Source organism: Equus quagga, chromosome 13 (genome assembly GCF_021613505.1).
Source record: "Equus quagga isolate Etosha38 chromosome 13, UCLA_HA_Equagga_1.0, whole genome shotgun sequence".
NCBI classification, from domain to species: Eukaryota; Metazoa; Chordata; class Mammalia; order Perissodactyla; family Equidae; genus Equus; species Equus quagga.
The window spans coordinates 63,208,889-63,464,350 of NC_060279.1; the positions used below are offsets into that span (position 1 = coordinate 63,208,889).

Below are 255,462 nucleotides of genomic sequence, written 5' to 3' on the forward strand. Positions count from 1 at the left end.
CTGGGCAGGGTTGCCTTAGCCAGAGCCGGCCCCACCGCCTCATTGCACGCAGGGTATCCAGCTGCGGGGCCTTCTTGGGTCCTCTGTGGGGTAGGGGTGCTGGGGCAATGCCTCCAATTCCTGAGCGGGGGAAGGAGGGTCCCACCAGGGAAAGGAGGGGGCTAGCGACACGGAGGATACCGCCTTTGTCTGCAGGCATACTTTGCCAAGGTAGCTGGGGCCCCGAGGGGATGAGCCGGGCCTAGTCCGACGGATTCCTTGGGTTTTCCGTTCCTTCCTGGCTGGGTCGTGGGAAACCGGCACGTGGGTGTGGCCGACGCCGCCTTTGCCAGAAGGTGAGGCTCGGGCGGGGGTGAGAAGCGTGGCCAGTGCCTTCCCGGCTGCATTAACCTGGTGGGCACCGCCTCTGGGACTGCACCGAGGCGGGGCGCTAGGGCCGGCAGGTTGCTGGGCTGGCCTGGCGCCCCCTGCTCTTTCCCAGAGTGCAGGCGGCCAGCGTTGCCCGCAGCGCCCCTTCAGCATGTAAGCTCTAGAAGGGGGCGGGGGTTGCTCCTGGGCGGTGGATGCAGGGCCTGGGGGCCTCTGTGCCGCAGGTGCGTGCCAGGGGGGGGGGGGGGGGGGAACCAGGGAGGGCTGGGAGTCCTGCAGAGGAAGCACCGGCAAGCTCCCCGGGATGGTGGGGCAGAGCGCCCGGAGGCCGAGCTTCCCGGAGAGGTGAGGCTGCCAAAAGCACTTTCCGGACGAAGCTGTTGGAATGCTGCTGGTGCCTGAGTCTCGGGCTGATCTAGGCAGTGACTGCGTGTCCCTCACCCCTCCTAGGTGGGAGGGGAACAGTTCCCCCTGACAAGGTGTGTTTGTGTTGGGGTCGGGCTCGGGAGTTGGCTTCAGTGAGACCTAGAGTTGAAGCAAGCTTGGAAGTGAGACCTCATTGTCTGTAGAAGGTGGGTGGTGGTGGGAACAGGATTCTTCAGGTCAGGCAGTGGCAAGGAGCGGAGATGGGGAGAAGGCCTCAGAATGGAGGGTGGGGAGCTGTCATCAGCCCTGCCTCCCTCCCCCATCAGCCTTCCCACTTGGGTTGTCCTTCAGAGCTGAAAGTGCTTCCATTTTCAGTGAAATTATTTACCTGAGACCTGTGGGGCAAGAATCCACTGGAACCCCTCCTTAGGGAGATACTAAGTCTCAGAGAACTTGGGCAAGGTCAGGCAGCCAGGAAGTCCGGAGCTGTGTCTCAAGCACAAGTCTTCTGGTGCCGAGTGCTAGGCTGTTTTCATTAAAACAGTGTTTCCAACTGGGCAGATGCTAGGAGCCCTGACTTAGTTGCAAATGAAACCTGGCAGCATTTCCAGGAGTGGCGGGGCAGGGGGACGAGCACAGAGATTCCATGCGGGCACTAGGACCAAGTGGATGGGGCTTCCCGGGCAGCCCCCCCTTCCAGGCTGCTGCAGCACTGGCTGCAGTTCCCTCTGGCGCCCAAGTGCTGGGCTTCCAGGAGGGCTGTCCACACCCCAGTGCTCATTTCCTCCTCTTTCCCTTGTCTGCTTTTCCTGGTCACTTTCCCTTTCTTTCCTGACTCTTAAGTAAGTGAGAAAAAGGTAAGAAAGCAGAGAACACAGAACAACTTTCTCTCACTAATTTTGCTGTTACGAGAAAGGGAAGCTGTTTCCTTCTTTTTTCCCCTGGCAGCTCTTTGTTTCCTGCTGTTTCTTGTCTTTTCCTCTCCCACTTTCAGGGGCCACATTGGTGGCTTGTTTTACTGGTGTGTATTCTCCTCCCAGAGCACAAGTCGCCAGTGGGTACAGGTAGAGGCCGCCCACCTGCCCCTGGCCCCTCAGCCGCTCAGAGCTGTCTCAGCCTCGCCTCTGTGAAGCTCGCCTCGCAGAGCTTCGGGTCAGGCAGATCCCACTTCTGCCATCCACCACCTGGGTATCACATGCTCTCTCTGGCTTTGGTTTGTCTGACAATAATAAATGCTACTTAAGTGCTTTACATAGGTAACCCGTTTAACCCTCAGAGATGCTACGACGTTAGTGCTACAATCCACATTTTACAGATATTAACTAAGGGGCAGAACACAGTCACACACAACGTGGCAGAACTGAGATTTGAACCCAGAAGTCTGGATTCTGAGTCTATAAACAGTTTTAGTCAAGCTCAATAAATGGTAATGGTTTTTATCAGTGGGTCGTTTCCCCTATTCTGGGCCCAGCCCAGAGAAAATGCCCTCACTCCCATTGACTGGAGATGCTGCCTCCTGCCTGACCCCACATCTGCCTTCTCCCTCCAGATGCCGGTGCAGCTGACGATAGCCCTGCGTGTGGTGGGCACCAGCCTGTTTGCCCTGGCAGTGCTGGGTGGCATCCTGGCAGCTTACGTGACAGGCTACCAGTTCATCCACACAGAAAAGCACTACTTGTCCTTCGGCCTGTACGGTGCCATCCTGGGCCTGCACCTGCTCATCCAGAGCCTGTTTGCCTTCCTGGAGCACCGGCGCATGCGGCGGGCCGGCCGGCCACTGAAGCCACCCTCCTCACTGCAGCGCTCAGTGGCACTCTGCATCGCCGCATACCAAGAGGACCCCGACTACTTGCGCAAGTGCCTGCGCTCGGCCCAGCGCATTGCCTTCCCCGACCTCAAGGTGGTCATGGTGGTAGATGGCAATCGCCAGGAGGACGCTTACATGCTGGACATCTTCCATGAGGTGCTAGGTGGCACCGAGCAAGCCGGCTTCTTTGTGTGGCGCAGCAACTTCCATGAGGCGGGTGAGGGGGAGACAGAAGCCAGCCTGCAGGCGGGCATGGACCGTGTGCGGGATGTGGTGCGGGCCAGCACCTTCTCGTGCATCATGCAGAAGTGGGGAGGCAAGCGAGAGGTCATGTACACAGCCTTCAAGGCCCTTGGCAATTCGGTGGATTACATCCAGGTAAGGGTGCCTCCCTAGGAGTGTGTGGACATGTGGATGTGTCCAGGCAGCCAGGCATACTCCTCCAGGAATTTTAGGTCCAGTCTAGATTAGAAGGCAACAAGGCATAATGGTTCTGAACAGCAGTCCCAAGCTCAGAAAAGATGGATGGACTGGTACTGCTGTTCCTGGTTCTGCTATTACTTGGCTGTGACTTTGGGTAGGTCTCTGGACTGGTATCCCAATAATAATAATAATGGCAAACAGGTGTATAGCATTTACTTCATACCAGACACTGTTGTAGGCACTTCGTACATATTCTTTTAATCTTCAGTACTCCTAGGGGATAAATACTGTTATTTCCATTCGTGGAAGGTGAGCCTGAAGCACAGAGAGGCTAAGTAACTTGCCTAATGTGACACAGCTGTAAGGTGCAGAGCCAGGATTTGAGCCCAGGCAGTCTGTTTCAAGTCTGCCCTTAGCCATCCTGCAGAACTGCCTGGCCATTGGCAACAGAAGATGAGCCTCTTCATAAAGAAGTGTGAAGAGCACAAGAAGTCATGCTCCAAAGCACTCAAATATTGTTTTAGTTATGGGCCAAAAAGTCCTCCTCTTCCCGGTGTCAATTTCATGTCTGTGAGGTGGAGGGACCCAGGTGCGAATCATCTCCCAGCCGGAGTCTGCAGCCCCTGAACAGACCCTGCCCAGCTGCCAGTCAAAGGAGTCATCAACACCAGCCTGGAAATTGTATTAGGTTGATAAGGTTAACACAGCGCCAATTTTCAAATAACAAAACCTAGAGAGGAGTGATTAAAGCTCACACAGTTCAGGACCAAGTAGAAACGGACGCCCAGGCCCCCAGATTTCTGGCCCACTCCCGTGTCTGCCCTTCTTTGCACATCCCACAGCGTTCTGCCCATCATCTGAGTGAGCAGGGCTGTGGTAGCAGCCTGCCTGTGTGCCAGCTTAGTCTTGCTGACCGCATGTTGAGTACTCCAATGTTTAAATTTTATGTACCGTACTCACCTAAAATTAGCTTGCTACAGATATGTTTTTGGCTTTTTTCGAAGTTGCCTTCTCACATGAGAGTTGTTTTTTCCTGTCTTCCTAGGCCCAAGGACCTCCTCAGCCTTGAAGGGAGGGATGTGAGGCAGTTCTTGATTCTGCAGTTCACCTAGGGTTGAGGGGCATTTGAAACTTTCCTGGGGACTCAGGCTTAGAAAAAGCTCTGAGCCCTGGAACACGCTCAAGCCACAGTGACTGTCATCTGCTCCCTAGAAGCAGGGGATGCCCCCAAAGCTGCTCTACCACATCCTCCTGTCATGACCATTTCCTGTGCGTTCTGGTGGATCAGCAAATAGGCTCACACACCTGAGCCAGCCTTTCTCTTTACGGCTCTGGGCTCACTGCCTGGGGTAGCCCTGAGTTAGAGTCAATGATCTGTCAGTGCATTTTGGCCTATCTTCCAACAGCCCTGTTGAGAGCGTGCCTTTCCCTCTGTGGGAGATAACCCTGCCCCAGCCCGTGGGGGAAACCCAAGCAGCCAGGAGCTCTAACTTCCCTAACCCTGCTCAGCTAGAAAGGCCTCCCTGGAGTGAAGGAAGGCAAGCAGCATGAAGAATGGGTTAGGGTCAGGGCAGGAAGCAGGTGAGACCAGCAGCACTGAGAAGCTCCGCCTGTGAGCTGAGGAGGCTCTGGGAGTCTGGCCTGAGGCTCCCTGGGACCTTCCCAGCCTGGGTGAGGATGTAAGGATGTGTCAGTGGGGAGGTAGGAGGGAGCAGGTGTGATGGCTCTGCCTGGCTCCCCCTTAGCCTTCTACTGCTGCTTGTCTGTGGCCACTGTGTCTTCCAACATGCGGAAAGCTGGGTGTAGGGCTGGGGTATGGCAGGCAGCCCCCTTTCTTGCAGGCTAATGGGCTCTCAATTAGCAACTTTACTAAAAGGATTTTAAGCTTTTGCAGAACAGGGTTTGGGCTCATCTGTGGATACTGTTCTTTGCTCTATCAGGGGTCAGGAAACCAATCCCCCTGCCCAATGGTTAACTGGGCTCTTTGTACCATCTCAGTAATTTTCTAGAAAACAGACAAGGGTCAGCCACCAGGGTAAGTGTTCATAGCCCAGGTCTAAGTAATAATGGGGCCACCTGTTAGAATCAGACCATGAGCCTCCCTAGGGAAGAAGGGCAGGTGGGAAATGATCCAGGGTCTGATTGGAGGCACTTTTGCCAGTTTCCATGCCCATCCACAGTAGAATCCAGGTGAGAGCAGCCCTTGGCCATACTGTGCCCTGATCTTACAGACTTGGCCTGGCAGCCATGTTAGTGGGGGGCCTGTAACTGGGTAGATATGTCCTCCATTTAGGCTGTGAGTTGTCCAAGATGCCAGAGGCTCAAACGGGGAAGACCATGTTGTTAATGATCTTATGGGAGAGCTTTGGGTGGTAGTGTCTGGCAAGAGCCATTTCTTGGCCCTCTGAGTGTCTGCTGGCCTTGTCTAGCCACTGTGCCTGTCATCTGATTTCAATGCCTTGTTCCTCCTTTCTTCCCAAGGATCCCCAGAGAAATATTTTGAGACCATCTGTGAGGAGCCTGGCTCCACAGGGGCTAAAAACTTGTCCAGTGCTAAGCATTTCTCCAGGCCCGGGACTGGCTGTCTCCTGGCTTTCTCCCTCAGCCTAGTGGCTGTCAAGCCTGCTATCTGGACTCTCCTTTTCCTTACTTTCCTTTGTTATTCATCACACCCCTTCTATTTGGCATAGATCTCTTTGCTACTGGCTGGAATGTGAAAGGGGGTTATGTCCCTCAGGCAGTGAGCCTGGGGTGCTGTGTGTGTGTGCCCAGACCTGAGGTCAAAATGGGCTGACAGTGCACTCCCTCTGCAGGTCTGCGACTCTGACACTGTGCTGGATCCAGCCTGCACCATTGAGATGCTTCGAGTCCTGGAGGAGGACCCTCAAGTAGGGGGAGTCGGGGGAGATGTCCAAGTAAGAAGTAACCAAGGATTCCTAGGGGTGGGGGTCTGGACTCTTTCTGCTTCTTAATCCACTGGATATGCTGGGAAATGGGCATCTTGACTTCCTAGTATTTTGGGCCAGGGTGGGGGCTAGGTGTTCCTCTTTGACAGCTGTCATTGGTAGCAAAGGGCTCACTTGTCATCCAACCCTTTTCCTGCTCTTTTTCAACCCGAGGGGGAAAAATCACTTAACAGATACGTAGAGAGCCTGTGTTGCTGGGAGGGGCACAGTATTCAGAGGCCATCGATCCTGGAGCATACCTTCTTTTTGACCCATGGTGGTGCAAGCACCTCCAAAGTTAGACCCTTGAGATACCCTTGCCCTTAGGAAGTTGTGCTGAAGAGCTCTGGGCAGTATGGTTAAGAATGATGGGCCAGATCTTGCGGGTACTGCCGGCAGCAGACCATCTCTTCCCAAGCTTTCCAACTGCAGAACGGTCAGGACAGGTGGCTGGGGTGTTGCTTTGCATCTTTCTCAAGCCCTTCTCTCTGTCACCGCCATAGGCTGCCTCCTGAAATGGAAGGTGGTTTTGACTGTGAGCAACTTCACTGGAACAATCAGTACAGATGACACGGTGGAGGTGGGGCTGGTGCTGTGGAGAGTAACCAGGTGTAGCTGGCTCCTCTATGCCTCAGGCTTCCCAGCTCTGGCTGGGCTAGGACTGATGGCCAGGGATTTAAGCAATGGGCTCCAGAACTCAGGGAAAGGAGGCCTCATAGTGTCTGGTGTCTCCTGGGGCTCACGTCCTCAGGTGAGGGGGCCTAGCATCTCTGATTCCCTTGCAGATCCTCAACAAGTACGATTCGTGGATCTCCTTCCTGAGCAGCGTGCGGTATTGGATGGCTTTCAACGTGGAGCGGGCCTGCCAGTCCTACTTTGGCTGTGTGCAGTGTATCAGCGGGCCCTTGGGCATGTACCGCAACAGCCTCCTCCAGCAATTCCTGGAGGACTGGTACCACCAGAAGTTCCTAGGCAGCAAGTGCAGCTTTGGGGATGACCGGCACCTCACCAACCGAGTCCTCAGCCTCGGCTATAGGACTAAGTATACAGCCCGCTCCAAGTGCCTCACAGAGACCCCCACCAAATACCTGCGGTGGCTCAACCAGCAGACCCGCTGGAGCAAGTCTTACTTCCGAGAGTGGCTCTACAACTCTCTGTGGTTCCATAAGCACCACCTCTGGATGACCTACGAATCAGTGGTCACAGGTTTCTTCCCCTTCTTCCTCATTGCCACGGTCATACAGCTGTTCTACCGTGGGCGCATCTGGAACATTCTCCTCTTCTTGCTGACGGTGCAGCTGGTGGGCATTATCAAGGCTACCTATGCCTGCTTCCTTCGGGGCAATGCAGAGATGATCTTCATGTCCCTCTACTCCCTTCTCTATATGTCCAGCCTCTTGCCAGCCAAGATCTTTGCCATCGCTACCATCAACAAGTCTGGCTGGGGCACCTCTGGCCGAAAAACCATTGTGGTGAACTTCATTGGCCTCATCCCTGTGTCCATCTGGGTGGCAGTCCTTCTGGGAGGGCTGGCCTATACAGCTTATTGCCAGGATCTGTTCAGTGAGACAGAGCTAGCTTTCCTTGTCTCTGGGGCCATCCTGTATGGCTGCTACTGGGTGGCCCTCCTCATGTTGTATCTGGCCATCATTGCCCGGAGATGTGGGAAGAAGCCAGAGCAGTATAGCTTAGCTTTTGCTGAGGTGTGACGTAGCCCCAAGCAAAGCGGGTAAAGTGCAATGGGTAAGGGAGGGAAGGGGAATGGAAGAGAAAAGACATGGTGGGAGGGAGGAGGGAGTGCTGTTTTAGTTTCTTAACAGTCCAAAGGACAAATCTGAAGTGCAAAGAATGGTGACTGTAGTATGGCCTGGGGCAGTTCTGCTTAGACGAGGCAACACCGATTCCAGCTCAGGGGGGCTCAAGAGACTTATGTTTTCAGGCTGCCTGTCAGCTTGCCTCTGCATGCATAGTGGTCTCTGGGAAAGATTCCACCTCCCCCCCAGGGATCCAGAGGGAACTCAGAAGTGTGCTAAACCAAACAGTAAGTTCCATTCAGTGGCAACTTCTGATAGATAAGCCAGCAATGACAGCCTGCAGGAAGGAGTTCTCTTAGTCTATCTGAGCACAACCAGAGGTGGTGGGAGAATTTCTGAGAACTGGGCCAGCTAGTAATGTGTCCTTCCTCAATCTAGTTATCAATGCAATAAGACTGTGCCTGACATACAAGGCCCAGAAACCTCATCTTTGGGTAACAGAAAACAGGGTCCAGGAATGGTGCTTTATTATGTGTTGTACCCCATTCCACATCTCAGCATCTCAAGGATGAGCCAAACTAGCAGGGAGTTAGCACTGAATTGTTTTTAAGTGTGTATATATGTATCTTGAAGAGGACTGTTTGCCAGGAGGACAAAGATTGGTGGTGGTGCTAAAGGCTATGGGCTGTATGGAGGCCTTGGGCTGAGTGCGTTGCACCTGGAAATTGCCCAGATGTCTACATTAGCTTTTCTGTGATCTCTGCTGGGGAGATAAGATGTTTTGGTCATCCACCAGGAATATTAGACCCCAGCATGCTCAGAAAGGAATCTCAACCTGTACGCTCCTGAATTCCTCTCAAATTCAACTCTAAGTCTAAACCTCCTCACTTGGCTTTCTTGAAGGTGATGCCATCACTTCTCCCATTCTCCTTCTCATCGGGTAAGTTTTTCAAGGTGGCAAGTGAGGCAGAGCCTGGACTTTCAGAGACCCCTCTGCAAGAGGCAAGCCTACCCTCAGCACATGGGGGAAAAACTACTGGGAGCCTCTGACCAAATTGGCTACAATCTTGGAACTGCTTGGACAGATTCCTTGGCAGTTGGGTAGTATGCGTGACTTTCAGGCTACAGTTCTTGACAATCATCTCTAATGGAAAGCTCTTCAGTGTTCCCTAAGTGAAGCCTCAAATCCAAGCTGGCCAGCTGTGCAACTGTCCACTCTCCTCAGTGGCTTCTCCAGGGAATTTTTACAGCCAAGTTGTGGAAAGTCACTACTGCATCTGCTTGCTTCTTTCCAGAAACCAAACTCGGAGATACAATTGGTTCCTAAATCATATGGTTCAAATGCCTCTTGAGGCTGTTGATTCCCCTCTGCTTTTTTGGGGGGTGAGGGAAGGCTATCTTCTAGAGATCTGCAATCCACAGCCTGTTCTCGGCTCTTGGGTTTGAAACCTGGGATCTTGACAGCCTTTGACTTGAGGTTGCTTGCTCCTACTCTCTCTCCTCCCCTCTCTGCCTCCCAACATCCATTCTCAGAGGGGCTGGCTAACCCCTCAGAACCAGCACTACGGTAGAGAGTAGCTGCGGGGCAAGCCTCTGGTGTGCCCAGGTGCTTCCTACCAAGGAACAAAGTGTGCTCTGAGCCACTGATTGGCAAACCCTGGTGCTTTCCTTCATCTCCCATGAATACAAAGGTTTTCCAGGTGCAGCCAACATTGCTGCCTCACACAGACCTTGAGTTTCTGATAAGACTGCTGGTTGATGTTGGGCCCAATCCACGAAGCTGGGAAGAGGCAGCAGGCATTTGCTGAAGGCAGTTGTTCCAGGCTCTTCCGTGTTTTTGCTGGCCAAGAAGTAAACTATTTTGAGCACTACAATGGAGGAAATCCGGTCGGCCAACGGCAGAGCTCAGACTTGACTAAGGGCTTGTTTTTCTTCAGCTTTTACTTGAAGGTTAATGTAGGATGGACTCCCAGATGGAGAACTCCTGGCTGTCCTCCCATCAGCTCTGCCTTGCACTGTGGTCATCAATTTTCCTCAGATCAAGAATAGGCAGGTGTAAGTAGTGGGCTCACAACATTTGACCTCGACAGGTTTTTCTAAGTTATTTTACACGTTTTTCAGCAGCGAAACCAAACTGGGTCTTCCGCTTTATCCCCGTTTCTTGCAAGGGAAGAGCCTTTATACAATTGGACATATTTTGGTTTTTCCTGAGAATTTTAACCCTCTTTTGTATTATTTCTACAATAATTTGTAAACATATTTATTTTTACCTGTTTTTTTTTACTTTTCAGGTCAAATTTTTTATACTGCACTTATTTGTCAAAATAAAGATTCACACATAATGCTGGTATCTGAGCTACTTCCTCCCTCTTTGTACTTAATGAAAGCTAGCTCTTTAGTCCAGTTTCAAAAGAGGCACTTGAGATAGAAATATAGGTTTGCAAGAAATATAGGTAATTCCCGTGGAACTCAGAAGCAGGGTAAGTTATCACAGCTGCTTCCAGACCTGGGGAACACAGTAGCCCACCTTGATGACTGCATACCTATGGTGGCTTAACTTTCACTGTAGAGGGCGGGCAGGGTCTTTGGTGAAATTACTGGCAGATGAGTGAGCCCTAGCTAAGGCTAAAAACCAAAGCGTGCTTCCTCTTTGAGTGAAAACATTTCATCTGGCAGATAATGTAGGATTGTGGCCAAGCTAAAACAATGAAAAGCAGTGGGTAAACTTCCTTCCCTGTGGAACAGGTAACAAAATGGAGTGACATCAGTGGCCCTCTCATCCCATTTATTAAACAGTAAGAAAAGATACAATGCAGGAAAAACACCAACCATCCTTTCACGTCAGGCTGAACGAAGCACAGTGATTTCTCCCCTTCATCCCCCCACCCCACCCCACCCCAATTCCCGTATTCCCATCCACATCAGTTTAAATTTTGAGGTTCTTTGATTGGGAGTACCAGTGGAGAGGGAGCTGGATGAGTAGAGCCTTGACTCTGGCCTCCTCTAAGTCCCAGGAGAAGGCAGCTGCGGGCCCAATCAGTCAAGCTGAAATTGTATTTGGTGGGTCTTTGAAGTGGTTGCCCACCTCCCTGTTCTGTGTTCAAGCCCCCAGGGAAAGGTATGGCAGTAGAGGATGCCCAGGTCCAAGGTGCCCAGGTCAGAGCTGCTGAAGCATGGTCCGTTCACCAACACAACATTTCTAGAGAGCAGTGAGCTGATTCTCCAGTGCTGAGCAGGGGACTACATATGAATTGGGACCTGCAGGCCAATGTATCCCTGAGGAAAAGTCCACAAGAACAATTCAAGAAACTAGTGAGAAACAAGGGGCAGAAAGCTGTGGGACAAAAACACTGCAGGCTTCTGGAAGGCTGGAGATCCTTTCTGTCAAGGCCAGGATCATTCCCACCTGCCATAGTCCATGTCCCACAATAACATTTCACCTTCAGTCAAGAAAGAAGCAGAGGAAAAAGTTGGCTCATTTGAACTTGAGCCCCAGCTATGTACTTCAGACGGTAGCTCCATGTCTACCCTCTTACCCTGCCCAGAACCACGGTTACTGGAAACCAAGGTGGTCCTGGAGAGAAAATGGTGTTTATTTAAGGGGGTAACATTCCATTTGGGTACATTGCAGCCATTGGACCCCCTGGTCTCGGGAAAGCAGCTGGGTTTGTGCCAGGGAGGCTCCCCACTCTAGGAAATGGGACTAAAGTCTTGCCTACAGGGCCATTCATCCTTGGAAAAGAAGCTGGGTTTAGACCCAGAGTCCCAGTTGGCCTTGCAAAAGGTGCTGGGTTGATACCCACAGGGCCTGCTGGAGAAGAGCCCAGGGGCCCAGGAGCTGACCTGGGGAAGGTAACCTGACCAGGGCCTAATGGACCAGTAGACCTTGGGAAGGTAGCTGGACTTGGACCCTGTAAGCCAGTGGCCCTTGGGAAGTTAGCTGGGTTGGGGCCTAGTGGCCCAGAGGCTCTTGGGAAAATTGCTGGACTTGAGCCCTGGAGGCTGGCAGACCTCTGGAAGGTAGTTGGGTTTGAAGCCAATGTGCCAGAAGACTGAGAGAAAGCAGCTGGGTTCAGTCCCCCTGAACCTGTCCCCCTTGGGAAGGGATTAGCATTTACCCCCATGGGGCCAGCTGGCCTTGAAAAATGAGCTGAATTAGGCCCTATGGGGCCAGGAGCCCTTGACATGGGAGATGGATTTGGCGCTGGAAGGCCAATTCCCCGAGAGCCAGGACCAGAGTTTGGGCCTATGGGGCCAGGTATTCTTGCCATGGAGGATGGGCTTGTGCCCATGTTTCCAGAAGCCTGTGAAAAAGAAGCTGAATTTGCTCCTAGAAGACCTGCTGCTCTTAGAATGGGAGCAAGATCTAGGCCTTGAGGTCCAGCCATTCTTAAGTTAAGACCAGATCCTGTGCCTAAGAGGCCACTCGCTCTGGTGTCCACATTAGACCCTGGGCCAAGGCCACCTCCCCTTGGGTTTGGCCCAAGGCCTGGGCCCAGGCCACTTGCTCTTGGGTTGGGCCCAAGGCCTGGGCCTGGAAACATACCTGACCTTGGGCCAGGATTTGTACCTACAAAGCCTGATCTTAGATTGGGACTTGGTCCAGGGCCCAGGCCAACGGGCCTAGGATTGGGAGGACCATTCCCAGAAGTCAACAGGACACCTGCTCTCAGGTTAGGTCCAGATCCAGGACCCATGGGGCCACCACTTCTGGGGTCAGGACCTGTTCCCAGGAGACCACCTGCCCTTGGGTTGGACATAGGACCTGGTCCTGGAAGACCCCCTAACCTCGGGTTAGAGAGAGGCCCTGGGCCTGGAAGAGCTCCTGCTCTAGGGTTTAGAGCTGGCCCTGGGGCTGGGCCTAAGAGGCCACCTGGCCTTGGGAAAGAAACTGCACCTGTGCCAGTGGGATTCATCCCTCTTGGAAAAGTTGCCATGCTTGGGTCTCGAGCACCAGCAGGGAAAGGTGCTGGATTTGAAGCCAGTGAGCCTGATGAAGTTGGAAAAGGAGATGGGTTCCTTGGAAATGGGGCCAGATTTCCTCCAAGAGAACCGGTTGCCATAAGGAAAGGATCTGAGTTCATGCCCAGTGGGTGGCCTGTGTTTAGAACAGGACCCCCCTGTGGTCCCAGGGAACTGTCAAGCCGTCCTCGAGGTGGCAGCGGAGCACGAGTCCAAGGAGTTGGCCGCTCTCTAGGGAAAATCCGGGGTTCTTTCATACTTTCTTGGGGACGTTGGTGATAATGGGCTTGGGGCGAGTTTTGAAAAGGATCTTGTTTTTGATGAGTGCTGTCACCAGGTACCGGGTGCCAGTCTCACAGCCAAGCTCATCACAGTCCTGCTCCCCAGGAGTGTGTTTGACAAGGACAGCAAAAGGTTTCTCCAGGTGGATGATCTTCCCATACAGGATATGATGCCCCACGATCAGCACAGGGATTCCCTTTGGCAGAACAAGAATGAGATGCCTAAGGTTCAGGGCAAGGTCTTAACACTCAAGTGCCTTCTAGAGATGCTCTTGGCAGACAATGCTGGCACCTCCACTCCCTGGTCTGGCTCTACCATTGTTGAGCAACCACAATGAACAACCCACCCTCATGCCCTTTTTACTCTTTCTAGCCCCAGGTAAAAGAATTTCCAATTTTAGAACTATGACCTTTCCAGATTCCCCAGAGCTAAATTTCCCTGCTACTACAGAGGGAGGGGGAGAACAAGCAGATAGCTTAGCAGATTAGCTAGACCTTGAATAACAAACCTGAGGGCAGTCCTCACTCTGGGTCCTGGGAGCACCACCTTGGTGTAGCTTGCTTTCCTGAGGCATTAGGCAGGGAAAGAAAAGCCCCCTCACCTCAGTGGTGTAATGTAGGTCTCCCAGGAGGTTTCCAGCTAATCCAGTGCTGTAGCGAGCCTCGATCTCCCCCTGTAGCTCCATCAGCACCCATTCTGCCAGGCCTCCAGCCCCAGCACTGCAAGCAAAGGGCTGGCGGTTACAATATTTTTGAGGGGTGAAGGATGAATAGTGTCCTACACCACCATTCAAGGCCCAAAGGAACTCTTTGTTGAGCACAAGTTCTTGGGAAGCTGGGCAGTGCTAGGCACTGAACTAGAATTGAAATGCGAGGATTTGTGCAAGATGCACCTGAGGACCCCAATTCTTCAAGGAAAACGTCAAACTTATATAGCCCTAACCGTTCAAGCTAAATAAGAGAGTCTCAAAATGTACTCACCTGGAAATAACAATTTGTACCATGAGCTTTCCGTCTTTAAAAAGCAACTGAAAATAAGCTGTAGAGGAAAAAAAAGAGATTTAGGACAATAATAATGATAACTAATATTTATCACTGACTGTGTGCTAGATACTTTTCTAAGTGCTTTAGATACATTTTATTCACCTAACAATTCTTAAGGTGTACATTTTTTTAATTGATACCATACATATAAGATGGCTTAAGATCACCAAAGGTCAACTACAGTGTGGAAAGTTAACAGGTATCACGATTGTGTTTAAGGTCACACAGCTACTAGTCAAAGAGCCAGGATGTGAACCAAAGACATACACTACAGAGCCCACACTCTTGAGCACTATGCTAACTCGCCTTTCTCAAGAATATTCTATTTTCCATTTGGCATATTTCTAAATTACTATTCTTTTAGATATTACTTTTCTCTTTGATGATGATATAAACTTCACAACTACCACTTAGTTTATCTTGTATTTCAAAGTTCAGAGGACCTCCTTTAACTAAAAGCCAAGAGAACTGAGAAAGCCCTTCAAACGACGACTTTAGTGAATGGTAAGCTGATTTCTACGTGACTCACAACACTTCGACCATCTTTCACTTAGGTACTAAAATACCGTGACGCTAATCAACTTTCATTTTATACAAGAGCACCACCTAGTGGCAAATTTGTAGTACTCTACAAGAATGAGTTAAAAGGGGACATTTTTGCCTGAAACAACTGGCCTCCCTCGTACTTGTCTTTCTAGGAAGGACAGATTCATGGGGAACTGTGGGGATGGGGGAATCTAAACTACAGCTTCTGTATAAGTCTCTCCAATGAACAGATGGAGCTTAGTGGAAGGTTATTAGTCCAGTGTTTATTAACCGTAGTATAGCAAGCTAATAGGTATTCTAATTGTGCTCAAGCTTAGCAAGCACCTGATTAAAAAGTTAAATAGGTTTCTTTACTGATATGTTAATCTTCATTTTGGATCTCCAGGGAAAGGATAGTGCCAGCAGCTTTAGAGAAAGGCAGAACCTCTACTTTTGAGTACCAAACATACTTTGGGAACATGAGGTTGGTCAATTCACTGGACTTCAAATTCAAATATAAAGAGCAGCTAATATTTTTTGACTTTTTACTATGAATCAGACGCTGTGCATATACATGGCTACTGTCTTATTCAGTCACTGTGAGAACTCTATGAGATAGGTACTTATCCCTATTTTGCAGGTAAGGCTACACAGGGATACACTTGCTTGTATGTGATACACACAGTTGGCATGTGGTAGAGCCAGCCTAAGAACCTAGGCCATCTGACTTTATCTACATTGATAATGACTATCCAGTTCTGCCCTCCCAGAGGAGAAATCCAAGTGCCAGAGAATGAAAAGGCAACAAGGCATCAGGGAGGCACTGCGTACATGCAAGAACTGGTCCAAAAGGCAAAGGGGAATCAAGAAGGCATCCTAGAATACGCTGCTGCTTCTGCAGCAGCACCGGTTATGGCACCACCTGAGAACAGGTAATAAACTAGCTCAGGAGGGCCAAGGTGTTCTGACAGATGAAGAGGCCCCACCACCACTATCAAGAGAACCGCCAAAGGCACTTTCACAATTCTTCTCTTCTGGGTTTCTTCAAGAAGAAATGATAATTTAAAATCAGAAGGCCTAAATTCAGGTTCCAGCCTGTAAGTGTGGAACTCTTTACTGTGTCATCATATACAAGCCACTTAATGACTGTGGGGCCAACACCTAGATTATCTGACTCATTAAACTATTACAAAGATTAAATATAAAATACGCAAAAAATGCTTTAAAGATCTTTAACTTGTTTCTAAAGGTTAATCAATGCATAGATTGAGAAGGGATTCTTGTAAATAAGCTTTTGATGACTGATGAGGCAGCATATTTTCCTTGATGGATGTAAGTTATAGTAAAATACAGGTGGTTTCGGAGAAGCAAGAAAGTGTTCACACAGATACCCATGTTCTAGAAAGATTACAGCAAGGAAGATCAATCTTTAAGGCTTCTGACCACATGTTTCAGAATGGGCATGTGTGGATTGTTTAGGAAAAAGGGATGCAGAAATATTTTCAGTACATTCCCCATTTCCTGGACAGTTTCCTGTTAGAAGAGGAATTGAGAACAGTGGTCTAAGTGGGCAAAGGAAAACAAATGCTTGGTAGTTGGATCAGAGTGGCTGTACTTGCATACTAATTCCTGGTACTTCAATGAGCACAAATAGCTTTACCCACTTATGTAGGAGGCCCTGCCTGAGCACAGCTATTGACACTGGCAGACATCTAGAAATACTCCTGAAAATAAGTATTCTGTGGCCTACAACCTCACCATTCTGCTGCTATACCCAGTCAGGCTGGTAAAAAGTTGTGCTAGACCTACTGAGATGCTGCAGATGCGAATATAAATGACTGACCTGGCCACATTTATGCACATGAAGGTATATTCACCAAGTTAGTAAGAAACAGAGGGAAAGGCATCCCTTTATTGAATTTAGAAATTCTACTTTAGGGGCTGGCCCCGTGGCCGAGTGGTAAAGTTCACGCGCTCCACTGCAAGCGGCCCAGTGTTTCGTTGGTTCGAATCCTGGGCGCGGACATGGCACTGCTCATCAAACCACGCTGAGGCAGCGTCCCACATACCATAACTAGATGGACCCACAACCAAGAATATACAACTATGTACCGGGGGGCTTTGGGGAGAAAAAGGAAAAAAATAAAATCTTTAAAAAAAAAAAAGAAATTCTACTTTAGTGCCTTAAAATATCCTATCACCTGAATCCTATTATTCCTTTTCTTGCTCTTTCAGATTACTATTCTAGGGAACTGTTCCAGCATCAGAGTACGTAGGTATACCTGGGTACTTCACTAAGGACACACCTGATACATGTGACAGGGAAGACTTCTTTTTACTTAGTGTGGAGCTGACCAAAAAGGATATGAGAACATGCAGCCCTATCTGTCCCCATCCCCTTGAGAGTAGGCAGAAAAAGTAGAAGAGGTGAAGAAGCAGAATACAAATCAAATCCTATTAGTAATAACAAATATATCACCACAATGAAAATTTTCTGTATAACAAAAAGATTTCTAAGTCTTCAATCTCAACTCACTCCAACACTACTTAAAGACAACTAGAACAATTTCTATATGTTTGTTCTAAGATAATGCTTTTGTAGAAACTGCAGCTTTATCAAGAGCAACATCTGAAGGCACAGTATGATGAATACATTATAACAAATCATGAAACCAAAAGGAGTCAATGCAAGAGCTCACCCAGACCGCTCTCTCTCAAGAACCTTGAGATTAATCCTAGATTTGACCAGGACCAGCTAATTTGTCTTTGGACAGGAATAATTCCAAGTTAACAATGTAACTGGAGAGCCAGGAAGAAATTTCTGTGAATTTTCAAAAAGATGTTTCAATTCATTCTATTTCAGAGTGGAATCTCAGAGGACACAACTAGAGCGTGGACTTGGAGAGATGGGAAGGTGTGGAAAAAACCAAACCTCTTTCTCTGCAATGAATTATTCTGACTACCCTCCTCATCTCATAAAAAGGGGGAATATTTTCTACTCAGTTTTTCTGGGACTTCACAAAGCTAAACAAATGATACATAAGTTTTATATTCCTAACTTAGTCAAGTGACTTTAGCTCTGTACAGGAAACTTTTTTTAAAATTTAAATTTGCACATTTTAACTCCTAATTTTTGCTCTTAAAAAAAAAAAAGGCCCTCAAAATTTCCAAAAATGATACTTATCTAGGGTTACCCCAGATCATCCCCAGTCTTAAGACCTGGTGTTAGTTTGGAGGTCCTGGGTAAAGTCAAGACACTGTTGCTTCTCAGGCCAGTGTTCCAGACGTCTTCAGGACCCCTGAACAAACCACAGAGCAGCAAAGGAACCAGCATTCTCAGAACCAATCCAGACCCACAAGGGGAACCCTGATCAAAACCCCAAAGGTTTGACTGGAATCAGAACAATCTAGGATACACCTTATTTTACTGCCATTTGGCTTCTATCTCTATTTTGAAGTTAGCTACTATTAAATTATTAAAAACCTGAAAAATCAAAGTGCCACTACAGTTTCTTAAGAAGGAAGAAAAGTCTAGGCAGAGTGTTATTTTTATAATACAAAAAGCTTCATTTCTCACATAACTAAACTTTTTTGAAGACTTATCTGGATTCTCTCATTTCATCCTAAAAACAATCCTATGATGTAGGCACTGTCTTATTACTCCCATTTTACAGATGAGAAAACAAGCTTAGAAAAGCTAAAGGTTAAGTAACTGGTCACACAGCTAGTAAGTGGTAGAGCTGGGATGTGAACCCTAACTCCTCTACGACATGGCCTCTCCTGCAGTCCTCACAGCCCCCTCTCATGCAGTACTTCAGTAGGAAACTTCTGATTGCTTTACAAATATTAGCCTTTCTCACAGCATCTCTTACAAAATGGTAAATAAGTAACCTATGGGGGAATATCTTATAACCTGCCATCAAAGTAGCTAATCTATCTGTGAGGTAGGCAGTTAAACAATAAGCCTGCTTGTTGTCACATCCAACTGATGAGATTTAGGTTTCTGAAATCTCTAGAAATCTACTCAGTGTTACCTCCAGGATTCAAAACTTTACCCTAAACTTCTGTTCCTCAGCTAAGGCAAAACAAGCCAAGAGAATAGAGAACATTCTTTGTCACTGATTCATTTTGATCTCTGACAAAATTTAATTCTCTTATCTTTTGGTTTTTGAATTGCTATATGTTAAATTGTTAAAAGATTACGAATGTCTTATAGAGAACAGTATAAGCAATGATCCTCCTAACAGTAACTGCCCCCAAAATAAAATGAGGCAGAACAAAGTGTGGTACGTATCCAATTAAAAAGAACATACAGCTTTTACTGAAACAAGGGGCTTTGACTCAATGGCTTAACCTAACTATAAATAATTACACTTTACTAGAGCTAAACAATGTTTTACAAATTATTTTCATTAGAACCTTTCAACTTGTATTTTAAGCTTTTAAGAAAAGGAATAAAAGCTTTAACTTTAAAATTCTTAATTTAAAAAATTTTTTATTTTTAAAAATTAAATACATGACAAAAAGTTTACAAAGTGCTAGGCCAACAGTCAGCATTTACTGAGTTCTTATCTGGTCCCAGGGGCTATTCTTTGTCTTTAGGGATACAGTAAGAACTCAAGTTGTCAGATCTGGATTCTGTGTTTCTGCCACTTATCCCACGTGTGACGGGGGTAATTTAACCTCAAGTCTCAGTTTGCCCATCAATAAGCCAGGCATAAAAAAAAAATCTATCTCAAAGGGATGCTGTGAGAATTAAACGAGGTTAGGAATGTAATGTTCTCAGCACAGTGCCTAACACATGGTACGCCTTTAGGATCAAGCTATTGATTACCTGGAGGAATATGGCATTTTCTTTATACATCCAACGAAATGTCTTAATACTACACTGTATAACTATTATTTTAATGTTTGTAGTGGACTGAAACATCCTATAAAAGCAGATCATCAGAATAAAATTATGTTTACATAATGGGAGAACAATTCAAACACAGCAGTCAGGGTTCACCAAACTGCTTCAGGGATCAAGTACTGGAAGGTTTTTTCTTTAAACATGACTATTTCTGTGTGCCTTTCCACCAAATGAACAACTCCGGAAGTTTTATATACAACTGAATACAAATTATTTTTATTAGCAGTGTTATTGTGGTTTTGTGACTGAGGGGAATAGTCTAAGTTTCAAAGGGGATCTTGTCTCGACAGGCTTATGTCACTAAGTGCTAAAATTCTAAATGAGAAGCTTGCTCCCCAAAATGGGGATATGGAGAGTAGGTGGAACTGAATGCTTCCAAACTTTTCATTAGTGAAGAGGATGTTCAAAAACGTGTGTGGATACTATGCATACACGTGGTACTTTCCCGTCACATTTTAGGATTCCCATGATGGAGGGAATCAATTACTGGTATTTGTTGACAATGAGAGGAAAAGATGGCTTCAGTCGATCTGAGTTACTCCAGTTTTCTCCATCTTCTGCTACTCTGCAACCCTCCTCAACCCTTCCTCCTCTTACTGCGGTGGCACCCTATCCCCCCCAAAGCCCCTTCCTTTCTAGCCCTGCTTGAGGTCTCTCTCAATCCTGGATTCTCCTCCCACTGGCCCCCATCTTCTCCACCCTCTCCCCTGGCCCCCTCCCATTCCTCCAGTTTGATCTACAAGCACTTCCTATTTCTAGTCCGGCCCACTTTCTGGGACTTCTCAGTCCGCTTCCCCTCTCTTCCCCAACCCCCTCCAAATTACCCCGACTTTCGCTGGGACCTCTTACCAAGCTGTTTAACTCCTCTTATCTCCCAAGGAAATTATTCTTTCAACTGCCTTCCTCCACACCCCCCACTGGAGTGATCTTCCAAACCGTTAACCCTCCTCCCAAAGATCACTCTTTAAACATTCTCTATCACCCTCATTCTCCAAATTGTTCCTTGTTCCCCCCTCAATTCTCAAGTACTTCGCTCCTCCAGAACCGCGCTCCACTGTTCTCTCATCTCTCACTCCGCCCACAAAAGAACTGGGATCACTCTCCAGACTGTCTCTTCCTTCCAACCACCCTCCAAATTACCTCTCCCAGCAGCCTCCCCACCACGATTTAAAATGTCCCCTTGAACAAACCTCACAGTCCCAGCCCCCCCACCCCCACGAAATCCCCTTCCTGATATTCCCGCTACTTCCTGGGTTCCAGTTCTACCCTGCTCCCGCAAGCCTCGCGTGCTGGGTTCCCTCCCCACCCCGGGAAGAGGCCCTTCCCGCACACACCTCGAGGTTCCGGCCCGCGCCGCCCCCTTCTCCGTCCTCCGCCCGCGCTTGGCCACCCTTTCCGCCCTTCTCCCGCTCCGCCCCGCTCGCTCCCTTCCTTCCCTCGGCCTTCAGTCTCCACACCGCTCCCTTCGGCCCTCCTACCCCGGGGGGCTCTCTGGTTCGCCTCCACCTCTGCGCGGCCCTCCCCCTTCCATCCCCTCCCCCTTCCCGGCCGCCCCTCCCCCGCCCGCCGCTCCCCGCCCCTCGGCTCGCCATTCTTCTCCCCGAGCCGCGCGCCCCACCCGGCCCCAGCTCCCTAGCTTCCCGCTCCCTCGCATCTTCGCCCGCATCCCCGGCTCGGCCCTCGCTCCCCGCGGCCTCCCGCGCCCCCCGCCCGCGGCCTGACCTGCAATGGCGGCCGCCGAGCGCGGCGCCGCGCGGCCAACGGGCGACAACCGAACCTCCCGCCGCCGTCGCCGCCGCCGCGAGCACTGCCTGCGCACTTCCGGCCTTGCGCCGCGAGCACTTCCGGGGCAGAGCACGCCAGCGCGCGCGCACGTGGGGCCTGGGCGGAGAGAGGCGAGCGCCCGTCTGCCGGTGAGTTGGGGAAGGGGTGTGGGAAGCGGCTGTGACCGAGGGGAGCTCGAGGGAGTGCGGCCTGCTCTAGTTGGGCGCCCCACGGAGCTCGCCGATTCCCTTGTTCCGAGGCCAGTGGGGGCTACTCCGCAGATCCCCGGAGAGGGAAGGGGCGGCCGAACCCTTGCGCGCGCATCAGACGCGCTTTTAGATGGGCCGGGCCGAACACGCCTGCTCTGCCCGTGGGCACCTAATCTTGAAGGGAGACGAGTGAGGGGCAACCCAGACCGGGCCTCTGCCTTTGCCGAGTGTGTATGTTGGCAGTGGGGTGGGGATGGTTGACAGACGCCAGACCGAGTCCTGTCGCTTCCCAGTTGAAGAGCTTTTGGTTCTGCCGGCGCCATCAGCCCCACCGTCGCTGCCGTAGTTTGAGTCTGTGATTTGCAAATTTAGCGTGCGATAGAGTTAGGGAGAGGTGTTTGCTAAAATACAGATTCCCCCCCCCCCCCCCCCCCCCCCAAGAGATTGGAATTCTGGAGCTATGGAGTAGGACCCGGAATCCTGCATTTTTTAAAAACAGTTTCCCAGGTGATTTTGATACAGGAGTTCTGCGGACCTGACTTTGAGAGTCTGCTTTAGGTTGGCAGTGTTTCTTGCTTCTTGAGAGTGGTCATGCTGTTTACCCTCCTCTTCACGTCCCCCCCCAGAAAACCTCACACAAGATAGAAAGGAGGACTTTAGTTTTTGCGTCTAATACAATTGGTCAGCGCTGTGTGTCTCCCTTTCTTTAGGTGCACACTCCCAGTTAGAATGAGATTATGTGCTGTCTTTTGCTCTGAGATCAAGTTTTAGATTCTCAGCCCTCTTTCAGACAGTTGTCAGAATTGTTAGGAGTCTGGGTGGTGCTCTGTGTGTTGATAGATAGTTGTGATTTCATGCCCTATGAAAGCATCATTACTTAGATATGTATTGAGAATGAAAGCATCATTAGTTAGATAGGTATTGAGAAATGAATCTCAGTGAGATGTAGTTGGAGTCTTCTATCCATAACAGTGATGATAAACAATACATATGACATACTGCAGCTAATGTTTAACAATAATGACTTTTTTTTCCTCCCCAGGAATGGGTGAATTTAAGGTCCATCGAGTACGTTTCTTTAATTATGTTCCATCAGGGATCCGCTGTGTGGCTTACAATAACCAGTCAAACAGATTGGCTGTTTCACGAACAGATGGCACTGTGGAAATTTATAACTTGTCAGCAAACTACTTTCAGGAAAAAGTAAGTCATTTGGGAGCCTGATTTGGTGTTTCCAATGTTAAATTTCTTCTTAAGTTCACTTCTACTAAATCTTGTATGTCTTTGATACTCATGATATCTAAAGAAAGGGACTCTCCTTGGGGTTGTTTAGAACTACATAACTTCTGTAGCAAACATGCAATCTCTTGTCTGACTGATGAGCTCAAGAGTTTTGATCTGTGGAGTGTTGGTTAGAAAGATCCTACCGAGGATTTGTGGCAGCTCATTGTCATTTGGAAACTGAGGTTTGCTGGATCTTTTGGTCACAACAACAAGGGAAATTCTCAAGACCATTTGTTTATATGTCTCTGCACCATTGCAACTTTGGTAAGGGCATTTCCTGCTGGCGGAGTCAGTACTCATTTCATTGTCAATTTAGAGAAAAGTGATGAAACATTTTAATATCAAAGTTTTTGGTGATATGATAAGCAGGAAGATGGATTCCTAAGTTCATCTGTGTAAGAGAACGTAGACTTAAAAAATTCCTCCCTGTATTTGGGAGATTTTAAATTAGGTAAATACCATTTAGATGTCTTCAGAGGGCTCTTGTAGCAGCATATTTTTCAAAAGCACTGATTATTGATTTATGTACAGCAAAATAATTCACGGGCCTGGCCCGGTGGCGCAGTGCTTAAGTTCGCATGTTCTGCTTCTTGGCGGCCCAGGGTTTGCCGATTCGGATCCCGGGTGCAGACATGGCACTGCTTGGCAAAAACCATGCTGTGGTAGGCATCCCATGTATAAAGTAGAGGAAGATGGGCATAGATGTTAGCTCAGGGCCAGTCTTTCTCTGCAAAAAGGGGAGGATTGGCAGTAGTTAGCTCAGGGCTAATCTTCCTCAAAAAAAATAAAGTAAAATAATTCACATTTATTTAGTGCCTTCTGTGCCCTAGGCACTGTGTTACAGATGGATGGGGGGATAAATGAACGAATTCAGTGCCCAGCAGCCTAGTACTTGGAGTTTCGGCACTCTAAATGTTTCTCAATGAATGAGTGGCAGGTATTAGGCATTAAGACGAGTGTCAGAGGCCCTGCCTTTAAGGAACTCAAGTCTAGTGGGGGAAAGATGAATATACAGTTTCTCAAAAGTGTGGTAAGTTGTATAATAAAGCTAAGCACAGGCATCGAATCTTAGTGGAGAGGTTACATTGAGAGGTTACATTCTGACTCTGATGAGGTAGGTTTAAGAATCCTGGAAGAGGATGACTTACTGAGCTGACCCCTAAAGAACTAATAGGTGTTAAAAAATTGCTGGTCGCCACAAATCGGTCACATTCTGTAGTATGAAAAACATGCTGTGGTACATACTTGTTGCATTCTGTTATTTATCTTGTCACTTATGACAATTGTAATTATGTAGTGGTTTGTGTATTAGTTTAATGTCTTTCGTTCCCACTGAACTTCAAATTTTATGAAAACAGGGACCATATCAGTCATATTCATGACTGTAATCCCAGCTTTTAGCAAGTGCCTACTACAAAGACCCTGCTGAGTTAATATTTGTTGAATGAATAATTCAACCATTCCTTACCTAGTGTCTCTTATTTTCTTCTCTCATCTGTTTTCTTTTTTCTTCAACAGTTAATTAATTCAGTCTAGTCTTCTGCTTTCTCCATATTCCCTTCTCTACTATATAAAGTTGCTTAGGTCTATTAATCACTCTCAGAACAAGACAAAATTGTTAGTGTGAAAAGAGTAGGGACTAGGAGTGACGAGACCTACATTCTCTTCCTATCATTGACTTTGGCACTTTGGGCAAGCCGCTTAACCCACAAGTACTTTGGTCTTTTCAAGTTCAAATAGGAGAAATTATATCTACTCAGTCCCTTTTGTGTCAAGCAGTTATAAGAATAAAATGCCTTGATAGGTATGAAAACTTTTTGATTGCTAAGAAAGCACTTAGAAATCTGAGACTTGAATGAAAAGCTAGAGTGCTACGTTTGTTTATCTTATTTTTATTTTTTAAGCAGCTTTATATAGGTAAAATTGACACACGGTAAGCAGCATGTATTTGAAATATACACATTAATAACTTTTGATATATGTATATGCCTTTGAAACCATCACCTGATCAAGATTGTTGCATTGATTTTTTTAAAAGTTGGGTACCTCAGATAGAATTGGAGACAAACTTGATTCTACTGAAAAGATACTGCAAAACAAGTGCTAGTAAAAGAAACAAAACCAACTGTATAAATAAATAAAATGTGAACCTGAAAAAAAATGCAAATATCAGTAGACATGATCTTCTGATAGCACAAAACCCACTAGTTATTTCTAGGGAAATGTTTTAATCTTCCCTGTGTTGTCTGTGACCACTCAATGCTGGTAGCTGATGAGTTCACTGTAGGTTGAAAAGTTATGATGTTTCTGAAGTTTTTCCCAGGTCATGAGTCTCGGGCTACAGAAGCTCTGTGTTGGGCAAAAGGACAGCGACTCTTTAGTGCTGGACTCAATGGAGAGATCATCGAGTATGATTTGCAAGCATTAAACATCAAATATGCTATGGATGCCTTTGGAGGACCCATCTGGAGCATGGCTGCCAGCCCAAGTGGCTCTCAACTTTTGGTCAGTAAGCAACTATTGGTAATTCAAACCAAGATTTCTCTTGTGCCTGCTTAAACTTTTGTTCCTGTGTGCACAGGAAGATGAAGTTATATTAGGCATGTAGCACCTCCAGTCTGAGCTGAATTCCAGCAACCCTAATAGAAGATTGGAGTTGATATTGGGGATTAAAAAACTCCTTGTCCTTTTGCACCCTTTCTACGGCTACTTTGGACCTTGTTTATTCATTTGTGAAACAAGAGAGTTAGTTCGGTTCAGCATCTCCCAAACTCTGTCCTTTGGGATTGGGAGACGTAGAGACCTTTTTTTGTTTTGCTGTGCTTTGTGTTTTATGATAAATTTCATTTCAGAAATATGGCATATTAAATCCTTCTGTAGGGGCCGGCCCTGTGGCCAAGTGGTTAAGTTTGTGGGTTCTGCTTCGGCAGCTCAGGGTGGCCCAGGGTTTCGCTGGTTCAGATCCTGGGTGCGGACATGGCATTGCTCATCAAGCCATGCTGAGGTGGCGTCCAATATTCCACAACTAGAAGGACCCACAACTAAAAATATACAACTATGTACCAGGGGACTTTGGGGAGGAAAAAAATGAAAAAATAAATCCTTCTGTAGATTCACAATGCACATTAGTATATTGAAAGTTCTGAGAGGTCCTTCCTCAGGTTAACTTGTGCAACTATGTTTCACCCTAGTGTTTCTCAAAAATTTTTGAGCAGAGAGTGAGAAGACGTCATTTCTCCCTTACTGTTAGAATGGGTGCTTTTAGAGATTTAATTTTCTGTGATGAGTCTGTGATTCTTTTTTGATTTGTACTAATTTGGCAATATCTTGACATGTCTCCATCTAGGTTATATGGTTAATGGGTCTTTTATTTAGGCCATGGGTCTCTAGCAGAATTGTGCTGTGAAATCCTACTTCTCTTCCATGCCCTGTGCAGGAATTGGGCCACTGATTAACCTGCTTTCTGACTAGGACATGAAGCCTGCCAAGCATACACTATCAGTTTCCTGGTACCAGTACTTTTTTTCTCTCACAAACTATTTTTCTCTTTCAGAGCAAGTGATACCTTTGGGGGGGGGGGGGATGTATATGTTTAGTGCTATAAAATGCTTATCTTCTTTATTTTCTACCCCTTTTTCCCTAATAGGCTGGCTGTGAAGATGGATCTGTGAAACTATTTCAGATCACCCCCGACAAAATCCAGTTTGAAAGAAATTTTGATCGGCAGAAAAGTAAGGGTTGTTTTTGGTGGGGCAGTGCGTAGACTTAACTTGAAGTTCTGTTTCTGTGTCACTGGGGGTGGAATACTTTCCCAGGGGTCCAGGTAATATTTTGTCTGCATGCTAACTTTCTGTGAGTACAGAATATGTGCTAGAAGCTGTCACTAGCTCAGACTTTCTCCATTGTGTAGCATAGCTGTGATTGCATGGTTAAGTAATAATATAGAAAACCAGCAATCCAAAACAGGGAAGCTAATGTTTCTGTCTGAGTCCATTTGTTCTCACTTATTTTTGTGAAGTTTTAACACGTTCTTCAGGAGCTGTGGTTCTTCATCCTGCTAGTGTATTCAAATTGAGTGGGGGGATTTTATGACCCATTGCCAGTGTTCTGCCAGGACCGAGTGACACTCACCTTTAGAGCGGGGAGTGGCAAACTGTTTCTGTAAAGACATCAGGTGGTAGATCTTGTAGATTTTGCAGGCTGTACAGTCACTGCCAACTCAGTCATTGCAGCACAAAAGTAGCCTTAGATAATACTGAAACAGATAGGCATGTCTGTGCTCTGGTGAAACTTTATTTACGAAAACAGCTGGTGGGCCTGATTTGGCCTTTGAGCCGTAGTTTGCTGACCCCTCTTCTAGAGGATAGTAAGTGTCCTCCTGTGTGTTCTCTTTGTCCATTAGTAATATTTATCCTCTGCTAATCAGATTCCTATTTTGTTTGTTTTTAGTATCTTTGGGGTGTTCTTTTTTTAATTACAAAGGCGATACAGTGCTTGTTAAAAATTTCATAGGTTTAGCCAAATGTGAAAGAGAAACTAAATACCTCTCTGCGCTCTGTAGGTAAAATTTTGGAGCTAATCTTCTAGACTTTTTCATATATTCATATGAACAAATACCCACAGAGGAGTCCTTGCACTTATTCTTCAGCTTGTTTTTTCACTTGATATATCACAGATGTCTTTCCATGTCAATCAGGCCAGTGTGCATGGTATTGCATTTTATGATGTCCCATAATTGATTTAACCAAATTCCTATTGATGGATATTAATGTTTTTTACTACTGCAACCAGTGCTGCAGTAACATTCTTCCATACACATTTTGGGGCACTCACACAAGTATGTCTCTTTGGTTAATTCCCAGTGCAATTACTGGATCAAAAATACACATTTAAATTTTGTTAAGTTACTACCAGATCAACCTAAAAAGGTTGCGCAGAGGAAGATGGGCACAGATGTTAGCTCAGGGCCAGTCTTCCTCGGCAAAAAGAGGAGGATTGGCAGCAGATGTTAGCTAAGGGCTAATCTTCCTAAAAAAAAAAAAAAAGTTTGCGCTTATTTATACTATCAACCATTTATACGTTGTTAGAGTCTTTAAGTCTCAAATACTTTATTGTGGATCCCAGGGCACAGTTGTTCCTCATCTGTTATGAAACAATTCTTCACAAGAGTGCAGCGGATGAGAGCTAAGACTGTAGAACACTAGCCCTGTAGATAATTGTAGAAGGAGAACTCAGTTACCGTTTGCTGTATATTTATGTGAATGTCACTTTCTTTTTTGTTGCACAACTCCCAAGGTCGCATCCTGAGTCTCAGCTGGCGTCCTTCTGGTACCCACATTGCAGCTGGCTCCATAGACTACATTAGTGTGTTTGATGTCAAATCAGGTGACTCTTTTTCTCAGTTCATTTGGGGTGTGGGTCCTGTTTGTCAGATTCACATTTCTGGGTTTCCAAAAGCTTGAGACCTTGTCAAGTTTTCAGTGACCTTTAGAGCTTAACCTCTCATTAGCCTTCTAAGATATCCACCATGAATTTCACTCCTTTCTTGGATTACTGTTGCTGCTTTTAGAGGAATCTTGGTTCTTCGATGGAATGCTATACTTTTCATCATAAGAATTCACAGTAGATTTGCCGTCAAACAGTAAGACATTTACTGTGAATGATCAGTAGAATACCTTTTTATATATACAGTTCTTCGTAAAAGTGAGTGTTTGTCTTTGAGGAGCATAAGATCTTGGTAACATAATTGGTGAGACATGAGATCAGAAAGGTAGAGAACCACATTCTTTTTCTGTTCTTGGCCTAGAGAATTGGTTAATGGAATCCTTCAGTGATGAGCTTGATTTTAACTTGTTAGGTGGGCGTGTCTGTACTCCCACCTAGGGCGAGAGGTAAAACAGGTCAGGCATGTCTCCTTTTTCTTTTTCCTCAGTGTTTATGCTGGTTTTTTATCATCAGTTATACATGCATGTAGTCAAAGAATGCCTTAAGGCTTGTTACGAAAAAGCCTTCTCCCACTCCTCAAAGGCAGCCTTGGTATTTATATCTGTGCTCTAATACAGCATGCTTATCATGCTGCATTTTGGCTTTTCAGTTTTAGACCATTATTTATTGACTTCTGCTATTTAACCCTCTTTCTCTGCCCTCTGCCACATGCATCCACACTTTCTCCTGACCCTCCCCGTGTGGTTAAGTTCTAACTTTACTCAGATTAGTAGTCAGTGTTTTTGTTATTACAACTATATAAATATTACTCACATAGTAAATTCTCTCCCCTCTCCACCCTTTCCCTCTTGCTTTTTGTTAATAATTTCTGTCTCTCTGTCTGTATATGTATATATCTATATATATAGATACCCCCTATATACTGTTTCTATATATATATACACACATACAAATCTATCTCACTAATTCATCCCCAAATTCTTCTAGTTGTATAAATTGGGTTTGAATAAATCTGGTTTTCTTTCTACCACTTTTACCTTGAATGATTCCCTCCCAGAGCCTTCTGACCTGCTCCAGTCGAGTGTAGCCAGTTTCTGGGCTTGCTGCACAACTATGAGATTTTTTTTTTTTTTCCTTTTTCTCCCCAAAGCCCCCCAGTACATAGTTGTATATTCTTCGTTGTGGGTCCTTCTAGTTGTGGCATGTGCGACCCTGCCCCAGCGTGGTTTGATGAGCAGTGCCATGTCCGTGCCCAGGATCCAAACCAACGAAACAGTGGGCCTCCTGCAGTGGAGCGGGCGAACTTAACCACTTGGCCACGGGGCCAGCCCCAACTATGAGATCTTGAACTCTGATTTTTCAGTCCTTCCAGAGATTCCCTGTGCTTCTCTCTCAGGTGGAATCCCCTATTTCCGTGTCATTCACTTTCCTGGTTTATTCCTTTGTTTGGTGGATCCCGAGAAGGGGTTTATGAGAAAGAATTCTAGGTTGGAAATTATTTTCCCTTAGAATTTTGAAGCCATGACTCCACTGTCTTCCAGCTTCTACAAATATTATGAATCCTGATGCCTTTCTGAGAGTAGATCCTTTGTATAGGTTTTTTTGTTTGTTTTTCCTGGGAGCTTTTGGGATCTTTCCTTTATCCTTACTGTTCTGATATTTAGTAATTATGTTTCTTGGTGTGTGGATCTTCAGCATCAATTTTATTGGACACTTGGTAGATTCTTTTAATTCAGAAACCGATGTTTTCCAGTTTCGGGGAAAATTCTTGTAATTGTTTTATAAGTAAGTTTCCATTTTCTTTCTGGAATTCTGTTATTTGCATGCTGGCTGTTCTAATTTTTTAATCTTTTTTTTCCCTCTTACTTTTTATCTCTTTGACTTTTTACTCTTCTTCCTGGGAGAGTTTGTCATCTTTATCTTTCAATTCTTTTACTGAGTTTTTCATTTCTGCCACTTCCAAAGTTCTTTTTTGTTTCCTGAATGTTTTATTTTTATCGCATTCTCTTTTTGTTTCCTCATATAGTGACTCTTTTTCTCTTTCTAAGGCTGTTTATGATAATATTTGTTATTATTATTCATGATAATATTCTTCACCCTTGGTGTTTCCTCCTTGTTGTTTATTTTTTTTCTGGTAGTCTCTTTGGCCTCTGCCTTTCATACGAAGGCCTTCCTCACGTGTCTGGTGATTGCTCTCATCACCACGTGAGTGGAGCTTATTGCACGTGGACTTCACTGAAGAATGATCTGGCTAGACCGTTTGCTTGAGGAACCTCTAAAGACAGGCTCTTTAGATCTTTTCTCTTGTGCTGGTCCTATTTCCCAGAGATGTTTTATAGTCTGCTGCCTGGTGATAATAAGCCTGGCCATCAGCATTCTAAGGAGGAGAAAACTGGTCTTCCCAACATTGAGTTAGTAAATTGTCAGTCTGTCCTCCATGGCGTGCTTGCACCCTCACTTGTGCCTGATAACCCTCTTCAGAAAGTAAATCTCCAGTTTTGCGAGTTGCCTGGCCTCTTAGGGGGTGGGTATCTGAGGGATCTAAAAGTTTCTTAAACTTCCTTTGAACCAGTCCTTCCTTTTATCCCACTTTGACCTCTGTTTTCCAGAGTATGGCGTCACCAGTTCCTAAGTCTTCTGAGGATCCCGTGGTATAAATCAAGTGGCTTCTTGGCTTTCCCCACTGCTGACTTGGGACTTAGTTTCAGGACTCTGCGAAGTCAGCTCCCGCTCCATGTCTGATTTCCAGTTCTTCAAATTTTGTCACTATTGTCATCTCTCCCTTTCCCATGGGGTTTTAGAAAGAACAGTGTGTAACGTATATGTGCAATTGGCCAGTTTTAAGTGAAGTCTCAAATGTTTCTTTTCCATTTCGTGTCCCCCGCAAAATTTCTGTTGCCCCTTGCCCCCTCTCTCCCTCTTTCGGTAACCATTTTGTCATTCCAAGGCTGAGTTCACCATAGCTACTATTTACTGGCTGTCTGTGGTCTGTGCTCGGGCAGCTAACTTAACAGATGCCTACCACAGGTGATTTTTGAAGACTAAAGGAAAAATAAGCACCATTCAAATGTGGGCTTTTCTTACTTTTCAGGGAGTGCTATTCATAAGATGCTTGTGGATCGGCAGTATATGGGTGTGTCCAAGCGGAAGTGTATCATATGGGGCGTGGCCTTCTTGTCTGATGGCACTGTCATAAGTGTAGACTCTGCTGGGAAGGTGCAGTTCTGGGACTCAGCTACCGGGACTCTGGTGAAGAACCATCTCATTGCAAATGCTGACGTGCAGTCCATTGCTGTATCTGATGTGAGTATAGTCCCTGCTTTCAGCACTTCCTGTACAACCTGGGGGATGAGTAGAGAAGGCCGTGTCAGTGATGCCCCACAAACCTGTTCCCTGATCCTGAATTGTTGTACTAGAGGAAGATGTGTTTAGGAAAATGTATCTGAAAGCCCACGTAATTTCCCTGAACTCTCATTCTCTAACAGTTAGAGAGTATTCTCTAAAAGGTTAGTTAGCAGAGAGGTTTTCCCCACCCCCTGGTAACCCAGTCTGGTTGTAGATAGGGCACGAGTACCATAGAAGAATCTTGAGAAGCCCTGTTTCCTCTTTCTGCACAACTGTTCTCCTGCTTCCCATTTTGGGAAATTAGAAGGTAATTTTATAGTTATTTTGAAAATGTTAATTTTCTTCTATTTGAATAAGACTTAAGCAGATTTGTATTGAACAAGTGTGCCTCCTCCCTTTTGGTAACATGACTTTTTTTTTTTTTTAAGAGATTTTATTTTTTTCCTTTTTCTCCCCAAAGCCCCCTGGTACATAGTTGTATATTCTTCGTTGTGGGTCCTTCTAGTTGTGGTATGTGGGACGCTGCCTCAGCATGGTTCGATGAGCAGTGCCATGTCCGCACCCAGGATTCGAACCAACAAAACACTGGGCGGCCTGCAGTGGAGCGCGTGAACTTAACCACTCGGCCATGGGGCCAGCCCCATCGTAACATGAATTCTTAATCAGAAACCTTTGGGTATTTTAGCACTGAGGCATGGAAAGTGACTTTGAGGTTTATTGACTAGATCCTTTATTCTTTATGTTCTTGGTTTGAGAATTATTCTCTTAAGTGTGGACATCCAGTTTCTAGTGAAGCTATCGCTCATCCTTGCTTTTCTTGCCTGTAAAACATTCCTATCCCATTTCACAGGTTTTTCATGAGAATAATTTGATATGTTAAAGTCCCATAAGACATTTAAATGTCACATATGAACTATAATACAAGTAGACACTGAAATGAGTGGGAGAAATTGTCCTTTTAAAATAGAGTTTTAATCCAAAATGGTTGTGATTAGACTTAAGACTTAATTATTAAATTTAGTACTGTTTAAAGTGTAATTCCTCTTGGGCCGGCCCCATGGTTGGGTTCGTGCGCTCTGCTTTGGCGGCCCAGGGTTTGTCTGGTTTGGATGCTGGGTGTGGCCATGACACCACTCATCGGGCCATGCTGGGGCGGTGTCCCACATAGTACAACCAGAGACACTCACAGCTAGAAGATACTACTATATACTGGGGGCTTTGAGGAGAAGAAGAAGAAAAAGTGTAATTCCTCAAATATTACATGCACTCGTTTCAGAGACCAAGGAAGATGTATATTTACTGCTGTGGAACAATTTCCAGGGTATGCGGTTAAAGAGAAAGAGCAGAACAGTATACAGTGTATAATATAGTACATAATAGTGTATTAAGAAAAGGAGGATTTATGTATCATATATTAGATATTCTATGTATATACATTTTGCTAGTATATATATAGACTATGTCTGAAAAAAGTAGAAAATGCTAGCGATGATCGTTTCTGGAGAGGGAAGTTGTGGGGCGCAGGTGGGAGACAGGCTTAATTTGTACTGTAGAGCTTTTTATATTGTTTGCTCTTTCTTCACCCATGTGCCTATATTAGACTGTATTGCGTTGAATCTTAGATACAAATGATTGTAAGACATGCCATAATTTTGTTATAGTGGGAAAGAAGAAACACTGCCAGTTAAACTGTGACACCATGCTTCTTTTTAAATGTAAAATTTATATTTTATGAGCCTACAATATAAGGTACTATAATGTAAAAGTGACACAATGCTTTTTTAAACATAGAATTTATATTTTTCTTATTGAAGAGCCCCTTGAGACTTAAACATAAATTTTTGTCATATCACTGTTGTGTGTGTATAAAAAGGAAAGTATAAGTGAAATAAAGTGGTCAGGGTATTCCTAAAGCTTCTTCACATTCAGAGTCAGACTCTGAATCATTTTTTGACTCAGTCATTAGGGTCCGTGTTTTCCACACATGCCTCCCAGCCATTCAGGGTGTTGGTAGATGATACTCCATGAATAGTCCCAAGATTTTCTTTTAGGCTTTGAGAATGATTCTACAAGTTTTGATGTTCGCTCCTTATCTGAAGATGTTACAAGTTGGCAGATATAAGAGAACCTAATTTCAGAGGTGTTAAAATGTGGAAAAATGTGTACCTGAGAATCAATGAATTGTGGTACTTATTGTTAAGAAACTGAAAAATGCAATTGTACAAAATCCAGCTCTCAAAAATGCTCATCGCGGATTCTGGAGTTGGGCAGACTCTGGTTTGAATCCCAGCCGTACCACTTAACAGCTGCATATCTTCCTTGGGCAAGTTACTTATTTCTGAGCCTCACTTTCTTCCTCTTAAAACAAGGGTGATAGTAATACACACCTCATGGAGTTTGGGAAAAGATCATATGGGTAGTGCTTAGAAAGTGCTAAGTACAGTGTCTGGCACAGAGTGAGTGTGGTATTGGCATTATCATTTTCACATCTCTTGAAACTGCTCCTCATTTCAAGGCTTTTCTCTACTACACTGTCTTGCCAAAACAGCTGATTATTTTTAGATTCTTTTTAATGGATTTTCATTGACTTAAGAGTGAATCACAGCAAACACCCAGTCCTTTGATCTTCTTAGATGTCTTCCACCAGCATCAGGTAGGCAAGGACTGTGCTGATTCCTGCAGGGAGTTGGAGGGAACACTTGCGTTCGTTTAGAGGTCAGTCCTGACAGGTTTTTTTTTTTCCTGTGCAGAGCAGTCACTCTTTGATTAAATTAAGACAGCCCCCCTTCCATGTCCGCTTTTCCCTTGCTTCGTTCCTGCTGCACAAGAGAACCTTTTCCTTTTGTGTCTTTTTCAGTTCTCCTATGATTCCACCTCCGGGAAAGAGGATGTGGAGTGAGGGAGACTCGCCTTTCCAATCCCTCTCTATTGGTGGGACTTTGAGCAAACTGCTGCCTTTTTTCCTTTTTTTTTTTTGTAAACTACAGAAACTGTTTCGTTGGAGGTAGTGAGGAGAGTATGAGTTTCTGAGCTGCTCAGTATCTCCACTTTGCCTTGGGCTAATGATTTTCAAGTAGTATCCTTAGTGGGGGCAAGGGAGAGGCTGGTCTGGGCCCCCTGATGTGCTTCAGATATGCTTTCCTTCCTTCTCCTCCATCATGTGCCTACAGGTGACCTCAGAGAGAGCTGGCACAAGGTTGAGGCAGTGTGCTCTGCCCAGGGCAAAGGCTTTGGAGGCAGATGGCCATGAGTCTTTGTCACGTCCCTAAACCTCTTTTTATTTATTTATTTATTTAAAAAAAATTTTTTTTTTTTTTTTTGAGGAAGATTAGCCCTGAGCTAACTACTGCCAATCCTCCTCTTTTTGCTGAGGAAGACTGGCCCTGAGCTAGCATCCATGACCATCTTCCTCTGCTTTATACATGGGACACCTGCCACAGCATGGCTTTTCCCAAGCTGTGCCGTGTCCACACCCAGTATCCCAACCGGTTCACCGAGAAGCAAAACATGTGCACTTAACCGCTGCACCACTGGGCTGGCCCCTCCCTAAACCTCTAGAAGCTCCAGGTTCCTTATCTGTGTAAAGGGCTATTAAATGATGATTAGGGAAAAAAAGGTAAAATCATGACTCGTACAAATATGAAATAGAAATATGTCAGAGATTTTCTGTAACTCATTAACTAATGAGAGAACCGGTAAGATGTCATAAGCAGTTCAAAGGAGAATTTAAAGAACGCAGTTATATAAGGCTCTCAGGAATACTGAAATGAATTTACAAATTGTTGCAAGACCCAGGATCCACAGGGCAATAATCAGTTGCATTCCAGCAGGCACAATTCTTTTGCATTTCTATGCAAGAGAATCTTTTGCCTCACACTCAGTTTTCTTTAATTTACAGAGTTGTAAAATAGCTCCAGGACAATCGAAGAGCTCACTAGACAAGAACACCAGTGCTTTTTAGGCTCTTTCAAAGTCTTTCACAGTATTTCCTGATAGGGCAAGTAATACATAACTTTGCAAGTTACTGAAGAATTAGAGATGATATGACATATGTAAAGTTCCTAGCACAGTAAGTGTGCAGTTGATGGCAGCTGCCTGCTCAGACATGTTCAGACATCTCCCTTCTCTTGGCTAGCTGACCTAGTCTCTACACTATTTGATTGGTTAACTGCAGATCCAGGTTCCTGATTCTTCTCACTACCCTATCAAACATCCCTTTTTTTCCTTGCTTAAAGTTTTGTGTATTTTTAAAAACTGGAGTTAAAATGAAAACGGTTTTGAGAATATAGAGAAATTAAAAAAAGTAATTGTAGACACACTAAGACCTTTTAAAACTAACAAATCGTGGTGCTCGACATACTAGCAAGAGAGAGCCTTAAACCAGGGACCAAGTAACCTGGGTCTTTGTGTGATATTGATCAGGCCCCCTCCCCACCTCTGCCTGCCCTCCCTTCATCTCTAAAAAGAAGACAGTGAGTTTCAGGGTTTTCCAAACTTCAATCTTTCAACTACCATTTCAACCCCCACCCCCACCCTGTTCCTCTTACATTCCCAATACTTTATTTACTTTTCTTTTTTCAAATTTTTTATTGTGGTAAAATATACATAAGAGAATTTTCCAATTTAACCATTTTTAAGTGTACAATTCAGTGTCATTAAGTACATTCACCGTGTTGTGTAACTGTCACCTCTATCCATTTTCCGAACTGTTTCATCACCCCAAGCAGAAACTCTGTACTTATTAAATAATAACTCTCTGCTCCTCCCTTCTCCCAGCCCTTGGTAACTTCCATTCTTCTTTCTGACCCTATGAATTGCCTGTGAGAAGTATCTCATATAAGTGGAATCATATAATATTTGTCCTTTTGTGTCTGGGTTATTTTACTTAGCATAATGTTTTCAAAGTTCATCCATGTTATAGCATTATCAGAACTTCATTCCTTTTTAAGGCTGAATAATATGCCGTTGTATGTATATACCACATTGTGTTTATATATTCATCTGTTGATGGACATTTGGGTTGTTTCCATCTTTTGGTGCTTGTGGAATAATGCTGCTGTGAACATTGGTGTACACGTATCTGTTTGAGTCTCTGCTTCCAAATCTTTTGAGTATTGTTTATTCATTACTCTTCTTGCTTGGAGGTGTGTGTGTGTGTGTGTGTGTGTGTGTGTGTGTGTGTGTGCTTATTTTTCTATATGAATTTAAGAAGTGCCTCTTCTAGTTCCAAGTATGAGACTATCAGTATTTTTATTGGGTTATGTAAAACTTATACATTTCCTTAGTGATCATTAATATTATGTTAAATACTCCTGTATAAGAATGTGGTATGGATTTCTTTGTTGAGGTCATCTTTTATGTCCTTTAGAAGGACCTAAATTTTTTTCTTACGTAGGTCTGGCACTTTTTTTTGTTAAATTTATTGCTATATGTTTTATCTTTTTTGTTGCTATTCTAATGAGGCCTAGTTTGTATTTATGAAAGCACTGTAACAGTTTGAGGTACATATTAATTTTCTCAGTAGGGGGCGCATTGTTACTTATGTGTGAGCTTGCTCCTCTGATGGAATTGTTAGCTTCTGGAGGAAGAAGACCCCTGTAATCTGGGCATGGGTTTTACCTTAAGCTGCCCAGACAGAAAACCTCAGGGAATATTTTTCACACTGGGCCCTGTTTTGCTCAATTGTACCTCCCTAATGATTTAATTTCTCAGCAAGAAGACAGTTTCGTGGTGGGCACAGCCGAGGGGACAGTATTCCATTTTCAGCTGGTCTCTGTGACTTCCAACAGCAGTGAGAAGCAGTGGGTGCGGACAAAGCCATTCCAGCATCACACTCACGACGTGCGAGCCGTGGCCCACAGCCCAACAGCACTGATATCTGGAGGTGGGTTCCACTCTCAGCCAGTTGCTTCTTTACTCTACTCAGCTCTGGTTATTTTCAGGCAGGACTATTTCTAATTCTGATGCCTTCTCCCCTCCCCTTCGCACCCCAGGCACTGATACCCACTTAGTTATTCGTCCTCTCATGGAGAAAGTGGAGGTAAAGAATTATGATGCTGCTCTCCGAAAAATCACTTTTCCCCATGTAAGTATCACCTCCTTACCCCCACCATCCCCCTGTCCCACAAGACTGAGCGCAGGTCACACTTCCTGGGCAAATCTGTAGGACTTCTGTAGTTACCTACCTTCTTCCTGCTTCCTTGTGTTTCTGAGGCAAGCCTTTTGCAGACAGTTGCAGGGACTGAGAGATTTACGGCAGCGCTCCTAGTTTAGTTTCTAGGGAAATCATTCCCTGTTCCAGATAGTTGTGGTTTATGGGGATTTTGTTTGTTTGTTTTTAAGGCTGGGCTCTTTATTATTCTGAGTGGGAGCAGAAAAATCCAGGCTTTCAGTGTTCCTCTCTAGGTAAATGGACATCTTCCTAAGCTGGAAACCCTTCTCTCTACTACCTGGTTCTACATTCCGTTCGGCCAGTAAACCTTACTGAGTCTACCTCCTCCTTATCTCTTGAATCTAGTCATTTCTCTTTGTCTTCACTGGCATTATCCTAGTTTGGATCAATGTCTTTTCTCATCTGGATTCCTCCTTTTTTATTTACATTTGTGTCGTTCCAGCCTGTTCTCCATTGATCTGTTCAGAAAGCACCTTTGTTCATCACTCTATGCTTTGAAGCCTTTGATTGGTGTCTCTTGCCTTCAGCATAAAGAGCTGATTCCTTAGCATGGCTTATGAAACCTGTCTTGATCTGGCCCTGGTCCTTCAGCTTCTTCTCTCACGTCCTCTCACACACATGCAGTACCCCACACAGTCTAGCCATTCTGAAAGACTTTTTATTCCCTCTAATGCTCTTTTACCTTTGAGCTATTTCACGTGCCATCACTCTGTTTGGAACATCCTGCCCTACCCTCTTTGCCTGACTAGTCTTTACCAGTGAACTTCATCTGGGCTCATGTCTTTACCCCCATGAGGCTAGATTAGATATGCTTAACACTTTTTTTTTTTTGTTACATACTGGGCTTAGCCATGTTAAAATTCTTAGCACACTTAGTGTAATTGCCTGTTTAATTCTATCTCAACCCTTTAGACTATAAGCTTGAGAGCAGTTCCTGTGTTTTTATTTACCACTGTGTTCTTAGATCCTAGTGCAGCGCCTGGCGTTTGGTAGGACTTAGGAAATATTTAGCAAGTAAATGGATTTCAACAGTAAAAACTGTGCTAAGATGTTGCTGCTGTATCTAGTACTGAGGCAATAGATGACCCTGGCTTATTTATCACTTTTCAATTCTTGGATACAGCGACGTCTTATTTCCTGTTCAAAAAAGAAGCAGCTTCTCCTCTTCCAGTTTGCTCATCACTTGGAACTTTGGCAGCTGGGCTCTACAGTTGCAACAGGTGAGATGGGAGAAAGTTTTTTCCAATAAGAAAATAGGAGAGAGAAGGTGGAAGTTAGAATTGCAGTTGAAATTCTATTTATAGAAAAATGGAAGTAGATTTTTCTGTGTCCATTGGAACTTATGGTTTTCCCACCCACCAGATAGACCAAAGGAGTTCTTCAGAATGTTAGAATCATTAGCAGGATACTGGATCATCTGTTAAAGGTTCATGATTCTGTACAGTACACTGCAGAGTGTAGTAGAGGTGAGAGTTGTGGAATTGTAGTTTGCCCTGGCTTGATTGGGACCAAAATAGGCTGTTGAAAAATGACAAGATTTAATGGTGGGCAGTGATGGCTCTGCACAAAAAAGAAGGTCACGTGGAACTTACTGGGCTGACAGCCTCGTGGCCTTTGGTATGACCTGTTAAAGAAATGTTTGAGTCGTGTTATTTTATAGTAGATTAGATGTTTTTGCTTTCGGTTCCAAGTTGAACAAAGGAAGTTGAAGTCAAGGCCACACAAACTCCACATCCCCCACTTGCATGCCTGGCTGTGGGGTACAGCTTCAGAGAATTAGTGACGTGCCATGGGCCATTTCTTGGGCACCCAAGTAGAAGCTAAGAAAGTGCTCACTGCTTTCCTCTTCATATACCTCCCGAAAAATTGTAGGCTTGCTAAGTCAGGTATTTTTCTGATTTCCTACTGGTAATGATTCCCTTCTACCCAGGAATGACTTTTTAGGGGAAAAAAAAAAGGTGCAAATAACCTTTCTTTGAGAAGAAAAACCTCAGGGAAATTTCTTGTTCCAGGAAAGAATGGGGATACCCTTCCACTCTCTAAAGATGCAGATCATTTACTGCACCTCAAGACAAAGGTAAGGAAGTTGAACTGTGTGTTCACACTCTGAAATCCAGAACGTTTTTCTCATTCTCAATTTTGAGGGTTACCTAGTTGACATCATAAACTGTGTAAAATCTAAAATTATTTGAATGAAGTGTATGTCAACAGAACTGGGTTTCCTGTGATTATAAATTGGGCATTCAGAATTTATTGGATGAATGAAACAAGAAATTAGTTTTTCTTCTTTGGCATTATGAAAATAACACGCATTTTTTTAAAAAATTAAAATGGTACAAAAGAGTATACAATGAAAAACGAGCCTCTTCCTTACCCCAAATTTCTGGTCCCACTCTCCAGAGAAAATCACTGCCAAAAGTTTTCTGCATATCCTTCCAGAAAAAATTTACACCTATTTGTGTATATGTCTTTTCTTTCTACACTAATGGGAATATACTATGCAAGCTGCTATTTTCCTTTTTAAAAATCTTTAATTACACAAATATTTGTGAATACAGTCGTACTAATGTAAAGAATTCAAATGGTATTCATCATTTATATCCTTGTCCACCTCTTTAATTATAGTTTCCTCTACTGAAATATTTATTGTTAATTAACTAGCTGTATATTCTTCCAGATCTTTTTCTTTGTATGTGTATACATACATATATTTAGATATTTTGTGTTTTTTAAGTTAAGTAAATGTTATCTTAAACTCTTCCTTTGTCATGCAAATTATTTCTTACTATTTCTTAGAGGGCTTTAAAGCAGCTTGTCATAAAACAGAAAATCGGTTCTCCAAGTCACCTGGCCTCCAAAGCTTTCCTGCATTAAATTCCTCTCTACTCAGGTTGCTACAGTTAGGGGTTAGTATGAAGTTATCTATGAAGTATGCAGAGGGCTGAGAGAAGTTCACGGTGTTCATAGACCTCAGTTCTTGGTTTTGGAAATGAAAGCCATGCCATTTAGGTGCTCCACCTCTGAAATAATCAGTGACACACAGCATATGTGTGTCAGGATTATGTGTAGGTATTTGTGGATATGTCTCGAGTGGTAATAGCTTGAGGATTCATGTCACAGTGAACCTTGTCGTATGAAGTTTTACTTGAACATTCATCGTGATTCCTAATATTGCCAGGGTCCTGAGAACATTATTTGCAGCTGTATCTCCCCATGTGGAAGTTGGATAGCCTATTCTACAGCTTCTCGTTTTTTCCTCTATCGGTTGAGTTATGAACGTGACAACATAAGCCTCCAAAGGGTAAGTGATAACCCAAGGTCTAGTCAGACAAGAAGAGACTTTGTAAGTATGTGATTTTTGTGTGAAGTGGAAATGCACTAGATGTAATGCTTGCTCAGCGAAAAGCTTTTTGTAGACAGCTGTTAAAAATGGTCGTTTATTTCCATTTTGTATTGATTATGTTTTTGGAGAAGTAGGGAAATGCCAGGAAGTAGCAGTAGAGTTTAGGCTTTCCTTTTTTTTATTTTTAAAGATTGGCACCTGAGCTAACAACTGTTGCCAATCTTTTGGTTTTTTCTTCTTTTTCTCCCCAAAGCCCCCCCAGTACATAGTTGGATATTGTAGTTGTAGGTCCTTCTGGTTGTGCTATATGGGAGGCTGCCTCAGCGTGGCCTGATGAGCAGTGCCATGTCCCCATCCAGGATCTGAACTGGTGAAACCCTGGGCCGCCGAAGCTGAGCACGTGAACTTAACCACTCAACCACAGGGCCGGCCCCAAGTTTAGGCTTTTGAAGAGATGGAAAGGGGGATGTGTAGGTTACAGTAGGCCCTTGGTCAGTTGGCTTCCTTAGAAACAGGAAGCATTCATGTAATTTAAGCCTGGCTGTGGTTTTTTTTGATGGGCTCTAGGTCTCCTCTCTCTTACTGGTTTTTACTACTGTTTCACTCCAAGGTTTCCAAAATGCCAGCATTCCTTCGCTCTGCCCTTCAGATTTTGTTTTCTGAAGATTCAGCAAAGCTCTTTGTGGCATCCAATCAAGGCTCTCTACATATCATTCGGCTGTTGGAAGGAAGCTTCAAGCATCTGCATACTTTCCAGCCTCAGTCAGGTGGGAATTTGGTAACTGGCCACCTGGGAAAGTTGTCAGTCTCTGGTGTATCTTTCTTTCTTTTCCATTTTAAACCTCATTCATTGTCAGGGGTTCACTAATGTTCTTCTCCAGTCTGCTAATACACTCACATGTTTGCAATTTAAAGTAGGAGGAGATATCTGGCAAATGAAAACGCTTGATGAGATCTGAAATGTTCCTCACACCTACTCTTTTCTCACTGGGTTTTTGATTCCTTATTTGGGGCCAGAGAAATTTCGTCATCCTTCTTAGAGTTTTGTTAGCAGAGCAAGAAGAAAATTAAAATCGTCTATAATCCTGGCACCCAGAAATAACCACCATTAATATTTTTCTGTATTCACAATATGTGTTCGTATGTAGGTATTTTGTGGACATGTTAATTTTTTTGGTTGGTTGTTTTTATAAAGGTAAACGCATACATACAGTTTCATTATCTGTCATATAATGTTCAGGACCATTTTTCCATGTTTGAGAACATTTATATGCATGAAGGAGTGACTGTGTGTAGCCAGCTGTTCCTGAGTTAATTATTGAGGACTCAGTACCCAGGACTTCCCACGGGCCTTTTCCTTTCTCCCTTGCCCTGGCTTCTAGTGGCTTCACTGTCATTTAGACTCCCTCAGCCTGGAAAATCAACTCTCTTAACTTAAACTCTCACTGTTCATAAGCTACTCCAGAAGCATACAGGAAAAGAAACCCGCAAATTAGGAGTCAAATAAACTGACAGTATTTATTGAGTACTTGTATATGTTTATATGTTAAAGCTTAGACTGTATACTTTTGCATTTAACACCCCTTAAAATTAGTATCTGCATTATGTATATAACTATTTCTTCCTCCTCTCTCATTTCACTTCTCTTACAGTCAAGCTGGCTTCTTCACTGCCCTTAAACCTGTGTATTCCAGTCCTTGTCACTTAGCTCATGCAGTTCTCCATCCTTTTCTGCCCACCTCACCCATCCTTTAGCATCTGGTTTGTGTCTTGTTATAAAGCTTTTTCATCATTTGGGGGTGTTATATGCAGCACATATTTTGGCATATAGCATCACTGTCTGATTTTTATCCCACATGAGTCTTCGTGTTGCCAGACTGGTTTAAAAATCTCTTGATGACAAAGATGGTTCATATGTGCCCCTGCTCCCTTAGTACTAAATATATGCCAGGCACCCAGTAAATTAAAGATAAGCTCTAAGCGTGTTGAATTTGCTCTTTGTCCATAACTTTGATTAAAAGCCATTTGGTAGAAAAGGAGTTTGAAACAAAGTATAGATTTTAGTGGTAGCTGCTACCCTGATTCTTCATTCCGGTAGTAGGCAGTGTCTCACTCAGGCCTGAGTGAGTGATGCCTTCAGGCTTATCTCTCTGACTCCTCTTTACCTAAAGGATGGCTAATAAATGAAAATAGTAGACAGATTAACATCCAGAACTTATTCCCAAAACTGTCAAGAAATTATCCTGTAAGTAATTTAAAACTGAGGGTCTTCTTGGCTTTTGCCATCATCTTCACGGCGAGGTTGACTGTGGACACTGAATTCAGAGACTTAACAGTTGTTCTGTCCTCACAGGGACAGTGGAGTCCATGTGTCTTTTGGCAGTCAGTCCAGATGGGAATTGGCTGGCTGCATCAGGCACCAGTGCTGGAGTCCACGTGTACAACGTGAAAAATCTAAAGGTGAGCATGGGGTTTAGTAGCAGCCAACAGGAGGAAGTTAGCCGATAAGACTCAGGGCGGATTGGTATTACTCGGAAAATTACTGGACTTTTTTTTTTTTAACCAAGAATTTTTCCTGTTTTACTTGTTGGGAATCCGAAAGCTATAATTTGTAAAATCAGTCAATGGCAACAGTGAAACCACTCCTGCACGGAAATTTGAAATTAAGGATTTATGGGTGATGAATCCACATTCAGGTTATTTCTGTATTTTGGGGAGGAAAATTCCGATTTACCCAGATGAATAGTTGCAGATAGTAACAATTTCCTTTAATAGTTCGCCTTGTAATCTGAAGGAATTTTTAAATTAAACAGAAATTTGACAAAGGACTAGCAGGAAAACATTTTTCACTAATCAGTAATGATGTTGCCATTCACACGTTGGATCACTCACGATCCTTTACAAGTCATCATCTTCATCATAAAAGTCAGGCAGGAACTGCCCAAAACTTGCAACAGGCATGAGTTTATAGAACAACAGCAAATTGCAACATTTAATGTGTTTGGCTGTTAATTGCGTAATTCAGTCTTTATTTTACTGTGCCAGGAACATCTACTGCTCTTTGAGCCTGGCCTGGCATTTAAAGGAGTGTTCCTGTGTAGTGGTGCACATGCCTTGCAATTGTACAGTAATGTCCATGACTGGGCATTAATTTCTTTAAAAGAAATCCAGTGTGGAGCTGTGGATTCGCTGTTTAATGACATGTTTATGAGTAATTCATACAGACATAGAGATAGCAGGGAAGGCTTGACTCTGAAGTTCTCTGTCAATGCTCTCAGTTTTGTAAGCAGTTAAACATGCATATTTTTAAAATGAAATTAAAGTGTATTGTTTGGGGAAATGCCTGACGTTTATAGGAACTTCCATAGAACCCTTTGAGTTCCAAGGAACACTATTTTAAAACCACTAACCTTAACCATCTACTCTTTCCTGAGGGAAAGTATCATATAGAGTTGTTTTTTGTGTCTTTTGTTTGTTCCCAGCTTCACTGCACAGTGCCTGCTTACAATTTCCCTGTGACTGCTCTGGCCATCGCCCCCAGTACCAACAACCTTGTCATTGCTCATTCTGACCAACAGGTAAGAGATTCCAGTGCTTTCTAGTTCCTTTCTGCTGGATAGTAACTTAGAAGCTGAGATAATGACAATTCTGGAGGAGTTTTGTGAAAGTACTGGACAATATAAAGGTAGTTTCCTCCTTTGTGAAGTAAAACATCAGTGTATCGCCTGGGCACATCATCAGCCGGTAGTACCCATTGGCTTTATGGGGCACAATGGATTGGTGAAGCACTGAGATTCTACAGTAAAGAGGTACAAGAAGGAGGAGGAATTTTGAAGAACGTGTTTTACTGATTGTGTTTAGACTAAAGATGACATGGACTCGGGTGTTAGACTGGATATGGGATGGAATAAGATTTTGAGAGTTGAAAGTGAAACATCATATATTTCGTCTTCTCTTTTGCAGATAAGGAAATCAGGTCATAGTGAAATCAGTACCGAATATCAGCCAAAATTAGTGTTTACTGTTGTTTTCCATGCCAAGTTGTAAGGAAAAGATTGTAAATTGTAAGGAGACGCTCTTTAAAATACCTAAGCTACAGAATACATTATGAAATTATCATACTTATATATCCTCATCTGTAAAGTGGGTATGATAAAAGCATCCTCAGTGAGCTGTTGGGAAGATTAAATGTGATCCGAGAAGCACATTTAAGTAGACTGCTAGGCAAATGATAGTTGCTACTTTGATTAGCAGTTTTTACACTTACACTTGCACACACATACGTGTTCTATCCAAAAAATGAAATTTCTCATTTCAGTTTCATGGATTTGTGTCCTTGACCAAAGGCTGAAATTCAAATTAGTGAAGCCTCATTCTTGTCTTTGTCATATATGATGATGATGTCCACCTGATACCTTTCACTGGCAGTTGGTCCCTTAAGTACTTTTAAGTACTTGAAAACTGGTGGGCAAATTTTTTGTACCGATTAGATTAGCAAAGATGGATAGATAATGCTCAGTGCCATGAGGCTATAGGGAAAGAGCACTTCATAAGTTGGGTAAATTTGTGTCACCCCTTTAGAGAACCTTTTGGTGGTATCTAAAAAAATTTTAAGTCCACATAATCTTTGAGAAATTCCTTTTTTTTTTTTTTTGAGGGCGATTAGCCCTGAGCTAGTATCTGCTGCCAATCCTCCTCTTCCTGCTGAGGAAGACTGGCCGTGAGCTAACATCCGTGCCCATCTTCCTCCACTTTGTATGTGGGACGCCTGCCACAGCATGGCTTACCAAGCGGTGCCATGTCTGCACCCAGAATCCGAACCTGCAAACCCCAGGCCACCGAAGTGGAACGTGTGAACTTAACAGCTGCACCACCGGGCCGGCCCCAGAAGTTCCGATTCTAAAAGTTCTTCCTACAAATACATGCTTTGCAGTTGTGCAAAAAGACACTGATGCAGAGATAATCTTTGCAGCCTTGTTTGTAGTAGCCAAAGATTGGAGATAACCTTTAATGTCCATTAGCCAGACTAGAGGAGTAAGTTATGATACATCCAAAAAGTGAGTGGATTATTATGTGTTCTGCAGAGGGGTCACGAGTGAGCTCTCTCTGCCTGGATGTATATGTTGCTATGGGTTAGTCTCAATTATATAATGATAAATGAAAAAAGCAACATACAGAACAGTGTGGATTATATGTGTAAAATATCTCTGAAAAGATATAAACAAGAAATAGGCTGCTCTTGTCTTGGGGGAGATGTCAAGGTTCCAGGGGGCTTTGCACTGTAAAGCTTTCTGTGCTGTTTGAATTGCTTATTGTTCTGTAATTTACCTTAAAGATTTTTTATTTAAAAATGTAGTGAGAATGCATGAGGCTGAATATGATACAGTCAAGGTTTGTATAAATGTTTTCTGTATGGATGTGGTTAGGAATGATGGTTACCCTTCTGGTCTTTCTGAGTACCAGCCTGCATTTCCCTTGTATCAAATCCGTCCTCAGGTCTTTGAGTACAGCATCCCAGACAAACAGTATACAGAGTGGAGCCGGACCATCCAGAAGCAGGGGTTTCATCACCTTTGGCTCCAAAGGGATACTCCCATCACACACATCAGTTTTCATCTCAAGAGACCAATGCACATCCTTCTTCACGATGCCTACATGTTCTGCATCATTGACAAGTCGTTGGTGAGTTCTTCACTACTACCACCTGTGCTCTCACTGATTCTTCCTTACTTAGAATCTTCAAGTTCTAAAAGCAATAAAGTACAAAAAGTTAGAGGAAGGAGAATCAGAATAAAGTTTCCTGGTATATTCTTTGGAGGAGAGGTGCTTTGTTTTGCAACTTTCCTCATTTTCATTCCCATGCTCTTGAGGCTCCCAGAGAATGGGTGGGCCTCGGTATACTGGTTTTTGCTGATTTGACCATTTCTATGCTTTGCCTGTGAACACATAAACTTAGGTAGCAAAGTGATTAGGTCAGTATCCAGAAGGTGACCATCATCAGAAATACCATTGATTTGGCTGAATAACTTCCACCTTTGCACTCTGGGGTGACTGAATAATGTGGTTTCATCAAAGTACAACTTAGGTTTTTGACCACTTGTTCCCCTTGACACTGAATATACTAAAACACTATCTGCAGGCTTGAGGAGTTGGTCTTAATGTCATGAAAAAGGTCCAGCTAGGAAAATTCCATTCTTCATGGCTTTCATTTAGGCAGGATGTGAGCATTTTTTTCTGTTGAAATTCCAACCTCTACCAGCTGCTGTTTTGATTCACCCCAAATTTACAAGTCTTTTCTGGGTAGCCACTTTCTTTCCTAGGAGCACTATGAACTGTGGCTGTGCCTGTAATGCACTTTGGGCTTGGGTTACAACCCACACAGTGTTTTGGTCTGTCTGTGAACATGGGGCGGTGGGGGTGCCGTGGAAGGAATGTGGGGAAAGCAGCAGATGGCTCTAAAGGAGGTGTGCATGGTGATATGGTGCCGGAACTCATCTCATAGGCCCTGCGTCCTCAGGGCGTGGGAAGCAGAGCTGGCTGACAAGTGCCTTCTGCAGGATGAGTGATACAGGAAGGGCCCCTCCCACTCGCTTACCTCTTTGTAACTCAGCCCAGATCAGCCCATATTTTTTCCCAAGCGTTGGTGATAAGTCCATCACTTCCTCAAGCTGGGCAGAGCTATTTCCCAAGGAAGTCAGAGATGAAATATCACTTGCTTGGCCAGAGGCCATCTCTCGAGGTGTCAGTGACATCAGTGGGGGTGGTTTGTGTTGCGATTTTGCCTGCGGGGAACTTCAGTCACTGGGCCAGTCCGTGATCTGACCGAGGGAGAGTCTAGAAAGCAAAGCCTGCCTGGGCTGAGCTCCTGCACATGCCAGTTTGTTCCTGTCTCACAAAGTGTTACTGACAAGACTGGCCAGGAGCCCTAGCTGGGCCCTTTGATCTTGTTGGCTTAGCACTCCAAGCTCTCTTTGCCTCATACTCCCACCCTCTGCAGTATAGCTGGAAGAGTGTCTACAGCTCTCTTCCTGAAGTAAGGAGCGTCAGGGAGGTAGTAAATGTATAATATGATGGTTGGAAGATGGTGTTTGCCTGAAAAATCATCAAAGTCCTTTGTCCTGTCAAAGCCCAATAAAAATAACGATTTAAACAGTATATCTTTGTCTTTTAGCCTCTTCCAAATGACAAAACCTTACTCTACAATCCACTTCCTCCCAAGAATGAATCAGATGTCATCAGAAGGCGCACAGCCCATGCCTTTAAAATTTCTAAAATATATAAGGTAAAACATCTTGCATTATATTCTGAATAGTTGGTTCCTTGTGATATTATCAAAATGTAGTTTATAAACTCCACAATAGGAAGGCAGAGTGTCTTCATTTTACATGCAGAGAACATGGTTTTGGGAGACAAGTGACGTTTCTGAGGATGTCTATCCCTTATGTCTGTATTTCATTGTTCTTGCCTCAGTGTATTAGAGGCAGGCACACCATACTTTACCAAAATTAAATACATAGGTAGTGAGAAATGACATTGGAGTTGGGTGGGGTCTTTTTTTGTGGTAAACCTGGCTTTTAAATTTGACTTCTAGTTGGAGAATGTTCTGCAAGATAAATTTCAAGCAAATGGAAGTCGTTGAATTTATTATGACTTTCTTTTCTGGGCTAGGCTTTTCACTGTATGTATAAAGCAAATATCCATTGAGCTTACGATACTACAGCTCTTTGTGCCAGCTCAGAAATTCCATATTCGTGTTTCTCAGGTTGGAGTTCTTGGGCATCCTGGAACATTTTCTCAGGGGTCTGCAAGAATGTTTTTTTTTAAGAGGGCCTCTGTAAATTATTCAAGCAGGATTAGCTTTTTGATGCATTTTAACTTGCCATTTGTCAAGAATTCAGGCTCCGAAGTCATCAGTTAACATTGATTCCTAAAAAAATTAAAGAATCATATTTTCTGTACAGAGAAACATGAAAAATCTTGTTGAAATCTTTTATGAGTGAACTCAGTTAAAAGTTCCCAAACTTTCCAAGCATTTTGAGTCCCAGGGTGGGAAAGATTGTCAGAGTTAGAACCCTCCAGCCTTGAACTAGGCTAACCTTTACGCTCCAGGCAGTCTATTCAGGACTTGCCCTGAGCCGAACTCCTTGTAGAATCATTGTCATCTTTCTGCAGCCTCTACTCTTCATGGATCTTTTGGATGAAAGAACACTGGTGGCAGTAGAACGACCCCTGGATGACATCATTGCTCAGCTCCCGCCACCCATCAAAAAGAAGAAATTTGGGACCTAAAACAGGGCACTGTCTGTGTCCTTCCTTGAACTGTCTACCCTGTTTGTCTTCACAAATCATGATAATAAACTTATTCTTTAGGACTAGTCATTATGAATGTTATCTTCCAAAATAATGGACAGTAGTTTCCCTTCATTGACTGAAAGTGAACAGAAACTCCAAGGTATTTGTCGGGATAATGTTCCAAGTAGCTACAAATTCATCCAACTTTTTCAGACCACAGTTCTTTAGACCATGATCTCAGAGAAAAAAAAAAAGGTGATAATTACCCTCTATTCTCTAACACATGCCTGAGGCTTCAGAAGGCTGATGACCTTCACTGTCTGCCACCCTCCGGCCTGCAGCCTGTGCAAAGTCGTGGAGACCTGCTCAACATTGCCCTAGAGGGCAGAGGAAGTCTGCTTGCTTACTCAAGATAGCCTAAGTACCAATAGCGATAATCAGCCTTATGTTTCAAGGAAGGGTTTTAACTGCAGTGCTCCATCTGAAAAATAGAAGCCTTTGGCCTTTAACAGTCAGCTGTTAATTTTATTTGAAGGGAAAAACATAGGCTTTGGACTATCAGTCCCATTAACCATCTTTTCACCTGTTATATATGCCAGTTTCAAGGGTTAAGGAAACACTGGGCAGAGATTTTGTTAAGGAAGAGGAGTGTGGCGGGGAATCAGAGGCCTGCTGTATATTTCACCTTTTCTGTCCGCTTATACTTGCTTTGGCGTTGTTATTCCCATGGGTCTTATCTGCTGACTAGTTTTAATGTGATCTTTTAAATTAGAAAGTGAAGAACTATGGTTAACCTGAACTGAGCAGATAGATTTCTTTCCCATCTCACTAGATGTATTCTGTTGCATGCCTGTGGAAACCCAGTATGTGTGGTTTGGTCGGTTGGTTGGTTGGTTTAGGGGATGGAGGGCTGTGATATAGGCAGAGAAGTACGTGGGTTCTGATGATGTCATGACTAAAGTGCTGGTGAAAAACATTTTTGCTAAGATGAACCCGACCTCCCAGTCTGGAAAGGGAAGATAAATGAGAGAATTTAAGGTATATGTATGAGAAGAAAATTAGCAGAGGTAATCAGAGAGAGAAACAGAGCCCAATACTTTATAACATAACGGACAGCCTCTTTCAGGTTTGCTAAGAGGGAACAGAAACAAAGTTTATAGTGGACAACACTTCTCTGCCCTTCCTGCTTAGGATTTTACAGTGATAGGAGTAATTTAAACAAATACCTGCAGCTTTTTAGGCCCTCTGTGTAAAGTAACTTTCCTTTCCTCTTACTTGGATAAATTTCCTTAGCGAGGCTTATTCTAGTCTGCTTTAGTCTGGACTGTTAGAACCTTTCAGTAGACTGGAAGATCCTGCCCTTCCTAAGAAATGGCTTTAGGTCCTCTTTTGTGTGGTTGAAACCAAAGTTCAAGTCACTAGTCTACGTTGAGTATCACCAGAAGAAGGCCAGGATGCCTTAAATATTAACTCACTTGCTTTCACTGACTGTAGAGCTATAAATTCAGAGAATCTTTATTAACTGGAGTCTAGTTTGACTTGATTTACTTAACCTTAAACATATTTCTGAAACCCTGTGGCTTGTGGAGGGTGTAATTCTGACAGAGAGGGCTCACAGATCATCTGAGTGAAGAAGTAAAACTTCTGAAAGTGGAAAGCATTCCTTTGCAACATTTCCAGCCAGTGATTTGGACTTCCATAAATGGTATGGGAAGTAAGAGCTTTGGGCCTTGACATTCTTCCTAAGTAGAGAACTTTGAATACAAATCAAGCAGAAACTGATTGGGACAAGTCAGAGAAATCGGGGGAAGGACTGCAAAGCAGCATTAAATAAGAGGACACTTCAGTGCATGCGGTTCACAGTGCTCTTACTTTGGGGATTTGTGTAACCTAGATGCATCATGTTTCTGTTTCGGGCACATTTCAGACTGCTGCTCATACTTGGGTTCTATGGAAAAATTTAGATCTGAGACCAACCTAGGAAAGGTCTTTTTTGCTGACCTCACTCAAATGCTTTAAAAATTCACTTTTCTCATATAGTAGCTAGTAATCTGATCTCTGAATGGCTAATACACCCCTTACCATGGAGATTACAGCAAATTAGACTGAGAAAAACTAAAATCTTGGAATATTGGAAGAAAGAGATCCTCTAGTTTGAGGATTTTTAAAGCTGCTTTTTTTAAGCATCAAAAGTTTTTTCAAATGGAACTTTATTCTGAACTGCAATAAATGATACAGGTAAAAGGGGAGCTGTTCTGGTTGTTGGGGACGTGGGAAGGAAGCAGGGGTTTCTGAAAGAAACCTGTGTGCCTCTTGGCCTCATTTTTATACTCGTGGAAATGGAGGCCAAGCACACAATGGTTCATTAGAAGCCAAGGTGGCATTCTTACAGCTGTTCCCCCACTGTTTCGGTTGTAAGGACACAGTCATAAAAATGACAATTAGCAGGCATGGTATACAAAGGGATTTTCTATTTCACAGGCTGCAGGGAGGGTGTTTAAGCATTTCTTGCTCTGGATGAGCACTTGATTTAGCTAGAGTATTGAGTTCTGTGGGCAGTCATGTGTAAATCATATAGAGTATTGTAATAACCTAATACATTCTCTGCTAGTGCTCATGTAGGGGGGTTTCTTTGGGCCAGTAATTCCTGGGGGTGGGATTGCTAGCTCATAGTGTGCCATTTTCTTTCACTTTTAGTTTCCCTTTGGAGTGGCTGTATTTCCATCAGCAGTGTTTGAAAGGGCTTATGTCCTTACACCTTGCCAATGTAGTGATAGACTTTAGCTTTAGCCCATCTAATGGGTGAAAAATAGGATCCCATTTTATTTTACATTTCCCTATTTACTAATGAGATTGCTCACTTTTTCATGTGTTTTGGTTGTTTGGCTAATTGTGAAAATTGCATATTCATAACCTCTCCTTTTTTTCCTAATGTCTTTTCCTTTCATATTTTGAAGTATTTTATGATGTAGATCAACACTACATAAATAAACTAATACGATAACTATCTGTGGTGATGGAAATGTTCTGTATCTGTGCTGTACATAAGATAGTTACTAGCCACATAATGGCTATTGAGCAGTTGAAATATGGCTAGTGTGACAAGGGGACTGAATATTTAATTTTAATTTAAATAGCCACAGGTGGCTAGTGGCTTTCTTATTGGACAGCACAGATCTAGACATTAAGGCTTAGCGTTGTGTCAGTCCTTTGTCTTTAGGAAGTTACAGAACTTAATATCCATTTATTGAGTGCGTACTATATGCTGTGCACCAACAACAGATGAAAGATGATCTCAGACCTCAAGAACTCCACAGCCTAGTTAGGGAGAGAAACAAGTAGATGAACCTTAGAGATGAGCACAGAGAAGGGGCACCTAACCGGAAGGGTTAGGAAGTAAGGTTAAACGTAGGAGATGGTCCTCGAGCTAATAACTCTTGGAATTGAGTAGTAATTAGCAAAGTGGGAGGGAGAAGAAAAGAGGCATTCCTGGAGCTTTCTCAGTGCAAAGGCCTGAAGCAAGAGACAGCATAGCCTGTCCAAGGGACTGCCAGTGGTTCCATGTGGTTGAAATACAGCATGTACTGGAAATAGGGGAAATGGGGCTGGACGGGCAGGCAGGGCCTGCCATAGTGCTGAGAGCATCCATGTCTCCTTCAGGAAAGCTCGCCCCTGGAGGGTGACAACTTGGTAGTAACTAAGAACCAAGTGAGGTTCATGAAAAAGGTGAGAGAGTTTTCCATAGGGGAAAGCTAAGCAGTTTAGAAAAGAGTGTGGAAAAGATAAGCAGATTTGGATACAGAGCCCTTAAGCCAACATGTAGCGAGAAATGAGACCACTTTGGAGTGGGCCTTAAAGTCTATGGTTAAGAATTTTCATTCAGTGCAAAACAGTTGTGAACCATTCAGCTTCAAAGGAATGGCACAGTAAAAATGCCCATTTGTGTAAGTAAGGGGCAGAAGAGACTGGAAGGTAGGTAGAAAAACAGACTGTTGTGTAGGTTCTTGACTTGGGGTCTGTATGTATTAGTTTGCTAGGGCTGCCCTAACTATCAGACTGGGTGGCTTAACAGAAATTTACTTTCTCCAATTCTGGAGGCTAGAAGTCTGAGATCAAGGTATTAGTAGCATTGGTTTCTTCCAAGGTCTGTCTCCATGGTTGTAGATGGCCATCTTCTGGTGTCTTCACATGTGTCTGAGTCTCCTTTTCTTAGAAGGACAACAGTCATATTGGATTAGAGCCCACCCTAATGCCCTCATTTAAACTTAATTACCTCTTTAAAGACCCTATCTCCAAATACAATCACATTCTGAGGTACTGGGGGTTAGGGCCTCAACCTGTAAATTTTGAGGGGACACAATTCAGCCCATAACAGAGTCCATGGAAGAGCTTCAGGGGTTTTGTGAGCCCCCGAGTGTGAATGCTGAATTTTGCACAAGTGTGCATTTGTCTGAGGCATGTCCACAGAATGCATCTGATTCCTAAAGGGGTTCATGATCCCCACCCCCCTAACTGGCTATTGCATTAACTGACTCAGGAGGCAGTTAAAGCTGTGGGACAAAAATGCCTAGAAATACCATACGCATCGATAAGCATGATTTGGTGTTCAATGGTACATGAAAAATGACAGTTGAAGCTGAGTACAGGACTGCAAGTCGTAGTGTGAGGCACTGGAAATTCTGTTAGAACTGGTATTGGGAGAAAAGGGGATTTTTATTTTTGGGCCTTATTTGGATTTCATGGAAGATTATGTAATTTCTATGATTGTCAATAAAAAACACTGGTGATTTTCCATAACTAAGTGGATTCAATGAAACTAACCTTCTGTTTGTTATGTCCTTGCTAATATTTTCCTAAAAAGAAGTCACAGAACTACAAAACTGTCACCAGCTGCTTCTCATTAGGAATGTGGTTAGCAGATGTGGGTTTTCATAGTCATAACGCATGAGATAGTTAATCCATTTTTGTGGTTTTCAGATGGATAGTGATTTATCTTGGCAGGATAAATTTTTAAATGTGCTTACATCAGCTAAAGGATATATGCACCTTTCTCTCTTTCAGTTCATGTTTGTGCTGGAGAGAAAAATACATTTTAGGATGTTTCTCCCGGAAGGCAGAGGACTGTCTGTTGAAAGGGACAATTGATCTCACTGTCTTCTAACTGGAGAAGAGTTATGCCTGGATAATTTTTCAAAGTTGGGTGTTGGATGGGTTATCTTACTAGCTTCTTTCTCCCTTTGTCCTCTTCTTTAGTAGCAATCTAGCAGTTCTTGCTTTTGTTCCTCTGGCATCAGGCGTCCTTTGTGGTAGTGACCTTCAGGCTTGCTAAGGGCTGCAATTTTGCCTGGGGCCCTCCTTCCTTATGAAATTACACAACACTCAAACCTTGGAACCAGCCCCAGATCCACTAATTCTTTCCTTTGACGGACTCTTGGCAATATGTTCTCTCTTTCAGCCAAAGTGTAGCTTTATACAAGATCTGTTTGTCGCTGAAATTAATTTGGCCATTTGCCCTTTAAGCCTGGGATCATATGATATTATGAGAGACTCATTCCTAGATAAAGTATAGACTCAGCTGGAGAGTTTCTACCAAAGGTTTAGTTGTTGCTGCTGCTGAAGGTCAACAGGTAATATAAGAGCAGCTGGTACTTTTTATGGCACTCTAACCGCTTGGCAGGTACGGTGCTGCTAAACATTTCGCATACATCATCCCAGTCGACCCTCACAACCACCCTTAGAGGTACAAAGTATCTGAATTTTTCTGAAGACACTGAGGCCCATGACCTCAACCCTTTGACTGTTATCATATAGCTAGTAAGTAGCCAAACTACTATTTGAATCTTCTGCTAATTACTATGCTATATTATATATCTACTATGAGGGAGAAGAAAAAGGAAAGACCATTGGGTTTGGAGAAAGCATAGAATCAGAGCCTGAGTCATAGAATTGTAGGAAATTATGGAACTGAGAGAGCTGATCCAACCCCCTCATTTTAAAGTAGCAATGATCCCTGCCTTGTTCTGAGAAACAGTAAGATAACAGTTGGGGCAGAGGAGAATACATATTGATAGGTGACAGGAATGAAAGGTTATTAGGAATTATCTCAGCCATTTCCTTTTTTAGAGGTAGATAAAATGACATGTCTGTTCAAAGAATTATCTAAGCTTGTCTTGCTGTCCCTAAGAAACCATGGAAACAGATGTGTGTTCTTTTTATTTCAGATTTCATTATCCACAGTAAGTAGATTTCCACGGACTACTTGAGATTTCCTAGATGGTAATTTTCACTCTGCAAGGAACCAATAACCTTCAGAAGGATTATTTGAAACAACTACAGCACAGGAGGCACTGAATTTCAATCAATCACATGTTTAATGAGTTCCTTCTCTGCAAGGCAATATTTTTGGAATAATAGGGAATAGAAAGAAGTCGATGGGTGGTCCCTGCCTTCCTGTATTTTATAATCTACTGGCGCAAAACAGCCAAGCATAGAAGAAAATTGTTCAAAGGAAAAATCCCAATGAATTGGGTAGTCAGGGAAAACTGGGATGAGATCTTGCTGGGTGGGAATGTGGCAGAAAGTGGCAGGGGGTGTTTGGAAGGAAGGATTCAGGAAATGTGCAAGGCATCACTGGGAGACAGTGAATGAGTTTGGCTGATCTGAAAGTAATGATGAAAGAGAATGTTGAAAATTAACTTAGGAGCTGATGGAGGACCTTGTAAAAGCAGCTCAATAGTTTGGGAATGTTTTATGGCTATATTTTAAAATAATTTTTTATGTAAAAACCCCCAAGTAATCCAAATATCAGTCTCCATTACCTTCTCTCCTCCCTGGTTTAAATATTTTCTTATATAACTTACTGTCTTATGTAAGTGCCCTCACTTACTATTTAGGTGGAAGATTATGACTTCCTCCAACTCTATTGACCAAAAGGTCTTGATACTCTTAGAAAGAATTCCCGACACTTCCCTTTTGCTAATAAAGGTGTCCTTAAGGGCCCAACCCTCGGTGAAGGCATATATAAGTGTTGAAAACAGTGCTCATACTCTAAGGGATCAGCTGCCAAGTGCTCTCTAACAAGCAGAAATTTCACATAACTCAGGCCTCTGGGGGCTCATGCCTCAGCTGGAGCAAAGCCAGAAATGTCTGTGACTGCAGGTGCACTTGGGCACATCGGGACCTGCCGAAACAGCGCGCTGGCCTCGCTGCAATTGATTTAGGAGAGGGCTAGAGGGTTGAGCTTCTGCTGACATTTGCAGCTTGGGAAATCCTGCTCCATTAATTGCAAAGAGGATTCTGCTGTAATGATTTTTTTGGTAAGATACTTTTCTCATTTTGAATTCTTTCTTCATTTGGGCTCTGGGTGCTTTCCAGTCTATTTTTATGGCTTTAATTCCTGGTATAGGAGGCTCTTTGGAAGTTTCTGCCCACACATGAATGTGCATTCATAGAGTGGTACATGGACATGGCTTACAAGCTTCAACACGTACTTCGTGAGCAAGCAAGTATGCAGCCCCTTTTACAGGAATTGGTGCACAATCCCTCTGCTTGCAGTCCACCCCTCCCCCCATGAAAACGTGGGGATTTCGCTTTCACTGCTGAAGGAAAGTTAGAGGGCACCTTGACCTCATGTTTTTACTGAGATCTCTCTCAGCAGTGTGATTTCTGGACTCTCATTTTTGAGGTGTGAGGTAGGTAGTAAAGAAAAGCACTGGACCAGGAGTCTGGGAGACCTCAAAGTTGTCTCTGTTTCCGCGCCGTCGGCTTTAAGCCAGAGTCTTTGGCTTTCCAGGCCTTAGTTTCCTCAGCTCTTCCAGCCCATGAAGCTGGAAGAAGCGAGTGGATTGCATCACTCATGTCTTTGGATAAAAGCCACTGTAGGCTCTGCGGTGTGCATACCGTTTCTGGGGATGCTCATCTACATTTACCCTAAAAAAGGCCATGGCCTCCAGGGTAAGAAAGTCAGATCTACAAATTCAAGTCCAAACACTCCGATATTTGATTATATGAGGCTTTTCACACTCATATCCTGCTATCTCCACCAACCCTACACTCTGTTCACGTTGGAATTCTGGCATCTTCCTAAGTAATCATCATTCTGCAAATATCTTTGAGGTTGACCTATTGTGGCTGCAAGGCTGAAGAAGACATGGTCCCCTCGCACATTATAGGCAGGAAAACAGGTAATGAATGCCAAAGTAGAGTGACATATGCTTGGATTCATGCCTCTTGACCTTTGCTTATGCAGTTCCCTCTGCTCCACCTATTCACTGTCCAGTGTCACCTCTGTGCAGCTGACCCCGGGCCCAACCAACTGTTTCTTCTACACTGCCCTCAGAGCATTTTCTACATGTCACTTAACCACATAGTATCACACTAGTTTGCTTGGTTCCCCGTTTTCCTCTCCCACTAGACCGCCAGCTCTCAGCTGTGGTACGTTTTATTCAGCTCATCTCCAGGCCACAAAAGGAGCACACGGCACAGCACTCGGTAAATACGGAATGAACCAATCAATGCAAGAGTGAACGTGTAACCCAGTCCTGCAGGCTTGCAAAGTGCTTCTTGAAGCGCATTTTGCTTTCTGTGCCCAGGCAGTTCTGGTAAATTGCACAGTAGAGGTTAGGAGTTTGGGGGGGGGCCGTTGGAGGCGAACGGAAGGAAATCGTGATACAGAGCCCCACTGCGCTCAGGCTGCCTACGTCCGGTGAGCAGCAAAGGACTGGACTGCGGGCAACAACTTAAGCTCCCGGAAGCGGCTCAGTCGGCCTCTCCCCGCCCCTCCGGAAGGTGGGCGTGGCCTCTCATGAATAATAAATCGCCGCGGGGGGAGGGGCCGGGCCCGCCCCCTCGGGCGGGAAGAGGGAAGCGCCGAGGCTGCCTGACTGGAATGAGGGTAGCTGCGACGACTGCGGCGGCGGGAGCGGGGCCGGCCATGGCGGTGTGGACGCGGGCCACCAAAGCGGGACTGGTGGAGCTGCTCCTGAGGGAGCGCTGGGTCCGGGTGGTGGCCGAGCTGAGCGGGGAGAGCCTAAGCTTGACGGGCGACGCCGCGGCGGCTGAGCCCGAGCCCTCTCTGGGGCCGGCGGCGGCCGCCTTCAACGGCCTCGCGAACGGCGGCGGCGCCGGCGACTCGCTGCCCGGGAGCCCGAGCCGCGGCCTGGGCCCCCCGAGCCCGCCCGCGCCGCCACGGGGCCCGGCGGGCGAGGCGGGCGCGTCGCCCCCGGTGCGCCGGGTGCGGGTGGTGAAGCAGGAGGCGGGCGGCCTGGGCATCAGCATCAAGGGCGGCCGCGAGAACAGGATGCCGATCCTCATCTCCAAGATCTTCCCGGGGCTGGCGGCCGACCAGAGCCGGGCGCTGCGGCTGGGCGACGCCATCCTGTCGGTGAACGGCACTGACCTGCGCCAGGCCACCCACGACCAGGCCGTGCAGGCGCTGAAGCGCGCGGGCAAGGAGGTGCTGCTGGAGGGTGAGCGGGGCCGGCGGGCGGCCGGGCGGGCGGCGCTGGGCCGGCCGGGGCTCACTTTGTTTCTGCCACCCTGCCCCCTTTGCGGAGCGAGCCCGCTCCCTCCCCCTCTGAGTCCTCGCCTTCCCCTCTGCTAGTGACCTGGCTCTCCCTAGACCCCGTGTGCTGGGGCTTCGAGGATGGAAAAACTGATATTCCTTGCGGGAAAAGTTGGGAGCCGCCTAAGTGTGGCTTGCAGTCCCTAAGGAAGACTCGGTAGAGAATTAGTAAAAAGCAGGCGCGTTTCAAGCCCCGCCTCTGCACGATAAGCTGACACTAAGAACTAGAGGGAGACCGAACGGCTCCAGTTCTGGAGGTCTCTCTTTGCTTCCTGAGAAATGCCGGGTTGGCATTTCATCACTCCCTTCTGGCTCCCGGGGCTGGTGGGTCTGTTAAAAAAAAAAAAATCATCCACGCCGATGCCAGCGGTATACTTGGGCAAACCACCAAAACGCTGGTTAATATATGGGAATTTAACCCATCATTGGCTCTCAACAATAACCAAAGGAGATCAGAGTACTTCATTGAAGCCAGAAAGCTGAAACAGCAAGTTTGTGTGGTTAATGAGCCTTGTTTAACAGTAGAGGCTCACGTGTTTGAACATTTACTGCCAACTAGAGTTTTGCCTCTTTTGCAAGAGACTGGTGCCAACTTCCTACCATTCACAGGCGGGCTGCTTCAAGCTTTAAGCTTTTTAGAAGCTTGAAATGTTAAATCTCAAGATGTGTTTGAATAGCTAGGCTTATTATTTACCCTAAGTGTATTTGTGATCTGTAACCTGGATCTTTTATGATGAATTTATGGAACTAAGACACAATTAGATCGCATCTGGTTGAAGGACTCATGGGTGTTGGAGGGTATAGAGTATTGTAAATGTGATCTGAAAAGCCAGTTGCTTGCTTCAGAAATTTTTGAGCCATTGGCTTTCTTTCACTGGTGATTCAGTCATTCGAGAAGCATTTACTGCTGGCTGTATAGAAGAGAATATAAAGGATGATGTGTCTCTGGTTGGGGAAATGATAGAAAAATGCAAAACATCTTACAAGCTATTGATTATGTAGTGCAAACTATATAAATGCCAAGGGAGTGCAAAGTTAGGAAACAGTGAAAATCAAGATTAGTCAGGGAGGACTTTTTCAAGGAACTGAATCTTGGGCCAGGTCTCCAAGGAAGTGATGGACATACACAGGCAGAGATGAGTCAGGAGAGTATTCCTAGCAGAGGAAGAACAGAGGGAAGGGGTGGGGAGTAGGGATAAGAAAGAACCAATCATCAAACTGAGAGGCCAGAAGTCCATCTTGGCAAAGTGATTTTCATTTTTTCCCAAATCTTGTAAATATTTGGGAAAATATTAGTTTGCAAGTAAATGATTTAATATGCTCTGAATTCGTGTCCTACTTTTATGATATCCTATTTATGAGTCTTATTTATATCTCGCTTATACGTGGGCCTAGAAACTGCTCAGAAATTGGTGTTAATAAAAGTAGTAAAATTATAGATTGTGGCTTGTGTGGTGCATGTGTAAAAAAAATTGTTACCGTAAACGTGTACCTTGAAATTGGTCTAGCTGTTTGGTTATAAATTCCTAGAGCCAGAATATTGAATGTGGTACTATTTATGTAGTACTCAGTGGTGATGGGCAGATGTTTCAACTCTTTACACCATATTTTTTTTAAAACCCAGTTTTTGTTTAGATATAATTTGAACGTGGTATTCATACCAAGTAAATGAAAAGCATGTAGTAGATGCTTCCCTGTATTCATTAGTCTAAAATAGACCACATGTGCTTTTAGGAGTTTACACATGGCAGCATAATGCCATATTTATTGAATGCCTTTTTACCTAACACACAGGTTCTACTTGATTTTCCCATTTTGTAAAAGACAAGCAGTTTTTGTCCTTATATGTGTGGGGAAGTATGAAATTACACTTTTAAGCCAAGGGATATAAAAATAAAATTACTTGGAATATGCAGAATCACTGAAAACAGTGATTTCATTGAACCAGTCAAACATTATTTAAAATCAAGAGCTGGTGTCCCATCCAGGTAGGTCACTTTTAAAAGATAGATTTTCTGCTTAGCATTTAAAGTTTTGACACTGTATTGTCCTTCCATTAGATGTCTCAAAACTTGAAAAACTGACTTAACATAGCACAGTGATGCTCTTTGTGGTGTGGGCAGGGAATTTCAGACATGTCCTCGCCACCCCGAAGCAAAGGAAAGCTGTAGTCTCTGGTTGCCTGTGTTTAGGGAATTGAGCTAAATGATTCGTTTTTGTCTCATGGATTTGTGGAGATCATTCATTCATCCATCAGACATTTATTCAACTCCACCATGTGCCAGAGGTACTTGAAGATGCCTCATTTCTGCCCTCAGGAAGTTTGGAGTTGATACGAGAGAGAGAGGAAATAAGTACAGCAAGGCTAAAAGCACTGTTATTATAGAACTCTGGAGAGGGCATGCACAAAGGAAGGAGAGATCTCTAGAAAACCATAGTCGGGGTCAGAGGTTGAAGATGCCCAGGAAAAGATTGATGGAGAAGTTGAAGCTTGAATTGGAATTTCTCTTCCCCTAAGAAGAGAAAGCTGCCATCAGTTAAGAGACACAAGTGAGAGACGTTAAGAAGTTATTCTGCCCAGTTAGGGTAGAGTACAAATGACAGATGTGAGTTTGTTTCAGGCTAGTGGTTTGTAACCCCAAGGCAAGTTACTCAACCTTGCTAAGCCTTAGTTTCCTCATCTGTAAAACCAGGATGGTGATAATACCTCCCTCAGAGGTTGTTATTCATTTGACAGTTTATGTGCTGTGCGGTTTTTTAGGGACTGGGAATACAGCAGTAAACAACAACAACAAAAAGCAAAGTCTGAATGAGGAAGGTAGGACTGGGTTATGAAGGTATGCCGAGAGTTAAGGAAGACACTCTCAGAAGAGCCAGGATAACAAGTTGTTAAAATCCAAGCCTCCGTTTTACTTGAAAAGAAATACATGATAAGAATATGAATTATTTTAGGTGAACAGGTTAAGAATGAGCTTGCATTTCTTGGATGCAAGCACATTTTCTCAATCATGTTTTCCTATTTTTCTGTCATCTCTCATATAGGCCATTTTTTTATCCTTAAATTTTGAATTTCAGTTTCCCACTCCTCTGATTTTTCTTCTTTCACAAGTACTACTCAGAACCTTAAAACTTGCCATTAACTGTGTACTTGTAGTTTTGGGTAGTGACTATCATTGTTCCAGAGGTTAGGGAAGACAGTATAAAGAGTCCAGCTTAAGTGTGATATTTGAGAAAAGATCAGTATTTTTGAAGCACTTCTCATTGGAATATTGTTGGAATATCATCTTTTATTGCCTAAATGTGATTCTAAAAGTATTCTTATTAAATCTACTGAAAAGAAAATTGTTAAGCTTGTAGAGGAAGTGGACTGGCATAAAACTTAACTTCAGAATTGAAAATAATTTTTGTATCTAGAATGGTTTGAGATTTTGAGTGTCATATACAATATGGCTCTTTGTGTATGTCAGGGGACATGTAACAAATACTGCTGATTTTATTAGGCTGCTAAGTTAGAGAAGTTGGTTTGGATTCCTGCACTGCCACTTTTCTTCATTGTGTGTTAGACAAGTTGAGAATCTCCTAAGGAAAACATTTTACATTTTCTTTGGACTTTGCATGCATATTCATTAATCTGTCTCTTAATTAAAACAACGAAATTGTCAGGACATTTGTGTCCCTGTGTTTGTTTCTTTTTGTTTAACTAGCCCCTTTATGTTTCACTTGAATGATTAGACATGTTTATATGAGAAACTGTCTTTGTAACCAGATTATTTCTTACAGAGTCTCCTTCATGCTAAAATATGCCCTTCAAATTATTATCAAAATATGAAAAGTTTATTCTAATACAGAATGGTTATGAAAATTCTAATAACATTTTTAGAAACATAACCAGGCTTTAATTTGGATCTCAACTGATAACTCAGTAACTTCAGCTGATATAGTCCCTGTTCTGTAGTCCTTCCCAGATAAAGGTTACTTTACTTTGTGATCAGATACGTCTTTCTACATAAGGGACGAAGTACAGCCTGTGGCTTTGAACAGTATTCTGCTGTTCTGAGCTGACTAACTTTTCAAGGGTCCAGTCACTGTCCTTGGCTAGGTTAGCACACTATCCTAACTGAAGAACTTCCACTAAATAGTATAATAATGCCTTATATTTTAATCAGGATTTTTAAATTATCTATGTGTTTTTATCTGTATTTTCTCATTTGACCTTTACACAGTCCTTCGAGGTGGTGGGCTATTTATCTTTGTTTTCCAGATGATTACAATGAAATTCAATAAAGTTAAGTGAGTTATCGAAGGTCTTAGAATTTCTCTTGATTTTTAGGGGAGAAGCTTGAATGTTTCCTTTGGGCAAGAGAAAAAATCTTACCTGGAATTTATTTATTTATTATATGCTTATTTTGAGGAAGATTAGCCCTGAGCTAACATCTGTCAATCCTCCTCTTTTTTCTGAGGAAGACTGGCCCTGAGCTAACATCCGTGCCCATCTTCCTGTACTTTATATGTGGGATGCCTACCACAGCATGGCTTGCCAAGTGGTGCCATGTCCACACCCAGGATCTGAACCGGTGAACCCTGGGCCACCAAAGTGGAATGTGCGCACTTAACCACTGTGCCACCGGCCGGCCCCTTACCTGAAATTTAAAAAGTTGTAAAGTCTCATCTTCCAGATGAGGAATTAATGACCAGAGACTGTTAAGGGTATGTTTAAAGTCACCCAGCTAATTAGTAGTGAAATTTGAACTACAACCCAGTCCAGTGCTCTCTCCTTTGCATCATGCTGCCTACCTCTAACCAGTCAGTCAGATCTTTTACCATCTCCTATGTATCATCATGTTGCAATGTGTTGTGAGAGATCACTGTACAAAAGAAGTTGAAGGTGGTCCGTGGCATCAAAGAACTTAGAGGGGCTGGCACCGAGGCCAAGTGGTTAAATTCTCGAGCTCCACTTTGGCGGCCTAGGGTTTCTCCGGTTCGGATCCTGGGCGTGGACATGGCACTGCTCATCAAACCACGATGAGGCGGCGTCCCACATGCCACAACTAGAAGGACCCACAACTAAAAATATGCAACTATGTTCTGGGGGGCTTTGGGGAGAAAAAGGAAAAATAAAATATTTGAAAAAAAAAAAAAGAACTTAGATAGAAATTGGTGAGAGAAAACTACCACAGAGAAAGTAATTGCTAAAACTGTCTTCAAGAGTTCTCTGAAGGGAATGATCAATCAGTCGGGGGTTGGAAGAGTTGAGTAGGACTTCATTGGGAAAGGATAATTTGGTCTGAGGCTTGTAGGACAGGTTGCTTCTCTGTAGATAGAAGGCAGTCCAAGTTGAGGCGGTAACCTGAGCAAAAGCCAAAATGAGCATGACATATGATGGGAAGTGAGGAGAATGGGAACGGACTTAGGGGAAGAAAATAAAGCTGGGTAGATAAATAGGAGACAGATTATGCGAGGCCTTGAAAGCCATTCAGAGGAATTTGGACCTTTTTCATTCTGTCAGTCAACATTTATTGAGTACCTATTGCAAGTAAGGTGTTGTGGTAGATGCTAGGAATTCAAAATTGGGGGTAATCCCTGCTCTTAAGACGAGTAAGGAAACAGTTTTAGCAGGTTGTGATAACTGCTTTCAAAGAGGTGAGAACGTGATGCACTGGCAGCAAAGGTAGAAGTGCAAAGGAGACAGCATGTCAAAGGTAAGAAAGTGATACATAGCTGGTGTGTTGAGAGAAGTAAAGCATGGTAAGGTATGGAAAGTGTGTGCCTAGAGAGCAAGCTGGAAAGGTAGGCAGAGGCCAGATCATCAAGGGCCTTGTATGCAGTGCCAAGCAGTTGTCTCTAAGTGCAGTTTACATTTACTTTTCAACCTGAAAAAAGAAGAACTTGAACTTTATTAATACTTAATGTATAGATGACCTGGTTCTCTCACGCAGTCTTATGAGACAGTGCCATTACACATTTGATACACAGTGTGATGTCTCAAGGGACGAGTGGAAGCTTCACAAAGCAGAGGCGTTGAGAGTGGTGACCTTACTAATTTGTCTATTATCATATTGTAACTTATTGTGATTTACTTGAGCCTAGTTGAGTGGATTTATGTTATATTATCTGCTTTTAACTAAATTAATATTCACAAAATGAACAACTGACTTAAAGATTTGCACAAAGTAACCATGGATTGAAGATAATTCTAACACTGCAAGCAGTAACAAAAAGGTAGAGTAGACATTTCTGCTAGTAGGAGCTCTTCATCACATTTCAAGGTAATTATATCAAGAAGTCAGCCTAAAAAATATAATTGCCAAGAAGACTATTTGAAATATGTGTTTACACACATTATCATTAATAATGAACTTCAGTCTAAGAGTGTATTCTACTTCTAATCATATAGTAGCCAATGATAGTATTACTTCATTAGGGATATATTAGTGTATTTAATTCATCTTTATCTCATTCTTTCTTGATTTCTATATTTTATATATGATTTATAATATATATGCATTAATGAATATTCATAGATTGAGGGTGTATACTCAGATTTTTACTGAGGGTGTGTACTGTCAAAAGCTTTAGGCCTGGGGAGCTGCCCATGATTTAAAGTGCTTTAAACAAGGGAGTGATGTCCTAGAAGGTTCAGAGTGGCAGATGGACTGTAGGAGATCAAGAAATGAGGTAAGAGAAAGCAGTTAGGAGGCTGCTGTGACACCATAAGGACAGTGAGATGAGATAGGACAGTATAAAGCTGAAAAATCTAAGGAGATAGAAACAGCAGTTCTAAATGATGAGTTGGTTTGGGGGCTAAGGGAGTAGAGGATAATGCCTAAATTTCTGGCTTGGGAAACCGGATGACTATGAAACCAAAATGAATGGGAGAGTAATTAGTTCTTTGAGTAAAGGTAAGGAGTTCAATTTTGGACATGTTGAATTTGAGTTACCTGTGTGACACCCTGATGCAAAAGGCCAGTAGCCGGTTTGAAGTACAGGTCTGTTGTCAAGATTAGTGTCAGTATTGAGCTGAAGATTTATGAGATGTCAGGGTAGAGGTGGTAATTGATGCCATGAATGTGGATCAAGAGAGTGCAATTAAAAGGAGAAGTAGAACCAGGATTGAACCAGGCGGAACCCTTGCATTTAAAGTGAGAGTGGAGAAGAGGAATCTGGAAAGAAATGGTCCAGGAGGTAGGAAGAGAGTCTGGAGAAAATGGTGCAGTGGAAGGCAGGGAGGCAAGAGTTTCAAAAAAGAGGGGTTGATCAGTATCTTCAGATGCTACAGAAGCCAAGAAGGTAACAAAAGAGTCCATTGGATTTGTAATTAGAGAAAAAGATCATTAGAGTTCTCTCTCTATTTTATTTTTCTCCCTTTTTCTCCCCAAAGCCCCCCAGTACATAGTTGTATATTCTTTGTTGTGGGTCCTTCTAGTTGTGGCATGTGGGACGCTGCCTCAGCGTGGTTTGATGAGCAGTGGCATGTCCACACCCAGGATTTGAACCAACGAAACACTGGGCCGCCTGCAGCGGAGCGTGTGAACTTAACCATTCGGCCACGGGACCAGCCCCTAGAGTTCTCTTAAGAGCAGTTTCAGCAGAGTGACGGGAACAGAAGGCAGTGAGTAGACCATGCTTTTTAAAAGCTTCTCAGAAAAATAAAAGAAGCAAAGGTGGTAACTGGAGTTGAATCAAGTGTCCAAGGAGCTTTCACTTTTGTGGTTGTTTGGTTTTTATTTTATTTTGTTTTAAATGGGAAAAAATTGGTACATATTTGTACAGCAAGGAGCAAAGGCCAACAGAGAGAGGGAGAGGTTGAAAAGATAGAAGGGGTGGGGAACTGATGCAATCCGTTTCTGAGCCAGGAAGTGACCTGATGGGAACAGAATTTTGGGTTGGCAGCTGTGGATGCACTGGATGCTGTGCGAAGAGGAAAGACCAAAGGTAGGAGAAACTACAGCTGTTGTAGTGAAAAGCAGTCCTAGGCAGAGGTGATAACCATTGAAGGGGGGGTGGTGGTGGCACTGGGAATACAGTGGAAGATTTAATTCAAGAAACATTTTAAAGCAGATGGTTCTTGCCAGAGGAGAGCACAATCCACCAGGGATCTTTTCCTACCCAGACAGCCTCCTTCCAACTGCCTGTTCACCCAAAGATTTGGTATGTGTAAAGAAGCTTTGGCAGTGAGCCTCTGTTACTAATACAGATGTTTGATCCCTCAGAGACATTAGGGTAGAATATTGAGAGCCACTGTTTTAAAGCAAGAAATGACAGGATGGGACTGCAGATTGGGTATAGTGAATTATCCCTGAGATTTCTTTTTCTTTTTTTTTTTTTTTGAGGAAGATTAGCGCTGAGCTAACATCTGCTGCCAATCCTCCTCTTTTTTCTGAGGAAGACTGGCCCTGAGCTAACATCAGTGCCCATCTTCCTCTACTTTATGTGTGGGACGCCTACCACAGCATGGCTTGCCAAGTGGTGCCATGTCCGCACCCAGGATCCGAACCGGTGAGCCCCGGGCCACCGAAGTGGAACGTGTGCACTTGACTGCTGCGCCACCCGGCTGGCCCCAGCCCTGAGATTTATATCCAGGGACAGTAGAAGAATGGTTATTGCCAGTGAGAAAAAATGGGATAATTGGGAGAGTGTTAAGCTTATACCATTCAGCTTCTTTATAAAGCTCTTAGTTCGTGTTACTCTGTCTGCTAGCTGTGGGGATTGAGAAGAAAATTTTTAGTTTATAAACATTACATCTAGTCACACAGCTTGAGAACTTATTCTTCCTTTAAAGGATTTTTTTTTTTCTAGATTAGACAAAGGAGCTTTTGGTTCCTCTAGAGAAATGATGGTGTGTTCAGGTGAGTTTAATATTTTGTGTCTGAAGAAATACAGTTGATTTGGTTCCTTTATTGAAGTGCTGTTCTAAGGAAAATACGGTGATTCCTTCATAAAATTTGTGTTTAATTTCAGTGTAACAACAAAACTCATGAAATAATTTTGTATATGAACAAAGTGCCAGTGATTATGGCATCAGTAGATGTGCTTTTTGGAAAGAGTAAGAGTTAGAAAACTCAAATTTTGTTTCATTTCTGTGAACTGGCTCCCAAGACATGGCTAAAATGCTTTGACATGCTATAACTGGTTAAGAATATGTGAAGTACAAATTTTTTTTATTACTTTGGCTTTTCTGCCACATTTTTTCTTTCTACCGCCTTCTGACCCTCTTGTTTTTAAATTTGCAAATTATGTAGAATGCTTTGTGAAAAGTAAACTTAATGGGATAGAGAAATGAGAAAATTGAGTCGTGTATCTTGCAATTTAATCTGTCATGTATATAAAATGTTACACCTCATACTTGGAAAATGGGAAGCTTTGATTTTTCATTGAAAGAGACTCAGAAAAATTATAGATTTATTTATTTTTGGTAAAATGAGTTGATCAGCTAACAAAAATTTTTTTAAAAATTGTGTGCCTTATTCAAGGCTCTTCTGGTCTCAAAGCACAGAAACCTATTCAAGCTAGTTCAGATAAAAGGTTGGAGGTATTATAAAGATATAGAGAGTTCTTTGGAAAAGCTGAGCAACCAGGCCTCAAAAATGTCAGGAACCAAGGCAGTGCTGAGAACCACTGCTTTCTCATTCTCATGTCTCATCTCAGAGCTTGTCAGTTTCTCTTTGAGAATATCGTTTGCAATAGCTTTGTTCTAGTCCTTTTATGGTTTCATTTTTTATATTTAACTCTTTAATCTATGTAGAATTTATTTTGGCATATGATATGCAGTAGAGATTTAACTTTATTTATTTTTCCAAATAGTTAACTGATTTTCTCAGCATTATTTGTCAAATAATCTGCTTGCGTGCATTGTCTGATAGGTTGATGGGGCTGCCTGGAGTGCCATGTGGGGAAAGCTTCCAAAGCCATATCTGAGTTCAGCAGGAAAGCTTAATTAGTGATGTCTGCAGTGAGTCTGCAGGGGTGAGATAGAATATGCGTGCTGCATATCTGGCACCGCAGGTGTGACCTGTCCTTTCCTCATTGATTTGCAATGTACCTTTTTTATATAATTTAATTTTTTATATTCTGCAGTCTGATTCTGGATTTTCTGTTCTATTTGAATGTTTTGTAACATTCCACACTGTATGTTGTACCTTTTTTTTTTTGCTGAGAATGATTTACCCTGAGCTAACATCCATGTCAGTCTTCCTCTATTTTTTTAGTACGTGGGCCACCAGCATGGTGTAGCCACTAGCAGAGTGCTGTAGGTCCGCGCCCAGGAACCAAACCCAGGCCGCCAAAATGGAGCGTGCTGAACTTAACCACTAGGCCACCATGGCTGGCCCAGTACCCTTAACATTTAGTATCTGATAATTCAAGTGGACTATACCAGGCAAGAAAAATTTGGAAAATAACAATAAACAGGTGCAGACTGTTATAGTTACTTATTTATCCAGATAAATTTTGGAATGATTTTATCATTCTTACAAAAAAATCCTTTGAGATTTTGATTGAAATTGTATTAAATCCGTAAATTAATTTGAAGAGAACTAATGTCTTTGTAATGTCTTTTTCCAATCATCCTGCCAGAAATACTGGGCCTCGCTCATCCATGTTCCAATCATTTGGCAAGGAATATGGGATGTTCCAATTGGCCAGGCCTATATCAAGTACTCACCTTGGAGCCAAGGAATAGGGCTCCACATGAACTGAAAGTGAGGATTTCTTAAAGGATAATCAAGGTGATGTTACCAGAAGGAGGAAAAATGGATACCAGGCAGACAGAAACAGCAGATGTCCCCTATAGTGTTCTAAAAATATCAGAAGATGGTATTAGAGATTAATGAGAGACTACCATATTGGTTAAGAGATTTAGAAACTTTATAGACAGCTGTAAAAGGAAAGCAAGAAGAATAAATTTGCTTGGGTACAAATGAGCCAGTTGGAACTTTTCAAAAACTCTTGACACTTTAAAGTGAATAGTAAATTATTCTCAGCGTTTATTTTAGTGGCAGTTTGGATATCACTTTTGTATGAATTTCAAGCAACTTCACAAGCATGCATTATGATGATCATTTTATAACTGGAACAACACTATATAAAGCTCAGGGACAGGCCTTGAAGTTAGAGATAGATTGGGATGGAGAAAAATCTTTGTGTATCAAAATAGGCATAGACCATTTTTTCAGTAAGAATTATTTTGGTTGGAGAAACCCAAACCAAACTAAGCAGAAGTGGAATGTATTGCCTCATATAACGTAAGACTGGGAGTGGATCTAGGTTTAGGTCCGGAGGGATCTAAAGGCTCAAATTATCTTGGCTGCAACATCTCCTGCTGTGGAGAGTCTAATTCTGTGTAGTCAACTCAGATGGTGCCACAGTTCTAGGACTATATTGCCCTAACTTAATAACCCCTGTGAAAAAAGAAGTTTTTCTTGTAGCACCCACATATCAGTCTCAGGAAGGACTGTAATTAGCTCTGCTTTGTCTACCACTTAAAACAATAAATAAACAGTGATACTATTGAGAGGTTACTCTGCTAAGCTCTTTACATGCATTATCACAATTTATTCTTTTAATAGCCTTGTGAGGCAGGTAGCATCATGCCCATTTTAAATATGAAGAAATTGAGGCCTGGAGAGATTAAATAATTTGCCCAAGGTCACAGTACTTAGGTGGTAGAGGCATAGTAGTTACTCAGATTTATCAGACTCCACAGCTCTTGATATTTACCATTATAATAGACTGCTTTGTGGATGGATCAGTTTAGGTTAAGAAGCTAGCATGTCTAAAGACCAACAGGATTTGTTGTTGTAAGTGGCTTAACATGCAGGAAATTGTGCTCTGGATTCTGTGAGGCTGTGTGTGTTTGGAGGTTATCATTAACGTCTCCCAGTCTTTTTCTCTGATTTTTCATCCTGGGCACAAATAGTTGGCTGTATGTGATTAATCAGCTCATACTGAATACCCACACTCTGCTAGGCACTCTGGGAGAAATGGAAAGAAAATATGAGCCCCACAGGCCCTCCTTTTAAGAAGTACCCAAGATGGGTTTATAATGCTGATAAACTGTACATAAATTAACCCAAATTATTTTATACAAGTGATAGAAAATGCTGAGAGAACTTGGAATAAAGGAGCAACTAATGTTAGGAATGTGTTTTGGGTCAGGTGAGAGAAGGGTAGGACATGGAATGGGAGTGAGAGGTATGGAAGACAGAGGTAGTATATGTGAGGCAAATGGCATGTCCAAAGGGCGGATGGGAACAAGCAAGTGATGTTCAAACTCCAGCAAACACATTTGATGAAATAGCTGATTTCCAAAACTCTGGAGTAATAACTTAATAATTTTAATGTTTTATTAGTAAAAACAATACAACTGACTTTTTAGATATTCTCATAATGATTATATTTATCTGCTAACTGCTTCGTAAAGCAAAAATAATTTTTCTTTTGTAATTATTCTAGCCAAACATTTTTTTGTTAGCTCTTCCATTTTTAATATATTACTATGTTATTTTATTTTTGGAAACATCACTTTTAGCAAAGTAGCATTCTCCAAACTGTATCTACCTTTACAAATAAATGTCTGCCCAAATGAAACCAATCTGTTTCACTGAACACTGAGTGACTCGGGTTTACCTTCTTATTTGCTGTAATTGTTGGCAAGTAAAGGTATTTAAATTGTTAGCTGTTTTCATTGCAACAAGGGCTGTCTACAATTTAGAAAACCACAGTAATGTATACTATATTTTAGAGTGCTAAGGATAAATATTATGTATTAGTCTCTTTAAAGATTATTAATACGTTCTACAATAAAACTGCATTTGTTTTTACAGTGGACATAAAGTAAAAATAGTTGAAAAAATTAAGCTGGTTCTGGACAAATATAAATTCTTGTACGAACAACAAAAAAAGACTAAAATGAGTTTCTAAAAATCACTACTCACCACAGATGTTTTAATATTCATCTACTTTGGCCATTTACAATGTAATAGAGTTGATTTTTGTACTTGTTAATTTCATTTTAGGATACAGAGTAATGACAGTACTCACAAGATTAGTATAAAGCATTTATTCTGGAAAATAAGGAAATGAAATAATTTTAAATGCTGCCAAGCTGGTTTTTAGCATCCAGATCTGGCAGGTAGTCTCAGACAGCCATATTTGTATGTATATTTTTACATATGTATTTTGACAAGAAAAATGTTGTCCTCGCATATCTTTCCTCTGCTTCTCTCCAAGGAGATTATGGTTCAGAGAAAGACCTAGTCTGCTCTTATTCCTCTACCACCTACCAATTTCCTCCCACTATTCTCTTTTTATTTCTCCTATTTCCTCCTACTTCCTCTGTGCTTGAGTCTCAAAAGAACTCTTTGGGATCCTTTAAGCATCTCCAACCCTCGGGATATAGTTACGGAAACTACCTGTCTTCTGGTACCAGAAATGCTTTGGTTCCAAACTGAAGCGTGAGAGGACAAGATACCTGGGAAAAAATACAGCAAAGCAGTTCGGATGCCATTAGCTCTCTATGTGACCTTGGAAAAATAGTTTCAACATTACAAGACTTACATTTCTTATCTATTAAAAATAAGATGCCTTCCAGTTCTCATATTTTATAATTCTAAATATGAGATAGAGAATGAAAAGTTGTAGTTAATATAGACTATCTACAAATACATGGATTGTCAGAGAATTAGAATATAACCAAATTATTTTTAACAGTAAAACTATTCTAAATATAATTGAATCTTTTTTTGATCATTCAGATGGAACCTCAGGATTTGTAATACCTTATTGGGAACTTTATTGTTGTGAAAGATGCACAGAAGTGCCAGATAAGAGATTTCATGTTGTAGGTTTGCAGATAAATCAGCTTTTGCTTTTCTACCTTTGATTATAACTAGTAACTAATCTCTTTTAGACCAACACGAGCAGCATCTCTAAAGCTATCTTTTTCTCCAAATGGAAAAGAATCAGGGAAGAAGGAATATTGAGCGATCTAGATTGCAATTAATTTTGCCACTGATTACTGTGTACCTTGAGGTTTCTTCATTGTTCTTTAGTGAATGAGGGCAAGACTCTCTTTTTTTGTTTGTTTGTTTGTTTTGGGTTTTTTGGGGGTTTTTTTTGAGGAAGATTAGCCCTGAGCTAACATCTGCCACCAATCCTCCTCTTTTTGCTGAGGGAGAGTGGCCCTGAGCTAACATCTGTGCCCATCTTCCTCTGCTTTCTATGTGGGACGCCTGCCACAGCATGGTTTGCCAATCAGTGCCATGTCCACACCCCGGATCTGAACTGGTGAACCCCAGGCCTCCGAAGAGGAACGTGTGCACTTAACCACTGCGCCACAGGGCTGGCCCCAGGGCAAGACTCTCTTAATGAATATTGCAAAGAAAGGCCAAAGTTTAAGACTTAGATACCAAATAATTCCTTCTTCTTTGCACTTTTTAGTGTGAAAAATCAGGAGAAAGAGGGAAATTATTGATATAAATATTTATTTATGTTGGCCATTGTTGTCAAGCAAATTTACTCACCATGATTTAGGAATTTAGATGTTAGGAATATTTTGACAAGGTGGGGAATCAATTTCATTTGCAAACACTTTAATTTATTCTCTATTAGCACTAGCACACTGGCATGAAATTATTTTCATTTCAGGCATTCTGCTCCTCTAGACTGTGTTCTTGGCACCTAGCACGGCGTCAGTCACATCACTAGTGTTATGAATGTTTGTTAAGTGAAAGAAGGATGGAACATACAGGGCATCAAATCTCAAGTATAAAAAGGTCATTTACAATATAAGTGACCTAAATAAAAATGCTCTTGCAATGCAGTTTATTTTTTAGGCCCATGGAATTAAAATACAAGAAAAATAACAAATTTGTTGTATGCCAAATTCAGGATATGGTTACTGCTAGGGCATGAGGAAGATGAATGGAGTCAGGGAGAGGTTCATGGGGACTTTTTGTTAGGAAACCAAACTGAATGAATATGACAGAATGTTAAGATTGATAAAGCTGAGTTATGTGAATATTCATTATATTGTACTGTATAATTTTTAGCATATTTTAAGTATTTCACAGTTTTAAAAAGTTGTCCAATTTTTCTTTATGCCAGATCACTTAACTGTCACTTTGATTAATTCTGACTCCTTAACATTTTAAAAAATTGAAGTATAATTAACATACAATAATATGTTTTTGGGTCTTCAGTTCAATGAGTTTTGACAATTGTATACACCTGTCGAAACACTACATAAGCTATAGAACATTTCCGTCACCCCCAGAAGGTTCCCTCGTGGTCTTTCTGGCCAATTCCTCTCCCCACTCCCACCCCAGGTAACCACTTTCTCTTTTCTTTCACCATAGATTAGTTTTGTCTATTCTTCAAATTTATAGGAATGGATTCATACAGTAGGCACTCTTTTGTATAAGGCTTCTTTCACTTAACATCATGTTTTTCTGATTCATGGTTGTTACATGCATCAGTAGTTGATTTTTTTTTAATGCTGATTAATATTTCATTATACAAGTATTCTATCATTTTCCCGTTGATAGACATTTGGATTGTTTTCAGTTCTGGATGTTATGAATAAGACTGCTATGAACATTCTTGTTCACTTTTCTTTTGTGTGAATGTATGTTTACATTTCTCTTGGGTGAATACTTAAGAGTAGAATTATTGGTTCATAGGGTAGATGCATGTTTAACTTTATAAGAAACTGCCAAACAGTTCCTTAGAGTAGATGTACCATTTTATACTGCAACAACAATGTATGAGTTCCAGTTGCTCCACATCCTTGCTAATTATTAAATGTTATTAATCTTTTTATTTTAGCCCTTTTAGTAGGTGTGAAATGGTATTTCATTGTGGTTTTTAATTTCCATTTCCCTGGTGAATAAAAATAAGCCACCTTTCCATGTGTTTATTGGCCATTCATATATCTTTTTTTTTTTAAGATTTTTTTAAATTTATCTTTTATCTTTCCTTCTCCCCAAAGTCCCCCCGGTACATAGTTGTATATTTTAGTTGTGGGTCCTTCTAGTTGTGGCATGTGGGAGGCCGCCTCAGCATGGCCTGATGAGCAGTGCTAGGTCCACGCCCAGGATCTGAACTGGCAAAACCCTGGGCCGCAGAAGCCGAGTGCGTGAACTTAACCACTCGGCCACGGGGCCAGCCCCCCGTTCATAGATCTTAAAAAGTATCTGTTCAAGTCTTTCATCTACTTTTTTACTGGGGTGTTTATCTCTTTATCATTGGTTTGTAGAGCTCTTTATATATTCTGGATACAAGCCTATTGTCAGATGTGTGTGTTGTGAATATTTTTTCCAGTCTGTGGTTTGTCTGCTCATCTTCTTAATGGTGATGAACTGAAATTTTTTCTTTCATGGTTACTGTCGTGTGTCCTGTCCAAGAAGTCTTTGCCTACTTCAAGGTCACGAAGATCTTCTGTGTTTTTTTCTATAAGCTTTATGGTTGTGTTTCAGGTTTAGACCTATGGTCCATCTTGAAATTAATTTCTTATATGTTGACTATTCTTCTTTACTGTTACTTTACCCTCGCCTGATTGATAAGGTTCTTCTACCCTAAAGATCCTTATTTTTTCTCTTTGGGGTGTCACGGCAGAAGACTGCTCTGTAACTTTTACCAAACACTTTACTAAACACTCCTGTCACCTATTCACTTATGTGTATTCCCTTTTCAGTGATGTCTCACTGAAATCTCAGACAAATTGAATTGTCTCTCTCTGTTTTTTAAAGTTACTCCCATCACATTTTCAGGGCTTCCAAGGGCCTAGTTTTAAAGCAGAGTATTCAGGAAAGCCATAGGAAAACAGCATCCTGGCCTAAAAGTTCCCACCTGGATGATGAAGTATTACATGTGAATGCATGATTATTTAAAGAATTTTGATATCTCCTTTACCTTTTATTTAAGCATCTTGTACAGTATTAGCATTGTAATGGTGTTAATGTCACAGAACTAAAAGGACTACTTGTTAACACTAATAAATGGGAGAAAATGTACTAAACTCAAAGTTGCAGTCTTAGAATTTGTCAGACTCTCTTAAATGCAGATCCATACTTAAAACAGCAGGCTAACTTATTTTTGCGATGTTGATGTGGTGAGTGAGGTAGGGGGTAAGTGGCGAAATAGAAAAGATTAAGGAGGCATGAGCATAAAATCCTTTATTTAATACTGCTTAGTAAGATATTCATTTTAGCCATTTGAAGAAATCTAAAATTCTTTATGAGAGGAATATATTTTTAAGTTGGGGGTGGGGAACTGTTGCTAAATCATTGGGTATTAACCTGTTACTATACCGAGTATGGCTGAAAGGAATGTTAATCCTGTTAGATTCTATTTATTGTCAACAACACCACTCCAAAAGAAAAAAACACCCTGAGAAATTATTCTCAGATTTTCAGAAAAAAGTTTGAACGGTTATTTTAGATTTCTTATTTGGAGGGCAATAATCTTGAGATTGGTTAAAGCATTTTCTATGAGCAATCAACTCTTAATCATTCATGTGAGATTGATCAATTTTGCTGCTTATTTTCCTAAAATATTTCATCTCAGTCAGGTTTCCCGTGCCCTCTCTGGTTCTAGGTGGAGAGTGAATTGCCACAATCTGCTGCATTTACCATGAGAAGGAAGATGAATTTTATTATTTGCGTGAGCAAAATGTAATTAGAGGTAAAGCTGCTGCGACAAAATAACAACAAAAAACCCTGGAGATTTAAATTATTTTTGAAATATCCGCTATTGTGGACTCTTTATTATCTTTCCACTAGTGAGAATGGTGGAGTTAGAAGTCTTGACCCCTGTAGAATTCTGCTTCTTACATGTTTTGAATTTGCTGGCTGTTCTACATGCCTTTTCCATGGTGTTGTCCCAGCAGTAGGAGGAAGCTGTACAGCTGTCATGGGCCAGTATAGGCACAGCCTGCGAGCTATAGCAAGGCAAAAACTAGGGAATCAGTGGCATATTATGGTCCCGGAGAAAGTACAAGGTCTGGAAATCTGTTGGTCAACAAAATAAGGTGATCAGAACAGGCCAGGCTTGTCTGTCTTTCAGGACAAGAAAAAGTACTATTGAGCAGAATATTCTCAAGTGAATCTATGCCAGTGATTGTGATGTATTGCAGAAATAGCATTGGCTTTGGAACCAGGGAGACCTAGAGTTCTGCATGTCAGGAAAATAACACTTTTTAAGCTTGTTTCTTTTTCAGACAAATGACTGTGGATGTTACATAAAATATTTTATATAAAAGTGCCTAGCACATAATAGATGTTCAAAAAATATTAATCTCCCTTCCCTTCTAAACTTCATATTTGGATGGAAAATTGTTTCAGGATCTCATTATACCTCTCTGGAGAAACTGGTGCTAGCTAGTTTAGGAGCAGATCAATGAAGCAAGGCGAGCTGATAGGGCCCTGATTCATCTTCCTCATATATACCCAGTGTTTAAGCCACCTGTTCCTATAATTTCAGCTATTACCTGAGTATAATGTTTAGCTACATCTTTTTGTTCCCAGCCTTTCTGTGATCCCTTAACAGCATATCAGATTTAACCATGACCTAGGCAAACTTCTTTGCAATCACTTATTATTTGATTATGAGGCTATAGCCTCTGGCCCTGTCCCCTCTCTTCTCTTTGGCTAGGAGGCTTTCTCCTTGTGCTTGTCCTTTCCCAATTTTCACTCAAGGCTTATAAAGAAAGCAGGAGTAACTCCTCACATCTCCCCAGTTAGTAGGCATTGTTTTGAACAAACAAAAATTCCTATCTTTGAAGAGCTTATAGTGGAAGGTAGCATCATGGTTACTATCATACTAAATGTAGGTCGTGAATTTTACGCACTGTCGAAATTTCTAGAAATAATGTTAGTTAATCTTTGGATTTTTACCTTTTGTTTTCCATTTAAAACAGTTCCTCTAACCCTTTCCTTCTTTCTCTAATTTATTGCAGTAGGCATGTGTTATTTATTGAGAGCCTCTGCTTAATATTGTCTTGCAAGCTAGAGACTGATGAGGACTGTCCTTTGCTCAAAGATGAGGACGCAGAAGTGGATAGCATTGCTGCTCAGCTGCATTTGCTTCCATAGTTTCACTAGGAGCACCAGAAATCTCTCACCTGGCACCAGATTCATTGGGTTGTATGCCATCAGGTCTTATTCCATATATGGAATTTATTGCTCCTCAAAAGAAAAACATGTTGAGACAGTAGTTTCTAAGAAGTCAGACTTTGCCACAATCCCTTTTAGACGTAGCACCTCAGGCCTTTCCTAGCTTAGATTTAAAATTCTTTCAGAAGCACAAATTCTTCACAGGGACAGATGATTCATTAATTTTGCTCTGTGGAAAGAAAGGATCTCAAGTTAATACATGGCCCACAATCTAAATGAACTGACTACAGATTTAAGCTTTGGGAAACCTAAAACATTTAAGAACATCCAGTCTTAAACTGAAGCAAGGTATATTCAGATGTTCTACCAACATATGGAAATCTGCAGCATCAGCCCCTTCAATAATCCATTTCAATTGAATAGTCTGTGGTTTAAACAAGTATTTTTCCACTATCCTGTTTACCACATCTTTCTTGGCATCAAGATTGCCTTTCTACTTAATTCATGTCCATGTCGTTAGTTTGACTGTCGGGTTGAATTCAGTTATGGAAATGGAAATAAAAATTATTTAGTGATGTTACTACTGTGTTGTTCACATATGGTCATAGTATTTATATACTGATGATCTTGGTTTGTTTCCCTGAAGTTATATTTTTAATTGTCTGTGTACAGAGGTGGACCACTTAGCAAAAAGGGAATCCTCACATGCATGACCCAGTTGACTTTCTTAGAGTTCAAGGGAAGTAATATTAATCCTTTCTCTATAGTTGCCCTCAATTCCATCCCAGGGGAGAGATTGTTACCAGGATTCATATTTTTCAGATACTTCTTGTGACCCCTAGTAAGGCAGGGAGAAAGACCTCCAGTTTTATCTTTCCTGTTTCCTTCCCTCTCTTGCCCACTGATCCTTGGGTGTGTGTTCTGGCTTGTTTGGTGGATGTAGCATAATGGCTTTTTCTTTTAATTGGGTAATATTTTCTTTCCCATTTCGTCTTCCCGCATCTAGCATCTCCAGCTACTTCTTTCAAATTTTACACGCATGGCCCCCTAGCAATCCCAAACAAAGAATTTTAATGTTCTGGTAACTTTAGATGACTTTGAGAGAGGAAAAAGTGGAATAAGTGTCTTTTCCTCAAATAAAACTGAAGTTTCTAATAATGCTTCTTAAAAATACTTAAATGTAGGGGCCGGGCTGGTGGCGCAGCGGTTAAGTTCACACGTTCTGCTTCTCAGCAGCCCAGGGTTCGCCAGTTCGGATCCCGGGTACGGACATGGCACCGCTTGGCGTGCCATGCTGTGGTAGCCGTCCCACGTATAAAGTAGAGGAAGATGGGCACAGTTGTTAGCTCAGGGCTAGTCTTCCTCAGCAAAAAGAGGAGGATTGGCAGCAGTTAGCTCAGGGCTAATTTTCCTCAAAAAAAAGAAAAAAAAATACTTAAATGCAAATGGTTGTATTTAAGTATTTCTAATGTGTTAGAAAAAGAATCCATTATATAGCCATATAATCCTATCTTTCCATTCAGGTTCTCTATGCAACTATGCTTGTTAGAGAGTGTTGGGAATATAGGAAGCCACTCTTGGTTCCTACCTTTTAACCTCTTGTTTAGCAATCATTATTATTCATCTTTCTGGTAAATGATACTATTTGGGTCAGATGTAGGTAATTAATCTCCAACTTCCCTAGGAAAATATCTTCTGCAAGCATTTGTTTGTTTATTTTTTGAGGAAGATTAGCCCTGAACTAACATCTGCCAGTCCTCCTCTTTTTTCCTGAGGAAGACTGGCCCTGAGCTAACATCCGTACTCATCTTCCTCTACTTTATGTGTGGGACACCTACTACAGCATGGCTTGCCAAGCGGTGTATAGGTCCACACCTGGGATCTGAATTGGCGAACCCCAGGCCGCTGAAGCGTAACTTGTGAACTTAACCACTGTGCCACCGGACTGGCCCCTGCATTCGTTTGTTAATAAGGAATTGGCTGCATTGTTATTAATCAATTTTTAAAAATAACTTTTTTATCACAAAATAATCAAGTACTTTAGAAAAAGTAATCAATAAGAAAGTATATAAAATTAAAGACTCCCCTTTTCCCCAGACTTTTTTTTTTTAAAGATTTTATTTTTTTCCTTTTTCTGCCCAAAGCCCCCTGGTACATAGTTGTATATTCTTCGTTGTGGGTCCCTCTAGTTGTGGCCTGTGGGACGCTGCCTCAGCGTGGTTTGATGAGCAGTGCCATGTCCGTGCCCAGGATTCGAACCAACGAAACACTGGGCCGCCAGCAGCAGAGCATGTGAACTTAACCACTCGGCCATGGGGCCAGCCTCCCCAGACTTTTTTCTGATTATACAGTTTCCTTTACTTTGGATCATTTTATAGGATGAGGCTATGTTATTATACTCATAGATGTACATTCATTATATATTATAATGATGATAGTGATTGGAGAGCATCCTGTGTTTTCATACTGTTCACAGTGATCATTTAGGGAGGTTACCCAGAGCCCTTTTATCTACTATGCATGTACTTCTGTAATGTTAAAATGTTTACAGAGTGCACAATTCCTTTTGTAATTAAAAAACAATAAAGATAAAATTGTTTTAAAGCAATGAAAGAAAAAGAAAAGCTTAGGGTAATATTCGGAGATACTTTGGAGAGGAACAACTTCTGCTTGCTTAAGTACATGCCCAATAGTGTTTGTGTGTGTATATTTATGTGAAGGTTGTTTAATTAACCATGTCAAATGTAAACATCCTAATACTATTTAATCTTTCTTTAGCTACTCTTCAATATAAACTTGAAATAAAAGAAACAAGTTGAACTGAAAAAGATTTCCTATGTGGCTTTTTTTTTGTAAAGATTGGCACCTGAGCTAACAACGGTTGACGATCTTCTTCTTCTTTTTTTTTTCTGCTTTATCACCCCAAATCCCCCCAGTACATAGTTGTATATCTTAGTTGTGGGTCCTTCTAGTTGTGGCATGCGGGACGCCGCCTCAACGTGGCCTGATGAGCAGTGCCGTGTCCATGCCCAGGATTCGAACCAGTGAAACCCTGGGCCACTGAAGCAAAGCAACCTAACTTAACCACTTGGCCACAGGCCGGCCCCTCAACAACCTTTCTATAGCAGGCCACTGCTTTTCACCTTGAACTCTACACTCTAGCCTTTCCTAACTGCTTATATTTCTCTGAATGTGTCATGTTCCTCCTTGCCTCTATGAGGTAACCCCTGCCAGGCTCGCTTATTTTCACCTTGTCTGCCTGGGGCACTTGTGCTTATCTTTCAGTGATCAGGGTCGCCTTTGTGAAACCTTTCCTGACTGACTCCATCCTACCCTCTCCTTTCAAAGCTGAGCACTCTTTTATCTTACCTTTTTTTACTTTTTATACATGATATATATATATTCTATAGTATTGCTTAATATACTGAGATAATTATTTGTTCATTGGTAAAATATAGTAGTGTAGTTTACATGCTTGGTCTTTCTTTTCATCTTTGTTATTTAATGGCAGAGTGGCAAGTTTTTTATCTTCTCTAAGACCTCAGTTTCCTCATTTGTAAAATGGGAGTGATAATGTACCTATCTCATAGGATTGTTGTGAGATTAAATGAAATTATGCATATAAAAGAAAACACTAACACTGTTTTTGGCACATACTGAACATTAAATGAGTAGTGAGGATGATGATTGCACATTTGTGTCCTCTGTTATATTTTGAGCTTCTTGAAGACATGGGATGTGTTTTATTCATCTTTCGTTGCCTAGTATTTTGTCTGTGATAGGTTTGATCAGCAAATGCTTATTCAATGAGAAAATTACTGTCCAACACCATGAGATCTTTATCCTACTTTCTGTACTTTCTGCTTCCTTTCTTCTAATTCCAATGGGCTGTACTATGAGAAATACTATGATTTTAGGGTTTTTATACAGTGTATTGTGGCTTCAACACATATAGAAGTCTAATAATCTATTGTTCCAGTTAATTATAACTTATGCTGTGTTTAATATTAGAATAGGATTTCTTGACTTAAGGTTCACAGAGGTTATGTTAACTATCCTACCACATTTTTGGATGTATGAAGTGCCGTAAGTTCTGAGAGTTATTTTATGTGAGAACAGGAAACCATAGTCTTGTCTCTTAGGGAGGGTGTCGAGGGTTGAGAAAGAAGACAAGAAAAGTGACTGGACTCTTCTAATTTTGCACAAGCCTGGGAAGCCCAATACAAGTTTTTTCAGAGATTTCCAATTTATTTTTAACCCAGATAGAAAATGGAGAGATTTCCTATCAAAGAACCCATTTTGGTTCCTGTGTATGCTTTCCTGCATCCTCTTTGCATTGTTGCTGGTATAGTATTTGTTTTGCACTTTTCTACTTTTGGGATTTCCACCAACAGAAAATAAAAAACACAGTTATAAACATAGAGCACAGAGGCGTTTTTTAGAGATTTGTGTGTGATATTAAAACATTTTGCTCACTCACCAAACAAACATTTCAGCAGAATAATCCAAGTTTAAGAGTTATTCAGGGGCCAGCTTGGTGGCGCAGCAGTTAAGTGTCCATGTTCTGCTTTGGCGGCCCGGGGTTTCCCAGTTCAGATCCTGGGTGTGGACATGGCACCGCTTGGCAAGCCATGCTGTGGCAGGCGTCCCACATAGAAAGTAGAGGAAGATGAGCACGGATGTTAGCTCAGGGCCAGTCTCCCTCAGCAAAAAGAGGAGGATTGGTGGCAGATGTTAGCTCAGGGCTAATCCTCCTCAAAAAAAGAATTATTCAAACAGTTTTCTCCTCTGTTAAGAGCCTATTACTGCTTGAATTTTCAGCTTTATTCTGCCCTTTGTGCTATCAGCGTGGCAGCTTATACATTCAAGAATGATATGAGGAGCCTGTTTCTTCAGACCCCTAGTCTGCTTTGTGAGCTGTATCTCATGAACCCTCACAGTTGTGTTAGGTGTGTAGGTTAGGTATATTCACCCTCTGGCGTGTATAGGTCAGACTCAGAAAGGCACAGTCGTCATTTTTCTGAATTCCATTATGTTATATGATAATGCCCTTGGAAGAAGGTCTTAACCACTTTGTATGCAAATTCCTTCAGCAAATACTTATTGAGCACCTGCTTTTTGCCATGTACCATGCTAAGTGCTGATACTGGTAAAAATGAATGTCAAGTTCTGCTGCCATTAGGTAATAATAGTAATACCTCACATTTGTATGGCTTTTGAAATTTCTAGAATCCTTTTCCATACTTTAATTCATTTAATCTTCACAATAATCCCCTAAGGATAGGTTTTATGATTTTATATATAAAGAAACTAAAATCCAAAGGAATGGAATCAAGCCACTTGTCTGGATGTAAGTTCTGAAGGGAGGGACACATGGGAGGCATAATCTTTTCTAAACGGCAATAACTTTCTTTTGAAAAACAGTATTCTCATGCTTTTTATTTAGTTTTACCTTGACTGGGGCTACTGCACTGCTTTTCCAATCACCCTCTCCCCACACCATTGCTGCAATGCCCATGACAGGGGAGGAGACAGTGGCTGTGACTACTCCGGCTCCTCTGTGCTTCTAATGGCTCAGAAAGCACCGTTTGCTTTCAGAGTGGACTGACTAGTGAATATAAATATTGATCTCTGATTTTTTTTTAAGTTTTATTACTGATGTAGAAAAGATGAATTACTACAGGGTAAAAAGGATGCTGGCCTGAGTTTTTTAAATATGTTAATGGTAAAGTAATAGTATGAGACGTAGCCTTCTGTGAGATCATTAGCCAGCACCTGTGTTTGCCCCTTTTTCTTTTTTTTCTATTCTTGAAACATGAATTAAAATGCTCAGTTGCTCCCACACACGGTAAGGTTATCATGTTAATCTTAGATAAGATTTGACTGCTTCAGTTTTTACCATAAAGACCCAGTGAGCAAGTTTGAATGCTAACTCATTTGTATTGGCTGCTGAGTAATCTGTAAAATGGTGTTTTAAGATTTTACACTATCTAAAAAACCAAATTGAAAGTTTAGGATGTATTCAGGAAAAGATGACATGGGTTTTTAGTCATGGCTTTTGTCCCAGACTGACTGTGACTTGGAAGAAGTTTTCTAATTTCTTTGGGCCTCAGTTTTATTCAGGTTTCAGTTTAGGCACCTTTAAAAATCAACAGATTGGACTGAATTATTACTAAGGCCCCCTTCAGCTCTAAAATTTTGTAAGTTATCTGTTTTTAGATCAGTATTTGTCCACAGGACACTCTGGATGAGTGTGTATATAGGGGGCCAAATATAATACTCTTGAAATTAATACCTATTTCATTAATCTTCTCTAAATTGGGAATTATTTAGGCTGTATTGAATGTAGCTCTGTAATTCATGTGTACTTACTACACTGGTGAATCTTTCTCCTTTCCTAGAATAATCTCCAGGGGAGAGAGGAGGATTTAACATGCATGAAGATAAATATAATCTCAAGATAAGCACTCTTCTGGATTACAGGAAGCTAATATTAATACAAATTGACTGTCAATTGCAAGGGCAAACTTTCACATATCTAAAGCTGCTCTATAATATTGCTTTAATATTATTTGACAAGAATATTTCATGAAATTTTGGAATTAAATGTAGATACCTCTACAATGACAATATTCTTTGATTTTTATCATTATTCTGACACCTCAAATTTACTCTGGCTCGTTAAGAATGAAGTAAAAGTTGGGGGCTGGCCCCGTGGCCGAGTGGTTAAGTTCGGGCGCTCCGCTGCAGGCGGCCCAGTGTTTCGTTGGTTCGAATCCTGGGCGCGGACATGACACTGCTCATCAAACCACGCTGAGGCGGCGTCCCACATGCCACAACTAGAAGGACCCACAACGAAGAATATACAACTATGTACCGGGGGGGGGGGGCTTTGGGGAAAAAAAGGAAAAAAAAAAATTTTTAAAAAAAAAAAAAAAAAAGAATGAAGTAAAAGTGGGTGGGGGAAATAGGAAGGTGTTGGTCAAAGGGTATAAACTTCCAGTTATAAGATGAATAAGTTCTGGGCAGCTAATATTCAGCATGGTGACTATAATTTACTATATTATATATTTGAAAGTTGCTAAGAGAGTAGATCTTAAGTGTTCTCACCACACATGAAAAAATTTGTAATTATGTGAGGTGACGGATGTGTTAACTAACCTTATTGTGGTAATCAGTTTGCAATATATACATGTATCAAATCATCACTTTGTACACCTTAAGGTTATACAATATTGTATGTCACTTAATCTCAATAAAGCTGGAAAACAATAACAATGAAAAGAATGAAATAGAAGAATTTGTAATCATCTTTAGGAAATATGTTTAAGTACCTAATTAGTTGTACATGGTACAGTGAACTTGACTTTTCCTTAGCCTACTAAGAAGCAAGAAAAGGGGCCAGCCTAGTGGCATAGTGGCTAAGTTTATGGGCTTTGCTTCAGTGGCCGGGGTTCGCAGGTTTGGATCCCAGGTATGGACCTACACACTGCTCATCAAGCCGTGCTGTAGTGGTGTCCCACATAGAAAATAGAGGAAGGTTGGCAACAAATGTTAGCTCAGGGCCAATCTTCCTCACCAAGAAAAAAAGAAGCAAGAAAAATTCTGAATTCAGAAGTTCTAGAAACAGGCATTAGCATTTCTTAACCTGCATCTCTATTGTAATTCTTTAATAAAGAATTTTCTTAGCACACTGATAATAAAAATGTAGGTCTAACAAATATTGAGGTAGGTTAAATAGTAGTAGTATATACTAGGTTTATATTATAGTGGTATACAATGGGAGGAGTCAAGGTGAAAGGTTAGGTAATTACCTTTTTAAAGTAATGTGAAGTAGGAACTATTGGGCTAATAGGTTTTCAATACTTATTTGTAAATGTGCATGTTATCAAGTAATTTGAGTTATATTTTTTCACTTATTCCTCCTACGGGTTTTTTGAGATGCTTCTTTCAAGTACCAAATTTTAAAAGTTATATGTATGTATGTATTTCCTAGGTCCAGCATGAATTCTTTTTTTTTTGACAATTAGTAAAAGTAGCATGATGACAATAATATACCAGTAATAAAATATGTATTGAACTTAAAATTGACGTACTGATAATTGGCTTGTAATGATCCACCTATACCCTTTTGGGGCCAATTTATGATCTGTAGTGTGCATGTATATTTCATTTAGCAAAATAGAGTAGTATTGTGAAAGTGGCTGAATAGGAAAACAGCATTTGGTTTTAAAAACAAAAAAGAAACATGATTCCTCTTAAAAATTGACTGAAAATTCATGAAATGTGTATTTGAGGTAGAGTACAGACAGGAATAATTTGTAGGAGCGTGTGGTTGTATACAGATTCTAGTCAAAATAATTGTATATTTATCTCATAACTAATATAAGAAACAATAATTGTTTTAGTGTCTGTCTTGTAGTCACTAAAGGTAGCTTTTTAAAATCAGCCTTAAATAATATTCACGAGAACCCACTAATTGTATATACTTACTGTATTGAAAAATTCTTCATTCAGTATATATATATTTTTTTTTTTGAATTTTTTTGATGAGGAAGATTACCCCTGAGCTAACGTCTGTTGCCAATCTTCCCCCCTTTTATTTTTCTCCCCAAAGCCCCACTACATAGTTGTATATCCTAGATGTAGGTCATTCTAGTTCTTCTATGTGGGATGCTGCCACAGCATGGCTTGATGAGCAGTGCATAGGTCTGCGCCCAGGATCCAAACCAGCGAACCCTAGTCTGCCGAAGCAGAGCACGCCAACTTAACCACTTGGCCCCGAGGCCGACCCCTCAGTATATGTTTTTTAAACATTGATCCTATTGGCGAGACACTAGACTTGGCATTGGAAAACAAACATGACTAAAATACCCATAGTGGCATTTATAGAGCATCCAAATGCTTTATGAATTATCTAATTTAATTATCAAACCAGTCTACTATTATTTAATCTCGCTTCTCTAAATGGGGAAATTGAGGTTTAGAAAATTAGGTAGCTTGGTTAAGGTTACAGAGCTAGTGTGTAAGTAGAAGAGCTACAATTTGAACCCAGCCCTGTCTGATACCAGAGCTGGCCCTTTTTAACCAAAATGCTGTATTACGTGTATGCTATGTGTATATAGTCCTCTAGAACATGGTAGTAGAATCTGGGAAGGGGAAAAGGGCATTCCAGGAACAGGGAACCTAGTGAATAGAGGCCCATAACATGAGTAAAACTACAGTGGCAGAGATCCAGGTTACTGAAACATAGGGAGCAAGGAGGGAATGGCAAGAAATGAGACTGGAGGGGCCGGCCCGGTGGCGCAGCGGTTAAGTTCGCACGTTCCGCTTCTCGGCGGCCCGGGGTTCGCCAGTTCAGATCCTGGGTGCGGACATGGCACTGCTTGGCAGCCATGCTGTGGTAGGCGTCCCACGTATAAACTAGAGGAAGATGGGCATGGATGTTAGCTCAGAGCCAGGCTTCCTCAGCAAAAAGAGGAGGACTGGCAGTAGTTAGCTGAGGGCTAATCTTCCTCCAAACAAACAAACAAACAAACAAACAAAAAACAAAAAAAAAAGAAATGAGACTGGAAAGGTCATCAAGAGCATTGTATGCCACACTGAGGAATTTGGACTTTTTTTCTCTAGGCAAAGATTTTTAAAGAAGAGAGTTTAATTGAAGCTGTGTTTTAGAAGTTTAACTAGTGGCACTGTAGAAGATGGATTGGAAAAGACAGTCTGGCAACTGGAAGGAGTTTTTTTTTTTTTATCTAGTCCCTCTGAGAAGTGGTAAGTAGCTGTGGAAATGCAGAATAGAGGAGAGATTTTTGTTTTTATTAGCCCTGAGCTAACATCTGCCACCAATCCTCCTCTTTTTGCTGAGAAAGACTGGCCCTGAGCTCACATCTGTGCCCATCTTCCTCTACTTTATATGTGGGACGCCTACCACAGCATGGCTTGCCAAGCAGTGCCGTGTCCACACCCGGGATCTGAACTGACAAACCCTGGGCCTCTGAAGTGAAACGTGCGCACTTAACTGCTGCACCACTGGGCCAGCCCCCAGGAGGGATGTTTTATAGGAAGACTTTAATGGCATTTGCTGATCTATTACCAGTGTGTTTATGTTTGGGGAGTTGATGTAGAGAGAGGAATTACAAGTCACTTTGGGTTTCTAACTTGGGCAACTGGTGATGCCATTAACCACAATGAGTAATTTAGAAACAGGAGAAAGTAAAGCATGGGAGAGATGAGCTGGATTTCGGACATTGTGTAAGTTAGTAATGCTTTTGGCTGCAAGTGAAAGAAAACACAATCAAGAATAGCTTAAGCAACAAAGATTTTTGTTTAGTCTCAAATCACAAGAGGTCTGAAGGTAGGCTATTCTAGGACTGATGCAGCACTCTGTGAGGTCAGTTTTGTTCTGTTATTTGTAATAAGTTCATTTATCTCATGGTTACAGCTCCAGACATCATATCTAAAGCTGCTTTGAGGCACAAATTCAAGGCAGGAAGAAGAGGAAAGGGAAAGTTGCTGGTTGGATCTGTTCTCTTTTATCAAGAAAAGCTTTCCCAGATGCTCTCCAGCAGATTTCACCTTATATCTTGTTGGCCAAAACTGAGTTGGATGGTCACCAGCAAGGGAGGTTGGAGAAGTGAGTATTTAGCTTTTTCAGCCTTTCAGTGAAGAAAGGCAAGGGAGAGAGGAGGATTGGGAATGGATGTTGAGTTAGCCAGCCAAGTGTCTACTATAGACTTGTTGAGTTTGCAGTACCTATAAAAACATCAGTTAGAATCAGGAACTTTTCATAATTTAGACCTGATAAGCATTTATCAGTGGGTCTTGCCTGCAACAACTATTGCTATAGTGTTCTAATGATGATCTTCTATTCCTCTCATTCCTTCTGTACTTATTAATTGGAATTCTTCTCTAAGAAAGAGCTGCCCCTTTGCCTCCATTTATTTATTTATTCAGTTATTCATTTATGTGAGTATGGACTCATGGACATTCACTTTATTCTGTGAGTTATAAGCCCATACCACTATTATTTATTTTGATGCTCAAATTGTTCCAGCTTTTGTTTTTATTTTTTAATTTAAAAATTAATAAAACATTATCAGTGAACACAGTTACTTGATGTGGGTTGAGCAATGAATACATTGCACTATAACTTAGCCTTCGATAGTTGTTTTCTATGAACTTGGACAATTCTCAGTCTGACAGCTGAACTACTTAGTCAAGTGTTACATAAGAATGAGGAGGGAAAGAACATGAACACATCTTTGTCTCTTCTCCTCTTCCTGAACTCAGTTAATTCTGCCAATTTGGTCAGAAAATCCCTAATGACAACAAAAGCCTGGCAGTTACTAATAGCAGTTCTTTTGTGCAATAAAAAAAAATTACAAAGTGTTTAAAGATATGGAAACTTGGATGGCATTCTTCTTCCCTGGTGGTGACTCTGACTGGATGTTCAGGATGGAGTGCTTGCTGACCCCTTGAACACAGCTATTGTGCTGGGTTGATATTGTGTTTCCGTCTTTAGTTTATCACTTGGGGTGCTGATCTAAAACAAACCATCCGGTGTAACTAGCTACTCCAGGACACATCCACTTAGCAACAAAAATACGGGTAAGGATTTCCTTGCACTTAAACTGCTAGAATTTTTTTTTTTTTTTTTTGGTCTGGTGGAAAAACATGATTGGTATTTTTGTTGAGTATTTTTCAGTTATTTCATTTTGTTTGCTGTTGTTACATTCAATTATGTGTAACATTTTATTTATACTTCTAGCATTTATTGCTTTTTACCTTTTATAATTTCTACTTTATTAATTGGTCTTTTTTTAGGGGGGATACATGTCTGCCTTTTCCTCCTCAACTGAACAACTTGAAGACAAAGTCTGTATATCAAATGTTTTAAATATCCCACATGTTTTGCATATAAGAGTTGTTGGTTGTTGAAAAAAGGGAAACATTATGGTTTTTAAGAGTAAAAAAAATGGTTTCCTATCATTTATACTAGGAATAGATAAAAGCCTGTACTTTGGGTTTGAGAGGCAAGGCTTTTCTTTACTTACAGAAGAATGTTTAATTATTGACTCCTCAAAATAAGATTACATTTTTATGTCACTGGAAGAACAAACTGCTCATCTGTAAGTTATGTGTTTAAGTTGATAAAGTTTATTACGGAGAATTTTATTCTAATGGCAGATTTGTTTTAATAGCAAATTTAGCTGACAAGAAACTCAACAAAGATCTCACATGTAGGGGCTGGCCTGGTGGCGCAGCAGTTAAGTCTGCACATTCCACTTCTGCAGCCCAGGGTTTGCTGTTTTGGATCCTGGGTGCGGACATGGCACCTCTTGGCAAGCCATGCTGTGGTAGGCGTCCCACATATAAAGTAGAGGAAGATGGGCACGGATGTTAGCTCAGGGCCAGTCTTCCTCAGGAAAAAGGAGGAGGATTGGCAGATGTTAGCTCAGGGCTAATCTTCCTCAAAAAAAAAAAAAAAAAGATCCCACATGTAGAGTTTATGTGATAACCTTCAGTACATGGAGAGAGTGACCATGTCCCAAATATTCAAAAGCCACATAATAGTGTTGAGCAAGGACCCTTTATCCAAATATTTGCAAAAATCCTTAATCTAGAGCAATTAGCAACAATTTTTAACTAGATTATATTACCCATGCCATAAATATTTCTCATGATTTCACCATGACTGGGAAATTAGGACTACAAAAATATATCTGTATTTGTGACAGAATCTCATAATTCATCTAGCCAATATTTACTGTGCATCTTCTGTGTGTTAATGATCCCTACTATGAACGCTTTATCAATGTACTCCCAAATTTTGACCAATGTATAAAATTCTTTTGTGCTACAACTAACTATGCATATTGTTATAGTGATGTCATGTGGAGTGGGGTACAACTTGCTCTAAAAGATTAGAAGCAAGTGTAATGTCAAGCCAGAGTCATAGAAAGATTGTGTGTGTGCTAGAAAAATAGATGAATTTTGCCTCATGAATGTGCAGGAGAATGTATTCAGGGCCTTAAATAGCCCTGCAGAAACTGCAACACAGTTAAGAGTGACTGAAAGGAGAAAGTGAGAGAACTATGGATAGATAAACATTATAGAAGTGATGTGTTGCAATTATTGTTGACTTTTAGGGTGTCTTGTGTTTTAATCCCTTTAATGTACCGTGGTCAAGTGGAAAAAATGGGCAAAACAGAAACTGACATATGACAAGTGCCCTAATAGTGCTATATGGAATGTTATGAGAATGTAAATAAGGAAGGCTACATGCTGTCAAAATCTGTTTTTGTGAAAGGGAAGACAAAGAACAATTAGCTTGCTGCCTTTCTGGAGATATCTTAACTGCTATCTCCAGATGTTCTTCAATATTGCATAATAATCCTATTCTGTAGATCATTAATGTTCAATGCCTGCTATCTTCCAGGCTCTCTTAAACAGTTTACTTTTTTTTTCATGTTTCTTGTTTGTTTTATTCTTTTTGTTTTGTTTGTTTTCTGTTTTTGTTTTTTTGGTGAGGAAGATTTGCCCTGATCTGACATCCATTGCCAATTTTCCTCTTTTTTTTTTTTTGCTTGAGGAATATTAGCCCTGAGCTAACATCTATGCCAGTCTTCCTCTGTCTTGTATATGGGATGCCTCCACATCATGGCTGATGGGTAGAGTAGGTCTGCACCCAGGATCCAAACCCACAAACCTGGGCTGCCTAAGTGGAGTGCATGGAACTGCAACTACTCAGCCATAGGGCTGGCCCCTCATTTTGTGTTTTTGCTGAGGAAGAGTCACCCTGAACTAACATCCACTGCCACTCTTCCTCTTTTTTGTATGTCAGCCACCACCACAGCATGGCTACTAACAGACAAGTGGTGTAGGTCCATGCTGAGGAACTGAACCCAGGCCACTGAAGCAGAGCGTGCCAAACTTAACCAGTAGGCCACCAGGGTGGCCCAACAGTTTACTTTTATTAGTTACTCTTATTTAATCCTCTCAGTTACTTAGTAAAGTTGGTATTAGGGTTAGTATTAGAGTTTTATGGGTTAGAAATTGAGATTGAAAAGTGAAATTATTTGTCCAAATCGCAAAGTTTATATGACAGAACTGAAATTCAGACCCTGTCTGTTCAATTTCAAATCTTAGACTCTACCCACTATAGGATACTCTCTCCAAAGTATATTTGTGGTACACATGTGCATACACACACACACATACACACTAATACTCAATACCTACAATGCTCAAGCACAGGCCTAGGCACCTTTCATACTTTATCTCATTTAATCCCCACAACAGCACTTTGAGGGTGGTATTTTGTTTTACAAATGAGGAAATTGAGGCTCAGAAAGGTAAATTATGTGTTTTAAACCTCCCAAAAGGTAAATGGTAATATCAAGACATGAACTGAGATTCATTTGACTTTCAGGTTTGTTGCTCTGCATTTATACTTTAATTATTTTACAAAAATTATCCAAAGGGCATCAATCGTAGGTTAAGGCAAATGCCTTGAAGGGTGTGAGATATACATCTAAGACAATTCCATACTGATACCCCATTGTTCTTTCAGCATTTACCAAATAGTGACTTTTCTCCCATTGTTGTATTGTTTCTGCTATTGAATCTATTTCTGAAATTACTTTTCTAATCCATATTTTCTTTATTATTTGATGGCATGTATTTGAAAATTAATATTATTTATTATAGAATACATGCTTACTATAAAAAAGTTCAAAGATTATAGAAATAGCTAACTTCAAAAATAGAAGTCCCTGTAACTGCAATGCAGATATAACCATTATTAGCAAATTGGCATATTTTCTTGAGCACTTTGTAAACATAATAATCTATATTTGATTTTTTGAAATATAAAACTGAGAACTTGCTTTTATCACTTAGCAACTCTAATACCCTTAGTTTTACCGTTAGTTTTATAGTGTATGAGTCATTTTATGATGTTTTTAAAATCTGGTAGGGTTCATTTCTTTCAAAAAACAAGCCTCTACTATAATACTTCAGCAAGAGACCAAGAAGCAGTATGAATTATTCCCAACCAGACTGTTTCTTCTTATGCAAGTTGCCTTTCTCATTGCCTCTACTTTAGTGAAAATGAAATTAAATAAAGTCTTATCTTTCTATTTTTTCTAATCCAAGACTTTTCTACTGTTGTCAACCATCCCCTCTTCTTTGTACGTTTTGAAGTAAGCAGAAGGGTATGAAACAGATTAGAACACTGTTTCACAAAAAGCAGTACTTTTTAGGGGAGGGAGAAGTACTAAGAATGGGATTGATTTATAAAAACAAAGATATGTCACAGAAAATAAATATAAATCTCGACACCAGAAGGAAAAGAAAAATATGTAATTTGAAGTAATTTTTCAGAGGCAATATCTGCTGCTTTTTGAATTAATTATATAAAGCATTTTAAACACACATACTTACTGTATGGCAGTTTCCCCAGGGAAATTTGCTACTAGCTGGCTTCCTTGCAAAAAGATTTAAAAATGCAAACCTAAGATGTTTAAAACTTTTTTTTAATAAAAAGTTGAAAAGCTTGCATATTCTTTTGGAATGGAATGGAAACATTCCAAAGAAAAACACTTTTAAAATTTATTTTAAAAATATTTACCTTTTAAATGACCCACAACCAGTTTTACCATATAAGATTAGTAGTTAAAGAAGACTACCAAGGAGAAATTATATAGTAAACAGTCCAAAGACCCAAATTATTTCAATCTAGCTTGTTGTCCTATGTTTGTATTATGAAAGCGTGAAAGCTAATACTTTTGTATAAAAGTAATAGATATCCATCTTAGAATTTGACTAAGGCCTAAAAAATATCTTTTTTTTTGCCAGTTTGCATACATTTATTATAAAAGGCTATAATTTTAAAATCCTGAAATTTTAATTGCTGGGGACAAATTTCAGAGCTACCTTATTTCTGTTTTTTTTTTTGGACTTATTCCACTATAGCTCAGAGGTTTCAAAGGAAACTTGAGTTCTCTTTGTCATCCCAATAGTAATTTGAGATCCTCAAAAAGGATGTATCTCCTGTTTCTATTGACTTGGACAAGGTTTAGATTGAAATGGAGAAGGAAGGATGGGTAATGAAATGAATTGAAAATCCCAGAACCAACATAAGCTACAGGGTTTTTTTTTTAACTGGAAAACATTGAAATCACATCTTACGAGCACATGTATTGCTTCTGAGGACATGCTTGGTTTCCTTGTTGAGGGTTTCTTCCTCGTGATGACTAGCAACAAGAAAAGAGCTCACTTTACAGAGTTAAATAATCAGGCAATAATAGGAAGTTAAGTATGACTTTGGAAATGCTGGCACGGTAAATCCAAAGAATTATAACTCAAATTTGTGTTAGATCTGAGGTTCTGGTGATCATCCTGTAACTCCTCACTGTTAGAACCTCACAAATCACTCCTCCTATGTCTTCAGACAAAAAAGTATAAAGAGACATGGATTTCCTGCTTTTAAAGAGAAGAAAATAATAACATCCTGCATTTGTTGAGGCAGGAGATCAAGATGGAGTGGGCATATATACATAACATTTTTCACCCATTAAAATAGCAAAGATTATTCTGAGTAAGATTGCTTCATGTTGGTAAGTGTACTGACATAGACGTGTACATACACTCCTGGTGGGAGTGTAAAATGGTATCTTTTTGGGGAGCAATTTGCAATATTTATCATGAACCTTAAATATTCTTTTGACCCAGTAATTTCTCTCCTGAAAAATATGTTCATTATAGCATTATTTAAAGTAAGTGCCCAATAATTAGGGAATGCCTAAATAAATTATGGAAAACACACAATGGAATGCTCTATAGCTATTTTTAAATGATGCTTTTAAAGATTTTGTATAACATGGGAAGATGTGTGTTACTATGTTAAGTAAAGGACTAAAAAGTCTAGAAGGAAGTGTGGTGGAATCAGGAATTTTTATATTTGTCTTTGTTTTCTTTTCAGTATTTTCCAGTTTAATTATCTGAGGGGAAAGGACGAGGTCAGCAGAAGGTAGAATGGTGGATGCCGGTGGCTGGGGGAGAAGAGAATGGAGAGTTATTGTTTAATGGTTACAGAGTTTTAGTTTGAGAAAATGAAAAGGTTCTGGAGATGGATGGTGGTGATGGCTGTACAGCAGTGTGAATGTGCTTGATGCCACTGAACTGTACACATAAAAAATGGTTAAAATGGTAAATTTTGTTGTATGTATTTTACCATAATTTTTTTTTTAAAGATTTTTTATTTTTTTCCTTTTTCTCCCCAAAGCACCCCGGTACATAGTTGTATATTCTTAGTTGTGGGTCCTTCTAGTTGTGGCATGTGGGACACCGCCTCAGCGTGGCTTGATGAGCAGTGCCATGTCCGCGTCCAGGATTCGAACCAACGAAACACTGGAGTGCACGAACTTAACCACTCAGCTACTGGGCTGGCCCCCATAATTTTTTTTAAAAAGGCCATTACAATGGTTTGGGTGATCCAGAAGCATGTTGGCAGTTGGAACTGAAGGGAGTAGGTAGATAACAGAAAAAATCTCAGAGGTAGGCTGGGATGGTTTGGTACTTGATGTGGCGGCTAGGGAGAGGAAAGAGTCTGCAAAGATTTAGAGAAGTGGTTCCCAAAGCTCGACTGGGCATGAGAACCAACTATCTGGAGAACCTGTAGTAAAATACAGATTATTAGGCTTTACAGCAGACTTATTATACTACTGGATTAGATACTGGGTGGCTAGAAAGATGCTGATGCTAATGCTAATAACTAAACGCACACAGGAGAAGATTAAAGATAATGAAGATTAGTTCACATTTGGTTGTGTTGGGTTTGAGGAGTTGGGACAGCACCCAGGTGGAAGGAATTGGGGCCAAGAAGAGATATTGGTTCTAGAGATCTCTGTTAAGTCTAGAGATGTAGCATTGAAAGTTGCTAGGGACTAGAGGAGAAAGTGAGAAGAAAGTGCTAAAATTAGAGTCTTGGAGAACTATATTGTAGGAATAGGAAGAGAAACAATGCATTAGAAAATAAATGGCCAGAAAGGAGGAACAAAGAACAGTTGATAGAGTGCACTGTCAGATATCAGAATGGTCAAGAATGAGGTTTGAGAAGGGGCCTTTGGACTGAGTGAGTGAGAAAACATTAGTGACTCTTTAGAATGCAGTTTTGTTCAGAAGAGATTAAGGAGCAAGAGGAAAAAATAGAAACAGCAAGCATAAACTTTTTTTTTTTCCCGCAAGGAGTGGTAAAGAAAGAAAGGAACCTCAGTAAGATCAAGGCAAGGCTTTTTCAAAGTTTGGGTGAACTTGGTGCTATTTTAGGCCCGTATTTCTGTGGAGTACTTGTCTCTCGTGGGTCTCCTGTCCCTTGCTGTTCCTTCTCTTCTTCCCAGCCCTTCAATAGGGGAATGTCTTCCTCATCTATGCTCACTCCCTTGGTGATCATGCTGGAAGTCTTCCATTTGCTCTGCTGGGTCCACTCCTCTTTCTGTTGCTTTCTATCCCAGCAGGCTAAGCTGCATTGATTAATTACATCAACAGTCTTCCTTGCTCTTTGTCTTTTGTTGAGTTTGGCCAATGTGGAGCCCCAACTGGACACTAGAGGAAAAGAGGGAGGAGAGTGAGGCTGGAGCATTTATCCCCTTGCCTCCTAATCTGCAGGGTCACTTCAGTCTGGCTGAACTGACTGAAGGTCACTGCTCCTCTCAAGTCAGTCCTCTACAGAAGTCTTTCCTTCTGGGTCTGGTAACCGCTTCCTCTCCTAGTCCCTTTAGGCCTACGTATGGAAACAAGATAGCACACTCTGTTTCCCCTTATGGTTTCCCTGAACTCTTGCCCACAACTTTATAAATTGTCCCTTTATTAACCTTCTGCCATCCATTTCCTGCTGGGACCCTGACTGATACAGTGATCTTATGCAGTCTCATGGCTTTAAGTATCAACCATGTGCCAATAGCTGCCAAATTTATAGCTGCAGCCCAGATCCATCTCCTGAAATGCAGACTCTCATATCTGGCTGCCTGCTTGACTTGATTGTCTAACATATGTCTTAGTAATCAACTTACTGATCTTTCCTCCTAAACCTGTTGATATTAACAGTTTAGGACAAAAATCTTAAAATCACCCTCAATTCCTATGTTTTTCTCACCGTCCCTCATCCAATCTGTCAGGACATCCTAGTAGGTCTACTTTCAGTAGAGAATCTGACCACTTCTCACCCGCTCCACTCCTGTCACCCTAGTCTAACTACCATAATCTCTCACCTGTAGTAACCTCCCAATTGGTCTTCCTGCTTCTGCTCTTACCCTCTTTCACCATTTTCAACATGGTATGAGAATGATTAAAATACAAGTTAGATATGTTACTCCTGCTTAAAACCTCCCAATGGCTTCCCATTTCAGAATAAAGGCCAAAGTCCTTACAATGACTTAAACGGCCCTACTCTATCTTTACCTCTGTTTCCCAGTTTCTACTCTCTCCCCCTCGATTATGCTGCGCTAGTTACACTGGCTTTCCTTACTGCTTTAACGCTGTTCTCTCTGTCTGGAATGCTTCTCCCAGATACTCTCATGACTAACTCCCCTGCCTCCTTTAAATCTTTGTTCAGCTGTCTTCCTAATGATGCTTTACCCTAGTCACCTTATTTAAAACTACAAATTGATCCCCTTTGCAGCACCGCTGATCCACCTCACCGTACTGTTTCTCCTTTTCCCTAACACTTAACATCTTCTAACATTACATAATTGTGTTTTTTAAATTTTTTAATGATCATGCAGTAAAATTGGCTTTTTTCCCTCTTATGATATTCATTTCTGCAAATTTTAACACATGTATAGATTCTTGTGACCATCATCACAATCAGGATACCAGGATAGTTCTGTGCTCCAAAAACCTAATCACATGTTCCTCATCCCTAACCCCTGGCAACCAGTGATCTGTTCTTCATCATATAGTTTTGTCTTTTCAATAATGGGATCGTGTAGTATGTAACCTTTTGACACTGACTTTTTAAACTCAGCATAATGTCTTTGGGATTCATCCAAGTTGTTGAGTATATCAATAGTTCATTTCTTTTTATTGCCGAGTAGTATCCTATTCTGTGGCTGTACTGCAATTTATCCATTCACCCATTGAAGGAAATTTGGGTTGTTTCCAGTTTGGGCACTTATGAATAGAGCAGCTAAAAACATTCATGTACAGGTTTTTATGTGAACATAAGTTTTTGTTTCTCTAGAGTATAATATACTTATTAATTACATTTATCTTTTTTTTCCCCATGTTTTGTTCATGGAATACCATTCTAAACTCCTAAAACAATTCCTGGCACATAACAGGAGCTCGATAAATTAGTGAATATGCAATGTTACTTTCAAATGGAAACGTGGAGTGAAACCAGAGTCCCTGAACACATTCAGGGTTTGCATTGCCAAACTCTAGACTGCAGTTTACTCAAACCCCAAATGGCAGGAGACTTGAGCTGAAAGACGCCTGCAAGTTGAGAATGTAAAAGGCTTTTTACTGAAAGTAAAGTAATTCCTCCCTAATGTTTTTGGTGGCCATCTATCAGATTCTTGATTTGGAGGAGGAGCTTGGGATGAGGTTGAAGAGAAACCTCTTGGGAGAGTACTTTAACAGTGATGTCAGCATAACTCATTTGTGAGCAAAATGAAAAGCCAGCTTTTCCACCCTAAGGATAACCCAGAAACAAACTTGCTTGCAAAAGCAGGGGAAATATTGGCACTGTTCTCCCCACATTATCTGACCCATTTAATTTCACTTGAACTCAAGGTAAAGGTCACCAGATGAGCTAAGAAAAAGAAAAGCATTAGAGATAATGAAGAAACTAATGATTATATGAGAGGTTGATATTTTTAAAGGAAGGTAATTGATTTACTGGAATACTTGTGTTTACCGCCATAGGCTATGTCTGCACTATGAAGTATCTTTTGGATAAGCTTTTAAAAGCCACATAAATGGCATTCAATTTAAAATCAGATGCTTCCTAATGCCCCAAAGCAAGAAAGCAATGTACCTGATTAAAACACATGGACGTCCTGTAACCCTATTCATTAGAGCATGGAATTCAGTAACAATCACTTGGATCTTGGATCTCATCCAGTACATTATAGTTTTTGAAGTCTCAACAAGATTTCAGTTTAAGGGTTCCATGTTTCAATTTTGAGCAAGGTTTCAGAATAAGTTTTCTTGATTTCTTAAATAAATTTTCTCCTTTTTTTGGTATAAATGATATGGACTCATAAAATTTTCAAATATACAGAACCATATCAAGAAAAAAATCAAAAGCAATCCTGCACCTATATATAAGCACTATTGATTTTTTGATGAAAATCTTTCCAGACATCTTTCCAGGTGTGTGTACAATACATGTATATGTTTTTGTCTCTCTAAAGAGAAGAAGTTATAGTGGTACTTTTAGGGTCGGAGGAAGCTACCTTCACTTTCAATGAGTGATCAGTACATAGAAGAAAGAGGATTAACTTCAGCATCTAAACACCTAAAACACTACAAACATCAGTGTTTAATTAAACATTTTGAGGTTAATCTTTAACTATCAGGAAAAATGAAGTAATCCTGAAATATATCATGGGTCTGAGTTCACCTGAATGCCATGTGGGAGTAAAGAGGCTTTGCTTATCCAGCCAGGTATCCAAGTTAAAACACTGTGGCGATGGGGGAGGTCCAAGTATAGGACTAAAACAGAACACCATTAACTTTCCACTTTTCCCAAATCTCCGGTAAATGAGAAACAAATGTCCATTCACAGTTCTTTAGCCATTATGGATGGCCAATTAGGTGGGGATATGGGCGGCATTATCATCAACTCAGGTGAAACTCCTTGCTCTTTTAATCAGCCCAAGCAGTAGGCTGTGTATATGTGTCTATTTTGTTTAAATATATGTGCAGGAATCAGTTCAGTGATGCTACTGTGTGACTGAATGAACTTCTGAGTAGATCATAAAGAGTGTTTTTCTAACCACTATAATATTCAAGAGTAGTCATTTAGACCATCTTTAATTTCCCCCAGTTGGTAGCCCAATAGTTGGTATATTGCCTTAAATGTTCAAAAAGCAAGTCTCTGCCATTGGCAGTGACTAGAAACTAGGAATTTCTGCCAAAGTTCTTGTGATCTAATCCTCTCTTGAAAGCACAAAGCTAAAGCATGTATTGAAATGCCTGAGTCAGCCACTCCAGGGATATACTGACTGCACCCCTGTTCATTTTTCTAGGATGAACAATCTCCTTGGTGACCCTCAGCAACTGGCTTTTACTCTCTCCACCTAGAAATACACATATTATAACTATGCATAAAAAGCACACACACACATATGCAAACACACATAAACTATATCTAAATGCTGGCATTAGCTTTATTATATTTTTTAGAATTATGCTTAATTTTTAGCAGATTTTGTTTAATAATTAATTCATCAGAAAATAATTTCACCTCTTCTACTGATTGCTGCTTCAGCTTCTCTAACTTTGTAATTTAGGGAAGAAAAAGACAGGTACCTAACTATTTACTGAATGTTTAGTATGTGCCTGGAATTTTTACTTGTTTAGTGTTATTCCCATTTGATAGATGAGGACCTCAGAACAGTCAAGTGAGGGCACATAGCTCTGCGGTAGCAAGCACAGTTAATACTTGAACAAGGTCTGTCTGATTCCACAGGCCTCTCTATCACCACATCATGCTGTGGAATGCTAGGTTTATAAAAGTTTATCATCAATCTTATTAAGTAAAAAAAGCAAGCATAATATACTACCATTGTGTGAAATGAGTGTGTGTATATATATACATAGATACATATATATATGCACATATACATATATAAACATGCATATGTGTGTCTATTTTTACATATGATTAGCATATTTAGCATATCTCTGGAAGACCATACAATGATTACTACCAGGGATGGGAACTGGGCTGCTAGAAATCTAGACTTTGTATTATAAAATCTTTTATACCTTTTCAATTTTGTTTTATGTGTATTACCTATTCAGAAAAGAAACAATAGGGATGGCCTAGTGGTGCAGCGGTTAAGTGTGCACGTTCTGCTTCGGCAGCCCGGGGTTCACCAGTTTAGATCCTGGGTGTGGACATGGCACTGCTTGGCAAGCCATCCTGTGGTAGGCGTCCCACATATAGAGTGGAGGAACATGGGCACAGATGTGAGCTCAGGGCCAGTCTTCCTCAGTAAAAAGAGGAGGATTGGCAGTTGTTAGCTCAGGGCTAATCTTCCTCAAAAAAAAAAGAAAGAAACAATATATTTTTTTAAGATTTTATTTTTTCCTTTTTCTCCCCAAAGCCCCCCTGCAAATAGTTGTATATTTTTTTTTAGTTGTGGCATGTGGGATGCCACCTCAACATGGCTTGATGAGCAGTGCCATGTCCACGCCCAGGATCTGAACCGGCAAAACCCTGGGCCACCGAAGCTGAATGCATGAACTTAACCACTCCTCCACGGGGCCAGCCCCAGAAGCAGTATTTTAAAGACTGTTGTTAGCTATGTTTTTAGAAACATATCTGACTCTTTTTTAGATTTAGTAATCTATTTGTTAGTAAAGTTTCCTAGGCTTGTAAAGCTTCTAATGCTGTAGGATATTAATACTAGCTATTATGATATTGATAAGCATTGATAATGATCATATCTTTCTAGTTTTTCACTTCTCATGATGCTACTCTAATGACCTACCACATTAGAATTTGAAAAGGAAGAAGAATACTGATAGAATATATATTGATGTTAGCAGAGGTAATGGTGACTGATTCATCTGCATTCAACTATTTATGTACACTTTTAATGCTATTTAAGGTTATAATAGTTTTTGATTTATCTAGTTTTTGAAACAAGAACACTGTGCCTCAAATGACAGTAGTTGCCAGTCATGACTAAAGTAAAAGAAGTATTTTGTAAAAGTCCTAAAACTGAATTTAAAAAGTTTCCTGTCTACTAACAGCTATATTTAGTTTGGGGCTACCATTAATGGAAATACCTTATCTTGAATACGCTTTATTTTCAAAACTACAATGACCTGTTTACATAGCTGTCTTCCTTACTAGACTGGGCATTCCTTGAGGGCAGGGTCCATGCCTCATTTACTCCTGTATTCTCAGTGGCTAGCCTAATGCCTGACACTTGGTAGGTAGCTGAAAATGTTGATTTGAGTTGAATCAAACTGAACTAGAGATTCTTACATTAGTCCAGAGAAGAGATATCATCTCAGTCTTCAGATATTTGAAAGGTTCTCATGTGGAAGAGATTAAGTTTGTCCTATATGCCTTCAGGAGGCAGCAAACCAATGGGTGGAAGTTTCAAGAAGTTTCTAAATGTTGAGTTGTCAAAAGCTAGATGGCACTGTCTTAGGGGGTACTGAATCTATCACCCAGAGAGTCACTCAAGGCTGGTCAACTACCAAGATAATTCAAGTATTTAATTGTTCATTTGTTCCTTCACGCATTTGCTCAAACATTTACTGAGCAGACACTGTTCTAAATACTGGATACCAAGATTGAATAAATCATAATCCCTGCCCTCAGGGAACTCACAGCCAGCAGGGGAACAGAAGTATTAGAAAAGGATTACAATCCAGGGTGCTAAGAAGTTGTTACAGAGATGTAATGGTAATACTCTGGAGAGAGTGGACAGGAAAGGCTGCTGAAGAGATGACTCTTGAGGAGAGTTGACCAGGCGGACAAAGGGAGAAAGAAGTCCTAAGCAGAAGGAACAATACATGCAAAGGCTCAGAAGTTAAAGTATTCAGAATAAAGTAGGGGTATTTCATTTGGATTATATGCCCTTAAAGGACCCTCCAGTCCTAAGATTCTGTGTGCTGGCCGTTTAACTTAGTGTATTTTTTCACTTCATGCCAAATATTTTGTGTGTGTGTATATTTCAGTTGTCATTTTTCATGGGAAACAAAAATACTAACCTTCTTCTTTGATTTTTGTTCATAGTCAAGTTCATCAGAGAAGTAACGCCATATATCAAGAAGCCATCATTAGTATCAGATCTGCCATGGGAAGGTGCAGCTCCCCAGTCACCAAGCTTTAGTGGCAGTGAGGACTCTGGTTCTCCAAAACACCAGAACAGCACCAAAGACAGGAAGGTCATCCCTCTCAAAATGTGCTTTGCTGCTAGAAACTTAAGCATGCCGGATCTGGAAAACAGGTGAGCTGTACCTAAGGAGAACATCATACTTACAGCTTTGTAAACTTAAGGACATATTGCAGTATTACTTATGCATATTATTAGGCAATAATGCAACTAAATTATACAGAGGAAAACATCAGTCTGAGATGAGAGAATAATTTTTGGAGTTCATATTTAAATTACTTCATACATATATGTACTTGTACATATGTAGAAACATTTTGGACAAACACCCAAGAAACTTAATGGTGGTTACTCCTGAGGAGTGAAATAGGATTAGAAGGTAGAAGGAAAGAAGGGCCTTCTACTCTTTATTTTATACCTTTTTGGAGTGTTATTATTACATTTTTTCACTATAAACATTACTTTATAATTGAAAAAAATCTTGTTAAAGAAATTCTTTTAACTGTCTGCTTAGATGGAAATTCTTTATACTATGGATAGTGTAAAGAATCAGAGATCTGCATTATAGATCTGGCTGCATCAGCTAGCAGTGTGACCCTGGCAAGTTAGCTTCTCTTGACCTCAGTTTCTCGTTTGTAAAATGAGAGTTGGATTGGATAATTTCTGATAGCCCTCCTAGTTCTATAAGCATTTGGGTTTTATGACTTTGTCTTCATTAGCTCCATGAAGTGTTAGATTAGAGATTAGGAAAAAGAAAAAAAGAAATAAAGAAACTTGTCGAAAGATCTAGTTAAGGACAGACTTTTTATAATGTGCTTTCACTTTTATGGTCGTCTCTGATCTAAATGCATAGCCACGTGCCTAATCAGGATGGGATGGATCATAGAAGACAAAAAGAGCTGAATGCCCTTCTTGGGCATTTAATGTCCCACATAGGGACATTAAAACTCCTTCTCTGTAATATATTGTGTGGTATGCTGGTAAGAGTTGAGCTCTGCAATCAGACAGACCTTGGTTTGAATCCCAACCAGGTCACCTACTTAAAGGAAGGCTCTGAGCAAATCCCTTCACCTCATAAACCACCATGTCCTCATCTGTAATAAAAAAAAGGGGAGGGGGAGAAGATAATAATACTTAACTCAGTTCCAGATTAAATGAGATAATATATATGAAGCCCTTTGCATAGAGCCAAGCACATAGTGAGTTCTCAAGAAATAGTAGTTTAAAAAAGTCTTAACTGCCAACTATGTATACACACTTTTGAAAATTATATTCTGATATACTTGTATTGTTTTTGTTTGCTTTCTTTTAAAAGTTCAAGACATAGAAGTTACTTCATGTTACATACAGATTTATTTGTGAAAGATTGTGTGTGTGTTGACTCATCAAAATGGAACACAGCTTATCTTTAAAGAAATACTATATTTTTTCATAAAGTAAGAATTTAATTTGTAAAGTAAATAATCACCTCTGCCTGTTAAATCCAAATTTTAAAATTTTTTTCTTCAAATGGCAAACATTTATCTAAGCTTTCGGTCTGTTAATCGTGGACTTAAAAAAAAAATTAGATAGTAGGGACCATAGAGAAGGAACTAGAATAGAGAAACAAGGTGATGAAGAACAAATCGCAGCTAAATTTGTCAGCTGCTTGTCAGGCTGAGGAAAGTATTCAGGCTGAGTCCCTTCATTGTAAATCATTTCTGAGCATTAGAATAGATACCTGTTGTCTTAGTCTGTTTTGGCGGCTATAAGAAAATACCATAGATGAGGTGGCTTATAAACAGCAGAATTTATTTTTCAGTTTTGAGGAAGGCTGGGAAATCCAAGATCAAGGCACTGGCAGATTGAATACCTGGTGAGGGCCTGCTCCCTGGTTCATAGATGGCGTTTTGCTATGTCCTCACGTGGCAGAAGAGAATAGAGAGCTCTCTATTATAAGAGCACTACTCCCATTCATGAGAGCTCTGCCCTTGTGACTTAAGCACCTCCCAAAGGCCTCATCTCCTAATATTATCACATTAGAGGTTAGGATTTTAACATATGAATTTGGTGGTGGCGGGGACAAACATTTAATCCATAGCACCTCTAGTGCTGCTGATATAACTGGGTATTGGAGAAAAAAGCAAAGTATTTAAAGTTGCTATAGAACTCTAGGGTTATGGGAGTAGGGAGAGAAGGAAAGAGGAAGGTGATATGACTTGGCTGTATTGCTGAAAGTTGTGCTACTTTATCATCTACTAAGACATCTTTTAGAGCTCAGTAACCTTGGCCTTCATTGAAACTTGGGGCTGCATTCTCTTTACCATGTAAATATGCTAAAGACATTTGGTGGATGGTTAGGTTTGAAAAAGGTCTTCAGAACCAATTGGAGAGGGCAGCTGGAGCTACAAGAGTTGTATCACACCTTACTCTTCAATAAGATGACCAGTCTGCTTGACCATGGTGTACTATGCAAGGAAAGGTCTTAGAAGATTCAGGCTGTTGCAGATTCTCAGTCTTAATGCTGCAAAGTAATTTGTTTCTAATTTTACTTGAAACACCAAAATTTGCAAATGATTTGCTTTTTGTAAAATATAAATTAGAAGAGATTCAAGGTTATTCCTATATAACTCTTACTTGCATTCCAGTGCGCTTTTTAGAGAAAAAGAAAAGCAGTAGCATTACATGTACCTGGAAAAATTGTGCATAATACCCACAGGAATGTGAACATCTATCCTATGTGTCTTGGCAGAAAAAAATGTTCAGAACCATTGACTAATTAGACAGAAGTTAGGATGGTGGACTTTGTAACTTTGGCCAACCTCTTTGTTTTTCATAAGGCTTGGTTTTCTCTTGTTTAAAATGAAAGGTTATGTGAGGATTAAATAAGAGAATGATTGTAAAATTGGCATAGTAAGCCCTCAATATATTATTAGTATTATAGGTGCTGTTAGTGTCCTTGTGACCTTAAATAAGTCCATTAATTTCTCTGTCTTCCTGTTTTCTCTGTCTTTAAAATGGATGTAATAATGCCTACTCAACTATACTCTTTAGAACTACTTCAAGGATAAATAAGATAATATCTATAAAATCACTTGGAGCTCTTTGATCCTTAAATTTATCTCAGCTCTGTCAAAGGAAGTGTCATGATGGGTCACACAGCTGCAACATTTAAAGCCATGAAAAAAAACAGTTCATATAGGAAGAGCAAAAATAAGTTTCCATCAGGACATCTGTCACCAAGATATTTATCAAATTTCAGCTTTGTGTAACTGACCATATTTCTGTTTGAAAATCTTAGTCTTTCACATAGTCTCGTGTAAAGCTCTGCGCAAGAAATAGGCTTAGATGTTCCCTAATCTGGAAAATACTTATAAATCTGGTTTTACAGCCCTAGGTAGGCATGTGATTTCCCATCATTCTTCATTTTTTTATTAATATTTTATTATGAAAATCTTCAAACATATAGCAAAGTCGAAAGAATTTTGTAGTCAACATTCATTTTCCCACCACCTAAATTCTACCATTAACATTTTACTATATTTGCTTTATCCGATCGGTTCCTCTGTCCATCTGTCAATCCATCTTAATTATTTTTTATGCATTTCAAAGTGAATTGCAGACATTAATATACTTCCCTCTAAATACTTAAGCATGCATATAAATATCTAGAGTTCAGTGTTTTGTTATAGTTCTTTTTTTTGAGATAATATTTACATTCAATAAAATGTACAAATCATAAATTTTGACACATGCATACAATTATGTAACCAAAGCCTATCACGATACAGAACATTACCATCATCCTGGAAAGTTTTCTTGTGCCCTTTCCCAGTCAATTCCCTCACCTACCTCCCAAGGCTACTACTGTTCTGACTTTCTACCATAGATTAGTTTTAACTATTATAAAACTTCATACAAATGTAATCATATCATATATACTCTTTTGTAGTAGAATTCTTTTACTCAGCATAAGGCTTTTGAGATTCATCCATGTTGTTGCATATATCAATAGTTCTTTTTTATTCCAGAGTAGTATTGTGTTGTATGAGTATATCGCAATTTCTTTATCCATTTTCCTATTGATGGACACCTGAGCTGTTTCCAGTTTGGAGCTAATATTAATAAAGTTACCATAAATATCTTTGTACAACTCTTTTTGTGGGCATAAATTTTTATTTCTCTTGGGTAAATTCTTAGGAGTGGAATTGCTCGGTCAAAGAGTAGGTGTATGTTTAGTTTTTTAAAAAACTGCCAAACTTTTTCCCAAAGTGGTTGTGCCATTTTATATTCTCACCAACAATGATGAGAGTTTCTGTTGCTCCACATCTTCGGCAACATTATTGGTGTCAGTCTTTTTAATATTAACTATTCTAGATGTGTAGTGGAATCTCTTTGTGGTTGATCCTTCATTTTTATGTAAAGGCTTCACTTTCTAAACCAAAAACTTATTTCACATAAGAGGGAAACATCCTTTTTTTTGTTTTACTACTTTGATTTAGTTTCACTATTTAGAGCTGAAAAATAATGGTGACCCAGGAGGAGGAGGAAGTTTATTCTCTTCCTCCACCTTGAGTTCTCAGGACCTCACTAGATGCTTCTGATAGTTATAAGCGGTTCGTTCTGGAAAGTGAAAGCTAAATAAATAATGATGAAGTCCAGGAAGAGAACATGAGCACATTCCTTAGCAAACAGCATTGTGGACAGTGTGGAGTTTAGCAAGGACAAAGTGTTCTTAAATGCTGCGTTTCGGAAGTGTAAGTCTGTTTCCTTTGAGCTGGTTCAAAATGTCTTGGTCATCTTCACATTGGCTCTTATCCATGTAAAAGGTAAATTTTGGCTTTATCACATATAAAACAATATGATTATTGCTAAATTGAACACATAAGTTATGTCAAAGACATTACTAAACAGAAGAAATAAGCAGGCTAGACTTAACAGAAACCTATGCTTTTGTGTACCTAGACACTGATTTGATTCATACAATCAAAATGTAATAGCATTTTCTCAGGAAATCCTCAGTGGTTTGACTAGAGGCCAAAACTCTTCACACTGTAGCTGTCTTCTCCTCTCTCCTGTGGGCCCAAACAATTACTGGCAGGCTGCCTCTAAATTTTTATTAGCAGAGTTTTCATTTGAATTTTTCTTCTAAAACAGCAGTAGACTTTAGAAAATACGTTGTCCCCTTATCTGCTCTAGGGGCTGCTTCTTCAAAGGCAGACTCTTCTGGATCCTAGAATCATCAGTTCTATTTTGGAGTTTGTTTTCTGCCTCTTCTAATTTAATTTTCTATTTTATAATCCCTTTTTTAAGAAACACTATAGAATTTCTCTTTTCATGAAAAATTGGTGATCCTGCCCTGGGAACTAATTTACTGCCTGTTTTCATCTTTTTCCAGCCTAGTGGTCCCAGTATTTTCTCCTGTTTAATCAGGTTTATTTTTATTTTATCACAGAGTTAGTTTCCAGTCTTCTAGTTATTAATAACAAGGATCTTTGACATTGGGATTTTCAGAGTGCAGACTGTGTCAAAGGAGGTGTCTGAGAGACTGTCCCAGGAACTGTATGAGAGGTAAAGGCTATTTCAGAAGGTGAACGTTTTGTGCCTAGAGAAGGATGAACTGTTTCCTATCTTTAGTGCTAAGTAGGTCAGGAGGAGTGAAAGAAATTTCTCGTCATGGTTTTGCAACTGAACTTTTAGCATGTGTTTAAAGGGTGTTCAGCCAGTTATAGTGCCAAAGCAACCATGTAGAAATAAATAGCCCCTCTAGAAAATGACCAGCTTGATATAGGGTCTGACTTAGGGACAGCGCTGGCTCTTGCACCCAGTTTGGTGGGATGAGGGTGGGTATGAATCTTTTGCTGGGTTGAGGCTGGGGCAGTCATTGGCTGCTGGGTATAGAGAATACTGAGACACTTTCAACCAACCTCTTTATTTTAGCTGTGCGCTTTACTCCTACTTCCAGAGGTAACTGGTAACTCCAATTCCCCAGGCTCTTTGGAATTCTGCAACATGGATTGGCTGGGATTTGACTCTTCACACTTTTCTTAGGTCTGCAGGTCATTTAACTTCTCTGTCTGTTTGCCAACTTCCAAAATTTTGTTGTAGTCACTACTCTTCTGTTCTCTCTGAGCTTGTAGGATTATGCTTTTTTTAGTGATACTTCTTAGATATAATACCAAAAACACAATACATAAAGAAAAAATTGATAAGTTGAACTTCATTAAAATTAAAAACTTCTGCTCTTTAAAAGATACTAGAGAAACCAATAGGATGGATGGGTGGATGGATGGATAGATAGATTTATTAATTATAGAAAATGGCTCATGCAATTATGAAAGCCAAGAAGTCCCATCATCTGGTGTCGGCAAGCTGGAAAACCAGCAAAGCCAGTGGTATAATTCAGTTCGAGTTCAAAGGCCCTAGAACCAGGAGTACCAGTGTGCAAAGGCAGGAAAAGATGGATGTCCCAACGTAAGCAGAGAGCAAATTCACCCTTCCTCCACCTTTTTGTTGTATTCATGCTCTCAGTGGATTGGATGATGCCCACCACATTAGTGAAGGCCACCTTCTTTACTCAGTCTACTGATTTAAATGCTAATATCTTCTGGAAGCACCCTCACAGACACACTCAGAAATAATATTTTACCAGCTATCTGGGCATCCCTTAGCCCAGTCAAGTTGACACATAAAATTAACCATCACACACTGTTAAGACAATAAAGACAGGCCACAAACTGGCAGAAAATCTTGGTAAAATACATATCAGGTAAAGGACTAGTATCCAAAACACACAAAGTATTCTTAAAACTCACCAATAAGAAAACAACACGATTGAAAAATGGGCAACAAATCTGAATAGACACCTCACCAAAGAAGAAATACAGCTGGCAGATAAGCATATGAAAGGCGCCCCACATCATATGTCCTTAGAGGGTTGCAGTTTAAAACAGTCATATACCACCACACACGTATTAGAGTGGCCAAAATCCAAAACACTGACAACACCAAATCCTTGCGAGGATGTAGAGCAACAGGAACTCTTACTCATTGCTGGTCGGAATACAAAATGGCACAGCTACTTAGAGACGATTTGGCAGTGAGTGATAAAGAATTCATAGGTGGAGCATAGGGGATTTTTAGGGCAGTGAAACTATTATTCTATATGATATGGTAATGGTAGATATATGTCGTTATAGATTTGTCAAAACTCATAGAATATACAACACAAAGAGTGAACCAGGACTTTAGTTAATAATAATGTATCAGTGCTGTATTGGCTCATCAGTTATAACAAATGTACCACAATAATGCAAGATGTTAATAACAGGGCATATTGGGGCGGGAGGAGTATTTGGGAGCTCTCTGCACTTTTTGCTCAGTTTTTCCTGTAAACCTAATTTTAAAAAACCTGCTAAAAAAGGATCTTAATTTTTTTAAATGTCCTTCACCTGTTGTTTTTAGTGGAATTTCAGGAAGGATTAGAATAGATGTATGTGCTCAACTGCTGTCTTATATAGGAAGTTCTAGAAATACTAGAAATACTTTTTCTTTTTAAGATTAGTATAAATAATAAAGAAAATATAAAATAACTTGCTTTGGGTTTGTATTCATATATTATCTAACAATCTAGTGTTATATTTTATAGATAACTACTTATCAGTAAATAAATTTACTGTAAAATAAGTTTAGCTACTTCAATGATTATTTGAGCAGTTTCTCTGGATAATGCAGTGATTAACTCATCAAAAGGATTATAACAGAGATGACTCTTTCAGTGCAATATTTTATTGTTATATAGTTTAATGTATTGTTTTCAATCTTCCCGTAACAAATGCATAGCTATTTTTCTTCTAGAGAATACAGTCAGGTTTTTTTTTTTTAATGATTGGCACCTGAGCTAACAACTGTTACCAATCTTTTTTTTTTTCTGCTTTTTCTCCCCAAATCCCCCCAGTACATAGTTGTATATTTTAGTTGTGGGTCCTTCCAGTTGTGGCATGTGGCACGCCACCTCAGCGTGGCCTGACTAGCAGTGCCATGTCCACACCCAGGATCTGAACCAGCGAAACCCTGGGCCACCGAAGCAGAGCGCACGAACCCAACCACTTGGCCAGGGGGCTGGCCCTATACAATCAATTTTTTAGCCAACAAATATTTATGATCAGGACCATGGCAGCAACAATTGATATGGTGAAAAATAACATTAAAAACATTAAAAAGAATAAATATTATAAAATAACACAAAGGACTGAAAAAAGGTTAACATGAATATTAAGCCATTTGACAGAGGTCTCTTCTTTGTACTTTTGCTGGGCTTTTAGGATGGAGGATTCCTCCTGCCTAGGAGTCTGTGTCCTGCTGGTGAGCTCTGTGTAGTCTCATCCTTCTTGGGTCCATTGAAATCTTCCCAGGCCATTTCTCTCTCTATCGTAGTCCATCTTACATCCTACCATAAGATTACTTTTTAACTAATTTATTTAAAAATGTTTAATTGTGGTAGAATACACATACATAAAATTTACCATTTTTAAGTGTATAGTTCAGTAGAATTAAGTATATTCATATTGTGGTACCAATCTCAAGAACTTTTTCATCTTGCAAAACTAAAACCATACCCATTAAACAACAGCTTCTCATTTCCCCCTCCTCCCAACCCCTGGCAACTACCATTCTACTTTCTGTTTCTATGAGTTTGACTACTCTAGATGCCTCATATAAGTGGACTCATACGATGTTTGTCCTTTTGTAACTGGCTTATTTAACTTAGCATAATGTCCTCAAGATTTACCCATGTTATCATGTGTCAGCATTTCCTTCCTTTTTAAGACTGAATAATATTCCATTGTATATATTTTATATATATATATATACACCACATTTTTTAAACATTTTTTTTTCCTTTTTCTCCCCAAAGCCCCCATGTACATAGTTGTATATTCTTAGTTGTGGGTCCTTCTAGTTGTGGCATGTGGGATGCCTCTTCAGCGTGGCTCAATGAGCAGTGCTGTGTCTGCGCCCAGGATTTGAACTGATGAAACACTGGGCCGCCTGCAGCAGAGCGCATGAACTTAACCACTTGGCCACGGGGCCGGCCCCTATATACACCACATTTTGTTTATCCATTCCCTTGATGGACATTTGGATTGTTTCCACCTTTTGACTATTGTGAATGATGTTGCTGTGAACATGGTGTACAAATATCTCAAAATTATTATTTTTTTTAAGATTTTATTTTTCCTTTTTCTCCCAAAGCCCCCCAGTACAAAGTTGCGTATTTTTAGTTGTGGGTCCTTCTAGTTGTGGCATGTGGGATGCCTCCTCAGCATGGCTTGGTGAGCAATGCCATGTCCATGCCCAGGATTTGAACTAGCGAAACCCTGGACTGCTGAAGCAGAGCACACAAACTTAACCACTCGGCCACGGGTCCAGCCTCTCATAAAATTATTTTTTAATTCATTGTTTTGATTGTGTTGTTCCCCTGTTGAGAATTCTCAATGACTCCACATTGCTTGCCAATAATATCCAGCCATAACCTGCTATTCAAAATCCCCTAAATTTTGGTCCCAAGCTACTTCTCACTATGTTTAACTATAGGATAGAAAATCAAATAAATTCATCAGAACTGTAACTAAAACAAAAGCAAACAGCTTATGACTTGCTATCTAAAGATTCTCCTCTGACTAATATGAACTTTCAAGTATGGGCTTTGTTAAGTGTTTTGGCTGTTTACAGATCTTATTTTATGTTTTGGCTATCTTCTGGAACTTTTTGGCCTATTTGGCTATTGCCCTAGAACTTTGAAGGCATATAAAACATGGATAGACTGGTGGCTAGGCCTTCAGGTAGCTAGATGGGTAACTCCAGTGGGAGGGCAGGTGAGTGGGTGAATAGATAGGTAGCAGGTAGATGTGTTAATAAACTGTCTCATAGTATGACACCAGCTTGGTAAGTGTGCCCCCGAGGTGTAGAGGCCTCCATTGCCGTCCTGCTTTGCTACTACAATCTTGGGAGTGCCTTTTTTACACAAGATCTTCATAGTAGTCATCACAGTCTTTTATAGAATCATTTTTTGTAACCTGTAATTGTGTATTAATTAGTTGCTAATTTTCTGCCTTCCCCATTAGACTATAGGCCCAATGAGGGTAGAGACTATTTTTTTTCTGATTGTCTTCTTCACCACTGTTCTCTCCAATGCCACTGTCTACCACAGTGTCTGTCATGCAGTAGGTACTCAATAAATGTTTATTTAAGAAAGGATAGACTGGGGCTGCAGAGAGGGCAAAAGGGGTAAAGGGGCACATGTGTATGGTGACGGATAAAAACTAGACTGTTGGTGGTGAACATGATGCAGTCTACACAGAAACTGAAATATAATAATGTACACCTGAAATTTACACAATGTTAAAAGCCAATATGACCTCAATTAAAAAATAAAGAAAGAAAAAGAAAGGATAGACTGACCAGGGTTCAAATGAGAATGAATACCTGCCATATTAAATATGACAAATTAAAATATTTGGAATTTTAAAGGATTTATAAATGTGGCAAAAGAAGGGACTCAAGCTTTAAGGCAGAAATGCTAGCATACATATAAACTGCTTATCTTTGACAGGTGGTATAGGATCTGATAATGATATTTCAAAGAAACAAAAACTGTCTTTAGAAAGATTAAAGAATAAAAAGATTTCTCCTTCTCCAGTGGCAGTTTGTCAATTTCTAGCCTACCATGAAAAACACCCTTAAGAGCTTTTTCTTTTTCCATTTTGAAAGATACGTGTTCACTGTTAGAACACAGCAGGATATATATGTTATTTATTTATTTATTTGACCTTTTAAACTCATCTTAGCAAAAACTTTGACCAAAACACCAAATAATGCCCAATAAATTGCTTTATAAGGAATTTGTTCAATGTACTTTTAAAAAAATTAGCTAATTCCTAAGATTACTTTTGCAGTGTAAATTCTCAGCTGAACCTTAACAAATAATAGTCATAGAGTTGAAGACCTCTTAACTATTTTTCTGCCATGACTCAGAGGATGATTTAATCATATAATGTTACCCAGACACTAAAAAAACATTCCAAATTTTCATAAAGAGTCATATTCTTCAGCTATTTTTTCCTTATTTCTCACAGTGGAAATTTCAGTTCACTATTTGGCAGTAGGTTTTATTTCCTAGCAATACCTTATACCAGAATTTTCTCAGTATTTAGGAAAATATCAGTTCTTTCTTTACAATGTGCCTATGAGATTCAACAAGCATGCTTTCCATTTCTTTGACATGGAAGTTAAAGCAAAGTGAAGTGTTCTACTGCAGACCATACAATAGGTTCCCTCATCTTAGGTCATTATATTAACACTGAAACAACAGACCCAGCAGCTAGTCTTTCTGATGATTATCTTTCCATATGTGATTTTCTCTGGAGTTGGACCCTAAGGAATTAAGAGAAAGTATCTCTATTCAGGAATATAAAATTAAAATAGATTTCCAGTTATGTATCTTAAACCCTGGTAGTTTTGATGACTTCTGATCTAGCTCACTTTTTTTTTTCTTTTTCCACACAGATTGATAGAGCTACATTCTCCTGATAGCAGGAACACGTTGATCCTACGCTGCAAGGATACAGCCACAGCACACTCCTGGTTCGTAGCTATCCACACCAACATAATGGCTCTCCTCCCACAGGTGTTGGCTGAACTCAATGCCATGCTTGGTGCAACCAGTACAGCAGGAGGCAGCAAGGAGGTCAAGCACATTGCCTGGCTAGCAGAACAGGTAGGCTGGGAGGCAGGGCAGGGTCTCACCTGGTCGTCATTCAGAGCCAGATGGTTCCCCCATTTCATATATCTGTAATATTTATCATGCAGTCAGGTCCTGGATATCTAGCTTACAGATCTTTTGCGTGTCAGTCTTTTGTTTCTCCTCCCTACCATTTAGCTATTTGTTGCTAATTATTACCTCCACCAGAAGAATCGACTATCATGATACTCATCATCACAGCATAACTAAAAAGAGGATCTTATTACCATCTCTGTCCTTAATGACAGAGAATAATTTTCATGATTTTAGAACAGGATTGGCAAACTTTATCCACAAAGGGCCAGATAGTATCACAACTACTTGACCCTGGCACTGTAGGAAGAAAACAGTCATAGGCAATATGAAAATGAATAGGTGTGGCTGTGTTTCAATAAAACTTTATTTACAAAAGCAGGTAGTGGGCTGAATTTGGCCTACAGGTCATAGTTTCCCAACTCCTGTTCTCGTCTATTGACACAGTTTCAGGGGCAGCAGGCTTGCTCCCCTGCTCTTGGAAAAGTATAAAATATACAAAAAATTTTACAAGCCTTTAGACAAATGTACAATTATCTTCCACAACTGAAAAATGAAAAGAAGAGAAACAAGAAAACCTCAGTGGATATTGAGTGAAGGGAAAGGAAGAACTTAATTCAAGTTAGTTTAGATCCCAAATTTGATGAGAGGGAGACTAAAAGTTCTACATGAAGTTATAGTACATCCTTTCGGGTCCTTCATGTCAGCTGGGCCACAGGGAGTTGAAAAAAGAACACTGGGCTAGGGATTCAGAGATTAATGTTCACGTACTAGCTCTATTTTCCACTGATTTTACATCTTTTTAAAAGTTCCTTCATCTTGTTGAATCCTAGTTCCCTCTTGTGTGGAAGGGGGCAGAGATTGCGTCAGTATCAGCCCAGGAAGATTTTGTTTTTTTGTTTTTGTTTTGTTTTGTTTTAAATATAGTTTCCCAAGTCTGGCCTCCCACGCTCCACCTCAACAGAGTTCTGATTTGGTAGATCTTTGGTGGGGTCTGGTAATCTTGTTTGGTAGCTCCTCATGTGATTGTGTTGTGGACCAATTTTAGATTCCACTAATCTATTTTTTTTTCAGCTCTGAAATTTTATGAAAATTCCAAATAATAATTATAATAAATTAGAACATACAATTAGTACTGTGATCATTTCTAGGAAGTATAATTAGAATAACTAAGCAGAGAAGAAACTAATGAAAATCATGGTTTAAGTAATTAGGACTTTGAAAGTTTTAGTATTTTAGTTATGCTTATCATTGTTCTGTATTTTTATACCCTGGTTGGAACACTCGATTGAGTGGTAATTGTTCTGTGCTTGTAGCAATGTTAAAAATCTTCATGATTTTAGAAAGGTAATACATGCACATGGTTCAAAAGTCAGAATAAAAAGTTAGTAGGTGAAAGTCTTACTCTCCTTCCTGTTCCACCTTCACCTAATTCCCACTTCCTTTCCCCCAATGAGGTAATCACTTTCCTTCCTTTCTAGTGAATCTTTTGAGAGGTTTTTCATGCAAATAAAAGCAATGATGAACATAGATTCTTCTTTTCTCTTTTATAAAAGAACATAGTATGTTATGCACACTTCCTTGCTCTCTTTTTTTTTCATTGAACAGTATATTCTGGAGACCTTTCCATATCAATACACAATACACTTTTATGGGCGATATTTATGTATGTGTTTCCTGCACTCAATTGTGAGCTCTTGGAAGATAGGAGCACATTTTTTCCAAATCTTTTTTGCCCCCAGAGAACTTAGTACATAGTAGATGCTCAGTAATTTTTTTCTTTGTCTGCATACAAAATAGCAAGCAAACAAGTCACTAATTATAAAAAATATTGTCCAAGAACACAGTCTGAGGGTTGGGAAATAATACTAAGTAGAAAAGTTTCAACTACTTTAAAAATAGTACCACTGAACAAATTCAAAGTACTGTTTCTAAAATATCCTTGATTTTTACTTTTTTGAAGTAGTTGTTTGGGTTACCCAAATTAAATATCACTCTCAGAAGAAGGTGTTCAAGCAAGACTGGATACCATTTCTTAGAGGTATTATAATGAGCTTCTGTGTCTGATAAAGGTTGAACTAGGTACATGCCAAAGCCTTTTCTGACTATTTAATTGTATGCCTATAAAAATGGTCAAGATAATTTTAGATCATGTAATCTGTTTACTATAGGTAAGCATTTCTTTTGGCAAGAGGTGATTTCCTGATATGCTTGCATATAAATGAAACTGTTTCAGTTGTACTTAGAAAAGATAGTCATTTTGGCAGATAAATTAAGGAAGGATCATTCATTTAACTTTAAATGATCTCTCCTTAATTTATCTTGTTATTTCACAATGTCATAAATTGAGTTTGCTTAAAACAGGGAAAACTTATACTACAGATATTTGGTAGCCAATTGATAATCTGTTCTATGCATAGGTGCTTCTATCTCTTTATTAATACTTATTTTTATGTGACTGATAGTTTACTTTTAGTTGGTTATATTCTTAAAAGGGAATTTTCTTTAAGTCCACCAAATGAGGGGGACATGTATTACCTATAAAACCAGTATTTTTAAGCATTTAAGTATTAATTAGAACAGCCAAGATAGCCAAAGAAAGCTTTGTTTCCACGTTTCCTACTTTGTCCCTGATAATTCCCAAAATGTGTAAAGACTTAAATTAGGAACATATTCACTCAATCGGGGTTAGTGGAGTGGTTTATTTAGTTTTGCTCTATGTTTCTTATCATAATAATAAAGAAAGAACAGAAGTACATCACTGGACAAAGAGATAGATTCATAGGATTAAGAGATTTAGGGAATGAATAATAACTATTAGTATTTTTTTCATCTTTAGTGCTATCCAACTCTATTAGAAAATAAAATTTGGAGAAGGCTGTTGTTTGGCCAGATGTATGCATGTGTGGGTGTTGAAACACAGCAAACCAGAACCCTAACATTAGTATTCCTTTTTTCTCCAGCCAAAAACTCAATAGTGGAGCCCCAAGGCTGCTTATACTGATACCACAACCGAAAACACATACTATATATAGCAGGCAGCATTTTGACTCCAGTGAAAGCAAACAGTGTTCTTAAAAATTAAGGCAAATAGGCAAACAGAATGACTTAAAGTGAGGTTTCATTTTTCTCCAATGGTAAGTAGAAGAGGAAAAAGATATTCTCCAAAAAGTAAGGACTCAAAAGAGCTAAAGAATAAACACTTTTTAAAAACTGTTAATTGAACAAAAAGTTCCCTCTCTTGAAATTGGATATTGCTTCTATTGGCATTAGCAGTTTTCCTTTAGAGCCTAAAATATCTTCTTTAGGAAGAAATACATTTAATTTAGGTTCTCCAAATGCATATACTCTGATCTAGCCTTCAAAATCTCTCTCTTAAAACTTAGGGAGGGGCCGGCCCCGTGGCCAAGTGGTTGGGTTCACGTGGTCCGCTGCAGTGGCCCAGGGTTTCACCAGTTCGGATCCTGGGCACAGACCTGGCATCAGTCATCAGGCCATGCTGAGGTGGCGTCCCACATGCCACAACTGGAAGGGCCCACAACTGAGAGTATACATCTGTGTACCTGGGGTCTTTGGGGAGAAAAAGGAAAAAAAATAAAATCTTAAACAAAGAAAAACTTAGGGAAAAAAATTAATTTAAAAAAATCAAATTATTGGGGCCAGCCCGGTGGCACAGCAGTTAAGTGCACACATTCTGCTTTGGTGGCCCAGGGTTCGCCAGTTTGGATCCCGGGTGCAGACATGGCACCACTTGGCATGCCATGCTGTGGTAGGTGTCCCACATATAAAGTAGAGGAAGATGGGCATGGATGTCAGCTCAGGGCCAGGCTTCCTCAGCAAAAAGAGGAGGATTGGCAGTAGATGTTATCTCAGAGCTAATCTTCCTCACAAAAAAAAAAAAGAAAAAGAAATCAAATTATCATTTTAACCCTTTGGGAAGATAGATTTTACATTATTTCCCCATTGAAATATTATCCATAACAGTCTTGCAGAAAAAGACTTAGTAATGCACACAAACTAGAAATCCCTTTGGGGTATCTATGACCCAAAAGTGAAAGAATCCAAGAGAACCTCTTTAGAGCTGATAGTCTCCTTCCAGATGTTAGAGTTACCCATAGACTAATATAAAGTCTTAGAAAATGGGTTCACCGATAAGAAAAGTGTAATTTGTCTGCAATACTTTCCTTGACTCCTCAGAGTCAGGTCATATATTTTGTGCTTTCAGCATATGGTAGAACATGACTCACTTTAGTGGCTGGAATTCATTTCCCTCTCCTGGAATCATCTTGTGGAGAAGAGTCCTGGTGGTAGATGTTACAACACAAAACCGAACCACTCAGGCCACAATTCAGGTTATAAACGTATTCTTAAAGTGCTCTGGCATGTCCAAATTACCTTGCAGAAGTCATTAAGGAAGAGAAAATAAAAGGTGGCTCTAAAGACAACTCTTTAAGAGACAAGTGAGGGGCTGGCTTGGTGGTCTGGTGGTTAAGTTTGCATGCTCTGCTTCAGTGGCCCAGAGTTCACAGGTTTGGATCTCAGGTGCAGATCTACACACCACTTATCAAGCCATGCTATGGTGGCGTCCACATACAAAATAGAGGAAGATTGGCACAGATGTTAACTCAGGGCCAATCTTCCTCACCAAAAACAAAAAAAGAGAGAGAGACAAGTGATTCATTAATTTGAATTCTCTTTGAAGCCATCAGTGATAGTGAGCTGAAGAATCAGTGTTAAAATACACTATGGTTAAGTGTTCCCTGCTCAAAGGTCTGTCTTTTTTTTTTTTTTTTTTTTTTGGTGAGGAAGACTGGCCCTGAGCTAACATCTGTGCCAGTCTTTCTCTATTTTGTATATGGGATGCTGCCATGGCATGCCTTGGTGAACAGTGTGTAGGTGTGCACTCGGGTTCCAAACCCAGAACCCTGGGCCCAGAAGCAGAGCGTGCAAACTTAACCACCATGCCCCCGGGGCTGGCCCCTCAAAGGTCCTATCTCATGAGGGTAAATGTTTTGATAATACCGTGAATTTTCTTGAACATAGTCTTTTGCTTTTTGGCCTTGAATCCTTGACAATATGGATAAATAGTGGTTGTTTTCCTACATTTTTAAACCCTCACAGAGATAACTGAGCTTTATGCAAGTAAATGCAATGGTGTATTTGAAACTGAAACATAAACTTCCGAGAGTATAATGGAGGAACTCTTTGACAATAGTTTATATCAGTGTTTTCCAAAAGGCAACGTAGTGTGTCATGATCAGCATTAAAAAAAAGATAGAATGGAAATTATCAGAGTGCATTGCACAAAATAGAAAAGGATTGTGTTGCTTTGGAAATTCTTTTATTCAGTTATTTATGTATGTGTCTACAGGGTTGCAGTGTAAAATGTATTTCTTATTGTAGGTCTTGATCAAAAATATTTTGAAAAACACTGATGTTTAAATTATACAGACTTACTTGGTAGTAGAATTTTGTGTTTCTATCCTGTGCTTAGAAGATGTTACTCCCACATCAGGTATATTAAAACGATTATCATTTTGAACAGATTGCTGTATATTTAATTAGAATTGGTGGTAATTAGTTATTGTGGAATGGGGAAAAAACTGTGTCCTATCGCTAGATAATGTTTATAACTCAGAGAGAGCTTTTTCAGACTACACAATCCACCTCACACCTCCCAGTGAAGAATCCCTGTCAGTGGGAAGGAATCTGACAGGATGTTGCCTGTTTCTCAGCTCTGTTAGGATGGGGAAACAAAGTGGAGACCCACTATGTTAGGCCATTGCTGAGGGACTTTCACAATTACATATCATTATAGTTAGCTCTGCTTTCTGGATTTCACCATTGTAACAGGCAAAACTAGATGGTGGAAGACAACAGTGGAGACCTGTCCTCATGGCTGTGACTGAAAAGGATTTGCTGCTTTATGACTGTATGCCATGGACAAGGGATGCCTGGGCATCACCATGTCATAGCTACCCTCTTGTTGCCACAAGGTAAGACTAAAGACAAAAAAGTAAAATATCTATCCTACTCTAAATCTAGTGAATTTTAAAGTGAATTCTATCTTAGGTGCCTAAAATAGCATTTAAGTAGCTTATGTAAGTTGATTTAGACAAAAACTTTTCGTTCAGAATCTTATTATTTTGTAGCTCTTAGCTTAGAATAAATGGTTTCTGTCACTAATATATTTGCGTGTATTTTTTAAGTTGTTGAAGCAGTTTCCTAACTGTTCTCTTCAAGACTTGCTTAGTCATGAAGATAAGTAAATAGTGTTTTTTTCTTTACTTTATTGACTGTGACTAGAAAACCACTGAAATTGTGGCAGCCTTTTGACTGAGTGATGAAATCATTTAAACCAGAATGTGGTTTAAAAAGTTGTGTGGATAAACCACACAACTCAGCCAAAATATTCCTCAACTTCTCTTTCTAGTATAAGAGCACGTAATTTTGATTCCGTCCAATGAACATTGATTTGACCTGAACCAACAAGATGTTTCTAGCATGCCAGATGTGGGGAATTGGAAGGGAAAAGAATAAAGAAATGTATATTTTGGGGCCAAAATGTCTTAAGAGATAACTAGAAACTAGTTATCTAGCAAAACTAGAAAACATAATCACATTCACTTTTATATAGGCTTAAAAAAGAATCAAGCTTTGATCTAACTAAAAAACTACACATTAAAAAGGAGCCCCACAGAAAAGTATTTGGCAGTCAAAAAAGCTAAATGGTGGAACCATCTGGTATGTCCAACAGGGAACCCTGGGGTGGGGCGGGGGGGGGGTTCTGCTTTGAGCAAAGATTCATGGGAGGAAGAGTACTCTTGACATTACAGGAAGATTTTCACATTATATAGGATTTCCTTCAACTTGCTAAGTTCCCTTACATATATCATTCTTTTTACAAAAATATAATTTTCAGGGGCCAGCCTGGTGGCATAGTGGTTAAGTTTGGCACGCTCTACTTCCATGGCCCAGGTTCACAGGTTCAGATCCTGGGTGCAGACCTACACCACTCATCAAGCCATGCTGTGGTAGCGACCTACATACAAAATAGAGGAAGATGGGCACAAATGTTGGCATAGGGCCACTCTTCCTCAAGCTGAAAGAGGAAGATGTTAACAGGTGTTAGCTCTGGGCCAATATTCCTCTCACACACACAAATATATATATATAATTTTCACATAGCTTCTCTAATTTAGAGCCAGAGCACCTACATCACGGAATAGAGATAAAGGATTTGTTGAGCCTTGGAATCCAGGAAGTGTGCCCTTATTAATTCCTTCAGGATATAAGAGTCCTGCAGAAAGACTGAATTTAACCATCAGTTTCTCTGGTTTTTTTCTTGTTTATCTCCACTAAATTATAACCCCCCTGAGGTCAAGAACTATGACTTAGTCATTTTAGCACTTCCCATAGTGCTTTGCAGATAGTAGGCCCTCAAGAAATCTCAGTTCAGTTAAATTCTATTACTTAAATTATAGTTTCTCTGTCGTGGTTACATTGGGAGCATGACAGGAATCCTATGAAAACATGGACATGTCTCAGTAGTTATAATTACAGCAATTAAATTTATATTTTCCAAAGATTTAGAGCTTATCAATATGACTACAGAGATCTCTTAAGTTTACATTTTATGGAAGAAGTTTATACTCTATTTATGATCATAGAATGCAGGGAGGGTAGTTTTATCCTTACACATTTCCTTAATTGTATGTCACTGGAGAGATGGGACAGAAACCTATGACATGCCATATATGAGCCTTTGTTCAATACTAGAAATTACAATCCCATAAACAAATGATTTTGGCCATAGACTAGACTGGGCCTAGATGACCAAAGCCCTTTGGTACTAAAGAAGGAAATGGGGTGGTTGTGTGTATACTATCAGTGGGGTATTAATTTGCAACTAGGGAAAGGATATAAATAAAATTTAAGACCTAAAACTCTTAGAAGAAAGTACAGGAGTAAATCTTTATGGCCTTGGGCAGTGCCTTCTTAGATATGACACCAAAAGCACAAGCAACAAGAAAAAAAAAATATATTGGACTTCATCAAAATTAAAAACTTTCAGGGGCCGGCCTGGTGGCACATCGGTTAAGTGCTCCTGTTCCACTTCTCAGCGGCCTGGGGTTTGCCAGTTCGGATCCTGGGTGCAGACATTGCACCGCTTGGCAAGCCATGCTGTGGTAGGCGTCCCACATATAAAATAGAGGAAGATGGGCACGGATGTTAGCTCAGGGCCAGTCTCCCTCAGCAAAAAGAGGAGAAATTGGCAGATGTTAGCTCAGGGCTAGTCTTCCTCAAAAAAAAAGACTTTCATGCTTCAAATGTCACCATCAAGAAAGTAAAAAGACAACCCACAGAATGGGAGAAAATATTTGCAAATCATGTATCTAATCTGGGACTTGTATCTAGAAAATATGAAGAACTTGTACAACTCAATCATAAGAAGATAAGTTACCTAATTAAAACAATGGGAAAAGGATCTGAATAGACATTTGTCCAAAGATACACAAATGGCCAATACGCACATGAAAAGATGCTTAACATAATTACCCATCAGGGAAATGCAAATCGAAACCACAATGAGATACCACTTCCTACCCACTAGGATGGCTATAATTAAAAAGACAGACAATAGCAAGTGTAGGCTAGGATGTGGAGAAAATGGAACCCTCATACACTGCTGGTGGGAATGTCAAATGGAATGGTCAATGTGGAAAACAGTCTGTCAGTTCCTCAAAAGGCTAAACGTAGAGTCACCATATGACCCAGAAGTTCCACTCCTAGGTTGTATACCCAAGAGAAATGAAAACTTATGTCCACACAAAAACATACATGAATGTTCATAATAGCATTATTCATAACACCCAAACAGTGGAAACAACCCAGGTGTCCATCAAATGATGAATGGATAAACAAAATATGGTATATCTATGTAATGGAATATTTAGTTCAGCGATAAAAAAGAGTGAAGTTCTGATATGCTCTGTAACATGGATGAACCTTGAAAACGTTATGCTAAGTGAAAGGAGCCAGACACCAAAGACCACATATTATATGATTCCTTTTTTTTTGAGGAAGATTAGCCCTGCTAACATCTGCTGCCAATCCTCCTCTTTTTGCTGAGGAAGACTGGCCCTGAGCTAACATCCATGCCCATCTTCCTCTACTTTATAGGTGGGACGCCTGCCACAGCATGGCTTGCCAAGTGGTGCCATGTCCGCACCAGGGATCCAAACCGGCAAACCCCGGGCCACCAAGCGGAACATGCACACTTAACCTCTGCGCCACCAGGCTGGCCCCTGTATGATTCCATTTACGTGAAATGTCCAGAATAGGCAAATCTGTAGAGACAGAAAGTAGATTAGTGGTTGCCAGGGGTGTGGGAGGTGTTGGGAGAAATAGGGAGCGATTCCTAATGGATATAGGATTTCTCTCTGGGGTAATGAAAATGTGCTAAAATTGGATGTGGTGATGGTTGCATAACTCTGAATATTACTAAAACCCATTGAACTGTATACTTTAAATAGTTAAAGTGTACCGTATGTGAATTATATCTCAATAAAGCTGTTACAATTAAAACAACCCAAAAAATATTTAATAGAAGGGACTAAGACCAATCCTTAATAAACTGAGTTTGAGTCCCTATTCTGCCACTGATAGTAGGTAATTAGGAGCATGTTACTTAACCTTTCTGTGCCACAGATTTTTCATTTGTTAAGTAGACCCTAATGAGATGGAGTGGTTGTGCGTATTAAATGAGTTAATGGCTATACACATTGTAAGTGCTCGAGTGTTAGCTGCTTTAATTATAATAGTAATTATTATTTAATATTAAATGAAAATATGTCAAAGAAGTCTATATAAATAATATAATTGGTTTAATTTGGCCATTGTTAAGAGAGGAGCTTAGCTCTACCCAATAGTTTTTACAAGTAGTGAAAGTTTCATATTAAATGTGAAGAATTCAAATGTATTATTTGGATCGACCTAGACCTGCAAATTGAACTTGGCCATTAATTAAATGGGTGAAGCCTGTAGCTCTCTGAACAGGTTGTTTCTTAATAAGTTTAATTAATGTAACAGCAGAGATATTTTACTCCTTGTTCAGGAAGTACCAGTGGATTAGGAGCAAAGCTGACAGGCAGAGAGAGATTTAGTTTTTCCATGTGGCCATGTCGGCTAGCTGGTGTTGGTTGAAGTCACTGCATGATAGAATTAAGTGGGGCTTAATCATCCTCTGCCTCCAAGAGCGGGTAGAGTATGGCCACTGAGAGAGACCAGAGACTAGAACCAGACTAGGAGGGATTCCATAGAGAGAAGTAAGGCCAAAAAGTGGTGTGCTCATGTCTTTTTAGTGTGAGGGAAAGAGAGGGTTTGAGATTTATATGAGAAAGGGCTGAATGTTCACTTTCACTAATTCTATTTCTAATACTTTGGAACATGTTCTTATGAGTGGATGAGACCAAAAAAAGTGATAGCGTAAACACATAGGGAAGGAAAAGAAATTAAGGACCTTGATTATCTGCAAAAGTAGACAGTCCTTGATAAATTAAGACTTAATTGTAGTTCAAAAATCAAAGAACATTGTTAGGGTGATGTAAATTAACATGGGTTACCATTTATCTTAGCTTGCACATTTACAGGTTCTTGGAAATCACAACTGTATGTGTATGTGTTTGCTTAATAGCTGGTATTTCAGGCTGGTGAGGAATTAAGTAAAATGTGAAATGATAAATGAAGAGGATTTTTATTTTATTTATTTATTTTTTATTTTACACATTTCTTGAGATTAAAGCCAGATGCGTGATACGGGTAGAAAAACATTGGTTTTAAAGGTGCTGTGGATTTTGCAGGATGTGCATTTTGCAATCTTTTCCTATAAGCTTTGTTTGACTGGAGGAGAAAAAGATTCAAAGAAAGTGTGGCTACTTTACAATGTGGAAAATTGAGTGGTGGTGTGCTTATGGGACTTATGGGACAAAAGCTGCTAAAATGCCTTTGCATGAGCTCATCTGGCCTCCCCACCAAAGGGGGGCTTTTGGCAGTGTACTCTAACTAACTGCTGCACAGCAAGAGTCCAGCAGCTGGTTTGAATTAGATTCCCTCTGCCAAATATTTCATAATCAAATCTGTAGGAAAAATTCTCCTAGACTTTATAATTTTTAATATCTGACTTGGGATTAGCAATCAAACTGAATATGGTAGAATACACCCTGTCGCTTTCCCCACTCCGTGTCTTAGTTGGATCATATGTGGAGTAATTTTGAAACTTATTCAACTCTTGCTGAGATAGCTAATGTTTAATTGGCATGTTGGTTCTATGGGAATCAGCTCAATGAGGCAGTGCTCAAATTATACTTTCATGGACCTCTGGGGATCCCCTCTTCAGGGGGGTGTTTGAGTTCAAAACTATTTTCATGGTAATACTAAGATGTTATTTACTTTCTTTCACTGTTGACATTTGCACTGAGGGTTGATAAAATTGCTAGTGCCTTAGCATGCATCAAGGCAGTTGGCACCAAACTGTATGGACTTGCAGGGGGAAAAAATGCCAGTTTAACCTGAAAATGTCTTTGTTGAAGCAGTAAAACTTACTAGTTTTATTTAATATCTACCATTGAATATTCATCTTTTTAATATTCCGTGAGATGAAATGAGAAGTACTCACAGAGCGCTTCTGCTGCATACTGAAGTGTAATGGTTGTCTCAAGAAAGACATGTGTGATGGAGTTACAAGCTGAACTAGCTGGGTTTTTTTCATGGAACACCATTTTTGACTTGAAATAACAACTGGCTGACAAACTGTGGTTAGTCAGACTTGGGTATTTGTCAGAAATTTTCTCTAAAACGACCAAAACGAATTTGTCGCTTAAGGAAAACACTGATAGTATTTGTTGCCAATTATAAAATTCTAGATTTCAAACAAAAATTAGAATTCTAAAATACTTGTATCTGTCACTGTGGGCTTGACAGCTTCCCAGGACTTTTCTGGTGAGATCAGTGGTAATATTAGCAAGTGTGACTTTTGATATTGTATATTGAAATGCTTTTAACATTTGGAAAATCTGCATAACTCAGTGAAAAAATATTTTCCAAATGACCAGTACATGATATTACAAAATCATGCATGGGTAAAAAAGATCCATTCAAATTGCAAGAGAGACCAATGGATTTTTAATGTAACAGGATGCATTAAAACTTTAGTGATGGCTCCGCCCCATGGCTGAGTGGTTAATGTTTGGTGTGTTCCACTTTGGCAGCCGGGGTTCCTGGGTTCAGATCTGGGCTTGCAGGTTCGGATCTGGGTGCAGACCTACAGCATTCATCAGTCATGCTGTGGAAGCATCCCACAGACAAAATGGAGGAAGACTGGCACAGATGTTAGCTCAGGGCTAATCTTCCTCAAGCAAAAAAAGGGAAGAAGATTGGCAACAGATGTTTAGCTGAGAGTGAATCTTCCTCACCAAAAAAAACCCCCAAAAACAAAACTTTATTGATAAGGTTTCAGATCCTACATTGCAACTAACATTTAAGAAAACCGCTTGTTGAGTTTTGGTTCAGTGGACAAAAGGATATCCACAATTATGTGAAAAAGCTATTAAAATATTCCTTCCTTTTCCAACTACATACCTATGTAAAGCTGAGTTTTCTTTATGTATTTCAACTACATGCTGCAACAAAATCCAGAAGCAAATATGAGAATTTAGCTATCTTTTATTAAGCTGAATATTAAAGAGATTTACAAAAACTATAAAACAATGCCACTCTTCGCGTTGTATTTTTTTCTATTTTGGAAAATATTATTTTAGTAAAAACAAGTTATTTAATATATTAACACAAAATAGGTTTGTTTTTTCTATTTTTAAATGAATTAATATTTTTTAATTTCTCAGTTTTAATTTCTAATTATAGTAAATACCAATAAATATAATCCATATAAACAGAAGCGTTTTGGAGTACTCAGTGTTTTTAAGAGTGTAGAAGTGTCCTCAGACCCACAAGTTGGTAAACCACTAGTTTAGTTCTTCTCAACTGTGGCTATACATTTTGAATTGTCTGGAGAACTTTTAATAAAGTAAGGTTGCCTGGGCCCCATCCTAAACCAGTTAAATCTGAATTTTTGAGGATATGAGCCAGACATCAGTCATTTACTTTTACAGTTAAAGCTATGTACTGGGTGCTCTAGTGTACTTGGCTGAGAACTCAGTAATTAACTTGGCTAAACCAGTTGGTAGATTAAGGAGAAATTCCCTTTTCCTTGAGAGACACATTCTTGCCTTTTGTCTGAACCAGTAATGACTCCCTGATAACTAAAGGAAATGTAAAGGAGCATCCATTTGCTCTTTGATGTCTTCTCGCTCAGATTACCATTGGAGGAGTGAAGGAACGAACCAACAAATTTGTAGAAAAAGATTACAGGTATACAGCCTACAGTGAAGCTAAGAACAAGCCATTTTATTTATTTCTCTTTGATGTCCATTCCTCACCCAGGTTTTTAAAAATCCTATATAGAGGGTCTGGTCCTGTGGCCTAGTGGTTAAGTTCAGTGCGCTCCACTTTGGCGGCCCAGGTTCAGTTCTGGGCGTGGACCTACACCACTTGTTGGTCGCCATGCTGTGGTGGCAGCCCACAGACAAAATAAGGAATATTGGCACAGATGTTAGCTCAGGGCCAATCTTCCTCAAGCAAAAAGAGGAAGATGTGCAACAGGTATTAGCTCAGGGCAAATCTTCCTCAGAAAAAAAATACAATAAACTTTAAAAAAGATCCTATATGGAAAACATTGTCTGCTGAGTGATTCCTTATAAGTGAGGTAGTATGTTTGTTCTGTTACACTGATCCACTTAGAACTTCTTAAATATAGGGAAAATATTTTTGGTAGACTGAAATAAATTAAACTATATTAAATAGTTGTCATGAAACAAAATATCGAATAGTTAAATGACCTTAAGGAAAGTTGCTTTTCTCAATGGTTTTTCCACATGTATACTTCACTGTTATTTTATTTTATTTTTTTTTTAAGATTTTATTTTTTCCTTTTTCTCCCCAAAGCCCCTCCGGTACATAGTTGTATATTCTTCGTTGTGGGTCCTTCTAGTTGTGGTATGTGGGACGCTGCCTCAGCGTGGTTTGATGAGCTGTGCCATGTCCGCGCCCAGGATTTGAACCAACGAAACACTGGGCCGCCTGCAGCGGAGTGCGCGAACTTAACCACTCGACCACGGGGCCAGCCCCCTTCACTGTTATTTTTTTAGCAGCTTTATTGAGATATAACTCACACACCATACAATTGACCCATTTAAAGTATAAAATTTAATGGTTTTTAGTATGTTCACAGAGTTGTACAACCATCATCACAATAAATAATAGGACACTTTCATCACTCCAAAAAGAAAGTCCTTACCCATTAGCAGTCACTTGTTTTTCCCTCCCCCAGCCCTAAGCAACCACAAATCTACTTTATAGATTTGCCTATTCTGGACATTCCATATAAATGTTTCATATGTTATGTAGCCTTTTATGTCTGTCCTCTTTCACTTAGCATCATGTTTTCAAGGTTCATCCATGTTTTAGCATGTGTCACAACTTCATTCCTTTTTATGGCATAAAAATATTCCATTGCATGGATATATACCATTTTCATCAGTTGATGGTCATTTGGGTTATTTCCACTTTTTGACTTTTATGAATAATGCTGCTATAACATTCATGTACAGGGGCTGGCCCAGCGGCTGAGTGGTTAAGTTCGCGGGCTCTGCTTCAGCGGCCCAGGGTTTCGCTGGTTCGAATCCTGGGCGCTGACATGGCACCGCTCATCAGGACACACTGAGGCAGCATCCCACATGCCTCAACTAGAAAGACCCACAACTAAAAATACACAAATACATACCGGGGGGCTTTGGGGAGAAAAAGGAAAAATAAAATCTTAAAAAAAAAAGAAAACATTCATGTACAAGTTTTTGTGTGAACATATGTTTTGGGGTTTTTGGGTATATACCTAGGAATAGGATTGCTGGGTCATATGGAACTCTATGTTTAACTCTTTTGTTGTTGTTGTTGTTGTTGTTGTTGTTGTTTTGAGGAAGATTAGCCCTGAGCTAACATCTGCTGCCAGTCCTCCTCTTTTTGCTGAGGAAGACTGGCCCTGAGCTAACATCTGTGCCCATCTTCCTCTACTTTATACATGGGATGCCTACCACAGCATGGCTTTTGCCAAGTGGTGCCATGTCCGCACCCGGGATCTGAACCAGTGAACCCCGGGCCTCTGAAGCAGAACGTGTGCACTTAACTGCTGTGCCACCGGGCCGGCCCCAGGATAAAAGTTCTTGCTTCACATTTTCTTTTCCTTCTTTGCCAAGAACACTTTGAGAATTCTGGAACAAATGGACATCAATAAAGAGGAGTGAGGCTAAAATGTTGACCCTTTCTTACACTTTTGCTTAGGCATCAGTCTTGTTTCTGGCCTTTTCTCCTGTGGTTCCCTTGAATGAAAATGACACCAGGGGCTGGCCCCATGGCCAAGTGGTTAAGTTTTCATGCTCCGCTTCGGTGGCCCAGGGTTTCACCAGTTTGGATCCTGGGTGCGGACATGGCACCGTTCATCAAGCCATGCTGAGGTGGTTTCCCACATAGCACAACCAGAAGGACCTACAACTAGAATATACAACTATCTAATGGGGGGCTTTGGGGAGAAGAAGAAGAAAAATAAAGATTGGCAACAGTTGTTAGCTCAGGTGCCAATCTTTAAAAAAAGAAGACGAAAATGACACCCACCAAATCTATTGGCTCTCCCCTATATCTGACCCAGTTTCAACCTCCTTCCTCAAACTCTTCCACTTGGCCCTCTGAAACTCACTCAGTCATTAGGAAAATCTTTTATATCCTCGACTTTTTCTTTGAAGATGCTCTTCACCTTCTTCCTTTAAATCTGGCTGTCCTCTAACAGAGAACTGCTTCCCCTTCTGTTCTTTCAAGAGATAGCAATGGTCTCTTCCACATCCCACTTACCACTGGGCTTGGAAATAGGGTAGGTGTCCTCCTTGCTCCCTGTTGCTCTATTGTCCACTGTTCCTCCCTCCTCCCTAAAATCCTCCAGCTTCTTTGGCGTTCATACCTTCAAACCATACCACCTGAATGCTTTCTTTGTTGATATCATCTCAAGACTACCAGCTCATTCTACCTTACCCCTTAAAGATTTTAGCACCTGATTCATGTTCATTTGTTCTGTCTCTGTCTCTGTCTCTCTCCCCTTCTTTCCTTCCTTCTCTTTCTCCTTCTCTCCCATCCTCTTCCTTTCTCTTTCCCTCTTCCCTCCACAGAATCCTAGAATTTGAATGATTTTAATATCTAGGTAGATGATCCTGTTACTCCGAACTCTCAGTTCCTTGGTTTCTTCTCCTTCAATGATGTCCTTCACACTATCTCCATCACTCACCAACACTATCATGATGCTGAGCTTGTCATTACCGATAACTGGACCCTCTCCATAATATTGAGTTGGTTCAATAATATCCTCCCATCATGCTCAGTTATTTTTATTATAACAGCTTTATTGAGATATAATTCCCATACTATAAAGTTCATAGGGTTGTGCATTCATCAATACCATCGAATTCCAAAGATTTTCATCACCACAAAAAGAAAACGCATACCTATTAGCAGTCACTACCTATTGCCCCTTCCCCCTAGCCCCGGCAACCACTAATCTACCTTCTATCTCTGTGGTTTTGCCTATTCCATATAAATGGAATCATACAATATGTGTTCTTTTATGTCTGCTTCTTTCACTTAGCATAATGTTTTCAAGGTTCAGCCATATTGTAGCCTATGTCAGAACTTCTCTCCTTTTTATGACTGAATAATATTCTATTATATGGATATACCACATTTTGTTTATCCATTCATCATATGTCCAAATGATGGACATTTGGGTTGTTTCCACTTTTTGGCTATTATGAATAATATAGCTATGAACATTTGTAAACAAGTTTTTGTGCTAACATATGTTTTTAGTTCTCCTGAGTACTTAATTAGGAGTGGAATTGTTTGGTCATTTGGTAACTCTATGTTTAACTTTTTGAGGAACCAGTTAATTTTTTTAAAAATATGTGAACTTGTGAATTTAATATCCATTGTTGTTTATTCTTGTTGATGTTCAGAACGTCCTATCTTTGGCCAGTGGGAGCCTCTTCATGGGCCTCCTGTACCCCTTTGACAGGACTTTTATATTAAAGCATTTGAGAGTTGCCATCTGTCTGGTATGATAGAATGTTCCAAACTTATCTTGTATATCTTCTGCTCTAGAGCAGTCATTTTCAAGAAGCCTCATTTTTTTTTGAAGTGTAGGGGTTCAATATGGGCAGTAAGGATATTTGTTGCTGTTGAGTTGGTTATTGTTTATAGGTCTTTGTTGATGGTCAAAGGTGGGATGTAAGGATGTATATGTATGTATGTATGTATATTTTTTAAACATAAAATACATCATGAGTTCACACAGATACTCCATTTCAAATTTGAGACTATAATGTTTTTACGTAACTTCTGCTATCTTACATCTGGTTTTCCTTTTTCTCATACCCAGAATTCGAGATCTCAAGGATACTAGAGATGATCAAATTAGAATATCACATAATTACTCATTTGCTTTATCCTGTATTACATACACTACAGTATCAGAATAGTGCTACTATTATTCTACTGTAACCCTATCACCAACAATATAATTACTGAAAACAGTTGAAGAAAATATTTTGGAACTCCTTTTTTTGCCCTTTTTACCTGGCTTCTCCTGGTTCTCTGTCAGTTCTCCTCTAACCTCCTTGGCCACAGTTTCTCATTCCCTTTTGTTGATCCCTCCTTATCTTCCTGACTTCTAAACATTGACATGCCCCAGGGCTCACACTTCTTCTCTCTCAACTATCCCACCCCACTGGTGATTATATCTAATACCATAACTGACAATTCCCAAAGTTATATCTCCAGCCCAGACAGAATCACAAACTTATATTCCGACTGCCTATTTAACGTATCATTCACATATTTGTAATCATTAGGAAGCACATTCAGCGGTTAGTAAAAGTAACCAGAAATAGTAAAACAGATATTTATTTATTTCTTATGTAAAAGAAATCTTTCATCTTTAGCAAGAGGCTTCTACCCTTCAAGTTTGCTTCATGGCCCAAGATGGCTAGTGGAAGCTCCAGCCATCATATTTAAATTGAAGGCAGGAGGAAGAAGAGGAAAAGGACAAAAGGGATACATACGTGCCGCCTTATTTTCCAATTACGGAGTTTTTCTGGAAATCCTACCCAATAACAGCTACACTTCATTGGGCATGTCTTTCTGCAAAGGAGTTTGGAAAATATTCTTTTATCCACACATACTGTCATTCAGGATAAAGGCAGAAATCTTCTATTTCTAAGGAAGAATGAGAGAATGAATAATGAGTAGGCAAGTAGACATTGTAGCAGAGACTGCTAATTGCTATCTCAAACTTAATATTTCTAAAAACACATTTTGTACTTCTCCAACAGACCTGTTCTTCCTACACTCTTCTTCATTCAGGAAAAGGGCATTTTTCCAGTTTGTGTGCAGGTTTTTTTGTGGATGCAAGTTTTCAGCTCATTTGGGTTTACACCAAAGAGTATGATTGTTAGATCATATGGTAAGAATATGTTTCATTTTGTATGAAACTGCTAAATTGTCTTCCAAAGTGGCTGTACATTTGCATTCCCACAAGCAACGAATGAGTTCCCATTGCCCTATATTCCTGTCAGCATTTGGTGTTGTCAGTGTTTTGAATTTTAGTCATGCTAATAGGTGTGTGGTGGTATATCATTGTTTTAATTTACAATTCCCTAATGAACAGATTTTCATATACTTATTTGCCATCTATATATTGTCTTTGAGGAGGTGTCTGTTCAGCTCTTTTGCCCATTTTTTTTTCAGTTTTGCTAACTTCAAAAATTTTTCTTTAATTATGGTAAAAAACACACGACATACAGTTTGCCACTTTAACCACTTTTAAGCGTACAATACAGTAGTGTTAACTCTATGTACATTATTGTGCAACAGGTTCCCTAGAGCTCTCTCATCTTTCAGAGTGAGGCTCCTGAGCCGTTGAATAACAACTCCCCTTTCCCTCTCCTCTCCAGGCCTTGGTAATCACATTCTACTTTCTGTTTCTCTGAGTTGACTACTTTGGATATTGGAAGCGTGTAACTGGAATCATGCAGTATTTGTCTTTTTTATGACTGGCTTATTTGATTTAGCATGATGTCTTCAAGTTTCATCTGTTTTGAAGCATATGACAGGATTTCCTTCTTTTTAAGGCTAAATAATATTCTATTGTGTGTATATACTGCATTTTCTTTAGCCATTCATCTGTCATTAGACATTTAGGTTGCTTACACCTCTTGATTATTGTGGATAGTGCTGCAGTGAACATGGGCGTGAAATATCTCTTCAGGAGCCTATTTTCAGTTCTTTTAGATATATATCAAGAAGTAGGTCTTTTGCTCTTTTTTTTTTCAGTGAGGAAGATTGGCCCTGAGTTAACATCTTTTGCCAGTCTTCCTCTATTTGCTTGAGGAAGATTGTCACTGAGCTAACATCTGTGTCAATCTTCCTCTATTTTGTATGTAGGATGCCTCCATAGTATGGCTTGATGAGCAGTGTGTAGGTCCACGCCTGGGATCTGAACCAGTGAATCCTGGGCTGCCAAAATGGAGCGTGAAAACTTAACCACTATGCCACTGGACCAGCCCCTTTTGCTCATTTTTTAACTGGGTTTTTTGTTTTATATATTCTTGAGTTTTAAGAGTTCTGTGTATATTTTGGATACCAGTCCTTTATCAGATATATGTTTTTCATATATTTTCTCCTACTCTGTGGCTTGTCTTTTCATTCTCTTAACAGTGTCTTTTGAAGAGCAGAAGTTTTTTTGTTTTTTTGCAGGGGAAGATTCGCCCTGAGCTAACATCTGCTGCCAGTCTTCCCTTTTTTTTTCCTCCCCAAAGCCCCAGTGCATGGTTGTATATCCTAGTTGTAAGTTGTTCTAGTTCTTTTATGTGAGCCACTGCCACAGCATAGCAACTGACAGACAGGTGGTGTGGTTCTGCAACCAGGAAGTGAACCTGGGCCCCCGAAGCAGTGAGTGCTGAACTTTAACCACTAGGCCATCAGGGTTGGCTCGAAGAACAGAAGTTTTTAATTAATGAAGTTCAACTTACTGATTTTTTCTTTTCATGGATTATGGCTTTAGTGTTGTATCTTTTTAGATCACCTAGATTTTCTCTTAAGATGTGTTCTAGAAGTCTTGCATTTTACATTTAGATCTAAGATCCATTTGGAATTAATTTTTGTAAAAAGGGCAAAGTCTTCCAAAACAGAAAGCACCAGGCCCAGATGGATTCACTGGTGAATTCTACCAAACATTTAAGGAAGAAATTCCCTATAATCTCTTTCAGAAGATAGAAGCAGAGGGAATACTTCCTAACTCATCCTAAGAGGCTAGTATTACCCTAATACTGAAACCAGGCAAAGACATTACAAGAAAGGAAAACTGCAGACCAATATCTCTAACGAACATAGATGGAAAAATCCTCAACAAAATATTAGCAAATTGAGTCCAAAAAAGTGTAGAAAGAATTATACACCATGACCAAGTGGGATTTATCCCAGGTATGCAAGGCTAGTTCAACATTCAAAAACCATTTAATATAATCCATCACATCAAGAAGGTAAAGAAGAAAAATTACATGATCGTACCAAGAGATGCAGAAAAAACATTTGACAAAATCCAACACCTGTTCATGATAAAAACTCTCAGTTAACTAGGAATAGAGGGGAACATTCTCCACTTGGTAGAAACTGTCAACAAAAAAAACCTACAGCTAACATACTTAATGGTGAGAAACACACAGCTTTCCCACTAAGATCAGGTACAAGGCAAGGATGTCCCCTCTTGCCACTCCATTTCAACGTCATACTGGAAGTCCTTGCTAATGCAATAAGGCAAGAAAAGGAAGCAAAAGGCATACAGATTGAGAAGGAAGACATAAAACTACTTTTGTTTGGAGTTGACATGATCTTCTTTGTAGAAAATCCAAAAGAATCGACAGAAAACTTCTGGAACTAATAAGCAGTTATAGTAAGGTTGTAGGATACAAGGTTAATATACAAAAGTCAGTTGCTGGGTCTGGCCCAGTGGTGCAGCGGTTAAGTTCACATGTTCTGCCTCAGCAGTCCAGGGTTCGCCAGTTTGGATCCTGGGTGTGGGCCTACACACTGCTTGTCAAGCCATGCTGTGGCAGGTGTCCCACATAAAGTAGAGGAAGATGGGCATGGATGTTAGCTCAGGGCCAGTCTTCCTCAGCAAAAAGAGGAGGATTGGTGACAATGTTAGCTCAGGGCTAATTTTCCTCAACAACAACAAAAAGTCACTTGCTTTCCTATATGCTAACAATGAATAAGTGGAATTTGAAATTAAAAACACAATGCCATTTACATTAGCACCCCCTAAAAAGAAATACTTAGGTATAAATCTAACAAAATATGTTCAAGATCTGTATGAGGAAAACTACAAAACTCTGATGCACAAAATCAAAGAGAAACTAAATAAATGGAGAGATATTCCATGTTCATGGATAGGAAGAATCAGTGTTGTAAAGTTATCACTTCTTTCCAAATTGATCTGTAGATTCAATGCAATCCCAATCAAAATTCTAGCAAGTCATTTTATGGATATTGACAAACTGACTCTAAAGTTTATGGAGACAGGAAAAGGACCCAGAACAGCCAACACAATATTGAAGGAGAAAAACAAAGTCAGAGGACTGACACAACCCAACTTCAAGATTTACTTTAAAGCTTCAGTAATCAAGACAGTGTAGTATTGGCAAAAGAATAGATAGATAGACCAATGAAACAGAATAGAGAGCACAGAAATAGATCCCTATAAATATAGTCAACTGATCTTTGACAACGGAGCAAAGGCAAATACAATGGAGCAAAGATAGTCTCTTCAACAAATGGTGCCAGAACAACTAGATATCTACATGCAAAAAAATGAATCTAGACACAGACCTTACACCATTCACAAAAATTAACTCAAAATGGATCATAGACCTAAGTGTAAAATGCAAAACTATGAAACCCCTAAAAGATAACATGGGAGAAAACCTAAATGACCTTGGATATGGTGATGCCTTTGTTAGATACAATACCAAAGACATGATCCATGAAAGAAATAATTGATAAGCCAGACTTCACTAAAATTAAAATTTTCTGCTCTTTGAAAGAGAAGACAAGCTACAGACTAGGTTAAAATATTTGGAAAAAACACATCTGATAAATAACTGTTATCCAAAATATACAAAGAACTCTTAAAGCTCAACAGTAAGACAACAAACAATGCAATCAAAAAATGAGCCAGGGACCTTAACAGACACCTCACCAAAGAAGATATACAGATGGCAAATAAGAATATAAAAATATGCTCCACATCCTATGTCATCAGGGAAATGCAAATTAAAACAACAATGACATACCACTCCACACTTATTAAAATGGCCAATATCCATAACACTGATGACACCAAATGTTGGTGAGGATGTGGAGCAATAGGAACTGTTATACATTGCTGGTGGGAATGCAAAATGGTACAGTCACTTTGGAAGACAGTTTGGCGATTTCTTACAAACATACTCTTACCATATAATCCAGCAGTCCTGCTCTGTGGTTTATGAATGGTGTAAATAAGTTCACACAGAGACCTGCACAAAGATATTTATAGCAGCTTTATTCATAATTGTCAACACTTGGAAGCAACCAAGATGTCCTTCAGTAATGAATGGATAAGTGAACTGTGGTACATCCAGACAATGAAACATTATTCAGTGCTAAAAAGAAATGAGCTATCAGGCTATGAAAAAACATGGAGGGAGCTTAAATGCATATTACTAAGTGAATGAAGCTGATCTGACAAGGCTTTATACTGTATGATTCCAACTATATGACATCCTGGAAAAGGCAAAACTATGGAGACAATAAAAAGAGCAATGGTTGCTGACAGAGGGGAAGGTTGAGTGGGCAGTGCACAGAAGGTTTTTAGGTATGATATTATAACGATGGATAGATATCATTATACATTTATGCAAACCTATAGAATGTACAACACCAAGAGTGAACCCTAAAGTAAGCAGTGGGCTTCAGGTGATTATGATGTAGGTTCATCCTTGGTAAAAAATGTACCGTTCTGGTAAGTGATATTGATAATAGAGGAGGCTATGCATGGATGGGGACTTATCATTTCCTAATAAAAATTGAATCTTTTTTTGATATGCACAGCCTCTTGGGAGCATAAAAAGCCAAGGGGAAATTGTGGCCTTGACCCATCCAGCCCACTGTTCTGCCTGTGATACCAGGGGTCATTTTATGGGAAAACAGAATGGTATCTACTTAAAAGATTATAATTTTGAAATGTACTTATCCAAAAACTGCTGGTGGCTTTTATAATGTTCTACTTGTTAGTCGGCATAAATTGCTGACATTTTCCCCTGACAATGCATTGATTACTTTTGATCTTTGTTCTGTTTGTGGTCCTAGATTGGTTCATTCTGGCTCCGGATGTCGATCACCCTCACTTGGGTCTGACCTTACCTTTGCTACCAGGACAGGCTCTCGGCAGGGCATTGAGATGCATCTCTTCAGGGTGGAGACACATCGAGATCTGTCAACCTGGACCAGGATACTTGTTCAAGGTTGCCATGCTGCTGCTGAGCTGATCAAAGAAGTCTCTCTAGGTATACATCGTGGCATTTCATTTCTAAGAGTAATTAAATGGAACTGTTATATTTTATTTTAAAGTAGAAACCATTATCATGTGTTCCAGACTTAAAAATGTTCTGAAATATGGCAGCTTAAAGTGATCATGATGGAAAGAAACCTAGTTTCTCTGTTTCAGTAGCAAAGTTTTCCTAAGCCTTGTACATGGCTCTGAACACGCTCATAACACAGATGGCAGTTTTACTGTTCATCATTTTAATCTGTATTTGATAGTGTAAAGATTTGTTTACTAAGTACTAGATTCATGGACCCTCTGTTTAAGAAGATTTGGAATCTAAGATTTGGATAAATATGAGCGTATCACAAAGCTAATGGCTATAAAAAAATAAAATATTTTGAAGAGGAGTTTTGCTTCAAAAGTTCAAAAATGTGTGCCTGATACTGAAATAAGCATCTAAAGGAAATAAGCCTGGTAGTCTCTTTCCATTGTTGAAGTGCCCTCTTGTGGCTAATACGTATGAATTTGGGGGCATGGTTTCATATGTATATATTTGTGTGTATGTATGTATATATATATATATATATGTATAGATTTTTCCAGATTGCTTTTCATTTTAACAAGAAGAGAAAATAGTCAAAACGAAGAGACAATTAGAGTCTCTAATAGGTTTGAATTACATTGAGTATCTTGGCTGCAAGTTGGTTTACTTAATTTTGCTCCTGTTTTCTATATATCTTATTTTATAAATCTAGTTTTACAGGATTTATATAAACAGAGAAAATATTTTAAGAGCAGAATATCTTGTGATTTATCTTTCTTTCCATTGCTTTTGGAAAGTGAGGGATCTCCGTGGCTTTAGAACTGCATGGGCAGCATTTCCATGGGTCATCTTCTAACACTAGCACCAGGGGCAGTTTATTTTTTATGTTGTCAAAACGACACAATTCTTCAACTATTTAGGACTTGCTGATTATTTCCCTCACAACCACAATGATGATTCAAGCAATGACACCAATAACTAGTAAGACCTTCAGCTAGATTCTGCCAGAACCACACATCCACACTGTCTTTCTCACTTGTCTATCTCCCACCCATTTTCTCTATGGAGTGGTTGATTACAACATTAAGGGCTGTGGGGTTCTGGTTTTTATTTTGGCCACAGAATGTGCTTTCTGGGATTGGCATGTCCTCAGTGTGAAAGTTTGTGATGCTCTGTGTTCCTGTGGGGACTCCAAGAGGTCAGCCAGCACTCTCCTCAGGCCCTTCACTGACATCTGGGGTCACCATATCTTCTTCGAGGATTCATAGAGATATGCTTCCCAAAACAAAGAATGCAACTTGGATTTTTAACATTTTTAACTTTTGTGTTGTTTCTGTGGTGTCTGGCAGCTAAACTTCATATTGCAGGAAATCAAAATCTATCCAGTCCCTGGCTCACAGTTGTTTAAATACAGATGGCTTGAGGAGAGGGAGAATAAGAACCAGCTGGTTCCTTATATTTTTACATAGACAAAAGAAACATATTTTTTGGTAATTTTGAACTTTTTTGTTCTCATTCATAGCTGTATTTTAATATTACCTTGGTAATGCTTTCATTTCCACTATTCAGGCCAACTTATGTACTTACTAATCACTTACTCTGTATTTAGAGCTGTGCCAGATATATTAAACTGGCTGAAGGTAAACCACTTTGTGAGAGCCAGGAGTCCTTTAAAATGTGTTTGGGGCCAGCCCTGTGGCTGAGTGGTTAAGTTGTGAGTGGTTAAGTTCGTACACTCTACTTCGGCAGCCCGGGGTTCACTGGTTTGGATCCTGGGCACGGACCTAACACTGCTAGTCAAGCCATGCTGAGGCAGTGTCCCACACAGAGGAACTAGAAGAACCTACAACTAGGATATGCAACTATGTACTGGGGGGCTTTGGGGAGAAAAAAAAGAGGAAGATTGGTAACAGATGTTAGCTTAGGACCAATTTTCCTCAAAAAAAAAATGTGTTGTGTGTGTATGTGTGCACCCGTGAGTGTGTGCACTTAGTCCGTTATGTCTTAATATGTGTGTACTCGGTGTGCACATCCACATATATACATACATACGTACATACATAACCCAACATGTCCTTCAGATGCATGTTACCACCTTCTGTTAAATTGCTGGGGGATTCAGAAAGGTTTCTTTAAAACCATAATTTTATGGGGCCAGCCTCGTGGTCTAGTGGTTAAGTTCGGCATGCTCCACTTCCGTGAACCAGGTTCAGTTCCCAGGCACCAACCTACACGATTCGTCAGCCATGTTGTGGCGGCGAACCACATACAAAATAGAGGAAGATTGGCACAGATGTTAGCTCAGGGCTAATCTTCCTCAGGGGAGGAAAAAAACTAGTTTTGGCACATTGTACCACATAGTCAGATATTTATGGCCTACAGAAAGTCAGGAAGTTGACAAAAAGAAATCAGTTAAGTTCTGTTCCTTGTCTCATGTATTTTGGTTATAGTTAAATTTCATTGACTACCTACAAGATTTGACTAGTGAATGCAATACATGATCTTCATAATGTTCATTTAGTTTTAAACCTTTATTAGATTATAGTTATAGTAGAATTGATCAGTGATCCCTCTGGTACACAAGGACTTTTTCCTTCTAGCAAATATAAACTTCAAGATGCCTAGGCAGAGAATGCAGTTAACTCCCTCAGGTACACAAAACCATTTTCCATGTGTCATAATATGTCAAAATTTGAAAATGCATATATGTGTGTAGTTGTTTGAACTTTAATAAGTATGCTTTTAAAGGCTTAATTTCATCATACCAATTACCCAAGCTGTTAAAGTTTTTAAATCATACAAGAACTTTATGAAGATAATTTATATTTCTATAGCTTTGGTGATATGAAGACTAAGAAGTAGAAGATACAGGTAGGAGTTTTATTAATAAATATGCAGAAAATCTGCCAGAGGAGAAGAAAAATGGGCATTTTAAAGTGTTTATATTGTTAGCATATATGAGGAAAGAGTTTCACCATGTTCTCAATTTCATAGAAATTCTCTTGAATCCCTTTTTATTCATCTACTTGGCAAATATTGATTGAGTATGTGTATACTCTGTGCTTTTACTGGCTATACGAAAATAAATAAGGTAGGTGTAGCCCCTGCCTTTGAAATAGGAAGGACAGAAACGGACAGAATAAGGACAGAGTCAGGGTTGTTATAAGTCATAAATGTGAGCTACATGTATCCTCTAACCCTAATACACAACCTTCTAAGGCAAGTTCTATTACCTCCATTTTCAACATGAAAGAACCGGAGGTGGGCCGGCCCCATGGCCAAGTGGTTAAGTTCGCATGCTCTGCTTCCGCAGCCTGGCGTTTTGCTGGTTCAGATCCTGGGCGCGGACATGGCACTGCTCATCAGGCCATGCTGAGGCGGCATCCCACATGCCACGACTAGGCCTCACAACTAAAATATATACAACTATGAATGGGGGGGATTTGGGGAGAAAAAGCAGAAGAAAAAAAAAAAAGATTGGCAACAGCTGTTAGCTCAGGTGCCAACTTTAAAAAAAAAAAAAAAAGAACGGGGGTTAGTGTGGCTGTGACTTGAATTGAGGTCTTTTTGACTCCAAAACCAGTGCCTTGAGCCCTGACATTTCCTTCTCTAAATAACTCATTCTTTTTTTGTGTGTGAGGAAGATTGGCCCTGAGCTAACATCTATTGCCAATCTTCCTCTTTTTGCTTGAGGAAGATTGTCTCTGAGCTAACATCTGTGCCAGTCTTCCTCTGTTTTTTGTATGTGGGACATCACCACAGCATGGCTTGATGAGCAGTGTGTAGGTCCACACCCAGGATCCAAACCCATGAACCCTAGCCCACCGAAGCGGAGTTCACGAACTTAACCACTATGCCACTGGGCCAGCCTCCAAAATGGCTCATTCTCATGACCAGATTAAACTCCTGGAGGACATATAGTATCAGTTTCTCTTAATTCATTAAATGAACAAATATTTACTGAGTATTTTATTATTTACAAAGTGCTGTGCTTTGTAATGAGAGAAATAAAAATAAATAAGACCTGCTTCATGGCTTTGACCAAATAGCTATAAGAAAGGAACATAGTCATGTTCTTTTTTGTAACCCTGGGTGTGATTAGCCCATTGATTATACTTGATCACTGGCTTTTCCTGTGTGCAGTAACAGAGAATGTTGCCCCAGCCTTTCTCTTAGAGACTCCTGGGCAGTCAGGCCAGCTTGAACCTGCAAACGCTTCTGGGTTGTTCTGGAAGGCCAGGAGGAACCCAGGATGACATGGTCCTGCAGGTGCTAAAGTGTCTTGCTAGAAACACTAGAGTCCCCCCCAGAGCCCTCCTACCAAGTAACTGGTCCCAGAACAGCAGAAGCAGGATTTGCAGCATAGAATTTTTGACATTAGGGTCCTTGTCCTTCATGATACACTGGTAACCACCAGCAGTGTCTCATTTAAAAAGACACAAAGTAGAAAACATAGGTTGTATTAACCTGTCTTCAGCTTGCTGTAACACTAATAGATTTATTGTTAGTTAATGAGCCCTTTTTCCTCTTAGCTTTACTAAATCTTTTACTATTAGGGAGCTGCTTAGAAAGTGATCTTTAATGTATGTCATTTCACTCAACAATATCCCCTTGGTCTGAAAAAGCCAATATCCCCTCCACTTAGCAGATTGCGAAGTAGTAGCCAGGGCAGTAGAAGGAAAACTAGGGCGGGCGAAGATGGTGATGTCATGGAAGAGTATTTCAAGGAGAGGAATGGAAGTAGGGTTAAATGTATCATTTGGGATGGTTTAGGCTGAAAATAATAGAAAATGCCCTCTAAAACTAGATTAAATATTAAAGAAATGTATTATCTTACAAAAAAGAAAGAGAGACAGCAAGAGTAAAAGAGGGGGAGGTCTTCTCTTCCCAAGCATAGTTCTTTTCAGTCTGACTGAGCCCATTTGGTTCATATGGACCAACAAAAATCACCAGGGAAAAGCCATGCTCTGGTTGTCCCAGAGCCTATCTTCCCTGGAACACATTAGGAGAGAGTAGAAACCTGGATAAAATTGAGGTTTGGCTGTAAAGGAAGAATGGAGAAATAAAAGCTGGGTAGACGGCCAACAATGAGTACTATAGGTATCAAGATGAGGGCTGAAGAAGCAGGTCAGATTTAGCAACGTGGAGGTAATGGTGCCCTTGGGGAGCGATGCTTAGTGGTGTAATGGCAGTGGCAGGTTGCAGAGGGCCCCAGATCCTCTCCCATCAGAATAGGGCCACTTCTCACAGGTGCCTGCCCTGCACACACATGTACACACTCTCTCTCTCTCTCTGTCTCTCTCTCTGTCTGTCTCTCTCTCATTAAATCAGAGTCAGAGGCTTATTTCTCTTTGGTTCATCACTCCTGAGACCCTCTGAGGGTGAGAGGTGGCAGGTACTTAATCACCATTGCCTCAACTGTTTTTATATACTATTTAGGGAGAAACCATTTAACTAAGACTATTAGGCACAACATTTTTATGGCCAGTTATACTCTCGTTCAAAATTATTTGGTATTATCTATAAGTTTTAAACTAAAACAAACTCAATTCTAAACCTAAACGTATTCAGTATGACGTTTACTTCTCCTTTTCAAGGATTGTGGTAAGCATAAAAAATATTCTTTGTTTTTAAAGTAATACACACAGACACTGACATTTGCTTTCCTTTCCTTCCCTCCTGAGGGAAACAATCCTAAAGAGAACATGTAAGAAATCTCTTATACGACAAGCTTGTTGGGGGGTTAATGGTTTGCCTTTGCCAGCTGTGATCACCTGATCTTGCCCCCCTAGTGACACACTGTAGGCAGAAATACTCGCCTGCCTGCACTGTACCTTCTCTGCCAGTGCTGCAGGGACTTGGGTGGATCCTTGTTCTTTGAACTTTTCATTTCCAGATTAGAACTGACCCCTCTCTTCTCAACAGATCTCAATACCCTTGACTATGCTATAGCTTCAGGGATGTTAATAGAATAAATTCTCTTGAAAACTGTACCCTGGTTGCATTGATTGGGATCAGTCTATTCTTCCTCCAAACCCCTCAGCCATTCATTTAGAGATTATCACATTGGGATCCTTCTCCAGGTAGTTAATTTTTTCCGTATTTCCCCGTAAGGTTCCTTTTCTGAGGATAACTAATATTCAAAGTCCATCATCCAAAACTCTCTTCTTTGAGTAGTGCTGAGAAGGGACACTGCCAATATTTGTTATTCCTTTCCCTTATTTCCTAAATATATCAGCTGCCTTGACTAATTGAATGTTTTTGCATGTCCAGCGAAAGAGTACATTGGTCTGAGTATGAGGACTTGCTTGTTTGGGAACCATTCTTTCTGTTTAAAGTGACCAAGGATAGCTTGACTCTGATCCCTTAGGTGATTTGAAGTTTGGCTCTCAGAGGTTTGTCTTAATTCCCAGGTCTCACAGGGCCTCTCACGTAGCCCCTGTAGTAACAACAAAAAATTGTGCTCAAATGTTAGTAAAACAGGAACTTCACCAGTCTTGAGAGAAGACATTTGCCAGTCTTACGGATCAAAGTTTTTTTGTCTTATCAACTCAGATACATCCTTTGAATTTTGTCTTTAATAGGACTGACTATATGACTTTTGCTGACTATAGCTTTTACCCTTGATAAACATTATCTTTATCCTCTTCCCAAATACCAACCAAACCATGTTACTGCCCCTGAAAGACATCTCTGCCTTTTCTCCTTTGGTTATTCCTTCTTCTTGCCTACTTGAAACCTTCTTCCTATTTCTCACTGCCTGTCCACTTTGACCTATTCTTTAGGGCCTATCTGAATTCCATCTCCTCCAGGAAACATTTCCTTGACTTTGCCTTATTCAGTTTGGTGTTTAGTCATGTTTTATACATTCTACCTTACACAGTTAGGGATTTCATGTTTATCTCTGTTCATTTATGAGGTCCTTGAGAGCAGGGACCATGCCTCTTACTTCTCGAGTACCACACACAGCCTACTGCCAGCACAAGTGTACAGCTGATACTCACTGAATTGAACTGAATCAGCTCAGACGTCAGGAGACTTATGATAACTTCTTCCTCATTTCAATCAAGATGTTGACTTGAGTAACCAAAACAGAACTCCCTATAGGAGGTTCCAAGTAGATTAGGTATCACATATTCTCAAGAAAAGATTCTTATTCCTTTTTTGAAGTCAGAAGATTCCTTTTTACACTTGGTAACTGAAGTAGGAACTTTATTAATGGTGCTTTTTGCTTGTCTTCAACAGGCTGCACGTTAAATGGCCAAGAGGTAAGACTCAATGTCCATTATGAAAATGGGTTCACTATCTCCAGGGAAAATGGAGGTTCCAGCAGCATATTGTATCGCTACCCCTTTGAAAGGCTGAAAATGTCTGCTGATGATGGCATCAGAAATCTGTATCTGGATTTTGGTGGTCCTGAGGGAGAACTGGTAAGAGTGTTTCTGGAAAACATGTTTATTCTAATTGATATTCTCATTCTTTGTCATTGCTTCTTATCTTTTGTATAAAAAATTATGGACTGATAGTCCATTTGGAGCCAGGAAATTGTTCTTCAGTTTTCAAGATGCATTGGGTATGGGTTTGGGTTTTTTTTTCCTTTTCCCCACATTAGGAGATCATTCCCTTTTTTAAAAGTTTTGTTTGAATGTTAGAAAGAAAAAAATAGCCTTTTAAGAAACAGGCTTTTATCTAATAAAAGATATAAAATACTAAAGCTGGCAAACTTAAATAAATTCTGTCCATTGCTATTATCAGCAGTTTGTTGGAATGAGAGTTAAAAGTAACAGAGTAGGGGCTGGCCCCGTGGCCGAGTGGTTAAGTTTGCGCGCTCTGCTTCAGAGGCCCAGAGTTTCACGGGTTTGGTTCCTGGGCACGAACATGGCACTGCTCATTAGGCCATGCTGAGGCGGCATCCCACATGCCACAACTAGAAGGACCCACAACTAAAACAAAATATACAACTGTGTACTGGGGGGATTTGGGAAGAAAAAGCAGGAAAAAAAAAAAGAAGATTGGCAACAGTTGTTAGCTCAGGTACCAATCTTAAAGAAAAAAGGAGGCTGGCCCCATGGCACAGCAGTTAAGTGCGCACGTTCTGCTTGGCGGCCCGGGGTTCGCTGGTTTGGATCCTGGGTACAGACATGGCACTGCTTGTCATGCCATGCTGTGGCAGGTGTCCCACATATAAAGTAGAGGAAGATGGGCACAGATGTTAGCTCAGGGCCAGTCTTCCTCAGCAAAAAGAGGAGGACTGGCAGCAGATGTTAGCTCAGGGCTAAACTTTCTCAAAAGAAAAAAAAAAAAGAAAGAGTGACTTGATTGTTACAGAAATTTTACTGATCAGAAAAAAAGATACAGAGATATGTCCACAGAGCCATCCTCTTTTTTGACCTCCTTGTGCTTTAAAGGAAATATCAATGGGAATTCCTGATTCCCCTTAGAAAAGTAGAGAAGTATGTTGAGTATACTTCAGAAATCATAAATTATTATAAAGGAGTAAACTAATGCCTTTTCTCTCTTATCAGTATTGAGCCAGTTCAAGTCTTATCATATGTGAAATCTTATGTCTGTGGACACAGTCACAGTAGGTGTAAATCTGGAAAATAGAATCTTGAAATTTTAGAACTGAAAGAGATCTTAGAGATAACATCGTTCAACCTGAAAATGAGAAAACTGTGGCTAGAAGTCTTATTTTAAATGATGAACCTTTAGGAAACTATGGATAGGCCATGGACCAGGGCTTTTCAAAAGCTTGAAGCATTAGAGAGAATTAAATGCTTCTCTCTATTAAATTAACTTGTATTAAATTAACCAATTATTAATAGCAGTTGCCACTTAGCAAGCCAAGTGTTAGATTATTCCTGGCTATTTACATATTTTTAATCCCTGCTTTATATTTAATATATACAAAGTTTAGTGATGAAATTAGTGCTTTGTAGTTTATATTTTTAATAAAGTTGTATTTTTCTTTAAAAGGCATAGTTAAGGGCTGGCCTGGTGGTGCAGCAGTTAAGTTCGTACGTTCCGCTTTGGCTGCCAGGGTTCGCTGGTTCAGATTCTGGTGCGGACATGGCACCGCTTGGCAAGCCATGCTGTGGTAGGCATCCACATAGAAAGTAGAGGAAGATGGGCACGGATGTTAGCTCAGGGCCAGTCTTCGTCAACAAAGAGGAGGATTGGTGGCAGATGTTAGCTCAGGGCTAATCTTCCTCAAAAAAAAAGAAAGGCATAGTTAAGTAAGCTACGTCCTATTCCTGGTCTCTGTTATCAGTGCCAACATTTAATGAACCACTTAACTCATACAGCCTGACCCCAGATTTCTTGGGTTTTTTTTGTTCTGTTTTGTTTTGGTGAGGAAGATTGTTGCTGAGCTAACATCTGTGCCAATCTTCCTCTATTTTATATATGGGACACCACCACAGCATGGCTTGATGAGTGATGTGTAGGTCCGTGCCTGGCATCGGAACCTGTGAACCCCAGGCTGCTGAAGCCTAAGAAGTTCACTACTATGCCATTGGGCTGGCCCCATAACCCCAGATTTCTTTGTTCACCTGGTGCCAGCTGTCCAAATTAGAAGCGTGTGCTTAGGAAGGTATAACTAGCCCTCCTAACTAGCCTCAAGACTTGTCATTCCCACCACAAACCTATAAGGGGTGTCAAAAGTCATATCCATAGGTGGTCACACTTCAGCTGAGTTCACTGTGGTTCCCCTGGGAAATATAATTACAATTAATGGTGTCCATGTAGGATATTGCTCTTTCTTTTACATCCTCTGCTTTTTGGTTCTTCCTACCAGGCATTATGGGACCTAGTGCACTACCAGTTGTATCCTAATTGTGGATCTGAAACTTCCTACTAGTGTTTAATTATGACATGGAATAACCTTACTTCAGAGTACACGTTCATTTGTGGCTTTAAGTTCCAAAGAGTTTCCATAAATCTGACACATTCTTTATCCAAGTTCTTCTTAAGTGGAACATCATGTCTAGATGTGTTTATTTTGCCTGTTTGTTTATTAAAGTGTCTGCATATGGTAGTGACAATTACTGTCCTTTCTCCACAGACCATGGACCTGCACTCTTGTCCAAAGCCGATTGTATTTGTGTTGCACACATTCTTGTCGGCCAAAGTCACTCGCATGGGACTGCTTGTATGAGCAGCAGAATATCAGAAAAGAGCCTTGAATGTCACAAGAAGTATTTCCACCTCAAAAAAAAAAAAAAAAAGCACAAAAAGAAAGCTCTTTGCTCTCTCCTCCAGCACAGTGCCTTGACAAGGACCTGCAAATCACTGCTGAACCGTAACCATGTTTAAAGAAGAGCCTGCCTTTCACAAGCTACCTTGGCCAGAAATTCTAAGACTCTAATAAGCTCCAAAAGGAAGCTATTGATTTATTGTCTAGTTTCCTAATGTGGTTTCTAAGTAATTAGGTTTATTTCCCATGTTAAGAAGGGTGGCTCATTGTTTTTCTTTTTGGACATAATCAAATATCCAAGAGTTGTTTTCTTTTTCTTCTTCCTATAGGATTTGTTTCAGGTTTAGACCTGATCTCTTGTTTAGGATGACTATCTCTTCCCAGGTGCTAGTTTGCAGCAGCTCGCTATGTTTCTTGGTCATTCCAGATAGGTTGTACACTTTGTTGGAGTTTACTATCCTCACTTGCTCCTTCCACCCTAGGAAGTCCTTGAATTGCCTCACCAAAGCATTCTTCCATCTGTCCTGGCTCTCGCTACATCCCATTCTGGCCATCACTTCCCACTGTGTCACAAGCTTTGCCACTCATAAGTGCTAACTTTAGGATTTAGAACTTGTGAAATTTGATTTGCCTTGCCTTCCCCTCCCTTTCTAGTGATGACCAAGTTGAAAAATGTGTTGGAAACCACTGCTTTGAAGGAAAAGTTTTGCTTATTTTAGATTTTTCTGATTTTATCTTTGGTAGGAGCCAGGGGATATTATAAGATTTATTTTAAAGGAAAATCCTCATTGTAGCCTAAGCCATTTTTTATTGCTTACCAAATGTGCCTTTGGTTAGGGTTAGTGGAGCTTTATTAGTCACTGTTTGAATAACTGGATATCACTGCCATTCCAGGGAGATCATCTATCCTAGTTTTGAGGAATAGTCTTTGAGGTGGGTTTCCTTAGTGGTATCTTTTCTAGTGGGCAGATCTCTTTGAGGAAGATAAATCCTGGCGTGCCAGCTTGTTTAAAGAGTACTTTGTGGGTGAAGCCAGCTCTTCAGCACAAACATCATGTCAAGTTACTTTGGGCTGTGTGTGCCCATGCAGGATCCCAGCTCTGCCTCTCTCCCTTTGTGGCAGAAGAGTGGCATGGACAAGCAGCTGCTAATTCAAGACTCAATGTTGGCTTAGTAATGCATCCTGCAGTGGGCAGGGTGACAAGACCATGGAACAGCTACCTGGGTTTTGCTAAGCATTGCCAGATATCATCACACTCACTTGTTTTTCCTAATTATGAAGGAGGTATATATCTGAAAACATTTAAAATAGTCTAATAGCTATATAAAATGTCAAGATTAGCAAAGTCCCTAGATCTGCAAGGAAAGGTAACATTGACTTGGATGTTCTCTGTGCCCCTCTGTGCCCTCTGAAGAAAGGTCTAGGAGTAGTTCTCATTTACTAGGTTTATCAGGAGTGCCATAAGAGGATGTGAGCACTACAGATGGTGAAGGAGGATAGCACTCCAAATAAGAAACACACACACACCCACGTCCACACACAACTATATATGCAAAACATGAGCTGTTTGATTTGAGTGCAGACTGACCTACAGGTGAGATATGTGAAAGAGCAGACTTGTGAGCGAGAGAGTTCTAGTTAGACATTGTAACCCCGTTGTCTTTCCTCTGCCCAGAAGTTAGTCGTCCTTCCCCATATACAGTGAGAGTAACCATATGTAGAGGCTGGAGAGAGGTGTTCTTTCCCCGGCTCCAATCCCAAAAAGAATTTTCTGATCCACTTAAAACTGGAAGTTGAAATCTAGACTAGAATGTGTCTTTCAAGAGCTTTTTATGTTTTGAAAATTCATAACCCTAATTTGGTTCCATCTGGGATAAGTTTGCAAGTCAAGAAAGAAAAAAATATATATCTTGAAGGTCCAGCTGTGATTTCTGGAAACAGAATTTCAACACATAATACCCTCAGATAAGGGAGCTGAGACACTGTTTGCAGTAAGAGTATTATTAATGTAAGAAGTTGAACGATGCAGTCACAGACTTTTGCAGCAAAGCCATTTGGTTGAGGTTTTCTGTATTAGTGTGAAAGGCTAAGCACTGAGAAGATTTTCAGGGGGAACTTCTGAGCCGCCCTGCTCATTAGTTATATAAAATGGATCTGCACAAAAAGTGATTAAAATGTGGGCAGGAGAGGTAAGGCATGTGTGCCTTTCCACTCATTTTGCTCAAGCTTAAACTGTCATGGATAGCACCAAGGTCCGTAGGGTTTTTAATATCTTTTGAGTCTTGATGTGAAATGAAAGTGTATGGGAGGTTTCCTTTGACCACTAGCACCCCAAGAGCAAGAGCCCTTAAGCTGCTTGTTTAATATACTTCAACAGCTTTCCAATCATGGGTGACCAGGTTGTTCTTCAATTAAGTGTGTTTGTGGGATTTTCAAGCCACAAATGAAGTGCTTTTTATGAATAGGACAACCTTGATAAATATATTTTGTATTTAGATGCCAAAATATGGCAAATTATTTTCAAATGATAACAAAAATGGGCATTTTTGATATTTCACATCTTTTATAGAACAGCTGACTTTTCATTTTGAATTACGAAAATTGTTGAGAATGTCGTGGGCTTCCATGTGTAGAATGGAAAGAAAACTGCAGAGTAGCGTCCCCCTCTTTCTGACGGACCACTTCCTGTGTCCCCCGAAACCTGAGGCTTAGACATCTTCTCCATATTCCACACAGATGCCTATTAGCAGCCAATTGGGGTGTGAAAATTCTTCCTCCTCCTTCCCTAAAACTTCTCCCTTTCCTCTCCAAAAAAAGATGAAAAGGCAAGGAACCAAAGAAAAAGAAAATACTCAGTTATTCTTTTTCTGAAAAAGGTAACTTCTTTCCTGAAATCATCAAATAGACCTTACCTGGAAATTAGTATCCAATATTTTATATGAAGAAATACTTTAATGTATGTTTATGCAGTATTTATTGGATAGTTGTAACTGTAAACTCACCTACCTAGTAGACAGAGTTTCAGGTTAAATATTGGGACATGTACAGGCCATCTAAAATATTACTTTAAATGTCATTCACCTATTTTAAAGCCATGTTTTAGCACTTTTTAGGCTAGGTAAAGTCTGATAGTGCCTGTTTTAATCATCTGTACTCTCACAAACTTTGTTATTGAAACTTACTGCATGGCAGGAGACGTTGAATTATTTATTTCTTATATTTTTATAAGTGGAAAATCTCTCTAACCAACAAATGATTAAAGTTGTTACTGATTGTTTGTTTTCTTAACTTATCCTCCTAAGCAGAATGGTAACAAAGCCTTTTTTCAGCTGATTAAATGCACTTAGCTAACAAACCAAAATGTATTCTTTAAGAAAAAATTAAACTGTGTGGAATCTGGACAAGATTATGTTTCTCCCAGAAAAACAGGTTTCACTGTAAATTATTTTGATGGACAAAAGTGTGACCACTTTTGAGAAAAGGTTATGATGGAGTTTTTTTTTAATTTTGTGAGAACCTCCAGGTCTTCTTGTTTAATTTATATGCATGTGGATATATTTGTATGTTTTCAAAAACATGAAAGAATCTCCATATTTTTTAATGCAAATTATCTGGTAAGCTGCTATGCAAATTCTGTTAAAAGCCCTACCTACTTAAAGAGTTAAACATTTTTGAAGCTTTCAGGGAAGACCTGTAGACTTAAGCACTTTCTCTGCTTTTTTATATCTTATCTTGAACACAACGCTGAATTATGTTCTTATTATTTTCACTTGTTATAAGCTATTGACTGTACGTAATCTTTAAGCCATCCAGATATCCAGCATGTATTTCCATGTTGCTGCCATCCACTATTGATGCCATGAATGAAATGGCTGGTTAGAAAACCAAAGGTCGTCTTTTTTCAATCCCTAATGAAGTAAAATGCCAGATCTCTTTGGTCTCTAAGCATATTGCTCTGGTCAGATCTGAATATCTCAGTAAGGAAAAGAGAAATATTTAAATTTAGAATTCTGCTTAAACTTTAAGTTAAATTTGACTATAGTCATATTCATTCTTCTTATCTATCTCTATCAGGTATATTTTGTGCCAGGTAGTATTATATTTTACCTTGAGTTTGGAAATCTTTCAGTTAAATTTGAAATGTTATTGTGGCTATTTTTTTCCCTCCTAAAGATGAAAGCAGAGGAGTCTTCCATCTGCTGCCATTCTCACTCTGTGTCCCTATTTTTTAATTGCTTGGAAATCTAGAATTATTTTCACTTTCTATATACTGTCTTTAAAAACCGACAGCAGCAGTTTTCCCCCTTGCCCTGCCTTTTCAAAGTTATATCTTTCACTGTGCTGAGTATATAGACACTCAATAAATGTGTGATGATAGACAGTTCTAAAATAATTGTGCTATATATCAGGATTATGTCTTTTTGAGCAATATAGCTATTCTATGGTGTAATGATATTAAGTGAACTTTATTTTACACTAGTAATAGACTGCTTAAGTGACTGATTTGAAATCCTTTCTCTAAATATATATATATATATATCTGGCAGATCAGTGATACAAGTTCATCCTACTAAAGGACAGAATTTCAGGTTAAAGAAAGTACAATAAATAGGCACATAGAGCATATCTGTTTTCTTATCTCTCATTGACACCAGCTAAACTGCCAACTGGAAGAATAGTTGTTATGTATTAACTCGAAAAAATATTTCAACAAGATTTCTCCTTTTGTTTCAAAACTGATGAACTTTAATCTCTTGCCACTTCCTTATTCTTCCTTTCCACTTCAGGTGACTGAACCAAAGCATATTCTGGTTTTAAAAGTGAATCTACATTGCATTTGATGTAATGCATCAGTATGCCGTTTGCAAATGATTACCTGCTCTTCAATGAACATTTAATTATATTCAACAAAAATCTACCATATGAACTATAATCCTTGAATTGCTCCAAAATAGATTGGTTGAAACTAAAAAGCTATAGTAGAGAAATGATACTTTGTTATATTGTAAGATTAGGTATCCTGGTAGATTTCTGACTTCTGAGCCCTCTAAGTACCTTACTCAGTTTTGTAGTCATCTTACTTCCATGCCATTGACACAAATGCTTTTTAGTTTTTGAGTCCCTCTTTATCTCAGTCACATGTACACCCTTGGAACCTGATTGTTCTATCCCCTCTTCCAAAGTGATAGAAGTCTCTTATGAATAGACAAAAGGTTCTTTGGAGAAATGTTGAAACTGCAAGGCTAATTAATGATATATTAATTCATGTATTCTTTCATCTAATGAGCATTTATGAATGTACAGTTCTTCAGAGGCACTCTGGAGGGTCCAAAAGAAAGTTCCTGCCCTCAAGTAGCACATAACATAATCTCTTATGTCTCAATCACACCATGCCATCTATTTATCAACCAGTGGTTAATAATTAACCACTTCATATTTTCACTGAAGTATATCTTTAGTTCTGCTCATCTGGATATTTAAAAGGATAGTTGGTCTTTGGTCCGTGCCAGCATGAAAGAACTCAAACACATTTAAGTAGATTGGTCTTTTCATTATGCATAATTTTTTTTTTTTTTTGAGGAAGATTAGCCCTGAGCTAACATCTACCACAAATCCTCCTCTTTTTGCTGCAGAAGACTGGCCCTGAGCTAACATCCATGCCCATCTTCCTCTACCTTTTTCTATATGTGGGATGCCTGCCACAGCATGGCTTGACAAGTGGTGCAGCACACCCCGGGCCACCAAAGCAGAATGTGCGAACTTAACCTCTGTGCCACCGGGCTGGCCCCATGCATAACTTTTTTAACGCAAAATTAGACTTTAGTTTGGGAAGGAGAACACTATAGAATATCCTTTCCTTAGTAAGATGAGTCACAACAACAAAAATTAAGCTCTATTGCACAAAGTGGATCACTGAGAAAGTCTTTTTAAAAAATGTTTAACTATAAATCAGCAAAGCTGAATGTATATTTCATTTACCCCCTGTTTCTAAACTGTGCTGACACATTCATTTCCACATTTATACCCTTTAAATATCTCATTTGCTGAAAGTCCTTGCATGTGGTAGATGGAGTATTTCTCAATAACGAGAGGTAAAAATGAAGATATTTAAAACTTTGCAAAATTCCAGTTATTCTAGAACACTCTGGCATTCAAACTCACTAAAAAGGATGTCTAAAGAAAATCAGAGAGGTTGATTGAATGTTTCCATAATTTTCATACCATAATAGTCCCTTTCTATCCAGCTTACCTTCCATTTACCACTAGGGTCAGCTTTTCAGGCAACATCCATCATGTGCAGAAAGTACCTGAGCTATCTGTGATTGGAATGGCATAGAGAACATCATCTCATGGGCTCCTTCCCTTTTGTTTTCAAGTGTCCTAGAGTTGTGCACCAAATTAGGTCATACCTCCAGTGTCTTAGTCTTTACTTTAAACCTACCCTTTGACAATCAGGTGCTAATGATTATATATTGGAACCAGCATATAAATATTGTCATGTAATGTGTTCTCCTAGGTTGGAAGAAGTGCTTTCCTTCTATCTCAGTCCTGTTCAAGTGGGTGTCGGTTATATTTTTTCACCTCTGCTTTGTGAATTAATACAGTCTGGGGTGAGGAAATGATTTAAACTAAGTATTGGGTTTGGCCCAATCAACAATCTTGACGATACCAACTTTATAGCAAACCTGCCCTTATCATAAGAACTAGGTTCATGGGGCCAGCCCCGTGGCCGAGTGGTTAAGTTCACGCGCTCCTCTGCGGTGGCCCAGGGTTTCACCGGTTTGGATCCTGGGCGCGGACATGGCACCACTCATCAGGCCACTTTGAGGCGGTGTCCCACATGCCACAACTAGAAGAACCTGCAGCTACGATATACACCTATGTGCCGGGGGGATTTGGGGAGTTAAAGCAGGAAAAAAAAAAGGAAAAAGAACTAGGTTCACGGGTTTTTTCCTCCAGTTGAGATTCCAGGATTATGTTTACAGTCTGTTAGATGGGTTCAGCGTGATAAGACCCTGGTTCCCTTTTGGTAGCAGATCCAAAGTCTTTTAGAAGATAACGTGGCAAACCACTACCTGTGAAGGCTATTTTTGGCTAATCTGTGTAAACTCCGATTATACCCACTGGTATGCATTCTGTCTCACACAACTTTCATTTTTAAGTAGTAAGACTCAGAAAGTTAGAGTAATACTTCTAAAAAGAATTAAAGTATGTGATATTCTGGGGTTTTTCCTCTTTGTAGAACCCTGTATTTAAACAAGACTTCTTTTTAAGTGTTGTTTAAAATTTAAGTCTCAAATTTTCTGGTATCACCAGACTACCAAATCAAAACTCATGGCACAAAACAGGGCAGTAATTGTATTCTTAATAGTAAAGAAAAGCGATTTACGTGTACTCTATAAATATAAATGCATAGACAACACTTTCCCTTGAGTTGCACATCAACATATAGCATTGTACATTACAATGACAATTTGTAACTTAAGGGTATTATATATATAAATACATATATACATTTGTAACCTTTATACTGTAAATAAAAAATTGCTTTTAGATTTGTATTTTTAAAAAATTTTTCTATGTTAAAATTGTTTCAAACCTACAGGAATGTTTTAAGAACAGCACAAAGAATACTTATATCCCCTTCTCCCAAATTTCCCGATTGTTAATATTTTACCACATTTGTTCCATTGCCCTCTTGTCTTTTTCTGACATGCAGCCTTATCATAACCCTTAAATTCTCTAGTGTGTACCTCCCAAACACAAGGACACTCGCCTGCATTGCCACCATACAGCCCTCCCAGGCAGGAAATAACATTGTACAGCACTACCACTCCATCCACAGACCCCATTCACATGGTGCCAGTCGTTCCAATGATGTCCCCTTTGCCTTTCCCGCACAGGATCCTATCCAGTACTACACGTTACATTTGGTTGTCATGTCTCAGTCTCTTCTGGTGCCCTTTTTAAAGCAGATTTAGGGTGACTCCAAATTCTTAAAAACTTAGTTCCACCACTGACTCTGTGTGATAGGAGCTTAATCATTGGACCAAGCAGAGCTTTATCATACTTTGAGTCACAGAGAGGAGAGGAGCATGAGATGGGGGATGGTTTCTCAGGATTCATATTAGAAATCATCAGTGCTCCATTTATTTGGGTTTCAGTCACTCACTTTGCATAAATCTCAGCAAAATTTTGGCCTGGCCCTACCTCTCCAAAATGTTATTCACCTGAACCCAGTTTTTGTTCCATCTCCTCCACACTGCTCTTGGCCCCCTTCCAAGGGGTTCCTTAACAAACTTAAGAACCCACTACTTGGCACAAACCCTAGAATGCTGGAGTTTATATAGTCTGATTTTACTAGGCCATATTGGCCAAGCAGAGTTGACTCACTGGCCCAAGCTTGGGTTTACGACAAGTGCCGTGTTCTCAGCATCAGCAGAATCAAATCTAGAAAAGTGCTATGCAAGAAAGCAAATGGAATTGTGTATTTGCAAGTCAATGACTTTCTACCTGAAGTGTAGAAGCTCTAAAGTGTGGGAGCTGAGAATCTGATTTCTGCTCCCAGGAAAAAGAAGTTATTGATGTGATTCAGAATCCGCAAGCCTCAACATGCCTGTGTGCCAGCCCACAAATAACTTAGTGCCTTTATTCCCTCTTTCCTTCCTCCACTTACTCCCTGATCCCCAGCAATGGCAACACCACTGAGGAACTGGGGTGGTTCTCAGAGTTTGTTTTCAAGACACTATCCAAGGAGAAGGTGAACTATGGGTGACCAAGTGAGATGGGGAGCAGACCCCTTTCCTGCGATCAGAAGCAGCTGCTCAGGACAGAGCTTCCTCTAGGAGGGGGAGCTTCCCTGGGAAGCTCTGCCTTGTAAGCAGGGTCAGTGTGTAGATGGCAGACTCATGAAAGACAGACGCCAAGCAAGAAGTTGAAAAAAGCTGAGTAGGCAGTACGAAGGGAAGATGAACATAGCCAAGGTTATCTCGAACCCAGCCCTTGCTATGGGCTGAATTATGTCTACCAGAATTCATATGTTGAGCCCTCTCCCCAGCACCTCAGAATGTGACTGTTTTAGAGAAAGGGCCTTTAAAGAGGTGAGTCAGTTAAAACGAGGCCGTCAGGGTGGGCCCTAATCTAATCTGACTGGCGTCCTTGTAAGAAGAGGCAATCTGGACACAGAGATACCAGGGCGCACACACACAGAGGAAAGACTGTGAGGACACAGCAGAAGCATGGCTCCATGCAAGCCAAGGAAAGAGGCCTCCGAACAAACCAACCCTGCGAACACCTTGATCTTGGACTTCTAGCCTCCAGAATTTTGAGAAAATAAATTCATGTTGTTTAAGCCACCCCGTGGTATTTTGTTATGGCAGCCCTAGCAAACTAATACAGCCCTCTTCATTCTAATCATAGGGACTTTTCATTTTAATTCTGTCTCCCAACTTACGCAGCCCATCAAACATGTGGAATTAATATAGTCTCAACTTCTCTGCTTCACTCTCATCCACCAGTTAGTGTCCTCTTTTTTTTTTTGCTCATTTATTAATTCATGATAAGTTAATTATTAACTCTTCAAGCAGATATTAAGTATCTATCTTGTGCCAGGCCCCTGTAAAAGACCAGCCTTGCTCTCTCAATGATATAAAAGGACAGCGACTATGCCACGTGCCCTAACAGCAAATGAAAGCCTCCCTACTCAGCTCTGTCCAAGTCTGAAAGAGCAGAGTATTCAGGGTAGAAGTTGAGACGCAATGACTTGAAGGGTGTGTGCCTCCCCGTCTCACCTAGACTCATCCTTGTCCTGCCACTCCAGCTGTCATCCTGACTCCAGTGTCCACAGGGATGCTCAGCACGCTGGCCTTCTGGTTCTTCAACCTCCCTGTGTGCGATCATGTCCCCTTCACCGCATCTCACCCGTCCTCCTGCTCCCATGGTCACCCCCTGGACTGCGTTGCTGCTGAAACAGAGCCATTTCTGAAATCAGTAACAAACACCCCTCTACAGCGTGCTCCCACTGTGACTCTTCTTCAGCCTTTTGGGTCCTCAATTAGTCCACTGACTTTTTTACCTTTTCCCTGTTCGCTTCCCACCTTCCCTGGCTGCAATTCCACACAGCCTACCATCACAGTACCACACTTGCCAAACCAGTGGCTTCCCTTGTTGCTCTGTCCTCATAGCAGTCACCTGGATGAATCTGGCCATCTCCCTGCACCCAAGTAGCTGAGTACTGGGGAGAAAAAGCCAAGGCAAATTGGCATCTCTATACATTTATAGAGGTTGCCAACCTTTACCAGGTTTGCCCTTAACATTGGTCCTTTCTGGTTCATGTGAAATGATTTTCAAACCATCTTTACTCCTCAAACCCCAGGCCTCCCACCTTCTCTCTCTCTCAGCAGATTCTCTTTCCTTCTAATTCACCAAGAAAAGAGCAGCCATCCACAGGTACTCTCTCAATTTCTTGTTACCTTCCAGCTGACCTGGGTAGGCATCTATCGTCTTCCCTCCCACTATAGTGGCTAAAGTCAGTTCTCCAACATATGCTTTGATTCCATTCCCATTGGTTAGCCTTTTCTACTAGAGCCTTCCCACTGGCTTTTTAAACATGCTCAACTCTTCTCCCATTAACAACCATCAAAAAGTCCTTCCTGGACCCCACAAATCCTGCAGCTATTGCTCAAGGCCTCCCTGTCTTTGCCCCAAACTTCTTGAAAGAGTTATCCCTCCTCATGACAGCATTTCTTGATGACCCTCTCACTCCCGGCCCACTGCACTATGGCTTCTGCTTCCATCACCTGAATGAAACACCTCTGGCCGAGGCCATTGGTGTCTTTCATATCACTGTCTGCCTTCTCAGCTGCATTAGGTACTGTGCTCCCTTCTCCTTATCAACTGTCCTCCCCCAACCTCCTGAGACACTCCTCCCTTGACTTCCAAGACACTCTTCTGGCTGTCCTAACTCTCCAGCTGTCTTTCTGAGCTTCTTTTGCAGGCTCATTCTCCTCTGCTCAGCCCACAAACCTCTAAGCTGTCCTAGGCTCTCCCCTTACCACGCCCTCACTCTGTTCTTCCCAGGAGACTTCATTCACCCAGCTCCATTCCCACCTATGCCCAGCTGTCTCACAGATGTGCATCTCCAGCTCTCATCTTTCTTCCGACTTCCAGATGCATATATTTAACTGACACAATATTTCAAAGGCACCTGAAACTCGTGTCTTCCTCAACCCTCCACCCCCAAACCTAGTCTTTGTCCAGTATTCTCCATCTCAGTAGCACACCATCTGTCCAGGTGCTGAAGCCAGCAACCCAGGAATCATCTCTGTCCCCTCCTACCCCTCACCATACCCCATATCCAATCCATTTCCAAGTGCTTAAGATTTGTCTTCCAAAAACCTCTGCATTCTGTGTGTGTTTCTCCACGGCCCCCTGAGTCCAAGCTTCCCTCATTCTTGTAGACTACCGCAATAGCTTCATATGCAATAACCACCCCATCCCTGCAATCTGTTCTCCATACTAGGGCTATAGTCATTTATCCAAAAAACCCCACTTTCGCATTGTTTTTACAATAAAAATGTCCTGGCCAACATTATGAGGACATTACAATAGCCAAATGTCCTGGCCCTGCCAAAATCCCCAACATCAGTTCACATGAGACTTTGACTTACTTTCTGCTCTCTGGCTATCTGAGCCTTCTTCCAGTTTCTTAAATTCCACCAGTGGCCTCCTCAGAGCTTCAGGGCCTTTGCACAGCCTGTCTCATCAACCTGGAGTGCTCTTTCCTGCCTCATCCCTCAAATCTCCACTTAAATGGAAGCCTTTCCTGATCTCCCCTTGGGCAGATTGCCTGTTAGAAGCTCACATAGCACATGGGCCTTCATACGTGGTCTTCAACATGTTTATTATCTCCTGATGAACATCATCATTGTCCTCAGACTGTAGGCTCCCCTGGAGCTGTTTTGATCATTGCTGTATCCCCAGAAACTAGCACAGAGCCTGGCACATAGTGGATATTGTCGAATTGATTAATGTGAATGACCAACCTGCTATGCTGAAGTTCGCCCCGGGCAAAGTCCTCAGCTTTGGAGGTCTAAGAAAATCACTTTCCTAAGGAGGAACGTAGAAGAGTTAATATTTAAAAAGTAAAACAGGGGCCAGCCCAGTGGCACAGCTGTTAAGTTCGCACGTTCCTCTTCAGGGCCCGGGTTCGCTGGTTGGGATCCCTGGTGCGAACCTACATACCACTTATCAAGCCATGCTGTGGCAGGCATCCCACATATAAAGTGGAAGCAGATGGGCACTGATGTTAGCTCAGGGCCAATCTTCCAAAAAAAAAAAAAGAAAGAAAAAGAAAAGAAAAGTAAAACAAATCTGACTTCAGACAGAGCCAGCGGCATCATGATTAACAGTTACCACGGGCTGAGCCCTCAGTGTCAGGTACACTGTGTTTACATTAGCTAGCTCACTCACTCCTCCCAAAAAGCAGGCAAAGTAGATACCAATTATCATTATAACCTATTAAACATCAGGAACCCAAAGCTCTGGGAAATCAGGCTTATTCTGAGAGTAAAACTGCCCTATAGGCATTGTTTCGTGCTAAGTACGGTCCAGGTCTTGAGGATTCTACCCAACCCCGCCTCTGGCCCCGCCCCCTCGGCCCCAGGTCCCGCCCCGTTTCCCCAGCCCTCGCTGTGCTCTCGGCCCCGCCCCCGCCCCACCCCGGCCCCGGCCGCTGCCCTCACCTGGGCCGCCCCGTGGCCGAGAGGAGCGGTGCCTGCAGTGCCGGCTGTGGCCGCCGGGGGGCAGCCGCGCGGCTCGGGCCTGACCGCTCTGGGCCGCGCTCCTCGCTCGCCCTCGGACTCGGCTCGGGCTGCCAGCGGCCGCTCTGCCCGCGCCCAGCGCCGACTCGCCGGGCTCCCAGCGCCGGACCCAGCCCCTCGGCTCCCCGGGGCCGGACCGAGGCCGCCAGCAGCGCCGCGGGGTGTGGAGCGGACCCAGGAGATGAAATGACAACGACAACCCTCCAGGTACCTCGGCGCGGCCCGGCCCGGCTTGCGGAGGCGGAAGGAGGCGCGGCGGGGCCTGCGGGCCGGCGGGCGGCCTTTCGGAGCCCGGCCTCGCGGCCCCCGCCCCGCCACCCTGTCGCCGTCTCCGCCCGTTTCTCTTTTCTCGCCCTCGGAGCCGAGGGCCGCCTCCCGTCCAGAACGCCCCCCAGTTCCCCTGTGCCCCCGGCCAGGCCGAGCCCCGAGGCCGCTGCGGGCCGCCGGCGCCCCGGGATCGCCCGGCGTGAGCCTCACCCGGGCCTCGCAGGCGCCGCCCGGGGAGCTCGGGCCGCGCGCCCTCCCGCCGCCTCCTGCCTCCCTGCCGACAACCCCCCGCTCCTCCCCCGGTCTCCGATTTCCTCTACTCGGCCAACGACCCTTCATTCATTCCCTAGATTGTGCAGGGTGGTGCTGGGGTGGCGCCGCCCGGATGCATGACCGACCCTCCCTCCGGGTGCTGCCAGTCCTGCTGGGCCGGAAGATGTAAACATGCTCAGGCCTCAGACCTGGGTTTGAGTCTCCACTCTCCCACTCACTAGCATGTGACCTTGGGCTAGCTACTTGATCTTGGAGCCGCGGGTATCCTGTCAGTAAATTGGGGTAATATAGGGACGTTGTGACAGTGGCTCTAGATGGAGCAGTTCAGGTAAAGCATTCTTAACACTGTGTCTGCTACATAGTAAGTGCTCAATAAGTGATGGCAGATACAGTGCTTCCGGGAGTTAGGTAAGATGTCATGGAAGAAGGGGCATTTGGCCAGACCGTCAAAGGATGGGTAGCATTCATATACCTGGAGGCGGAGGAGGTATGGTTACTCTAGGTGGAGGAAAAAGGAGTAAGAGAAGCATAAAGAATAAATTGTGGTCCTAGGTTAGGAATTATCTGGACTTCAAAGCCAGACCCCAGCGTCCACCAGCAGAAGCTCTGCTCTGTTATCAGAGGGGTCAGCACACATGGCCTGCAGATCGTACCTGCCTGGCTTTTGTATGGCCTGTAAACTAAGAATGTTTTTTTACATTTTTTTTTAAACAGCTTTATTAAGATATAACTCACATACCATACAATTCACTCACTTAAAGTGTACAGTTCAGTGCTTTTAGTATATTCACAGAGTTTTGCAACCATCACCACAGTCACTTTTAGAACATTTTCATCACCCAGAAAAGAAACCCTGCACCCTTTAGCCGTCACGCTCCAATCCCTCTGTCCCTCCCGGCCCTAGGTAACCACTAATCTACTTTCTGTCCCTGTGGATTTGCCTGTTCTGGGCAGTTCATATAAGTGGAATCATATAACATGTCCTATGAGACTGGCTCCTTTGACTTAACATAATGTCATATGTTTTTACATTTTTAAGTGGCTAGCAAAAAAGGATATTTTGTGATACATGAAAATCTTGAAATTCAAATTTCAGTGTCTATAAATAAAGTTTTATTGGAACACATTCCCCCTCATTCGTTTACATATTGTCTGTGGCTGCTTTTGGGCTACAAAGGCAGAGTTGAGTAGTTGCTACAGAGATTGTATAGCCAGGAAAATCTAAAATATGTACTGTCTGGTCCTTTACAGAAAGTTTGCCAGCTCCTCTCTCAGCACATCCTCTCTACCCTACTTATTCTTTCATCCTCATCCTTTGCTATACCTGTTACTAGAGATGTGGCAGGACTGGCAGTTTTGTCACTGTACGCTCTTGTTATGCAAAACTGTTCCTCTTCAAATTGTAACTGAGGCCCCTTGCATGCGAAAAACTGTACATGGTTGCCAGAAAGATCTTATTGTGCTCTTAGGTGCATTAATTGAGTATCTAGAAGGAGGGGAAGAGATGGGTCTGCTCTGCCATGTAGGAGGGGCAGAGCATATCTGGAGTATTGTTCTGAGCTCCACCTTTCAAAAGGACAGACCCCACAACCAGAGGCACTCACAACTAGAACATACAACTATAAACCGAGGGGCTTCAGGGAGAAGAAGAAAAAAAAGAAGAGGAGGAAGATTGGCAATAGATGTCAGCTCAGGTGCCAGTCTTTAAAAAAAAAAAAAAAAAAAAAGGACAGACCCCAGCAAGAAGGCATCTAAAGTGAAAAAGTCCAAGGAACTGGAGTTATTTGTTCTGGAAAAGAAAAGCCACCAGGGACGGAAGCAGCCCCTTTCATGTCTTCCCTGAAGGGTGGTCGTGGGGGAGAAAGTAGACACATGAAGCTTGTGTTTAAGCTTGTCATCCAAGAAGGTTCAGGGCTCCCGGCCTTTCTCTGTTTGTAGGTAGTGGAGGGAGCTGAAGCTTGAAAATAATAGCCAGCACTCTTTCTCCTTTTCTTGGCTCTTCAACCTGATGAGTTCATTCAACATCAGCCTGGCCCAACCGAGCCCAGTCTGTTAGTTTTGTAGTGTTATCTGTGTCTGTCTTTCTGAGATTTCTTATTTTCAGATGAGGATGGGCTACACAAATGCCCGGGCCCTGCCAAGAGCTGGTCAGGAGGTTTATTGTTTGCTGAGGACGGAACTGTGTGTCTGTAGTGAGCTCTGCCTGCCTGGCGTCTAGTGCTGCCTCAGCTTGAGGAGGGTGATTCTGCTAACGCTTCCTGGGTTCGTGAAGCCATGGTTTCTAAAACTGGATATGTAGGAGTGGGGCAGCTGCTTGAGAGGTCCAGCATGCCTGAAGTTCAGTCTAGAACAGGCCTCCAGGATTTATGAGATTCACAAAGACACTCTCACAAAGTTCTCAGAGGGTTCCAGAGGACAGGTCCCCTCAATTGGCAGCACATGTATGCCTCTGGAGTAAGCAAGCACTTGTCTTTTTTTTTTTGAGGAAGATTAGCCCTGAGCTAACTACTGCCAATCCTCCTCTTTTTGCTGAGGAAGACTGGCCCTGAGCTAACATCCATGCCCATCTTCCTCTACTTTATGCATGGGACGCCTAGCACAGCATGGCTTTTGCCCAGCGGTGCCATGTCTGCACCCGGGATCCGAACCGGCGAACCCCGGGCCACCGAAAGCAGAACGTGCGAACTTAACTGCTGTGCCACCGGACCAGCCTGCAAGCACTTTTTTACTGGAGTTACTGGTATATTGACCCAGGGTTTAAGCATCCCCTTCCTAGGGATCAACTTTAGGAAAACTGTCTTCTCCTTTCATCCTAGAGTAGTGAGGTGGGCCAGGAGAAGGAGGTAGGGATCCCTTTGAGTCCGTCTCATAGAAACTCTCAGATCGATGAAGGACTTTCCTAGTTGGCTGGCTCTTCTCTGGTGCTCGACGTCAGGTGTGGTTTCTGGCTTCCATGCTGAGCAACACAGCAACCACTTGGTTCCAGTGTTTCCTCTTTTACAGGCTCTGAGTCCAGATCCGTTTCTCTTTCCCTTGAGGCCATGGAACAGAAAGTGAACTCCCCTTGAGCCCTAACCTGAGATATTTGATCAGGTTTCCACTTGGTGAAATCCAGAGTGAGGACTGAGAAGGAGATTGCTTTTAACTGTATGAGCATATTTTGAAGAGGGATGGCTATCTTTTAAATCTTCCTTTTAAGGACTTTCTAGTTGATATTGGAAAAGTAGGTCAACATAATGATCTGTGACTGACAAATCCACAGGCCTGGCAATGTCTGTCAGTGTATCCTGCTGCCTGAGACCCCAAGGGCTTTCTGGGTCTCTTGGGAAGCACTGAGTTATTTGCTTTGCCTTTCCAGAAAGCCATTGATCTGGTGACGAAAGCCACAGAAGAGGATAAAGCCAAGAATTACGAGGAGGCGCTCCGGCTCTACCAGCATGCCGTGGAGTATTTCCTACACGCTATCAAATGTGAGTCACACACGGGCTCTTCCCCAGCCACAGGTCCCCTTCAAGAGGACGGTGGGCACATGGGGGCTCAGAGGGACCCTTCTCTGGTTCCCCTTTTGCAGATGAGGCACACAGCGACAAGGCCAAGGAGAGTATTCGAGCCAAGTGCATGCAGTACCTAGACCGGGCAGAGAAGCTGAAGGATTATTTACGAAACAAAGAGAAGCACAGCAAGAAGCCAGTCAAAGAGAATCAGAGTGAGAGCAAGGGGTGAGTACAGGAATGGAGGGCCGGCCAGGTTCCCCACCAGCATGGGCCGTTTTCCTGTGTCACTGTCATTCTTGGTGCTAATGCTGCCTTAGACTTCCACGGTGTAATAGTGGTAATGCCCACAACTGCTTTCATCAAGCACTTCCCAGAATGCTTCCATGTACGTCATCTCATTGAGTCCGCGCAGAAAAGCTGTGGGTGAGATGGGGAGCCAGCATGGAGGTTATGAGCCTTGGACTCTGCAGCCAGGCTCTCAGGGTATGACCTGGTTCTGCCACCTCCTAGTCATGTGACCTTGGATGAGTGCCATGATGACCTGCCCCCCGCCCCCCGCCTCATGCTCCTCATCAGTTGGAGGAGGAAGATAATGGGACTTCCCTCCTCGTGTTGCTCCAAGGAGCAAATGAGATGATGTGGGTAAAGTCCTGAGAATCAAGCTTGCTGTGCAGTAAGGATTAAATAAATGTCAGCTGCTGTTGTCAGAGTTTTCATCTTCATCTGATGGATGTGGCTGTAGACTCAGAGAGGCTCAGAGATTGCCAGGGTCCCAGAACTGGTACTTGATGGGATCTGGACCCGCACCCAGGGCTTCTGTTTCATACTTCAAAGCCAGCATTCCCTCCATAGCCTCTCACCTCACATCTGTGGTTTGCCCACTGTGGAGATTCCAGTTAGCTGAGCACAAAGGCCAGTGGTGTCCTGGAGGTGGGGGAGGGTCCCCAGCAGGAGGGTCATGGAGTAGGAGAGAGGGGTGCTGTGTCAGCTGCCTCACCAGAGGTGAGAGGCTCTGCTCCTGGGTGGAGAGGATGCACCGTGTTTAGATTCCCCAGAGTAGGAGATATACCGAGGAAGGGGCAGGAGGCCAAGCATCTCCAGGACGGCTGGAAGAGTTCTGAGGGTAGTACATCACTTATGTCCAGATAGGGACCTGTCCTGGGGGAGACCAGAGACTGTGTTGCTTTTTCAGGTGCTCCCCTTTATACTTAAGGTTCACCTCTTCTCTGAGTCATAGCCTCTTGCTGTCTGATTTTAAGTCTGTATGAAAGGTGAGTGACAGCTCCAATTACTTGCCCTGCTGCTCTTGAAGTCCAGCCAAAGCACATGTCCCTCACTAGCCTTGTAGAGAGGACACACGTCTCTCTTCTTATTCCCTTTGTGAAGAAACAAGGATGGGTTATGAGTATTTCCTGGAGGATCCAGAGGGAAGTGCTGGTAACATGTGGCGCTAACATCCCTGAGCTACGTGTTTGCGGGTCTCTCAGCACTGTTAAGCGAGGAAAGCATCCCTTGCCCACTGTGCTGGCAGCCAGAGCCTGGCCTTGCCCTGAGAGCCTCTTTGCCAGCTGCCTCTTGCTCTAGCCTGTCGTCTTCTGTCTCCTTTCCCAGCAGTGATAGTGACAGTGAAGGGGATAATCCAGAGAAAAAGAAATTGCAGGAACAACTGATGGGTAAGAGGCTGGAGGCTCCGTGGCAGTGGCAGGGGGATGTGGTGGGGGCCCCATGGTGGGTCGGCTCAGGCTCATCCATCAGGCTCCGGGTTGAAGGCTCTGCATCCTCGTGCAGGTGCTGTCGTGATGGAGAAGCCCAACATTCGGTGGAGTGATGTGGCCGGGCTGGAGGGGGCCAAGGAGGCCCTCAAAGAAGCTGTTATTTTGCCAATTAAATTCCCACACTTGTTCACAGGTAAGAGTTGAGCTGCTTTAGGCCCAGATATAAAAATATCGGGCTTCCAAGGGAGCCCGGGATTCCCACCCTGAGGTGTCTAGGAACAGGTGGCGACTCGGCTAGGACCAAGCTCTCAGCAGGTATTTAGTTCCCTTTACTCCTAGAGTCAGTTGTCTTGCAGAACTAGTCCTTTCTGACTATTTACAGTGACTAAGATTTTATTTTTTTCCTTTTTCTCCCCAAAGCCCCCCGGTACACAGTTGTATATTCTTTGTTGTGGGTCCTTCTATTTGTGGCATGTGGGATGCTGCCTCAGCGTGGTTTGATGGGCAGTGCCATGTCCGCGCCCAGGATTCGAACCAACGAAACACTGGGCCGCCTGCAGCAGAGCGCGCGACCTTAACCACTCGGCCACGGGACCAGCCCCCCCTCTGCTTTTTTCTGTTCCCTTTCCCCTCTCAAGAGGAAGCTCACTTCAGTTTACTCTTTCTCGTAGGCAAGCGTACCCCTTGGCGAGGGATACTGCTCTTTGGACCCCCTGGCACAGGGAAGTCTTACCTCGCCAAAGCGGTGGCAACAGAGGCCAACAACTCCACCTTCTTCTCTGTGTCGTCCTCAGACCTGATGTCTAAGTGGTTGGGGGAGAGTGAGAAGTAAGTCAGCTGCCAGCTCCTGCTCTGCTGGCAGTGCCAGCAGCTGCTCGTGGTCCAGCTCCCCTGCCCTTGGAGTCACCTCCCAGAGGAGCCGCTGTTGGATGTCAGGGAGAAGTAGTCAGGAGAGGGGTATCTTGCCAGCTTCTTGGGTGGGACACCATCCTGACAAACAGCTGAAATTGAAAGGGAACTAGGCAGAGTTGAGTCTTCATGAAGGGAAGAGAAAGGCCCTCACAATAATTGGGTACCAGGTGAGTGTCCTCTGTGGAGACTTTACATAGTTAACTGTTCCCCATACTGACTCCATTTTGCAGATGATGAAACTGAGGCTGAGAGGAAGGGAAGTGACTTGTCCTAAGTCCAGAGCTAAGGAATGGGGCTGCCAGGATTTGAAGCTGATGCCAAGGCTTGCTCTTCCTCTTGGTATAGTGCTGCCAGAGGATTTGTTGCCACCATGTTTTCTGAAATCAAGCATGACTGTAGTCTCGACCTCCTCATGGGAAGGGCGAGAGGAGAGAAGTGGTGACTGGGACCCTGACTGGGCATGTCTGTGGGTGTCTGGATCCCAACCCCATTTCTCACCTTCACAGGCTAGTCAAGAACCTGTTTGAGCTGGCCAGGCAGCACAAGCCCTCCATCATCTTCATCGACGAGGTGGATTCCCTCTGCGGCTCCCGCAATGAAAATGAGAGCGAGGCTGCCCGAAGGATCAAAACAGAGTTCTTGGTCCAGATGCAGGGTGCGTGCCAGTCCCAGGTCCCCTCCGTGGTTCTCCTTCCACCTAAGGCCAGCCCAGGGCTTCGTTATTAGCTGTGGCTGGAGTTAGTTCTCCTTAGGGTAGAGGGAAGTATCAGAGAAGCAGTTCGCAGCTCCATCTCCTCAGGTGGTCATTGTGGAGAGGTTACTGCGGCCTCTGCGCCCCTCCTGGGGCAGGCAGGCCTGTAGGGCTCTTTGCCCCAGTGAAGCCAGTTGGGGCCCTGCTGGTGGTTGCACAGGGATGGCGCTAGTTCAGGACACAAAGCCTCTGAGTCCTTCCCGCAGGTTCTGACTGATCCTTGCAGGTGTTCTGGGTCAGCGTCTGTTCCCTTTCTCCACAGGGGTGGGGAATAACAACGATGGGACTCTGGTTCTTGGTGCCACAAACATCCCGTGGGTATTGGATTCGGCCATTAGAAGGAGGTGAGTCTTCCCCAGTAAGAGGTCTTTCTCCAGCCACGGTCAACCTGCTGCTGGCAGTCGGGTGCAGCCTGACCCCTTTTCTCTGGAGGCTTCTCCGTGTCTGCACAGTGAGCAGAGCCCTTAGTGAAGCGGCTTCTGGAGGGCCCACTGCCCCTCTCCATTGAGACCATTCCGCCATCTGCTCCCAAGTGCCCCCATGTGCTTGGCTCTCTAGGTTTGAAAAGCGAATTTACATCCCGTTGCCGGAGGAGGCTGCCCGCGCCCAGATGTTCCGGTTGCATCTGGGGAGCACTCCCCACAACCTCACGGATGCCAACATCCAGGAGCTGGCCCGGAAGACGGAAGGCTACTCTGGTGCAGACATCAGTGTCATCGTGCGTGACTCCCTCATGCAGCCTGTTAGAAAAGTACAGTCAGCAACACACTTCAAAAAGGTGAGTGCACCGGCAATGATGGCTTAGAAAGTGTCACAGGAAAGGGGGTAGCGGCTTTTTTTTGCCAGCTCCCCTGCTGCTCAGGTGACACATCTTGGGTCTCCTGGGGAACCAAGGGCAAGTGCAAAGTGAGCCCCCTGGCTCTAGGGGCTGGGTTGCACCTGCTCTCCCCGTCCCTGCAGTTCTCCTTGCTTGAGTGTGACTGTCTCAGACTGTGTGAAATTAGAGGACAAGGCACCATGCTAGTCACCTCTGCCACCCCCGCAGTCAGCACGGTGCTGTTGTGCATGGTGGACGCTACTCATTGTGTGAAAGGGGTGGGTACCAAATCACACACTGTAAGGAGGACCTCCATTCACGCAGCAGATCTCTGCCAAGTGTCTGCTGAGGGTCTTCTAAGTGCCTGGCACTGTTCTAGGTGCTGGGGAGACATTCGTGACAACAGCAGACAAAAATTCCTGCCCTCCAGGACCCTCCTTCCTGGTAGGGAGACAGACAACAAACAAGTAAAGACTCGCTTCCTGGAGGGTCATGAGGGAGAAGAGAGCAGGGGCGGGAGGTCTGGTGTTTCCTAGGTTTGGAGCGGGGAGGGCAGGTTGCACCCTTAAAGGACAGACCACACAGGGTGACATTTGAGTGAAGAGTTGGGGATGTTTGGGGGAATGTTGCCAATGGAGCAGACTTCGGTTGGAAAAACATTTTTGATGTCACTGCGTTCATGGTGAGATTTAATGAAGTTAATGAGGAATAGGAAGATATCAAGGCATTTTGGGCCATAAATTGAGATTTTGGAAAACCATAGCTGGAATAGCACGCTAACCACCTCTGACCTCTGAATCAGACTTGGAACAACTTTGACTACCCAGCCTGAGAGCTTTGAAGGAGCCATCCCTCCTCAGACTGATGGCCTAGAAACCCAGGCATTCCTTCTTACTCTACCATTACCTTCTCTTCAGGACTCAGAAATTTGAGGTGTCCTGCCCCTTCCCCAAACAGTGAGGGGCAGCCCCTCCAGCCAGTCAAACTACTGTTTCATTTCAGGTCTGTGGCCCTTCCCGCACCAACCCTAGCATTATGATTGATGACCTCCTGACCCCATGCTCACCAGGGGACCCAGGAGCCATGGAGATGACTTGGATGGATGTCCCTAGTGACAAACTCTTAGAGCCTGTGGTTTGCATGGTAAGTGGCCAGCTGGGAGAGAGAACTGCACAGAACCCAGAAGACTGGGGGCTTGAGTTCAAGAGTAAAAATAAGCGGCTCTCCTCTGTCCTGGGCTGTTGTGGCTCCTTCTGAACAGAGAATGGCCTTTGGAGCTCTTGGTAGCTGGGGCTCCTGCCATTGACCTCACTGGGGGCCGGGGATGGAGGCCATATTATTAGCATTTTATTTTCTTCAGCAAGAAGAGTAAAGGCCAGATGAAGTGACTACATGATTCCATGGCTTTGGTTTATTTTGTACACAGAAATAAATATATGTCGGCATGGTTTGATTTGATGCATTTGCACAGGCAGCTTCTCACCTGATTAGTCTTGACCTCTCCTTATCCTAGTCTTGCCCTTTCTGTGTGGCAAGTGTCTGCCATTGTGGCTGGCCTGGTGGGCGTGCAGTTAGAAAGAGTTTCTTGCGGGAGTTAACAGATGATGGGAGCTTAGATTCTTTCAGACCAGAAGTAGGCCTGTCTAGAAGTGACATGAGCTGCCTCAGGAGGGAAGAGTGTCCCTGTCACGGGAGGCATTTAGGCAGAAGTCAGGCAGCCATAGGGAGTTCTGCACTTGGGACCAGGGGTGACCTCGAAGGCAGGCCTCTGCCTGGGTCTGCGATGCGATGAGGCTGAGGACCTGGAGCCGGCTCCTCCTCAGCTGCACGCTCTTGTCTTTGCAGTCGGACATGCTCCGGTCTTTGGCCACCACTCGGCCTACCGTGAATGCAGAGGACCTCCTGAAAGTGAAGAAATTCTCAGAGGACTTTGGACAGGAGAGTTAAAAGCTTCTTCACTCGGGTGAAGGTGGGAGGTTGATTGGGGTAAATCCACAGCATGCCCCATGTCGGTGGCCGGACAGGGGTCCAGGGCTTGTCCTAAAGTCACTACAGCGTCCCCTCTGCTGTTTGGCCGCCAGCCGGGGAGCAGGAAGGAAGGGCCCCCCCGGCCGCAGAGACGCAGAAGCACACTGGGCACCTGGTGGAATACTGGCTCTTCCTCCTCCTTCCTCCTCCTCCTCTTCTGGATGCTTGCCAACTCCTTGTCCTGCCCCTCCATGGTTTTTTTTTAAATCGTTTTTGTTCCCCTAAATTAATGCTGCTTGGATTTTCGTCTTGTTTCTAAATAAAGTTAAAATCTCCGGGAAGCATCAAGGAGTGGGAGCAGCCCGTGCTGTGGGGCTGGTGCTGCAGACCTTCAGAAGGCCTTGCCGTCCCCACGGCCGTTCCTCCTAGACCCGAGGTTTGCTCCTTGTGAATGGAATGGCTGATACCCTGGATCTCCAGTCCAAGCTTCGCCTGCAAAGGCTGAGAATCAAGCCAAGCCATTCGTACCCTCCTAGGTCGGCATCCCGAGCCCTGTGTCCTCCATGCGGGAGGAGAGGATGGATTTTGTGAGCACAAAGCTGTGTAGATCAGAACGAGTGAAGGCAGCCAGGCGGTCTCGCGGCTGCCTTTTCTTCCCTGTGAATGTGAGAACACTGAACCCAGCCACTGCCCCCGGGTCCCTGTCCTGGAAATGGGCTAATAAATCCTTTTCCCTTCTTGAGCCACCTGAGTGATCTCATCTTTGATTCTTGTCTAGGGCCCTTTGAAGGCCTCACTTGCTTCCAGTGGAAAGACCCTTTGGTTTTCTCTCTGCTCTGCTCTTCAGCAGAGTAGCAAGTAGGGATGTTGCCAGCTGCTGCACTTCCCAGGCCTGTTCTCCAGTCAGGTTCTTGAGACCTTTCTTCCCCCAAGGCCTCAGAAGTGTGGCCAGGGGTGTTTATGGCACCTGGTCAGTTCTTGTCCAGCCACCAGATCAGAGGCTACAAACTGGGAGGGCTGGGGCCAGATATGGCTGGTAGTTGTGTTTGGTTTGGTCTGCTGCCAACATTTAAAAGTCAAGAGTTTATGTAAAGATTCACATTTCTTCAGGTAATCCTGGGCCTGCACCCGCATGAGGCGACCTATCCAGCTACAGCTGAGCAGGGGCTGCCCTGTCCAGAAGGGGAACATGCTCTCTAGCTTACCTGTCTCCATGTGGACTGCTTCACTTGTTTGTATTTCCTGCCAAGCCCCTCTGGCCATTTGAATTTGTGACCCCTGTTAGTGAGACACCCAAGGCTCCAGAGCTGGCAGCCCTGGAAATGCTGTCTGATGGGCAGCAGAAGCAGTAGAAGCTGTCACATGTTGACCACAAGCATATGAATGCACAGAAAAGGCCTGGCCCTCAGTGCTTCTAGCTGTCCTCCCCCTCCAGAAACCAGTATTATTCCTATCTTCAAACCCCGTTGGTCCAGAACTGATTATGTGGCCAACTTGTAGGCCATTTTAGCCTTACCCCAGTGGTGTTTCTTTGATCTGATTAGGAGCATCTGCTGAATTGAGCCAACTTTGCTTGGTTCCTTGAAGGCCTGGGCCCTGTGCTCCTCTCCAGTGCTGATGAGTTAGCTCCCCTCTCAGTACCTGGAGCATCAGCGGGCTTGACCTGCAAATGACACTTATGCAGCAACTGTGGCTGGAATCTTTGTCCCTCACTCAGGAATTCCCACAGACTTCTTGGTTAGTCATGTGACCTCACCCACCAATTAGTGTTTGTAAATGCTGGACTAACAGCTGTCCCCTGCTTGTACTGCTTGATGTTAGTTAGCTGTGTTTTTTAATTCTACCTCCAGGTACCTTTACTTGAATCAGGTCCTTGCTTCTTGTTTTTTGAACCTTCCTCATTTCTGCTTGAACACCTTGACAGGTCAGAGGGGTTAACAGAAACTTTAGGGCTGTGATTCATCCTCATAGTTCTAGTGACAGCTTTCACAGGTGCCCTGCCTTTCCATTTCTCTCTCTATGCCACCAGTGACAGGGTGAATCAATGTCCCGTTCACTAATGAGGCTGAACAAACAGGCTGACGCCTCACCATCTATGGTAAACATGGCTAATATATGCAAAGGAATTTCCTGCCCTAAATGCTTAATCTGAAATTCACTTCTTCCCTACCTGGGGTTTCTGTTCTAAACCTTCTGCCTACATTGGCTTTCACTGTGGAAGTTGACTTCTAAAACTTTTATTAGCTCAAGATGCTGATTTGTGTTTGTGGTTTTGTGACTGATATATCTGCCTGAGGTGGAAGAAATTTTCCTTATTGGAAATGTGAGGATTTGTTGCCTTTGGGCTGTAGTGTCTTGAGCTAGCTGACCAAATCCTTCCTCCAATGTGGATTTGGTTACACCAGTAATTCTCACATATTCTCAGCAAGATAGTCTCAGGCTTTCTCCGAGGTCCATTCTGAGCAATCACTTACTCTTAGGCCTCTGGGTCAAAAAGCTGCAGGCATATGCTACTGATCTCTATTACAAAGGCATTACTAAGGGATGTTAATCTCAGAGCACTGTAAGGAAGCATCAGAATGTTCTGGTGCCACCCTGCAGGAGCTTCTGGACATTGTCCAAGGGAAAGGAGGCTCCTTGAATTCTAATTTTCATAAGGACCCATGTTTTCAGTATAAATGAGCGCTTTCTAGAGACTTCCCCAATAGTTGGGTCTTCAACCTCACCTCGGGGCACTGCCGCGTCCTGTTCCTCTCCAACATTTAATGCACACACAGCCAGTTCACTTTTGCTTGGCCTCACAGGCCCCCAGACTTGGCCCGTTTAGAGAAAGCCATAGAGGACAGTGGGTCTCTGTGTTCCTTTAATTAACTGCTGTTTAAAGCACATTTTCTCTAAACAACTTACTGGACTTACTACGTAAGTACTTGGATTTTGAGGACTTTGTTTGGTAAGAGAACCTGTGTTGCAAAACTCGGCATAAAAATGAGGTAAGACAAGTATGTAAAGAAATGAGTTCCTTCACCTCTTGACAAAGCTTGACAGTGTCTTAAGGCTAAACATTGGCCAGCATGATGCTAATTTATTTTTCCAAAATAAGTGTGGTGACCAGGAAGCACAAGTTCTGCTTTCTGTTTCTGTTCTAATTGTGACAGAAAGAGGCTCATTGCTCCTTCTCAACTGTCACCCCTCCCCTAGCCGTGCTCCATGGCCTCCTCCCAAAGAATGGCCAGGTACCAGCTGCCCAAGAGATCTCAGCAGAAAAATCTTCCCCAGCTCTGTTAAAGGTGGAAGGCAAAAGCTGGAGACCTACTAAACTCTATCTGAACCTGTTAAAATGTGTGGGCACTCATTTACAGTAGTATTGTCATTAAACACTTCCATGGACCGGGGCCATTCTGTCCTGTGTTTTACTCTCACAAGGACACTGGTGTCCAAGGCAAAGGAGACACTGCAGGTAAGACACACCACAAGCCCTTTGTAAAAAGAAGTCAGTGAAGACAGTCAACCACCTTAACCTTCATTCTTAAACACAGCTTTCAGATATTTTGGAACCACCTTATTATCAAATCTTGGCTTTGAGAAGAAATTACACAAGTCTTAAGAAATGTCTACTGAGGGCCTGGCCCGGTGGTACAGTGGTTACGCACACATGTTCTGCTTCGGCAGCCTGGGGTTTGCCGGTTCGGATCCCGGGTGAGGACACGGCACCGCTTGGCAAGCCATGCTGTGGTAGGCATCCCCACATACAAAGTAGATAAGGATGGGCACGGATGTTATCTCAGGGCCAGTATTCCTCAGCAAAAAGAGGAAGATGGACAGCAGATGTTAGCTCAGGGCTAATCTTCCTCAAAAAAGAAAGAAAGAAAGAAAGAAATGTCTACTGAGAATGGCTATTTATTTGCCTCACTTATCTCCATATAAAATTGCCAGGAAATGTTCACTCCTTTAGGGAAGTTATTTTTCTTCTCAAGTTGAAGGCACTATTTTTTGTTCATAGTTCATTTCAGGGCAAACACTTTAAACATCTTCCTCCATCTCAGTTTGCCATGCTTTGGAAGTTTATTGTTTTCTGTTAGAGCCAAGCCAATACCAAGTCGATCCCAAGTCAGACATGCCCAGCTGAAATGTTTTTGTCTTGGTTTTCAGAATCCTCAGATGCAGCAGGAAAGCTTTAGTCATTCACTTCCATCCAGTGGATGTTTGTAAATGTCCTGCTGTCCATTTTGTCAATGAACAGGCAGCCTTGCAAGTGGTCCATTTCATGCTGGATGATGCGGGCTGCCCACCCACTCGCCTGCCACACCACCTGCTCTCCTCTAGGATCCAGCCCTGCAAAGGAAGTGACAGCCTGGGTAAGGACATGCTGAACTGCATCACTGTCAACCTCCCTACCCTCTCCCTGTCCCTGGCTGTTCTATTCACAGGAGGCAGCATCAGAAGGGAATGTTGACAGCAGCCCCTGTCCTTCCTGTAAATGATGCCTCAACTCTGCCGATTACCAAGTATTCAACCTGGTTCCCAACTCTGACAGTTCGGTTGCTGGGCCACTACGGGGCTGAGATGAGAAATGATCTTCCCAAGGTGCTTCCCCTCTGAACACTCCCGGCGCTTCTGAAATATTGCTGTTTGCTTTCAATTCCTAACAAAGCATTTCAGCTTGGTACAACATAAAATAGTGGGATACCGTCGACTTTCTGACCCTCTTAGACTAAGTGCCTTGCTCAAGAGGAACAATCATCCCAACTCCAGCAAAGGACCACATTCGGCAAAACATCCTGTGGTACGACAGACCGGGGATGGCTGCCTCATTATCCTGGACTGGGCAAAACTGGGTCCCACTTTTCACTCCACCATGACAAATCTAATTAGAACAGAAGTGTGTGTGTGTTAGAGACAGAAAGACACAGAGCGAACAAGAGGGTAGAGCAGAGGACCGAGTGTGAACTAACAGAGGGACTGGGTCCCTCACCCCTGTGCCCCACTTGAGCTGGCTCTGCTCTCACAGGAGCCTCTTTCCCCATCCCAATCTGTCGGGCCTGAACCCCCTCCGCTCCCGGGTCCTGCCCTTTCTTCATGCCAGGAGGCTCCGCTGGTCAGCCGTCAACGTGTCTACACCTTAACTGGAACTTCGCAGAAACCATTTCGTGGGATCCGAGGCCGCCGCCTCCACTGACGGAAGAGATGAACGCGCTTACCCAGCCACCCCAGGGCCCTCGCGGCCCCGCACCTGAGATCTGCACGGCCTGGAAGCGGGGCACGTAGGCCAGGAAGCCGGCGACGCTCTCGCAGCCCTCGGGGAAAGTAACCAGGCGGCTGTCCAGCACCCGCAGGCTGGGGTTCACGAACACGCGCAGGGGGAAGGGCTCCATCTGCCGGGCCTCGCGCAGGCGCGGCGCGCAGGCGCGGCACAGCGCCTCGGGGAACTCCAAGGCCAGCACCTGCAGCGGCACCCCCAGCTGCGGCGCGCTCAGGCCCACGCAGCGCTGGCGCCGCATCACCTGTACCAGCCGCTGCACCAGCCGCTGCAGCTCCGGCCCCGCCAGCTGTGCCGGCTCTACCGGGGCTGCCACGGCCCGCAGCTCCGGGTCCCCGACCTGGCACACACGCGAGTAGGGCGGCTCAGGCGCTCCCTGCACCAGACGCCGCAGGTAGCGCCAGTAGGAGCGCCGGCGCGCCGGGCCCTCGAGGCCGTCCCAGGCAGGCGTGGAGCTGCAGGCCCGGGCGCTGCCGCCCGCCGCCCCCTCTCTCCACAGGAGGGTCGGCCCCGTGCAGCGACGCGCCCTCGCCTGCAGCGACCCCAGCAGCAGGCCGACCCCCAGCAGGCCCATGGTGCGCCCAAGCGGAGCCACCCACCCGCGTCCCTCGCCGGCCTCCGTAGCCGAGGCTTCCGCCGCCAGGGACGCCGGGAAGCGTAGTTCCCACGCGCCTCCCGGGGGCGCTGGCACCGCCCACACTGCGCAGCCCGCCTCTCGGTGACGTCAGTCAGCTTTATTATTGAATTCCATTTCTTATCGTACAATCAGCCTTTTACAAGCAGCACTCGGAGGTTCCCCCTTCGGTCTCCTCTCCTGAATCCCTCGGCAGCCTCTCCCCTGGGACGCACTCGCGCTTTCCGAGGCCTCCACACCCGCGGCGGCGCTCCTTCCCAGCGGGCCCTGCCGGGAGCCCGGCGCCCGAGCCCGGGGACCGCGCCGGTCGGCGGCGGGAAGGCCCGTCAGGGGCCCGCACCGGGCGCGTCGGGCGGCAGCGGCTCCGCCGACCCAGGCTCCTCCTCCTGCCCCGCCTCAGGGGAGGCCGGAGTGGCAGGCTCGAGGCGCGGCTCCTCGGCGGGGAGTGCTGGGGCCGGGGCTGGGAGTTCGGGCACCAGCTCCTTCTCGTCTAGACAGAAGACCGTCTCTCTCTTGGGCAGGATGAAGGCGAGAGGCTCCTGGACGACGCTGACGTCCACGTGCCCGAGGTTTCCGTACTTGGAGAGCTGAGTGGGTGGAACGCCTGACCCATGGTAGGGAAAGGGAATGGAAAAAACGTTTAATAAGTTAAAATACTGATGTCACAGGAAAGAAAAAACACTTAGAGGAAGTTCAGACACAGCTACCATATTTCAACACAAAATTCATCTTTATGATATGGGACAGGAAGCTATACTGTCAAGTGAGACTTTGAAGGTGATCTGGAACAGCACAGTGTAGGGCGGATGGAGTAAGAGCCCGAGAACCAAGGCAGGCACCGGTTCCCCGTGACAGGCCCAAGGCAGAAGCTGGGGGAAAGCGGAGAGCAACCGCTCTGCTGGTGCCATCGCTGGCCCACTGCCCTTGGAGCAGTGCTTCCCACGCCCCCTTCACAGGCGCAGAGAGAGAGGGCACAGGGAACTGAAGACAGTTTGGGATAAATATTTTTAAAACACCTCTAAACATTTCATATAAATAGAATCATACAATCTGTGGTTCTTCTGTGACTGGCTTCTTCCATTTAGCCAGGTATTCACACATATTGTATGATTTCATTTGAAATGTCCAGAAAAGGCAAATCTATTGCAACAAAAAGTAGATCAGGGGCTGGCCCGATTGCATAGCAGTTAAGGTCATGCTGTCAGCTTTGGTGGCCCGCCCGGCTTGGCTGGTTCAGATCCTGGACGCAGACCTAAGCACCACTTAATCAAGCCACGCTATGGCAGGCATCTCATATATAAAAAAGTAAAGGAAGATGGGCACAGATATTAGCTCAGGGCCAATCTTCCTCAGCTAAAAGAGGAGGACTGATGGTGGATGTTAGCTCAGGGCTAATCTTCCTCAAAACAAAACAAAACAAAAAAGAAAATAGACCAGTGGTTGCCAGGGGCTAAGGGTGGGATTGGGGAATGACTACAGATGGGCATGAGAGATCTTTTTGGGGTGATGGAAATGTTCCAAAACTGGATGGTGGTAATGGTGCACACCTCTGTACACTTAATACCAAAGAATGAATTTTACAAATGGGTGAATTATTTAGTATATGAATTATATCAATAAAGCAGTTTAAAAAAATCTTTTCTTCTCCTTTCTCTTACCTAAGGTCTGTGCTATCTGAGCTGGTGGAAAAAGGACTTGGAGACAGCGATTTAAATAAGGAACCAGGTCTTCCAGGAAGACAGTGCAGAACTGGACGAAAATCTCTTGCTCCCCACTGCTGAAGGCAGCCTCTTCAGCACGATGGAAGGCCAGGATTATTTTGGTTACCTAAGAGACAAGGACACCATCAATCACTGGGGTAGTCTATCACCATCAGTAGTGCATGAAACTAAGCACAAATGTGCATCCCTCAAGTTTTCACGAAGAAAGGAGTTCCAAACAGTACATTATATCACTATCTTGTTTAAATTCAGACTTGTGGTCAATCTCCAGAGTGCTGCCACTTCATTGGTGTATTTCTGACCCAACTTGTTTCATTAATGGAACAGTGTCCAGTTCCAGTGGAAGAGCATCATGAAATTATACAGAGACTACACTGTGCTTGACTCCCATGGGAGATGGACTAGAACTATATTGGATCCAGGAAAATGAAGCAAATCTCTAAAAGGTTTCCACTGAGTAAGGCCTTTGAGGTTACAGGAAGCTAGGACCACTAGAAAATTGTAAAGAAGAAAACAGCTGGAAAGAAAGTTCCATATATAAATAACAGAGCAGCCTACGTGACATTACAGACAGGAGTCACAGTCACAGGGTTAAGAATAGACTCAGGTGCTGGACATCCTGGGTTCAAGTCCCAGCTGTGCCACTTAGTGGTTCTGTGACTTGCAAATGATTATTTAAGTACTCCATGCCCTCTGTGCCTCAGTTTCTTCATCTAAAGTAGGGCCAACAACAGGACCTACTTCATAGGGTTGTGATGATCAGGTCTTAAAATACATGTAAAATATGATGAATGCTACCTGGCACAAAGTAAGTTCTACATAAATATTAGCTGATTAGTATTATCTGAATTCCATTGACTCTAAAAAGTGTCAGTGCTCATGCTTTCTTGCTCTTTCTTACAGGAGAACATCAATAGAAAGATTTTATACAACCACATCACAACTGCCACTTGGCTGACGATTTATAAGATGTCATCCATTTTAAGAAGCATCCCCATATATAAAGATTTAAATGTGTAGAAAATGTGCACCATACTAGGATATTAGTAGTGGTAGTACTGTTACTTGTGTTAGGCAGAATTCTCAGACGGCTTTTGTGATTCCCGCCCCTTGCTATCCACTCCTTTTTGTAATCTCCTCCCCTTGAGTGCAGACACAATCTGTGGCTTGTTTCTAACCAACAGAGTCTGGCACAAAGGTGAAGGATTTTGCAGATGTAATTAAAGTCCCTAATCAGTTAACTCTGAATTAATCAAGAGGGAGATTATCCTAGGTAGGCCTGACTTAATCAGATGAGCCTCTTAAAGGAGGGTTGAGAACATCCCTAAAAGAGACTCAGGAAGGAGGGATGTCTCCTGTTGGCCTTGAAGAATCAAAAAGCCACAACATGAACTGCCTATGGAGTGGGGCGGCCTCTAGGTGCTGAAGGCCTAGTCCTACAACTGTAAGGAACAGAAATCAGCCAATGTGAATGAGCTTAAGAGGGGACCCCGAGCTCCAGATGAGACCACAGCTTGGCTGACACTGATTGTAATCTTGTGAGCAGAGCACCCAGTTTGCTGTGCCTGGACTCCTGACACACAGAAACTGGACATGAGGGGCTGGCCCCATGGCCAAGTGGTTAAGTTCGTGCATTCCACTTCGGCGGCCCAGGGTTTTGCTGGTTTGGATCCTGGGCGTGGGCATGGCACCGCTCATCAAGCCATGCTGAGGTGGCGTCCCACAGAGCACAACCAGAGACACTCACAACTAGGATATACAACTATGTACTGGGGAACTTTGGGGAGAAGAAGAAAAAGAAGAAGAAGATTGGCAACAGATGTTAGGTCAGGTGCCAATCTAAAAACAAAACAACACTGGAAATGATAAATGTATGTTGTTTTAAGCTGCTATGGTTGTGCAAGTTTGTCATGCAGCAATAGAAAACTAATACATTACTGAATTGTTACTACAGGTGAGCCACTGCTAGGTCCCATGCAGGGGGACTAACCAGAGCGTCTCAACCAGAAAAATCCCTAAACCTCTCTAAGTCAGCAGGCACCACTGTCACAGGAACTGGGTTATTACAAAAGTCTGGCCACCTGTTACCAAGGAAGGTCCCAGTAGAGAGCCAACAGCATGTGCTCACCTTGGCAAGGGCATCCTCCAGGGTCCCAGTCACATCCTGTGCCAGGGCCACAGGGCAGCAAAGGCGCAGATCATTGAAGGCGACCAGAATATTATTGAGAAAGCAGGCAAGGGGTGGAAAATCTAAAAGCACCATGGGCGGCTGCAGGGTTCCTGGCTGAGTGACTGGCACAGCAGCAGGCAGGTTACTGCTGCCCAGGATGGCTGGAGCCAGGATGAGGGTGTAGGAGTTCATTTCATCCTGGAACTTCTCCACTGCTTCCTGAATTGCTTTCTGGAAAGTGCTAATGGCCACCCGCTGGAAAACTGGAGCCAACTGGCCCCGGAAATCAGCCCCCACCCGGCTGAAGGACAGCCCAAAGTACATGCACTGGCCCAGCAGAGAGTCCAGGCGGCCGCCTATCCCCCGGTGAAGGTCAGTTTCCAGCACCTGCAGGAACTGTGAGACTTTCTGCAGCACCCAGCCATGGAAGATGGCACTCTCATTCACAGTGTGCTCCCCCATGGCAGGGGGCAGCAAAGGGTCCTCATCTGAGAAGATGGCACGGTACTGGGTGATGATATCGAACAGATGGACACGGCAGGCCTCGATGGTTTTTGTGATGTGGAAATAGGGATCCTCACTGGGGATCGCAGTCAGGATGGAACGGAGCCAAGCATCTCGGGCCTGAAGAAACTTCACCCTCAACTCAGCCTCGGTGAAGACATCCATGCGCCGCAGGAAGCCAATGACACGGAGGCAGGCAGGGAGCTGGATGTTGGTCCTCAGTTGCTGGATCAGCTGGGTCAACATCAGCTGCATGGACTGGCGCACTTCGTTCACAATGCCCTGACAATAAAGGGGGTGAGTCACACTACACACACATAGGGAAAGACACTCCCTGGAACCCATTCCACTAACCCTGACTATTGCAGACCAATATTCCCACTGGTTTCCTGACACACAAAGTAGATTCTCTAAAGCTGATGCATACAGGTTCACTAACAAAGATCTGGTTCACTGTGGCTGCAGGCCCTGCTGGTTCTCCTGCCTCACTTGCTTCCTGACGCTTTCCCCCTGCTTGCTGCAATCCAGTCACACTGGATGTCTTTGTATTTCTTAAACATTCCAACTTCTTCCCTCCTCAGCCCTCTGTACTTATTCTTTCCACTTTCTGGTTTGCTCTCTCCCCACATCTTCTTGTGGTTGGCACCTTCTCATCACCTGTGTCACAGCATAAATGTTAGCTCTCCAGAAGAGCCTTTCCTGACCACTCTACCCAGAGTAACCCACCCTAGTCTCTTCTACCACATTCTCTGGTTTATTTTCTTCAGACACGACTATCTGAAAGCATCATACTATTTATTCACTCATTTGCCAATAGTCGGGTTACACTGATGAGAGCCAGGACCTCATCTGCTTTGTTCACATTGTATCCCGAGCACTGAGATTAGTGCTTGGCACACGATTAACATTTATCAGTTGAACAATTGAGTGAATGCACCTCATATGTTCAAGCCTGCCTTGCTGGCAGAAACTGATGTGAAACTGCAGGGAGTTGCCCTAAGTCTTCTGCCTAAAGTTTCGGTGATGACCACAGAATTACTGATTACAAGCACGTCAGTTTGAGTCCTCTCTGGGCAAGCTGGCTACCTGGATGACAGGGATGGAAGAGTATTTCCTTTCCAGTCGGCGGACGTAGGATGCAAGCTCCAGGGCCTCTTCATAATAGCTGTTCCGAACACAGGTGTCCATGAGCTGAGGAATCTCCAGGATTTCCAAGATTTCTGTATGCCGGTTTAGAGTCAGGGTGTTCATCCGTCGATTTGAGCTGATCTCCTCAGCCTCTTTCACAAAGTTCCTAGTAACAGTCAGGAGAATGTTGGTTGCTCACTGCTCTGCACCCAAACCTTAGCTACAGTTACCAAGCGTTTAATATGAACTGGGCACTGGGCTGGATGATTTATCTGATTTAATCTTCACACCAAATTTTTGAGGTAAATACTACTACTCTTGAGGAAACTTTGATCCCAGAGAGATTAAGCAACTTGTCCAAGATCACACAACTAATAAGTGATAAAAAGATCTGAACCTAGATCTGCCACTTAACTAGCTGTGGCAACTAATTAGGCTCTCTGAACTGTTTCCTCATTGGTAAAATAGCAGTAGGAACCACCTCATAAGGATGTGAGGATTAAATGAGATGATATGTATAAAGCATTCAACACAGAACCTGACACAGAGTAAATGTTCCTTTAATAAAAGCTGTTATTATTTTGGTAATAATGCACTGAACTAGCCTACAAGCTACAGCCTTACCCCCAGTTCCCTCAGCCTCTTAATCTCCTATGCTATCGTTCAACCTTAGTTCCCACCACAGGCTCCATTTCTTCATAATTGCAGAGACCGGCTTTATGAAGTCCCCTATTTATTCTAGGCGGGTGGAAGGGTACAAAAGCTGTTGTCAAATATCCAAAGACCCAAAAGAAAAGAAACTTTTACCATGAAAGGCTGGGAGGCAGAATTAGGGATAATGGACTGAAGATCTAGGGAGGCAGAAGATGGATCAAAAAGGAGGGATTTTTTTTGATAATTTTTGCTGCCCCCAAATGGGAGCATTTCCTTGTCAGCTTCCTATTAATGAGTTTTGGAGCAGGTGACCTCTGGTCTGAGCTGTGTGTGTACATATATATTTACACAAACATGCACATATGTTAAGATGACAATTGTAAAGCGTTAACTATGTCAGACCCAAGGATAAGTGCTTTGCATGGATTCTCTTGGTTTAGTGCTCACAACACCTATGGGGGAAGGAGGTGCTGCTGGGTTCCAATTCTGACTTCGAAACTTACTAGCTGTGCCCTTGGACAGTAACCTCTGAGTCTTAACTTCCTCATACATAAAATGGGAATAACAGTACCTGCCTCGAAGGCTGTTGTGAAGTTTAAATGGATTAAGAAAATGCTCACAGCAGAGCCTGACACGTAGTAAGCGCCACTTAAGTGTTAGCTATTTCTATCATCATAAATGTCAGCTATTAGAGTCGTTAAAAGCCCCTTTAGCGCCGGGCCCGCCGCACCTGCAGCTCTGCTGGAAGCTGGGCAAGCGGTCGAGCAGGCGGCCGAGCGACGCCTCCACGTCGCCGAAGAGACGGTGGATGCGCTCGGTGCACTCGGCGCCGCGGATGAAGGTCTTGTAGTTGGCGAAGGCCAAGTCGCGCGTCTGCTGCAGCAGCTGCGCCCGCTCCTCCGCCAGGCGCTCGGGCTCGCGCCGCAGCCGCTCCAGCTCCGAGCCGCTCAACTCCCGGAGGTAGCGGCCCACATCGGGCCGCTCACGCCAGTGGGCCTCCGGGAAGCGGTCCCGGAACAGCGACGCCAGGAGTCCTTCATCCTCCACCTCCCCGAGAGCCGCTACAGTGGCTGTCGTCGTGGCCGAGGTCGTAGCCGACGATGGGACAGTCGCCGTTGCTGCCATGTTCCCGACAGCAGCGTCACTTCCCCTCCGGCCCAGCGGGGGCGCTGGCTCCAAGTCTAGGACCGGAAGCAAGAGGGACACACTTCCGGTCTCTATGGTTTCTCATCCGGGCCAGCTTTCTAACCCCGACGGTCCTCCAGGCTACGGGGCGCCGGCGTGGGGAACGAGTGAAAGGCAGCTAGAGAGGCAGGCTTTGGGGTTGCCAGGGAGCGGCTGGAGACTGACTTCCGTTTCCGGCGACTGAGGCACGAGGATCTCGTGCCTTAAGCCAGCGGGAGAATGCGGCCTTTGACCGAAGAGGAGACTCGTGTAATGTTTGAGAAGATAGCAAAATAGTGAGTGCGCGGGGTGGAAGAGGGAGTGTGTGTGGCCGGGAGGGGCGTGGGGGGAGTAGGGTTGCGCAGCCGGGACGAGAAAGTTCGGGCGCGGCCTCCAGTTCTCCATTTGCTCTCAGCATCGGGGAGAATCTTCAGCTGCTGGTCGACAGGCCCGACGGCACCTACTGCTTCAGGCTGCACAACGACCGGGTGTACTACGTGAGGTGAGGCGGAGACGGGGGGCAGCATGGACTCGGGTGGGGGCCTGGGTCCCACTAGCCTCCCTCATCTGACAGCTCCTTCTTCCTTACTCCTTTAGTGAGAAGATCATGAAGTTGGCTGCTAACATCTCCGGTGACAAGCTGGTGTCGCTGGGGACCTGCTTTGGAAAATTCACGAAGACTCACAAGTTCCGGTTGCACATCACAGCTCTGGATTACCTTGCACCCTATGCCAAGGTTTGTGCAGTGGTTTCCAGTCTGCCTCTGGGGATGGAGGAAGTCAAGGATGAGGCCCACTTCAGCGCGCAGATAATTGGGCAGCTTCTCTGCCACAGAGTCCCCGACAGTGCTTGGGGTCAGTGCCAGCACATGGAGATGTTTGTGGGTCGTGCTGTTCGGGCATGGTTAGGGCCTCGGGGTACGAGTGCTGTATGGCGCTGTGGTTCTAGTTATCTCCAGCAAAGTAGAAAAGCCTATACAGATCCAGCTGAAGATTAAAAAGCAAATAGGAGGCTGTGATGAGGAACAGAGTGGGGTCCAGAAAGAGAGCTGTTAAACTGTCCAAGGGAGAAGTTGCTTCTAGAATTGAGAAAAGAACCTCCTGGCAGTTCTGTTCAGGCGGTGAACAGAGTGAGGGAAACATGCATCCTTTCTTTTCCTTAAAATTGTTTCAAGAAATTAATCACAGATCCAGCAGCCAGCTTATCTGCAGGGGTATGACTGTTAGCATTTTTACGTCTCTTGGATTTAATTCTCTTTTTTATAGTATAAAGTGTGGATAAAACCTGGAGCAGAGCAGTCCTTCCTGTATGGGAACCACGTGTTGAAATCTGGACTGGGCCGAATCACTGAAAATACTTCTCAGTACCAGGGAGTGGTGGTGTACTCCATGGCAGACATCCCTTTGGTGAGTAGAGATGGTAGCTCGTACACAAATCAAGTATCTTTTTTTCAACAAGGATGTATTTTCAATCTGTGTGCTTGAGAGAGAAAATTTTCAGCATCTTTTGAATTGTTGGAAGAACTGTATTTTTTTCATGCTTGTTATTTCTAGCCCTCAGTGCATGCTTATTGAATTGCTTGAGTGAATCAGTGTCTCTTCTTTTGAATCTTAGGGTTTTGGGGTGGCAGCAAAGTCCACACAAGACTGCAGGAAAGTAGACCCCATGGCGATTGTGGTATTTCATCAAGCAGACATTGGGGAATATGTGCGGCATGAAGAGACATTGACTTAAAAACGAAATCGTCGCAAGGACTTGTGGCTGTGTGGAAGGGCCTAGCTTTGTTTCCTGTGTCTGTGTAGGCTCCACCATCCTGTCGTATTTTGTCAACACTGTGACTTCTTCAGGGACTTTTTAGTGTAATATTCTATTATCGACGATTTCAGGCTGGATTCTTATACACAGAAATGGCTCAAAAATGGGGTTTCAGATCTTTGTGTTTGTGACTAAATAGAATAGTGTTTTATGTTTGACTCAGAGGGCTTCTTGTTTTGAGTAACAGCTTCTGAATCGTTGGAACTGAGGACAAGAATAGCTTATTGTTATCTGTGATAACATTATTTTCCAAACACATGAAAGGAACACAATGAATTTTCTTAATTATTTATTAGTACTATGCAAGATAGACTAGTAGGCCATGTCTGGGATTATACAAATGAAATTTGGATAAAATAATAACAATTTATTCTGCTAATTTTCCATAGGGTAGGTGCTGTGTGGTGTGGAAGAAAAACAGATTCACACCCGAATTCTGATACCTACCAGCTCCAGGGTCTTTGATGAGTCATTAAATTTTAATAAGCTTTATTTTCTTCTTCTGTTTCAAAAAACAGCGTTAATTATCTACCTAAGAATGGTTTCTGGAATCAGAAATCATCGTTGTAAAACATTTAGCACAGTGCCTGACAAATGATAGGTGTTGAATAAATGGTAAGAATTATTTTTATATTGCATATACTGAGTATTCCTATTACTGAGAGTAGGATTTTATGAGTATAGTTTGATTATATTAACTTGGTTTTTATAAGCTTTTAATTATTATTGAGGTCATGATAGTTTATAACATTGTAAAATTTCAGTTGTACGTTACTATTTGTCAGTCACCATATGAATGTGCCCCTTCGCCCCTCGGGCCCACCCCGTAACCCCTTTCCCCCCTGGTAACCACTGAACTGTTGCCTTTGTCTGTGTGTTTGTTTAACTTCCACGTATGAGTGGAATCATACAGCGTTTGTCTTTCTCTGGCTTATTTCGCTTAACATAATACCCTCAAGGTCCATCCATGTTGTTGCGGATGGGATGATTGTTCTTTTTCATGGTTGAGTAGTATTCCATTGTGTGTGTGTGTGTGTGTGTCTGTGTGTATATATATATACACCACATCCCTAACCAATCATCACTTGATGGTACAAGCTTTTTTTCCCCCTTGATCTTTCTTTCTTGGACAACATGATCCCAGGCTGAATGTTATTTTTATCACCTTGATTTCCTAAAACATAATTTCTCTTACGAACCTTTACTTAACCTGACTCGACTAGACAAAAAGCACTAATCAGAGACCCTGAAATAATTCAATTCCTCCCTCCTTCCCCACATCTCCCAAAATTATTTTTAGAATTGTTAAAATATTTTTTAAAAATGAAAAACATTTCAAAAATTTTAAAACCAGCTGTATTGTAAAACATTTTCTTTAACAAATATACTGCTTATTTTAAATTCCAAAGGTATTTTATCTCTAAAAATAAACATTTTTCAACTACAAAAAAGCAGTCTACCAACTCCTATTTTTGTATGCAACATATAAAACCGGATTTCTGTTTTTGTCCCATTTTTTCCAACTCTTCTCCCTTCTGAGGTTCTCTGTTAACCTCTACATAGACTTAGTGACGGTTGAGGGACTGCTATATGATGAACAGTATTTTGATGGTAACGTTTATTTTATTGCCATTTTTTGCCTGTGTAGATGACAGCAACAGACTAAAACTTTCTAACAGGGGAAATTGATCTTTTTCAAGAACTTTACAAAGCTGGTTTGACCAAAGCTTTGACGAAGGTTCTGCCCCAGAAGGAAAGAGCCACGGCACTGTAGTTGTTTTAGCTTAGCATCTTGGTTTCTTTGTGCCTGTAGTCAGTGGGACATTGAAGAGACGCTTCAAGAAATACAGCTGCAGGATTCCAGAAAGAACAATAACAAGGCTCTGGGCTGTTGACCACCAGTTCACATAGTTATAATTTGATTGGAGAAGGAAAAAGTCCGCCCTTTTCCTCATTCGGGCAAAGTTGTAGTATCGCCACATGTGAAAGATATTGTTCTGCACCTTTTGTGTACTCTCCTGTGGGACACACAATAAAATAAAGGAGTCCTCCCTACCTGCCATCTAAGCTCAGCTGGGTGCTTACCAGCACTACCCTAAGTTATCTGGAAGTTGAGTAACTTATTTGTATGATTTTATGATATGTAGTAAGTTGGCTGTTGTAGTTGATATATTCTGGTTTTGCTGTATATGAAAAAGTGGCCTGGACTTTAAATAAAAATAATTTTTATAATGAAAAACTTCAGTGCTGAAACTAGAGAGCCCTTGTGGAGTGTCTCTAGATTTACACATTTCCTCAGCACATAGTGCCCTTCTGGGGATGTCTTCTGTTCTTTGTATATGGTAGAAAATAAGGGCCTACAAACTTTTAATTAAAGGACAAGATAGTAAATATTTTGGGCTTTGCAGGCCATATGGTCTCTGTTGCAACTACTCAACTCTGCCATTGTAGCACAAAAACAGCCATAGACAAGTTGTAATTGTCAAATGAGTATGCTGTGTTATAGTAAAACTGTGTACAAAAAAAAGCAGTGGGCTTTTGTGCATCAAGGAGACTATCAAAAAAGGGAAAAGACATCCCACAGAATGGGAGAAAATACTGCAAATCATATCCAGAATATATAAAAAACTCTTAGACCTTAACAATAAAAAGACAATCCAATTTTAAAATAGAGGATTTGAATAGACATTTCTCCAAAGAAGATATACAAAGGGCCAAAAGCACATGAAGCGATCCTCAATGTCTTTAGTCATTAGACACAACTCAAAACCACAAGCTAGGAGCTGGCCCTGTGGCCGAGTGGATAAGTTCACGCACTCCGCTTTGGCGGCTCAGGTTTTTGCTAGTTCCAATCCTGGACGCAGACCTGGCACTGCTTGTCAAGCCATGCTGAGGCGGCATCCCACATGCCACAACTAGAAGGACCGACAACCAAAAATACACACATATGTACCGGGGGGCTTTGGGGAGAAAAAGGAAAAATAAAATCTTTAAAAAAAAAAAAACAACCACACGCTATCACTTCACACCCATTAGGATGGCTATAATAAGAAAGACAATAAGATGTCGGCAAGGATGTGGAGAAATTGCAACCCTCATACACTTCTGGTGGGAGTGTAAAATGGTTTAGCTGCTGTGGAAAACAGCAGTTTCTCACAAAGTTAAACAGCTACCATATGACCCAGCAGAATATACCACTTCTATGTATACAGAAATGAAAACATGTTCATAACAGCATTATTCATGATAGCCAAAAAGTGGAAATAACCCAGTTGTCTGTCAACTCATGAATGGATAAACAAAATATGGTATATCCATGCAATAGAGTATTATTCATCCATAAAAAGGAATGAACATGTCAAATGAAAGAAGCCGGACACAAAAGGCCATAATGTATGATTCTACTCATATGAAATGTACACAATAGGCAAATGTATAGAGACAGAAGGTAGATTAGTGAGTGAGTACCCAGGTCTGGGGGGCATGAGGGACAGAGTGACTAATGGGTATGGAGTTTATTTTGGGGGTGATGAAACTTCTGGAATTAGATGCTGGTAATGGTTGCAGGACGTTGGGGATATATAAAACCCACTGAATTGTACACTTTAAAATGGTGAATTATATCTGAATTAAAAAACAGACAGGGCCGGCCCCGTGGCTGAGTGGGTAAGTCCCTGCGCTCTGCTTTGGTGGCCCAGGGTTTTGCCAGTTCGGATCCTGGGCGTGGACCTAGCACCGCTCATCAAGCCATGCTGAGGTGGCGTCCCACATAGCACTACTGGAAGGACCCACAACTAAAATATACAACTATGTACTGGGGGGCTTTGGGGAGAAGAAGGAAAAATAAAAAATAAAAAACCTTAAAAGAAAAACAAGCAATGGGCCAGATTTGGCCTGTGAGCCAACCCCTTGGTATAAAACAAGTGAGGAATTTGAAGAACTCTGAGTCATGAAAGTTAAAGTCTTCAAATCCCCTTACCTGGTTGGTTTCTAACCAAATGAGCCCTCACTCAAATGATGGTACTTCCATAATTTTATTTATTTCTTTTTTCTTTTTTGACGGAGATTAGCCCTGAGCTAACTACTGCCAATCCTCCTCTTTTTGCTGAGGAAGACTGGCCCTGAGCTAATATCCATGCCCATTTTCCTCTACTTTATATGTGGGACGCCTACCACAGCATGGCTTTTGCCAAGCGGTGCCATGTCCGCACCTGGGATTCGAACCGGTGAACCCCAGGCCGCCGAGAAGCAGAACGCGCGAACTTAACCACTGTGCCACTGGGCCGGCCCTGGTACTTCCATAATTTTAATCTTTCCTCCAAATTGAAAATCAGTTTCCACGGATGTTTATCTCCCACAAAACAATTACCTCAATTGCATCCAGAGTATCATTCAGTTGTTTTCTCTCATTCTGTTTGTGGTCCATCTCAGGATCCTCATAGAAGACTCCAAAATTGAGGTACACTTGCACAGAACCAAAGCGATTTTGCTGATTTTTTAGACAAAGCTGATAAAAACCTGTAGGAATCCCTAGATCATTAGCAAGTCTTGGTCTCCCACCCTTTGCTGATCTCTCACCCTCCCACCCTCTAAATTTCCCTGGAGATGACTGTTCTCCAGTGTTAAACGTGCCTCTATAGCACCTTCTTTTTACTTAGGAAGCACAAAGACCCAATTTTTGATGTGGAAGACACTTATCTTACATGAAACTTATTTTACTAAATATTATTTACAACATGTTTTGCCAAATTTTAGTAACTTTAGTTCTATACTGGATAGAAAACAATGTTTTCTCCCTCGTTTTCAACCTATAATTCCCACATCCCTTATTAAGGAACTTCTCAACTTAATTTCAATTGAGTTGAAATTAAGAACATTGTGTTTGCCTGCTTCTTGTACACCGTTAGAGCTGGGGGATACCATTGTGAACTTGAATCTAGGGAAAAAATTGGTATGTTGTGAATAAAAGCAGTTATCCTGCTGGAGTAACTTCCTGCAAGGTGGTCTGTACAGGGACTGCTGGTTTGGGGCACGGACTGGTGCTGGTTCTCAACTGGAGTCACCTCCCCTTGTGTGGGGAGCGGGGAGTGGGGAGGAGCAGGATTTGAAAGGTGTGGCCGTGTATTTGATTGTTGAAATGATTGGAAGGCACTGCTGGCATGTAAGGGCCAAAGATGCTAACTATCCTATAATGCTGAATATCCTGTGCTACACAAAGGGGCATTGTTTTATGCCCCTGTTGAGAAACACTGTCTTTTTTTGTATACCTGGCTGGTACAGAGGGCAATTAAAACTGACTGGTGCCGTCCAGGATGGGGATAGGCTCCATCTGGCTGTAGGAATTTTCTGGTGACTGAAGGAGTGCTTTGTTGTGGAACGTGGATGTTTTTCGTGGCCTTGCATTTTCTTTTGTTCTAGTCTGCTTTTTGGTAACTGGTTCAAGTATTCTGGTGACTGGAAAGAAACGCTATCTCATAATAAATTAATTAATTGGAATTCTGTATCATAAATGAGTCTGTTTTGGTCATTTTCCCATAAACTAGTCAGTTGAGATGATGAGATAAAATTGAGCTTCTAGACCCTGCAGTTAGAATAATTAGTCACCTGGAGACTCTGCCCGCAAACTGCTAGTGGACTGCCGCTTAATGTCCTTGGCCATCGGCAGTCTGCAGGAAAACTGGTTTTTGGTATTGAAAGCTAAATTTTTTTCTTATCGTTTCACCATCCCTATGTGAAAAAGCCCAGGCTTTTACGTCTCAGATAATTTCAATACTTCATTATTTCCCCAATTTCAAAGAAACTTATGATTATTGTAATAGCTGTGGTGATGAAAACAGACCTGTCTCTTGGGTAGGGAAGTTAATCTGGCCCCGAACATCCTGAGAGGTATCTATGAGGAAACCCTGTGGGGTATGTGCGGTGGCAGCAACATGCCGGTCACGTGACATTCCCACTGTCCGCTGAACCTGCCAAGACACATTAAAGAGGGAGAAAAGTCCCTGCTGCATCACCAAGAAGCTAGCTAATTGCCAAGATTGACACTCCGTGATCATCAGCACAGTGGTTCTCAATCAGGGATGGTACTGCCCAACATCCTCTGGGAATTTGGATTCAGACAACAGTGGTGTTCGGGGCTAAGGAAGGACAGCAATGCTGAACATCCTGCCATGTTAGAAACAGTATTGCAGGACAAAGAATTGTCCAAAATCCCAACAGCACCCATGTTAAGAAGACATGTCTCAGACCATACAGCTGGCATGTATCGGTTGGTATGTATGATTCTGGCCCTGGAGTTCTTAACCGAACTTGCTTGGTTTTGACTTCCCTGGTGGTGTTCCAGATTTAGGCACTTGTCCTCATGCTGGGTCCTGATAAGCTCAGGCTACAGCGAGCTAACTAGTAGCTACTGTTCTGTTATAAATTCAGAGATAAGAAAAAGCTCTGATAAGTTAATTTAAAATGTTTTAAGTTATAGCGGCATGGAATAAGATCAATATAGTCTATTACTATGTAAACAAAAATTAGAAAGTTAACAGGTTTCTAAGATAAACAAAAGAAATGAACAGCCTTTAACTTTACTATTGAGGAGACCATCTTTGGGCACTGTGGTCTAAGACCAAAGGATGGGTGAAAGGACTTGGCCTGTGAACAGGCAACTTGAAAACATTTACCTTCCTAAAAGAAACAGGACTGTCTGGCTGAACAGAGAAACCTTGAGCGAGTGATTCTCCAATTTGCTGGAATTACCCCTAAAGGCAAAGAGTGGATGTTGCTCCCCAAACCTCATAAACTGAAGTGTTTCTTTGAAATCTCTGGGTCTGTCTCCAAAGGTCATGTGACTTTTCATTCGACTTTGTACCATAGCCATATTGTTCTAATATTTTAAAAATGTATCCTCTCCCCTCTCCTCTCCAAATGGGAGTAAATGTGCTGGTTCTCTCTCCTGGAAGAGGCACACTGTTTGTCCCATGGCTTTGAGCACACATCCAGCACCCCCAGTTTGAGAAGCCAAGCCACATGTTTTAGTCACTATTCATCCATTGAGAGTTTCCATCTACCTGCAGGTCCATTTCATTAACAGGTGGGGAATCACAGCATAATAAAGACAACCAGAGCTTGTGTTTGTCTAAAACCTGACCCACTTTACAAAAAGAAACAAAAAAGCCCAAGTCCCCAGTATGGCCAGAGGAGCCCAAGTACCCACCTCATAACTGAAATAGAAGTATCCAGTCTGGCGGGCAAATTGCCAAAAGCATTCTGTGCCTCCTGAAGGGATCATGATGGCAAAGTCACATCGATCTGCTCCATGGAAGAGTGTCTGGTCCCCAGAGCCACTAAGGGGTTCTGTCTTCTGGCTCCTAGCAGAAGTCACTAGGTTCAGAACCACCAGTCCAGCCCCAAAGAGCAAAGGGAACATGCTGCTCTCTTGAGACTCCTCTGCAGGCCAAACTGCTTGCAGCCCAGTGGAACCAAGAGATTAGACCACTACTGGGGTAATCATTAACTCCGCAAGTCACACTCAGGCCAGTTTCAGGGCCACACAGAGATATTCCATAATAGAACTGGCATGATACCCCCATGTTTGGCTCACAGGAAGTGTTTGCTTTCACCTCAAAAACTCAATGGCTTACCAAACCTACTTCACAGGTGCTAGATAGGATCTACCACTTCAGAAGAGGTATTTCCAGCCTTCCTTTGGGCTGTTATTTTTCACTTCTTGCTTCTTGGAGATAAACATTGGGTAAGTTTACTTACAACCATCTGAATATATAGACAAAGGGGGTCTAGGGAGTTTTTTCTCTTATTCATATCAGATTGCTAGATGCTACCTATTGCTCCTCTAAGACGTGTGGGGCAACACCTGTTAAGTGGACTTTCTGCCAGTACTACAGCTTAGAGAGCCAAGCACAGCATAGAAATGTGTGCACAACTTGAAATGGATGAACAGAGTGAGCAAGAGACAGCGGTCAAACTCCTCCACTGGTAATCCTCCTCGTTCTGCCACCTTCCACCTGACTGATACACTCATCTAAAGCCATTCAAAACCCACTTACAGATTATATTGTTCAAACCCTTGATCTTTCTTCTTTTATCCATGACGTCTTCAGCACCCACAGGGAGAGAAAGGCTCATTGAACACCCACTGACTCCATGGTCGGCACGGAGCTAAGAGATTTACCTGCATCTTATTTTATTCTCACAACTGCCCTACATGGGAGATATCATTACCTACTGCATTAGAGATGAGGAAATGGACATTCAGGATTCCAGTGGCTAGCTCACCATCCCACAGGCACAGGTGGCACAGCTGAGGCCAAGTGGGCCATACACTCTTACCTACCAGGACAGTGTTCTGTCAATCTCTTGAGTTCTGACAATGTCAATTTTTATTTCAGCCATAATCTTAAAAAACAAAATAGCATTAGCACCTTCTAACCAAGTATTACTTTAGAATTCATCGCATTGATTCCAAGTGGTAATCCTTTAACTGTCCCAAGCTAATAACCAAAGAACAGCCTTCATAATTGTGTTCTGTTCTAGTGAAGGCCAATGATATCACAGCGCTCTGAGGCACAGCGGCTCTGCAGCAGTCTTGCTGAGGAGGAGGTGGGGAAGGTAGGAGACTGGGATCATTTCTCAGTTCACAGTGGCACAGGTACTCCCACCCGAGTCCCAGCACCGCCACAGTCCTAGCACTACTCATGTCTCTAGCAGTGACTTAGATTCAGCAAACAGTCATGAGTTCACAGTAAGTTTTATAGTTCTATAGAAGCGCTAGGCAGAGTTTTGTTTGTACACATTTCAGTAACATCATAATAAAAATAACACTGAAGTTATGTTAAAAAATGTTAATGGACCTATGTGTTTCTCAAATCTGAGAAGCACTGATCAGGATATTTTACTTCTTTAAATGCATCACAGTGTCGCTCTTCTACCTAGAGACCACCATCTAATGATGTGACAGTTGACGGGAGAAAAGCTTCTGGATCCTAATCTGATTCGGAGGGAGACCTCAACTAGCTGAAACCAGATGGAGAGATGGCCAGATGGAGAGGAAATCATGTTCTCACCTTCTCACTGTGGTTTCATTTGGGGTTAACTGACAGAAAAACAGTATTACCAAACCCCCAAACATGTAGTTAACAGGTAATAAAGCTGTACAAAAGTTTCGAAGTTGTAACTACAGGATGAATTTGAAAACTTCAGCATTTCTTTACATCTTGCCTTTCACTCACTCAAAAGTGAGAAAGGGGGATTGTTTCTGTCCCCAGAAGTATGTTATATGAAGAAATGGACAAATTAAGAGGAAATTTCCACATCTCTGTTCGACACGTATTCCAAGGATTATAACATCCAATACAGTTTGACATCAGCTTCTTAACATAGTCAATATGGTTCAGCAAAGCTTGTTCAACATTTTGCTACCTGCATCTGTTCATATATGCTCTGCTGCAATTAAACAGCTACTTAAATTTGAGAGAAGCAAGACTTTAATGAAGAATGCTACAAGTTATGGACAATAATTAGTACTCATTTTAAAAAACGGTTACAGAAAACACTTTACTGAAATTTTTTTTGCTAAAAAGAGTCTTTAAGGATGTCAGAGAGAGACAGCAAGCACAACACAGTACAAAAGGAGAAGGGAATGTTGAATTCCAGTGCAAGACACTAACACAGCACAATTAGGGAATCAGGCGGAAGCAACCATTTCACAAAGAATGGAATTAGGCATTTATATTCAATCAGAATTTTTTTAGGCTTTAAAAGTCCAGCATAAGGAAGGGAATTGGGAAGAGAAGATGGAGGGAGGGGCTAAGCTTATCTACAATCACCATTTTACCAAAAAACACACTGGTTCAACCACATGAGAAGTGGAGGTTAAACCTGCCTACATAGCCCAGCAAATATTAAGAGCAAATGCCAAGGCAGTCAGGTATAGGTGTTGATGTCACAACTGGCTGAAGTCTTTAAGGGACTCTGATTCCACCAGGACTGGTCTCTTGGCAACCTGGGCTCATGACAGACGAAGTTCCTTTGCATTTGCATCAGAAGGCCAAAGCTTTACCTGGAACAAGTTCACTCCAAATAATGCTCATGTTGCTGGTTTTAACAGGTCATGGAGTCATAAGTGGCTCCTAACAGACTCCACCATTTCCTAGGAGAAGGTTCTACTGATTACCGGGGATTTAAATTCAAGCAAACCACTAAAGAAGGGAAATACTAATGATATTCTGGCACTGTACAAGCTACGTGCCTGTCATCTCTGCCAAGGACATGGGGTGGACTTGGCTTTGTTTCTCAGCTCCACGATCTCCAACAGCGATGAAGTGAAACTGGGACCTTTCCCATGTCGGAGGAGGATGCCCAAAATTCTCCTCCCAGCCCAGCTTCTGAAAGAAACAGCAGACTATCAGGGGCTATTATTAGGAACCGTGCTCCTGTGAATTCTGTGGAAATGAAAGCCTGTTTCAGTTCATGCCAAGTCTTTTCATGGTCCGCCAGCGATCCTTAATCATCACAGCTGTTCGGTTAACAAATGGGTAATTTTTAGAAATGGCAGCCCAGTTTCCTTCCCCATATTTCTGCACTCCAGCCTTGACCCATTCGCTTTCTTCTACAGTCCACTTCTGCAATAGAAAACCAAAAGATTTCTTACAACCTGTCTCTCCACTTATTTACATTTTCATATAGTGAAGAGGTAAACTCAAGAATCCTAGAAGAATAATCGGAACCCAAAATGGTTTATATTTTCAAAACATAAGATAGATAATAAGTTAACACTGTGAATTTGGACATTTAATAATTTTCAATGTCCAGAGATTTCATCCTCAACTAATAATCATTTCTGTATTCAAAACTTCAAACGTGTTGTTCATGGGTGGGAAAATGTGCCAAGTTTCTGTCCTCTTAGATTATTCTTCCAGAGAATAACCATTACTTTTTCTTTTTTCCTTTTTCTCCCAAAGCCCCCCGTACATAGGTGTGTATTTTTTTTAGTTGTGTGTCCTTCTAGTTGTGCTATGTGGGATGCTGCCTCAGCATGGCTTGATGAGCGGTGCCATGCCGGTGCCCAGGATTCAAACTGGCCAAACCCTGGGCCGCTGAAGCAGAGCGCGCGAACTTAAGCACTCGGCCCCAGGGCTGGCCTCTAATCGTTACTTTTAGTTTAGGTTATCTGAAAATCGCAAACAATTTTTTTACCGTGTGCATGGGTAGTCTCTGCCCAGGAGATGTGGGCACTTATTTCACCTCTGTGCTACCCATACAGCCAGAAAAGATCCGAAGAGAGAATTCTAAATTACCTGCTTTTTTGTTATACTGGTTGCACTCTCTTCATCTGGTGCTGCTGGAAAACATTAAAAGTAGACTCATTTCAGAGTTCACCTTTGTCTGCACAAACCACAAGAAAAAGACATAGAATGTCCCGAAAGGGAAAACCTGATTCAAATTTCACAAACTTTGAGAAAAGAAAAGACATTGTTAAAGGATTAATTTGTTTTTGTCCTTTGTTTTGGGGATACCAATCATTTCAGCCCATGAGAATCTGTACAAAGCAAATACTTTACAAATAGGCATTCAATAAATGTTGGTTAGTGATGGATTTCAGGCTCCTTAGGAAAACCAATATCATTTTCTAAAATTACTGAGGGACTGTGGTATTTAAAACTCTAATATACACACATAAGTGTATATATGTAGGTGTGTGTACATATAGAAAATTTCTGCTTTATAACCCCTTGCTAACTACTGTTTTGAAATAACACAGTTTTACTGTTGTATGCCAGAATTTTCAAATCCCTGATCATTTTATAGAAGTAAAATTTGGTTTAATTCCTTAAAAAAAAGAACGGGATAATAATTATCGCTTCCTACTCTGACAGACATGCGAGATCTGCTCAAACTCCACCCCTCACCATATGGAAAGAGATTAGGCCTCAAAAAACATGGACCAAAATAATTTTTTAAAGGACCAGAAGGCTACAGGAGGTTATACAAGTATAAAAGACATGAATGCCATTGCAAGCCAACGAGAGCCAGTTAAAAAGCTGCAAGAAAAGGCAAAGTTGCATAAACATAAAACTTGCTCGAGTGTCTGCCTTACCAGATGCTGTCGCAGCAATGCTTCCTGACAATGGAGGAGGGGGCTCAGGAAAAGGGACACTTACAGGAGAGTACTATTTTTAAATTATGAAGTATTTCATACTATAGTGGAAGCAGATTTGTAAATCTGACAAATCTGGACTACACTGGAAGTGGGTGTTTTCTAGGACTTCCATATCCTGTTGGTTTTAAATATTAAATGCCACTTTTATTGATTTTCTGTTACTTCCACCATTTCCTGTGTGATCTTGATCTTGCCAACTATGTTTTTGCCAATGAAGCTACTTTTTAAGGACAAAACCTTTCAGACTGGCAGAGGATTACTGTTGTTGCTACGTCACAAAAAGTCTACAGAATAATCTCCAAAACTAAAGTTTAGCACTTAGATATTTCCATTAGAATGCAAAATATGTGATGTGAGAGATTCTAATGCAAATGCTATGAAGTTTAGTATTAATTATGGAAAAGCAAAGTTTCTTATCTTAGAAAAATACATTTATATATAGAAACTGGTAAGAGAGTTTTTACTTATACAAGAAATGCAAGGAATAACCACTTCTACCTCTTCTAATTAAAAGACTTTAGGAAGAATATCAACGGCAATTAAATATATCATTTATTAAAACAAAACCAGGAATTTTCTTTAAATATAAAGTGCTGCTTTGACAGTCTCCATTGTTTAATGCGAAAGGACATAAAACTGATTCCTGATGAATCACAATGAATAACTTATTAAACTTTTTCTAGTTTGGAGACAAGCAGTTTCTGGAACACAAATGTGATAGTAACATGCATCTACACTTCAGCAAGCATCAAGGAGAGACCAAAGAGAATCTCCTAGCTTACCCTGAACTGGAAACAGTTCATCCTCTTCCACCCAAGTGTCTTTTTCTTCAACCCCATTAGAGCTGTTCCACTTGCCTTTGGGTACTCTAAGAGGAGATCAATGAGAGGACAAGGTGTAAGACAAATTCATCCTGGGTCATCCCATTTTCTGTCCTTGGCTTACTCACCGCCCTGTATGCCTCTCTGTTCTGCTGTGACCACATTCAAGATTTCACCTACACACAACTCCCAAATCCTGACTTGGCCAGGCATCTCCATGTCAACATCCTCTAGGCTGCAGGACCATCCCTCAAACTCAGCACTGTAATACATCACCATCTCCCTCAAAATCTGTTCATTTTCCTGTTTTTTGTTTGTTTGGTTTAGTTTTGACTCTTAAGGTGTGAGCATTCTTCAACCAGAAGCTGCAAACTCCCTTCACAGATATGCCCTATTCCTGTCTCTGGACGGCTCTCCTCTCCCTCCCCATTCCCCTAGTCCAAGCCCATGGTACCTTTCACCAGTATTACACTAGCCTCTTAACTGGAGTCTCTGCCCCAGCCCCTTCCCCTTCGAAAGCCATCTGAACAATTGTCCTGAAATTACCACATCCCTCCTCTATTCTGTGATGGTTTCTCACTGCCTAGACGCCTGTATGGGGAAATCAAGATCCTCCAGTCTAGACCCAGTCAATTTCTTGCCACCAGTGAGTGCCTCCTCTCCCCACCACCATCCCCATCATACCCACACCCACACAAACAGCAGAGCCACACCCTCTGCTCCTCCTTTCTCCTGCAAACTCTGTACTTTCCTGCCTCTGTATTTACTGTTCCCTCTGCATGGGATTTGCTTCTCTGCCAGCTGAAATCCTATCCATCTTTCAAGGCCACCATTGTCAACAAGCCTGCCTTAACTACTGGCCCCAAAACACATGAAAAGCCCAGCTCCTCTGCCTTTGGGCTAGGGCTTCCACTCATTAAACAGCCATTTCATAACATACCCCTAACCATAAGCATCTTGAAGGCGGGGCCTGTATCTTCATTTGTCTATGCCAAACACCTAGCACTGTAACACGAGCCCTAAGGGGAGCTGCAGAAATATTAGCTTAATAAGGGGATTATCAAAGAGCTGCAAAGGAATTATACCCTCAAAGATTAGGGTGGTGAGCAAACAAGAATCCTTCCTGTGAACATGAAATGTTAGGTATTTGGGTGCAACCAAAAACAGTCCCAATGCTGAAATATAACCCCAAGCCCAAATTATTAAATAATTTAAATGAAAATTATAGGCAGTCTTTTCTAATCAACTTTGACTGTGTTTACCTGATTGATAATATGACTGCCCTGGGAACAGAGCACAAATCTGACCTCAGAATTATAACATTTTTTACAAAACAAACATGGAAAGTATCTGAATTAAATTTTGAAGAATTTACATAGATCAAAATGACCTGTAAAACTTGACCAAGAGAGTAGAGACAAACTTCTGTCGCCTTCCCCCCTATGAAAAGAAATTTATTTTTAAGGCTGTCTGGGTATTTTGCAAATGAGTAATGAAAGCAATTTGCTTAATAAGTGCAAAGACTTGAAAAGAATTCCTTGAGTTCCCTAAGTGTTCTGTGACATTACCTAAGTGGCTGAGACAAATGGTGAACTATTTTCCTTTCCTTTCTTTTTAAATTGGATCTCTCCAAAAATGTTATTCATGAGAATAATTAATTTGCTTGAGACAGAGTGAAAAAAAATTACTTAAGGTTTTTCCTTCTCAGGATATTAACTGCATTACTTACTATTTATAAACAAAAGTTACACAAGATTACAGTTGAAGTTTTCTCTCTCCTCATCCCAGTGCTGGGATAACATTGGTTTTAACCTCTGGTCCAGCATTTTCACCCGAGTAGCTGTTCACTCTTCCTGCAGACAGTCTTCCCAGATCCCTCTGGTCACCTCCCGCTCCTCCTCTGAACTCAGCATTTATTATGTGGACAAATGTTCTGGTGCTTCCTCATTTCTCATGATGGGGAAGGGCCTGAGATCTGGGTCCTCATCTCAACTGCTAGGTGGCTCTGCAGTCCTGGGCAAGTCAGGTCACTTCCTGGTCCTTGCGCTCCTCACTGGTGAGGTGAGAACTTGAGCAATGAATGGTCTAGAGGGGTTGGATGGTCTAGAGGGGTCAGCAAACTACACCTGTGGCTGCTGGTTTTTGTACTGCCCTTGAGCTAAGAATGGTTTTCACATTTTCAAAGCATTGTGAAAACAAGAATATGCAACAGAGACGCAAGTGGCCCATAAAGCCTAAAATGTTAACCTTTTGCTGGCCTTCTATAGAAGTTTTGGATATGACTCCTTAAGTTGCAAGAAACAAGTGTTATTTTATTTGGTTAATAAATATCCGGTAAGCATCTGTTCTGTACCAAGTGCCATGGGGGATAAAAAAATCTAGTAGTCGTAGCCCTGCCTCAGGTGATACACCCTAATCCTGCCTTCCCCTCCTCTAATTCCACTGGCCCAGCTTCCCCCACGTCCTGACTGCTCACCTGGCAGCAGCCTCCAGCCACGCTCCTCCTCTCCTTTCCCTCAGTGCCTGTTCAAAAGCCCTCATCAGGCCTTCAGATTAGTTGTATTAGAATTATCTGGGGCATAGTTAGAAAAGCAGATTACAGAGCATTCCCCTGCCCCTTCTAATTCATAGCCAGGGGCCTGGGAATATATATTTTCTTAAACATCCCACAGGTAATTGTGATATGAAGCCCAGCTTGAGAACCTCTGTCTGAAGAATACAATAGGAACTCAAGATCTGGCCCATCTACCCATCCAGACTTTTCTTCCTTCATCCTCTCTGTGCATTGTATTCTCCTGTCATACAGACCACATGACGTTTTTCAAAGCATACCAGACTTTCTCCTGCCTTTATGCAAGGGGTTCCCACTGCCTAGAACCCCCCAGCTCATGCTTGATGACCTCCTACTCATCCTTCAAGCCAGCTCAACATTTGCTCCTCTGCAAGGTTTGTTCCACCCACAGCTCTGCTGAGCAGGCTCAGGTCTTCTCTGGAATTCCCAGGGCACCTCACACAAACTTCCTTTAGAGCCAGGGTCATGGGATCCCTTTCTTCTGTAAGAGCCACATAGAATCTTTGGTTTTGTAGAGCTTACTGTCTCTGTTGCAACTACTCAACTTAATGTAGCCTCAAAAGCAGCCATAGACAATACGTAAATGATGGGTGTGGCTGTGTTCCAATAAAACTTTATTTACAAAAACAGGCAGCAGGCAGATTTAGCCCAGGGGCTTTGGTTTGCCAAACTCTGCTTTAGAGTACCCATCGTACTTCATACCCTTGACACATGAGAGAGGTAGATATGTTTGAAACCTCCACAAATCCTCCCATTTATAAAACCACTTTAATCATGCCCTCTCTCCTATTTCCTCATCTGTTCATGGAGCAATACCTACACTTCACAGGATTGCTGCAAGGAGTAAACGAGATCATGTATCAAATGAGAATAAAAATGTCTTGAGCTGCATCTGTTTGCCCAATGATTCACTCACTTCTGAATGCAGGTAGTGGTGGATATAGTGCAGATTTCTGCCCGAGTATAAATCACTTATCAGATACCACAGCCCCTCAGGGCACCTAGCACATGCATGCCAGAGCACAGGTCCCCAAACAACTACAAGAGAGAGGAGTAATAGAGATGGCAATGGCTTTGGGAGACCAGTGAGGTAATCACTTACAGCAGGGTGACCACTGGAGATTCACGGAGGCAGAATTTTAAGGGGCAGCTTGGTGTACACAGTGTACAGGCCACAGACTTTTGTGTCAAGACTGACTAGGATTAAAAATCCCAAAGCCCAAATTTGCCACTTTACAGCTGTGTGATTTCAGGCAAGTTAATAATCTTCCTCATCTATAAAATGGGGACAATATATCACTCACAGAATGAGGAGTGCAGAGATTTAAGGAGATAGTACGTGAAAGTGCTTGCCCACGGAAAGTACTTGGTCAACATCAGCTTCTCTTCCCTTTGAAGGGTGGAGGGGATTCTGACAAGCAATGATGGAGGGGTGATAGTCCAACCATGGGGAATGAGAGGAAGCAAGAATACAGTAGTAAAAACCAAACACAGCGTGTCCCAGAGAGAGCAAGCAGAGCAGTTTGCCTGGAGGAAGGATCCATAAGAGAGCACAAAAGGTAGCAAAACTGGAAAGCCAGGTTGGGGGTCATGACGGGAACAAAATGAAAGCATTCTAATCACTGCCCCATAGAACCTAGCAGAGTGTGAGAGAGTAGTAAATATTTACTGAATTTGCCGTCTTAAATGGTCATAGAAGGTGCAAAACTATAAATATTCATAAATCTCTTTTAAGGACCAAAGGATAAGGTGGCCCAATTCAAATTTCTTGTGACAAACAAGACTAATATTCAGTAGTCATGGTACTCAGAAGCTTGCTAAAAATGAAAGCAGCGATGAGCAGGAGGCTTTGAAACCCTTCCATCCTCACTCATGCCCTAGTGCAATGCCCAGAAGCCCCAGTGTGGCACTTGAGAACTGGCAGGGATGGCTATGTCGTCACTCCCCACTCCTGAGTCACATTCTAGCAGTCTGAGCAAGACTTGGTGGTGAGTAACTTAGCTGAAAGTTAACTTCCTTCACAGAAGCAATACCAGGCGCAACCAGGACCACCAACCAGCCCCAAAACTGCTACAAAGAAGGTCTTCATACTTGGGATTCTTCTCTCCAGGGAGGGATTGGTTGAGAACGGTGGGCTTGGATGGTGACACTGGATCAAGCTCCCGGGAGGAGTCGAGGCCTGCACTTGGCTCAGTACTCTGGCTGTCCTCCTCCAAAACCAATCTGCTTATTGTCATGCGCTTGTTCTTGGGCTGCAGTTCAGAGCCACCCTCACCCTCAGCTGGGGCTGAACTTTCGTTTTCATCTTTTCTCGGTCTCTTGTTTTTGAGGGCCGGTGATGGTGGGGACACTTGATTAGGAAGTACCAGATCTTTCTGGTCCAGTTTTGAGAAGGCTGCCTCAGAATCTTGTGCACTGGATAGAGTCTTGAAAGCTGCTTTCAGAGTCATAATTCCAATGGTGGTTGGAGTATTCCGTAGCTGCCTACAAATAAAGCAAACATACAAAGACCAGTTTCACCACTGCTGAAGCTTCAAGTGTGAAGCTTCAAATTAGAGAGCTCCTCAAGTTCAGGACTCTTCGTTAAAAAAGAGAGAGAGGTTGCTTGATATAACCTTTATTTATAAGGGCTTCCCTTTCTAAGTGTAAGTAGAGGCTTTAAATATGATCTATAAGTTGAACTATGGAATTCAAACTCCAAGTAAGAGAATCTTAAAGGAGCTAGGGCCAATGATACTCCCTCCAGAGACTTCTAGCCTGGGGGCTGTCTAACCATTTGGTCTGCCTGGACTAAAGCAATGCTTTCCGTTATGGAAGAACTCTGTATAGTGCCTAACAACTACAAGTCCATCTGGACAACTAACTGATAATCCAGCAGTCTCACCTTGAAGTCTAAGTTCTTCTTCCAGCTGTCCTAGTCCAACCCTCATGTGAGAGAAGTAAAATACTGGTATCCATTCTGCCTTTCTCCTATACTACACTTATAAATGGGATCTTGAGAATTCTCAGAGTAAGAAAAGTCTTGGAAAAATGAGAAACTGCCTTTTAAAAATAAAGTTAAGTTCATGTATCATTTGGAATAGCTAGTATGCTTTAAGTAAAAACTGTTAGGAGAGGGCAAACTGGCAGCCTGCAGGCCCAACCCATAAGCTATGCAAGTTTTTTTTTTAATTGGACTAACTGCCAACATTCAAAAATTGAGAAATCTCAGAAAAAAAAATTTAGACGTCTCACACAAAAATTTGAACTGAAGATTGGGCACCTTGGACATTCTCACATAGCTACAACTACACAAAACTGAAAAGCACGCCCTCTCTGGTTCACAGTCCCATGCTCTCAACTGTATCCTAGACCCACTTTGCTCCTTTACATTTCCCACCAGGCCCCCAAAGGCATCTGAACTTGTGACCCCTGCTTTAGCAACTGGTCTTGGGAATCTGATTCACAAGACTGAACACTGTATTAAAAGATCAGATATCCACCAGGATGTACTGGGTAGATATGAGCGAGGCAAGGAGAGAGACACAGAGGAAAGAACCTTTCAGGAATAGTCAGTCAGGAACTTCCGTCAGGGATGCGACATCCCATCTTCAATATTCTCATTTTCCTAGGCTGTGCTCTGTAACTCCCCTAGGGCCTTGTACAAGTAACCCAGTAACACGTCAGGAGGTCAGAGCACCAGGAGGAGCTAACTAATCCTGCTCTAGATAGGAGACTATGTTTCTAAAAGACCACCCCAGTGTTTCACCCAGGATCACAAAAGGGCATCCCTCTCACCTTGCGGGTTCTCTGTGTGGCTTTTCTACAGGCTCTGGTGCTGGCTGTTTATCTTCCTTCACTGTAGTTGAGGCAGCAGACTCAGATTTCAAAGCCTTTTTGGCCATCTGAGAAAGGAAGAATGTCATCAGGAAGAGGAATTCACAGAATTTCATTAATTCTCTGCTTCTTTCACCATGAACATACTCAATATGCAAACATGTTCACTTACAAATCCAATCTAGGCATAAACTAGAGGAGGACATAAAAAGAGAGAGAACTTACAAGAATTACCTCAAATTCCTCTCTTCTTTCCTGCCTCAAAAAATGGCTCACAGGTTTCTATACTAAAGGAGAACTCAAGTTGGAGTGGTGCTATCTCGAAATTGCAACAATTCTTTAGCCTTTTGGACAACAAATAATTACATGATTTTACTTTGTATCTCCTCTTCCATCCTTCCAATTTCATCCCTAATCTAGGTTCTGAATCCAAAATATACCTATAGGGTCAGGTATAAAAATCAAACTTTTTTTTCAAACTTAGGATAACGAATGTTTTGATTACTGTCTTTTTGTTTGTGTATAGAATTTTTTTTTTTTTTTTGGAAGATTAGCCTTGAGCTAACTACCGCCAATCCTCCTCTTTTTGCTGAGGAAGTCTGGCCCTGAGCTAACATTCATGCCCATCGTCCTCTACTTTATATGTGGGACGCCTACCACAGCATGGCTTTTTGCCAAGCAGTGCCATGTCCACACCCGGGATCCAAACCAGCGAACCCCAGGCCGCCAAGAAGTGGAACGTGCCAACTTAACCGCTCGCCACTGGGCTGGCCACTGTGTATGGAATTTTTTATGGATTGTTTCCACAATGTTTTGCCTATTAACAACTCTTTAAAAATCCTTACTTATACCACATAAAGCCCTGGATAAGCCAATCTTGCTCTAACTCCAACTGCTCACCTGTCTCCCTATGATTGAAGTTTTATACATTCCCAATCAGTCCAGTATCACTGTTTCAGATAGGTCTATCTCTAACGAGCACTATCTTAAGAGCTGAGAGTTCTATCGTCATCCAGAAACAGTGGCAGGTTATTTTCCAGTTACCTGAAATACAAAGGAAAGGATCCTAGGGCAGGCTCAAGTATCCTGATACTTGCTCCCTGAATATTCCAAACTATCTGCTTTATAAATAATTTGAGATTTGCGAAATGACTGCTAGGATCATTGACACTATCCTAATATGGGCCTTGCAGATCCACTGTTAGGAGATAGTATATTTTCAACACTCTCAAAATCCTAGTTTAAAAAAAAAAACCTTCTCACTAAATTTTCCTTTATCATAGTCCACCTTCTAGGACAGACTGGGTTCTAATTCTTCCACATGCAGTCTTGAGCCTCATTGCTTCCATTCTTTATGCTTCTCTCTTTGATCCAATTAAAGAATATCTTCACTTGGCCTCTTTTTTTTTTTTTTTTTTAAGATTTTATTTTTTCCTTTTTCTCCCCCAAAGCCCCCTGGTACATAGTTGTGTATTCTTCGTTGTGGGTTCTTCTAGCTGTGGCATGTGGGACGCTGCCTCAGCGTGGTCTGATGAGCAGTGCCATGTCCGCGCCCAGGATTCGAACCAACGAAACACTGGGCCGCCTACAGCGGAGCGCGCGAACCCAACCACTCAGCCACGGGGCCAGCCCCTTCACTTGGCCTCTTTTGCCTTATCATACTTCCAGACACAGCTTTCCTCCAGTTATGCCTTCTTCCCGTTAACAACCCCATTAGACTATATCTACCAAACCTCTCTTCCTCTCAAACTTAATTCAAATTTCACCTCCTTTGAGAACCACCATCAATTGTAAGAGAATGTTCTACTTCAACCACAAGAGATTAATCACATGTAGAGAAGGTAAAAATGGGAGGTCAGATCAGGTATGTTCCATTTGTCTCTGCCAGTATCTCTGCTTCTGTATATATAAGACATTTAATTAAGGAAGATAGTGTATATAATTCAAAGTCTTTTCCAGACATTTACTCTTTTCACTTCTAAAAACAGCTGTCCTTTCCTAATTGCTTGCACATCCTTAAGGTCACATCATGGTTATGTGAACAGAAGGCCAAGGCCCACCGTGAGGAGGTAGGGCTCTGTGTCATCCAGGTGACTCTCTAAGAAGCGCAGCATCTTCTGCTGGAAGGTCTCGTAGGAAAAGTTCTGGATAACAGGGTGGGCCAAGTTCTTTTCACGGATAATGTTCAGGAGATCATTTCTCAGCTTCTACACAAAGGACCAATATTTGCAACATGAGAAAGGAGAACTCTAGTAAAAATTCAATGATGATGAGTTGAGACAACACTATCAGAACTTTCCTAATGCTGGCAGTGAAAATCACTGCTCCATATATAGGAAGGGAAGCCTACCACAAAGAACAGACCAATAAATTATGGATCAGCCACAATGGGTTACTATGCAGCTATAAAAAAAAGGATGAAGAACTTAGGATCTAAAGTACCTTTATACATTTACAAAAAGATTTTTAAACTTTCAAAAAAATAAAACAAAAAAGATAAAGAAGCTCCTTATGTACTAATATAGAATGGTCTCCAAGATACATGAAGTGAAAAAAGCAATTTACCAAATGCTGAAATTAGTGTGTAGACTCTGCTCACATACGTATATGGGCAGAACAGGAAGAATGGACATGAGTGTAGGTCTGTACATACACAGACACACACAGACACACACTTATCTGCTCGCACATGCAATGCATAGAATATCGCTGAAAGGATAAAAGGAAACAACACTGGTTGCCTCTGAGGAGAGGAATGAGATGGCTGAGTCAGAGATGGGAGAGAATTTTCACTAAGCTCTTTTGTTGTACCTTTTGAATTTTACATTATGTACACGTATTACCTTTTCAAAAACTAAAATTTAGACTTACAAAGGAAAAAACAATGAAAGCAGGGTGCCAACAGAGCTTTTGACACCAGAAAATAGAGGAGTTAAGTTTTCACCAAGGCAGATTCTCAAGTCTGCAGGATCAGCATTTATGTACATAAAGTTAGAAGTGTTACAAAGTGTTACAAAAAAAAAATTAGAAGCTTGATACCTGGTGCTGATAGCCTAAATCAAGTTCTGTCACGAACCAGACAGAAATGAGCAAGTAAATGATTTATGTAAATCTAATGAAAAATAAATTTTGAAAAGCCAATCTAACACTAAGTTATCCAGTAAGACAACGTGCTAAAGGTGCTGAATATTTAAAGGTGAATATTTAGATAACATTCCTGACAAGGAACCCTTTCCCTGTTTCCCCACAAAAAACAATGAGATGGATTTAAGTCATGGGAACAAAAAAATAATCAAATTTACCTGAGTTGTGGGGTCCTTGGACATATGTTTTTTCAAAATTTTTGAAGCCTTTTCAAATTCTTTGTTTTTGATACAAATAATGACAGCCTACGAAAGAGGAAGAAAACCTTTTTAACTGTTACAGTGATGACAGATGCAATCAGAATATCGAATATCAAAATAAACTACTAAAAAGCAAAACTAAGTCTTATTTACCCAAGAACTTTTCAGATTCCATCAAATTCCCATCCTTAAAAACTAACAATTATTGTTTAAGCATTATGAACAACTGTAAGCTCTCTTTCAGTTGATAGGGTAGATTTTTGACATTACTTTGGATTTTTTTTTAAAAAGCTGGTAACAGCAAAATCTGATCTGCTGGATTACAGACCATTTACCCAATTTGAATAGGGCCTTCTAAGGAAAGGCAAAATGGACAGGAGTCATTCCAGGTCCCCAGAACAACTGGTTCTGCTCTTTTTAGATGCACAAGCTTTGATGTAATGGGGGCAGAAAGGGGAGGATATACTGTGGGGAAAAAAATCAATTTGCTGACCGCAGAGTCCTGCTGCTTTCAGTCAGGAAGGGCCTGAGGCCAGTTCTGTAGGAGAACCAACACAGCCTCTCACTGCTGTAAACCCCAGCTGACAACCAGATAAAGTGTGCAGGGAATTTCTGAGACGAACAAACCCAGCGCATCCACAGGCAGCAAAGGAAGAGGACAAAGTTTCAGGTAGGATGAGAAAGTCTCATCAACAACAGGGAGAAAGAAGAGTCCTTTGGTAAAGAAACCCAAAGAGAATATACGTAGAGGGAGAACAGTGATGGAAAATTAAAATGGATATTTAAAAAACTTGTACGTCTTTAAAAATTAGAAAAGCCAGGGAAAAAGTGGGAGCACTTGGTGTTATCTAACAGGATAAAACAGCTACCTTAAATCCTGTCTCAAAGAGAGGCAGAAGAAACATATCTCACACTCAAAAAAGGGAAGGAAGAAAAACTGGTCTGTAGATATTTTCAGTCTTCACAGGGAAGAACTTAAGGAGAAAAAGACCGAGAAAAGGAGGAAGAGGAAGGGAATTCGGTAAGCACTAATCTCTGATGATTCTGACCTCAGCGTGCTGAGCACAGCCACACAGGACAAAGGAAACTGGTGTCAAATGCTGTTGAATAGCAGGCACAACTGAAAGTTCTTGCTGCCCAGGCAAAGTACAAAGTAAGTCTTTTCATTTTAATTAGATGACCATATTCACTTTTACATCATTTTCAGTAGAAAAACTATACCTAAGACTATACCTACTTTCTTGAAGAATACAAAGGTTTTACTTTTTTTCTTTTTGGTGAGAAAGATTGTCCCTGAGCTAACATCCATGCCAATCTTCCTCTATTTTGTATGTGGGATGCTGCCACAGCATGGCTTGATGAGCAGTGTGTAAGTTCGCACCCAGGATCTGAACTGGTGAACCCCAGGATGCCAAAGCAGAGCGTGTGAACTTAACCACTACACCACTGGGCCGGCCCCCAAAGGTTTTACTTTCTATCAAACATTTAGGTCCTATTATGTTTTTTTATTTTGTTTTATTTTCTGAGGAAGATTAGCCCTGAGCTAACTGCTGCCAATCCTTCTCTTTTCGCTGAGGAAGACTGGCCTTGAGCTAACATCGTGCTCATCTTCCTCTACTTTATACGTGGGACACCTACCACAGCATGCCATGCCAAGTGGTGCCATGTCTGCAGCCGGGATCTGAACCAGCAAACCCCAGGCCACTGAGAAGCAGAACGTGCACACTGAATGGCTGTGCCACCTGGCCGGCCCCTCTATTATGCTTTTAAATTTTACTTAATTTGCATACAACAAAATTAACCTTTTTTTGGTGTACTGTTCTGAGTTTCAACACACGTGTTGACTCCTGTAACCACCACAATGAGGACACAAAAGCCGTGGATCCAAAAAGCCTCTCTCATGCTGCCCCTCTGTAGTCACCTCCTCTCCCAGCCCTGACCCCTGGCAACCACTGATCTTTTCACTGTTTGGTCTCTTCAAGAATGTCATTTAGATGGAACCATGCAGTATGTAGCACTTATTTTATAAAGGATGTAGCCTTGAGACTGGCTTCTTTCCCTCAGTATAAGGTCTTTGGGGTCCGTCTCTGTTGCATTATCAATAGTTCCTTCTTTCTTATTGCTGAGCAGTATTCCATTGTGTGAATATACAGTTTGTTTATTCACCCACTGAAGGACATTTGGGTCATCTGCAATTTGGGGTGATTATGAAGAGAGATGCTAAAACGTTCCTAACAGGTTTTGGTGTGAACATAACTTTCCATTTCTCTAAGGTAAATATGCAGCAGTGGGATTGCTGGGTCATATGGAAAATGTATGCATAACTTTGTAACAAATGGCCAAACTGTTTTCCTAAGTGGCTATACCATTTTGCATTCCTATCAGCAACGTATGAGAGTTCCAGTTGTTACACATCCTCGCTAGTGCTTGTTGCGTTAGTATTTTTTAAAGTTTATCCATTCTACTAGTAGGTCCTAGTGTTCACTGTGGTTTTAATTTGTTTTCCCCTATTGACTAAATATGTTGAGCATCTTGTCATGTGTTTATTTGCCATCTGTATATCCTCTTTGTTGAGACTTTTGCCCACTTTTTAAACAGGGTGTTTGTTTTCTTTTGAGAGTTCTTTATATATTTTGGATATAAGTCATTTGTCAGATAGGTGATTTGCAAATATTTTCTCCCAGTCTACAGCTGGTCTTTTCATTCTCTTAGCAGTGGTTTTCTCAGAATAAAAGTAATAAGGTTTATTTTCATTTTTTTTTAAGATTTTATTTTTCCTTTTTCTCCCCAAAGCCACCTGGTACATAGTTGTGTTTTTAGTTGTGGGTCGTTCTAGTTGTGGCATGCAGGATGCCTCCTCAGCATGGCTTGACGACCATGTCTGCGCCCAGGATCTGAACCAGCGAAACCCTGGGCTGCCGAAGTGGTGTGCGTGAACTTAACCACTCGGCCACAGGGCTGGCCCCAAAAGTATTAGGTTTTGATGAAGTCTAATTTATCAATTTTTCCTCTTAGGGATAGTGCTTTTAGTGTCATATCTAAGAACTTTTTGCCTAAGTGCTGGACATGAAGATTTTTCTTTCATGTTTTCTACAAGTTTTATAGCTTTACAGTTTACACTTAGATTATGATCAATTTTGATTTAATATTGTGTAAGATGAATTTTAGGTCAAGGTTCATTTTTTGCATATGGACATCCTATTGTTTCAATACCATTTGTTGAAGACTATCTTTTTTTTATTGAATAGCTTTTTCCATTGAATTGCCTTTACATTTTTGTCAAAAATCAATGTCATATTTGTGGGTTTATTTCTGGATTCTCTTCTGTTCCACTAATCTACGTCTATAGTCCTGCATACTGTAGCTTTATAGTAATTCTTAAAATTGGAGTCATGTAAGTTGTTCGTCTTTTACAAAATTGTTTTGGTTATCTTAGTTCCTTTGCCTCACCATATGTATTTTAGAATCAGTCTGTATCTACAGAAAATCCTACTGAGATTGTGACTGGAATTATATTAAATCTGTGGATCAAATGGAGAGAATGGACATCTTAACTATATTAAGTCTTCCAATCCATGAACATGGTATGTCTTTTTAATTTCCTTTATTAGGTCTTGATTTCTTTCATCAGCCTTTTGTATTTTTCCATACTCAGATTGTACACGGGTTTGCTAGACTTATACTTAAGTATTTCTTTTTTGGAGCTATTACAAATGGCACTTTTTTGGTAATTTCATTTCACATCATTCACTGCTAGTTATGGAAATATGATTAGTTTTTGTGTGTTGCTCTTGTGTCCTGCAATCTTATTAAACTTAATTATAGCGTTTTTGGTATATCGTGTGGGATTTTCTTTTCTTTTTCTTTTTCTTTTTCTTTTTTTTTGCAAGGAAGGTTCACCTTGAGCTAACATCTGTTGCCAATCTTCTTCTTTCTGTATGTGAGCCACCACCACAGCATGGCCACTGACAGACAGGTAGTGCAGGTCCATGCTGGGAACTGAACCTGGGCCACCAAAGTGGAGCACACCAAATTTAACCACTAGGCCACTGGGGATGGCCCCCATGGGATTTTCTACATAGAAAGTCATGTCTTCTGCACATAGAGACAGTTTTATTCCTTCCTTTCCAATCTGTTGCTTTTTATTTCTTTTTCTTGACCTACTGCATTGGCTATGTCTTCCAGTATGATGTAGAACCGAAGTGGTGAGAATGGACATCCTTGCCTTGTTTGGGATCTTAAGAACAGAGCATTCCATCCTCCATCATTAAGTATGATGTCAACTGTAGCTTTTTTGTAGATGCCTTTTATCAAGTTGAGGAAGTTCCCTTCTATACCTAGTTTGCTGCGTGTTTCTTTTTTTTTTTTATCATGAACGAATGTTGAATTTTGTTAAATGCTTTTTTTGCGTCAATTAATATGATCATTTTTTTCTTCTTTAGACTAATAGGGTGGATTATATTGATTGATTTTCAAATATCAAACCAGCCTTGCATTCCTTGGCTTTAGTTTCCCCACTCTGCCACACACTAACTGTGTCTGCATTCAGGGCTAAGCAGGAGGACAGACAGTTAAAAAAGCAATGGAATTTGCTCCAGGTTCTGGGGATCATAGCTCCACTGCTAAAGAGAAAGGGTTCTCTTCTTTCAGTTTTAGGTGCCTGCCCTGCTGCCACCAGTGTAGTATTGCCTGGGTGCTGTGACAGGAGAAAGGGAGAAAAGAAAAAAAGACCTCAGATCTCTCTCACCCTCTCTGACCCTTAGGAGATCCCTTTCCTGCTGCCCAGACCAGAGAAGAGCCTCTCTTGGAGTTCTTTCTATTTATACCTGGAGTGCACTTCCAGGTTTCAGGAGCCCTCAAGTCCAAGCCAGGCAATATTGGAGAGGGAAAAAATGGTAAACTACTCATCACCAGTTTGGTGGACTTTCAAATTCTGGTCTTCTTCCCCATCTGCTTACTACCACTTACATTTCTGAGTCTTCAGATAGTTCTCCACTCATTCTGTCTAGGACTTATACTTGCCTCAGGAGACACAGAAGAAAGTATGCTTACTTTATCTTTTCCAGAACTGGAACACAGGGCCTACTATATTTAATTTGTGAAACAAGAAAAGAAATGTGAATGCTTTCAAAATCTAAGTTGAAAGTCTGCCTCCAAAGTTGGTGCTCTGAACTTATCTTTTAAAACTATGTATTAATTTCCTGGAAGTTTTTTTTTAAGAGACGACCCATTGCTTTTCACTTGAGAGTTTTCAGAAATAAGTATAATTTCTTCTCTTCTGTATCTGTTAAGGTTCTTAGGGTGTAAGCAGTAACAATGGTCTCTGGCTAACTTAAACAAAAAAGGAAATTCCAAGCATAGATTTTCAAAATAAGTAAGATAGGTTTATGTTGGGGGAAATGCCAGAAAGTATATAGGAAGAGAAAACCAAAACCCACAGAAATGAAGAAAGGCTAAAGAAGCAAACTCAGGAAGAAACCAGGCTGTTATGAGAAGCAAGAATGCTCATAAAGCCTTGACAAAGCCTTTTGTTTCAAGAATTAAAGTTCTAAGAGAGAGTGTCTGATGCACCAGCCCCCAAAGAAAATCAATGTGCTGCTACCTAAGGTGCAGGGGAGAATGCTGCACAGGAAAAAGCAACAAGTAAATTCTCCTCCAAGCACATGCCATACATGTTGTTCTCCTGGTCTCGACAGAAATCCAGCCAAGGAATCTTCTACAAAGAGAGATACCACATAATACCAAATGTAGTCTCAATATCATTAACAGCTTACAGAAGCAGTTCTGGAACTTTCTGGTCTCAGGATTCCTTTATACTCTTTAATGTTAATGAGGACCCCAAAGACTTTTGTTTATGTGGGTTATATTACCATATTAGAAATATAAAACTGAGAAAATTTTAAAATATTTATTAATTAAGAAATAATAAACTCATTACAGGTTAACATAAATAACATATCTTTATGAAAAATTACTATATTTTCTAAGACAAAAGTTTAATGAGAAGGGTGGCACTGTTTTACATTTTTGCAAATCTCCTTAATATCTGGTTTAATAGAAGAAAGATGGAATCTTATCTGCTTCTGCATTCACTCTGTTGCGATATGTTGTTTTGGTTGAGGTATTTTAAGAAATCCAGCCTCACACAGATAGGAAGGTGGAAAAGGGAGGAGTATTTTAATAAGCACTTTCAGAAAATTGTGGATATTCTTGACTCTAGGCCAAACTTTGGCAAGTGAACTTTTCATCTTCTATTACATTAAAATCTGTTAGTTTATCTGGCACTTTAAATGGATCTTTTATCCACGAATGATTTTGTAATATAATGCACTGATCATTTGGAAAATATTGATTCACTGAGTTATACAGATCTTCCAACTGTTGATACATTCATTAAAAATCTTTTTAAAATCACAGTTGTTAATACCACATCATCTTATCAGAAAAGTCTAAGTATTGGGAAGCTATCAAGCACATGAATACAAGTTTTCAAAAATTCTAATTCTCACTTGAAAGCTTGAATTTTATCGCTGACAACAAATACCGTCAACTATTTTCTTTGAAGGGACAAGCTCACTGTGCTCTTTCTCACGAACGTGAGTACCAAATACCCATGTATGAATAACCAGTTTGTCAGTTCTTTCAAGTAAAATGGTATTCCACTAAAGAAGCAGGTAGATCAGCATGCAACTCCAATAATCACACAAGTGCTTTTCCTGAAAACAACCATCATGTTTTGGTATGCAGCAGAAATGCTTTAGGCAAACCTCCTATTTTGTCACACAAAATACTGAAAAAGATGTTTGCTCAAGGGTCTAGATTTAATAAAAGTAATCATTTTTACTAAAGCTTCATCAATCATCAAAGACATTCTTAATTGAAACTAGCTTTTTTTTTTAACTGCAAGCACGTGGCGATGAAGAATACAATAACTACTAGTACAGTTTACCACTGTCTTGGTCACGCTCAGGCGCCAGCAATTTTACCCATCATTGCCTTTGCACCATCAGTGCAAATGTCAATGCAATGAAAAGTCAACTAACATTCTGGCATTGTTACGAAAATAGTTTTGACTCTTGAAAGGGGCCTGAAGACCCGCAGAGATCCCCAGACCACACAATGAGAAGTTCTAACTTAACAAATACCTTATTTGATAAACTTAAGAAGAAATTTAATATACTTTTAAATAAGTTATTGTGACACTTTACAAAGCTTAAAATGCATCAAAAAGTCTCATCGAGCCTAGGTACCCCAAGGTATTTTCCCAAAGATGACCATTAGCAGATTCTGACTCTATAAACGAGAAATTAAAAAAAAAAAATTGAAGAGACAAGTGATATATCATTTAATAACTAGGAGATCAAAGTAATTGTGGTAGCCAGCCTCTAAGATGGCCCCCTATGATCCCAACCTCCTGCACAGTCCCATTCCACACACTAATCCAGAGTGGGTCTGGTCTGTGTGACCAATAGCATATGGCAGAAGTGATGATATGTCACTTCTGAGATTAGGTTATAAAAGACTGTGGCTTCTGTCTTGGGCTCTTGATCTCCTGGATCCCTTGCTTTAGGGGAAGCAGCTACCATGTTGTAAGCAGCCCTATGGGGAGGTAAGGAGCAGAAGTCTGCAGTCAACAGCCAGTGAGAAAGTGAGTCCGACTAACAACTATGTGAGTACACACGGGAGCAGATCCTTCAGCCCCAGCTGACTCTTGAGATGACTGCAACTCTAGCAGACAACTTGACTGTAATCTCATGAGCCAGACTATAATCTCAACTCAAGCCAGAAATACTCAGCTAAACTACTACCAGATTCCTGACTCTTGGAAACTGAGAGGTAATATTTATTGTTTTACGCTGCTAAGTTTTGGGGTAATTTGTTACACAGCACTAACAGTAATAGACTAAGTATAAAAAGAGATCTGGTACCTGGTAGAAAATGGAAAAGCTGAAGGGAGTCAACGTAAGAAAATGGTTGACTATTTTAAGGGAATTTAGATTTTGCTAATAGACTTTTCCTAATGAAGCCCCCAAGCAAAAGATCTATGAACTTGAGTAATAATAATAAAATAATAAATATACAGCTGAAAGATGAAAGCCCACAAAGACGATTTCAAAAGAGGGGCCAGAAGACAAATCTATAGCCCTTGTGTTCTGAAGGAGCTGCATTTCTCAATCAAGAGTTACATGAATCACTGTAAACTGGGACCATTTCTTCCCATTCAAAAGATCCTTAGCTCTTTTCAAAGGAGGCATGGGTTTCTCCTCCCTTGCTAATATATCTTTTCTGGCATTTTCCCTCCAACACAAACCTGACTTACCTATACTAAGCCTATTCTTGGAATTATTCCTCTCTAAGCATTCTTTGCAAGACCAAAAGTAGTTCCTGCCCAAGGTCCTTAACTGAATAAATAAAACATCTGCACCTCACACACACAGGTGGTTTTTTAACAGGGGACCTGAGGACTCAGCGCACAGCCAAGGGACAGAAAGTCTTCCTTGCTAATAAGGAAGCTTTTATCGCCCCCACCTGAGTTCCCCTCCTTTTCTTTCCTTACCAGTTTCCTTACTTTCCCCCACCAAGACTTCCACACCCGTAGCCTTGGTTATCAGAGAAGACAAAGCTTTTTCTGACTGGTTCCCTTGGCCACTTCTATGTTTTAAGTACAAAGAAGTTCTACTCCTTGAACTTATTCCCTGAACTGAGCCATTACAAAGTCACAGCCCCAAACTTTTACACACTCTACCAGCTTTTTTCTTAGAAAAACCATTACTGTTTTTCTAACGAGCTGATTACCAGCTGATTATCCCGGCACGTTTGATTCTGTTTGTTCAAAGGGAATGTTCCCTAAGCCTTTCTTTCTGCAAACAATTGCACGAAATAGCTCAAAGTCAGTTCCATATTGCCTGAGGCCCCAGCTATTCTCCGTTTATTATAAACAAGGGTGACCAAACCCTAAGCCAGTTACTTCTAGCCCTTTCAGGATGCTCCTGAATGGTATAACCACCACCAAAATGTCAGCCTGCAATGCCAACCCATTTGCTGTGTACTGTGGCCACTCGTGCCACGGCCACAAGGAAGACCACCAAAATCACAAAAGCTGAGCAACTGCCATGAACAGTTCTTTATTTCGGAGCCTGGGTTGGGAAGGGGTCGCCTATAGAGATAATATCTATGTGTGTGCATGTGTTTGAGTGTGCTCACTTGTGCTCTCTCCATCCTTGTTTTTCCTCCACCCTACACAGGAAAGATAAGCATTATATCCTCAAAGATCTCTGATTTTTGTTAAAACAAAAAAGAAATAAAAATAGAGCCTTACAGCCTCCTTGACCAGTTTTCTACTGGATTCGACCACTGCCTCTGTCAGTGTAAATTCCGTTTTAATCATCTCCAGCACATTGATAGCTGATTCCAGTGGTGTGAGCTCAGCCTCCATATCAAAGGAACAGTCTAGAACAAAGAGCACAGTTTTCACTTTAAGCTATTTTCTAAGGAACAGAAAAGTGATATCCAAAAATACACATATTTATCGGAAAAAAACACGCAAATATAGTAAGATTTGCATTAAACTTGCTGACACTGGCTACAGGCTTACAAACATGTTAAGGGTCCAAATTCAAATCAGTGAATTTGAAGTGACTATCTTTTAACAATTTTCAAGACAGGTAAAAAATTATCAACACATGCATTGCATCTCAAATTTCAGGATACACACATCCTCCTCAGATATAAGCGGCCAGAAACTGAAGACAGTTTTGCTAGTCAGCTGTCAAGTTCGATTCAGAAAAAAAAATGTGCTCATACTCTGAAAACATTCTACTATGGGGGAAAAGATGGCCATCTTAACATAACTCACTTTAGACAGCAGCAAAGTTGGGGCGAGTAAGAAACAGGTGGGAGGAAATAAAAAACACAGAAAAGCAGCCAAGAGAATCTTAACCGGAGAAAACTAGAGCCAGAGAATACACGCATCCTAGAAGGAAAAAGAGCACTGTGACCCAAACACAGTAGCGCACCTTAACCCCGAATCCTTCAGTTCCGGATATAAGTTTGAAAACAACGACTAGCCCTAAATAAGTAAGCCCAGAGAAGAACACAAAAATAGCCATACCTAAATTTTCCCCTTCTTCAATGCGCGACAGACACTGCATAACCCGCAGCAGCCGGGACACGGTATGTTCCTTCCCCAAGGGCCTGACAAGCAAAGCTAGGAAAAGAAGACATCGTTGGCCCGGCGACCCCCAGCCCCGACACCCGGGCCCCACAGATACCCCTCCAGGCGCCCCAGCCTCCTTTCCCCGGCCGGCCCTCACCCTGCATGATGTCTCGGATCTGCCTGAAGTCCCCGTACCGGCTACCCCGAAAGGCCCGCAGCGCCTCGTGGAAGTAGAACTTGAGCACCCAGCGGTTCACCGCCTCCTCCAGCCGTGCCTCCCCCGCGCCCCGCTCCGCGGCACCCCCCAGCCCCGGCTCCTGGCGCCCCCGCCGAGCCCGCCCGCCGCTGCGGGACGCCCGCCGGCCTGCCGCCCGCCGGCTGCCGTCGCTGCTCCCGCCTCCTCCCGCCATCGCGTCCGATCGCCGCGCGCCCTCCCCGCCCTCCCGGCCAGGCCGCTTCCTCGACTGTGACGCCCCCGGGTCACGCACGACGCCCGGGCCGGAAGCGGGGCTCGCCGTCCCGGCTCCGGCGGCCATGATACGGACGGCGTTCCGAGCCGCCCGCGGGCTTCTGGGAGGGAAAGGACCGTAGGGTCCTGGCCCCCGTCTCGGACTCCGTAGTTCCCCCTGTGCCGGCCGCAATGCCTGCTGGGGTTTGAAGTCCACGCTGCTCAGGCGGTAAACCAACCGGAGTTTGCAGTCAAGTGTCAACTTTGCTCCGAAATTGTGGAACACTGTGCTTACAGAGACGCGGAACTATGTATAAGATATTGAAAATAAATACGTGCAGCTTATTAAACACTTTTAAAACTATGAAATGTAATATACATAGAGGAAAGTTCATTAAACAAATTTACCTTGTAACAAATGATTTAAAGAAAGGCAAATGTTAACCCAGTCGAGGTCAAGAAATGGAATATGGCCAGTACCCCAGAAACGTCTAGACATGTAAGACATATAATTTTTTAAATTACAAAAATAACACATTTTGTTGGAGAACAATTAGAAGAAAATAAGCAAAAGATTAACGTTTAAATCACCCATAGTCCCACATGAAAAAATAGACATTTAGGTTTATAGCCTTCCAATGCCTTTTGTATACCTATTGTGTGTGTATATATATATTTATTTATTTACAAAAAATGGGATTATACTATATTTTATATAACGTTCACTTTTCATTTAACATGTAATGAACATCTTTCCATGCCCTTAAATACTTCTTCTACAGTATCTTTAGCAGCTACATAGCATTCCAGTATATGAATGAACTAAAGTTTTCTTTATCTAAACTGCTACTGTAAGGTGTTTAGGTTACTTCAAAATTTTGTAATTGTGGACAATCTCAATATTAAAAACATCCTTTAGCTGTATTGTTGCACAAGTTCATAATTTCCTTAGTATAATTTCCTTAAAGTGGAATTACTGAGTGGAAGGATACACAGTAGAACACATATCAAAACATTTCACTCATCACTCTTTGGCAATTCCCTTTGGCTTTTGAACAAGGTGCAAGCTCCTTAACATGACTTTTTTCTTTCTTTTTTTTTTTCTTTTGGTGAGGAAGCTTGGCCCTGAGCTAACACATGTTGCCCATCTGCCTCTTTTTGCTTGAGGAAGATTGTCACTGACCTAACATCTGTGCCAATCCTCCTCTGTTTTGTATGTGGAGTGCCAACACAGGATGGCTTGATGAGTGGTGTGTAGGTCTGCACTGGGGACCCGAATTGGGGAACTCCAGGCCAGAAGCAAGTGTGTGAACTTAACCACTATGCTGCGCAGGCCCATTAACATGACTTTTAAAGCCTGAAAGCGTCACCTGTTTACCAGTCTCATTTTGTGTTCCCCTGTGTGTGTGCACTGCAACTTCTATCATTTCCTTTTCACCTGCTACTCAATCAGCTTGGAGCCTTCATTTGTCCATTCCAGCCTAACTAAATCCTGCTTGTCCTTTAAGTCTCATTTAAGAGACATTTCACCTCTTCTTGGCTTTCTGGGCTGGGTTTAATCCCCTGCTGCTTCCTCCTTAGCACCTCATACTTCATCCTTCCTGAAGTACGTTCTCCACAGTTAGCTCTTTTAGGGGCAGGCAGCTGTCTGCTTGTTCACCATACATTCTGCAAACTAGCCCAGGGCCTGACACGTTTCTTTTTTTTCTTCTTCTTCTTTTTTTTTGAGGAAGATTAACCCTGAGCTAACATCCGTGCCCATCTTCCTCTACTTTTTTATATGTGGTATGCCTACCATAGCATGGCTTGCCAAGTGGTGCATAGGTCTGCACCCAGGATCCGAACTGATGAACCCCGGGCCGCTGACGCAGAATGTGCACACTTAACTGCTGCACCACTGGGCCAGCCCCCTGACACATTTCTTGAGGTTGGATTGAACTGACTAGGCACATGAGTAAACGTGTTGAAAAACTGTACCACCAGCAAATTATATTTACTGAAATTTAATTTCATGCCCACCGGCAAACTATGGTTACTGAAATAGGGGCATTCTTAGGGCTGCCTCCCATTTCTTATGTATTTGTGTCATGATTTTCTAGATACAGAACAGCTGACTACATAAACATGCCTGCACGGCATACCTTCCCTGAGTTTTTTTTCTCCCTTTCTATCCTTGTAGATAGGCCTGGAGAGGACTTCAAAAAAAATCATGGTCCCTCTTTCCTTCTCCAGGTTCTCTTCTTGTCCAACCCCAGTTCCAAATCCACTTCTAGTCCCCACCTTGCTGGACGCATTCCTGAACCCTACTTACTTTGCATTTCTGTGATGGGTTTGCCACACTGGCCTTGGAGAGCCCATTCCCCACGGCATCATTGCATGTATCATTGCCTATATTTTTTACAGGCAGCAGAGTGAGTAAGGGGCATTTCTAGACTGGGTGGGGGACTGAGTGGGCTTGGAGTGGGTGTAGGAAGAAGTGGGGACATAGGGTATGAGTAACCCACAGGGGTCTCTGATGCTCTTGGAATTCACTCTCCAATACCTGGACCAAATAGAGAAATCCCAGTTCTAGTAGGTGAATGTGCCCCCACTCTGAGGGGCCCAGGAACTGGTCTAGCTTCAGAGGCTATTCTACCAGCCCCAGTGGGCAGGAACCAGCAAAGGTCCAGTTTGGGGCCATTAAAGGACAACTCAGGAGAGAGAGCAAGTGGCAGTGTCACTGAGGATGTAAAATCATATGCTGGACCCTTGAATTAATTAGACATGGATCTAAATCTGTATAGTATCCTGGTCTGACAAAATCTCCATGTGGTAGACATTCCAGATCAGGGGAGCAAGCCTCTCAGTCTGACAGATTTTTGGTGATTGTGGCTGCTTTGCGATCCCAGCCTGTCTGCCTGCCTTAACCAGGAGCCAAATTACCTGCCTCAAATCCTGACTCCTCCACTTGCTATCTGTGTAATCTTGAGCAAGTTACTTAACCATCTCTGTGCCTCTGCTTCTTCATCTGTCAAGCACAAAAATAGAGATATCTCATGGGGATTGTATTGGATTTCTTCTTTAATTTCCTCAATGATCCGTTGGTTGTTCAGTAGCATGTTGTTTAATCTCTACATTTCTGCCCCTTTCCCAGCTTTATTCTTGTAGTTTATTTCTAGTTTCATAGCATTATGGTCAGAAAAGATGTTTGATATTATTTCAACCCTCTTGAATTTATTGAGGCTTGCTTTGTTTCCCAAGATATGGTCTATCCCTGAGAATGTTCCATGCGCACTTGAGAAGAATGTGTAACCTGCTGTTTTTGGATGGAGTGTTCTCTATATATCTATTAAGTCCATCTGGTCTAGTTTTTCATTTAATTCTACAATTTCCTTGTTGACTTTCCATCTGGATGATCTATCCATTGGTGTTAGTAGGGTGTTGAGGTCCCCTACTATTATTGTATCGTTGTTGATGTCTCCTTTTAGTTTTGTTAATAGTTGCTTTACATACGTTGGTGCTCCTGTGTTGGGTGCGTATATATTTATAAGTGTTGTGTCTTCTTGGTGGAGTGTCCCTTTTATCATTATATACTCCCCTCTTTGTCTCTCTTTACCTGTCTTATCTTGAAGTCTACTTTGTCTGATATAAGTATGGTGACATCTGCTTTCTTATGTTCATTATTAGCTTGGAGTATCGTCTTCCATCCCTTTCACTCTGAGTCTGTGTTTGTCTTTGGGGCTGAGTTGTGTTTCCTGGAGGCAGCATATTGTTGGGTCTTGTTCTTTAATCCATCCTTCCACTCTGTGTCTTTTGATTGGAGAGTTCAATCCATTTACATTTAGAGTGATTATTGAAATGTGGGGGCCTAATGCTGCCATTTTATTGCTTGTTTCGGTTCTCTTGCATTTCCTTTATTTTTCTCATCCCATGATTTTTGGACTACCAATTCAGGTAGGTAGTTTTCTATATTGGCTTTCTTCTTGTTTGTAAGTTGTGTATTTATTCTTGTTATTTGTTTAGTGGTTACCATGTGGTTTGTATAAAACATCTCATAGATGAGATAGTCCATTTTCTGATAGCCTCTTATTTTCTTAGATTAAGCTGTTCCATCCCTATCCTCTTCCCCTTCTAGGTTGTTATTGTCAGATTTTTTTTTCTTCCTTCTTGTGTTGTGATTTTGTGGTTAAAATGACAAGATTATATTTATTCTTGGTGTGTCCCTTCCTTTTATCTTTAATGTTATACTTTGCCTTTGCTAACCTATTCTGATGGAGAGCTGCAACCTTCTGATTTTGTTTTTCTACTATCTCCTTTGCTCTGGGTTTTGTAACCTCTTTCCTTTTTTTTGTTTTTAAGGTATGAGGGTCTTTCTCATGGGGATTGTATGAAAATTAAATGAATTACTATTTCCAATGCCCTTAGTGTAGGGCTTGGCTCGTTGTAAGGATTCAGTAAGTGTAAGCTACTTTTTTTTTTGAGGAAGATTGGCCCTGAGCTAACATCTGTTGCCAATCTTCCTCTTTTTTTCCCCTTCCCGAAGCCCCAGTACATAGTCATATATCCTAGTTGTGGGTCCTTCTAGTTCTGCTGTGTGGGATGCTGCCTCAGCATGGCTTGTTGAGCAGTGCTAGGTCCGCACCCAGGATCCGAACTCATCCAGTGCCTGCCTGAAGTCTTTCCTCCTCTTCTCTATCAAAAATCTCATTTTTCTTTTTTTTTGTTAAGATATAACTTACGTAAAGTACATAAATATTAAGTATAAAGCTAGCTGAGTTTTTTCCACATTTTTCAAAGTCCTGCCATCATATAGTTGTCCCAACATCATCACTCTCTTCCTTACTCACCACAAATATCCAACTTATCTAAGGAATCTGCTCTGAGGAACTTCTGTACTTCATGCCCTCTCCCTGAGCACCAGCAGGAGGCAGTGTGGTATAGGGGAAACGCCACAGTCAGCATGTTAAGGACCATCAAGCTTGTCCTGGGCCAGCAACTTACTGGCTTGGGTAAGAAATTAACCTCTAGTAGCCTTGTTTTCCCCATCTGCTGAAGAGGACAGACTACCAAATGGACACTTTATAGGGCTGTAGTGAGTATGAAATGAGATGACACCTATAAACAATGTCTTACATATGCCAATTAAATTAGTGAGGTTTTAAATATTAATAATACCCAGAGCCAACCCTGATGGCCTAGTGGTTAAAGTTTGGCGTGCTTCACTTCAGCAGACTGTGTTTGGTTCCTGGGCACAGAACCACACCACTCGTCTGTCAGTAGCCATGCTGTGGTGGGGGCTCACAAAGAAGAACTAGAAGGACTTACAGGCAGAATATACAATTGGGGCCTTGGGGAGGAAAAAAAAAAGAAGAGGAAGATTGGTAACAGATGTTAGCTCAGGGCGAATCTTTCCCAGCAAAAAAAAAAAAAAAAAAAAAAATCCATTTTTTAGAAAGTCATCCTATGGAAATAATCATAAATAAGCACCAAGATTTAAGTATGAGGATTTTCATCACAGCATTACTTACAATGTACAAAAAATTAGAATTGAAAGGATCCAATAATAAAATTATTAAATAAGTCATTGTGTGTTTACAGTGAGGAATTTTACTCTGTGATAAAAATTATGCCTCCCTCTCATATAAATAAATAAATAAATAAATAAATAATTATGTACCCAAAGATTATTTCATGCTCAAGATATAGTAAGAAGAGAAAAAGGATAGAAACATATAATGTGACCACAAATTTATGGAAATAATAATCATATAAAATTTTTTTTTGAGCACTTACTATTTATCACTTACTATGCTAGGGTACTTTGCATCTCTTATTTCATTTAATCTTCACCAAGATCCTACAAAAAAAGGTATTATTGTGCCAGTTTTACAGATGAATAAACAGGCTCCGGGAGGTCAAGTGACTTGCTCAAGATGTCATAATAGGTACACGCCGGAGTCAGATTTTAGATCCAGATCTGTTTGATATTAACTAAGAAAGAACGACAAGAGATTTCAAGTTTTCTTCCTTAGACTTTTCTATGTTTTCCCAATTTTTTACAAGGGGGAAAAGATCTCCAATAAATATTATCCTTTGTGAAGCCTCAGCGCGGTGCCTGATTCATAGAAGAGGCTCAGGAGAGCTCCAGAGTCTACCGACTTCCTGTCTAGGACAGAGCATTTCCTGTCGTGTGTTATGTGAGATTATCTCATGTGGTACACCGACTAACATTTTTAAAAATACTACTAATAATGAACTTTTTAAAACATGCATTTGAAATATGTCTATGTCATCAAGCCTGTCATCACTTGGATATAATGCTCAGGACAAAGCTCAAGTTTAGGTTAAAAAAATGAGTCATCTAGGGGCCGGCCCCGTGGCCGAGTGGTTAAGTTCGCGCGCTCTGCTGCAGGCGGCCCAGTGTTTCGTCGGTTCGAATCCTGGGCGCGGACATGGCACTGCTCGTCAGACCACGCTGAGGCAGCGTCCCACATGCCACAACTAGAGGAACCCACAACGAAGAATACACAACTATGTACCGGGGGGCTTTGGGGAGAAAAAGGAAAAAATAAAAAAAAAATCTTTAAAAAAAAAAAAAATGAGTCATCTAAAGAAAAGTATGATGTAAGTACAGGTGGCCCGTGGATATACCAAAAATCATGAAGGTAACCTGTGAATGCCAGAAGTCTGGGAAACACTGTTCTGGCTTCTGTGGGCTGGAGAAGAGCAGCAGAGGATGAAGCCCAGCATGGACTGGAGGTTCTTCAGGCCTTTCCATTCAGCACATGGAATGTTTGTGTCGTCACACATGGCTGGCATCTCCCAAATTCCCCAGGTGAAGGTTGTCTGTGATCATCCATTAGAGTTACAGAAATTCGATAAAGGAGGCCTTTGGGGTGGGAGCAGGAGACAATCTAGTTGGAAGGCTAAACGAGGGCATTGTGTTGAAGCCAAGTGCACCGAGCGTTGGATGTTAGCTTGAGAAAACATCAGTTGTCTGTAGCAAAGAATGGAGGAAGGGACTGATGGAAATAATGGGATATTAAACTCCAAAGCTGAGCCACTGATTGATATCACCTCTCAAATCTGGGGCCCTTATCCATGCAGGTCAGAGACTCAGAAATGATCTTAGGCATTTGCCTCTGCATTTATTGAGCTCTTGCTCTATGAGTCAAAGCTCTGTGGGTTCTAGGGGCACAAATATAATCTTGCTCTCAAGGAGTTCAAGGTCTAGATGGGGGACCAACATGTAAAAACAATGACACTATATTTTAATTTTGAGCAATGGTTAAGTATTACTTCTATAGCCACCCCCCCTCAAATAAATACTCCTAAAGTGCTCTTTTCAAGCCAAAGTCATAAGGAATAAATTAGGATTGTATGGGACAGTTGAAAGAATCTAGGCTGGGAGTCAGATGTATCTGGGTTGGAATTCCATCTCCACTGCTTTCTAAACTGGAGGTCTTCAAACTGGAGTTACATAGACCCCTGGGCATGAAGACTTTTCCAGGGGGATCGACCTTCATGTGTTATCTTTCTTAAGACTTATCTGCCTGAGAACACTTCCCCATCATCTTTCTCCCACTTTGCAAAAGATGAGGCATACATCTGAATCTTACTGTGGTGTATATTATTATTATTATTATTTGAGATTTTACTTTTCCTTTTTCTCCTCAAAGCCCCCTCGTACATAGTTGTATATTTTTAGTTGTGGGTCCTTCTAGTTGTGACATGTGGGATGCTGCCTCAGCATGGCTTGATGAACAGTGCCATGTCTGTGCCCAGGATCCGAACGGGCGAAATGCTGGGCTGTGGTAGCAGAGCGCACAAACTTAACCACTCGGCCATGGGACCAGCCCCCTGTGGTATATATTATGACCTTAGAAACTGAATCTGGATGCAAACAAAAGCATAATTCAAGAGACTAATTAAGGTCCCAGTAACTACTCTCCCATTCATTTCATTGAGATGAATTTTCAATGGAAATAATTTTATGCTCCTTTGATCAATATTATTAGTGTATAACTAATAATTATAATGCTAACTTAAGCCCAAAGAAAATTGTTGATATTTAGAGCCTTATGATCATAGTATAGTGTATTTTTTAAGATTTTAAAATTTAAATGTATAGTCATATATGGTTGCAGAATAATAGGTTGACGAATAAGGGACTTTCAAACATAAAAATATGTTACATTAGAGTAATACGTAGTGGGAGACATGGATTTCAGGGGGAAAAAGAATGCTTTAAAGTGTATGACTGTTCAAGAAGGGTTTGTCCATATTTTTTACTTTTTATTTATTTATTTATTTTACATTTACCAGTTTATTATAAGTGATATCATAAAAGATACAGATGAACAACCAGATGAAGATGGTCACAGGGTGAGGTCTGGAAGGGTCCTGAGTGCAGCTTCTGTCTTTGTGGAACTGTCCTGGCTCATATTTTTTTTTTTTTAAAGATTTTATTTTTTCCTTTTTCTCCCCAAAGCCCCCCGGTACATGGTTGTATATTCTTTGTTGTGGGTCCTTCTAGTTGTGGCATGTGGGACGCTGCCTCAGCGTGGTCTGATGAGCAGTGCCATGTCTGCGCCCAGGATTCGAACCAACGAAACACTGGGCCGCCTGCAGCGGAGCGCGTGAACTTAACCGCTCGGCCACGGGGCCAGCCCCTTGGCTCATATTTTTTAATGTTTAAAAGGATGGTGGTGGATATCAAATTGCTATGGTATTTGTGTTTCATTGGATATATTTATGACAGTGATATAACACTTTATTTTTAAATGTGAAAATCTATAATGTGCCAGAAATTACATCCTTTCCGTCTAGTTAAATGCATGATGAATCACCCCAGAAAGTTCCCTTGGGCCCCTTTCAAGTCAGTCCCCATCTCCTAATCACTGCTTGGGTTTTGAACATCTTAGTTTTGTCTGTTCTTGAATTTCATAGAAACGGAATCATATAGTAGGTACTCTTTGTGTCTGACTTCTTTTGTGCAATGATGGTTTTGAGATTCATCCATGTTGTTGCTTTCTATTGCTGAGTAGAGTTTCATTGTATGAAAAATCCACAATTTATTTATTCATTCTCCATAGATATGGGGTTGTTTCCAGTTGGGGGCAATTACAAATAAGGCCACTGTAAGCATTCTTGTTCAAGTAAAAAAAAAAAAAAAAAAGGTAAATAAGATGAAAACTTTTAGATGTCAGCTTTAAAATGTGCAAGTGGATACATTCTTAGGTGATGATTTCTTTTGTTTTTCTTTTTTATTGTGCAGTATAACGTACATACAAAAGAATGCCAAACTGTTTTCCAAGGTCGTTCTACCATTTAACACTGCTGCCTTAGCCTAGTATTGCAACGATCTGAAGAGCATATAGTTATATTTGTTTTAAATATCTTCTCTCACTCTGTGATTTATCTATTATACTCTTTATGGAGTACATTAATGAACCAAAATGTGTATCTTTAGTGTAATTGAAGCTATCATTCTTTTCCTTTAAATGAGGGCTGATAGTGGCTTGTTTAATAAATGTTTTCCAAATTCATTAGTCATGAAAATATAATTTTCACGTGTTGTCTTCTAAAAGGCTATAGATTCTTGCCTTTCGCATTTAAGTCTTTTATCCTCCTGGGGTTGATGTTTGTGTATGGCATGAAATAGGGTCCAATTTCATTTTTTTCCCATATGGGTATCCAGCTATCCCAGCACCATTTATTAAAAGGAACTTTTCCGACTGTGTAGTGCCTCCTTTGTTATAAAGTGGCCATAGATGTGTGTGTGTCTGTTTCTAAGGATACACAATTTTTCAAAATTATTTGATGAGATGTGCAAGCAAGAAAATGTGAAGATCATTCTACTAAACAAACGCTGTGACCTTTATCTAGTTATTTAACTTCTCTGAGTTTCCTGCACCGTTGAGAGAATAAAATGAGGTGAGGAAGTAAAGCGGCTAGAAGTTCTGACATAGTAAGCCTCAGGGAGCAGTAGTAGGAGTTTGTTTGGTTGGTTTTCGTTTTTTTCTGTTGTTATATTTCAAGTGCCATGGAGTGCGTGGAAACAACACCTGCTTGGGGCTGGAGTCATCAGGGAAAGAGCCCAGAGGATGTGACATTTGGGTGGGTCATGAATGACAGTGGAATCTGTCATCTCTTTTTATGTCTGCGATCTGTTGGCTGTTCATGGCAATTTCCCATGCATGTCTCATCTGCATTATACTTTCTCTGGCTTAGAAGGGCCCAGAGAGAAAGGACCATGCCCCACCCCACGCGTTGGCTTGTGGCGACCCCCAGTAGCAGTGGCCTGAGAAGACCTAGAAGTTGTGCCTGCCCTATGTGTGTTAGACGTACCCACGTGTCACTGAGGGCAGGGCTAGGCTTTTAAAAAATTCCTGCAACTGTCGTGCTGCAGGATTCCTGAGTTTCACCTACACACTGCTCCCTCCCCAAACCCCAGCCGCCCGCCAACACACATACACCAACAAACTCACACCAACAAACTCACCCATTTGCCCCCAGCACCACCACCCATGGGAGTGGCGAAATCCATACCACACCCCCGTACAATCTTGCCTCTGGGTGAGAGAGCATAGGGTCTTGTACACAGTAGGCACTCAACAAGCATCGGGTGAATAACAAATGAGGAACCATGTTAGGATTAGGAGATAGGAGCACACTCCTGTCTGCTGCAGTGTAGCAAGAAATGGGTGGATCATGTGGTCGCTGGCAGTCCGGAGTGTGCATTGGCATCACCGTGCCGGGTGAGGCTGTTAAATATACAGATTCCTCCTCCCACCCCTAACTCCTGAATTAGAACAGAGAAGGGATGTGCAGAGAGGAGCTCTTTTTAGTTAATTCTCTGGGACATTCTGGTTTTGATGCTCAGTCAGGTATGGGAATGATAGAATTACATTTGCATCCATTTGTCATCAAAAGTACCGATTTGGCAGTATCTATCAAAACTTAAAATTCACACATCTTTGAACCTGCACTTCCTCCTACACTATCCTTTTCTCAAAAGTACAGGCACAAGGACATTCAGGGCAGCATTTTTGAAGCAGAGAAATACTTGAAACTGGAAAAATGTCCACTTACTCATTAAACAAATTTTACTGCGTATTCTTCTCATTATCCGGGACAGCAGTGAGTAATGACCACAACAAGTTAATAAAGTACCTACTCTTATAGAGATTTACATTTTAGTCCATCAGAGGAGGACTCAATGAATAATTTATGATACACCCAAGCAATGGAATATTATTCCTCCATCAAAAGGAATGAGATTCACCAATATATACTGCTTTGAAAGGATGTTCAAGACATATTGTTTCTTAAAAAATTTAGGAAGCTTTTGAATGTATTGTCTACTCAAAATCAGTAAGATAAATTAAATAAAAAAGAGAAAAACAAGTTGCAGACCAGTGCATATAGCATTGCCCTATTTGTGTGTAAAAGACATATACATATGCGTAAATATATACATAGATACATGAATAGAAAATAATTGAGGAAGAATCTTCAAAAAAATTAACAGTTGTGCCTGGAAAGTGGGGTTGAGAGGGGGCAGATTTTGCTTTGATCATTATATGCTTTGATGCTGTTTAAACTTTTAACCGAAGGAACTATTACTTTCATAATTTTTTTGACTGTTAAAAAAAATTCCAGGGGTCGGCTTGTGGCCCAGTGGTTAAGCTCCTGTGCTCTGCTTCTGTGGCCCCTGGTTTCGCTGGTTCAGATCCTGGGCGCGGCTATGGCATCTATCGTCAGGCCCTGCTGAGGCGGTGTCCCACATAGCACAACCAGAGGCACTCACAACTAGAAGATACAACTATGTCCTGGGGCTTTTGGGGAGAAGAAGAAGAGAAAAAGAAGATTGGCAATAGATGTTAGCTCAGGTGCCAATCTTTAAAACAAACGAACAAACAAAATTGCTATAACCTTGAGAGCCTGTGAGATTTTACGTTTCCAGCAGGGGGCAGCAGTGATTCTCAATTACCTCTGACGTCAGCACAAAGCTGAAGATTAGTGTCCACAGATTTCCAATTCCAGGCCCAAATTCTGCACTTGGATCACCAGATTATAAAGGAAACAAAAAGCAACAGCTCAGAAATCTTAAAATAGTAGAGGAATTGTTGAGACAAACATTTCCTATACAGCTCTTTATTAACATCTGTGCACAAGTCTAAAGGTCCTTTTCTCTCTCTGGAACTTACAGTTTTCTCATCTGTTAAAATCAGAGCATTTGACGAGATACTCTTAAAAGGCCTCTTTCCAGCTCTAACATTCTATGGCTTTAAGAATCTAAATCAGCATCATGAAGGAACAAGCCCCACTACACTCTGAAATTAATTGGCTTATCAAAGAATCTGCTTTACAGCCCTTAGCTGATCAGGATGAATTACTACTGGTTTATCTTTAGTGTAGATCAAAGAATACTTTTTGGGGGTGCAAGGGAGGATGTTGATATTTATTCAATTCACGGATGAAGAAAAAGGAGAATTCTCCCACTCCATAAATGTTTAGCATGTGTATAAAGGTTGTAGGTCTGGTGTTTAGAAATTACACACAGGCTTACGAAAGAATCTTCACTGGGTTGGCCAAATGAAACAGCAGGCAATTGTAGAGAAATAAACACAAGTTAACATTTAACCACAAGTCCCTGTTCTTGCTGCTCCATCCTTCTTGATAGGAGGGACCTGAGAGAGTCAGCAGGCTCTGGCTGCTCTAGCAAGACGCTGGCTCCTCTGAGAACCCACCCATGTACCACTCTTAGAAAATACATACTTTTTTTTACGCATCTGAATCTTATGATCTGAATCTTTTCCAGCTATTTCTTCATGCCCCAACAGCAGTCCTCTTTTTACAGATAATCCTTTATAAACAGTAAAACTTTTTTTTTCTTTTAACATTTGCCCAAGGTTACACCACTAGTAAGTGGCTGAGGCACCAAGACCCTCACACTTGACTGTGGCACTATAGGAAATGAGAGTACTCATGTCATCTACTTGTCATCTGGAAGCTGTATCTGCAAGAGTAGTTAGGTATAAGCATACAAAGTGAATGATTATTGCGTCTAGCTCACTTATATTAAGCACTCACTATGTGCTAGTTTCTGTAGGGTTCTGGGGAGAAGGGTATCAAAAGATGAATTAGACTTCATCATTGCACTTAAGAAACTTCTAGTTTTTGGAGGAGTGGGGAGCCAAGAAGCAAACAAACATAACATGTAAAAGATAATAGGGAAATATAAATAATAAGAAGAAAAAATCAGGCTAGTTAAATTCATGGGCTATGGAGTCCAGTTCTTAGCTGTGGGACCTCTAAGCCTTAGTTTCCTCGCTGTAAAATGGGGACACTAACAGCCTCTAGTGTAGGTAATTGCTGTGAGGGTTAATGATGTAGTGCCCTATTAAATTGCTTAGCATTGGCCCTGGCAGATGGAAAGACTTGTTGAATTGTTAGTTAATAATATTGTTTGATAAAGCTCAAGCAAAGTAAGAATCATGCATGCAACCACATTTCTGGGATATTGACACTTCTTTCTCAAATTTCTCTGAATCACTCAGCACGGAACAACCCATTTCCTTGAGGTTTAGTCTTCCCTCTGACATAGTTATCTTTTGATCCCACTAGAATGTCTCCAGTAAAGAAGGATGTGGCAAAGGGGCCCCAGCCCCTGTGCACCTGAAGCTTGGGCTATGTCACAGGGAAACAGAGCTGAGCCCGGGAATAGACCTCATGACAGGCAAAGCAAGAGAATCAACCTGGAGTGCTTGTCAGAAAATTTCTAGGTCCTACTCTCCAAGATTTTCATTCTGCTCCAAATTGAATTTCAATACATACTTTAATATTTTAATATGACTATAATCATAGGAAGGGTTTCACATGATTTTATCCTGCAATCATTTCCTTTCCCAGCCAGCTTATTTGTTGTTTTCTCCTAAACACTGACTCACCTCTTTCATCCTCAATCAAGGACATTGCTTTGATTTGCTCCAAGGCTTCCCCCTTCAGCTGCTGAGTCTTGGCATGAGGGCGTGTGAGTTCTTTCATCTTTTCATCTGCCTTCTGACAGCCATATGTAAACTAAAACTTCGCCTCTCTTCTAAAACCGACTGAAAACTTACCTCCTTCTGGAAGCCTTCCTTGCTGAGTTCTTTACTTTTACGCTGTGCTCTGTGCTACCAATCCAACTGGAGTGGTTGGACTGTAACCAGGGAAGTGTTCTTACATGTTTGTTACGTGTGTGTAAGTTCTGGTTTTTCCCATTGAGGGCAGCATGTGTTTGTGGAGAGAGCAGGGACTCTGGAATCTGGCATGAATTCATAGAGCAGCACCACTCCTGAGTTCTCAAATTCATTCTGGCTGTCCTTTGTCACCTTGGGACTGCTGCTTTATTTTCGTGGGTTGTCGTCTTTCATCCCGGCTTCTCCAGGCAGCTCTGTCTTCCCCGCTTCACTTTACTTCTCTCCAAGAGTGGACAGAGGGCCCTCTTTCAACTTCTCAAAGCAAAACCAAGACCATACTGTGTGTCCACCGTTTACTGTAGTGTCCTCATCTGTCAAAAGGGGATAATTATAAGCCCTTACTAAATTCTTGTAAGAATGAAATGAGATCAGGCATGTTTACGGAACCTGGCATACGGCAAGTCATGGCAGATACTTTAGGCTCATTTTCTTGAAATTCATTCCAATCCCTTTCTAGCTTGCTTTCTGAACTGCAGAGGCTGGAAAGCTAAACACTTACCCCATTGCTTAAACTCCTTTGCAGCTACAGTTCTGTTTGTGATACAGATTCCACTATTGTGAGACCTTAGAACTGTGAGTTCTGTGGAGGAAGAGGCAAGTGTGAGGCATCCATTTTGCTGGTGCTGATCATGGCAAGGGCAACGTGATTCTGGAACCAGTAGCTGTGGTGACGGATTAGCAGTTCTGAAACTTCTGGATGGTGGCAGGGACTGTGGCTTGCTTGTCAACCCAGTTCTGCAGTGTAATTTTGGAAGTCATTCCTGGGTATTTAGCTTGGAGTCTATTTCTTAACTTTCCTAATGATTCTGTGAGCTCTCCATACACTTTAATAAATCTCTTTGTGCTTAAATTAGACAGTGAAGTCTGTTATGCTCAACGAAAAAGACTGATCAATACAAAGTGTTCAGTAAATGTTAGCTGTTACTATTATTTTAAAACTGTGTTGAAGGCTTGGTGATAAAGCAAGTAATTACATTTCAGGAAAGAAAATTTAAAACTAGCTACTAGATAAGACCACATAAAATAATTTCTACAGTAGCACTGTTCCATAGAGCTTTCTTTAATGATGGAAATGGTCTATATTTGTACCCAATATGATAGCCACTAGTTATATGTGGCTATTGAGCCCTTAGAATGTGGCTAGTATGACTCAGAAACTGAATTTTTAATTTGATTTAATTTTAATTCACTTACATTTAAAAGTTAAGGACCACATGCAGTTGGTGGCTACTGTGTTGGACAGCACAGTCCTTGAGTTTCTTGGCCTTACCCTTCCACAAGGGTCTTTGACAGCCCTCCCTCTCTCTAGCCAAGGAACTTCTTCAGTCACCTCTTCCTAACCCCCAGTCTGAAGCCACATCTTAATAATTTGCAGAGGCGCAACATGCCCATGATAATGACAACTTTTATATGATAAGTTTAGGGTCTCACTGTCCCTGAACTCCATTCTAGGATTGCATATTGGCTTTTTATTTGCACAACCCAAAAGTTCATTCAGGTTTTTTTGCTAAAATGCAATCTGTCTCAAAAGCAAATCTCGCTCTTCACTTAGAGAAAGAAAACCATTTATTGCAGTAAATATATACATATAATTTCCCATCATTTCTAGATATTGAGTTTCAAAAAATATTGGGTTCCTATAACCGTTAGACAAGTGGTTTTCATATTAGAATCACTATAATAATTACTTGCCAGCCACACTCCAGACCAATTAAATTAGCATTGTGAGGAATGATTAAAGAGAACCAAAACTTCGTCTGCAACACTCTAATTTTTTCAAAAAAGAAGAATGTATTCCTATATTAACTAGTAATTAAAAGTTAATAAAATATAAGAAAAATAGTGGTAGGATTTTAAAAAGGGTAATTTATTGTGAGACAAGATAAATAATTATAAACTTGTTATTCAAAGCCAAACTTTTTTTTTTTTTTTCCATTTTGGTTGACTAGAGGCCCTGAGGAGACAGTAGTCATAGAACCATCGTCCAACAACTCTGGGGAGCTTCTAGAATACAACATCCACAAAGAGTGCAGATTTCAGTCAAGCTTCTCTTCGGTATTGCCACTTTCACATATTGTATGAATAAACCTGGATAATAAATCATAAATGTTTTATAGCCTTTCCTTCCGTATAACCAAACAAACAGGCAATCCAAGGGAAGCTGGGAAAAAAGACAAGGTGTTCAAGTTCAGCATGGGATGGTCTCTTTATCATGCTCCCCATCCCTCCACTTCCTCACACACAGATGTTCCCTGTGAATGAACTTGGCTCTATGCAATTCATACCAGAAGGGGATGGTCCCAAAAAGTTTGAAGAGAGGAACTCACATTTCCTGAAATGATTCTCTCTTGACATTCATTCAAATTTAGGAAGGAGCTGCCTAAGTCTTTTATAAGTGCCCGTGAAACATATGTGACTGAAGACTCATTTTATTTCCTTCTGGCCTTTCGGTGCCTCTTTCATCTTACCAGAGAGGTGTTCTGACTTTGGTGCATGCCTGCAGTGAGTGACAGCTGGGAGCCAGCCCTTTCCTCCTGCCCTGATTAAGAAACCATAGGGCGTTTCCCAAAACTTGAGGGCCCAGGTGCTTGGAAATACTGCCAAATACTTCTTCCAACTTAAAAAAAAATGTAATTATATCCATTAATTCTGGATTGGGTAACACAGTCAAGAATTTAAAAATTCAGAAAATACAAAGAGCAGAAAGTTCCTCTAACTGTGTCCCCCAGCTTCCCACTTCCCTTCCCCAGTGCTACCAGTTTCTGGTGTATCTTCTCCAAGATAGATATTTTACGCATATGTAAAAGAACACATTTATGTTTTCTTCCCTCCTTGATTATATTATTTTGCATTAACGATTGCACACTCTACAAACATCTTTTTCATATGTCTATTCTTTTCTCCCATCTCCGCCACTAGAATGGAAGCTCCATACGGGAAGGAACTTTATTTTGTATAATGCTGCATCCTCAGCACGTAGAGTTGTAGTTGCTTCGTAAGTATTTGTTGAATAAGTGAATGAACACACACTGTTCTGCATCTTGCTTTTTGCACTTTGAAAATCATCTCCTTACAGTACGTAAGGAACTTCCTCATTTTTTTCATGACTGTAGAGTGTTCCAGTGTCTGGATTCATTATTATTTATTTAATCAGATCCCTACTGAAGGACATTCGTTTATTTCTAACCCTTGGCTATGAAAAATAATCCTGCTATTCATATCCCTGTGCAAACATCATGTCACACATGTGTGAGTATATTTATCTGTAAGAGAAACTCCTAAATGCAGAATAGTGGGGTCAAAATGTGAGGTGTAAGGTATATTTTGTCACCTTCTTTTTTTTTTTTTACAATTTAACTCAAATTTTACTTTCCACGTCTGCTCAGCACAAGCCTTTGGCTCCAGCCAGGCTAGTTGTTTTTGTTTTTGTTTTTGTTTTTTTTATTGAAGTATAGTTGACATGTAATATATTAGTTTCAGGTGTACAACATAGCGATCTGACACTTGTATACGTGATGAAATGATCACCACAGCGAGTCTAGTAACCATTTGTCACCATACAAAGTTATTACAACATTACTGACTATATTCGCGATGTTGTACATTATGTCCCTGTGACTTATTTATTTTATAACTGGAAATTTGTACCTCTTAACCCCTTCATCTATTTCTCCCATCCCCCCACACCCTTCTTCTCTGCCAACCACTAGTTGCATCTATGAATTTGTTTCTGCTTTGTTTTGTTTGTTCATTAGTTTTGTTTTGTTTTGGTGAGGAAGGTTGGCCCCAAGCTAACGTCTGTTGCCAATCTTCCTCTTTTTGCTTGAGGAAGGTTGTTGCTGAAGTAACATTTGTGCCAGTCTTTCTCTATTTTGCATGTGGGATGCAGCCACAGCATGGCTTGATGAGTGGAGTGTAGGTCTGTGCCTGGGATCCAAACCCATGAACCCCAGGCTGCTGAAGCATAGCTCGTGAACCCAACCACTACGCCACTGGGCCAGCCCCTTGTTTTTTTTTTAGATTCTACATATAAGTGAAATCATACAGTATTTGTCTTTCTCTGTGTGACATGTCACTTAGCACAATATCCTCTAGGTCTATCCATATTGTTTAAATGGCAAGATTTCATTCTTTTTTATGGCTGAGTAATATTCTATTGTATATATATATACCACGTCTTCTTTGTCCATTCATCTATTGATAGACACTTAGATTGTTTCCATATCTAGGCTATTGTGAATAATCCTGCAATGAACATGAGGGTGCATATATCTTTTCGAATTAGTGTTTTCATTTCTTTGGATAAATACTCAGACGTGGAATTGCTGGATAGTATGATAGTTCTATTTTTAATTTTTTGTGGCACTTCCACGCTGTTTTCCATATTGGGCGCACCAATTTACATTCTTACCAACAGTTTATGAGGATTCCTTGGCATCCTCGCCAACACTTGTTATTCATTGTCTGTTTGATAATAGGCATTCTGACAGATGTGAGGTGATATCTCATTATGGTTTTGATCTGCATTTCCCTGATGGCTAATGATGTAGAGCATCTTTTCATGTGTCTGTTGGCCATCTGTATGTATTAACTGGAAAAATGTGTATTCAGCTCCTCCTCTGCCCATTTTTTAATTGTACTGTTTGTTTTTTTGATGTTGAGTCATATGAGTTCTTTGTATATTTTAAATATTAACTCCTTATCAGATATATCATTTGCAAATATTTTCTCCCATCCAGTAGGTTGCCTTCTTGTTTGGTTGATGGTTTCCTTTGCTGTGCAAAAGCCTTTTAGTTTGATGTTGTCTCATTTGTTTATTTTTGCCTTTGTTCCTTTGCCTGAGGAGACAGATCCCTAAAAATATTGCTAAGACTGATGTCAAAGAGCGTGCTGCCTATGTTTTCTTCTAGGAGTTTTTATGGTTTCAGGTCTTACATTTAAGTCTTTAATCCATTTTGAGTTTATTTTTGTGTATAGTATAAGAAAGTGGTCTAGTTTCATTCTTTTGCATGTAGCTGTCCAGTTTTCCCAATACCGTTTATTGAAGCGACTGTCTTTTCCCCATTATATATTCTTCCCTCCTTTGCATGGATTAACTGACCATGTAAGTATGGATTTATTTCTGTTTCATTGATCTGTGTCTGTTTTTGTGCCAGTACCATACACTTTTGATTACTGTAGCTTTGTATTATAGTCTGAAATCAGAGAGCATGATTCTTCCCACTTTGTTCTTCTTTCTCAAGATTGCTTTGGAGCCAACTTCTTTTTAAATCAAAAGCCCCTTGCCATGTCTAACCAGCATTACTGCAGTCTATGGCAGTTGACTTAAGCCCATTCTAGGGAAATCTATCATTAATGAAATTGATCTGGTTAGGCCTGAATTTACCACCTCCACTTATTCCTGCAAATCCAATAGAAAAACACCACACAGGTTGGAATTGTTAGAACAGCACAAATGAATCTCCAAAACATAATGTAGAAAGAAAGAGATGCATACCAAAAAGTGCAAACTGCAGGATTCCATTTATATGCTGGTAAGTCAAGAACAAACAAGACAAATCCACGGTGATAGAAGTCAGAACAGCAGCTGCCTGAGGTTGGGGGGCATTGACTGGAAAGTGGTACTAGGGAAATTTCTAAAGAGATGGAAAAGTTTATGTTTTGATTTGGTTGGTGGTTACATGAATGTTTACAATTGTCAAAACTCATTGACTTGTACATGAAAATATAGACATTTTATTTTATATAAAATATACCTCAATTAAAAAACTTGAAACAACTGGGCTGTGAAGAGTGGAACATATTACTATCTGTAGGTTCCAACACATTGGCCTTTTTTCAACTCCCCAAACACACCATGCTTTTCCCCACCTGACAACCTGTATGTGTGCTGTTCTCACTGCCTGGAACACTCTTCCCTTTTACCAACACAAGACCACACCATTCATCCCTCCACCCCCACCCCCACACACCTATCTTTATAATTCGGTGTACATCAAAATACATATAGCATTGAAAATGGCTGGAATGATACACTTACTGTCATAATCTGTATGAATTACTTTGCAAAACTCAGGTGTAAGAAATCGCACATTTCCTTTTGGGAGAGACTCAAACTGAAATGCAACTTTCTACCTTTCCATGATGGTGGGTGATATAATCTCAGTCATATTTGGCCACACTGCTCACTTGGCCTCCTGAGATTAGAGAAGTATCTGAGGTTTCGGAAATTCAGACAAATTGGAGAAGGACTTTGGTCCACGTGGTGGCCACTGAGACGCTCATTGTTTGTGTGGTTTACTCGAAGGTGAAAGCCTCAGACTCCGTGTCAAGCTCAATCATAAGGAACCTCTTGGAGGGTCCCAAGACCTAGGAGGTGCTTAGTGCTCAGTCTTCGTGGGGCCACCAGCACCCCCCTCCTGCCACCTTCTGGGGCTCTGTGTGGGATTGGGAGGGGAGTCTCTGTCCCTCTGGAACTTGCCCTCCCTTCATCCTCCCAGTGGATTTGCACTTTAAAAAACCATCCCGTGGAGAACCAGTGGGAGGGGGCTAAAGGGGATTTGGGGAGACCCGTTAAAGCTGGTAAGTCCCCAGGTTGGACTCAGCCTCAGTTTCCATTAAATAGCAATTGGGGAAACTGGGAAAGGAGAATGAAATGTATTTTTTCCAAGCTTCTAAGAGTTTTGCAAACAATTGGAGTAATTAAAAGTTCTCAGAAGTAGCCGATGGTGCCCTTTTCACCGAGGGAATGTGAGCCAAGCATGATATATTAAAGGAGAGGGAGCTGCTCTATTGAAGTTAAAAATAATCTTCTGTCACATGGCTAATTTGTTGGAATGCAGCAATTAAAGGGCTGTGGGCAGAGGGAGAGCTGGAAGCAGCTGGGGAGCTCGCAGGCAGAGTGCCCGCCCTGGGGATTATGTTTGCAGAGAGAGAAAACAGTATTACAGATGACTTAGGGCACCTTATCAGAAAAATCACAAAAGGGGCAGGAAGAAGGAAAAGTGGGTTTGAGTTCAGAGCTGTGACCTTTGGGCTTATCAGACAGTGAAGGGATGGGTCAGGACTTGTCACCTGTGCTCCTGGGATGCTGATTCACTCAGCAATGATGAAGGCTATCCAGTTTCCCCTGCACTTTGAAAACGCCTGCCTTTGAATCCATTTCAAAGGAATACATAACCCGAAGGAGCCCTTTGATCCTAAATCCATGGGAAAACCAATTTATACAGTCTTGAGGGGAAACGCTCAGGCCAGGAATACAAATCCTAGTTTGGGGAGTTGGGGATTTTTTAAGTTTTTGAAATGTTTGAGTATTTTTTTCGAAATTTTTGACTTGAAGGAGCTTTTTAAAAGGTTATCTAGTTTAATATCTGAATTTTCCAGGTGAGGCAACAAGCTGAGAGAGGCTGATGTGCTGAAGGTCACTCGATCAGTGAGTGACAGAAGGTAGATTCTAACCCAGGTCTTTAGCAAGAAAGGGAGGGCGTGGAGGTTATGATAAGCAGGATTCAGCCTGCCCCGATGTGGAATCCTGGCTCCACGAGCTGTGGGACCCTCTTGCAAGTCCCTCCCAGTCTCAATTTTAACATCTGTAAAATGGGAATAACGCTAGTGCCTACCACTTAGCGTTGTTATAATGCATGTGAAGTGTTTAGTGTATCATTAGTCTAGAGAACGTGGGTAAGAAAATGTTAGCTATTATAATCCCATAATTTTTCCTCTGCCACCCAGCATCAAATTCCTAGTGCCCTTTTGCAGGATAACTTGCCCACACATCCTCTTTGGTTTAGTTGGGATTCTCTTTCTCTCTTTTCTACTGCCAACTCTCATCCATAATATATAAGGAAAAAGAGCACTAGTCACTTTCTCCTAGCCATTTCCTGCATTCTAACACACCCACGTTCCTTGTTTTCTCTCAAGCTATATGCCCTCCAGCCTCTGCTTTCAGTACGGTTTCCAAGTTGCTGGCAAGCAGAAATGGTGCCAACCTGAAGCAAGTATTGCTGCCCTAAATGCAATAGCCAGATCTATTTGAATCTTTTAGAATACTTGATCAATTTGCAATTTACAATGGGCACCACTAACAGAAGGGGCTCTGAACGTCCAATGGAGGTGTGGGCTTCATAGTCTGAGCACCCCTGGAAAGTGGAGGCTAAGTACTGTGTATGTGCATACCAAGGAACAGAAACCTACCTCACACTAGCTTGAGAACAAAAAAAGGCAAATTTAGTGGCTCATGTAACCACCAGACTAGATTTCATTTATGACTAGATTCAAGGGTTCAACAACGTCCCCAGGGTACCTTTCTGCTTTGTTGGGCTCAATTCTTTAGACTCTTTCCACTTGGCAGACAAAACAGCAGTGGAGAGCCCCAAACAATACTTTGTTCCAGTTTAGTGTTCCTCAAAGAAGCAATACCGCCCTCCGCTTAGTTCTCTTTCCCTGATTGGCTGCCTTAAATCAAATGCCCATTCCTGAAACAACAGGGACAGGGAAATGAGCTTCTCTGATTGGACAGATTACATCACATGACCCATGTGGAGGGGGAGGGGGAGTATACTGATTGGCTCCCCCACTAGATTCACATAGACTAGAATTTCCAGGGAGGAAGATGGAGGTACTGAGACCAGGAGAAAGGGAAAGGCTGGCAGATACAAATCACTAAGACCAAAGTCCAGCACTTCTGTGTACCTTCCTGAGGTGATGGGTTATAGCTTACTTCATAGCCTCAAAGTATTCTATAGTCCAATGGTAAGAAATCTTGGAGAGGAAAATGCTTTCTCTCCATTCCACTTCTTTCTTTCCGTAGAGAGTCATCAGTTGAAGTTAATACTTCAGGCTCCTTTTTTCACATTCCTTCTTCTGCACTTAGGGAAGGGAGAATATTAGGCGAAACTGGGCATCAGTCGCCCAGCAGCTTCCTCTTCCTAGTCTCTTAGGATTAAGATCCCGGGAAGGAGCACGAGTTCTATCGCGTCATACGGGGAGGGCACTCTGGTCCACTGCTGCGTGGGACTGGTGGAAAAATGTTTAATTCGGATAGAAGGAAGCCTGTTGGGCCCACACACTCTGCCACATTCTGCATCCTAAACCTTATCAGAAGATAATCCATCTCCTGACTCCTCCCACCCATCCCTAATTGATTCAGAGCCTGAGTAGGGAGGAGGCTTCCTGTTTGTTGAGTACAGTCTACGACTTGTTTCACGTACGCATTCAGGGACACTTCATCTCCACAAGGCCTCTCATGACCCTGCTCCTCCAGTCTGCCCCGAGTCCTTCGCGCTGCATCGGATGACGGATCGCATAGAAGCTCTTACCCTGTAAGGCGTTTGCTAACATATGTGTTTTTCTCTGCTGGCTGGTTGATGGTGCTCAGGACACATTTGCTCCATGAATAATGGAAAGTTACATCACTGTCGTGTCAAAGTCAACGAGCCACCAATTTAGAGTATTGGCGACCCACAGATTCATCCTCTCACTCTCCCTTTCCTAGGGGCGCCCCTGCTGGAACAGCTGGTCGCCTTGGGGATCCACAGAGATCCCCAAGGAGCAGGCTGAGGGAAGTCACAAAAATGACAAAAGGCAAGGAAGCTAGATTTACAACAGCAGGTGAGAGGACCCGGGATTATTTCGTGGAGGGGGGAAGAAAACCAACAGAGGGGTGATTTAATAATGGCCTCACTGGTATAGTGACATCACTGGTATTTTTCCACAGCCTCACCCTGAGCTGGATCATGGTCACATCTGCCCCCACCCCTCCCCATCTCACTTGTGACCTTCTATGCCCACCTCTTGGAAAATAAATTGTTCCACTTCCACAGAGAGGTGCAGGAGGTTGGGGCACACCAACCAACTTAAATAAAATAACATTTTATTATTATTTCATTTGAATTACAAAAGTAATACACAATCTCTGAAAAGAACTAAAAGATATAGAAAAGTATAAAGATGAAAACTAAAATCAGCTCCAAGCCCTAACCCCTATCATCAGCATTTTGTTCTATTATTGTCCAGTCTTTTTTTCTGTACATATTTTTAATATACTCTTTCTTTAAAAAAAATTATGAAAAATTTCAAATAAAATACAGCCTATAGTATAAAAGATGAAAATGGTATATTCTGCTATTTTTCTACTATTATGATCTGTATATACTCTTAAATAGGATGTTTGTTTTTTATTGTTACCACTTCCTTTTCTCTTTCCTGGCCTTAGGAATGGTTGACGTTAGTGGTACTCAAATATTTGAGAGGAAAGTTCTGGAATTATGACACCCATTTTAGAGACAGGGAACTGAGGTTCTCAGATTTACCCATAGCCACAGCCAACTCCTGCTTGTGTAGCCAAGTTCCTGGGGACAGGAACAATTTCCTGACATAATAGACAACTTTGTTGAGAAAAGGAGGTAGAAGAAGTGGCTTCCATAGGCCAGGGTTCCAGGCCTTCTTTCCCTATCAAAAATACCCATCATAACCACCCTTAGCCATGTTGGTCTCCCAGCTCTAAGATTTTGATTCTGGGAACGTATAGCTGCAAGTGAGCAAGGAGTCAAGGAAAAGTTCTTTATCAGCAGGGGAATTATTTTATTCAATGTGTTTCCTTACGTGAGTTGGGACAATAAGGGGAAAAAAGGAGAAGAAATGAAAGACCAGTTACTCAGGCTACTTTTAATGAATCACCCCCAGTGTCATTCCCCATCGCCAGTCAGGAAAAGCTTGAGTGTTTCCATGCCAAGAAAAACAGAGGGCAGGAAGAAACAAATTACGACCTTGTTTGTGTTTTGTGTCTTAACTATTTGATTTATAGGTCTTGATCCAGTGATTATGGATGAAAGAAAATATCCCAGTGTCCCAAACCTAACCCGAACTGAACCAGGGGTGGGTCTCACATCCACTGCTCCAAGTTAGCCCAGACTTAAAAATGCTTTAAGAAGAAAGGTTCAGGGTTCGGGGCTTCCTGGAGACATTCTCAACCCAGAGGCAAGGCCACATTCCTTTCCCACACTGCAATTTCAAAAAACTCTGTTAGAAACTGTTTAGAAAATTCACCCCTTAAGTTGGGCATTCGTCTATTCCACTGATAGTTATTAAGCACCTACTGTGTGCCAAGCATCATGCCAGATACTGGGGATACAATGGTACATGTACAGTTCAATCAACACATAAATCAGAAAAGTACCATGTAGCCATGTGTTCTATGGAGAGAAAGAAAACAAAATGATGTGATAGACTCAGGAGCCACTTAGGATGGGGTGGCTCACCTAGGCCTCACCAAGGGGGTGACATTTCACCTGAGATTAGAATGATAAAATCTGAATGTGAAGTTGGGGTGGGAGACCATTCCAGGCACCCAGAGTATCCCCTGAGGTAGGCTCCTGCTTGGCATATAGAAATTAAACCATCTCAACCCAAAAGAAATTCTTGGCCATTAGGGATTTTTTCAGGAGGTGATCTAGATGGAAGGTTGATAAATTCCTTTCTGACTCTTAACTATAGAAATAGATGTTTGACCTCACGCATAAGAAGAGAAATACAAATCAAAACTACAGTGCGATGCGGTTTTTTAAAAATGTAAGATTAGTATAATTCAAAAACTTTGATAACACACTATTTGTGGGGCTATGGGAAAAGGCACTCACGTGTCTCCAGTGAGAATATAAATTGGTGCAATTGCCGTGGAAGGCAGGGAGATTATAAACTGGTGCAACTGCTAACATTACAAATGCGTATGCTCTTGACCTAGAAGTCCCATTTCTTTTTGGACATTTGTATAATGACCCATGATCAAGGTTATTAATGACAGCATTGTTTGTAATTCTAAAAGACTGGAAACAACCCAAATCTCCATCAGTGGGAGGCTAGGTAAATTATGAGACATTCATATCAAACTATGAATTCCAAATCGTGGAAATCAATGAAACTGTGAAAATAAATGAGGAGACCCTCTATGTGTTACTACCTAAATGTTTCTAAGATGTTGTTAATTAAAAAAATAAGCAAGATGCAGAACTATGTGTTGTTTGCTACTTTTTATATAAAAGGGAGTAAAATTAAGCATAAATATTTGTATACTTGCATTTGCGTAGAGAAATGCAGGAAGGATACACAAAAAAATTATTAAGTTATTGTTTATCTGAGGTGGGTAAAGGGAAGGAGATGGAAAATGGGTGGAAAATGAGTAGAAAGGGTGGGCAACAGACTTTTAATTATTTTTAGTTTTGAACCATGCAAATGTATTATGGACTTAAAAAATTTACAAATTGTCCGCTTAACTATCCCTTATCTTATTAACTTATCTTAACTATTAATTTATCACTTAATCCATAGCCGTTATTCACTCCTCCAGCCACACCCCTGAGAGAGTTTCTACTTAAATAAATGTGGATGATGATTAGTAAAAGGTACATTTGTGCCTATAAATTATATCTTAATAAAGCTGATTTTAAAAATAAATTAGAGGTCAATCTAATCGCAAAGGGCCTTTCTGCACCTTGCTACTCACGCTCTACAGACTAGATAAAGGCCTTTCACCAAAGACAATTGGAGCATTCTGAGGGCAAAACCAGCCTAAAGGAAACTTTGAGTTTATGGAAACATTATGATTTTTCAAAGTGGCCTTTTGCCCAGTAGATTGTAGCAAAAACAGTGACATCATTCAGTCTATGTACTAGAATACCTTTATCAAAAAGAACCTCTTACACTATATAGAACTTCAAAATTTTAACATCTTTTCACATCCCTTCTTTCATTGGCTCATCTGGGAAGTACCACAGCCTTTTTATGTTTTTTTAATCCCTTTCCCTTCCCCTCTTCATGCCCTTCCCCTAAGCACTAGTTTAGATTTCTAACACTGTATCTAAGTTTTTTCTGGTTTTTTTCAACAGCTGTATTGAAATATAACTCATATACGATATATTTCACCTATTGAAAGTGTACAATTCAATGTTTTTTAGTATAATCACTGGGTTTTGCAACCTTTATCACAACCTAATTTTAGAACATTTTCACACCTCCTTCAAAGAAACCTCGCACCCATTAGTAGTCACTCCCCACTCCCCCAACCGCCTCAGCTCTATGCAGCCACTAAATCTATTTTCTGTCTCTATAGATGTGCATTTTCTGGAAATTTCACCTAAATGAAATTATACAGCGTGTGGTCTGTTATGACTGTCTTCTTTCATTTAGCATGATGTTTCCAAAGTACTTCCGTGTTTTAGCATGCTATTTTTACTGCCAAATAATATAACATTCTATTATAAGGACACACCACATTTTATTTATCCAGTCATCAGTAGATGGGCATTTGGGTTGTTTCCACTTTTTGGCCATTATGAATAATGTTGCTATGAACATTTGTGAACAGGTTTTTATGTGGACACACGTTTTCAATTATCTTGGTGTGCCTACGAGTGGAATTGGTGGGTCATATGATAACTCTCTGTTTAACTTTGTGAGAAATTACCAAACTGTTTTCCACAGTGGCTGCTCCATTTTACATTCCCACTAGCAGTGTGTGCGTGCACCAGTTTCTCTGCGTACTCATCAGCACTTGTCATCGTCTGTCTTTTCGGTTATAGCCATGCTAATGGGTGTGAAGTGGAATCTCATTGTGATTTTGAGTTTCATTTCCCTAATGGCTAATGATATTGAGTATGCTTTAATGTGCTTCTTGGCCATTTGTATATCTTCTTTGGCTAAATGTCTACTCAAATCCTTTGCGCATTTTTAAATTGGGTTATCTGTCTTTATTTTTGAGTTGTAAGTGTTTTTTATAGATTCTGGATACAAGTCCCTTATCAGATATATGATTTGCAAATATTTTCTCCCATTCTGTGGGTTGTCTTTTCACTCTTAATGGTATTGTTTGCAGCATAAAATGTTTAATTTTGACGAAGTCCAATTTATCTATTTTTTTCATTTGTCACTTGGGATTTTATTGTTGTATTTGTCTTCCCCATTTTTGAACTTTGAGTAGGTAGAATCATACTCTTTATTTTTGCATTTATTATGTTTAAATCTTTGATCAAGCTGGGGGTTCCCCTGGTATATGGATAAAGTGTGTATAATAAACTACACTGTATACAAAGGGAGGGTGTGTGGAAAGGATAAATAAGAAAATGAAAGTAGTTACCTGGTGGGAACTGAATACATATACACACATATTTATGTCTGTCTAAATATGTCTGTCTATTATATATAATGTATGTGTATATTTATATATGTATGTATATACTTAGACACACAAATATATTTATACATACATATATTTTCTTCTTGGAACATGTGAATGTATTTATCACCTGTTAAAAACAAACTAACAAACCCAGGAAGGAAGAAAAGTGGGTTTTCTGAAGCCAGGAAAACCAGCGCAGGGTAGAAAGCATTCTTGTCAGTGGCTGTTGGTACAGCTATAGTTTCTTTCACTTCTAGAAACTGGCTGGGCTTGTGGAGGTTGGGCCCCACTGGCATAAGACCCAACAGGATAGTCCTTGGAGAAGCTCCAGAAGAGGCCACCTAAGGGGTCAGGGAGGTCTGGCTCACCTGAGGGTTGGAACAACTCTAGGATACTTGCAACCAAACCCTCCCTGAGGCCATGTCCTGGAGATATGGTCTCTAACTTTGCACCTATTTCCTGAAGCCTCCCTGACCTGGATGGCCCAGATCTGGCCCTGGGAAGAGAAGGAGAGTGTTGGACCGTGATGACTTTGAGAGTTTGTCTTCCGTCTGGCAGGAGAAGAGAATAGGTTGCCAGGGGACATAATACCTTAGGAAGAACAAAACAGACTTGAGGCCCACCTTGTAATATTCCATTCCTGGAAGAGGAAAGGGGAACTCCACCACCACCACCAAAAAAAAAAAAAAAAAAAAAAGAGTACGAGAACACAGGTGTGTTTGATGTCTGTAGAAAATGGGACAGCATCCTTATTCCTTGCTCTATTCTCAAGGAGCATGCATAGTGTTTTCCTTGACAGTTTCCTGTTCCAATTTCATTCTCTATACAAAAGCAGTAAAATCAGCTTGCAGGGTAAATAATGACTCCTCTGGAGCAGCATCTCACACACGATCCTACTGTTATCTGAGATAAATTTCAGAGCACAAACCTGGACAGCAGGGGGGAGAGGACTTTCTAATATGTAAAAGTGGCAAAAGTAAAATGTTAATGTTAAAAATGTTTTATATGGTAAGTGCCATCTTCCTCCAAGTTTCCTTAAGAGCTGGGTTTCATTTATGGCATCTAGAAATAATAACTCCAAAATAACCAGCCTTTGTGGAGGACTCTCTGTGGCAGGCACTGTGCTGAGGTTTGTGTAATACTTATGTTGACACAGTACTTAGCTGTAGTTACTCAGCAAATATTTGTCAATGAGCTTGAAAAAAGCTATCAAAGACATTCAAGAAGAGAAAATTACAGACCAATATTCCTTATGAATATAGATGCAAAGATCCTTTTAAAAAGTAGCAAATTGAATCCAACAATATATAAAAAAGACTAACATCATAACAAAGTTGGGGTTTATCCCAGGAATGCAAAGATGGTTAAGCTTTCAAAAACCACTCAAAGTAATTCATCATATTAACACATTAAAGGAGAAAAGTCGTATGATCATCTCAATAGATGCATAAAAAGTATTCAGCAGGATTCAATATTCTTTTATGATAAAAAAAGAAAACCTATAGACAGCTAATTTTCCACAAGGGAGCCAAGAACACACAAGGGAGAAAGGAAAGTCTCTTCAGTATAATGGTGTTGGGAAAACTGGACGGCCACATGCAAAAGAATGAAAGTAGACCATTATCTTATACCATACACAAAAATTAACTCAAAATGGATTAAAGACTTGAATGTGAGACCTGAAACCATGAAACTTCTAGAAGAAAACATAGGCAGTACGCTCTTCAATATCAGTCTTAGCAGCATATTTTCAAGTACCACATCTGACTGGCCAAGGGAAACAATAGAAAAAATAAACAAATTGGACTACATCAAACTAAAAAGCTATACACAGCAAAGGAAACCATCAACAAAATGAAAAGACAATCTAATAATTGGGAGAAGATAATTGCAAACCATCTATCTGATAAGGGGTTAATATCCAAAATATACAAAGAACTCATATATCTCAACAGCAAAAAAACCAACAACCCAATTAAAAAATGGGCAAAAGATCTGGACAGTTCTCCAAAGAAGACATATAGATGGCCAACAGGCACATGAAAAGACATCATTAACTATCAGGGAAATGCAAATTAAACTACAATGAGATATTACCTCACTCCTGTCAGAATAGCTCTAATTAACAAGACAGGAATCAACAAGTATTGGAGAGGATGTGGCGAGAAGGGAACTCGAATACACTGCTGGTAGGAGTGCAAACTAGTGCAGCCTCTATGGAAAACAGTATGGAGATTCCTCAAAGAATTAAGAATAGAACTACCATATGATCCAGCTATTCCACTGCTGGGTATTTATCCAAAGTATATGAAAACACAAAAGCATAAAGATACATGCACCCCTATGTTCATTGCAGCATCATTCACAATAGCTAAGACTTGGAAGCAACCTAGGTGCCCATCAAGGGGCGAATGGATAAAGATGTGGTATATATATATAGACTGGACTATTACTCAGCTATTAGAAACGATGAAATCCGCCCATTTGGGACAACATGGATGGACCTTGAGGGAATTATGCTAAGCGAAATAAGTTAGAGGAAGAAAGTCAAATACCATATGATCTCACTCATAAGCAGAAGATAAAAACAACAATAAATAATCACATAGAAACAGAGATTGGACTGGTGGTTACCAGAAGAGAAACGGGGGAGGGAGGAGGGCAAATGGGGTGATGAGGCACATGTATGTGGTGATGGATTGTAATTAGTCTTTAGGTGGTGAACATGATGTAATCTACACAGGAATTGAAATATAATGATGTTCACCTGAAATTTATATAATGTTATAAACTAATGTTACCAAAAATAAATAAATAAAAAAAAAGAAAGAAAGAAGACCTTAGGAAACCAGGAATATAGGGGAATTCTGCCTTGTCTTTGATAAAGGGCATCTACTGAAGAATCTACAGACAACATCATATTTAATTGTGAAAGACTGAATGCTTTCCTCCTAAGATTGGGAACGAGGCAGGGATGTTCATTTCACCATTTTCATTCAATGTTGTACTAGAATACCTAGCCAGTGAAATAAGGGAAGAAAAAAAGAAAGGCACACAGTTTGGAAAAGAGGAAGTAAAACTGTCTTTATTAGCAGTTGACGTGATTGCTACCTAGATCATTGTAAGAAATCTACAAAACAACCACTAGAACTATAAGAGAATTTAACAAGGTCATAGGATACTAAGGCAATGTACAAAATCAATTCTATTTCTCTATTGTGGCTGTAAACAATTGGAAAATGAAATAATTCCATTTATAATAGCATAAAAACCATAAAATATTTAGAAATAAATTTAACAAAAGATGTAGAGGACCTCTGTGCTGAAAACTACAAATTAAAAAAAGATTCAAATAAAAGGGGTGGTATACCAGGTTTGTGAGTTGTGAGACTCAAGGTTGTTAAGATGTTCATTCTCTATAAATTCATCGATAAGCTCTTTTACAGAAATTAACAGGCTGACTTAAAAAAATAACCTTTTGATTTTGGGGTAATTTTAGATTTACAGAAAAGTTGTAAAAATACTACAGAAAGATTCTCTATACCCCTCACCCAGTTTCCCATAATGGTAACGTCTTCCATTACTATGGTACGTGTGTCAAAACTAAGAAATCAACCCTGTACATTGCTGTTATTTTATTGAGATTTCACTGGTTTTTCCCTGCTGTCCTCTTTCGGTTCTAGGGTCCAATCCAGGATACCACATTGCATTTAGTTGTCATGTCTCCTTAGTCTACTTGGGTCTGTGACAGTTTCTCAGTGTTTCCTTGTTTTTTGTTTATTTTGTTTTTATGATCTTAACATTTTTGAGGAATAGTGGTCAGGTATTTTGTAGAATGACTCTCAGTTTGGGTTTGACCAATGTTTTCTCTTAGACTGGGATTATGAGTTTTGAGAAAGAATGCCACAGTGGTAAAGTACTCTCATCACATACCAAGGGGTACACACTATCAACATGATTTATCGCTGGGGATGTTAACCTTGACCACTCAGTTCAACAAGCTGATTTTAAAATTTATGTGGAAATATAAAGGATCTAGAATAGTGAGACAGTTTTGAAAAATAAGAGCAAAGCTGAAGGATTTACACTACCTGACTCCAGGTCTTACTATAAAGCTATAGTAATCAAGATAGTATGGAATTGGCATAAGACAGACAAATAAATCACTGGAACAGAATAGAAAGTTCAGAAAAAGACCTACTTATATGGTCAATTTTCAACGACGACAGGAAAACAATTCAATGGGGAATTGTATTTCCATCAAATGGCATTGGAACATCTGGGTGTCCAGTTTGAAGAAAAGAGATTGAGGAGGTTGCCTAAGGTGACCAAGTTTGTGCGTGGCAGGCACAGGGATCCCAAGCTAGACTTTCTGGCTAACATGTACTATACATTGTGAACATGAATTTACAATCAATACATTTCGGCCACAATATTTTTCTGACTCAAACTCAGTTTGAAGCTATACTTTTTAAAAATGTCAATTTCATGAGAGAAAAAGAAAAGCTGAAGAAACCTACCCGATTAAACAAGTCCCAGGAAACGTAAACAAATGCAATACATGATCCTGGATTGGATCCTTGATCACAGAGATAGACCAAAATTCCACGAAGGATATCATTGCAATAATTGGAAGGTACTATGGACAGCATGTTAGATAGTTGTTTTGTGTGAATGTTATATTCCCTGAATTTGAAAATCCTAGTGGGGTTATGTAAGAGTATGTTCTTATTCTTAGAAGATACAGAATTATTTGGAGGTAAAGGGTCATGATGTCTGCAACTTATTCTGAAATTGTTTAACATTATTAACAATTATAATAATAAATATATGGGAGAAATCAAATATGGAAAAATATTCACAATTGGTGAATCTAAGTGAAAAGTATATGGGAGTTCATTGTATTATTCTTTCAACTTACCTATTTGAAATTCTAAAAAGAAATTTAAGTATTAATTAAAAAATACTTTACGGCTGGTGCCAAGGCCGAGTGGTTAAAGTTCCATGCACTCTGCTTCACCAGCCCGGGTTTGTGGGTTCGGATCCTGGGCATGGACCTGCTCCACTCATCAGCCATGCTGTGGAGGCATCCCACATACAAAGTAGAGGGAGATTGGCACAGATGTTAGCTCAGGGCTAATCTTCCTCAAGCAAAAAAAAAAAAAAAAAAGAGGAAGATTGGCAATGGATGTTAGCTCAGGGTGAATCTTTCTCTCTCACACACACAAAACACAACTTAATCTGATCCTAGTTCCACTTGCCGTTATGGGGGCACATTCAGTCTTAGTCATTTTTGGATGTGTTCCCCTCCTCCCCCACCACCCCAGAGGGAGTGCAAAACATTCAGGAAGAGCTCTCTAACCTCCAGTCCACACTGGTCACTTCCTGGAAGACGTGTTGCAGAGCTGACAGCCTCTGCACCGGGGCTGAAGTATGTGTGCTAGCTGGGAACCTTGGCATCGAGGGTCCCATCTCCCTGCATGCACCAAGTAGCCCCTCCCCTTTGAGGTCCCATCACCTGCCCAGGTCCCTTTCAGGAAGCTTGTGGGGTCCCTGCTACAGGAGGAATTCCAAACCACTTTCCTCTTCCCAGTCTCAGAGAGCCCACTTTTGCTTTTGTGGTACTCCATATATATTTCTCCTACCCCTCCCTTTGCCAAGAGGTTCTTTCATGCTATCCTCCTAGGGTCTTTAAAAACACTATTGGACTCAGTTTCCTAGAGGTGGAGGTAGAGAAGGAAATGCTGCATAATTTTACAGATTCACTGTATGAGAGATAAAGACATATCTAACATGCTTCAAAAAAGAGTTCAGTGTTTCTCAAGGGTGTCCACAGACCACCTGCATCAGAGTCATCCAAAATGCTTGCTAAAAATGTTGATTCCTAGTTCTATATCCAGACCCACTGGACCTGAATCTCTGGAGGTGGGGCTGGGAATGTGCTTTTTTTTTTTTTTTTTGTAGTGTCTTAAAACAAGGTTTTATTATTTCTCAGGATTCTGTGGGTTGACTGGGTGGTTCTGCTGATTGAGCCTGGACTCACGCATGTGTTTGCATTCAGCTGACAAGTTGATTAAGGGGTAGGCTCAGCTGAGACCGCTTAAATGGCTGGTGTTTAATCCCAGCCTACACAGCATCATGATCTCGGGGTAGTGTTCTAAAATGGTGAAGATGGAAACTTCAAGGCCTCTTGAGGTCCAGACTTCATAACTTGCACAGTTTCACGTCTGCTACAATCTATTGGTCAAAGTAAGTAACAAGGCAAGCCAAGATTCAAGGGGAGGAAGAGACTCCATGTCTGGATGGGAGGGAAACTGCATTTTTAACATAGGCTCCTCAGGTGACTCACGCACATCATGTTAATCGTGAATTCTTCATTTAACAAATATGTGTTGAGAGCTGTGTCCCATTACATTTGGTACAAATTGCATTTCTAGCACTTAAATAAATACATAAATAAATATACATAAATGTAAATGTTTTTGTTTCAGAGGACTTCTTTCTTTCTTGTGTTACCTTTCTATTCCCAGAGCCTATCACAGTACCTGTGGCACAGTAAATATCTCTGAAATGAATGCAAATATTTAGAGTTTGTGGAATATCCTAGGAATCATATGGGATTGCTCTCATAGCTCCAGTCTAATTAGGGAGGTAAGATAGAGAAAGCTAACATTTACAGATACAGGGGGTTTCCTGAAATAGTAATATGCTTAGGTACTATAAGGAGATGGAATCACTGGGGCTCAGAATGGTAGGTGAGTTTGTGAAAAAGGAAGGACCTGAGGAGGAGCTTGAAAGGTGAGTAGGCATTGGAAGGAAGAGGATATCTT

The 255,462-nt window shown here is 41.6% G+C and overlaps 10 protein-coding genes and 3 long non-coding RNA genes across 24 annotated transcripts in view; 6 read left to right on the forward strand and 7 right to left on the reverse strand.

Annotated features, from left to right (window-relative positions):
- HAS3 (hyaluronan synthase 3) overlaps positions 1-10,007 on the forward strand; it is an 11,630-nt gene extending 1,623 nt beyond the window's left edge. For 2 of the 4 annotated variants that reach the window (XM_046683034.1, XM_046683032.1), the window contains exons 2-4: positions 2,285-2,920; positions 5,779-5,880; positions 6,696-10,007. In XM_046683034.1, the coding sequence (XP_046538990.1) occupies positions 2,285-2,920; positions 5,779-5,880; positions 6,696-7,619 (1,662 nt within the window). In that variant the 3' untranslated portion in view covers positions 7,620-10,007. Of the gene's footprint in view, positions 1-396; positions 523-1,961; positions 2,921-5,778; positions 5,881-6,695 lie in introns of those variants that run through there. The other 2 variants (XM_046683033.1, XM_046683031.1) reach the window with 2 other exon arrangements.
- Positions 10,008-10,536: 529 nt separating this feature from the next.
- On the reverse strand, positions 10,537-21,207 carry LOC124250805 (chromosome transmission fidelity protein 8 homolog). Of its 2 annotated transcripts, XM_046683036.1 has the most exons (4): positions 21,111-21,207; positions 13,889-13,946; positions 13,510-13,627; positions 12,728-13,104 (listed from the first exon to the last, which is right to left on the reverse strand). In XM_046683036.1, the coding sequence occupies exons 2-4, from the start codon at positions 13,909-13,911 to the stop codon at positions 12,880-12,882; spliced, it is 366 nt and encodes a 121-aa protein (XP_046538992.1). In that variant the 5' UTR covers positions 13,912-13,946; positions 21,111-21,207; the 3' UTR covers positions 12,728-12,879. The 2 variants fall into 2 exon arrangements, with proteins under 2 accessions (XP_046538991.1, XP_046538992.1); XM_046683035.1 differs by lacking the exon at positions 13,510-13,627 and having other exon boundaries at positions 10,537-13,104; positions 21,111-21,188.
- Positions 21,175-54,000, forward strand: UTP4 (UTP4 small subunit processome component). 2 transcript variants are annotated; one of them, XM_046683028.1, is made up of 17 exons: positions 21,175-21,301; positions 22,404-22,564; positions 24,959-25,150; positions 26,292-26,376; positions 27,941-28,030; positions 31,182-31,393; positions 37,148-37,319; positions 37,429-37,520; positions 38,731-38,827; positions 39,620-39,684; positions 40,786-40,908; positions 41,561-41,717; positions 43,304-43,410; positions 44,433-44,528; positions 46,447-46,632; positions 48,122-48,232; positions 49,123-54,000. In XM_046683028.1, the coding sequence occupies exons 2-17, from the start codon at positions 22,406-22,408 to the stop codon at positions 49,237-49,239; spliced, it is 2,061 nt and encodes a 686-aa protein (XP_046538984.1). In that variant the 5' UTR covers positions 21,175-21,301; positions 22,404-22,405; the 3' UTR covers positions 49,240-54,000. The 2 variants fall into 2 exon arrangements, with proteins under 2 accessions (XP_046538984.1, XP_046538985.1); XM_046683029.1 differs by lacking the exon at positions 21,175-21,301 and adding an exon at positions 21,372-21,592.
- Positions 54,001-58,115: 4,115 nt separating this feature from the next.
- SNTB2 (syntrophin beta 2) lies at positions 58,116-156,403 on the forward strand. The gene is made up of 7 exons (XM_046680328.1): positions 58,116-58,709; positions 102,902-103,115; positions 114,549-114,759; positions 120,670-120,812; positions 138,433-138,629; positions 145,899-146,083; positions 148,717-156,403. Exons 1-7 carry the CDS (start codon positions 58,130-58,132, stop codon positions 148,807-148,809), a joined length of 1,623 nt encoding a protein of 540 aa, XP_046536284.1. The 5' UTR covers positions 58,116-58,129; the 3' UTR covers positions 148,810-156,403.
- On the reverse strand, positions 147,800-161,729 carry LOC124249401 (uncharacterized). 2 transcript variants are annotated; one of them, XR_006891382.1, is made up of 4 exons: positions 161,593-161,729; positions 160,894-160,957; positions 158,641-158,813; positions 147,800-147,858 (listed from the first exon to the last, which is right to left on the reverse strand). It is a non-coding gene; the product is annotated as an uncharacterized LOC124249401 (long non-coding RNA). The 2 variants fall into 2 exon arrangements; XR_006891383.1 differs by having other exon boundaries at positions 147,833-147,853.
- On the forward strand, positions 161,706-172,609 carry VPS4A (vacuolar protein sorting 4 homolog A). The gene is made up of 11 exons (XM_046680329.1): positions 161,706-161,877; positions 165,569-165,680; positions 165,782-165,929; positions 167,316-167,377; positions 167,493-167,612; positions 168,091-168,247; positions 168,838-168,986; positions 169,345-169,426; positions 169,641-169,860; positions 170,902-171,042; positions 171,745-172,609. The coding sequence occupies exons 1-11, from the start codon at positions 161,857-161,859 to the stop codon at positions 171,844-171,846; spliced, it is 1,314 nt and encodes a 437-aa protein (XP_046536285.1). The 5' UTR covers positions 161,706-161,856; the 3' UTR covers positions 171,847-172,609.
- Positions 172,610-175,748: 3,139 nt separating this feature from the next.
- PDF (peptide deformylase, mitochondrial) lies at positions 175,749-177,805 on the reverse strand. 2 transcript variants are annotated; one of them, XM_046683618.1, is made up of 2 exons: positions 177,098-177,805; positions 175,749-176,199 (listed from the first exon to the last, which is right to left on the reverse strand). In XM_046683618.1, the coding sequence occupies exons 1-2, from the start codon at positions 177,696-177,698 to the stop codon at positions 176,042-176,044; spliced, it is 759 nt and encodes a 252-aa protein (XP_046539574.1). In that variant the 5' UTR covers positions 177,699-177,805; the 3' UTR covers positions 175,749-176,041. The 2 variants fall into 2 exon arrangements, with proteins under 2 accessions (XP_046539574.1, XP_046539573.1); XM_046683617.1 differs by having other exon boundaries at positions 177,066-177,805.
- Positions 177,806-177,839: 34 nt separating this feature from the next.
- On the reverse strand, positions 177,840-185,104 carry COG8 (component of oligomeric golgi complex 8). The gene is made up of 5 exons (XM_046683612.1): positions 184,666-185,104; positions 183,240-183,447; positions 181,608-182,435; positions 179,417-179,585; positions 177,840-178,362 (listed from the first exon to the last, which is right to left on the reverse strand). Exons 1-5 carry the CDS (start codon positions 185,058-185,060, stop codon positions 178,085-178,087), a joined length of 1,878 nt encoding a protein of 625 aa, XP_046539568.1. The 5' UTR covers positions 185,061-185,104; the 3' UTR covers positions 177,840-178,084.
- Positions 178,236-181,153, forward strand: LOC124251118 (uncharacterized). Its single transcript, XR_006891678.1, has 3 exons — positions 178,236-178,372; positions 179,422-180,287; positions 180,383-181,153. It is a non-coding gene; the product is annotated as an uncharacterized LOC124251118 (long non-coding RNA).
- Positions 185,105-185,244: 140 nt separating the features above from the next.
- NIP7 (nucleolar pre-rRNA processing protein NIP7) lies at positions 185,245-196,065 on the forward strand. Of its 2 annotated transcripts, none has more exons than XM_046683620.1 (5): positions 185,245-185,395; positions 185,515-185,601; positions 185,697-185,835; positions 186,365-186,505; positions 195,855-196,065. In XM_046683620.1, exons 1-5 carry the CDS (start codon positions 185,340-185,342, stop codon positions 195,906-195,908), a joined length of 477 nt encoding a protein of 158 aa, XP_046539576.1. In that variant the 5' UTR covers positions 185,245-185,339; the 3' UTR covers positions 195,909-196,065. The 2 variants fall into 2 exon arrangements, with proteins under 2 accessions (XP_046539576.1, XP_046539575.1); XM_046683619.1 differs by lacking the exon at positions 195,855-196,065 and adding an exon at positions 186,714-188,986 and having other exon boundaries at positions 185,253-185,395.
- Positions 188,699-194,346, reverse strand: TMED6 (transmembrane p24 trafficking protein 6). The gene is made up of 4 exons (XM_046683621.1): positions 194,119-194,346; positions 192,754-192,880; positions 191,284-191,432; positions 188,699-188,932 (listed from the first exon to the last, which is right to left on the reverse strand). The coding sequence occupies exons 1-4, from the start codon at positions 194,329-194,331 to the stop codon at positions 188,699-188,701; spliced, it is 723 nt and encodes a 240-aa protein (XP_046539577.1). The 5' UTR covers positions 194,332-194,346.
- A 237-nt stretch (positions 196,066-196,302) lies between the features above and the next one.
- Positions 196,303-220,349, reverse strand: TERF2 (telomeric repeat binding factor 2). Of its 4 annotated transcripts, none has more exons than XM_046683614.1 (10): positions 219,947-220,349; positions 219,745-219,840; positions 218,953-219,083; positions 209,592-209,678; positions 208,350-208,496; positions 206,251-206,357; positions 204,565-204,957; positions 199,863-199,948; positions 198,218-198,258; positions 196,361-197,542 (listed from the first exon to the last, which is right to left on the reverse strand). In XM_046683614.1, the coding sequence occupies exons 1-10, from the start codon at positions 220,323-220,325 to the stop codon at positions 197,384-197,386; spliced, it is 1,626 nt and encodes a 541-aa protein (XP_046539570.1). In that variant the 5' UTR covers positions 220,326-220,349; the 3' UTR covers positions 196,361-197,383. The 4 variants fall into 4 exon arrangements, with proteins under 4 accessions (XP_046539571.1, XP_046539572.1, XP_046539570.1 ...); XM_046683613.1 differs by having other exon boundaries at positions 196,373-197,542; positions 198,218-198,261; XM_046683615.1 differs by lacking the exon at positions 208,350-208,496 and having other exon boundaries at positions 196,303-197,542; positions 198,218-198,261.
- An 11,649-nt stretch (positions 220,350-231,998) lies between these two features.
- LOC124251275 (uncharacterized) lies at positions 231,999-234,376 on the reverse strand. Its single transcript, XR_006891722.1, has 3 exons — positions 234,172-234,376; positions 232,212-232,273; positions 231,999-232,056 (listed from the first exon to the last, which is right to left on the reverse strand). It is a non-coding gene; the product is annotated as an uncharacterized LOC124251275 (long non-coding RNA).
- Positions 234,377-255,462: the final 21,086 nt, after the last annotated feature.

Excerpts from the sequence above, each read along its gene's own strand:
- TMED6 (XM_046683621.1), bottom strand. The coding sequence starts at position 194,331 with ATGTTCCCTTTGCTCTTTGGGGCTGGACTGGTGGTTCTGAACCTAGTG. Across the intron at positions 192,881-194,118 it reads ACTTCTATTTCAGTTATGAG|GTTCAGCGGACAGTGGGAAT; the intron begins GTGGGTACTTGG and ends GTGTCTTGGCAG. Across the intron at positions 188,933-191,283 it reads ATACTCTGGATGCAATTGAG|GAGAGTACACAAAAGGTGCA; the intron begins GTAATTGTTTTG and ends TGTGTCCCACAG.
- NIP7 (XM_046683619.1), top strand. The coding sequence starts at position 185,340 with ATGCGGCCTTTGACCGAAGAGGAGACTCGTGTAATGTTTGAGAAGATA. Across the intron at positions 185,396-185,514 it reads TTTGAGAAGATAGCAAAATA|CATCGGGGAGAATCTTCAGC; the intron begins GTGAGTGCGCGG and ends ATTTGCTCTCAG. Across the intron at positions 185,602-185,696 it reads GACCGGGTGTACTACGTGAG|TGAGAAGATCATGAAGTTGG; the intron begins GTGAGGCGGAGA and ends TTACTCCTTTAG.
- PDF (XM_046683617.1), bottom strand. The coding sequence starts at position 177,698 with ATGGGCCTGCTGGGGGTCGGCCTGCTGCTGGGGTCGCTGCAGGCGAGG. Across the intron at positions 176,200-177,065 it reads GAGGGCCCTGGGGTGGCTGG|GGCTGGATCCTAGAGGAGAG; the intron begins GTAAGCGCGTTC and ends CTTCCTTTGCAG.
- TERF2 (XM_046683613.1), bottom strand. The coding sequence starts at position 220,325 with ATGGCCGCCGGAGCCGGGACGGCGAGCCCCGCTTCCGGCCCGGGCGTC. Across the intron at positions 208,497-209,591 it reads CCAAGGACCCCACAACTCAG|AAGCTGAGAAATGATCTCCT; the intron begins GTAAATTTGATT and ends TCCTTTGTGTAG. Across the intron at positions 206,358-208,349 it reads CAGAGCCCTACCTCCTCACG|ATGGCCAAAAAGGCTTTGAA; the intron begins GTGGGCCTTGGC and ends TTCCTTTCTCAG.
- VPS4A (XM_046680329.1), top strand. The coding sequence starts at position 161,857 with ATGACAACGACAACCCTCCAG. Across the intron at positions 167,378-167,492 it reads ATTGCAGGAACAACTGATGG|GTGCTGTCGTGATGGAGAAG; the intron begins GTAAGAGGCTGG and ends ATCCTCGTGCAG. Across the intron at positions 169,427-169,640 it reads GATTCGGCCATTAGAAGGAG|GTTTGAAAAGCGAATTTACA; the intron begins GTGAGTCTTCCC and ends TTGGCTCTCTAG.
- COG8 (XM_046683612.1), bottom strand. The coding sequence starts at position 185,060 with ATGGCAGCAACGGCGACTGTCCCATCGTCGGCTACGACCTCGGCCACG. Across the intron at positions 183,448-184,665 it reads AGCTTCCAGCAGAGCTGCAG|GAACTTTGTGAAAGAGGCTG; the intron begins GTGCGGCGGGCC and ends GACTGTTACTAG. Across the intron at positions 182,436-183,239 it reads CTTCCATCCCTGTCATCCAG|GGCATTGTGAACGAAGTGCG; the intron begins GTAGCCAGCTTG and ends CTTTATTGTCAG.
- SNTB2 (XM_046680328.1), top strand. The coding sequence starts at position 58,130 with ATGAGGGTAGCTGCGACGACTGCGGCGGCGGGAGCGGGGCCGGCCATG. Across the intron at positions 58,710-102,901 it reads CAAGGAGGTGCTGCTGGAGG|TCAAGTTCATCAGAGAAGTA; the intron begins GTGAGCGGGGCC and ends TTTTGTTCATAG. Across the intron at positions 146,084-148,716 it reads GTGGTCCTGAGGGAGAACTG|ACCATGGACCTGCACTCTTG; the intron begins GTAAGAGTGTTT and ends CTTTCTCCACAG.
- LOC124250805 (XM_046683035.1), bottom strand. The coding sequence starts at position 12,883 with ATGAAAGAACCCCGGATTTTCCCTAGAGAGCGGCCAACTCCTTGGACT.
- UTP4 (XM_046683028.1), top strand. The coding sequence starts at position 22,406 with ATGGGTGAATTTAAGGTCCATCGAGTACGTTTCTTTAATTATGTTCCA. Across the intron at positions 22,565-24,958 it reads CAAACTACTTTCAGGAAAAA|TTTTTCCCAGGTCATGAGTC; the intron begins GTAAGTCATTTG and ends ATGTTTCTGAAG. Across the intron at positions 44,529-46,446 it reads TTGCTCATTCTGACCAACAG|GTCTTTGAGTACAGCATCCC; the intron begins GTAAGAGATTCC and ends ATCCGTCCTCAG.